This window comes from Zootoca vivipara, chromosome 12 (assembly GCF_963506605.1).
Source record: "Zootoca vivipara chromosome 12, rZooViv1.1, whole genome shotgun sequence".
NCBI classification, from domain to species: Eukaryota; Metazoa; Chordata; class Lepidosauria; order Squamata; family Lacertidae; genus Zootoca; species Zootoca vivipara.
The window spans coordinates 54,385,399-54,673,756 of record NC_083287.1 but is presented as its reverse complement, the minus strand read 5'-3'; the positions used below and the strand labels follow the sequence as shown (position 1 = coordinate 54,673,756).

At 46.7% G+C, this 288,358-nt stretch overlaps 4 protein-coding genes across 11 annotated transcripts; 2 read left to right on the top strand and 2 right to left on the bottom strand.

Moving 5' to 3' along the window:
- Positions 1-52,201: 52,201 nt before the first annotated feature.
- On the bottom strand, positions 52,202-94,233 carry TMIE (transmembrane inner ear). The gene is made up of 5 exons (XM_035129818.1): positions 94,132-94,233; positions 70,203-70,320; positions 57,940-58,089; positions 57,493-57,506; positions 52,202-52,729 (listed from the first exon to the last, which is right to left on the bottom strand). The coding sequence occupies exons 1-5, from the start codon at positions 94,231-94,233 to the stop codon at positions 52,202-52,204; spliced, it is 912 nt and encodes a 303-aa protein (XP_034985709.1).
- A 1,244-nt stretch (positions 94,234-95,477) lies between these two features.
- Positions 95,478-183,402, top strand: ALS2CL (ALS2 C-terminal like). 3 transcript variants are annotated; one of them, XM_060280995.1, is made up of 26 exons: positions 95,478-95,696; positions 123,345-123,453; positions 126,514-126,691; positions 128,789-128,854; positions 130,721-130,886; positions 134,454-134,579; positions 136,970-137,089; positions 141,348-141,415; positions 142,391-142,457; positions 144,249-144,445; positions 146,711-146,776; positions 148,724-148,822; positions 150,068-150,229; positions 151,997-152,108; positions 156,472-156,549; positions 158,179-158,306; positions 159,993-160,166; positions 161,421-161,508; positions 164,810-164,967; positions 166,552-166,614; positions 167,813-167,986; positions 174,800-174,842; positions 175,392-175,453; positions 177,247-177,396; positions 178,572-178,668; positions 179,122-183,402. In XM_060280995.1, exons 2-26 carry the CDS (start codon positions 123,348-123,350, stop codon positions 179,188-179,190), a joined length of 2,817 nt encoding a protein of 938 aa, XP_060136978.1. In that variant the 5' UTR covers positions 95,478-95,696; positions 123,345-123,347; the 3' UTR covers positions 179,191-183,402. The 3 variants fall into 3 exon arrangements, with proteins under 3 accessions (XP_060136978.1, XP_060136980.1, XP_060136979.1); XM_060280996.1 differs by lacking the exon at positions 95,478-95,696 and adding an exon at positions 105,382-107,543; XM_060280997.1 differs by lacking the exons at positions 174,800-174,842; positions 175,392-175,453; positions 177,247-177,396; positions 178,572-178,668; positions 179,122-183,402 and adding an exon at positions 173,926-174,349.
- A 78-nt stretch (positions 183,403-183,480) lies between these two features.
- JMJD4 (jumonji domain containing 4) lies at positions 183,481-192,133 on the bottom strand. Of its 3 annotated transcripts, none has more exons than XM_035128821.2 (7): positions 191,861-192,133; positions 188,886-189,528; positions 187,960-188,125; positions 186,405-186,530; positions 185,355-185,586; positions 184,783-184,929; positions 183,481-184,250 (listed from the first exon to the last, which is right to left on the bottom strand). In XM_035128821.2, the coding sequence occupies exons 2-7, from the start codon at positions 189,148-189,150 to the stop codon at positions 183,939-183,941; spliced, it is 1,248 nt and encodes a 415-aa protein (XP_034984712.2). In that variant the 5' UTR covers positions 189,151-189,528; positions 191,861-192,133; the 3' UTR covers positions 183,481-183,938. The 3 variants fall into 3 exon arrangements, with proteins under 3 accessions (XP_034984712.2, XP_034984711.2, XP_034984713.2); XM_035128820.2 differs by having other exon boundaries at positions 185,355-185,622; positions 191,861-192,014; XM_035128822.2 differs by lacking the exon at positions 191,861-192,133 and having other exon boundaries at positions 185,355-185,622; positions 187,960-188,171; positions 188,886-189,060.
- Positions 192,134-192,250: 117 nt separating this feature from the next.
- SNAP47 (synaptosome associated protein 47) lies at positions 192,251-226,313 on the top strand. 4 transcript variants are annotated; one of them, XM_035128812.2, is made up of 5 exons: positions 192,251-192,360; positions 206,294-206,840; positions 209,963-210,447; positions 219,731-219,867; positions 222,626-226,313. In XM_035128812.2, the coding sequence occupies exons 2-5, from the start codon at positions 206,344-206,346 to the stop codon at positions 222,770-222,772; spliced, it is 1,266 nt and encodes a 421-aa protein (XP_034984703.2). In that variant the 5' UTR covers positions 192,251-192,360; positions 206,294-206,343; the 3' UTR covers positions 222,773-226,313. The 4 variants fall into 4 exon arrangements, with proteins under 4 accessions (XP_034984703.2, XP_034984704.2, XP_034984702.2 ...); XM_035128813.2 differs by having other exon boundaries at positions 192,256-192,396; XM_035128811.2 differs by lacking the exon at positions 192,251-192,360 and adding an exon at positions 198,437-200,065.
- Positions 226,314-288,358: the final 62,045 nt, after the last annotated feature.

Here is a 288,358-nt window from a genome sequence, read left to right as displayed (position 1 = left end):
ATCTAGGAAGACCAAGCAGTTCTTGAAGAGGAGGGACCCCAGGACGTGGTGCATGAAGGCCTGGAAGCATGCTGAGCCTCCTTGCAAACCGAAGGGCATCACCAGATATTCAAAAGAGCCCAGAGGCGTGAACATCGTAGTCTTCCACTCATCGCCTTCCCGGATCCTGATCAAGTTGTACGCCCCCCTCAGATCGAGCTTGGTGAAGATCTTGCCCCTGCGTGCCGCTGTCAGCAGATCATCCACTCTGGGCATTGGGAAAGCCACCGGTTCCGTCATGCTATTGAGCCGTCTAAAATGCACCACCAGGCGGCGCTGTTGCGTGTCTTTCTTGTCCACCCAGAAGACCGGGCTGCCCCCTGCTGCCTTGCTTTCTCTGATGAACCCCCTCTTGAGGTTCTTGTCGATGAACTCCCGCAGATCCTCCAGTTCCTGATCTGACATGGAGTACAGCTTGGCGGAGGGTAGCGAGGCCCCTGGCACCAGGTTGATCTGACAGTCAAAGGACCTGTGTGGGGGTAGATGGTCGGACTCCGCTTCGCTGAAGACCTCCTGCAGGTCCCAGTACGGTTTGGGTATTGCCTCCCCCCCCTTGATGTGCATGGTGGCCACCGTGGCTATGGGAGGCCCCTCCCCTGGTTGGCGCTGCATGCAATGTTCTAGACAAAAGTCCGATCCAAACGTGATGCATCTCTGGTGCCAACTGATGGAGGGGTCATGGCGCACCAGCCAGCTCATGCCCAAGACGATGGGGGGGGGGGTCTGAGATGGTGGTGACGTTGAATGCCAGTGTCTCTGAGTGTCGCCCCACCGTCATTCTCAGGGGGGGGGTCTGGTGGGTGATGGCCCCTCCCAGCAACTCCCTGCCGTCTATGGTGGAGACGTGCAGGGGGAAATCCAGCTGCAGAAGTTGGATCTGGTGTGCTTCTGCAAAGGTTCTCGAGAAGAAGTTCGCCGACGCCCCCGAATCGATTAACGCGAGGACCGTCAGGGGATAGCCATTTGGGAGCGTTAGCGTCACTTCTAGAACCACCCCTGCTCTGGGGGGGGGGGTGGGCTGGCGCTGCTCCTCGCTGTGCGGGTGGGCGGGTTGGGGCCGGTTTGTGCTAACTGTGCCTGGCTGCTGCCCCTTGTCTCCTGCAGCCAGGCTGTCTCGTTTCCCTGCTGTGGTGCTACGTCAGTGGGGGAGGGCACAACCGTTCCCGCCTTTCCTTGCCACTCCCTGCGGTGTGGGCAGTCTTTGACGCGATGCTGGGGGGAGTTGCAGAGAAAGCAATTCCCGCCTCTTCCCTCCTTGCGTCTTGGCGCCGCCGGGGTTTGAAAAGCCCGCGCGCGCGCTCCACCGATCTCCATCGGTTCCGGCTCTGAGCTCGGTCTGGGCGGGACTAGGGGTAGGCCCTGGGGTGGGGTTTGGTGAAGTGGTCTGTCCTGGGAGCGTGGGAACCAAGGCTTTGCTGCGCACGTCGTTTGTTTGTCATTCCATCTGGATTCCTGTCTCACCCCCACCGCTAGCGCCGCTTCATCCATAGTCCGCAGTTTGGGACCTCTCGCCAGCTCATCCTTAACGTCTGAGTGCAACCCCAGGTAGAAGGCTGATTTCACTGGCTCACTGTGCAGATCCCACCCCAGTTTGTGCACTAGCATGGTGAACCTCGCCCAGTAGTCCCGAACTGTCGATTTTCCTTGTGTTAAGTTATGAAGCTCTTCTTTTGTGGCTTCCATTTCAGAGTCACTCGCATACATGATTTTTAAAGCTTCTAAGAATAGTTTTGCGTTCTTTATGCAATCATTTTTTTGCACGATGAGCGGTCTGACCCATTCTCTGGCGGCCCCCATCAAATGCTCTATGATAAAGGAGACTCTGTGCGCGTCATCTGGGAATTCTGCCGCATGCAGTTCCAGCGCATAATTTATTTCTGTCTCAAAGCCTAGGTACTCTCTCGGGTCGCCGCTAAACTTGGTGACTAGGGTCTGTCCCCTCCTCACTTGGACTAGCTGGGGCTGGGGCACCCCCCCACCTCTCGCAGCTTTTTCCTCATCCAGCTTTTTCTGTAACTCCACCACCATCACCCTTAGTTGCTTCTCAGTTTCATCTTTCGCTCTCACCTGCTCTGCCAGCTTGTTCAGCTCCTCCCGCGTCCCTCGCGCTTCCTCCTGAGCGGCAAGTAATTGCTGGTGTGCCTGCGTTGTCAGGTTCTGTAATTTCTGTAATTCCTGTGCTGCGGCTTCGGCCTCCAGCCTCCACTGCTCAGCGTCTTGCGCGCTCATCGCGGCCGCTCCAAAGTAGCCAGAAAGACTTGGAGGTTGCTGTCACGGTGGCTGGAGAAGGCTACTTCAGAGTAACTGTGCAAAGGTAACATTCACATCCAGTGCTCTGCCCATTGGGGCCTCTGACCACTCCCACATTTGCTTCTAAACCCGCCCGCAGTCAGATGCCTGGAGGCTGATGGGAGTTGTAGTCAACAACATCTGGCAAGCAGTCAGTTTGCAAAGGCAGCTCTGGACCAACGTGTGGGGCATGTGTGAATTATGATTATGATTTATTAAATTTCTATCCCACTCTTCATCTGAGGATCCCACGGCAGTTTTCAATATAACAACAACAACAAAAATCCTACTCTCACACACCATTTAAAAGGCCATAGGTTGTTTAAACAGTGAAAGGTCTGGGAGAAGAGGAATGTTTTTGCCTGGCACCTATATCAACTTAAATCCCTAAATGGCCTCAGCCCAGTAGACCCGAAGGAGCGTCTCCACCCCCATCGTTCTGCCCGGACACTGAGGTCCAGCTCCCAGGGCCTTCTGGCAGTTCCCTCCCTGCGAGAAGTGAAGTTACAGGGAACCAGGCAGAGGGCCTTCTCAGTGGTGGCACCCTCCCTGTAGAACGCCCTCCCATCAGATGTCAAGGAGATAAGGAATTATACAACTTTTAGAAGACACCTAAAGGCACCTAAAGGTACAGGGAAGTTTTTTATGTTTGTTGTTTTATTGTGCTTTTAATTTTGTTGGGAGTTGCCCAGAGTGGCTGGGGTATAAATTATTATTATTATTATTATTATTATTATTATTATTATTATTATTAGGCCAGGTATTCACTGCAAACAAAAGCTGAGCTGGTGATGGAAGAGCCCGTCTCAGCCGGCTAGGCAACGTGGTTAGCATGGACGCAATTCAGTGCAAATCTGGTGGCGCTGATCCATAATCAGAAAGCATGGAGAGGCCTCTCGCTTCCTCCCTTGAACATTGCATTAGCCTTTTCATTTACCCGATAGCTTCTTGTGTCAAATGGTTGTTGCTGTGATGTCTTTACCCTGCAGAATTCTGCTGTGGAATCGCGCTAGTTTAATTGGAACCGGGGTTCTTAAATCTGTTTTAGTTGGCGTATCGCTCAGAGAACCCTTCTTGTTGGGTAACGGATAAATGGATGGTCTGGAAACCTCAAAGAGAAACCAGCAGACCTTTTGTTTTGTTTCCAAGCAAAGGGTCTGCTGGTTTCTCTTTAAGGTTTCCAGACTCAAAAGAGAGCAGGGCAATTAAAGGCACAGAAGTCCTGTCCTCTATTGAGTCTGGCAACCCTAGATCATAGCTGCCAAGTTTTCGCTTTTCTCGCGAGGAAGCCTATTCAGCATAAGGGAAAATCCCTGTAAAAAAGGGATAACTTGGCAGCTATGCCCTAGATGTGTCTGTTGTTACCTGTCTGCCTGCAGAAATTGTTGCTAAAGTCTTAGCTGATGTGTTTGAAGGAGAGATGCGGGCAGCTAATGAGTAATAATGACACACGCAGCTTGCCTGGTTTCTGAACAAAACAAGCACTTGTAGCAGCAGGAGGCCATTGCCTCAATTTGTCACAAGGGCCACAAATTTGAGCAAAGAAAGAATACTGTTATCAGTAAGGTGATTAGGCCCTCTAATCACCTAATCTAATAAGCTGCCTTATTACTGAGTATTGGTACACTGACAACTGGGAAACACTTGCCTGCAAGCGCTCCAGTTGGAGAACAGCCTTTACCAAAGGTGTCATGGGCTTTGAAGACACTCGAACTCAGGACGCAAGGGAGAAATGTGCTAAGAGGAAGGCACGATTGGCAAATCCACACCGTGATCAACTCCCGCCCAGAAACCAATGTCCCCACTGTGGAAGGACGTGTGGATCCAGAACTGGCTTCCACAGTCACTTACGGACTCATTGTTAAAACCGTGTTTATGGACGACAATCTTACTCGGCTATGAGGGGTCGCAGAAGAAGAAGAAGAAGAAGAAGAAGAAGAAGAAGAAGAAGAAGAAGAAGAAGAAGAAGAAGAAGAAGAAGAAGAAGAAGAAGGGTGCATGCTTTCTAGACCCTGAGCACCTGGCTTTCTATAAGCAGGGCCTGTCTCTTCTGAAAATGTGTGTGTGTGTGTGTACATACACATGTGTGTGTGTGTGCACCCAGCTGTCACGTGCGGCTCCTAGAAGCTGCCTGCATGTGACAGCGGCCACAATCCCAGGAAATGGCCTTGATCAGCAGGCTAAACCAGGTGAGGGGAGCCGATGGGACTCAAGCCCTCGGTGAGTTAGGGGCTTCCCCTGCATGCAAAGACAGGCTCCGGCGGGTGAGATCAAGAATGGGTCTAATGCTCAAGAAGGTGATTTCTGCATGTGCCATAGAGGGAACTGAGGGGCAGATGGCGCTCGTCCACCTGGGAAGCCCATCTAGGAGAAGGATCACTCTGATCTTAAACCTCTGCTGCCTTGCAGGACATCTTTGGGAGAAGAAAAGACTCTGGAGCAAACCCTACCATGAGAAGTTATGGAAACCTTAACCGCTCGGTGCACAACTGACTATTCCAATGGTAAGTTCTTGCAGCTGAAAATGGAGTTCACCAACAGCAGGGTGTGTGTGGGGGGGTGTTAGGGGAGGAATAGTACCATTGGTGGGGGGGCACGTCGTGCTCCTTCTGGGGTAGTTTGTCCACCTTTGGACTCAGCTCTCACCTGTGGCTCCAAGAAGCTGCCCGCATGTGACAGCGGCCACATTCCCGGGAAACGGCTTCGACTGGCCAGCTATACCAGATGAGTGCCACCGATGGGTCTCAAACCCGCAGTGTGTTAGGAGCTCTCCCTGCGAGCAAAGACAGGGTCAGGCAGATTGAGCAGATGAGACCAAGAGTGAGTCCAATGGCCAACAAGGTGGTCTCTGCACATGCCATAAAGGGAAGTGAGGGGCAGGTGGGGGTCGTCCACCTGGGAAGGGAGCCCATTTGGGAGAAGGAAAACTCTGATCCTAAAACCCCACTGCCTTGCAGAACATCTTCAGGAGAGGAAAAGGCTCTGGATCAAACCCTACACAAATCTGGAGCAGAGTCCCTAAGGCCTCGTCCAGCAATTCCCGCAGTCAAACTGGTACTCCATAGTCTCTCTTTTTTTTAATTTTTATTTATACCATCAATACATTCAATACAGTTCCATTTCTATAATTTCACCAACATCAAAAAGAAAAATAACGTAGATAACAGAAAAGGAAAAGTATATTACAATTCATTACATCTTTTCCCCCTCTCAATTTTCCATCACCCTTTCCCCTTTCCTTTCCCTCCTGTCCCTCCCCCCTCGACTCCCCCCCGTTGCTTTTCCGACTTCTGTTGTATCTTTGTTACCATTTGTGCATTCTGTACTTTGTACAGTTCTATATTCAATTTATTTCTAATTCTGTTTCTATATTATTTTCCTTCATATCTCCTATTCTAAGCATGTTAGCATATCATCCTTTGAGTAATGTTTCTTCATATAATCCTCATAGCATTTTCCATTCGTTTTTCAATTTTTGTTTTGATTGATTTCTTACCGCTGCTGTTAACTTTGCCATTAACAAATATTCACTAAATTTAGAAATCCAATCCTCCTTTGTTGGTACCTTTGATGTTTTCCAATTAATTGCAATTACCACCCTTGCTGCTGTGCTGGCGTATAAAAAGACTTTTTTATTTCCTTTTGGTATTTCTTCATTAATCAAGCCTAACAAATAGTACAGCTCTGCATTTTTATTATTGATTTTTTTCATCATTTTCTTAATTTCCTCATGTATAACTATCCAAAATTTTGAAATTTCTTCACATGTCCACCACATGTGTAGAAATGTTCCTGGTTCTTTATTACACCTCCAGCAGAGTTTGGTTTTTAATTTATATATCTTTGCCAATTTCACGGGTGTTAGGCACCATCCATAATACATTTTTAGAAAATAATACATAATACATTTTTCCTTTATGTTATCAGAGGCTGTAAATTTTATATCTTCTCCCCATAATTTGTCCCATTGCTCCATATAAATTGTACGGTCGACTCCATAGTCTCTCGAGACAGACAGAGGGCAACAACCGGGGCGTCTTACCCATAGAGCCTAGTGGCGTGGGGCACCAGGGCGCCAAGTTCTGGAGGGTGCCAGGGAAGAGGCGGAGGTTGGGCACGGCGCCTCCCAGCATCAGCTTGCCACCCTCGCTTGCCTCTGCCATGCCGCGCTAAAGCAGCGCCATGCCTGGAGCCTCCGTCTGCCGTGGCCACTGCGGCACAAAGCGGCCAGCTGAGCCGGGAGGCGCCACGTCCAGCCTCCGCCTCTTCCCCGCCGGAGGAGCTGCCCTCCAGCCGCTGCCCGCCTCCTCCAGCCCCGCTGGCAGTGCCACCCTCCCTTCCACAGACTTTGTGAAAGGATTCTGTGGAGCTATAACAACTCTTCTTGCGGATTGCATGGACCTGATGAACAGACGCAGGTGGAACTGACACTAGCTCATGTTTGGACCTGATCCAGGAACTGATTAGAGTCTGAACTGATCTATTGACCCTTCTGCTTTTTCCCTTGTATTTTATGACTTATTTCTATTGAAATCTAGAATATGATACAGTGAATAATATACTCCACTTTACAGGTAGGTAGCCGTGTTGGTCTGAGTCGAAGCAAAATAAAAAAATTCCTTCAGTAACACCTTAAAGACCAACTAAGTTTTTATTTTGGTATGAGCTTTCGTGTGTGTGCATGCACACAAAACTCATACCAAAATAAAAACTTAGTTGGTCTTTAAGGTGCTACTGAAGGAATTTTTTTATACTGTACTTTATTTATGCAAGAGTACAGCCGGTTACGTCTCATGTGGGTATTGAGCATGTTTTATGGAACCAAAGGTTTTATGTAGTTTTGCTAAACAACAACAACAACAACAAGGCAGACGCTACAGTAAGTTGGCAACTGAGGAAGGAACAGCCTTGCAAGTAGCACAAAGGGGAGAATCCAGAATTATAATTGGCCTTTTCATGGACCGAGCCAATGCAGATACCCTTTCGAACGCCTCTTTCAATACCCAGCTTTCAAATACAGCGATATTGGCGTGCTAATGCATTGCAAATGCAGCCCAAGCCCTCCATTATTAGGCCCATATTTCAGGCTGAGCTGTGGAGAGATGGGCTTGTGAATGAGAGGACGTGGCTTATACGAACCTCGCAAAACTGTTCTGTCAATATTGTCTGGGGCGAGCGAAGAGCGAGAGCAGCTTCGTGGCATTACTTCTGTTTTACTGGATCTCTTTAAGGTATTGTGCAGCACGCCCTCTTCAAAATTGCTTTCAAAGCAGCGTGTCTATATAAATGATTTTAATATATCAAAGACGACAACCCCGAAGTAGAGTTCATTGTTGTTATTCAATCCCCCGGCATTCTGGTTCTGTAAAGTGCAGCCAGATTCACCAGCATTGTGCGATTGGGCAGGTGATGCCTTGAGAAACAGGACACCGGGGTGTGGGTTCGAATTGCAAAAAAACCAATAACCCAAGAGGGAAAAGTGTTCAATAACTCCTAGCTCAGTGCCGCCACTTAAATCTGCAGAGCCCCCACAACTGCATATCGCCATGATCAACCAGCCAAGCTATCAGATCACAGCGACACAGAGTCATAGCAGGGGGTTGGACTAGATGACCCTTGGGTACCTCCCAACTCTACAATTCTATGATTGAAAATCAAAACAAGAAATGGGGCTAAGAACTCTGGAACCACGAGGATAACTTACATCCACAGAGTGCCTTTCAAAACCTGTACAGGAGTTCAATTTCTGTTTGGTTGTCAGAGGTGTGGTAATGTTTTGAATACAGTGGTACCTTGGTTCTCAAACTTAATCCGTTCCGGAAGTCCGTTCCAAAACCAAAGCGTTCCAAAACCAAGGCGAGCTTTCCCATAGAAAGCAATGCAAAAGGGATCAATCCGTTCCAGACTTTGAAAAACAACCCCTAAAACAGCAATTTAACATGGATTTTACTCTGTAACGAGACCACTGATCCACAAAATGAAAGCAATAAACAACCAGTAGCTGAACTAGGCTCCAAAACAAAAACAAAATAAAAAAGAGCCACAAAAATGTAAAATAAATAGCAAAAACTGACAGACCTCAGCATAGCACTCAAAACGGATGTGTAACACTCAAAACGGAGCATGTTCAGCTTCCGAAAAAAGTTCGCAAACCAGAACACTTACTTCCTGGTTTGCAGTGTTTGGGTTCCAAGTTGTTTGAGTACCAAGGCGTTTGAGAACTGTAATTCTATGCAGACATGAAAGTGAGAAAGAGTATCTTCATTGCAGTTTTGCAAGCTCTTTAATAAGGCATTTTGCTTTTTGATTCCTAGTGGTTGAGGAAGCCAATCTTGGAGGGTTGAAAGGCTTCAGAAGGGCCAGTTTGAAGGCAGAAAATCACTCACAGCCCCAGAACGGAGCACTTCGGCGCTGGGAGAGGCAATCCATTATCGGAATCCTCTTGCCAATTGAATGAGAACATGAATTGATCCCTAAAAGTGAAGGTCAATAATAACATGAGCAGCAACCGGATTAATTGGTGGGTGGGAAAGAGGCATGGTGGCAGCAGCAGGGTGTGGATGTTGAAAAAAAAAAAAAACATGTCTCAGCTCCAGTAACTAAGTTTTGTCTCTCCATGTACCTCTGAGAAATAGATTTTCCAATGGACAGATATCGCTCTTATGTGATTGTAATTGTGGGGCACCGGAATCGTTGCATCACATAATCCTGGATTGTGCTCTTCACTCATCGGCCAGGAGCAAGTTTCTTGCTCCATATCTAAAGGGAATTGCCGATGATTCGAATGAAGCCAAACCGAGATATCTACTAAATGATGAAGACCCCTTAAGATCACTCACGGTTGCCAGATTCTTGATCAGCGTCCTATCCCTAAAGAAGAAAAACAGACCCCTGTGTGGCTCGGATAACCCTTTTAAACCATGATTTATGTTTTAGGATGTAATTAGGTGATATCATCATTGATGTCTTTTATTAATTTATGAGCAGAGGGCGATGTTTATGTTGCAAATTTATTGTATTGTATGTTGTTGGTCTTTTGTTTTTTGTTCTTTTGTATTTTTGTAAGTTTTTGGCTGTTTTAAATTTGGAGGTTTAAGTACATATATGTTGGTATGGAAATTGTTGTGTGATGGGCCAATGGCCGTAATAAATATCAATCAATCAATCATGTACCACATAGCTAAATGGCAAACCAAAATAGGAAGCAATGGCCGCCAACTCGGATGGCTTCCAAAGAAGATTAGACCAAATTCATGGAGGTTATGAATGGCTACTGGCTGTTACAGCTACCTCTAATCTGACAGGCAGAATGCGTCTGAATACCAGTTACCAGAATAATAGTATTGTAGAGCTGGAAGGGACCCAAGGGTCATCTAGTCCAACCCCCCACAATGCAGGAATCTCAGCTAAAGCACCCTGGCAGATGGCCATCCAACCTCTGCTTAGAAACCTCCAAGGAAGGAGAGTCCACCACCTTCCAAAGGAGTCCGTTCGACCATCGAACAGCTCTTACTGCCAGGAAGTTCTTCCTGAAGTTTAGTCAGAATCTCCTTCCTTGTAACTCGAAGCCATCAGTTCTGGTCCTACCCTTAGAGCAGGAGAAAACAAGCTTGCTTCATCTTCCATGTGACAGCCTTTTAGATATTTGAAGATGGCTCTCATATCTCCTCTAAGTCTCCTCTTTTCAAGGCTAAACATACTGAGTTCCTTCAACTGTTCCTCATAAGGCTTGGTTTCCAGACCCTTGATCGACTTGGTGTACACGTTCCAGCTTGTCAATCTACTTCTGAAATTGTGGTGCCCAGAACTGGACACAGGACTTCAGGTGTAGTCAGACCAAGGCAGACTAGAGTGGCAATAAGACTCCCCTTGATCTGGACACTAAGGACTTCCCTTGTACCTTTTTCGGACACCTGGGCTGGGCCCAAACGTACACACATGCTGGGTGTGGTAGGGAATGGAGTTGTTGGAGATTCATTCCCCGTGTCTGCAGTCATGGGATTGTTGTCTATCACATGACAGTGTATGTTTTCATTCCACAGTGTGGGAGGTGAGGGATGTTTTGTGTTACTGTGTTCCGTGAAGTGGGTCTATTGTCCTTTGTTCTCTCTCTTTGCTGTCTGATGAAAAAGAGGCAGGAGCTAAGTCAGAATGCTCTGAGTGTAGATTAGCCAAAATGTTGTGCTATTGGTTCTGTTATGCAAACTGTGAATACTCTGCGGATCCCTAAGTGTGCTAATGCCTTTTGGCATTAGTCGCTGTGATGTTCGGGCAGAAGAAACCTTTTGAAGTTCCCGAACGACCAACCAGGAGGGAGAGAACATGCCAGTCGGGCATGTGTCTCTAGCAGGGTCCTACACGAGAGTAGGACGCTGCTAACAGGAGTGTCAACAGAGCCCACCATGCCAAGTCAGCCCTTGCTGCCAACACTGCCGGGTGTGCAGGCCCAGGCTGCGGAGGGTCAATGTCACGTAAATTAAGAGGATATCAGATTCTACGTGCTGAGCAACTCTTGTGGAGAAATATTACTTTGGCAGGTGGGAAGCTTTGATTGGTTTTGCCGTGCTGAGTGGAGCTGCCTCTGTTGTTTCCATGGGGTATCACACTGCTTGGCTTGGTAACAATGCTATAAAGGGGGCAACATTGGCACCAGGCATCCCAGGGCAGTTCCCAGGGCCATGGCAGGGTTCTGCCACCTTTTATTACAGCTGTTGAGGCTGTCTACCATCTGGTATGTTGTCTTTGTCCATGGAGTTTTCTTGGCAGGGATACTGGAGTGGCTTGCCAGTTCCTTCTCCAGGTGGATCACGTTTAGTCAAAACTCTCCACTATGACCTGTCCATCTTGGGTGGCCCTGCATGGCATAGCTCATAGCTTCTCTGAGTTATTCAAGCCCCTTCGCCACGACAAGGCATTGATCCATGAAGGATGCTTCATTATGGTGCTGGAGGAGATTCAAGAGAGTCCCATGGACTGCAAGAAGATCAAACCTATCCATTCTGAAGGAAATCAGCCCTGAGTGCTCACTGGAAGGACAGATCATGAAGCTGAGGCTCCAATACTTTGGCCACCTCATGAGAAGAGAAGAATCCTTGGAAAAGACCCTGATGTTGGGGAAGATTGAGGGCACAAGGAGAAGGGGACGGCAGAGGACGAGATGGTTGGACAGTGTCCTCGAAGCTACGAACATGAGTTTGACCAAACTGCGGGAGGCAGTGGAAGACAGGAGTGCCTGGCGTGCTCTGGTCCATGGGGTCACGAAGAGTCAGACACGACTAAACAACAACAACCATCTGGTACATCTCCTGAGACCTCACCTTCCTGTGCATTCATTGTCTCACCAAAGTGCTACACGCCCTGGTTATCTCCAACTTGGACTACTGCAATGTGGAGCTCCCTCTGAAGGTGACTTGGAAAGTGCAACTACTTCAGGAATACACGGGGATGGCAAAAAGAAAAAACAGGAGATTACAATTCCTTTTCAGATCATGTTTGTAAAAGATCTCTATACAATGCTTGGAATGAATACAGGGAATTACTAGAACCCAAAGTCCCTTGGTGGGCCTCCCCCTTGGAGATGGTCTCAATGAGTAAAGAGCCCAAAAGAGGAAAGTGGGTAACATACAAGGAATTAGTAGACAAGGTTAATGATCAATATGTATTAAAACCCTATCACCAAATAGAACAATATTGACTGAGCTGGCTACACTATTGCCAGGTGTTAAGCATCTTTAGTAAACATAAAGCGGTCGGATTTGTTGAAAATAGATCAAAGTTACAGGAATTACTATTAGACAACCCCATAAAACCTTTGGCAAAAATTTAAAAATATTTACTTGAATGGGATATGAAAGACGAGATGACTAAACACGTAATGATAAGATGGGCACAGGACGTTGGAAGAACGATTTATAGCTCTCAGTGGGACAAATTGTGGGGGGAGGATATCAATTTTACGGCTTGTATGGGGATAAAGGAAAATATATGGAAAATGGTATTCAGGTGGCATTTGACACCGGCCAAACTAGCTAAGATATATAAAAAGGAATCTGATAGATGTTGGAAATGCAAAGTAGAAGCAGGAGACTATCTCCATTGCTGGTGGAATTGTAGTAAAGTGAGCATATTTTGGAACAACGTATACGAGAAATTTAAAAAAATGCTGAAGTGGACATTCGAAAAAAACCCTGAGACTTTCCTCTTAAGTCTACTACCTGAGAACACCCCTAAGGATACCGGTAGGAGAAGTATCCTCCTATACGCATGTGCAGTGGCAAGAATAGTGCTAGCCAAAAACTGGAAAGGAGATAAAGTCCCATCACTCGAAGACTGGCATTTAAAATTAGTAGAATATATGAACTTAGCCAGAATAACAGCAATAATTAGGAAAACTTCTAAACAAAAATTAAAAACGGAATGGAGTTATGCAATAGAGTATTTTCACAAAGAGGGATTAAGCCCAAAATGGGTGATATGCCTAGAATAGAACCAACAAGTTACTGGATAAATACTCAAATTAAGGAAGATGGAAATGAACAAAAATACAAATATAATATATTTGAGGAATATATAATTACTAAAAAGAACCATATTGAGGAAGAAACACAATGATATAGGAATGGTGAAAGGAAACCGATTTCACTATCTGGAAGTCTCTTTTTATTGTGGGATATTTTCTCTTTTTCTTTTTATTGTACCTCGAATTTGTACTTTCTTTTCTTTCTTTTTTCTTGTTTCCTTTTTTTGTGTTTTTTTTTTGGTATTTTGTATGTTTTGTGCCTTTGATTTGTTTGTTATCATTTTATCTTTTTGTTTTTCGATTTTGATCACTATATGTAAATTACTGCTATTCTATGTGTTATCATTTGTATGACTTTTTAAAAGAGGAAATAAATATGTTTTTTAAATCTAAAAAAAAAAGGAAAGTGCAACTAATCCAGGATGCAGCTGCCATATAACACCAGTCCTAAAAGACCTACATCGGCTCTCAGTACGTTTCCGAGCACAATTCAATGTAATAATAATAATAATAATAATAATAATAATAATAATAATAATAATTTCTTATTTATACCCCACCCATCTGGCTGGGTTTCCCCAGCCACTCTGGGCGGCTTCCAACAAAAGATTTAAAATACGTTTGTTTTATTGGAACAGTTGAAGCAGAGCATGAAATATGAATTCTTCAGTGTCCCATTTCCACTGGGTAAATATATCTTTCAGTCCTGTCCAAAATGACAGCCTGCAAGCTAGCACCGGCAATTATCCAGAGAGACGAGAGCACTCAGCCAGAGTTCTTAATGAAAGTGCGGAATCGGGAGTTTGATTTGGAAAACCTGTCCTCAAACGTCTTGTCTTTTGTGCGGCAAAACAAAACAAAACATCAGCAACTCTCAGGTGGATACAAAGTTAGAAACTTAAATAAAGTGTCAGTGCCTTTTCCTGTCCCCTCAAACACACACATCCATCACCTTGGTAACATCTCACTCCACAGGCCAAAAGGATTCCCATCAACACCTTTTGTCATGTTAACATGTTGGCTATTCACTAAGAAGGGGACTTGGGTGGCACTATGGTCTAAACCACTGAGCCTCTTGTGCTTGCTGATCAGAAGGTCGGCGGTTTGAATCTGCACAACGGGGTGAGCTCCCGTTGCTCTGTCCCAGCTCCTGCCAACCTAGCAGTTCGAAAGCACACCAGTGCAAGTAGATAAATAGGTACCACTGCGGCAGGAAGGTAAATGGCGTTTCCGTGCGCTCTGGTTTCCGTCACGGTGTCCCATTGCACCAGAAGCTGGCCACATGACCCGGAAAGCTGTCTGTGGACAAACACCGGCTCCCTTGGCCTGAAAGCGAGATGAGCACCACAACCCCATAGTCACCTTTGACTGGACTTAACCGTCCAGGGGTCCTTTGTTGATGTTTAGTCGTTTAGTCGTGTCCGACTCTTCGTGACCCAATGGACCAGAGCACGCCAGGCACTCCTGTCTTGCACTGCCTCCCGCAGTTTGGTCAAACTCATGTTCGTAGCTTCGAGAACACTGTCCAACCATCTCGTCCTCTGTCGTCCCCTTCTCCTAGTGCCCTCCATCTTTCCCAACATCAGGGTCTTTTCCAGGGAGTCTTCTCTTCTCATGAGGTGGCCAAAGTATTGGAGCCTCAGCTTCACGATCTGTCCTTCCAGGGGTCCTTTACCTTTACCTTTTTTACCTCTTCACTAAGCCAGCCAGGTTTACATAAGCCATCCCAGGAATTCCCTGTCTGGCATAGCTCTGCAGCTTGTACATTAATCCATATCCCAATTTATCAAAATCCTAGCATTTATTAATTTTAGGGGTTTTTGTGGGGGTGGGTCCTCCCTAAATCTCTAAGAATATGAAGAGGCCTGCTAGATCAATGGCCCATCTAGTCCAGCACCCTGTTCTCACAGGGGCCAACCAGATGCCCATTATGGGAAACCAGCAAGCAGGATTCGAACACAAGAGCCTACTCTCACCTTCTGAAGTTTCCAGTAACTGGTACTCAGAATCATATAGCCTCCATCTGTCCATATACCCGAAGGAGCGTCTCCACCCCCATCGTTCTGCCCGGACACTGAGGTCCAGCGCCGAGGGCCTTCTGGCGGTTCCCTCGTTGCGAGAAGCCAAGTTGCAGGCAGGGCCGGCCCTACGGCCAGGCTGGGTGGCGCAGGGCCGCCAGGGGGGTGCCGCGCTGCACACTGTGCCCGCCAGACAGCTGCGCTGGGAAACGGGGCGGGGGGGCTGAGGGGGATCGTCGTACCATGGCGCCGCGGTGCCAGATATGCTTAAGGCGGCCCTGGTTGCAGGGAACCAGGCAGAGGGCCTTCTCAGTAGTGGCGCCCGGTGGAACACCCTCCCATCAGATGTCAAAGAGAACAACAGCTACCAGATTTTTAGAAGACATCTGAAGGCAGCCCTGTTTAGGGAGGCTTTAATGTTTAATAGATTATTTTATTTCATTTTTCTGTTGGAAGCCGCCCATAGTGGCTGGGGAAACCCAGCCAGATGGGCGGGGTATAAATTATTATTATTATTATTATTATTATTATTATTAATAATAATAATTTATAAATAAATAGAAATAATAAAAAGTTCCAAACGTGCCCACTGGCCTCCCGAAAGTTGGCAGCTCCTGTGCTGGGGAATGAGTGAATGTGTTTTTCAATTTAAAATGAATATCTAAGAAGAAAACGTTTCTGAAACCTTGAAGCTCAAAAATGTGAAAACCGGGGGGGGGGGGGGAAGCACCCTAAAAGCACCAGTATAACCCCAGAGTCAGAGGTCAAAGACACAGGCTAGAGAAGCAGCCAAAGTTTCATGTTCATTATTTATCCCCTGGTGGGTTAAATACAGTCTTTGCCACAGCAGGGTTTGCAATTAACTGCCGCTAATACTGCATTAAAAGCCAATTCCATTAGTGTCATGGCCTGCAGCATTAATTTTATGCACCTTCTCTTAATTTAGTGCAAAAAAGAGAGAGGAAAACTCAATGATTGCCTTGTTAGGTCAGATCACAAAAGTTCCACGTAGGCCAGGCTCTTATCACTTCAGGGAGAAAAAAAGGATGTTACCTCTCAGCTTTTCCTGTTGAGGGAAATCAAAGGCAGGTTGGAATCTCAGAGGCAGCGGCGGAGGACGGCTCTCGGGTGCCTAGGGCAGCATGCCCAGGGGCAGGGCGAACCACCCATAGGGCTGGGGGGCTCGGCACCCATAGGGATGGCATGGCACGGGGCGCGGGGCACAGGGCGCCCATACAGGACGAGGCAGGGCATGCAGCAGGGTCTCAGCCACCCTACAGCTGGGGGGAGGCAGCGGGAGGACAGCGCAGAGCCTGAGGGCGCCAAGACGCATGGCTCGTGCGCGATGCAGGCCCCGCAGTGACGAGTGCCGCCCATACCTGCCAAGTCCCGGACTGCAGAATCTGGGACCGGCAGCCGCGTGACACCGGAAGTTGCGTAGACGCAACTTCCGGTGTCGCTCTGCCCATCTATGGGCACCAAAAATGGCCGCCGCCGGCTTCAAAAGTCACGTCTATGCATGTCTGGAAGTGTGTAGCCGCAACTTCCGGTGTCGCTCTGCCCATCTATGGGCACCAAAAATGGCCGCCGCTGACACCAGAAGCCGCGTCTACGCACTTCTGGACATGCGTAGACGCGACTTTCGAAGCTAGCGCCGGCCATTTTTGGTGCCCATAGATGGGCAAATCAGAAAAAAAATGGCTGCCAGCAGGAGAATATAAGGGAGAATAATGGGAGACAAAGTGATACGGGGGACCGCCGGGAAAAGGTAAGAAAAAACGGGGGTGGTAGCTTCCGGGTTCAGCGCCAGCGCCGATCGGCGGGGTTTCGTCTCGTCTCCGAGACGGCCCGTCCCTGCTAGGAGTGGGGAGGGCAGCGAGAGCGACGCTGCGCCCCTTAGAACCTCGGGAAGGGCGTCCCGGGGGCAAATTTGCTCGGCACAGCCCCAATCCGGACTCCCCAACCCTTCGGCTAGCTCTAATAAGAGCTCCGGAGCGAGGAGGGTAGAAGTCGCGGGGGGCATTTTGAGCGGCAACGTTATTCTAGCAGGGAGAAGCTTCAAGCCGAAGGCGGAGAGCGCTGGATTCTTCCGAAAATAAAACGATTGGAAACAAGACTGTAAGTAACCTCACGATTTGGATTATAAAACAATTTGGATCTGGGAGAGAGGGGAGAAAAGAGGAAGCCACCCCCCCCCCCACGGCAACAAAAGAGACAGTAAATAGAAACCCGAAGCCGTAAACAGAAGATTTGCAATTCAAAAGGATCCCTCAAAGGCATCAAAGAGAATCTCCCCTTTGATGCAGGGTGAAAGGGGAGAGAGACTGTGGTTCTGAGTGCCCTGCAGCAAGAGGTAAAGACTAAGAAAAACCTTTCTTTTCCTCGGGAGCCGGCAGCCCAGACAACCCAGTGAGTTGATCAGGATTTATAAGTCAATTTTTATTTCACTTTGTATTTCTGGACTTTGTGGAATTTCTTTTTTGGTTTAAATGTTTGTGAAATGTGAGTTCGAACTTTATTGTTAATAAGACTTGAAGAATGCAGCCAGTTTGTTAAAATGGAGTCGAGAAAATAAACTGTGATCATATTCCACCCCACGTGACAAGTTTTGACCTTGGCAGGATTGAACTATGTCAACAAAAAAGTGTTCCCCTGAGTTCCAGCGGTCTGTTTTGACCTTAATGTGGGAAACAAGAATAGAACTATGTCAAGAGGAGACACGACGGCAAGAGTTACAGCAACAATTTCAGATGGTGATGGCAGAATATGATTTTTTAGAAGATGAAGCTTTTGACACTGAAAAAGATGAATGTGAGAATGACAATGATGGTGATTGTGATTTGGAAGGAAAAGATGAAGATGAGGACTGTGATGATTCAACACAAAATGAAGCACACCACGAAAAAAATGATGACTTTACTCTACAAAAAGTTGGATGGAGTGCCCTGCCTTTGAGGGGGGCACGATTGGTATTATTGGAACTCCAGAACGCCCACAGGGAAGAAGGAAAAAATATGCAGAGAAGAGAAGAAATTCAGGGGTCCTGTATGGTAGCCTGGATGGCAAAAGACTGTAAACAGGGGGTGGGGTGAAGGGAAAGTGATGTTGTGATTATAAGGATGGATTAACAGGTTTATAACTGGTCTGCTGATTATGGAATTTGCTGGATTGGGGGGGTGGAGCCGGTAATCGGGGATGTAAGGTTAAATTGAGAATAGTTATAGTTTTAAAAGTGAATGGATTTTGGAAAAATGTGAAAATATGAAGGCTTATAGAGGGAGTAAAAATTAGGCACGGGAAGATAAAATGGGAGTTTGATTTTTCAGTGATTTGAATATTAGATGAAAATGTTAACAATTGATTTATAAGTTGTATAAGATACAAAGGTGTATTTTTATAAAGTAAGAAACTGTTGCAGATGATAAAAAAGGGATGAAAACCGGGGAAGGGGGGGGAGGGGAAGCCCACAAAATATGGTTTTACAATTATGAATGTAAGAATTTTTTTTCTGTTTTGTATTGTTTTTTTCTCTTTTTTTGCCCTTTCTTTTTTCTCTTTTTTCCTATTTCTATTTTTCTCTTTTTTTGGTATGACAATAGATGGTTGGATGGATGGCCTCCTGCGTACTGCCCTGGTTTGCTGGAGCTCCCTGGTGGCAGGGGGGGGCTTTGGGGTCAGGGGAGGGGGAGGAGGACAGAAATCCAAGCATAAAATGGACCATCTCTGACTGTTCACATACATGGGATACTTCTGTGGCAGGGGAGGACCCATGTGGGTGGGTAGGAAGGAGGTGGAAAAGGTGTTTATGTATGTACCGTTTTTTTTTTTTTTTGTATTTTGTAAAATTAATAAAAAGTATGTTTTAAAAAAAAGAAAAAACGGGGGTTTCCCGGGGAAAACAGGGTACTTGGCAGCTATGGTGCCATCTGCCATTTTGTCACCCCCCCCCCGTCAGAGTGACACCTGGGGCAGACTGCACCCCTGCACCCCCCTTCGTACGCCCCTGCGCAGAGGAAGTCACTAGCGGAACACAAAAGGGCACAAAAAGCCTTTTTTGTTTTTCGAGATTCTTGCTCATGGTCTTTCCTGGTGTTAATACAGTTCCTTGCCAAGGGCAAAGGGGAACCCTGCTCTTAACTAGGGATGGGAGAAACTGCCCATTTCAGTTTCGGGTTTTTCCACTCTTAAACTCAGCAGTCCGCATTTCCACATTAACTTTGCTCCAGCCTTCCCATCGAGTTTTCTCCATGCTTCCCCCGTGCTAATAATCATCGGCGAAGCTGCCAAACATCAGGGCCATCCCGAAGCAAGGACTAATTATTTCCCTCTCCTATCACCATTTCATGGTTAGCCAGAAGCCGTCTACAAAAGCCTGGCCTCATTACTGAACCCACAGACAGCAACGGGGGCCCCTAAAGACCACCTTTCCCTGCAGTGCTTTTAGGTCTGCGCGGAAACGGAGTCTTCCAAATGCACCGCAAGACATGCAACAGGAGAATGCCCTTTGTTTTTCCTCGCTGGTTCCCAGCTGTAAAAATCCCACAAAAGCATCATTGCACAGCCTCTAATTTCCTGAGACCCAAACGGCCTGCCGATTTAGATGCTAGCGACCGAAAATTGACAGCAGTGCCCCGTTCCTATAGAACGCGGAATTAGAAATAATAGCGGAGTCGCTCGTCTAACCTCTGCCTTATTACAGGGTATCATTTACAGGTCATTTTTAAAGTAGTGCCCCTAGGAACAGGGTCTCCTTGGAAGCTTATCAGGGGCAGAGCTGGCATTAGGTAGATCTGTCCTGGTGGATAAAATAGGAAGAAATATTCCTCTCCTAAAGCAGGCCTGTTGTTGCTGTTTAGTTGTTTAGTCGTGTCCGACTCTTTGTGACCCCATGGACCATAGCACGCCAGGCACTCCTGTCTTCCACTGCCTCCCGCAGTTTGGTCAAACTCATGTTCGTAGCTTCGAGAACACTGTCCAACCATCTCGACCTCTGTCATCCCCTTCTCCTAGTGCCCTCAATCTTTCCCAACATCAGGGTCTTTTCCAGGGAGTCTTCTCTTCTTCTCATGAGGTGGCCAAAGTATTGGAGCCTCAGCTTCACGATCTGTCCTTCCAGTGAGCACTCAGGGCTGATTTCCTTCAGAATGGATTAGGTTTGATCTTCTTGCAGTCCATGGGGCTCTCAAGAGTCTCCTCCAGCACCATAATTCAAAAGCATCAATTCTTCAGCGATCAGCCTTCTTTATGGTCCATCTCTCACTTCCATACATCACTACTGGGAAAACCATAGCTTTAACTATATGGACCTTTGTAGGCAAGGTGATGTCTCTGCTTTTTAAGATGCTGTCTAGGTTTGTCATTGCTTTCCTCCCAAGAAGCAGGCGTCTTTTGATTTCGTGACTGCTGTCACCATCTGCAGTAATCAAGGAGCCCAAGAAAGTAAAATCTCTCACTGCCTCCATTTCTTCCCCTTCTATTTGCCAGGAGGTGATGGGACCAGTGGCCGTGATCTTGGTTTTTTTGATGTTGAGCTTCAGACCATATTTTGCGCTCTCCTCTTTCACCCTCATTAAAAGGTTCTTTAATTCCCCCTCACTTTCTGCCATCAAGGTTGTGTCATCTGCATATCTGAGGTTGTTGATATTACTTCCGGCAATCTTAATTCCGGCTTGGGATTCATCCAGTCCAGCCTTTCGCATGATGAATTCTGCTTATAAGTTAAATAAGCAGGGAGACAATTTACAGCCTTGTCGTACTCCTTTCCCAATTTTGAACCAGTCAGTTGTTCCATATCCAGTTCTAACTGTAGCTTCTTGTCCCACATAGAGATTTCTCAGGAGACAGATGAGGTGATCAGGCACTCCCATTTCTTTAAGAACTTGCCATAGTTTGCTGTGGTCGACACAGTCAAAGGCTTTTGCATAGTCAATGAAGCAGAAGTAGACGTTTTTCTGGAACTCTCTAGCTTTCTCCATAATCCAGCGCATGTTTGCTATTTGGTCTCTGGTTCCTCTGCCCCTTCGAAATCCAGCTTGCACTTCTGGGAGTTCTCGGTCCACATACTGCCTAAGCCTGCCTTGTAGAATTTTAAGCATAACCTTGCTAGCGTGTGAAATGAGCGCAATTGTGCGGTAGTTGTGCAGGCCTAGAGAACCCTTCTTCCAGTTCAGCTACTGATTGTGTGACTGTGGAAATGGATAAAAGCCCCCCATCCAAACAATGATTTTCATCAGTGCAGGTACGAAGAAAAATTTAAATTTAATTTTTATCATCTACAATACTGTCTTATTTATTCTATAGTACAGTTCATTGATTATTGCTTTCATTTTATGGATCAATGGTCTCATTATATAGCAAAATCCATGTTAAATTGCTCTTTTAGGAGTTGTTTTAAAAAGCCTGGAACGGATTAATCCGTATTGCATTACTTTCTATGGGAAAGCACGCCTTGGTTTTGGAACGCTTTGGTTTTGGAACTGACTTTCAGAACGGATTACGTTTGAGAACCAACGTACCACTGTACTAATATTATGGAATAGAAAGTCCTTATTTTCATCGGAGAAATGTTGGAGGGTATGTTAGTTTACTCCTCGTACCTCGGCCAAACCTCCTTTCAAACTCAGCCTTTTGCTGGCAAACATCCTCTGAAGAGCTCCCTTTATTCCACATTTAGTTGGGGAAAAGGAGGAAACCATTTAACAGGTCACTCGGGAGGGTGTAAAAGCAAGAACGGCGGCCTCACCTTTGCACGTAGACCTTTCTGTATAATTTGGGCTGCAGAGAGAAAGGTGGGTGAGTGGAGTTTGAACAAATTGAACATTTCATCTCTCTCTTTTTAAAACAAAAAATAGCTGGGGATGCGCCTCCCACAATGGCCTTTGATTTTTTTCCTTCTAACTGGAAGGGAAGCCCAGCCCTGTCTATTAAAACAAGGCCTTTTTGGGTGGTCCTCTGTCCTCTTTTACCCCCACTGGGGAGAGGTGGGTACTTGTGTTATTTCTGGCTCCTCTCCTTCCATAATAGATGCAATCATTTTGCTAACGGTCCTTCTGCCTGCTGGGAGGGTGGATCCACCGCCTGTCTGGAATTTAATTGTGGGGTTAATGTGGGATGTATATATACATTTCCCAGAAAAAAGAGTGAAGGTCGAGGCCGGAGTGCTCGAAATGACTAACCGGAGAAAGCAAGCAAAAACCACTGTCGGCATTTATTAATGTTTAAAATATGATGATCTTTTTTTGAGGGCTGTGGGTCTGTGTGCTCCCAGCTGAGTCCAAGAGAGAGCGTTGAAATTGAGTGGGGACGATTCTGTGGGAATGTTATTAATATCCTTCCTTACTTGTGCTGGCAAGTTTCACATTCCCCTTTTATATGCGCCCAGCAGATCGCTTGCTGCAGGCTTGTGTAAGCCTCTCACTATTATACCATATAATATGGATACGATATGCACAAGGAGAAAGGGACAACACAGGATGAGATGGTTGGACAGTGTTCTCGAAGCTACGAACATGAGTCTGACCAAACTGCGGGAGGCAGTGCAAGACAGGAGTAACTGGCGTGCTCTGGTCCACGGGGTCACGAAGAGTCGGAAACGACTAAACGACAACAACATTATACCATTCAGTATTTAATTGTATGTTCCTGGTAAGTTCCCTTTTATCCCTCTTAAAAGAATAAAGACACGACAATCTTATTTAAAGTCAATAAAAGAAGTTTACTCACATCAGTTCACAATTGGATTCCTGAAGGCAGACTTAGTTACAAATATGTACATGTGGCTCTACCCCATATGGGGGAATAATCCCAGTGCTTCTGCTATCTTGAGAAGCTAGAAGAGCAGTCCTAGCTAAAAACTGGTCCAACGAAGAAGGATAGAATCATAGAATCATAGAGTTGGAAGAGACCACAAGGGCCATCCAGTCCAACCCCCTGCCAAGCAGGAAACACCATCAAAGCATTCTTGACATATGCCTGTCAAGCCTCTGCTGGCTTGAGAGAGAGGGTGCTGTGTGACTTGTCCTTTTGTTACCTGGACAGGTAAGGTCATACCCACCTCTAAAAACAAAAGTTAAAGGACCCCTCACAGTTAAGTCCAGTCACAGACGACTCTGGGGTTGCGGCGCTCATCTCGCTTTACAGGCCAAGGGAGCCGATGTTTGTCCACAGACAGTTTTTCCAGGTCATGTGACTAGCATGACTAAACTGCTTCTGGAGCAATAGAACACTGAAACCAGAGCAGCACATGGAAATGTCATTTACCTTCCCGCTGGAGCGGCACCTATATATCTACTTGCACTTTTTGGGGGCGTGCTTTCGAACTGCTAGGTTGACAGGAGCTGGGACTGAGCAACGGGAGCTCACCCCGTCACGGGGATTCGAACCGCCGACCTTCTGATTGGCAAGCTCAAGAGGCTCAGTGGTTTAGACCACAGTGCCACCCGCGCCCCTACGCCCACCTCTAGTCACATGCAAAGGAAGGATGCTCCAGCCAGGAGGAAACAGGAAGTTTACGACTGGCTGGACCAAACATTCCCTCGCATGTCCTCTCTAGCATTACAAGGAATGTTGTACTTGTCTGCTCCCAGTGGATTACATCCTACAGTTTCAATCAGCCAGGGCAAACAAACATCTCGAGGTCCACTTGTTGCAGTGGGCTGTCGAGGCCTTGAGGAAAACATAATGAAACCAGAACTAGCCTTTTGGGTCAACCTGGGTGAAATTCCAAGGGTGCACTGCAGACGGGGACAGCAGTCATGAAATCAAAAGATGCCTGCTTCTTGGGAGAAAAGCAATGACAAACCTAGACAGCATCTTAAAAAGCAGAGACATCACCTTGCCGACAAAGGTCCGTATAGTTCAAGCTATGGTTTTCCCAGTAGTGAGAGCTGGACCATAAAGAAGGCTGATCGCCGAAGAATTGACGCTTTTGAATTATGGTGCTGGAGGAGACTCTTGTGAGTCCCATGGACTGCAAGAAGATCAAACAGTATTAATTTTTATGGACCCTTTATTAAAGTTTATGCAATTTTAATACACATTATCCAGCTGGAGATTTGCATTGCAAAATGAGGAAAAATGCAGATTTCAAAGGATAACTGTGTTTTTGGTTCTCATATCATCCCACAGAAGATAGTCATTCCACAGACCCACAGCGTTCCAGTCTTGGGAAAACCCTCTCCCATTACAGCTTTATTCCTGAGCTTATGATATCAGGTTGCCAGCCACTTCAGGAGATGATTGCATAAAATCTTGCCTATTTTGTTGTTCAGTTCTTCTGCACCTGGAGGTTTGCCTGGCATTCTCGAAAATGATCTCTTCTCTATACACACACAGAGAGAGACTGATAGTCAGTTTAATTACCACGGTTACTAAGAATATGCCAAATCCTGCTGAAGGCTTTCCAAATATTTGGATCTGGGCGATGGTTCATAAATTCATTAGTCATCTGCCTTTGATCCCTACACACTGCTTTTTTTTATTAAGCTGTTGTTAAGTCACTGAATAAAGCATGCTTCCGTTTCAAATTGTCAGATAAATCCTGTGTTATCTGGTTAATAACATTGCCGTCATCTGTTTCTTAAAGTTCCTAATACAGTAGATGCATTTTTAAGTATGGTATATCTGCGAGGGGAATAGGGCTCTTGTAACACCTCTCACCTCTCTCATAACCCACGTGGGTGGCGCTGTGGGTTAAACCACAGAGCCTAGGGCTTGCCGATCAGAAGGTCGGCGGTTCGAATCCCTGTGACGGGGTGAGCTCCCGTTGCTTGGTCCCAGCTCCTGCCAACCTAGCAGTTCAAAAGCACATCAAAGTGCAAGTAGATAAATAGGTACCGCTCCGGCGGGAAGGTAAACGGCATTTCATGCTGGCCACATGACCCGGAAGCTGTACGCCGCCTCCTTTGGCCAATAACACAAGATGACCGCTGCAACCCCAGAGTCAGTCATGACTGGACCTAATGGTCAGGGGTCCCTTTACCTTTAACACCTCTCAGCACCCTTTGCAAACTACACTTCCCAAGATGCTTTGCAAGGAATCAGTCACACAATCAATCAGTGGCTGAACTGGGTTCCACACAGTCCCAAAAACAAAACAAAAAGAGCCACAAAAACAAAAACACAAAATAAATAGCAAAAACAGACAGACCTCAGCATAACACTCAAAACGGAGCATGTTCAGCTTCCCAAAAAAGTTCGCTAACTGGAACGTTTACTTCCAGGTTTGCAGTGTTTGGGTTCCAAGTTGTTTGAGTACCAAGGCGTTTGAGAACCAAGGTACCACTGTATTGCTGTCAGGAGTATGGGCAGGAGTCAGGCTCTGGGGCCTGTAGTGCTTTGCAGGACTGGGGCATGCCTCAACTTGTGCTGGAGAAACAAGGTGTGGCCACACAGGTGAAGTCCTCAGCTTGTGCTGGAGAAGCAAGGAGCAATCACCCAGGTGAGGCCACTTGAGATCTCACTGCACCTGGTGGCAGGAGCTGGGAGGGATAAAAGCCCAGCATTTCCCTTCAGCTCTTTGCCACAGCAACGCTATCCCTGCCTGGTTGCATCTGGCCTCCTGTTCCTTGGACCCTTGCCTTGTTGCTGCCGTGCTTCTTGGACCCCTGCCTCGCCTTCGCCTTGCTCCTGCCCCGTGGACCTTCACCTTGCTTCTTGTTCCTGGATCCTTCGCCTTGCTCCTTGCTCCTTGGACCCTTGCTTCGCCTTCGCCTTGCTCTTGCCCCGTGGACCTTCGCCTTGCTTCTTGTTCCTGGACCCTCGCTTTGCCTTCGCCTTGTTTCGTGCCCCGTGGACCTTCGCCTCTGCCTTCGACCCTGCTTCTTCACCACCATCTTGCCTCTGGTCCTGACGCCCGCCGACCGGACCGTGACAATTGCCCTCGGCTGTACTCGAGGGACGATTCAAAAAAATGCCACACGAAAAACGGTTATGTCCCTGCGGAGTTGGCAGTACTGAATCGGTGGCTGATGTCCTTCTGGCCTGCACTCTTTATAAAGATTCAAGGAATGAAGTTATCACCCCTCTATTGTCCAATCCGGATCACCCAAGCACTGCCACAGTGTCCTTTCTCTTGGCAGATCAAGATGAGCAGGTGACAGCAAAGGTTGCAAGGTTCTTAGCTGGGGCAATTAGAATAAGAGCCATTCTTTGACTATTGACCCAACCCCCTTTGACTATTGACTATTGATGTACCCCCTCGCGTCCGCCACTCAATCCTCTCTCGAGCCCTCTAATTCGGGACCCGAAAGAGAGGAGAGCGGCACTGGACGCCGCTGGGTACCCCGAGTTTCAGGGTAGCTCCCCCTGAGTTTACGGGTCCGCTAAGCCTTCACGGAACCCGCTATCCCCCGTCGCACCCGAAACTCCTCCGGAGAGGTCGTTTCACGCTCCCTGCCGTGTCCGCAGCTCACCGGAAGTCTCCCAAGGTTGCAAGGTTCTTAGCTGGGGCAATTAGAATAAGATCCATTCTTTGACTATTGACCCAACCCCCCAAAAATCCATTTTATATAATTGACTTTTTACCTTTATCCTCTGTATACCGCATTTTGATTGTTTTATTGCTGTGGCTGGTGGCTGGTACAAATAAAGATTCATTCATTCATTCATCATTCATTCATTCAGAACAAAGGGGGCACGAGATTATGAAGTTCAGTCTAAACTGCAGCTGCTAAACTTCCAGAATGGCAGTGAATTTAAAGATGCTATGTGGAGGTGGTACAAAAAAGGCAGCTTGTTTCTCCCTCCCTCCCTTCTTGGGGAAAAAAAAAACCCCAGCCTGTCAGATGTCTCTTAATGCTATTTGATTCTAGCTTTATATCCGTACGATGAAATCTGTGCAGCGAGATCTTTTTAAGAACACACATCTTTCAATAAAGCCCATTTTAATGAATGCCAAGCAAGGAACAGGCTTCTCTCCCACTAGGGTGAAAGGGGCTCTCGGTTTCGGCTGATATTTTGAGAGAGAAGGGCTGCCAGGAGATGTCCTTTACATGCCTTTGAAACGTTTCTGCATGAAACTTCTAAGATGCGAGTCTGCTTTTGACGGTCGCTTTGCTGGGAAGTAGGAAAGCTTTAGAGCAGTGGGGAGAAGTGTTGCTCTTGATAGAGAATTTGACACCAGAGGCACGCCACTGGGGGTTTGGAGTGTTATTTCCCGCTTTGCGACGGTTTTGGCAAATTGTCGACGGCGAGACTAAAACATGAAACCTGCTCATGTTTGAAAGGCTTGAGGCTTTACAGACAATTTCAGTCAATCAAATACTGTCTGCTTGAGAGTTTTGTCTGCCTTTGGCCTGATCTAGAAGACTCTCCTGATGTTCTCAGCACAACTGAAAGTATCTACTAGGCTCAAGTCAAGATCTTGTTATCCTCCTTCCAAGTTTGACGGCTGCTACATTTTATCTCAATTTGGACATTCTCCAGCTCAGACAGGGTTGCTTTCTCATATTTTCCCCATCTGTTCCAAATTTTGCAGGCATTTGGGGGCCTTTGGGCTCCTCAAGATGACCTGCTTATGGAATATTCGTCTCAATTTGCTTGCACAAAGCTTTTGCAGAGGTTAGACTACCTTTATCGAGCATTGGTTCTGATACGTTTGCAGGGCAAGTTATATCACAACGAACATCCACCTGGATTTGCTTGTACCATGTTTATATGTTTCCCATTATCCCCTTCTTCACCCCACACTTTCCCATACATTTTCTTGCCAGTTTTCTAATCACAAAAAGGGTTTCCGTTTGTTTGTTTTTAAGTGGATTTGTTGCCCTAGGGTGAACGACTACTTTAATTGGCATGCATAAATCTAAATTTCTAAATATTCTTGAATGCCTCCCGCACCCTTAGTTCCTGTTTTTCTATTACATTTTGCTGTTCCCTCTCACACCTGACCTGTAACTTACCAATAACATTATGCTATTGACATGTAAAAATACAAATTGACCCCATCACAGGTTGCTCTCCTCTTAGCTGAACAGCTCTTTCCTCTTCTGTGAAGTGAAGTTGCATGACAGCTTGACATGAATGTGTTTCTGCGGGATGTTGATTTAGAGAGGGAAGACCGACCCTTTGCAGATTCATCTCGCTCCATTTCCTTACTTCTGAGAAAGGTTAACATTTGCAAGGAGTCACGGCAGCATTTTGTTGCTGCAACCTCAAAATTACATTTTGTTTCCTTGTTTACATACTCAAATTGATTTTTATTAATTTTTTTAAGAAAAAGGAGGAGGGAGGAAAAATCGAGAGGAACACTAATTTCCCATTATTTCCAAAGAATTGCTTTCTGCCTATCCTTCACTGCTGCAAATAGATTACCTCCCCCTCCCTCCCCAAGGTGCAGGGCTGGAAACACAAATCCACTAACTGACATCAGTATTGGGGACAACTGCTTTAGAAATAGTTACAGGTAGGTAGCCGTGTTGGTCTGAGTCGAAGCAAAATAAAAAAATTCCTTCAGTAGCACCTTAAAGACCAACTAAGTTTTTATTTTGGTATGAGCAACCATTACTGGCCCCAACAACATCCAACATATCATTTCAGGACTAGTCAATTGCTCATCTTCTAACATTGTGTATGCCATCAAATGCCAACAGTGCCCTTCAGCTCTCTATATTGGACAAACAGGCCAAACCCTACGCCAAAGGATAAATGGACATAAATCTGACATCAGGAACCATAAGACAGAGAAACCAGTAGGAGGACACTTCAATCTCCCAGGACATTCTATACAAGATCTCAAAGCAGCTGTTTTATTACAGAGAAATTTCAGGAACAGACTGGAATGAGAAGTTGCTGAATTGGAACTCATTACCAAGCTTAAAACCATGGAGCCACCTGGGATGAATAGAGACATCGGATTCTTATCTCATTATGCATGATCAAGCTTTCTTTAGCGCCTCAGCCCTTGCTTTTTCCCCGCAGGACCAATTGCAGTCATCATCAGCCGTTAACAGCCATCCACAGGTTTACCACTCCCATCAGCCCATCACCCATTCCCACCCACCCCCACCACCATCTGTATATATATAAGGGTATGACACTTCTGTTTCCAGTGTATCTGAAGAAGTGTGCATGCACACGAAAGCTCATACCAAAATAAAAACTTAGTTGGTCTTTAAGGTGCTACTGAAGGAATTTTTTTAATTTTGCTGTAGAAATGTTTATCTCCTTGCCTGGGTACTTGTTATGGACAAAGGTGCCTTCTCCACTGTTGGACCCTCTTTTGGTCTTGTTTGCTCCATCTGCCAGAGCCTGCAAGAGAAGTCCCCCAATCACTGAGGGTTTGAGACCCGCTGGCTACCTTCTTTTTTATTATATTTTTTATTGGTTTTACACAATTTTATACATTTTAACTTTAACCATTTCAAACATTAAAATAAAAGGTTCTTTTGAACCTTCGGACCTCCTTCCCTCCCTCCGTGGGTTCCATAATTAAGGTTCAATTTTTTGTGTGTGCATCTTTTACCATTATCCATCTGTTATATATCCATAGTTACCGTAGTTAATTCCACACTACAAGTGTCATTACATCCCTGCCAATGATTTTAACTGTTTACAGTGGTATTTTAAATAAATTGGGACGTGGGTGGCGCTGTGGTCTAAAACCACTGAGCCTCTTGGGCTTAGCGATCAGAAGGTTGGCGGTTCGAATCCCCGCCACGGGGTGAGCTCCAGTTGCTCGGTCCCAGCTCCTGCCAACCTAGCGGTTCGAAAGCACATCAAAGTGCAAGTAGATAAATAGGTACCACTCCGGCGGGAAGGTAAACGGCGTTTCCGTGCACTGCTCTGGTTCTCCAGAAGTGGCTTTGTCATGCTGGCCACATGACCTGGAAGCTGTACGCCAGCTCCCTCGGCCAATAATGCGAGATGAGTGCCACAACACCAGAGTCGGTCACGACTGGGCCTAATGGTCAGGGGTCCCTTTACCCTTTTAAATAAATTAAGAATTTACTCCAGTCCTTTAAAAAATACTTGATCTTCCTGGTTTCGGATCTTCCCCGTCAGTTTCGCCATCTCTGAATAGTCCATCAGTTTCATCTTCCATTCTCCTTTTGTGGTTACTTCTCCTCCCTTCCATCTCTGGGCTAGTAGCATTCTCGCTGCCGTCATCACATACATGAAGAGTCTTTTATCCTCTCTCGGTATCTCTTTAAAAAATAATAATAATAATAATAATAAATTTATAACAACAACAAAATACAACTACAAAACACACTAGTCTACACAATATATAAAACTGCAAAAATACAAAATACAGAAATACAAAAAACAACATACACACACACAAAAATACATAAAAATCAAACACTCTCATTTATAATCCTTATTTCTAATCTATTGACTTCCTCATTCCTCCTCTTTCTGCGTTCCATTATAAATCATCTTTAGCAATTTCTAAATCTTACATAATCTCTAAATTTTACTGAATAAAAACTTATTTCTATACCTTTTAATTCTTAATACTTTACATTCCCAACTATATCCTTTCTTTTTACTCAATTATATCTAATTCTAACAACACTAATCTCTCACCATTATATTCTCTCTCGGTATCTCTTCACCTATTATTCCTAACAGAAAAGCTTAAAGAATGAAAGATTAATTCTCTTATCTTCTTTGTACCCTTTGCAAAGAGAGGCACTTCCATTTGTCACCAAGCCACCTATTTCACTCAAGAAAAAGAATTGTGCTGTTTCTACCAAGGTATTCATTCTGTGTGTCAACGAAGATTTCAGAAATCTCTCTTGGATCACTTTATAAAGGCAATTTAGCAGACAGGGGGAAAGGTCTTCTGCCAGTACCTGATATTGGCCATAAGTACAGAATCTGCCTTCGTAAGTGACCTTGCTATAGTGACCATCCACGACATTCAAAAGAATCATAGAATTGTACAGTTGAGCGGGACCCGAGGGTCAACTAGACCAACCCCCTGTTTCTGTTTTTAAAAAAAACAAAAGTATTTAAATTTATTTTCTTTAAATGCAGCTAGACTGGTGACTGGGAGCGGCCGCTGAGACCACATAACACCGGTCTTGAAAGACCTACATTGGCTCCCAGTACGTTTCCAACAATTCAAAGTGTTGGTGCTGACCTTGAAAGCCCTAAACAGCCTCGGTCCAGTATACCTGAAGGACCGTATCCGCCCCCATCGTTCTGCCCGGACACAGAGGTCCAGCGCCGAGGGCCTTCTGGCGGTTCCCTCACTGTGAGAAGCAAAGCTAAAGGGAACCAGGCAGAGGGCCTTCTCGGTAGTGGCACCCGCCTTGTGGAACACCCTCCCATCAGAGGTCAGAGAGATAAACAACTACCTGACATTTAGAAAATACCTAAAGGCAGCCCTGTTTAGGGAAGTTTTTAATCTGTGATATTTGATGTATTTTAATGTTTGTTGGAAGCCGCCCAGAGTGGCAGGGGAAGCCCAGCCAGATGGGCAGGGTATAAATAAATTATTATTATTATTATTCATTCATTCATTGTACAGTATATCATTTCCCAGAAAGCCTTTACCAGTGTACATGTCCACCACATCCCCCAATCCCACTGGCTACCTTCACCTGGTTTAGCCAACCAGTTGAAGCCGTTTCCTGGGACTGTGGCCGCTGTCGCATGCGGACAGCTTCTAGGAGCCCTAGCTGAGAGCTGAGTGCAGGGTGGGGACCAAAGAAGGACAAAATGCCCCCAGAAGGAGCATGAGTGTCCCCCACCAGAGATACTCCTTCTCCCCTAACACCCTATACACCCCAGCAACTCAGTTGTAAAAAAGGTGTGTTTTTTTTAATATACTTGCTATTGTTTTCTGCTTCGAAATGTGAAAATAGATAGTGCTATAATAATATCCGAGAGCCTCTTTCCTTTTACACATCTATTATAGAAGATACCAAATTATCTGCCACTCTTGCTGTCAACAGCACAGCCGACAAACCATTTTAACAAGCCTACTCCTGGACCAGAGGCAAAACGAGCCTCCGCTACAAATCATCTTTATTAACCCATTTTTCCAGATTTAATTAGAAAACAAACTGTGCTTTTAGTGGAGGCAGCAGCAGGAGCGCCGATCTTTATTTACACATCAGCAGATTTGGCATTCTGTCACTCGGCATGGGAACTTTACGAGATTGCACAGATCCCAAGTTTCCATCCCGATGCGAATCCTGGAAGGCATAAAAGACTTTCCAGACTGATCACAGCCATTATGCTTTTGTGGACTGGGAAGCTTTCTCTGAGCAAGAAGCAATAAATCGGCAAGTCTTTAAGGTGCCAGGCGAGTCTGTTAGGGAACCAGCAAAGTTGTTGCTGTGGGATTTGAATTTCTTTTGGGACCTCAGAAAATCCACGTCATTGTTTATACACTGAAAATCAATAAAACTTCTTATTTAGGAAAAGGAAAAGGAAATTCACATCGTTGACCACTCCTAGCCAGGGTCAGATTTGGAATAATAGAATCGTAGAGTCGGAAGGTACCCCCAACGGTCATCTAGTCCACCCCTCTGCAATGCAGGAATTTAGTCAACTTATAGACTGCTTCCTATATATTAGGGAAGGAAGGCAAATTAAATTCATTGGCAGATCTACCTCATTCACACCCCTTCATGGATCAATGCTTTGTCATGGCGAAGGGGCTTGAATAACTCAGAGAAGCTATGAGCTATGCCATGGAGGGCCACCCAAGATGGGCAGGTCATAGTGGAGAGTTTTGACTAAACGTGATCCACCTGGAGAAGGAACTGGCAAGCCACTCCAGTATCCCTGCCAATAAAACTCCATGGACAAAGACAACAGGCATATAAAAGTTATGACCCTGGAAGATGAGCTCCTCAGGTCGGAAGCCGTCCAACATGCTACTGAGGAAGAGTGGAGGACAAGTACAAGTAGATTCAGAGCTGATGAAGCGGCTGGGCCAAAGCCGAAAGGACGCTCAGTTGCGGATATGCCTGGAAGCGAAAGGAAAGTCCGATGCTGCAAAGAAAAATATTGCATAGGACAGCGTTTCTCAACCGGTGTTCCGCGGCACACTAGTGTGCCGCAAGACGCTGGCTGGTGTGCCGCGACGTGCGGCGACGAGAAGGGCGATTTGCACTGTCACGTGCCTGGCGGCCGCCAATGTCCAACACTGACCCGCCGGAAAGCAATATTGTTGCTCTGCATCCCCTGCCTCCTTCGCCCGTCCTTCGCCATGGCTGTGCGGCGGATGCTGGGCTTTGCGGTCCGGAATTACTCGCAAGCAGCAGCCAAGGTAACCTTTCGCCTTTGAGCCGCCCCGCAGCTCCCCTGGAAGTGCGTGCACCCTTGTAATCCGGGGGCAGGCAGAGCCTTGCCTGGACTGTACCACTTCGGGCCGCGGGAGAGGAGAATTGGGGGTCTGAAGGCTTCTCCCCTCCCATGGGGCGGCGGGAGGGAGATTAATTTCCTCCTTCCTACTTAATAGGGGGCCTATACGTATTCAAATAAAATAAAATGCCTAGGGGGGAAATAGCAAGACAGGGAGATAGCTGGCTGAACTATTGTAATATTTTTTGGGGGGGGAGGTAAAGCTTAAAAAAAAATTCATAATGTATATAAAACAGAACAGTTTTGACAGCTGATGGAAATTAAACAATGAAAAACAAAACTATAAAATAGGCACGAAGTACAGTTGCACATGGGTTAAATTACAGTCATAATTATATAGTCAATATAGGGCGGCACAGAGTTAAATTTTTTAACTTTTTTAATGGTGGTGTGCCTCATGATTTTTTTTCATGGAACAAGCGTACCGTGGCCCAAAAAAGGTTGAGAAACACTGGCATAGGAACCTGGAATGTAAGAACCATGGATGGAGGTAAGCTGGGTGTGGTCAAGGAAGGAAATCAGCCCTGAGCGCTCACTGAAAGGACAGATTGTGAAGCTGAGGTTCCAATACTTTGGCCACCTCATGAGAAGAGAAGACTCCCTGGAAAAGACCCTGATGTTGGGAAAGATGGAGGGCACTAGGAGAAGGGGACGACAGAGGACGAGATGGTTGGACAGTGTTCTCGAAGCTACGAACATGAGTTTGACCAAACTGCGGGAGGCAGTGGAAGACAGGAGTGCCTGGCGTGCTATGGTCCATGGGGTCACGAAGAGTCGGACACGACTAAACGACTAAACAACAACAAACCTCATTCACAATTTCCAAAGCCAGAACTCTTCTTGTATAAGAAGTTTAGCGCTTCCTTTCGGTTTTGAATGTGAGTACCCCTCCTGGATTTTTGCTTTTTGCAAGCACATGTCTGCTGCTTATCGACAATTACTCACAAGTAAATCCAGCTGAGTTAAGAGGGGTTTGCTGCCGGAGAGCTTGGGTTTCGAAGGGCATTTCTGGCTGCCACTACAAAGTCTCTGCCACCAGAATCCAAGGAGAGGTTGAAAGTAGAGTCCCTAAAGCCCTAAATGCAGGAACACGAGTCAGTGTGATAAGATGGGCTCTGTGTCCTCACTCAGTCCTGGACCACAGATATGATGAGCAATCTCCCATTTCCAAAGTTTTGAAGTCTGCACCACCGTTGCAAGAGAATGTAACTCTCCGAGGATGGATGGAACTTTAACTTAAAATTTATTTATTTGGTTTTTCAGATTAAAATCTTACAGTCGTATATCGACCATAGATAATAAAAACAAGATTCCAAGGAATCTCCTGGTCTTTCATTCTCCCTATTGTTAATAATTTCCTCCTGCATCTTTTGTTGTTGTTTACTCGTGTCCGACTCTTCGTGACCCCATGGATCAGAGCATGCCAGGCACACTCCTGTCTTCCACTGCCTCCCGCAGTTTTGTCAGACTTATGTTCGTAGCTTCGAGAACACTGTCCAACCACCTCATCCTCTGTCGTGGTTGCCAAATGCCAATGTGTTTGCATTATTAAGTTTGTTATGAATAAAAAATAATTTTAAGTTAGAGCTTAATTATTTCACTATTAATATACTTCGTCATAATTGTATTTCAGTTCAACAATAACTTTGATAAAATACATATTTTGTTATGTGCAAATGGCTTTAGATGCCTTTACTTTCCGTCTTATTTTACAACCAACTTCTCAAATTATAAAAGAACCAATGGGGATATCCTGAGGTAAAGTACACCTCCCACTATCCCATTTATTCTCCCTGTAAACCCCCTATAACGCTTGGGGTTTAAAGATAAAATGAGAGTCCTCTTCCAGCACAAAACATGGCCAGGTACCTATATAGACTCGGGGCTATAAGTCAGACCAGGGCCGTCTTAAGCGCCCCTGTCGCCGTGGAGCAACGGATCCCTCTGGCGCCCCCCCGCCCCGTTCCCCAACGCGGCGGGCGGGCGCAGCGCACGGGCAGGCACAATGCGGTTGTCAAACTGGCGGACCGGGTGGGCGCAGCTCGCGGCGCCCTCCTGGCGGGCCGGCGCCGTGGTGCCCTGCGCCACCGGGGGTCTACCTAGAGCCGGCCCTGAGTCAGACTGTTCCTATGTGTACTCAGATAAGGGTTTCACTTCACTAGAAACTCCCTTACTGTCAAGCTAGCCTCCTTCCTGAGGTAACTTTATTACCATCCAGAACCTGTCTCCTCCTTCAGCCCCCCCTTTTCTTGGTGCACTCTCAGCCACAAACTAACCTTTCTCCTCTAAAAGGCAGTTTTGACAGTTTAAAAGAGTTCCCCACCAACTGGGTTCCTGGATACCTTAGCTGGAAATTGAAATAGACAATTACTGGTATGACACTATAAAGATGGATATTTATTAGCTTGAATCTTAATGGTTGCTTTCTGGTAACATTGGTACAAACTTAATTTCACAGGTAACGTTCTTGGTAATCAAACAACAGAATATCTTTCAACTACTTCATCTACTCTAAATCTACCTTCTCCACAACCACCCAAGCTCCCACACAAAAAACAACCCTCAACCGCCACTTAATGGCTGCACATCATATTTAAACCCTCGGCAGTCCCTCCTCCAGCGGAATGTTGCTGCCAGTCACCAGGGAGACTGGGTTAACCCTTCAATTGGCCTGCTTGGAGAAGCAAAATACAACAGAACATTTCTTTTAAAAAAACAAACAAACCCCGTCACAGATGCCTATTAGGTCCATAAAGGTAAAGGGACCCCTGACCATTAGGTCCAGCCGTGACCGACTCTGGGGTTGCGCGCTCATCTCGCATTATTAGCCAAGGGAGCCGGCGTATAGCTTCCAGGTCATGTGGGCAGCATGACAAAGCCGGCTTCTGGCAAACCAGAGCAGCACATGGAAACGGCGTTTACCTTCCCGCTGTAGCGGTTCCTATTTATCTACTTGCATTTTGACGTGTTTTCGAACTGCTAGGTTGGCAGGAGCTGGGACCGAGCAACGGGAGCTCACCCCGTCGCGGGGATTCGAACCGCCGACCTTCTGATCGCTAAGCCCAAGAGGCTCAGTGGTGTTAGACCACAGCGCCACCCACGTCCCAATTTATTTAAAAGACCACTTTAAACAGTTAAAATCATTGGCAGGGATGTAATGTGGAATTAACTACGGTAACTATGGATATATAACAGATGGATAATGGTAAAAGATGCACACACAAAAATTGAACCTTAATTATGGAACCCACGGAGCTCACCCCGTCACAGGGATTCGAACCGCCGACCTTCTGATCAGCAAGCCCTAGGCTCAGTGGTTTAACCACAGCGCCACCTGGGTCCCTTAATTAGGTCGTTTAACGGCGTTTCCATGTGCTGCTCTGGTTTGCCAGAAGCAGCTTTGTCATGCTGGCCACATGACCCTCGGCCAATAACGCGAGATGAGCGCTGCAACCCCAGAGTTGGCCACGACTGGACCTAATGGTCAGGGGTCCCTTTACCTTTACTAATAATTATAAATAGCAGAATGTAGGCACCTTATATATAGAAATGAGCAAAACAGTGATATTTTAGGTAGCATGCGGGGCCCATGATCTACATCATAGGAGCCTACACAACACAAAAAAACTGTTGCTGTATGTTGGTTTTATTTTATTTGTTTTGTATCTTATATTTTGGAAATGTGTATTCAGTGTTTTTTTCCCTTTGTTTTTTTTTGGGGGGGGGAGCCCAAGAGAGTGGGGCTCTAAGCTATATAGCTTGTTTAGCTTATGTGTAAATCCGGCACTGTGTGTTTCTCGCAAACAGCCTCTTCCTCCATGCTCCTTGAGAGTAAACCTTTGCATCGCGTCCACACCGTACTGGCTGCTTTTCTGGATTTTAAAATTCAGCCGTGCAACGCTTCCATCCCTTCCTCCTCTACCAAGGAACGTGCAACGGCAATTTATTCTCCTGCTTCCAGGCGCTGCAGATGTGGCAGCCAGCATCGAAATAGCCACACAGGTCGTCTCACGCTCCTCTGTTGCATGGGTAATTTCTGATGCTAGCGTGTTCTTTCTCTCTCTCTCTCTCCAGGAAGCGGAGCCTCAGCCTCGGCCCTGCTGCTTGCCGAAATGAACAAACGAGTCACCCACTGAACTCAAATATTGGTGTGGATCATCGAGGCTGCAAGAGGAAATTGTTTAATTAATTTCACGTTGCGAGGGGAGGCCTGCCTTTTTCTTCCAGTGGTTTTAACCACTTCTTCTTCTGTGTGCATCCGTAGACTAGAGTGTGGAAACCCTTTCCCAGGGCTGACCCAACCTGGATCCCCGGATCCATACAAGTTCTGGATGCAGCAAAAGCAGGTGCAGCCAGACACACACACCCCTACAACCTCCATCCGGACAGGGCCGGTGCTAGGGCTTTTTGCGCCCTAGGCAAAATCGCCTTCCGGTGCCCCCCCAGCACATGCGTCATGACCCCACGCACAACGCCGCTGACGCCCCTGCGTCCCCTCCATAGGCGGGGGGAGCGCAAGCCAAAAGGAGAGCTCAGCGCCCTCCCGCCTATGGAGGGGTCGCTGTGAGCTCCTCAGCGGCTGCAGCAAGCAAGCGGCAGAGGCAGCAGCAGCGCCCGTAGCTGAAGCTACGGGCGCTGCAGCCGTTGAGGAGCTCACAGTGTCCCCTCCATAGGCAGGAGGGGCGTGAGCGCACGCCGTGGGAGGGCAGCGGTGGCGCGGGGGGGGGGGGTTGCGGGGCAGGCTGGCTAGCGCCCCCTCCATTTACGCGCCCTAGGCGACTGCCTAGTCCTCCTAAATGGACGCACTGGCCCTGCATCCAGACATGCAGAAGATTTTGTTTCAGGGACGCACATAGGCAAAAAGCAACTTTGAAAGCAGTGGCGTAACAAAGTCAGGTGGTTCCCGGAGCAGAACATTTATTGTCACTCCCTCTGTTTGAAATCTTTTTGTTGAGCTTTTTTGGGGGGGATTCCAGGGTTTGCCAAAGTTGTTGAGCTTTTTTGGGGATTCCAGGATTTGGGTCTGAAGTTCTCTCCATGGAAGACGGCTGCAGCAGAAGGCGGATCGGGATAGGCGGGAATCGCGGCCGGGCAGCGCACCGAATGTCGCGCCCCTCAGATATGACGCCCAGGGCGGTCCACACCCACCACACCCACCTTTCTCCGCCCGCCCCTGTTTGGAAGGACTCAAGGAGAAGGACTTCAGAGGAGATATGATAGCCACCTTGGAATGTCTCAAGGGCTGTCACATGGAAGACGGAACCAGCTTGTTTTCTCTTGCTCTGGAGGGTACGACTCGGGGAAAAATTCCGGAACGTGTGCAAAGGACGGTGGCCAAGAGGATCAAGGGTTTGGAAGCCAAGCCTTATGAGGAATGGTTGAAGGACCTGAGCATGTCTTGCTCCAAGTTCCAAGATTGGAGATTCCGATTAAGCATACCGAAAAACTTCCTGGCAGGAAGAGCTGTTCCCAATACTCTTTTACCCTTTTGCAAGTCATGTGGTATTGCTTCCTGGGCCTTGATTGGGGAATAATTTCCACACAATTCTCTGCCCCGATGCACACTGCCATTTTCCCCACCGGGCATGCAACTGAACATTTCTCTTGGACCACTCAAATTATTAACGTTTCCTCCGCCCAAATCTTTCCTCCTGAATCCTAATACGCTTAGGGAACTCAGCCTGCTTCTCAGCACAGCCTTCGCCTTGCGGATGGCGTCTCCAGCTAAGTCGGAGTCCTCGTTAAATCTTTGCATAATGATTGCCTGCTTTCCCAGTTTTATTGGTCTGCGATGCTGGTGGAATTTCCTGGAATTAAACAGGTAAACATTCATAACGAGGAAGCAGGAGATCACCTGAGAGAGAGAGGGAGAGCTTGTTAAATGTGCGGCAAAATGGAATTAGAATATGGTTAGCCCGTTCTACCGGAATAAATGGAATTTGGACACACACACACACACTTACCATTTGGCAGGCTCTCTCTTTGCATATTCTTAAAGCAAAATGCAATTGACAGTGGATTTGCAGAAGGAGCGTGTCCTTTGATGTGCAGATAGTTCAAAGAGGAGCTTGGACAATAGCGTCTTCTGACCTCACTGGCTGATCTGCAGCTCAGGGGTGGCAGAGCACATGCTTTGCATGTAGAATGTCTTGCGTTCGATCCTCAGCTGCTCCAGTTAGAAGGAACTAGTGCTCACAGGTATGGGCAGGGAGGTTCACATTTAAAGGGAAATCACACCTCATTCAAACCTAGACAGCATCTTAAAAAGCAGAGACATCACCTTGCCGACAAAGGTCCGTATAGTTAAAGCTATGGTTTTCCCAGTCGTGATGTATGGAAGTGAGAGCTGGACCATGAAGAAGGCTGATCGCCGAAGAATTGATGCTTTTGAATTATGGTGCTGGAGGAGACTCTTGAGAGCCCCATGGACTGCAAGAAGATCAAACCTCTCCATTCTGAAGCAAATCGGCCCTGAGTGCTCACTGGAAGGACAGATCCTGAAGCTGAGGCTCCAATACTTTGGCCACCTCATGAGAAGAAGAGAAGACTCCCTGGAAAAGACCCTGATGTTGGGAAAGATGGAGGGCACAAGGAGAAGGAGGCAACAGAGGACGAGATGGTTGGACAGTGTTCTCGAAGCTACGAACATGAGTTTGACCAAACTGCGGGAGGCAGTGCAAGACAGGAGTGCCTGGTGTGCTATGGTCCATGGGGCCACGAAGAGTCAGTTACGACTAAACGACTAAACAACAACAAGAACACCTCATTCACATGTGCTAAAAGAACCTGAGATCCAAAACATGGCAATCCTTAAGAAATTGCTTTATAGGGCATAATATAGATTTTAATCTCTGGGGGGGACTCTGGAAGGGTGATCTGAAGTTGACAGCATGTTATTCCCTGAAGGAGAAGAACAGCGGTACCTTGGTTCTCAAACTTAATCCGTTCCCGAAGTCCGTTCCAAAACCAAAGTGTTTGAAAACCAAGCCGTGCTTTCCCATAGAAAGTAATGCAAAATGGATTAATCCGTTCCAGACAACCCCTAAAACAGCAATTTTACATGGATTTTACTATCTAACGAGACCATTGATCCATAAAATGAAATCAATAATCAATGTACTGTACTTTAAAATAAATAAGACAGTATTGTAGATGATAAAAATTAAATTTAAATTTTTCTTCGTACCTTCACTGATGATAGTCATTGTTTGGATTTAACAAATTAATCATAAAAGCCTCAAAAAACAAAATAAATAGCAAAAACAAAAGCGCCAAACTTAATCCATCCCAGAAGTCTGTTTGACTTCCGAAATGTTTGAAAACCAAGGCGCAGCTTCTGATTGGTGCAGGCGCCCCAGAAACAATAGCCGACAGCCACATCAGATGTTCGGCTTCTGAAAAAAGTTCAAAAACTAGAACACTTACTTCAGGGTTTCCAGAGTTTGAGAACCAAAACGTTGGAGAACCAAGGTACCACTGTACTAGAAATGACTTATAGATGGTATTTAACTCTGAGTAGACTTGCTAAGATGTATAAGACTGAATCAGATAAGTGCTGGAGATGCAATGAGGTGAAGGGCACATTCTTTCATATGTGGTGGACCTGTAAAAGGGTAAAAGAGTATTGGGGAATAATTTATAATGAATGGGGGGGGGGATGTTTAAATGCACCTCTCCAAAAAAAACCAACAACCCAGAGTCCTTTTTGTTGGGGATAATTCAGACGGATATTCCCAGGCGTCAAAAAAGGTTACAGTATTTATGTATGTCACTACTGCGGCCCGTGTTTTGTTAGCCCCCAAATGGAAAAACGAGCGAGGTCCAAACCAAAGAAGGATGGCAATTTAAGCTGATGGATTGCGTGCAGCTTGCACACTTAACATATAGAATAAGAGAGCCAGTGTGGTGTAGTGGTTAAGAGCGGTAGACTCGTAATCTGGGGAACTGGGTTCGCGTCTCCGCTCTTCCACATGCAGCTGCTGGGTGACCTTGGGCTAGTCACACTTCTCTGAAGTCTCTCAGCTCCACTCACCTCACAGAGTGTTTGTTGTGGGGGAGGAAGGGAAAGGAGAATGTTAGCCGCTTTGAGACTCCTTCGGGTAGTGACAAAGCGGGATATCAAATCCAAACTCTTCTTCTTCTAAGAGAACGAGACGAACATACGTATGGAGAAGATTGGAAAATGTTTGCTGAATAAATCGGGGGAAATTGTGTACACTTGAAAATGTTTGCAGCCTTATTCAACAGTGCAAATCAGTTTTTATGGAAGTAATAATGGAATACTGAATGATTTAGTTTATATAAAATATGCAGGGATTTATGATATGTAAAATGAACCACAGAAAGAGAAGAAGGGAAGTCATTGATATTTTAAGGTTGTATAAATGAATATTCTAAATTGTAAAACAGAAAATTTAATAAAAATTATATTATAATAATAATAATTTTTTATCTTTTTGCTACAGCAGCCCCAGACTTTGAATCGGAGACAGTGCATTCACGATATGGATTAAATGAATTTGTCTCACAGGGGAACCTAATTCCTCAGTTCCCTTTTATATAGCACCATCTCCAGCCTCTTAGACCAACTCTCCTCCTACTGGTTCCCTCCACCCCATATTTTAAACATCCCTGGAGGTTAGTACTGCAGACAGGGATCTGGAAGGAAGGAACCAGAATGAATGAATGAATGAATGAATGAGGACAACATTTTCAAATGCACATACAGGCTGACTTTATGAATGAAACAAACAAACACCCAATCCTATGAAACAGAGCTCTGGCTGAATGTTGCTTGTGAATGGGATGTTTGGCTAATCATTTCCTTTCTACCATGATCTGGTAGGTTTGGGAGGTGGGACATGTAGACAGAAGTATCCTTGTAGATTTTCGGAATGGAGATGAACAAAGGACACATACCGATTGGGGACGATGGGGGTTGTCCAAAGAATGTCTAGGCAAAAAAAAAATTAAGCATAGCCCAGCAAAAGCTGCCTGAAGCCTCTGAACCACATTCAATGTGTGCAGAGGAGGGGGACCAAGATGTGATGCAGCAGCTAAAAAAGCCAATGCAATTCTGGGCTGCATCAATAGGAGTATAGCATCTAGATCAAGGGAAGTAATAGTACCACTGTATTCTGCTCTGGTCAGACCTCACCTGGAGTACTGTGTCCAGTTCTGGGCACCACAGTTCAAGAAGGATACTGACAAGCTGGAACGTGTCCAGAAGAGGGCAACCAAAATGGCCAAAGGCCTGGAAACGATGCCTTATGGGGAACGGCTTAGGGAGCTGCATATGTTTAGCCTGGAGAAGAGAAGGTTAAGGGGTGATATGATAGCCATGTTCAAATATATAAAAGGATGTCATATAGAGGAGGGAGAAATGTTGTTTTCTGCTGCTCCAGAGAAGCAGACACGGAGCAATGGATTCAAACTACAAGAAAGAAGATTCCACCTAAACATTAGGAAGAACTTCCTGACAGTAAGAGCTGTTCGGCGGTGGAATTTGCTACCAGGGAGTGTGGTGGAGTCTCCTTCTTTGGAGGTCTTTAAGCAGAGGCTTGACAGCCACCTGTCAGGAATGCTTTGATGGTGTTTCCTGCTTGGCAGGGGGTTGGACTGGATGGCCCTTGTGGTCTCTTCCAACTCTATGATTATACGGGGGTTGTCCAAATAATGTCTAGGCAAAAAAAATTAAACTTAGCCCAGCAATAGCTGCCTGAAGCCTCTGAACCACATTCAATGTGTGCAGAGGAGGCGGACCAAGATGATCAAGGGTCTGGAAACCAAGCCTGATGAGGAACGGTTGAAGGAGTTGGGTATGGTTAGCCTGGAAAAGAGGAGACTGAGAGGAGATATGAGAGCCATCTTCAAATATCTCAGGGGCTGCCCCATAGCTTCAACGTCGTCTTTTCAGTGTTGCTGCTTCATGGGGGAGAAAGATGGACAATGTCAAGGGAATGATCAGCCCTGATGCTTCAAGCGCTATTTTATCTGGGCAGGAGCTGACAAGTGGCTTGCCAGAAGTATATGGGGAAAGGATACGGGGTCTTGGTGGACCACAAGCTGAACATGAGCCCACAGTGTGATGCAGTAGGGGGGGGGGAAAGCTAACACTATTCTAGACTGCTGCATCATCAGACGTCTAGTGTCCAGGTCAAGGGAAGGAATAGTCCTGCTGTTTAGGGAAGTTTTTAATGTTTGAAGTTTTAATCTGTTTTCAGTGTTCTGTTGGAAGCCCCCCAGAGTGGCCTGGGGGTGGGGTATAAATAATAAATGATGATGATGATGATGACGACGACGACGATGTGTGATAGCCTGGGACTCTGACTCGGAACCAGAGGAGTCTCAGTCTGCACCGGGACATCAGCTGAACCAGGTCTGGGGCCTGATTCTGAGGAGCCTCAGTCTACACAGATTCCAACACTATCCATGGTAATTTGGGCATGCTGGGCTGATATTTGCACCCCGGGACCGCATCTGAAGGCAGCCCTGCTTAGGGAGGCTTTTAATGTTTAATAGATTATTTTATTTCATTTTTCTGTTGGAAGCCGCCCAGAGTGGCTGGGGAAACCCAGCCAGATGGGCGGGGTATAAATAATAAATTATTATTATTATTATTATTATTATTATTATTATTATTATTATTATTATTATCTGCTAAAGACAGCCCTGTGTCAAGGAACAAGAGGCAGTTTAATACACAGTTTCCTAAACTTCCAATACTTGGAGGTACACATCTCTCCCACTCCCCAAATTAAATCAGGAGCAGATGGGGAAACATTTCAGAATCCCATACCAGGCCAATGCACTGGAGACGTACTCATAAGCAGTAGCTGTGTTCAGTGCCAGATTTACGTACAAGCTAAACAAGCTATCGCTTAGGGTCCCACTCTCTTGGGGGAGCCCCCCCAAAAAATTTCACTATTAATATACTTCTACTTAAATGTATTTCAGTTCAGCAATTGCTTTGATAAAATACATATTTTATGTGCCAATGGCTTTAGATACCTCTTGGGTCCATAGATTACCATATAGCATATATTCAACACAAAAAACAGTGACAATTTGTTGTTGACAAAGGACAGTTGGACATAGAAAGGGACTCATTACCTTCAGTAGCTAAGGCCCTCATCAAACCTAAATCCGGCCCTGGCTTATGTTACTTTTCAAAAGTAAATTTGCCTGAAACTGAAAGACTGAAAACACCCCCGTCCAGGAGGGATAGAGATAAACTTAGAATAGCAGTTTCATGTCTGTTATTCCTGAGAGAAATGGGATGACTCTCCCAAAAAAGTAGGATGCATCACAGAAGGGGATTTGCATAACATTTGCATGCATTTATCTGAACGTCCAGATGCAAATTTAGGAATAATTATAGTGATTTAAATAGGAACGGCAGATTGTTCACCCTAGTGGGGAATAAGACTATGACTAGGTTGCCTGTCATTGTTGATGGATAAATTCTAATCAGCACCCCCTCAAGGTCCCCAGGCTCCTTTTAAAGGGCTCTTTAAGCCAGACCTGGAGCAGGACTAACGGAGCACTTCAGATAGGGCTGTCAGATTAAGATTCCCAAAGCAGTGTACATTGCTATTTTCAAGAAGCTGTAGTGGCCTCGGGTTGGGCTGAACATCTCCGTTGCCGTTCTTCTATTCACCCTTTATGACACAGGTGGAATCTAGACACATATAAAAAAAAGTTGTGAAGATGCTTTAAAAAAAAGTTTTGAAAAATATATTGCATCTGCCATAGCTCGCCATCGCCATCTAGTGGCACAGTTGTATAATGCACTTTGCAACATGCTTCGTTGTTTAGTCATTTAGTCGTGTCCGACTCTTTGTGACCCCATGGACCATAGCACGCCAGGCTCTCCTGTCTTGCACTGCCTCCCGCAGTTTGGTCAAACTCATGTTGGTAGCTTCGAGAACACTGTCCAACCATCTCATCCTCTGTCGTCCCCTTCTCCTTGTGCCCTCCATCTTTCCCAACATCAGGGTCTTTTCCAGGGAGTCTTCTCTTCTCATGAGGTGGCCAAAGTATTGGAACCTCTGCTTCAGGATATGTCCTTCCAGTGAGCACTCAGGGCTGATTTCCTTCAGAATGGAGAGGTTTGATCTTCTTGCAGTCCATGGGACTCTCATGCTTAAAGCGTTTTATTTGCAGCTGTATAGCTGAGTCTCCAGAGAGCTCTAACAGGGTAGAAAATGGGGATAGAAATTTAAAGTTCACTAGATTCTGTTTAATAATAGAGGGTCTTGATTTGGTTGGGTCATGCTTAGTAGGTTGATTATGATAGTTGGTGATATGATAGCCATGTTCAAATATATAAAAGGATGTCATATGGAGGAGGGAGAAAGATTGTTTTCTGCTGCTCCAGAGAAGCGGACACGGAGCAATGGATTCAAACTTCAAGAAAGAAGATTCCACCTAAACATTAGGAAGAACTTCCTGACAGTAAGAGCTGTTCGGCAGTGGAATTTGCTACCAAGGAGTGTGGTGGAGTCTCCTTCTTTGGAGGTCTTTAAGCAGAGGCTTGACAGCCATATGTCAAGAATACTTTGATGGTGTTTCCTGCTTGGCAGGGGGTTGGACTGGATGGCCCTTGGGGTCTCTTCCAGCTCTATGATTCTATGATTCTAGGTTTCACACACACACACCAAAAAATGATGTGCATTCCATTTTGATGACTTGGTGTTAAGGTGGCATTCAAGTCAATCAGAATCCACTTGTGTCCCCCTGGCATCACAAACAATTTGAGTTTCTTGCGGTGGAATATTTAACTGGCAACACGCCTCCCTTTCCATGCCTTCTCTCTTGTTAATCGCAGGCATTGATTGACAAGTCCCAGAAGGAGAGGTTTCAATCCTCTTCCTCCCTCACTCTTCCCACAACGCAGATCAACATCTTGATTGCCTCCAAGGAGAACACGATGCTTTGAAATCACAATTATTATCCAAAAAGCACAAACAGGTCCCTTACTCCCTCTCCTCCGCCCCCGCCGAATGGGTGTTCTGTCTTCACCAGCAGTAAACATGTGAATATTCATTACTTTCTAAACTACAAATAAAGCTGGATTTTTAATTTTATTTTTGCATCTCGCACACAGAGGGAGAGAAAGCGTTTGAAACTGAAATGAGAATGTATGAAGACTTAGGGATGGAATGGATGCAACAGGGTATACAAATTGCTATAGGACAGGGTGGGGTTTGATGATATATTGGGCTCCCCTTCAAGCCTGTAGTTTTACATCTGTAAGGTGGGCATCTGTGGTAGAAGGAACCGGCTGAAGTGGTCGGACCAGTCTTTCTGTTAAGTTACTGGCCCTAGCCTGTCAGGCATTCTTTTTACATGTCTAAAGAGTCGCTCAAGTACGTAGAATCAAAGAGCTAGTGATATTTCCAGATGTAGAGGAGATAATTTAAATTGGGGCCTCGGCAGATGTCAGAGTTGGAGTCAGGGATAGGTCAGCATAGCTGCCAAGTACCCCGTTTTCCCCGGGAAACCCCCGTTTTTACTTACCTTTTCCCGGTGGTCCCCCCGTATCACTTCGTCTCCCGTTTTTCTCCATTATTTTCTCCTGCCGGCGGCCATCTTTTTTCTGATTTGCCCTTCTATGGGCACAAAAAATGGCCGCCGCCGGCTTCAAAAGTTGCATCTACGCATGACCGGAAGTGCGTCGACGCAACTTCCAGTGTCACACGGCTGCCGGTCCCGGATTCTGCAGTCCGGGACTTGGAAGGTAAGTAGGTCAGCAGCAAAAAAATAAATCACTCAAGGCCAGGGAAGTTAAATCTTTATTCAAGGAAACAAACCACAGCTCAGGCCTGGTGGTCTCAGCAACACTTACTAGGAGATCTTGCCCCAATAAAACAGTTGTGAGGCCTGAATGTCCCTGCCGTCCCAGTGTCCACTAGGGCTTCTCCTCTCCAGGGTCTTTCCTACACAGTCTCAGGCTGCGTCTGAGCATAACTGTAATGATCTCTGGCAGGCAAGCAAGCCCCGATAAGTGATGACTCTCTGGCAGTTTTATGTACGTTTATTTACAATAATAATAATAATAATAATAATAATAATAATAATAATAATAATTTATTATTTATACACCGCCCATCTGGCCGGGTTCCCCCAGCCACCCTGGGCGGCTTCCAACAAAACAAATTCTAAAATACAGAAATCCATCAAACATTAAAATACAGAAATCCATCAAACATTAAAAGCTTCCCTAAACAGGGCTGCCTTGAGATGCCTTCTAAAGGTCTGGTAATTGTTTTTCTCTTTGACCTCTGGTGGGAGGGCATTCCACAGGGTGGGTGCCACTACCGAGAAGGCCCTCTGCCTGGTTCCCTGTAACTTGGCTTCTCGTGAGGGAACCGCCAGAAGGCCCTCGGAGCTGGACCTCAGTGTCCGGGCAGAACGATGGGGGTGGAGACGCTCCTTCAGGTATACCGGACTGAGGCCGTTTAGGGCTTTAAAGGTCAACACCAACACTTTGAATTGTGCTCGGAAACGTACTGGGAGCCAATGTAGGTCTTTCAGGACCAGTGTTATGTGGTCTCGGCGGCCGCTCCCAGTCACCAGTCTAGCTGCCGCATTCTGGATTAGTTGTAGTTTCTGGGTCACCTTCAAAGGTAGCCCCACGTAGAGCGCATTGCAGTAGTTCAAGCGAGAGATAACTAGAGCATGCACCACTCTGGAGAGACAGTCAGTGGGCAGGTAGGGACTCAGCCTGCGTACCAGATGGAGCTGATAAACAGCTGCCTTGGACACAGAATTGACCTGCGCCTCCATGGACAGCTGTGAGTCTAAAATGACTCCCAGGCTGCGCACCTGGTCTTTCAGGGGCACAGTTACCCCCTTCAGGACCAGGGAGTCCTCCACACCCACCCGCCTCCTGTCCCCCACAAACAGTACTTCTGTCTTGTCAGGATTCAATCTCAATCTGTTAGCCGCCATCCATCCTCCAACCGCCTCCAAGCACTCACACAGGACCTTCACCACCTTCACTGGTTCTGATTTAAAAGAGAGGTAGCGCTGGGTATCATCAGCATACTGATGGACACCCAGCCCAAACCCCCTGATGATCTCTCCCAGCGGCTGCATATAGATGTTAAAAAGCATGGGGGAGAGGACAGAACCCTGAGGCACCCCACAAGTGAGAGCCCAGGGGTCTGAACACTCATCCCCCACCACCACTTTCTGAACACGGCCCAAGAGGAAGGAGCGGAACCACTGCATGACAGTGCCCCCAGCTCCCAAGCCCTCTAGACGGTCCAGAAGGATGTTATGGTCGATGGTGTCAAAAGCCGCTGAGAGATCCAGCAGAACAAGGAAACAGCTCTTACCTTTGTCCCTAGCCCGCCGGAGATCATCGACCAGTGCGACCAAGGCAGTTTCAGTCCCATGATGAGGCCTGAATCCTGACTGGAAGGGATCCAAATGGTCCGCTTCTTCCAGGCATACCTGGAGTTGTTCAGCAACCACTCGCTCAATCACCTTGCCCAAGAATGGAAGATTTGAGACTGGGCGATTGTTGGCCATATTGGCCGGATCTAAAGATGGTTTTTTAAGAAGCGGTTTAATAACCGCCTCTTTCAGCGGGTCTGGGAAGGCTCCCTCATGGAGAGAAGCATTTACCAACCCGCGAAGCCCATCGCCCAGCCCTTCCCGGCTAGCTTTTATAAGCCAGGATGGGCAAGGATAAAGGAGACAGGTGGTTGGTTTCACTCGTCCAAGCAGCCTGTCCACATCCTCGGAGGTAACAGATTGAAATTGATCCCACAAAACTTGTCTAGACAGGACTCTAGCACTCCCCCGCCCCGGCCCTGCTCCCACGGTGGAGTCTACCTCTTCCCGAATCTGAGCGACTTTATCTGCAAAAAAACTTTGCAAAATCATTGCAGGAGATCATGTGGCCCATACTGGGCCCGGATGGAGCAGGTGGTTCCGCTAAATTGCGAACCACCTGAAAGAGTCTCCTGCTGCTGTTTTCTGCAGATGTGATGGAGACGGTGAAGAAGGTCCTCTTCGCCGTCGCCATTGCCACTTGGTAGGCTCGAAGTTGAGCTCTAGCCCGTGTCCGGTCTGATTCAAAATGAGTTTTCCGCCACCGGCGCTCTAGCCGTCTCAACGACTGTTTCATCGCCCTCAGCGCCGGGGAAAACCACGGGGCTGTCCGGGCTCCATGCAATCTGAGAGGGCGCTTCGGAGCCAGACAGTCAATAGTGCTGGTTAACTCCGCATTCCAGCGGGCCACCAGGGAATCAGCTGAAAGGCCATCGACATGGGATAAAACATCCCCTACCACTCTCTGGAAGCCAATTGGATCCATTAAGTAGCGGGGGTGGACCATCCGAATCGGTCCCACCTCCCTGCAGAGGGGAAGGGTTGCGGAGAAGTCCAGTTGCACCAGAAAGTGATCTGACCATGGCACTTCTTTTGTTTCGCACATTCAGAGCACATTCAGAGCACAGCTTCCTGCCTGCTCACGTTGACGATAGTTGGTCAGTCTGAATCTTCACCCCTCCCACAGCAGGAAGGACACCAAACTTCTGCCTTTCCCCTCTTGGCCTCCCGTTGCCTTCTGATCTCATCCAGTCTCCTAGAACAGGGACCGAGAAGCTGGCCTTCACCCTCCCCATTTTCACTTGACAGAGGTCTCAGACCTCTGCTTATCTGCTGGTTGCCTAGCAGTGCTCTGGCTGCCTTCCAACTCTTCCTCTTCTTGACAGCTAACAGTGTCTATCTCGAGAAGGGGGGGGGGTTCAAACAGCCAGCTCTGATCTGCAGAGTCAGTCTCTCTTTCACTTAGCTCAATTTCTGAATCTGACTCTTCCCCTGCGTTCTGGTGAGTCACGTTCCTGACAATCAGCCTCTGCTCTGCCCATTTCATGTCTCTGCATGTTCTTGGAGAGCAGGGAGAAAGGGAGCAGGTTGCAGCAGGAGGGAGAGACTCCCTGGGTTCTTCAGCAGCCTGTCTCCTCTGCCTCTTGGAAACTGCCCCCCCCCAGCCTCTGCTCCAGCCTTGGAGCCAGAGTCTGAACTGCTGTCTGCCACAGCCTCTTCCTGCTCACTAAGCCCTGTTTCCTCTTCAGCTTCCGACACCTTCTTCTCCCTCTGACCACTCATCGCCCCCCCCCCCCGGCTCTAAACCTTCTTCCCCAGGGGTTCCCTAGGGGATTCCCTGCCTGGCGCCTCCCACCCTCCTCTGTGTCCAGCCAGCCCATGGCACCAGATGTCCAGAGATGCTTTGTGGTGTTGCTGGGTCAGCAGAGAGCCGTTTAGATCAGAGAAACTATATTCAGCAAAAGAGGTTTTTTGGGGAGTACCTTATGGATCAGAATAGAGCTGCTTTAAACAGGGATCTGCCTTCTATAGAGGACAACCATTGGTGAATCTCCTTCAGTGCTGTCCCTTCTGACTGACAGCAGCTCCCCAGGGTTTCGAGACAGGAATCTTTCCCATCCCTACCTGGAGATGACTGCAGATAGAATTTTCCCTGCAGAGCTGGGGCTCTTCCTGGCAGCTACAGAACCTGCCTTGGTTTTCACAGTCAACATGCCGAGCCATTAAATGGCATCATCCGAAAGCCACCAATAAATGCAGGGGTGTCTGTGGAGCTGGATCGAGCCCCGTAATGTTCAACAAGCCTCTCCAAAGGCCACAGAGGTTGCAATCCGATTGGATCACCTGGGCGTTTTACAAGAAGGGTCGATGGACGTCAAGGCAGGCTGGGAACAGAACAGCATTTCCAGGCATGGAGATTGGCACCATCTTCTGCCTGAAGAGACCCGTTACGACTCGTAGACAGGTCTAAGAGGCAGGCTGCTGCTGGATCAGGCCAAAGGCCCATCTTTTCCAGCATCCTGTTCACACAGCGGCCAACGAGATGCCTGCAAGCGGGACCCAAACACAAGAGCCCACTGCTCCCTCCTGTTTAATAATGGGACATTCAAAATTTCACCATGGCAGACCCATCATCTCCTCTGAGCAGCTTCCCAGGCCAAAAAGAAAGTTGCAAAACTCAGGCCAGAGGCCATGGAGAGCCAACAGGAGGCTCCCTTGCTGAAAACGCCGGCTTCTCCTCCTCCCTGAACTCGGTGGCAGGGGAAATAAAAGGGCATTCCGGGATCAAATCAGAAGCTAACATCCGCCAGATCAAAATCTGTCAGAAATAGGCCCACATTTATGATTCCACAGTCAATCTTTTTCACACCATCCTCCAACCTGTGATCCATTTAATTCTGAATGCTTAGGGCTAGAACGAATTGCGTTAGGTTTTAAAGAATTCAGCTTCAAATGATACTGATAAATTTTGTGCTTGTCCAAATGTTTGTAACATTGGGGTTTGTTTGCTTTTGCCTTTAATCATCATCATCGTCAGAGAGAGAAAAACATTAACTGTTATTCCAGGTTTTTCTTCTCTTCTCAACTTGTAGATCAGTTCCTTGGCTGCTGTAGTACAGAATCTTTCTCCGCTCTTCCCGGCATTGCAGGGGGGGCTGGACTAGATGACCCTTGGGTCCCATTCGAACTCTGCAGTTCTGTGATTCTATGGGAAGCGACCCTCCTGCCAGGAGGCTAGCGTAGCAACTCCACCCCACCCGCCGAGACTCTCTGTTCAACCCCGATCCAGCTTTGGGAGGAGGACAATTGGCCACAAACTCGGACGAATCTGCCAATTCTGGTTCTTACCAGATCCTCCTTTTTCCCTACCTTAAGCTCAGTTTGACTGCATCAGTTTTTAGTTTTTTTAAAAACATGTTCCCATGAAAACCAAGCGACCTTTGGGGGTTGTGAGTTCCTCCCCAAAGACACATTTTTGTATGCGAACCAGGCCAAATTCCACCAGGCGATCCCTGCCCATCCGTCGCCCGGTTCAGGAAAACTTGGTCAAGCAAAGGCATGAGATTTGCTGGGTCAGTTTGCATAGCTATGTGCAGAGGACGGAAACGGCGTTGGAAGACCCTGCCTTTGGGTGGGGGGAAATCCCTCCTGTGTCCGTCCCCCCCGCTCACTTCTTCGGTGGGGGCTTCTTGGCTGGAGGCTTGGGGGTCCCGCTCCCTTGCCCGCCTCCCTTGGCACCTCCGGGTTTGGGGGTCCCAGGCCCTTGCCCACCCCCCTTGGCACCTCCGGGTTTGGGGGTCCCAGGCCCTTGCCTACCTCCCTTGGCACCGCCAGCTTTGGGGGTCCCAGGCCCTTGCCCCCCTCCCTTGGCAGCGCCGCCAGCTTTGGGGCCCCCAGCTCCCTTGGCCCCAGCTCCCTTGGGGTTCCCAGCCCCTTTGCCCCCTCCCTTGGCACCGGCACCCTTGGGCTTGTCCTTGCCCCCACCCTCCTCTTCCCCTTTCTTTTTCTCGTCTTCCTTCTGGTTCTCCCCTCCTTTCTTGTTTCCTCCCTTCTTCTTCCCCTCTTTCCCCCCTTTCTCTTCCTTCTGGGACTCCTCCTCCTCCTCTCCTTCCTTCTTCTTTGACTTCTTATCGTCTTTCTTCTTCTTCTTCTGGGCATCAACCTTTCCGGAGACCGTGGGCACCTCCTCCTCTTCCTCTTTCTTTTCCCCGGGGGTCGCAGCTGTCGAAGAAGGACCAGAGAAAGAGAGAGAGAAAGAGAAAGAGAGAGAGAGAGAGAGCAAAAATGAAAACTCTTACACAAAAAACAAACAAACCCCCACCTAAATCCCATTTATGAGCAGCCTGTGCAAAGGCACTGCAGACTTTAGGGGCAGGTCCACACTGTATGTATAAAGCACATTCAGTACACATGTATTATTATTAGAATCATAGAATTACAGAGCTGGAAGGGACCCCCAAGGGTCATCTAGCCCAACCCCACTTCCTGGAGGTTTCTGCCAGTGTGAGCAAATCTTTCCATTTCTGTTTCCGATGTTACATTCAAGTCACTACATTTCAGCATCAATTTGGAACATATCCTATATAATAAAGTGCAAGTGTCTCTGCGTCCAGTATTCCCTGTGTCCCTGGGTTTGCGCTACTGCGCATGTGCCCCATGGACACAGGGATTGGACGCAGAGACTTGGATCGCGCACGTGCTCTCCCCACCCCTCTGCCTACCATTTCCCTCACAGTCCTCAGAAGAATTGTGGCCTTCTCCTGGGCGCCCGCTGGCCAGCTGGGCTCAGCGGAGCGCCCCGACGAAGCGGCGGCCGTGGGAGGGGCCAGCCAGGCCCCCCATGCGCCCCCGAAAGAGGCCAAATCGCGGCCTTCTCCTGGGCGCCCGCTGGCCAGCTGGGCTCAGCAGAGCGCCCCGATGAAGCGGCATGTTCTAGCGCCCGTTTATTAAATGGGCTGAATGACACTAGTGTGTGTGTGTGTATATATATATATATATATATATATATATATATATATATATATATAATTTTTTTAAAAAAAGTTCCACAAAACTTCACCAGCATTTGGGCACACATTTCTTCTAATTGCACATTTATTTGATGCGGCATGTTGCCTAATATACAGATTTCCCCCCCTAATTATTTCCCCCTGTAGGATGGGTCTTATTACTATAAGCATTCTGCCACTAACCAGCCACCTTTACTTCCCTGGCCAATGGCAGAAAGCATAGCAGAAGATTGTGGACTGTCTCGAGAGACAACGGAGTGCGCCTCCAGGGGTGAAGTCAAACCCTGCGTTCGCAAGCACCAAAGTGACCTCCCTGGGGTTGCAAGCCTGGGCAGCGTGTCTGGAGGTCCTGAGCTGCCCAGATGACAAGACCACCCTCCCAGCTTCACTGAGAAAAGCAGAGCAAGATGTTGGGCACCAGCTTGGTTGCCGGAAGGAGGCGTACAAGGCGCCGGCCAACCATTTGGGTAGCGTTGCCGTATCTTGAAGAGCAGAAAAGAGGACAGCCCAAGCCGCTGACAGCCTGAGCTGGGGGGAAAGGCCCACAGGGCCACCGCTGTGCCCGCCTGCCTCTTTCCCCAACTTGGGCTAGCAGCAGCCGCAGTGTACAGAGCAACCTGAGCCAAAAGATAGATAGATAGATAATGATAGAGATAGATAGAAGATAGATAGATAGATAGATAGATAGATGGATGACAGATAGATGATAAATAGATAGAGATGATAGATAGATAGATAGATAGATAGATAGATAGATAGATAGATAGATATAGATAGATAGATGATAGATAGATTAGACAGAGACAGATTTGATACAGTAGATAGATAGACAGATAATGATAGAGATAGATAGATAGATAGATAGATAGATAGATAGATAGATAGATAGATAGATTAGATGATAGCGATAGATTATAGATGATGGTAGGTAGGTAGGTAGAGATAGATAGATAGATAGATAGAGATGATAGATAGATTAGACAGAAAGACATAGATGATAGATAACCCCCCCTCCCAAAAAAACCTGGACATTTCCTCTAAAATGTAAAAATCCCCCTGGATAGGAATGCTGTCCCCTCCCACCACCACCAACAGAGGACATATTCAGGATTTCCCAGATGTATGACAACCCTAGCTTACTCCTAAGTCTTCTCTTCTCCCAAAGATATCACGCAAGGCAGTGGAGGTTTAGGGCAGGCATAGGCAAACTTGGCCCTCCAGATGTTTTGGGACTACAACTCCCCTGATCCCTAGCTAACAGGACCAGTGGTCAGGGATGATGGGAATTGTACTCCCAAAATATCTGGAGAGCCGAGTTTGCCTATGCCTGGTTTAGGACCAGAGTTTTCCTTCTCCCAGATGGGCTCCCTTCCCTGGTGGACGAGCCCCGCCTGCCCCTCACTTCCCTCTACGGCACGTGCAGAAACTGCCTTCTTGACTGTCAGACCCACTCTTGGTCTCGCCGGCTCAATCCGCTCTATCAATCAATCATATCCATTGCCTTTGCCTGCAAATGGGGGACCTGGAGTCGACCTCACTATAACTAGATACAGGAACTTTGAAGTACATCTGCAGCCATGGATCTAGGAGTTTGGGCTAGCCTTCAGACTTTGGGCGCTTGTGCATGGACACACACAGGCATGTGTGGTCTAGAGTTGACCTTGCAATTTAGAGTTGTTTGAAGGGGACAGGCAGGGCTGGATTTCGGTTGGATGAGGCCCTAAGCTACTGAAGGTAATGGGGCCCTTTGTATGTCCAGCTGTCCTTTGGCAAATACAAATTGTCGCTGTTTTTTTTGTGTTGAATATATGCTATACAGTAGTACCTCTACTTACGAATGTTTCTACTTATGAATGGAGCTCCGTCCGCCATCTTGGATGTGGTTTAGATAGGATTTTTTTCTACTTACGAATTTTTAGATAGGGTTGCTTCTACTTACGAATTTTTTCTCCCAATGCATTCCTATGGGATTCGACATTTTTTTTCCGACTTACGAATGTGCATTCGGAACGCATTAAATTCGTAAGTAGAGGTACCACTGTATAATAAATTATGGACCTAATAGGTATCTAAAGCCATTTGCACATAACAAAATATTTTTTAATCTTATATTTTGGAAATGTACATCCAGGCTTTTTTTTCCTTTAATTTTTTTTTGGGGGCCCCAAGAGAGTGGGGCCCTAAGCTATAGCTTGTTTAGCTTATACGTAAATCCGGCACTGCCTGGGGACACATATGACAAGAGCCCCAGTTTCATAGGTCGGCGGAGGTGTTTCATTGAAAAAAAACCAAGAACAAAACATAAGGCAGGAAGGGATAGGTTTCAAATAGGGCAGCGAGTCTCAAACCTTTTTTTTCTGCACCACACTTAAAAAATGAATAAATCTCGTGCCACACCATTTAAAAAAAAAAATATTGATAAGAGATACGTTGGAAAACAAAAAGGAACAATTCCCGGCAGTGCTTGATTTATAGCCTAGAACTCAGCTACTTCATAATATGATTGTAGGACATCAAAAAAGTATAAGACAATGCAGCTACGTAAGAGCACTAATTATTCCCAAAATATAATTATAGGCAATCCTCTTGCATTTGTACCTACAAACTCAATGAGAGGTGTGAGCATGCTTTTGCTGGGTAATCACATTTATTTTAGGTCTAACTCCTCATCTCAGCACAAAGAAGCCTTGTTCTTTCTGCTCCTGGTACTATACTATGCCAGGCTGAAATGTTGAAATGTTTCTTTGATTGTCCTTGAATCTTCCCACCACATTGAGAAAGCCACAGAAGGTCCTCTGCACAGGTCCCTGTTCTGGACTGGTCTCATCTGCCAGAATGTCAGTTACTGATGGACACTCCTTCCTCCGGCAAAGTGAACAAGGTGATAATGAAGCTTTCAAGCGGGCGATTAGCATAGAAAACAAGGGAAATGATCCAGCAGAGGCTAGGTACGTCTTTTCTTTTCTTTGGTGAGGTTCCTACTTCATGCAAGCCATTTGAATGGGAACACTTTCCTTTCGCAAGGTGGATTTCCGGTTAAAAGCTAATGCTAGCATTCCAGATGGCTGGAGACCTTTTGTTGGAGCTTGGCAGGTTTTTTTTTTGTTTGTTTGTTTTAAAGCAAAGTGAGCTTACTGCAATCTGAAGGGAGCACCAATGAGTTCAACAGAGCTACGGGATTGCTGAATAAACTGAGTGTTACGCATTTTCCTGCTTCCGTGGCTGGAATATCCTCCTCGTGATGCAAGCGAGAGAGAAAGCAGTAAGAGGGAAACGGCAGAATCAGAGAAGGAAGGTCTGGAACGAGGAGGACGAAAGCGAAGGGAGGCGGCAGAACCTCAAAAGTCTCTGCAGCAGAGTCCTTGTCGAAAGAAAGCGAGAACAAGCCAAAGGAAAGTAGTAGACAGAGCGCGCCCCCTAGTGAATCGGCAGTGCTACTTCATCCTCCTCTTTCACCACCGGCAGAGAACTTAGAGGGAGGGAGTCGACTTGCCCAGAGAGAGTAGGGAGGTTTTCAGTGGAGCCTGAAAGGGGCAGAGAATCAGGAAAGTATATGAGATAGAGATAGAGATAGAACAGTGTAACAGCAAAGGGAAGGGAAATGAAGCAGAACCTTTGAGGACTAGCAGCATGCTTAGTCTTGAATTATCATCATCATCATCACCATCATTTGTACACTGCCCTCCATCCACAGATATCAATACGGTTCGCAACGCAAAAATATAAGATAGAAAACAAAACAAAATGCATGATAAGAACAAGAACAAAAACAAAACAATATGGTAGGGAATGTAACAGGTGCAGGGGTGTAGCAAGGGGGGCGATGGGGGCGATCCGCCCCGGGTGCCACCCTGGAGGGGAGAGGCACTTGGCGTGCCCCCCCCCCACGACTCCCAAACCACTGAGTCCTGCCGCCCGGTAAAAAGCCTCGCTCCTGCTCAGCGCGCACTTTGCTTCCTTCTGCTCCCCATAAAGGGGAGGAGGGGAAGTCCAGGAGATTCTTTAGAACAGGCGTCGGCACGTTTTCTGGCCGTGGGCCGGAGGATTCAAACGGACTATTGTCTGTGGGCCGGACATGGGCAGGACATGCGCAGAAGTGATTTCCAGCCCATGTCTGGAACGCCGGAAATGGCTTCTGCGCATGTCCGCAGCTGCACAGATGTGATTTCCAGCGGCTGCGCAGGCACAGGAGCCATTTTTGGCACCGCTCAGGGAGTTCCCGAGCTGCACCGCGCTGCGCTGCCCTGGACGTTGCCAACCTATGCTTTAGAATCTTGTTTCTGTGTTGTATGTTGGATATGTGACTGTAAAATCTTAATTGGGAAAACATAATAATAATAATAATAATAATAATAATAATAATAATAACAACAACAACAACAACAACAACAACAACCTCCTGGGATCTCGGTGAGCTCATTGAGCGGAGGCACGGTGTCCAGCTTGTCGGCGTAGGTCTTGGCAGCCTGGCGTTTGGCGTAGCGAGCCTCGATCTCCTTCTTGGTCCGAGGGATGCGGCATTTGAAGATGCAACACAGAGTGATGACTGCAGGCAGTGAGAAAGACAACGGGGAGTTTAGCACGGGCTGCTAGGGGTTAAAACCACACAGCAGCAGGGGAGGGGAGGAAGACGGTAGGTCATACTCAACAGATGACTATCCAGCCTCTTCTTGGAGAGCTCAAGAGAGAATCTGGGCAAGGGATTCACTTGCCAAACTCATCTTATCAAAAAGGTAAAGGCAAAGGACCCCTCAGACACGGGTGGCGCTGTGGTCTAAACCACTGAGCCTTGGGATTGCCGATCAGAAGGTCGGCGGTTCGAATCCCTGCGACGGGGTGAGCTCCCGTTGCTCTGTCCCAGCTCCTGCCCACCTAGCAGCTCGAAAGCCCATCAAAGTGCAAGTAGATAAATAGGTACCGCTCCGCTGGGAAGGTAAACAGCGTTTCCGTGCGCTGCTCTGGTTTCGGTGTTCTGTTGTGCCAGAAGCGGCTTAGTCATGCTGGCCACATGGCCCGGAAAAACTGTCTGCGGACAAACGCCGGCTCCCGTGGCCTGTAAAGCGAGATGAGCGCCGCAAACCCAGAGTCGTCTGCGACTGGACTTAACTGTCAGGGGTCCTTTACCTTTACCTTTAAAGGATTCCTTTAAAGTCCAGTCAAAGGTGACTATGGGGTTGTGGCGCTCATCTCGCTTTCAGGCCAAGGGAGCCAGCGTTTGTCCACAGTTTTCCGGGTCGTGTGCCCAGCAGGACTAAACCGCTTCTGGTGCAATGGAACACCGTGATGGAAACCAGAGTGCACAGAAACGCCGTTTACCTTCCCACTGCAGTGGGACCTATTTGTCTACGTACACTGGCGTGCTTCTGAACTGCTAGGTGGGCAGGAGCTGGGACGCAGGTGGCGCTGTGGTCTAAACCACTGAACCTCTTGTGCTTGCCGATCAGAATTTCGGCGGTTTGAATCCCCTTGACGGAGTGATCAGTTCAAAATGAAAGGCACAAATACAGACACCTGGCTTGAGAGCAGTACATGTGAAAAGGATCTAGGAGTCTTGGTAGACCACAAACTTGACATGAGTCAACAGTGTGATGCAGCAGCTAAAAAAGCCAATGCAATTCTGGGCTGCATCAATAGGAGTATAGCATCTAGATCTAGGGAAGTAATAGTACCACTGTATTCTGCTCTGGTCAGACCTCACCTGGAGTACTGTGTCCAGTTCTGGGCACCACAGTTCAAGATAAGCTGGAATGTGTCCAGAGGAGGGCAACGAAAATGGTCAAAGGCCTGGAAACGATGCCTTATGAGGAACGGCTTAGGGAGCTGGGTATGTTTAGCATGGAGAAGAGAAGGTTAAGGGGTGATATGATAGCCATGTTCAAATATATAAAAGGATGTCATATAGAGGAGGGAGAAAGGTTGTTTTCTGCTGCTCCAGAGAAGCGGACACGGAACAATGGATTCAAACTACACGAAAGAAGATTCCACCTAAACATTAGGAAGAACTTCCTGACAGTAAGAGCTGTTCGGCAGTGGAATTTGCTACCAAGAAGTGTGGTAGAGTCTCCTTCTTTGGAGGTCTTTAAGCAGAGGCATGACAGGCATATGTCAAGAATGCTTTGATGGTGTTTCCTGCTTGGCAGGGGGTTGGACTGGATGGCCTTTTTGGTCTCTTCCAACTCTATGATTCTATGATTCCTTCTGTTTCATTTTATGATCTTATCAACAAGGAGGGCTATGTCTGTGGAAGATGGGTTCCAGACCCCCACTCCTTGCACAACACCAACGTTCTTCAGTCCAAATGGGAGATTGGGAGCTAGCAGGATCAGTGCTGAAGGCGATCCAGAGGATAGGACCCAAACCAGTAGATTCAATTTGCAAGAAAGGAAATTCTGACTCAACCTTAGCAAGAGCTGTTCGCCATTTCTGCATATTCCATAAGTTTCTGTATCCATTCTTCCTTCGTGGGGACTTCTATTCCTTTCCATTTTGCGGTGAGTAACATTCTTGCTGCTGTAGCATACATAAATAAATTTCTGTACAATTTAAGTACAGTAGTTCTGTCCCTATAATTCCCAAAAAGGATTTTTGAGCATCACAGGGGGTTGGACTAGATGGCCATTGGGGGTCCCTTCTGAGTCCACAGTTCTATGACTCTAAGATCAAGGGTGGGGAAGCCTCTTTTAGGTGCATTCAGAATTTCAGGAGCCAGAGGCAAAAGGGAGCAGAGCTACGGGTGCGAATTGTACCTTTGCAAAATGGTTTACATTCCAACCATGCGAAAGCTAGAGCTTTCTCGACAGGCATGTGCCCATTTTCCATCCAGGAAATCTGAATGCATTTTAAGCAACCGGAATGTGTAACTCAGACCCTGGGAACTGTCCCATAATGCATTTTCCACCGATATTCTTTAGAGGAAGGCACTTAAAAAGCAGGCAGGACATGTAAGATAAGCTCCTCCTCCTAAGGCAGTGTATATAAATACACCTTGGGGATTTTTTCCCAAAAGCCTCCTTGCAGGTAGAAACCTAGCATCTCAGGGAAAAGAGTCCACATTCCCCTGACATGCTCAATCTGCAGAGAACTCTTCCCTGGCCCCTAGTCAACAGCATTCAAGCATATTTAAAAAAACTAAATATATCAAACAGCTCCTGGCAGTAATATACTCTGCTCCCCTTTTATGACCAGATGAAACTGGGCTTTCAACCCAGACTAAAATGAGGGCTCATTGCAGTTCTCTCATCCCTCAGATAAGAGGCACGAACCATCTCCAGAGAAATTAAAACCCTCAGTTCTGGCTTTCTGTTAGAGGGCAAATGATTTATTTCTCCCTTCTGAAAATCCATTTCAAACCCTCCTTTGCTGGCACAGATCTTTCAGGGGTGGGCTGAGTTCCATAGTTTAAATGCCACTCCTAGAGACCCTGAGGAAGGAACTAGACCCCAAAACAATGTTGAGTCTCGAGGGCGGGGGGGGGGGGAGAGATTTAGTTCTCTGGCTATGCTTGTTTAAGCTTCAGAGCCTGTGTATGTTAAGGCTTCCCTTCACCGGATTGCACACCGTGATAACAGAGGGAAGAGATCCCCTGAGTACGTGCAGAGTACCTTTCGCCGACTGCTGAGAAACCCCAAGCGGGTCTGAACTATCTGGGATTAACATATCCAGGCAGGTTCAGGAGGATCCCAGCGTCCGATGTGTGGGGTAATGAAAAGCCTCAACTTGGGAGATGGGGAAAAAAAGGAGGCAGGAGAGGATAAAAAATGAGGAACGCATCGGACAGGAAGGAAATGATGGAGGATTTGCTGTAATTCAGCAACGATGGAATAGAAAACCATAAATTAGAGGAAGTTAAAAATAAAATCAAAAGCCTTGCTGTGAGCTGAGGAGACAAGATAGCAAAGCATTTAATCACCCTTTAAGGGAGGCTGCGGTTGTCTAACAAATGAAAACGTCATCCCATGGTTGTTAATGCTGGTGATTTCTGCAGATCTATTTCAATGCTGATTTCCTTCCATTCTGAAGGAAATCAGCCCTGAGTGCTCACTGGAAGGACAGATCCTGAAGCTGAGGCTCCAAATCTTTGGCCACCTCATGAGAAGAGAAGACTCCCTGGAAAAGACCTTGATGTTGGGAAAGATGGAGGGCACAAGGAGAAGGGGACGACAGAGGACGAGATGGTTGGACAGTGTTCATAGAATCATAGAGTTGGAAGAGACCACAAGGGCCATCCAGTCCAACCCCCTGCCAAGCAGGAAACACCATCAAAGCATTCCTGACATATGCCTGTCAAGCCTCTGCTTAAAGACCTCCAAAGAAGGAGACTCCACCACACTTCTTGGCAGCAAATTCCACTGTCGAACAGCTCTTACTGTCAGGAAGTTCTTCCTAATGTTTAGGTGGAATCTTCTTTCTTGTAGTTTGAATCCATTGCTCCGTGTCCGCTTCTCTGGAGCAGCAGAAAGCAACCTTTCTCCCTCCTCCATATGACATCCATTTATATATTTGAACATGGCTATCATATCACCTCTCAACCTTCTCTTCTCCAGGCTAAACATACCCAGCTCCCTAAGCCGTTCCTCATAAGGCATCGCTTCCAGGCCTTTGACCATTTTGGTTGCCCTCCTCTGGACACATTCCAGCTTATCAGTATCCTTCTTGAACTGTGGTGCCCAGAACTGGACACAGTACTCCAGGTGAGCAGAAAGTATCCTTTATGAACTGTGGTGCCCAGAACTGGACACAGCACTCCAGGTGAGGTCTGACCAGAGCAGAATACAGTGGTACTATTACTTCCCTTGATCTAGATGCTATACTCCTATTGATGGAGTATTGATAGGAGTGCCTGGCGTGCTCTGGTCCATGGGGTCACGAAGAGTGGGACACAACTAAACAACTAAACAACAACAACATTCCAATGCAGTGGTTCCCAACAGGTGGTCCGGGGACCCCCAGGGGTCCGCGAGCTCTGCCAGAGGGGTCCGCAAGATGCTATTAGAATAAAAAAATATATTAAATATATTTCGTATGATAACAGATTTTTTGTTTTGGCCACTTCCTGCATGAGCAGTGTCTAGCGCAAAACTGGAATTAGATAGAGGCAGTAGTTCTGCTGTATGCCGTTAGGTGGCGCTTTACAAACACTACTGTCTTGCAAAGAGGCAGCACACACATTCTACTAACGCTCACCTCCCCAATATGCTTTGCGCACGTCGGCTTCATTTGTGCGCTACTGCGCAGGTACCCTGTCTTCTCCATTCCCCTCCCTCCTCCCTGGCGCGCGCTGCCTCTTTGCAAAACAGTAGTGTTTGTAAACAAAGCGTTGTTTTTCACGGAAGCTACAGTTCGGAACGCTTTGGTTTTGGAGCGGACTTCCAGAACGGATAAAGTTTGAGAACCAAGGTACCACTGTAGTTTGCAAACCTCTCGGAAAGCTTGGATGCTTAATCACCATTCAGAGAAGGGGTTTTGTGTCCTGGATGGCCGCTATGCTTCTTGCGAATGGGGTTGGATTTAGGACACAGGTGGGGAAGCCTTTCCCAGCAACAAGGGCAATTCTGTCCCTTGGGGGCATCCCCTTCTGGGACCTACATACCTGGAAGCCAAATCAAAAGTAGGTTGAGCAAGAAATTAAAATTTATCTTTGTAAAGGAGGCTGGTTTATGCACAGACTCACCCCCACCCCTCTCTTCTCCAGCCAGGCAAGCAAGTGGCAGGATCATAGAGTTGGAAGGGGACCCGTGGGTCATCTAGTCCAACCCTCTGCAATGCAGGAATCTCAGCTCAAGCATCCATGACAGATGACCATCCTGCCTCCTAGGAAGGTGAGTCCACAACCTCCCGAGGGAGACCGTTCCACTGTAGAACAGCAGGAAGTTCTTCCTGATGTTGAGTTGGAATCTCCTTTCTTCTAACTTCAAGCCATGGGTTCGAGTCCTTAACCCTTCAGAGAAGGAAAGAGGAAACAAGCTTGTTCCTTCTTTCATGTGAAAGCCCTTGAGATATTTGAAGATGGCTCTCATATCTCCTCTCAGGTTCCTCTTTTCCAGGCTAAACATGCCCAGCTCCTTCAACTGTTCCTCATCAGGCTTGGTTTCCAGACCCTTGATCATCTTGGTCGCCCTCCTCTGCCAGCTTGTCAACATCCTTCTTAAACTGTGGCACCCAGAGCTGGACACAATATTCCAGGTGTGGTCTGACCAAGGCAGAATGGAGCAATACTATGACTTCCCTTCACCTGGACACTAGACTTCTGTTGATGCAGCCTAGAATAGCATCAGCTTTTTTTTGCTGCTGCATCACACTGTGGACTCATGTTCAGCTTGTGGTCCACCAAGACTCCTGGATCCTTTTCACATGTACCGCCAAGCAAGAAAACAAGCCTGAGCAAGGCAAGAAGCTGAAGAGTGGCAACACGAGAACAGGGCCTTCTCTGCAGTAGCTCCCCATCTGTGGAATGCTCTCCCCAGGGACGTTCGCCTGGCGCCTTCATTATACACCTTTAGACACCAGGCAAAAATGTTCATTTTTAACCAGGCCTTTGGTTGATCTGATTGACATCCTATGCCCTTTTAAAATGTGGGTTTTTTTGGGGGGGGTGTCGGGTTGTTGTTTTTATTTTTGTTATGTATTTTATATTTATATTTTGATTTTATTCTGTGAACCACCCTGAGACCCCTGGGTATAGGGCGGTATATAAATTCAAATAATATGGCAGCTCCTGCCCAGATAACATAATGCTTGAAGCATCAGGGCTGATAATTCCCTTGTGATTGTCAATCTGTCTCCCCCATGAAGCAGCAACACCCAAAAGACAACTTTGAAGCCCTCTGCTTTTCTAGGCAGCTGTTAGGCAAGAGGAGGGTTTTTAGATAACAACAACAACAACAACAACAACAACAACAACAACAACAACAACAACTTATTTATACCCCACCCATTTGGCTGGGTTTCCCCAGCCACTCTGGGCGGCTACCGCCAAAATATTAAAATACAGTGGTCTGTTAAACATTCCCTAAACAGGGCTGCCTTCAGATGTCATCTAAAAATCTGGTAGTTTCCCCCCCCCCTTTGACATCTGGTGGGAGGGCGTTCCACAGGGCCCTCTGCCTGGTTCCCTGTAACTTGGCTTCTCGCAGCGAGGGAACCGCTAGAAGGCCCTCGGTGCTGGACCTCAGTGTCCGGGCAGAACAATGGAGGTGGAGACGCTTCTTCAGGTATACTGGACCAAGGCCATTTAGGGCTTTCAAGGTCAGCACCAACACTATGAATTGTGCTTGGAAATGTACTGGGAGCCAATGGAGATCTTTCAAGACCGGTGTTATGTGGTTGCGGCGGCCGCTCCCAGTCACCAGTCTAGCTGCTGCATTCTGGATTAGTTGAAGTTTCTGGGTCACCTTCAAAGGTAGCCCCATGTAGAGCGCATTGCAGTAATCCAAGCGAGAGATAACCAGAGCATGCACCACTCTGGCGAGACAGTCCGCGGGCAGGTAGGGTCTCAGCCTGCGTACCAGGTGGAGCTGATAGACAGCTGCCCTGGACACAGAATTGACCTGTGCCTCCATGGACAGCTATGAGTCCAAAATGACTCCCAGGCTGCGCACCTGGTCCTTCAGGGGCACAGTTACCCCACTCAGGACCAGGGAGTCCTCCACACCTGCCCGCCTTCTGTCCCCCACAAACAGTACTTCTGTCTTGCCAGGATTCAACCTCAATCTGTTAGCTGCCATCCATCCTCCAACCTAGACAGACAGACAGACAGACAGACAGACAGACAGACAGACAGACAGACAGACAGATATACATAGTAGCTTGAAACAGCTCTTGACTTTTACCATCCCAAACAGTGATGCTTATTTAATGATGCAAATCCTCTCCACACCAAACACACACTCTGTTCCTTCCTACTTCAGATGCCAGTGGCGAAATTAGAGCCATAATGCTGGAATAGTGCATCCCAGGGTGGGTTTAATGGCCCGAGCAATTGAATGTTTGCCATTTTTAAGTGCCAGTGACAGTGTACATTCATCTCCCCAGGAATCGAATCCCCTGCTCCTTTACAAATGTAAAAACCCATCAGGCTTAACATGCAAGGAGTGGTGAAACAAGAAAACTACTCAAAGGTAATAATAATAATACAAGGGACCCAGGTGGCGCTGTGGTTAAACCACTGAGCCTAGGGCTTGCTGATCAGAAGGTCGGCGGTTCGAATCCCTGTGAAGGGGTGAGCTCCCATTGCTTGGTCCCAGCTCCTGCCAACCTAGCAGTTCGAAAGCACGTCAAAATGCAAGTAGATAAATAGGAACTGCTACAGCGGGAAGGTAAACGGCGTTTCCATGTGCTGCTCTGGTTTGCCAGAAGCGGCTTTGTCATGCTGGCCACATGATCTGGAAGCTATACGCCGGCTCCCTCGGCCAATAATGCGAGATGAGCGCGCAACCCGAGAGTCGGTCACGACTGGACCTAATGGTCAGGGATCCCTTTACCTTTACCTTTTAATAATAATAATAATACGCCTTCAGTGGAGGTTTTTAAGCAGAGGTTGGATGGCATCAATGCCAGGGTTTCTTTAGCTGTGATTCTTGCATTCTTCTTCTTTCTTTGGCGATCCCTTGTAGCCAAGTAAGAGTGTCTTCCATAAACACGGTCTTAACAATGTGTTTGTAAGTGACTGTGGAGGTCAATTCTGGATCCACACGTCCTTCCACAGTGGGGACATTGGTTTCCGGGCGCGAGGTGCTCATGGTGTGGATTTGCCAAACACATTTCTCCCTTGCGTCCTGAGTTCGAGTGTCTTCAAAGCCCTCGACACCTTTGGTAAAGGCTGTTCTCCAATTGGAGTGATTGCAGGCCAGGGTTTCCCAATTGTTGGTGTTTTAGATTTGCCTTGAGAAAGTCTTTAAACCTTTTTTGTTGACCACCAGCATTACGCTTTCCATTTTTAAGTTGGGAATAGAGTAGTTGCTTTGGAAGACGATCTTCAGGCATCCGCACAACATGACCAGTCCAACAAAGTTGATGTTGAAGAATCATTGCTTCAACACTGGTGATCTTTGCTTCTTCCAGTACACTGGTATTAGTTCGCCTATCTTCCCAAGTGATGTATACAATTTCCTGGAGACACTGTTGATGGACTCTTTCGAGGAGTTGGAGATGGCGTTTGTAAGTGGTCCATGTTTCACAAGCATACAGTGGGCTGGACTAGATGACTCTTGGGGGCTCCCTCCCGACTCTACAATTCTATGGTTAACTCCTCCTTTTCATCACAGGCTGAAGAGATCACGAAGTTCCCTTGAGTATCATATTCTCTCTTTTGTGAAATCCATCAGAAAACAGCATGAATCACTCTTAAACAATGTTTGACCTGCCTCTTCCTATCTGAGCAAAGGTCTTAGGACAATGCCTGCATACCGACCCAGATATGTAGACTGTTTGCATGCGTTTCAAGCTGCTCTTAGCTTATCACTAATTTAAACAGCCATTCGAATGAGTAAATAAGCTGTTTTTCACTCTTTTTACGGGTGGTTTTATTGCTTTATAAGCTTAGGCACAGACTAGTGGAAGGACAGTGTGAAACGGAGAAGACTCTGAGATCTTCAGAGACCCTCAGAGGAATGCTTGGTGGGGAACACTGGAAAGGGTCCTCTCCCCGGCTGGGCTTTCTGTGATTCTTCACCTCTACTGCTGCCTTCAGAGGTCTTTGATCTCCTCTACCAGAATTAGGGCTTGGTCATCCCACCAATGGTCAAAGAACAGCCCCGATCTCAGATCCCGCCTTCAGGAAAACTTCAAAGCATTTCAGGGATGAAGATAAGATGACAATCCTGTCTCCATGAAATTTCTCGCCTTATCTCCCTGCTCCGAAATGAAACCAGCACCTCCCAGGCTGGACAAACCTGTCTCAAGAATTTCTTTGCCCTCCAAATCTGATGCCGGGCTAATCCTGGCTATGCAGTCTGGAGGAGGGAACTCTGCTTTCAGTCAAAGAGTTTTTCACTCACAAAGTCCTGCCATTCTTTTACCCTCCTTCCCGGGGACGGCGAGCTTCGAGCCCTCTCTAGGAAGATGGGGTCGCCTCCTCTGCGTGGACAGGTGGTAAGTTGCGGGGCTCCATACTGTCGAACCAAAGTTTGCATAAATTCAGGGGCAGGGAACCTGCGGACTTTCAGATCTCCTTGGACTCTGATTCCCATGAGCCCCTGCCAGTATGGCTAATGCTCAGGGTTGATGGGAGTCGGGGTCAATTCCCCATCCTTGTTCTATTATCTTGGGAGATGTTTAGTAGGGCCAGTTCTGGGGTGACTTCTAATGGGGTGACTTAGTTATTTTGCATATTTCTCATATGATTGTTGTCCAGAATAGTTGGATTTTGGGGCCATTACCACCACATGTGGAGGTATGTGCCTGTAGAGGTGCACCCTCTCCAGCATTTTGGTGAGGTTCCTGGGTGTATTAGCACTAGTTTCCTTGGTGTTAGGTAGTGAGTTTCAGAGTGAGTTCTTTCCTTTTGGTTGAGATGGATTTAAAGGGAGGCTTAGACCACATTCTGGTCCACTGAGTGGGGTAAATCTCATAGCTTGTGTCGTCCTCCCATTGTTTTTTCATTGCATCTAGGGAGATTGTGGGATTTTGGAGTAGTATTTTGTATATTGCGGATACTATCCCTTTGCCATGTCCCTTTGTTGTTAGGAGGAGGTTTTCGAAGGTTGCCAGGGGCCTAGTTGCTGCTGATTTTACTACTGGATTGTTTAAGAGGGCATGTAATTAGTGGTGCGGTATTGAGTATTGAGGCTCCAATACTTTGGCCACCTCATGAGAAGAGAAGATTCCCTGGAAAAGACCGTGATGTTGGGAAAGATTCAGGCCACTAGGAGAAGGGGAGGCCAGGGGACGAGATGGTTGGACAGTGTTCTCGAAGCTACGAACATGAGTTTGACCAAACTGCGGGAGGCAGTGGAAGACAGGAGTGCCTGGCGTGCTATGGTCCATGGGGTCACGAAGAGTCAAACTCATGTTCGTAGCTTTGAGAACACTGTCCAACCATCTCATCCTCTGCCGTCCCCTTCTCCTAGTGCCCTCCATCTTTCCCAACATCAAGGTCTTTTCCAAGGATTCTTCTCTTCTCATGAGGTGGACAAAGTATTGGAGTCTCAGCTTCACGATCTGTCCTTCTAGTGATCACTCAGTGCTGATTTCCTTCAGAATGGATAGGTTTGATCTTCTTGCAGTCCATGGGACTCTCAAGAGTCTCCTCTAGCACCATAATTCAAAAGCATCCATTCTTCGGCGATCAGCCTTCTTTATGGTCCAGCTCTCACTTCCATACATCACTACTGGGAAAACCATGGTTTTAACTATACGGATCTTTGTCGGCAAGGTGATGTCTCTGCTTTTTAAGATGCTGTCTAGGTTTAGCTGCCCCAAATTTTGTTGTTGTTGTTGTCATTTAGTCGTTTAGTCGTGTCCGACTCTTCGTGACCCCATGGACCATAGCACGCCAGGCACTCCTGTCTTCCACTGCCTCCCGCAGTTTGGTCAAACTCATGTTCGTAGCTTCGAGAACACTGTCCAACCATCTCGTCCTCTGTCGTCCCCTTCTCCTAGTGCCCTCAATCTTTCCCAACATCAAGGTCTTTTCCAAGGATTCTTCTCTTCTCATGAGGTGGACAAAGTATTGGAGCCTCAGCTTCATGATCTGTCCTTCCAGTGAGCACTCAGGGCTGATTTCCTTCAGAATTGATAGGTTTAATCTTCTTGCAGTCCATGGGACTCTCAAGAGTCTCCTCCAGCACCATAATTCAAAAGCATCAATTCTTCGGCGATCAGCCTTCTTTATGGTCCAGCTCTCACTATACGGACCTTTGTAGGCAAGGTGATGTATCCGCTTTTTAAGATGCTGTCTAGGTTTGTCATTGCTTTTCTCCCAAGAAGCAGGCATCTTTTAATTTCGTGACTGCTGTCACCATCTGCAGTGATCAAGGAGCCCAAGAAAGTAAAATCTCTCACTGCCTCCATTTCTTCCCCTTCTATTTGCCAGGAGGTGATGGGACCAGTGGCCATGATCTTGGTTTTTTTGATGTTGAGCTTCAGACCATATTTTGCGCTCTCCTCTTTCACCCTCATTAAAAGGTTCTTTAATTCCTCCTCACTTTCTGCCATCAAGGTTGTGTCATCTGCATATCTGAGGTTGTTGATATTTCTTCCGGCAATCTTAATTCCGGTTTGGGATTCATCCAGTCCAGCCTTTTGCATGATGAATTCTGCATATAAGTTAAATAAGCAGGGAGACAATATACAACCTTGTCGTACTCCTTTCCCAATTTTGAACCAATCAGTTGTTCCATATCCAGTTCTAACTGTAGCTTCTTGTCCCACATAGAGATTTCTCAGGAGACAGATGATGTGATCAGGCACTCCCATTTCTTTAAGAACTTGCCATTGTTTGCTGTGGTCGACACAGTCAAAGGCTTTTGCCTAGTCAATGAAGCAGAAGTAGATGTTTTTCTGCCCCAAATTAGCTGCCCCAAAATGGCAACCAGACATTCCGTTTTGGCGACTGTAACCCTGGTTCAAGGAGCCTTTTGGCACCTAGCTTATATATCTGAGTTTCTAACACTGGGATGAGGCCCTCGGGGTTAGGATGGAAGGCAGAGAGGTGGGACTTACTGACGCTCATGACAAATAGGGCAAAGATCCCGACCACTTGCCAGAGGCGCAAGCCCCAGATCACCACAGTCTCCGATGTGATGGGGTCCGGTTTCTTTTTCGGCGGCTCGGTGGTGGCCTGAAAAAAGAACAGGAAGTGTTAGAGCATACGGGCGGAAGGGTCAAGGGATCGTACCCAGCTAAGCCCTACTCAAAGTAGACCCATTGGAATTAATATATTATTAACTTTAAAAGCTTTGGTCGATACCTTTAATGGCCCAGACGGCCTATGGCTGAGATCTGCGTCCTGCGTGAGTAGGGCAGTATGTAAATCTATGCGGTATATATAAAAATGTAAACTGGCCATGTCCGTTGGTCTCCACTTTTCACCGAAACCGCTTGACCGATTGCGTTCAAATTTGGACACAACGTCACATGCGGATATGTGAGGGTTTGCATACTGTTTGCGTAGATAGATGTCACACCTATGGCAGGTAAAGCAGGTAAAACCCACTGTTCCCGAACACCAAACTCAGACAGCCAGGGATGCTGGGAGCACAGGAGAGGTTGCAAAACACCGCCCTCTAGTGACGGCTACACTGGTACTGCAGCTGGGAAAGCTTCCCTCTCCACAGCATTTCGGCTCGACTTTGCAGACTGGGCTGAGGGGGCGGGATAGGTCATGGGTCGGGACAGGGTGGGGCCAATCACAGGGATGAGCCGGGGTGGGGGAAGGAGGGGCCGGGATAGGTCATGGGTCAGGACAGGGTGTGGCCAGTCACAGGGACGAGCCGGGTAGGGTGGGGTGGGGAGGGGACAGAATAGTTCATGGGTTGGGACAGAGTGGGGGAATCACAGGGATGACCTGGGGGTGGGGGAGGAGGGGGCAGAATAGGTCATGGGTTGGGACAGGGTGGGGGGAGTCACAGGGATGAGTGGGGGGGTACAGAATAGGTCATGGGTTGGGACAGGGTGGGGGGAGTCACAGGGCTGAGCCACAGCAACGCGTGACTTTGCCAGCTAGTTTAATAAATTTTATATATATATATATATATATATATATATATATATATATATATATATATATATATACCCCACCCATCTGGCTGGGTTTCCCCAGCCATTCTGGGTGGCTTCCAACAGAATATTAAAATACAATAATCTATTAAACATTAAAACCTTCCCTAAACAGGGCTGCCTTCAGATGTCTTCTAAAAGTCTGGTAGTTGTTTTTCTCTTTGACATCTGGTGGGTTGGCCACCTGGGCCATTAAAGGTATCGACCATTAAAGTTATCGACCAAAGCTGTTTACAGCAATAAAAGCATAATGCCGTAGAATACAAACCATATACCGTAGAAGAGTTAAAAATAGTTCTCAACTAACCACTGTGGAAGGATATAGTCTTAACTTCCTGCATGGGCCGGATTGACCAAACACCTGTCATCTGAGCATGTGCAGTTACTATCCTTGGTGTACACACCTCAGCTTAATCGCAACTTATATTTTAAGACTGGGTGAAAGCTGGTTGATGAAACTGCGGTATTTCTCGAGGAATTGCAGGATACTCGTGGCTCGTGGCTAATGTCGTGTGATCAAACATCAGAGGCGGGAGAGCATTGCTGGAGCTAATTGCTAATGTGTAATGTGTAATTTCATTGTACACAGGTTGTACATTGACAATAAAGGTATTATTCTAACATTGTTGTTGTTGTTTAGTCGTTTAGTCGTGTCCGACTCTTCGTGACCCCATGAAGAGTCGGACACAACTAAACGACTAAACAACAACAACAATGTTAGAATAATACCGTATATGCTGGCGTATAAGGCGACTGGGCGTATAAGACGACCCCTTACTTTTCAAGTTAAAATATAGAATTTGGGATGTACTCCAGCCCTTTTTTGGCGGGGAGGGGAGGGGAGGCTGTCTTCTCCAGCACTCAAGTCTGCAGCCGGGGAAATGGTGGTTTGTTTGCTTGCTTAGTTATTGAGAGGGGGAAAGAAGCCAGAGAGAGGAGAGATAGAGAAGCAGAGACATCGATCAAAAGGAGGGAGAGGGAGAGGGAGGCAGAGACATCGAGCAAAAGGGGGGGAAAGAAACCATAGAGAGGATAGCGATAGAGGGGCAGAGACATCGGAGGCTCACACAGCCAGCGAAAGACGCTGAGCAGCAGTGAAAGAGAGAGCGGAGAGAGCGAGAGACGGAGAGATCCCTTTGCTTTGCGCTGACAAAAAGAGAAGAGGCAGCAGCTTGACACCAATGAAATACACAAAACTGTATCTCTGCGCTGATCCAGGTCACAAAGCCATGAGGGAGCCATTCTCCCTGGCGGGGAGCAGCCCCCTCCCGAGCGCGCTTCTTTGCGTTCATATGGTCACTGCATACAGTGGGGATGCGGCCGTTTTTGAGCTCCCCCCACCGTATGCGGTGACTGCAGATTCTTGGACCCGGCATATAAGACGGGCCCCCAACTTTTGAAAAAAATTTCCTGGGTTCAAAAGCCGTCTAATACGCCAGTATATACGGTACCTTTATTGTCAATGTACAACCTGTGTACAATGAAATTAACTGAGCCTCCCCCCAACACACACTCAATCTCATTGCACTCTGTGTGCTTGTCGCACAACACACCAACCCCGAAAGTCAGTTGCACTATATTATTTTCCGTTTAGCAGTCTAACAGCCGACGGATAGAAACTGGTTTTTAGCCTGTTGGTACGACTGGTTATACTTTTATAATTCCTGCCTGAGGGCAGAAGATTAAAGAGGTGCTGGCCGGGGTGTGAATCGTCCCTGAGAATTTTTCTTGCTCTCCGCTAAGGCAACGATCCCTAGCGGGCTCAGGGGACAGCCCATGATATCATGTGCTGTGTTCACCACCCTCTGTTGAGCCAACGTACCACACTGTGATACAATATTGAGAGGACACTTTCTATTGTGGACCGATAGAAGGAGGTCATCAATTGTTGTTTAACATTGTTCTTTCGCAAGACCCTGATAGAATGGAGTCTCTGTTAGTCCTTCCTAACCACCCGAGTTATATTGTTTTTCCAAGTGAGGTCTTCACTAAGATAAACTCCCAGGAATTTAAAGGAATATACTCTCTTCACACAACCCCCTCCCCTGATACGCAACGGGGCTAGTTCCCCTCTCTTCCTTTTTCTGCTGCTCCAGAGAAGCGGACACGGAGCAATGGATTCAAACTACAAGAAAGAAGATTCCACCTAAACATTAGGAAGAACTTCCTGACAGTAAGAGCTGTTCAGCAGTGGAATTTGCTACCAAGGAGTGTAGTGGAGTCTCCTTCTTTGGAGGTCTATAAGCAGAGGCTTGACATGCATATGTCAGGAATGCTTTGATGGTGTTTCCTGCTCGGCAGGGGGTTGGACTGGATCGCCCTTGTGGTCTCTTCCAACTCTATGGTTCTTCCTTCGAAAGTCCAACACCATCTCATTTGTCTTGCTAATATTTAGGTGAAAGTTATTCTCTAAGCACCATGTAGATACTTTTTGAACCTCTCCCCTGTCCACCTGGAATCAGACCCATTATGGTAGTATCATCTATAAACTTAATAATTAAAAAAAGAGATGGGTTTAGTAAGGCTCGTACACAGATTTCAGACTGCAGAGCTCTAGGTGCGCAAAAGGAATTCAGAGATGAAATAAAATTGGGGGGGGGTGTGTGTTCCTACATGCGCACAGCCTTACATCTTGTGGCAGTGAGTTCCACAGTTTCACTATGTGCTGCGGGAACAAGAACTTTATTTTGTTTGTCCTGAATCTTTCAACCTGCAGCTTCATTGTACGGTCCCGAAATCTAGTATTATACTACCATTATATCGGCTGCCCTATCGGATAACGTTCTCTCTCCAGCTCACAAGAATAAAATACAGTCAGCAGCAACACAAAAACTTCTTCGGCTGCAGGAAAAAGAGATCAAACCAGTTTAGCACACAAATAAACCATAAATTGCATGTCGGATATTAAGAGGCCGGGTCTGCAGTGTCTTTAACTGCCAGTGCGATGTAGCGGTTTGACTGTCAGAATCAGACCTGGGAGGCATGGGTTCAAATCCCCACCCGGCCAAGAAGATCGCCTACCTTGCAGGGCTGTTGGGAGGATAAGACAAGGGTTGGGAGGACAATTATGGACACCACTTTGAGTTTGTGGGAGGAAAGGTGGTGAAGTGAAGTGAAGTGAAGTGTGTGGCTTTCTGGCGCCAAGTGAAGACAATAGTATAAATGTTCCACCAATTCTGGCTTCTGAAGATGCATCTGTTACATAGTTCCTTTCATCTCTCAATCTCAGCTATACAGCTGCAAAATACCGCGTTTTAAGTGTGTTTTAAGTGCACTATACAAATGAGACACAAGATGGCGATGGTGAGCTTATGGCAAATTCAATATATTTTTCAAAACTCTTTATTAAAAAAGCATTTTCACAGTGTTTTTTATATGCATCTAGATTCCACCCGAATCTCTAGTTTCAGTCACTGTGACATTTGAATGGGATCATTACTTTGCACCTTTTAACCGTGGTTGTTTTCGCCTTAAAGTTTGAATTGCAATTTTTTAAAACATGTATTTTAAGAATACATTTTTAAGAAAACAAGATTTTGTATTTTGACAGTGCTGTGCAATTCTTTTTAAACTTTTGTAAGCGGCTTAGGAGTCAATCTGGGCACTCAGTGGTTACAAATTAAAGAACAGCAACTCTCCCGACCTGGAAGTAAGCATGACTGGAGAGAAAGCTGCTAGGAAAAGCGGAGCAGAGGAGCAGAGCAAGAGGGCGTGAAGCAAGTAAGTTGGCAACCCCTAGCAAGATTAGAGCGCCCCGTAATTAATGTTTGAAAAAGCAAACTTCAAAGGCAGAAAACCCTTTGAAGAAAGCTTGCGCTGCCCTTAGATCTTTGCGCAAGTGAGGATTCAACACGGAATCAAGCTTGGAGCAAGCTAATAAAAATATTTTTTCAGCCGTATCTTGCTGGAATACGCGATTGCATTGGCAAATAATGTTGCTGGCAAGAGTCTGCTATGCCTAATAAGCTGGGTTGCAGCGCCGCCTGCTGTTCAGAGTGCATACTGCAACTGAAGAAATGCCGAGCTGCTAGCAAACTGGGAGAGGCAGGTTATCTGAATTTAAAACATAGCTGTCAAGTTCTCTCCTTTTTAAAGGGAAATTCCCTTATGCTGAATAGGGTTCCTCGCGGGAAAAGGGAAAATGTGACAGCTATGATTTAAGATGCATTTTTGTTTTTAAACAGTTATTCTTTAACTGAACTTTTGGTGCAATTGTAAAAACAAAGACAAATTAAATAGCAAAACAGCATTCCTAAAAACAACCCCACCTCCCGCAAAAAGGAAATGCATTTTAATTCCTCAATGCATTTTAATTCCCATTCCCACTGGCAGGCAAATGGCAATTTTTGCAAAATTTGCAAGACACCTATTGCATTGCTTTGCTCCCTTCCTCCCCTTTCTTATTTGAATATGAAATCACAAGATAGAGGAGAAAGTCCATTAAAACATTTTTAAAGAAAGAAACAAACAAAGAGAGAGAGAAACGAAGGAAGGAATGAAGCCTCAAACCAGGGGCGAAACTAGGCTTTACAGTGGTACCTTGGTTCTCTAACACTTGGAACCCAAGTACTCAAACAACTTGGAACCCAAACACTTCAAACCCGGAAGTAAGTGTTCCGGTTTACGAACTTTTTCCGGAAATTGAACGTGCTCCTTTTTTTAGTGCTATGCTTCCGTTTCGAGTGCCACACTTGTGTTTTGAGGTCTGTCTTTTTGCTATTTATTTTTTGTTTTTTTCCGGCTCTTTTAGTTTTGTTTTTGTGACTGTGTAGAACCCAGTTCAGCTACTGATGGATTGACTGTGCTACTGCAGTACATTGTTGATTGCTTCCATTTTATGGATCAATGGTCTCATTAGATAGTAAAATTGTTGTATTAGGGATTGTTTTTAAAAGTCTGGAACAGAACAATCCCTTTTGCATTACTTTCTATGAGAAAGCGTGCCTTGGTTTTGGAATGCTTTGGTTTTGGAACGGACTTCCGGAACGGATTAAGTTTGAGAACCAAGGTACCACTGTATTTTACCCGGGTCAAAGACCCAGTTTGTCACCTCCCTATGTTCATTTGCGTACACACAAATTGGGAGCCTCAATAGTGCCCCTCTGGAGGCTTCACCCAAGGCAAAAAAAAACTGGCCGCACCCCCATCTCCCATGGCTACAGTTCTGCATCAAACTTCAAACCCAGTATGAGTTGGGGGGTGCACTTTGGTGAGCGTTTCCAGCTGCCTTGAAATACACCCCACCTCCCCCTTACAGCACTGCCGAAAAAGAGGACCCTGACAATGACAGATACACAAGCCAGTTCAGAGCAAAGGGAAATTGCCCTTGCTCTGAACTGGCTTATGTAATGCCACCAAATAGCCGAAACATGACTAGGTATGCAGTATTTGTCTCAAGGCAGATATTTTTTTTAAAATGCAGTATAAACACAAATAACTGGGAAACACTGGCCTGCGAGCACTCCAGTTGGAGAACAGCCTTTACCAAAGGTGTCATGGACTTTGAAGACATCCGAACACAGGACGCAAGGGAGAAACATGCTAAGAGGAAGGCACGCTTGGCAAATCCACACCGTGATCAACTCTCACCCAGAAACCAATGTCCCCACTGTGGAAGGACGTGTGGATCCAGAATTGGCCTCCACAGTCACTTACGGACTCATTGTTAAAACCATGTTTATGGAAGACAATCTATTCGGATACGAGGGAGGAGGGGGAGGAGGAGGAGGAGGAGGAGGAGGAGGAGGAGGAGGAGGAGGAGGAGAAGAAGAAGAAGAAGAAGAAGAAGAAGAAGAAGAAGAAGAAGAAGAAGAAGAAGAAGAAGAAGAATGATGCAGTGCAATAGAAGCCTGTTTGAATCCTTTCTCGGCAAACCCATGAGGGCTAGGAACTTGCTTGCTTCATTTCTTTTAATAATAATAATAATAATAATAATAATAATAATAATAATAATTTATTCATACCCCAGCCATCTGGGCTTCTCCAGCCACTCTGGGTGGCTCCCAACAAAATATTAAAATACAGTAATCCATCAAACAATTAAAGCTTCCCTAAACAGGGCTGCCTTCAGATGTCTTCTAAAAGTCTGGTAGTTGTTGTTCTCTTTGACATCTGGTGGGAGGGCGTTCCACAGGGTGGGTGCCACCACCAAGAAGGCCCTCTGCCTGGTTCCCTGTAACTTCGCGTCTCACAGGGAGGGAACCGCCAGAAGGCCCTCGGATCTGGACCTCAGTACCTGGGCTGAATGATGGGGTGGAGACGCTCCTTCAGGTCTATTGGCCTGAGGCTGTTTAGGGCTTGAAAGCTCAGCACCAACGCTTTGAATTGTGCCATTGCACCAGTGGGAAGAAGATAAGTTGCAGTGCTGCCAGGAAGACTTGCTTTCTAGGGAATTCTAATGTCTGCTATTTGATCCCCTGTTCAGTTGGTGCCAGCTAATTCTTAGGGAAGGAGGAAGAGGGTTAGTTCGGGTTACAGCAGATGCACCGTTGAGCAGCAGAAGCCCATCTTTCAGCCATGCCCAGCCTCTGCTCCTGCTGCACCCAACTGAACAACGTTCCATGGACAATCCATTGTGGGAGCGTTGCATTTATGTCTCCACCTTACGCCTTTGGTTTTCAAACCTCTCAAATTATAAAAAGCACTAATAGGGATTTCTGAGGTAACACTAAACCTCTCCACTCTTCCCTATAGCCTATCCCTTGTGGGTTTTACAAATAAAATGAGAGTACTTTTCCAGCCCAAACGTGGCCCGGTATCTTCTTAAGCTCTGGGGTGAATATGAGACTATGCTTAGTGTACACACCAGTAAGGGGTTCTCCTCACTTGAGCTTTCCCCACTGTGAAGCTTTCCTCCCTCCCGAGGAAACTTTGTGTCACTGAAATATACTCGGAGTCAAGAGTGAATTTCATGCTCTTTATTCAGCTCATAGTCATCAAGGAGGAGAAGAGAAGACGAATGGCTCTTTTCCCCAAACCATCTGCTTATATACATTATTTACACAATGGGCCTTGCGTGATTGGCTACTTCAGGGCTACACCTGTGGGCCAATTATATTATGGATTGACTTCTGCCTGCAGCCTGATTGGCTGCTCCTACAGGCCAATCAGGTAGCAGATTCACTTCTGCCAGCCGCCTGATTGGCTGCTCCAGCAGACCAATCAGGTTGCGGATTCACTTCCACCTGGAGTTGGATTGGGTAGTTCCCGCTGATTCTGAATCCTATTGTTCTAGGATTCAGCTCAGTACATAACACCCCTCCCCTCTAAGTTCCAGTCCTGCCCGGGAAGTTGCATTCGTAGTCCCCAAGGTCTGCTGGCCGCCTCCGTGTGCGTTGTGGCCTGGGGTGTTCCTTGGTCAGGGGTTCTGGTTCTGGCTCGTGTTCCGAGGCTGCTGGCTGTGCCAGGGCTGTCTGGTCTGGCGCCACTGAACCACTAGGTTGTAGCTCTGGTTCCGGTGTCCTTCCAGCCTCGGGGCGCCCCTCTGTGCCTACTGCTTCTGCTTCCCCTGCCCACCCCTCTCGCTCTACAGGCCTCACTGCCCTGCTGTCCCCTTGGGACCCCTCTGTCCCGCTCTCCTCCCGGGTTCCTCCTGGGAATCGTCGTCGTAGCTGGTCGCAGTGGCGGCGCCAACATTGCCCCCCTTCCGTTAGTACCTCGTACGACACGGGACCGGTCACCTTGGTGACTGTGGCGGGTACCCATGCTGGGCCTGCCCCAAAATTCTTTGCATACACTGGGTCCTGGGCCACAAATGTCCGGGGGTTCCTGCCTTTCCCCACCACTACCTCATCCTGAGCTCTGTCGGGGTGAAGTCGGTCCAGTCTAGTTGCAAGGCGCCGGCCCATTAGTAATTCAGCTGGGCTCCGGCCCGTCGTTGTGCTTGGGGTGCTGTGCTGTGCTAGAAGAAATGCGGCAAGGCGGTATTCCCAGTCCCCTTGTGTCATGCGGCGGAGGCTGTCCTTGGTGGTCCGCACCATGCGCTCCGCTTGGCCACTGGTGGCAGGGTGGAATGGTGCTGAGCGGATGTGGCGGATGGCGTTCTGCGCTGTGAAGGTCTGGAACTCCTCTGACGTGAATGCGGTTCCATTGTCCGAGACGAGGGTGTCAGGGAGCCCGTGGGTCGCAAACAGCTTACGTAGTACCCGGATGGCTGCCGCCGTAGAAGTGGATGGTACCAGTGCGACCTCCAGCCATTTGGTGTAGGAATCCACCACTATGAAGAATGTTTTTCCCTGGAAGGGGCCAGCGAAGTCCACGTGCAAGCGTGACCATGGATGTCGGGCGGACTCCCAGGGCTGGACTGGGGCCCTTGGGGGATCCGGGCGGGATTCTTGGCAGGTCTGGCAGTGTTGGACCCAGGCCTCTATCTCTCTGTCAATCCCCGGCCACCACACATAACTCCTGGCAAGGGCCTTCATCCTCACTACCCCTGGGTGTGTCTCGTGTAGGGCTGTGAGGACCCTTTTGCGGAGGGGCTGGGGAACAACAACCCTGCTTCCCCATAACAGGCACCCCTTGTGGGCCGACAGTTCATGTTTGCGGTTTGTGTAGCCAGCGAATTCTGGCCCGGGGCTGCTGCTGGGCCATCCTCGCCACACCCAGTCCAGGACCCGGGAGATGACCCTATCTTTTGTGGAATGGTGCGCAACTTCTTGTGCCTGAATGGGTCGGTCGGGAAGCAGCTCCAGGGTCATAACCTCTTGCGCAGGCGCTGGGTCGGGGCCTGTTTCTGGTAGTGGTAGCCTGCTGAGGGCGTCTGCGTGGCCCATCGCCTTCCCAGGGCGGTGGATTAGTGCATACTGGTAGCCGGCAAGGAAAATTGACCACCTGAGGACACGTGGAGACAACACTTGGGGGGTCTGCTTCTCAGGGGCAAACAGGCCAAGCAACGGCTTGTGGTCAGTCACTATGGTAAAGGGCCGCCCGTACAAGAAATCATGGAATTTTTTTACGCCCTTCACGATTGCCAGACCCTCCTTGTCAATCTGTGAGTAGTTTCGTTCGGCTGCAGCAAGCGTCTGGGAGAAGTATGCCACCGGCACCTCTCTTCCATCCGGGAGTTGGTGTCCCAGGACAGCGCCGATGCCATAGGGAGAGGCGTCGCATGCCAGCACCACTGGCAGCCTCTCGTCGAAGTGTGCTAAGACCGAGTTCGAGACGAGCAAGTCCTTGACTGCCTGGAATGCGGCCCTTTGTCGCTGGCCCCACGCCCAAGGGGCCCTTTTATCTAGGAGTCTGTGTAGGGGCTCCGCTACCGCTGCCTTATGGGGAAGGAAGGCATGGTAAAAGTTCAATAGTCCCAAGAATGACTGAAGTTCGGGCTTGCTCTTGGGCGCTGGGGCCTCACAGATGGCCCGTACCTTGTCACCGGTTGGATGGACCCCTTCTGCGTCCACCTTAAATCCCAGAAAGTCCACCTGCGGCACTCCCAGTAAACACTTTTCCCGCTTCACCTTGAGGCCCGCCGTCTGGAAACGGTGCAGGACGGAGCGGAGGCGGTCCTCAAATTCCTCTGGTGTGGGCCCGGCGATCAGTACATCATCGAAGAAGGGGGTGACGCCAGGAATCCCTTTAAGGAGAGAGTCCATTAGATTCTGGAATATGCCTGGTGCCACGCTAACGCCAAATTGCAGCCGCTTAACTCTGAATGCCCCTCTGTGCGTCACAATCGTCTGAGCCTCTGCTGTGGCTTCGTCCACAGGCAACTGTTGATACGCTTGGGCCAAGTCCAGTTTGCCAAAGATTTTTGACCCAGCCAGGGTGGCGAGGACATGGCTGACCACTGGCACTGGGTATGCATGGGCCGTGAGAGCCTTGTTTATGGTGCATTTGTAGTCTGCACAGATGCGGACCGAACCGTTAGGCTTGACGGGTGTGACAATTGGAGTTTCCCAGGGGGCGTTGGGCACCGGCTCCAGCACTCCTTGCTCCACGAGCCGGTCCAATTCCTCGTCTATGCGGGGTTTCAGGGCGAACGGGACCCGGCGGGCCTTGTGCCTGATGGGTCGTACAGCGGGGTCCAGCTGTAGGGCAATGGGGGGGTCCTGTATATCGTCCCAATGCCCCATCGAAAACCCCTGGAAACTCTTTGCATATGGCGTCCACGTCCACTTGTAAGCTAGTGCGGTTCACCCCGGTAACGGCTAGCCCCAGAGGTCCAAACCATGCCAGTCCCAGTAAGCTAACGTAGGGGCCCTTAACTACCAGCAAGTCCAATTGTTGCTTTCGCCCTCGATATTGCACCCTGAAGGTCCCCACCCCCATAGTAGGGACCTTACGTTTCTGGAAGTCCCGGAGGGTGAATGGGGCCGGCCTTAGTTTGGGACCCCCATTAGGGCACAGTTCCCTTAATGTTCGGGCCGAGATTATGGATAGAGTTGAACCCGTGTCCAGCTCCATGCGGCATGGGGCTCCCTCTATCTGTGCCTCTATATAAATTTTCTCTGTGCTGGGATGGGGCAACTGGAATACCTGGTAGTCCGTGATCTCCGTCGAGTTGCCTTGGTGCATGGTGCCGTGTGACCTGGGGCTCCTGGGTCGGTCATCTGATGCTTGTCGACGGGTGAGTCGAGCCCGACACACCCGGGCGATGTGTCCCAATTTTCTGCACTGCCTGCACTCTGCGTTGCGGAAACGACAGGTCCTCCTCTCGTGGTTCTCCCCGCAGCTTGCACAGTTCCCTCCTTCTCGTCGAGGCTGCTGTGGTGTGTGTGCTGCTTGAGTGCGCCGCTGTACTCGGTGTACTTCCTCCCTGTCAGATTCGGATTCGTCGGTGAGGTCTTCGTGGTAGACCCTCGGTTGGGATGGCGGGGCCGGTCGTGCCTCTTGCGTTGACCTCTCGGCGGCTTCGGTTGCCAGGGCTTCCTCCAGAGCAATCTGGAACGTGAGGTCTTTTTTGGCGTAGAGGCGTCGTTGCAACATCTCGTCCCTCAGGCCACCGACGAGGCGGTCACGAAGCATGTTCTCCAATTCTGAGAAGTTGCATAACCGGGCGGCTTGGCGGAGGGAGGTCACAAACCCAGTTATGGTTTCCCCCGGGGCTTGCCGCTTTGCGTAGAAGGCATTTCGGCAAGCTACCACCGAGGGCTGTGGTGAGAAGTGCTCCTTCAGCCGTTCCATTATTGTTTTGTAAGAGACGGTAGCAACATCTCTAGGTGCAAGGAGAGCCCGGGCGATTTCAAACGTCTCCTCTCCACAGACGCTGAAGAATGTCGCCCTCTTCATGGCATCGTTGGTGACTTCTTTCGCTTGCAGGAGGAAGTTGAAACGGGCGGCGTACCCTTCCCAGTCTCCTGATGCTGGTTTGAATGGCGAGAAGCTGCTGTCGGTTGCCATTCTGGGTTCCTTGGGTCCTGGAGCTGAAGCCTGGATGCACGGTGCGATGCAGCGGTGCAGCAGGTGGCGGTGCTGCGGTGCAGTGCGTGGTGGCGGTCAGCTCAGCAGAATCCCACCTTCGTCGCCAGTGAAATATACTCGGAGTCAAGAGTGAATTTCATGCTCTTTATTCAGCTCATAGTCATCAAGGAGGAGAAGAGAAGACGAATGGCTCTTTTCCCCAAACCATCTGCTTATATACATTATTTACACAATGGGCCTTGCGTGATTGGCTACTTCAGGGCTACACCTGTGGGCCAATTATATTATGGATTGACTTCTGCCTGCAGCCTGATTGGCTGCTCCTACAGGCCAATCAGGTAGCAGATTCACTTCTGCCAGCCGCCTGATTGGCTGCTCCAGCAGACCAATCAGGTTGCGGATTCACTTCCACCTGGAGTTGGATTGGGTAGCTCCCGCTGATTCTGAATCCTATTGTTCTAGGATTCAGCTCAGTACATAACAGTCACCCTTGAACCAGTCTCCCTCTTCCTCCCCCTCTCGGTGCACTCAAGGGACAACAAACTATCCCTTCTGCTTTAGATAGGGGTTTTGTCCTTTTAATGAGTATCCCCACCAGATGAGCAATAGATACCTCTGCTGGAAAGATCACACAGACGATAGTTTAAATGGCACTTTAAACTTAACATTTAATGTCTTAAAATCTTAACGGTTGCATTCAAGTTTCATGTGTACAAGCTTGTGGTTTCATTAGCACTGTTCTTGTTTATCATATACAGTGGTACCTCGGTTTATGAACACAATTGGTTCCGGAAGTCTGTTCATAAACTGAAGTGTTCATAAACTGAAGCGAACTTTCCCATTGAAAGTAATGGAAAGTGGATTAATCTGTTCCAGACGGTCCGCGGAGTACGTAAACGGAAGCATTCATAAACTGAAGCAAACTTTCCCATTGAAAGTAATGGAAAGTGGATTAATCCGTTCCAGATGGGTCCGCGGAGTACTCAACCTGAAGCATACTTAACCCGAAGCAAGGGTGTAATTGGTTCCGGAAGTCTGTTCATAAACTGAAGCGTTCATAAACTGAAGCAAACTTTCCCATTGAAAGTAATGGAAAGTGAATTAATCTGTTCCAGATGGGTCCGTGGCATTCGTAAAACGAAAATTCGTAAACCGAGGTGTTCATAAACCGAGGTTCCACTGTAATTGCAAACCTAACTAATTCCTCATCTACACCTACTCTAGTAACCTACTCCACAACCTCCCACACGCTCACGCTCCCAAAACCCTCCCTCTCTCAGAATTAACGGCTACCCATCCTCTTTAAACCCGCGGCTGTCCCGCCCCTCATGGAATGGAATGCCGCCAATCAACTAAGAGGCTGGGTTTAACACTTAACACCCTGGAGTTCTACTCAAGCCAGCCCAATCCGTCACAACAATCCATTGTGGGAGCGTTGCATTTCTGTCTCCCTCTCGGAAGACAGTGTGCTGTTAAAAGATAGAATCCACGTGAGCAGCCACTGTGCTGAAACACAGCCTTCCCTATCACATCCTTGTAGGGCTGTTATCCCTCCAGGTTCACCTGGGAGACCCCCCCAGTCGTAAAAAGATGTAAATTGCTTTACGTTATTTACATATCCATCAACATAGATAAGCGCACTTTCCAGCCCGGTGTCTAGAATCAGAACTTGGAAGGGAAACCCCAGCAGTCATCTAGTCCACCCCCCTGCGATGCAGGAATCGCAGCTCAAAAATCCCCGACAGATTGCAGCGGGCTGGGTTGGATGACCCTCAGAGGTCCCTTGCAACTCTGCGATTTCATAAGATGGCCATGTGACCTTTGTTGGAAAACCTCCAACGAAAGTCCACCAGCTTGTGAGGGAGTCCGTTTCCCCTGTCTTACCATCAGGAAATTCTTTAAATGTTTAATCGGAATCTCCTGGGAATCCAAATCCATTGGTTCAGGTCCTATCTGGAGCAACAGGAAACAAGCTCTCCCCGTGTTCCAGTCTGCCAATATCCCCCCAAACTGGACACATCTTGCTGCAGGATCCACCCCTTTGCCATGAGAGCGCAGGGTGGCCAGCTTCCCCCTTCCCTGGTGCCTTCTGCCTGCAACTCGATCTCTAGCTATTAGCAGCTGATGTGTTTTCTCAGACTGCTAAAAGCTTTCTGATGTCTGCAGAGCCGACTGCAATGGAATGAAGGAGACAGGGGTTGTCAGACTGGGTTAACCCCCTTCCCCAGGGCCACAGCTCAGTGGCGGAGCATCTGCTTGGAATGCAGAATGTCCCAGGTTCAAGCCCTAGTAGTTCCAGGTAGAGCTGTTGCCAGCCATCGATAGCCCTCTCTCCTTCAGGAATTTGTGGAATCCTTCTAAAGCCGTCTACAGTGGTACCTCGCTAGACGAACGCCTCGCGCAACAAAAAACTCGCAAGACGAAAATGTTTTGCAATATATATTTTTTGCAGACTCGCAAGACGAAGCAGGGCTGGGGCGCCGCAAGGAGGAGAAAGTCCAGGGATGGCCCATCAGGGAGACCGAGCCTCCTCCGGGGAGCCCGCCCGCCTCGCGCTTCCACCGCCACCGCCAGGCTTCTGCAAGGACATGGCGATTGGCGCCGCCGCACTGAAATGGCCATCGGCAGCCGAGCAGCAGCTGGATCCCCCCTCACTCTCGCCTTAAGCTGCCGTGCAGAAGCCCGAGGGAGTGGAGCCCCTTCTTGGCTGGGTGCTAGTGGGCTCGCGAATGGGAGAAGCCAACCAGACAACCAGCCTGCCTGCACGCGAACGGGCTGGCTGTCTAGTTGGGCACAAGGGTCCGGCTGCTGGGGAAGGAGGGAGAGAGCCTCTCCCTGGCCCTCCTCCTGCTTCCCCCTCCCCAGAGCCTCAAAACGTCCGGAGCGGCCGTGGCGCTTGGGGGCAAAGTGGCTGCTGTGGCTGCTCCTGGGCTTGGCGGGTGAGTCGGGGTTTGTGAGCGCTGGATTGCGCCTTAAGCTGCTTTGCTATGGCCCCATTTCATTGAAAGGAGAGCTTTTTTTGCCCACAGGAACGCATTAATTAAATTTCAATGCATTCCTATGGGAAACCGCGCTTCGCAAGACAAAATTTTCGCAAGACGAAATGACTCGTGGAACGGATTGATTTCGTCTTGCGAGGTACCACTGTAGTTTGGTGGCCATCGCTGCCTCCTGTTGGAGAGAGTTCCACTGTTTCTTCTTTGGAGATCACTCATAACTGAGTAAGATTGTCTTCCCTAAACACAGTCTTAACAATGAGTCTGTAAGTGACCATGGAGGCCAATTCTGGATCCACATGTTCTTCCATAGGTTTCCGGGTGGGAGTTGATCACGGGAAAGAGTTTGCCAAATGTGCCTTCCTCTTAGCTGGTTTGTCCTTTTCGCCCTGAGTTCGAGTGTCTTCAAAGTCCATGATGTTTTTGGTAAAGGCTGTTCTCCAATTGGAGCGCTTGCAGGCCAGTGTTTCCCTTGAGAGTGTCTTTAAAACTCTTTTATTGTCCACTGGTACAGTATTTTGCTTTCCATTCTTAAGTTGTGAATAGAGTAGTTGCTTTGGAAGACGATCATCAGGCATCCGCACAACATGACCAGTCCGAGGAAGTTGATGTTGAAGAATCATTGCTTCCACACTGGTAATCTTTGCTTCTTCCAGTACACTGGTATTAGTTCGCCTGTCTTCCCATGTGAGGTGTGCAATTTTCTGGAGACACCATTGAGGGAATCTTTCGAGGAGTTGGTGTTTATAAGTGGTCCATGTTTCACAAGCGTACGGTAAGGTTGGTAGTACAATAGCTTTGCAAACAAGCATTTTGGTTTCCTTGCAAATGTCTTGGTCCTCAAACATTCTTCGCTTCAATTGGGAGAAAGCTGAACTCGCAGATTTTACTAAGCACTGTGTGAATAAATCATTTCTTTTCTCTGTCTTGAATCTTCCAACATTCATCTTCCTTGTGAAATATACTCGGAGTATATTTCATCCAACATACCATCTCAGGACTATTTAATTGCTCATCCTCTAACATTGTGTATGCCATCAAATGCCAACAGTGTCCTTCAGCTCTCTATATTGGACAAACAGGCCAAACCCTACGCCAAAGGATAAATGGACATAAATCTGACATCAGGAACCAGAAGACAGAAAAACCAGTAGGAGAACACTTCAATCTCCCAGGACATTCTATACAAGATCTCAAAGTAGCTGTCTTACTACAAAAGAATTTCAGAAATAGACTGGAAAGAGAAGTTGCTGAATTGCAACTTATCACCAAGCTCAAAACCATGGAGGGACCTGGTTTGAACAGAGATATCGGATTCTTATCTCATTATACATGATAAGCGATCTTCACCCATCTCAACCCTTGCTTTTTCATGCAAAACCATTTGCAGTCGTTTGCGGTCATCAACAGCTATCAGTCAGTCAATCACCCATTTCCACCACCCTTCTGAGTGATCCCCCCTCCCCATCCCCACCCCTCCCCACCCCTTCTCTACATAAGTGCCTGGAAACTTCCATTTCACTGTATCTGAAGAAGTGTGCATGCACACGAAAGCTCATACCAAAATAAAAACTTAGTTGGTCTTTAAGGTGCTACTGAAGGAATTTTTTTTATTTTACTTCGATCCAGACCAACACGGCTACCTACCTGTAACCATACTCGGAGTCGAGAGTGAATTTCATGCTCTTTATTCAGCTTGTAGTAGCAAAAGGAGAAGAAGCGAAGGAATGGCTCTTTCCCCAAAACGCCTGCTTATATACATTATTTACACAATGGGCCTTGTGTGATTGACTACTTCAGGGCTGCACCTGTAGGCCAATCAGGAGCAATGGATTCAAACTTCAAGAAAGAAGATTCCACCTAAACATTAGGAAGAACTTCCTGACAGTAAGAGCTGTTCGGCAGTGGAATTTGCTACCAAGGAGTGTGGTGGAGTCTCCTTCTTTGGAGGTCTTTAAGCAGAGGCTTGACAGGCATATGCCAAGAATGCTTTGATGGTGTTTCCTGCTTGGCAGGGGGTTGGACTGGATGGCCCTTGTGGTCTCTTCCAACTCTATGATTCTATGATTCTAGGTTGCGGATTGACTTCTGCCAGCAGCCTGATTGGCTGCTCCTGCAGTCCAATCAGGTCCTGATTCACTTCCACCTGGAGCTGGATTGGGTGGCTCCTGTGGACCAATCAGACTGCTGCATTCTGGATCCTATTGTTCTTGGATTCAGCTCAGTACATAACACCTGGGCGTCCAATAGTACTTTCCCAGCTCTTTGAGAAGAAAAGCTGCTTTTCCTCCCCGTATTAAAGGTGCAGGAGCTCTCCAGTTAAAAGCAGCTGGCAACCTTGCTGCTAGTTATGCAACCGTAGGGATTTTACAGGAATCTTTAACACACATTTTTTTCTGCAGATCTTGGTGTTGGTGGGTGGGAATAACCAGTTCTCCTTTTCTTCTTCTTCCTTTCTCAAACCCCAGTGAACCTCTGGCCCACGAGGAAGACTTTACACTGCACTTCTGGGCGTGTCTACTCAGCATTAAGCCCCAGATAGTTGAATGGGACTTACTCCCAGGTAAATGTAGGCGTGTAGCTTTATGCAAGAGAATTCCTCTCCCCAATCATCGGCCTCCTCCATCTTTTGCAAAGTTCCACTGTCAGTCGATTTGGGTAGGAGGCGGGGCTGCTGCTTTTTAGACCCGCCTCCTTCTCCAAATGGGAGCTTTTTAAAAAGAGGAAATTGAAGCAAAGTCTGTCTTCAAGAAGCAAAAAGAGGGAAAGGGAAGGCTTAGAGGGAGCACAAGCTTTTCAAAAGGACACAGTGGCCTAGAAAAGAAAAGAAGAGGCTACCAAGATTTGACCAGGGACCCAGGAGGACAAAGCTCAGGTACGGTAGGAGGATGTGTGATGCTTGAATAGCAAGATGTGAAGATGTCTTGCATGCAAACATCTGGTCAAAATGTGTGCTGTTTGAAGGCAGCTTCTGTGTTACTTTGGGAGTCAGATCTGGGATACAGTTAAGATAACATTTGCTCTCTGAGACATCCACAAGAAGTGTGTGTGTTTCAACTCATCTTTGCCTCTTAAGACCTGGTAGACAGAACTGCGTTGTCTCTACTAATCATGGCAAAAAGTCTGAGGCAAGCAAATTCAGAGGGCAACTTTTTTAAAAAATTGCTGCATGGGTTGTAAGAATGCAATCTTTTAGCGTGGCAACTTCTGCACTTTGGAACTCCCTGCTTATTGATACCAGGCAGGCAACTCCACTGTACTATTTTCAACACCTGCCCAGAACATTTTTGTTAAATATGCCAGATGTTCAGAAAGTTGATGTGAGTTTTAATCTATTTCTAGCGTGTTGTTTTAATTTTTCAAACGTCTTAAATTATTAGTGGCAACTATATTGTTTTATTCCTTTTAGTAAACTGCTTGGAGGTTGTTTGTTTTTTAAAACCATCAAGAGGTGTATAGATTTTATGAAATAATGGTGATAATAATGATATTTTGAACAATACCCCCAATTTCCCCCTTTCTGTGTTTGCAACTGGTGCCTGCTTTAAATATTCAGAGGTGGTGAGCAGGTGGGCGGAGCCAATTGCTGTTAATGATGGTCTGTATCTGGAGCAGGTTTTGCAAACTTGCTACTGAGATGGTGCGTATTGGAAATTGGGGATCTGCTTGGATTCAAAAGTGACCTGAATTTGCTTCAGGTGACTGAGGGTCAACTTGGCAAGCTCATGGACGGATTTGTAGCTTTTTATTCTCCCGCAGTTAAGACCAAGTTGGCTTAGGGTTGCCACCCGCCTTGTCCTCTTTTTCAGGGGTGAGCTTTCTGTCCTGGCAGATTTTTTGAATTTGCTAAAATGTCCTTGTTTTTTTCCTTTGGTACTAAGGGAGCACTCGGGGACTGGCGGTCTGGGAGTTTTAAAACTGGACAAGAGCTAATTCAGACATGCATGTTTGGTTATTCCTTTACTTCTTTTCAACAGCTGTCTCCTCCTTTCCCATAAAAGAAAAATAAATCAAGGCAGCAAACAACAGGAGAGGAAATTAAAACAATGCCAAACAATAAAATCCAAACAAGTGGGCTAAAACAACAATAAAACCAGAAGCCAATTTGCTGTTCATCAAAGTGAAGATGCTGTTCATCAAAAGTAGGGCTGTGATGAGGCTGAACATCCTTTTTTGTTATCAAACATCAGAAAGTCTCCATCCTGTGGTTCATTTACCTTAAGATGAAGGGAGAACAGGGCCTTAGAGCAGGGGTCAGCAAACTTTTTCAGCAGGGGTCCGGTCTGCTGTCCCTCAGAACTTTTGGGGGGCCGGACTATATTTTGAAAAAAAAATTGAACGAATTCCTATGCCCCCACAAATAACCCAGAGATGCATTTTAAATAAAAGGACACATTCTACTCATGTAAAAACATGCCGATTCCCAGACCGTCCGCAGGCCGGATTTAGAAGGTGATTGGGCCGCATCCGGCCCACGGGCCTTAGTTTGGGCTAGTTTGGGGACCCCTGCCTTAGAGGATTATCTCGAAAATGAAGTTGAGAGGCAATGTGACCCAGTGGTTGCAGGAGTCAGCAAACTTTTTCAGCAGGGGGCCGGTCCACTGTCCCTCAGACATTGGGGGGGGGGGTGGACTATATTTTTTGGGGGGGGGAGAAATGAACGAATTCCTATGCCCCACAAATAACCCAGAGATGCATTTAAAATAAAAGGACACATTCTACTGTAAAAAACACGTTGATTCCCGGACTGTCCGCGGGCTGGATTGAGAAGGCGATTGGGTCGGATCCGGCCCCTGGGCCTTAGTTTGCCTACCCATGGGTTAGAGTTTCTAGGGCCATAAAAAGGATCCTTCAGGATCCAACCATAGGGCTATCTAGGTTAGCATCTTCTCTCCCTGCCCAGGCACTGGCAAATATGTCCTATTTTTTGCTCTTCAGCATCTGGCGTAGTCGATCACCAGTTCCATGTTGTGAGTGTCCCGTCACTGAACTGTATGCTTCCACACTTTCCTGCATGCAACGTGCATTGTCTGCACAGGCTGTGGATACAGTAGCTGAGCTGGACAAATCAGTTGTGAACACTTAGCATACAATTATAAAATGGTAGAGTCGGAAGGGACCCGAGGGTCATCTAGTCCCACCCCCTGCAATGCAGGAACCCTGCCGACAGCCATCCCTGGGTGGGCTCGAACCAGCAACCTTCTAGTTGACTGAACCCATTGTGCCACTCAAAAGAGCACAGCTTGTGTAGGGTTGTGATACATCCAGAATTTCCCGGAAATGTCCGGAATTCAAATTGTGAAATTCAAATTGTGAAATTAGCGTCTAGTTCAAGAAGGATACTGACAAGCTGGAACGTGTCCAGAAGAGGGCAACCAAAATGGTCAAAGGCCTGGAAACGATGCCTTATGAGGAACGGCTTAGGGAGCTGGGTATGTTTAGCCTGGAGAAGAGAAGGTTAAGGGGTAATATGATAGCCATGTTCAAATATATAAAAGGATGTCATATAGAGGAGGGTGAAAGGTTGTTTTCTGCTGCTCCAGAGAGGCAGACACGGAGCAATGGATTCAAGCAACAAGAAAGAAGATTCCACCTAAACATTAGGAAGAACTTCCTGACAGTAAGAGCTGTTCGACAGTGGAATTTGCTGCCAAGGAGTGTGGTGGAGTCTCCTTCTTTGAAGGTCTTTAAGCAGAGGCTTGACAGCCATATGTCAAGAATGCTTTGATGGTGTTTCCTGCTTGGCAGGGGGTTGGACTGGATGGCCCTTGTGGTCTCTTCCAACTCTATGATTCTATGAAATGAACAACCATATCCTAGGCCAACCCCAACATCTCTCACCACTAAAGGAACGCAAGCGAACTGCAGAGAACCTGCACAAGCGACGCTGACAATAAACCCCACATATATTAAGCAAAATAGAAACATCCCCTTCCCACCCCCACCCACTCTTCCCTCGTCTACCTCTTTTCCCCCTTTCTTCCCAATGTCTCAACAAATGAAACTGATTTGCAAAAACGTTACGAGAGGCATTGCACATATTTCTGTAAACCAAGAAAATCTTTAATAAGAAAAGAAAAGAAAGAAAAAAGTCCTCCTCCATGCAGTGCGTGTGTTAGACTTTGGAACACCCTGCCACAGGAGGAAGTGACGCCCGCCAACCTTAAAAGAGAATTGGACAAAGTCATGGAGAGGGCTATCGATGGCTTTTTAGGAAAGGGAGAGTTGCTCTTGTGCTCGGATCCTGTTTGCTGGTTTCCCACAGGCAGCAGGCTGGCCACCGTGAGAACTAGATGGGCCTGATCCAGGTACAGGGCCTCTTACCTGTAAATGCCGCTCAGACGAGAAGGTGCTTTTGCTACTGTGTAAATCAAACCACCTGCAATGCTGAGATTTCTGGGTACCAGGCTGGCGACTAACATCTCCACCTGGCCGGCCCCTCCAGCTTTCTTAAGCAGGTCAGCAGAAGAGCTCATTTATTGCCTTTGTCTCCCACCTTATTCACTCCCCTCCTCAGTTAATCCCTACAACGACCCTGTGAGGTAGGTGAAGAGGCTGCGACTGACTCCAAGGTCGCCCAGGGAGGTTCAGGACCCAGTGGGGATTTGAACCCGATCTTCCAGGTCCTAATCCGACACTCTAACCACTACACCACACTGTCTTCATAGAGTCCTTCTGCTATGGGGCAGCTCTATAAATTAAGCAGGTAAACAAATACAGTGGTACCTTGGTTCTCAAACGCCGTGGTACTCAAAACGCTTTGGTTCTCAAACGCTGGAAAATCTGGAAGTAAGTAACGTTTTTCGGAAGCCGAACGTCCGATGTGGCTGTTGGCTATTGTTTCTGGGGCGCCAATCTGCACCAATCAGAAGCTGCGCCTTTGTTTTTGAACATTTCGGAAGTCAAACGGACTTCCGGAACGAATAAAGTTTGGCGCTTTTATTTTTGCTATTTATTTTGCGCTTTTTGTGGCTTTTTCAGTTCATTTGTTTTTGTGACTGTGTGAAACCCAGTTCAGCTACTGATTGACAGATGGTGTGACTGAAGAAATGGATAAAAGCCCCCCATTCAAACAATGGCTCTCATCAGTGCAGGTAAGGAATTATTATTTTTTAATTGTTATCATCTACAATAATGTCTTATTTATTTTATAGTACAGTGCATTGATTATTGCTTTCATTTTATGGATCGATGGTCTCGTTAGATAATAAAAATTCATGTTAAATTGCTGTTTTAAGGGGTTGTTTTTAAAAGTCTGGAACGGATTAATCCGTTTTGCATTACTTTCTATGTGAAAGCGCACCTTGGTTTTGGAACGCTTCGGTTTTGGAACACACTTCTGAAATGGATTAAGTTTGAGAACCAAGGTACCACTGTATAGGGAAAGCCAAATATCCCTTAGAGAAGGATCCGAAATATTTTCCTTGAAGCTTGAATTTGTTTAATTCTGGATTGTTGTATTTGATGTTTTAATGTGTTGTTAACTGCAATGAGATTTTTTCTTTAAGATACAAAATTAGTATATAAAATTAACAAAAACAACAATAACAACTCTCATTGAAGGGGAAAAGGCACCTAGACATTCTGTTGGGCCGACCGTAATAATAATAATAATAATAATAATAATAATAATAATAATAATAATAATAATAATAATTTTATTTATACCCCGCCCATCTGGCTGGGCTTCCCCTGCCACTCTGGGCGACTTCCAACAAACATTAAAATACATCAAATATCACAGATTAAAAACTTCCCTAAACAGGGCCTAAGCAGGACCGTAACCCAGGTTTAAGGTGTTATTTGGCGATTAGCTTATATATCTCAGTTTCTAACACTGATTTGTGGCAAGTAGCCATTAATAGAGCCATTAATAGCTCTCTCCTCTATATAGCCGTAATCACCAGGGCACCTCCACCCCTGGAGAACAGCACACGAATTTGAAAGAAAATATAATTATTGAGAATCCCCCCCCCCTTTTCACTTCTGTTCAAGGCAGGCAGACTTGCCCCAGAGCAAAAGAGGGAGGGTAGCAGTTGCCCTCTCTACGGGGTCCAGGGCAAATCTTTAAATACAAAACCGCCGAGGGTCAACCCTATCTGGAAGAAAATACCCACTGACCTGGCAGCTCACCCCCTATACATGACGATAAGTAACTACAAAATAAGTTCTCTCTTACATGGGCTGGGCATCCCCCATACAAACTCCCGTGCCACATTTCTGAGACTTGGGCAAGCTTTCTTACAAACCTCGGCCATGAGAGCTAGAAACTTGATTTCTCTCCCCCAGGCCTCCCCCAATACAGATAAACCAGCTGTCTGTCTCGGGGTGCAAAATTCCATGTCTGGATCATCATAGGAAGAAAATGAGTTTAGCCAAGCCCCTCTGGCTTCTACCACCCGAAACCCAAAACAGGACTGGCCAAACAGCGTCTTTGAGTTGCCCTGGTGCCGAACGCACTTAAAGGATAATAATTCCATTCCATGCAGGGGTTTTTCCGAGGGGGTCTTTCTCCTTACCTCTATCAGTTGACTCAGCGCAGTCCGGGAGTAGCATAACAGCAAGGAGGGCGACCCGCTGAACGGACAAAGGGTCGGTCTCATGGGGTGGTCCAGCGCCATCTTCCCCCCTGTCTGTATCTCGCTCCTCTTGTCTCTCTCTGCGAAGCGGAGCCTGCAAAGGGTGGCTGATGGATGGCCCGGCTAGCTGGCTGCTAGCTGTCTTGTCAATCGCCTGCCTGCCACCAGCTCACCCCCCCCCCAGCATCTGCCGGCGATGGCTCTGCACCCTCCAGCAATCTGCGGCCGCTTCCCTTGCAGCCACAAAGGCAGCCCTGGGGAGGCATTAATTAATTCATTAGGCTGGGTTCGTTTACACTCGGCAGCCTTGGTCCCGGGGAGCAGCCGGGGTGGATGGGTGCGATCTCCCAGGTCAGCAGCAGGATGATATTGCTGGCTGCTTGTGCCCGGACTGTGCTCTCCCCGGAGACCCGGCTTATTAACTTAGCCCAGGCCTGCTTTCTCTCGGGCGGAGGAACCGGGTCTGAATCGCCTGGTTTCCTCCCCTTCCTGATTGTGCAGATGGGAAAATGAGAGAGCTGTGCAAGCTGTGGAACGGCCGCTCGCCTATGACGAGCAGCGATGTCCTCCAGGCGACCAGACGCAGAAGCTGATTTACACCGGAAGAGGGTTGGTTATCTCTCCCCCCCACCACTACCACTGCCCAATTTCCCTCTTTCGATAAAGGGTAGGGAGGAGAACTCTTGGGGGCTGGGGTGGAGGTGGGGCGACCAGTCATGGTTGGATCCTGAGTTTTGATTTGCGTTGACCAGCAGATCAACATGTACTCCTCCTCCATAAGTGCTGTGGCACCCTCAGTAATATCCTCTGCCTTGCATTCTTGCGGGGCAAGCCACAAACTCTGTGTAGGTAACAATGTGGATGCCAAACAGACCCCTCGCAATTAAGTTTCACATTTCAAAATGTCAAGTTTGAGTGTGCGGTTGTGTAACTATCCACACTTCCTGTCCCCTGCCAGTTGGACTGTAAGCTCTTTGTGGGCAAGGACCTTTCATATCCTTGCTGCAGAGCAATGTCTGTTTTTCCGTCCTGGATGCTGAACCCAGTGTCTGCTTAGAGCTGTCAGTCGTGATGTGTGTCTCCTTGCTTTTTAATTCTCTCAGATGCTTGCCAGCTTAGGTTCGGCAACAGCCGCTGCGGCCTTCTGCCAAGGCTTCCAGGTCTTGGCTGCCGTTCAAGCAGTTTCCATGAGCACCAGGAATGCGTTTGCAGTGCATCCTGGGAGACATAGATGTGCCTCTCTCTCTTTCCCCCTTTCCTTCGGAGAGCAAATCCGAAGGGTTGGCCTGGGAGAGACTTCCGTCAACAGGGAAGCATGTGAGCCTCAGAATTCTCCTGAAGGGCTGGGACTTTGGGGAAGGGCCAGACAGGAGAGCAAAGGCCATCCGTGTGTCACAGAGGAAAACGATGCGCAGCTCGGCCGAGGTCCTTGCCCTGTGGTCGTGCCTTGCTGGTGTCGCCTGACCCCCACCTTCTAGCAGAATGAGCCATTGTCTTCTCTGCGGGTGAGTTACGGGCGACTGAACGAAACCCGAAACGTTCTCTATAAATTTTTCCCCTGCCCGTTGCTGTCAAAAAGGGAAAGAATAGAGCTTGCAAAGAGCCCTGCACTATGCACAATCTGCTGAGATGCAATTTTAGGGGGATGTGGCTGTGAGGTCTTGGTTTACTCTTGTCAAAGGTACAGAAATTTCTCGACTCGATATTGTGTTAGCAAAGGCCTCTGGATGTTTTTCTGTGTGGTCAAATCCACACTGTACATTTTAAAGTACATTTAGAACGTATTTTAAAGCGCATGGCTCCCTCATCCCACCCAGGATCCTGGGAATTGTAGTTTATTGGGTGCTGGGAGTGGTAGCTCTACAGGGGGCAAAGTGTTCCCTCCCTGCAAAAAAAAAAAAAAAGATTTCTGGGGATTGTAATGTGCCTTCAATGTTTTGTGTAGATATGGCCGTGTTAGGGCGCAGAAAGTTGTGTTAGGAAGAAAGTGAGAAATAAATGCTGGGTTTGATCATTTAATTTTTAAAAGCTTATTTATCCCCAGGAGATTACAGCATGAAAGACAACAAAAGAGAAAGGCCGGGGAGTGGAGGCAGGGGATCCAATGCTTTGTTGTATTTAGTTACAGTAGGACGTGGAGACTGAGAGCTTGCCCTGTGGAAAGCTTTATTTATTTGCAATTGCACCCTGCTCTTTAGCCAAGCAGACTCCCAGATCGGCCTGCATGCAGACAAGGAAAAACGAGACAGTCCCCGTCTGCAGGCTTGCAGTCTAAGAGATGCAGCAACAAAGGAAAGCAGAACTGGGAGGGATGAGGAAAAAAGCAAGATCAGGTGCCAAGTCTTAAAACTTAAAATTATGGTAGGAGGATGGTCCAAGCAAGGGAGAAAGGGCAAAAGTCCTTTGGCAATAAGCTTGCCTGCCATGTTTGGTGATGAGAACACATTTCATGTGCATTTTCTAAGACTAGATGACCCACTGGGTCCCTTCCAATTTCACAATCCTATGAATCCCCAGAGTTTTGCTCTTTATTGGCGAATCTAAGCTAGATGGTCTGACTCTAGCTGCGTACGCACCATGCATATAAAGCACCCCCCCAAAAAAAAAATCCTGGGAAGTGTAGTTTGCTAAGGGTGCTGGAGACTGCAGCTCTGCAAGGGGTAAACTACAGTTACCCCTGGGGAAAGGGCTTTAAATGTGTCTGTACCGTGTTTCCCCTTTTTTAAGACACCGTCTTATAACTTTTTTCCCTCAAAAAAACACACAGTGGCTTATTTTCAGGGGGTGTCTTTTTTTTAAAAAAAAGTGCTGGTACAAGTGGGACCCACTGGCTCAGGACGCTCAGTGCTCTCTTCTGCACGCTGCTGGACGCGTTGTTGGCGCTGCCAGTTCCGAGCGCCTGCAGGGTGGGGTGGGGGGTGGCAGTGCTTTAAACCCCCAACCCTGTAGAAAGCAATGGAAGTTATGGACTGTAACAATCCTTAAGATGCGCAGGTCTTAAAAAACCCCTGGTATCACCCTTGAAGCACAGCCTTCCAAAGTCAGGGGGGAAGAGGTCTGTTTAGACAAAGGAAAGGATCGGGGGTGATTCTGCGCCCTGGGACCCACAGAACTACTTTAAAAATCCCAACCTGGGGGGGGGGGTCAAATAGTGAAGCCCTGTAGCAACAGAAGGCACATTCTGAAGCACCCGAGCTGTTCGGTTCCATAAAAAATCCAGGAATTGTAAAATTAACAACAATAATGCGGGGGGCACTCTATCCAAAGAGTTAAGAAGGAATGGGAAAGTGTTGAGTTATATATGGAAAAATATGGAAAGGAAAGTTAGTTAAAGATAAAAAAATAAATAATTATCGCAAGGGGAAAAATAACATCATAAAGGGTAATAATATTTAATATAAAATAGACAACACAACAGAAAAAGCAAGTATATGACTAAATGAGATCGCACAGGAGTGAGGGAAGTGGGGAGAGAGGGAGGGGGGTAAGGAATGGAAGGAGGCAATGGTTGGAGGAGGGTATAGGGGGATGAATTAAAGGAAAATTAAGACTGAGAAGCGCATGGTTTTTGTTTTTTAAAGATGCAAAGGCTTGCAATCAGCCAAAGTATATAGCCCAACTTCCAGGAGACTGCGATCTACTTGCGGATTTATAAACTGGAGGTGATCTACCCCCGTTTTATTGGTGTTCAGGTCAGAGTTGTTTTTAGAGAGAGGAAATATCCAATTTTTGAGGTTAAAGTAAAAGTTCCTGACCTTTTTTTTATAATGAGGAAATGCTGCTAAAACTCTGTTCTTCATTCCACGAAGGGGAGAGGGGGCGGGGCCGGGTGCTCAAAGACAAAAGAAATGGAAAAGGAGATAGCGATCAACTACAGCCTCCTGGGGATCGACCAGCCTCGCATTCATGCAGCCGCCGGGAGAGGCAGGGGCTGCAGCCGAGTGCTGCTTCGCAAACAAACGGGGGAAAGTGCTTAGCACCCAGAGAATCCTGCTGAAAAACACGAAGCAGCAACAGCAATTGCACACACACCATCCCAAGCCAGCACAGTAACCAAGTCCCAAAAGCAAGAAAGGACTCAGCAAACACTGCTGCGGCCGGCGTTGCTGCTGCTGACTCGGGGAGCTCAGTGCTCTCTTCCGCACAGCGCCTATCACTATGGCTTATTTTCGGGGTACGGTTTATATTTCTCAAATGCTTAGAAATGCTGCTATGGCTTATTTTATGACTACGCCTTAAAAAGGGGGAAACACGGTAAGCCTGATTCCAACGCTCCGATGTAGTTGTGCCATTTGGCCACTAGGTGTCCCCATTATGGTTTTCTCAAGAATGTGGTTCTCTGCAAGCAACAGGTCATTTGTCCCCAAAGCAGGGAAGGAAAGCGGAAATTGTGAGGTTGTGGGCCCTCCTTGGTTGGACACATTGATGTTCAGCTGGGTGCTCACCTCTCACTGAAGACTGCCGTTGCATCCTGCATTAAGCTGGATTGGATGACCTCTAAGGTTCCTTCCAGCTCTGACCTTCCAGGATCATGTCATGCCAGGGGCGTAGCGAGCGAGGCGCCGCGACACCCGGAGCAGCAAATTGCCATGCACCCCGGGGGGGGGGGGGTGTCGCCACTACGTAACATTGCATGCAATGCGCTGAGCGGGCTTTCTACCTGGAGTTTGTAGATGGAGGCGCGCGGCTTTGGAGGCGCGGGGGCGGCGATACCCCGCCACGTAATGACGCATGTGCAGCATCCCGCTTGGCACCCCCACCTCCGCGACTCCCAAGCTGAGCCTCCAGCCTCCTGGTAAAAAGTCTGCGCCCTCAGAGTGGAACCCGGGGCGAACCACCCCCCATCGCCTCCCCCCCATTGCGATGCACCTGTGTCATGCTGCTCTGCTTCCCAAGCTCTTGTTTCCTACACTGGCTTTCATCTGCCTCGGGCGCCCAGATGTTGTTGGACTACAACTCCCATCGTCCACCGTCGGTTTAACCAATGGACGGGGATGATGGGAGTTGTAGTCCAACAACCGCTAAGCCGGTGGTACAGCAATTAAACCACTAGCAGTGTGTACAGAGGTCCTGGGTTGCCCAGACAACAAGACCTCACTCTGGTCCAAAGGAAAGCAGAGCAAGACGTTTGGCACCAGCTAGGCTGCAGGAGTTGCCGGAAGGAGACACCACCCAACCGCCTTAGGGACTCCATTTTGGATTTGTGCAGGGTTTACTCCGGAGCCTTTTCTTCTCCCAAAGGTATTCCACAAGGTTTAGGATCGGAGATTTCCTTCTTCTAGATAGGCTCCCTTCCCAGGTGAACGAGCCCCAGTTCCCTCTATGGCATGTGCAGAGACTGCCTTGTTGACCACTGGACCCAATCTTGGTCTCATCTGCTCAGTCTGCCCGATTCTGTCTTTGCACACATGGGAAGCCTCTAATTCACTGAGGGTTTGAGACCCATTGGCTGTGCTCATCTGGTTTAACCAGGGCCAGATTTAGGTTTGATGAGGCCCTAAGCTACTGAAGGTCATGGGGTCCTTTATATGTCCAGCTGTCCTTTGTCAACAACAAATTGTCACTGGGTTTTTTTGTGTTGAATATATGCTATATGTCAACTTATGGACCTCATAGGTATCTCAAGCCATTTGCACATGCAGAAAGTTGTTGTTGTTGTTTAGTCGTTTAGTCGTGTCCGACTCCTCGTGACCCCATGGACCAGAGCACGCCAGGCACTCCTGTCTTGCACTGCCTCCCGCAGTTTGGTCAAACTCATGTTCGTAGCTTCGAGAACACTGTCCAACCACCTCGTCCTCTGTCGTCCCCTTCTCCTAGTGCCCTCAATCCATGGGCGTAGGCAGGGGGGGCAGGAGGGGGCAGCTGCCCCCCCCTAGAAGCAAAAAAATTAATGTATTTTACAGACCATAACCAGCACTTTTCCCCTCCAAAAACTGAAGTGGAAAGGGCTTTGCTTTAGCAAGAGCAGCTAAGTCTCCGCTTGCTGGGGGGGGGGGGACACAGCAGTAACAAAAACACATCAAATAAATAAAGCAAAGTGGCTACCAGTAGTTAAGCAGTTAAGACAATGGAGCATATATCCCCAGGCAAGATTCGATAGCTGACCATTTCACCCTATTGTTCTTAAGTGGGAGTTGTTAATGAGCATTCAGGAGCATTAAGAGTTCTATTGGCGATTTAATGAGGGTGCAGACTCAGAGGATTCAATTTGACTAAGGTGGCTCTGCAAGGCTAAAAAGAAGTGAATAAGAAAGGGGGGGGCTGTAGCTTTGACAGACACAGTGATGTTTATAAAAAGCATTGGTGTTCCAGTCTGCCCCTCCTCCTGCATCTGTATACTGTAAATCAGGGGTGGCCACCTCCCAAGAGACTCTGATCTACTCAGAGTTTAAAACTGGGGGTGATCTACCCCCTTTTGGGGGGGTTCAGGTCAAAGCTGTTGAGTTTTTTTTTAAGGAAGGGAAGCCCTGTTTTTTGGGGTTTAGGTCAAACTTGTTGAGCTTCTTTTAGGAGGGAGGGAGGCCCATTTTTGTTTAGGGCTTCAGGTCATAGTTCAACTTTTTTGAGGGAGGAGGAAAATTTTGGGTGAGCTTTTTTTAGGGGTGCCAGTGACCTACCAGTGATCTACCACAGACATCCAGTGATCTACTGGTAGATCACAATCTACCTGTTGGACGTGCCTGCTGTAAATCAAGCAGAGAGAAAGCTGCTTACAAGGCTCCTGTACATGCAGAGTTCCAGCATCACAGCGTCACCCAGAGGCACCCACAAATATGAGTTATCCCTCTCTCTATTTCTTCCTTCCTTCCCTCCCTCTTCCATCCTTAATAAAATACGGGGGGGCAGATAAGCCCCACATAGAAAGCCCATCAACATGGGGGGATGACTCTTTCAAATACGGTATTTACCAGTAATTGGGGGGGGGGGGAAGAGAGGCACCTAGGCCTCTAGGAGTTGGCTGCTATGCCTAGGAGTAGGACAATTCAAGAAAGCAGAACGATGCATATGCTATGGTAATATATCAATAGAATCATAGAATTGTAGTCGGAAGGGACCACAAGGGTCATCTAGTCCAACCCCCTGCAATGCAGGATTTTTTTCCTAAGGTGGGGCTTGAACCATGGTTGAAATATTATGCTGATATGCAGCAACGCCTCGGAGCCGTCGTGGCTGCGGCCGTGTCTTGCCTCACCCTCGCTCGCCCTGCCACCCCCTCTCGCCTGCCCGACCCTCCCGTCCTCTCCAGCCAAGCAGGGTAGCCGCCAACGCTACCAGCCCCAGAAGCACAAGGTGGCCGCTGCTGCCACCGCGATGATGTCATCAGGCCCGCTGGCCCTTTAGCCCCGCCCACTTCGTGGCCCCTCTCCTTCCGTGCCTTGGCCCCGCCCCTGAACGACCATGGCTTGCCCCCCCCCCCCTAGTTTTGATCCTGGCTATGCCCCTGCCTCAATCTTTCCCAACATCAGGGTCTTTTCCAAGGATTCTTCTCTTCTCATGAGGTGGCCAAAGTATTGGAGCCTCAGCTTCACGATCTGTCCTTCCAGTGAGCATGTAGAATGTGGGCACCCTCTCTATAGAAATGAGCAAACCAGTGATATCTTAGATAGCAGGCGCGGTCCGTTACTTACATCAGGCTTCCTCAAACTCGGCCCTCCAGATGTTTTTGGCCTACAACTCCCATGATCTCTAGCTAGCAGGACCAGTGGTCATGGATGAAGGGAATTGTAGTCTCAAAATATCTGGAGGGCCGAGTTTGAGAAAGCCTGAAAGTCTTACATCATAGGAGCCTACACAACACAAAACACTGTTGCTGGATAATAGGTTTTATTTTATTTTTTATCTTACATTTTGGAAATGTACATCCAGGTTGTTTTTTTCCTTTATTTTTTTTTGGGGGGGGGCCAAGAGAGCGGGGCCCTAAGCTATAGCTTGTTTAGCTTATATGTAAATCTAGCACTGGGTTTAACAAACCAATCATTGAATCGTAGAGTTGGAAGAGACCACAAGGGCCATCCAGTCCAACCCCCTGCCAAGTAGGAAACACCATCAAAGCATTCTTGACATATGTCTGTCAAGCCTCTGCTTAAAGACCTCCAAAGAAGGAGACTCCACCACACTCCTTGGTAGCAAATTCCACTGCCGAACAGCTCTTACTGTCAGGAAGTTCTTCCTAATGTTTAAGTGGAATCTTCTTTCTTGTAGCTTGAATCCATTGCTCCGTGTCTGCTTCTCTGGAGCTGCAGAAAACAACCTTTCTCCCTCCTCTATATGACATCCTTTTATATATTTGAACGTGGCTTTCATATCACCCCTTAACCTTCCTTAACATATCACCCCTTAACCAGTCGAAGCCGTTTCCCGGGAATGTGGCCGCTGTCACATGCGGGCAGCTTCTTGGAGCCACAGGTGAGAGCCGAGTCCAAAGGTGAACAAACTACCCCAGAAGGAGCACGATGTGCCCCCCACCAGTGGTACTACCCCTTCCCTAACACACACACACACACACACCCGAACACCCTGTGGTTGGTGTTCTCCATTTTCAGCCGCAAGAAGCTACCATTAGAACAGGCAGTTGTGCATTGAGCAGCTAAGGTTTCCATAACTTCTCAAGGTTATTCCCTGTCATGAGTTAAATAGCTGTTCCTGGTCACTGACCGAAAAATGGCCGCCTCAGCAGTTCCAAGCCATGCCACTCATCAATTCTGTGCATCTAGGAGGAAGTTGGGAGGCAATCATTGCAGCCTGGAAACTTTAAGGCTGCTTTTGGCTGTGTCACATTAACCAGTGTCCCACAAAGGGCAGCTCTGGGGAGAATGCCAGATCTGAGCACAAGAGCTTTCTCTCCTGTAGTATCTCCTTTTAAAGCCATCAAGGTTGTCGACCCTCGCTGCCTCCTGTGGCAGGGAGTTCCACATTTCATGCACTGTCCTTAATATGAAATCGACCAATTCCACAACTGCTGCTTTTATGGCATCAAGATCTTCTATCTGCTAGGATTCCAAATGCCTCTCTCCTGCTCGGTCACTCTGTTTCAGATCCCCTTAGTAGAGATGTTAAGTTCAGAATCCTTGCAGGCAACCACAGTCCCTGGAGGCAGGCAGACACAGATTTTGCATCCGCAGCAGTGATGGCCGCCAGGAGGGGTACAGAGAGAAGAAACGCCTGACGCATCTGCAGCAGCACAACCTTCATCTGCCCTGGCTGCAACAAAACATGTCTCTCCTGTATCATTCTCTACATCAGGCATCCCCAAACTGCGGCCCTCCAGATGCTTTGGCCTGCAACTCCCATGATCCCTAGCTAACAAGACCAGTGGTTGGGGAAGATGGGAATTGTAGTCCAAAACATCTGGAGGGCCGAAGTTTGGGGATGCCTGCTCTACATCCACAGCAGGCAACCTTCCAACAGCTTGACTTCACTCCCAAAGGCACGCTCCTCCCTTGTCTCCTAAGACGGACGGATGCCAACAAAATAAATACGAATTCTTTGCCCAGGAGGAGCACGAGTATTTAGAATTATTACTTCCTCTGTAGAGAGGGACCCAGGTGGCGCTGTGGGTTAAACCACAGAGCCCTAGGGCTTGCTGATCAGAAGGTCAGCGGTTCGAATCCCTGTGACGGGGTGAGCTCCCGTTGCTCGGTCCCAGCTCCTGCCAAGCCAGCAGTTCGAAAGCACGTCAAAGTGCAAGTAGATAATTAGGAACCGCTACAACGGGAAGGTAAACAGCGTTTCTGTGCGCTGCTCTGGTTCGCCAGAAGTGGCTTTGTCATGCTGGCCACATGACCTGGAAGCTATACGCCGGCTCCCTCGGCCAATAATGCGAGATGAGCCCGCAACCCCAGAGTCGGTCACGAATGGACCTAATTTTCAGGGGTCCCTTTACCTTTACCTTTACCTTTACCTGTAGAGATATAGGTCCTTCGGAACGTCACAAAGCCAGAAAGCGGGTGAGAGGAAGATTCAGAACTTCTTCTTCTTCTTCTTCTTCTTCTTCTTCTTCTTCTTCTTCTTCTTCATTAATTAATCAATACCCTACCCATCTGGCTGGGTTTCCCCAGCCACTCTGGGTGGCTTCCAACAAAACTAAAAATACAATAAAACATCAAACATTAAAAACTTCCCTAAACAGGGCTGCCTTCAGATGTCTTCTAAAAGTCAGATAGTTGTTCATTTCCTTGACATCTGATGGGAGGGCTTTCCACAAGGCGGGTGCCACCACCGAGAAGGCCCTCTGCCTGGTTCCCTGTAACCTCGCTTCTCGCAGGGAGGGAACTGCCAGAAGGCCCTCGGCGCTGGACCTCAGTGTTCGGGCTGAACGATGGGGGTGGATAAAAGGAAGGCAGCGCATAGTTAAACTGTGGAACTCCTTCCCTCAAGAGGCAGTGATGGCCACCAATTTGGATAGCTTTAAAAGAGGATTGGACAAATTCAAGGAAGAGAGGGCTACTTGCTGCGACAGTTCTGCCCTGCCCCTACAGTAGGAGGCAGCAATGGTTCTGAATACCAGTTGCCGGAAACCGCAGGAAGGGAGTGGGGTCTTGTGTTCGAATCCTGCTTGCGGGCTTCGCATTGAGGCATCTAGTTGGCCGCTTTGAGTGCAGGATGCTGGACCTGATGGGCTATTGACCTGATCCAGCAGGCTTTTCTCATGCTCTTGTATGTCCCTGGAGAGGTGTTAGAGGTTCCCGAGCCCTACAATAAATGCGTTGTCTATCCCTCCTCCGTCTCCCACCTAAGCTCCGTTTCTGGCTGGCTGGTCCAGGAATGTTCTGTCCCAGGTCACTCGGGTTTGGCCCATCAAGCGAAGGAGGATCGGCTTGGCATCTCGCCACCTACAAAGAGCAAAGAGCGAGCGCCCGAGAATACAAAGAGGCTTTTGTTAGGACTCCCTTAGCGCTTCTCTGAAGCAGAGGGAGTCCATGGGGTGCTTTTGCTGAGCTGCATTCTTGCCGGAGAGCAAACGCCTGGTGGCTGCGGCACGTGAGAGGCTTTTGTGTTCTTTGGCTAACTGGTTTGGCCTACAGTTTTACAGAACAAGATTTGTCCTGGGGTGCTCTGCCAAAGTGGGTTTGTGGGGATGGAATGGATTGGTGTGGGGCCGTAATTGGCTTGCAAAAAATAAAAATCTGAGATCAAACTTTGCAGGGGGGTTCCCCAAACTAAGGCCCGGGGGCCGGATGCGGCCCGCTTGCCTTCTAAATCCGGGCCCGCGGATGGTTCAGGAATCTGCATGTTTTTACATCGGAAGAATGTGCCCTTTTATTTAAAATGCATCTCTTAGTTATTTGTAGGGCCTGCCTGGTGTTTTTTTTTGTTGTTTAGTCGTTTAGTCGTGTCCGACTCTTCGTGACCCCATGGGCTCTCCACACCAGGCACTCCTGTCTTCCACTGCCTCCCGCAGTTTGGTCAAACTGTCCAACCATCTCGTCCTCTGTCGTCCCCTTCTCCTAGTGCCCTCAATCTTTCCCAACATCAGAGTCTTTTCCAAGGATTTTTCTCTTCTCATGAGGTGGCCAAAGTATTGGAGCCTCAGCTTCACGATCTGTTCTTCCAGGGAGCACTCAGGGCTGATTTCCTTAAGAATGGATAGGTTTGATCTTCTTGCAGTCCATGGGACTCTCAAGAGTCTCCTCCAGCACCATAATTCAAAAGCATCAATTCTTCAGCGATCAGCCTTCTTTATAGTCCAGCTCTCACTTCCATACATCACTACTGGGAAAACCATAGCTATACGGACCTTTGTCGGCAAGGTGATGTCTCTGCTTTTTAAGATGCTGTCTAGGTTTGTCATTGCTTTTCTCCCAAGGTCATCAAAGGAACTCCTAGTTCTTCAATGCTCTCTCCTGCAGTTTCCCACAACTGCAAGCATTGCTGCCCCCAACTACGGAGAACAGCCATCCAGGCTAGTAGCTCTTGATAGCCCTCTCTTCCATGAATTTGTCTGCAGTGGTACCTTGGTTCTCAAACGCCTTGGTACTCAAACAACTTGGAACCCAAACACTGCAAACCAGGAAGTAAGTGTTCTGGTTTGTGAACCTTTTTCAGAAGCTGAACATGCTCCGTTTTGAGTGTTGCTCTTCCAATTTGAGTGTTACGCTGAGGTCTGTCTGTTTTTGCTATTTATTTTGCGTTTTGGGGGCTCTGTTTTGTTTTTGTGACTGTGGAGCCCAGTTCAGCTACTGATGGATTGTGTGACTGCAGTACATTGTTTATTGCTTTCATTTTATGGATCAATGGTCTCGTTAGATATAAAATGCATGTTTGCAGTTTGAAAACCCAAGGTACCACTGTACAGTAATTCTCTTTTGATGCCATCTGGGTCAGTGGCCAGCTGCTTCCTGAGGGAGGGAGTTCCACAGTTTCAATTCCACACTGCCGAACTCCAAAGCCTGGCCAGGGTTGCCAAGTTGACAAAAAAAACCCTACAAACATGCATTCCTGGTCAGATGCTGCAATACTTCTTGCATACAGTGGTATCTTGGTTCTCAAACTGAATCCGTTCCCAACGTTCGTTCCAAAACCAAAGTGTTCCAAAACCAAGGAGTGCTTTCCCATAGAAAGTAATGCAAAATGTATTCATCCATTCCAGACTTTTAAAAACAACCCCTAAAACAGCAATTTAACTATCTTAGTAGTAAAATTGTGGTTTGCAGTGTTTGGGTTCCAAGTTGTTTGAGTACCAAGGCGTTTGAGAACCAAGGTACCACCGTAGCAGTTTCTGAAAACCGCAGGAGGAGGCTGTGTCAGGATTCTGCTTGCAGATTTCCCTCTCTGGATGACTTTATGAGAACAGGATGCCAGACTAGATGGGCCGTTGGCCCGATTCTCTGGCCAGAGTTGACAAAACCGCACTTCTCTATAAGTTTCAATTCAGCGTTTTCCGCACTGGCATTTTTTAAATGCTTGCCTCTCTCTTTTCAAAGCTCCTTTGTTCGAGATTCACCCCTCTGTAAATTCTTCAGCCGCTTTGGCGTGGCAGTTTAGCCACTGCCTAGATCTTCCTCCCAGGCTCCCGGTCTTTCAAAACTAAATCCTTGCCCATCGCCAGGCTGCAAGCAGGAGGGCTTGTTTATAAACAGCCGGGGCGAAGGAGGAAACGAATTGGGCGGCTGGCTTGAAACCTTCTGCCCGGGATGGTTTTGTAATCGTACCTCTGGGCTGTGGCGTGTGTGTTGTGTGTGTCATCCAGGAAGCAGGTTCTGCAGCTGAACAGAAAAGGAAATTTGGCAGTGGGAGGCGGGCGGGGTGTGGCATCCCAGGTTCTTAAACAGCCAGGCATAAAAAGCTGCCCAGAACTGTTCAGAGGTGCCGCCGGCAACGAACCATGCAAGCTATGTTGGTTTCAATATAAGGCAAGTTGTTTTTCCGTCTTCTTTTTTCGAATTGTAGATTGGACAGGGCCCCAGGGGACATCTAGTCCAACCCCCTTTGACCAGCTGGGATTTTTCAGTAGCGACTGAGGACCCCCCCCCCCCACTGCCTTGGCCCGTGAAATCGGACCATCTGTGAATTAGACTGTCCTCTCTTCTCGAAGGCAAGGAGCCCAAGTCGGATTCAAGCCTGGCTTCTTCCGACGTAACAGGACTGTAGAGCATGCGCAGACTGCTTTTCGATGAACAGGGCAGCCTGTAGATTGCTAGGAATCGGAGTCGCCTAGGATGTGGACGCAAAGGAGGCTGGTTTGTCTAGCTGGTTCCTTTTCTTAAAAAAAAAAACCCCAAAAACTTTTACAATGCCCTATTTCATATCAAAGGCGGTTTTCCTGTTATTTTTAAGCGTGGGGTGATAGTCTAGGTTGACTGAATTGGCTTAAATGTGTATCCCGGTTTAACCAGTGCTTAAGAGGGGAAGAAGGATTCAGGTGGCTTGCTCCTGAGTAGACTCACAGAGAGGATTGTATTGTTAAAGGAGGAGTCTGGCTGTATGGCTATTCCAGATGCAGGGATGCATTGAAGAAAGAGCCGGTTGTTGCTTGCAGCCTTCTCATAAATGGGCATCTGGTTGAATAACAGGATGCTGAGATAGAGGGGCCATTGGCCTCGTCCACCAAGACTGCGGGAGACGTGGGTGGCGCTGTGGTCTAAACCACTGAGCCTCTTGGGCTTGCCGATCAGAAGGTCAGCAGTTCAAATCCCCGTGACGGGGTGAGCTCCCGTTGCTCTGTCCCAGCTTCAGCCAACCTAGCAGTTTGAAAGCACATCAGTGCAAGTAGATAAATAAGTATCACTGCAGTGGGAAGGTAAATGGCGTTTCTGTGCGCTCTGGTTTCCATCACGGTGCCCCATTTCGGAAAGCTGTCTGTGGACAAACGGCGGCTCCCTCAGCCTGAAAGCGAGATGAGTGCCGCAACCCCATAGTCGCCTTTGACTGGGCTTAACCATCCAGGGGTCCTTTACCTTTTTTTTTTTTTTACCACCAAGACCTTATTGATGTCCTTGGCAGGACGTGAAGGCAACAAACGTCCTGGAATTCAGTAGACTTTGAGCATGGAGATGGAACATACTCTCTCCTCTGTGATTTCTGCCTCATCCCCTTTTACAGCATTCCAAGCCTAGTAGCTGTCGCCCACTGCACCTTGTGGCAGTGAGTTCCGCACGTTCTGCATTGCACTGAGGAGCCCTTGGCTTTTGTCTGCCCATCAGCTTAGTTGAGTTTCTAGTCTTCTGGGAGAAAAGAACATGCTCTCCGTCTATTGCTATTTGATTTTGTTCTTTTTGAAGCATGTGATGCTTCGCCCTACCTTGTGCCTGGCATCTGCACGAGGATAGGGGGTCAAAACTCAATTCCGTTTGCAACGTAACGTGAAACTACCCAATTGATACGCAAGCCAAAACACAGGTTCCCTCTCTCTCCATTTTGCAGTGCAGCTCTTTGGCCGGGAAACGGGTGCCAAAATGGGTACTGTATGTCAGTGTTTCCCAACCAGTGTGCCTCCAGATGTTTTGGGACTACAACTCCCATCATTCCTGACCACTGGTCTTGCTAGCTAGGGGTGATGGGAGTTGTAGTCCCAAAACATCTGGAGGCACACTGGTTGGGAAACACTGCTGTATGTTATGGGAGAGCGTGGTAAAAGAATGTGCAGAAATGCATTGTACGAGGGGGAATTGGTAGCACAAATGTGTGGGTTTGGAAAATGCTGATGCGTTTAAAAATCTGCAAAGCTGTTGCAGGAGTGTGGAGAACTGAATGTAAGACTGGAAAAAATGAAAAACAAACTAACTAACTAAAAGAAATCGGCAGATTTCCCACCCCCAACGTTGTGGCTGCATCTACACCATACATTTCAAAAAACCCCGCCACAAAAAAACAAGGATCATGGGTGCTGGGAATTATAGTTCTGTGGGGGTAAACTACAGTTCCCAATATTATTGGGGGGGTGAGAAATGTGCTTTGAATGTATGGTAGGCCTATGTATGCAGCCTAGGCTACATTTGCATCTGATGGAGACTTCCGGTCCGTCGCGGCGGTGAGAAGGACGCAGGGACTTCGCGTGCCGAGGTCCCTGGCTTCTCGGAGGGGGGGGGGGGAGTCCGCAGAGCGAGCGGACTCCCCGTAAAAGCATCGGATCGAGAGTTCCGATGACTCAGGCGTCCAGCGGCTGCTCCGTTTGGCGGATCCCCCGCCGCCCGAGAGCTCAATAGAGCGATCGTGAGCCGGCGGGGTTGAACCGCGGGAGCCATTTTGGGCCACATCTTACCTCCGGGAAGCGAAGCTCCGAGTCCTGACCCGGCAAGTGGCGGATTCTTCCAATTTGAAACTAAAGATCCCTAAAGAAGTAAGTGGAACTTTGATCTGAATCCTAAATTTGCTGATTGGAAAATAGGAGAGACTTTAAAGAAACGGAAGCCGGTCTCTTCCTAATGGGAAACTGGGAGGCGTTTGGAAAAAAAAATCCTAAGCCGAATAACGAAAGAATTTGAAACTGTGGACCCGAGAGGGAAAAAAGACTTTTTGGAACCATCTCAGCCCCTGAGTCCGGCACCCCTTGAGGTACAGCGGCATTAAGGGGAAGAGTGTTTTGACAGCTGTCAAAAGCTGTCAAACTGTCAAAAGACCGGGTGGATTGATTGCACTGCTGTGAACAGGAAAAATTGTTTGAAAATGTGAAAGAACTATTTAAATTGGAAGTAAGAATGGATCTGGGACTGAGTTAAGAATTAAGAAAAAGAACAGCCAAAATGGAGTTGATCGTCTGAGAAAGGAATTTTCCAGTACCCATTGTTCCCTACCCCCTGTTTATCTGCGGTTACGAGAGGTATGAAAACAAAGCTGTCTCGAGCCTTCCAGGAGACTGTGCTGAACTACTTGCTGTCATGGGAAGATTTTTACAAGGAACGGCAACATCCCAACTTACCACCAGTTGAGATTGAAGTCCAAGTCCAGGACTTGGAGGATAATTTAAATTTGGAGACTGCTGACTCTGAGACTGTGTGTGAGGAGAAACAACTGGAAGAGGACTTGGACTATGACAAATTTGTTTGGGATGAAGCAAAATATGACTTCCAAAAGGAAGAAAAACAAGCAGAACAAGAAGATGAGAGACAAAGGGACTTAAAGTCTAATGGAATTGAAGATCCTGGAGGGGTTAAAATGTGGAGTGGGGTTTTTGTGGGATGGGAAGGACAGGGGCAGGGGGGGGGGGCAAAGGCCTGGAGATGGATTTGGGAAAGAATGGGTGTGGGGTAAAAACTTTAGTTAAAAGGTATTGTTTTGGTTTCTGAAAGACGGTCTTCGAAATCTTGGCATGACAATGGAAATGCTGAACCAATTGGGGGAAAAAGACTTAGGGAGAGGAGATGGAATGTAAAAAAGAAAGGGAAAAAAGTTATGTTTCCTTAAGGGAGTATAAGAATGGTTTGGAAAGAATTTTTAAGTTACTGTAAATTATTGTAGGTTAAGTGAGGTGTTTAGGCAGAAAGCTGCCTACCCCCCTCTCCTTACTCTGAGGCACTCAGTGGCAGGGGGTGCTCAGAGGGGTGAGGAGGAAATGGAACCTTGGAAGTGCTGTGCTCTGCAGGCACCTCTTGTGGCAGGAGGGGACCTGTGGGAGGGCAGCATGAAAAAGGAGGAGGATTGAGTTAATATTATAAGATTAAGATTTGAAACTGAGTTGGAAAATTCGCCACAAGTAATCAGAATTTGTTAGGAAAACCATGAGGAAGACTATCGAGGGAGTCGCAATTAAGATGTTAAAATAATAAGAACTGGGAAGTTTGAACTCTTCCCAATTTTCCTTTTGTTTTTTTTTGTTTTTTTTTCCTCTTTTCTTTCTTTCTTTCTTTCTTTCTTCTTTTTCTAGGTTTATTAATATGATTATGAAAGAGTTGGGGGATGCAGATCCCCATAACCCCTTCCTCCCTGTTCTCTCAGTGGCAGGGGGGGGGATATGGAGGGAGGAGGGAGGGGGGAAGCAGAACTCAATTCACAATTGGACCCCTTTGTTTCCTAAAGCACACGGGTCCTACTGGTGGCAGAAGTGGACCGGTGTGTGGAGGGAAAATGAAGGGACAGTGTTATATTATATGTCTTGTTTGTGTATGTCTTATTTGAAAAATAATAAAAATCTTTAAAAAAAATACATTTGCATCTGATGTGTGGTACAGTTGTTGTTGTTGTTGCAATTAATTTATTGACATCTAAAGCACTATCTCAAGGCCATCTACACACGGGATAATGGAGAGTTGGTGAAGCAAAGGACGTGTAAAGTTCTATGTCTGGGTTTCTGCCTGGCAGGACCAGTGCTAGGAGTTTTTGCGCCCTAGGCAAGATCGCCTTCTCCCCCCCCCCCCAAAAAAAATTCCCAGAGTAGTTGACCTTTTTTAGAAAAAATAAAAAAGTGGAATAAAAAATAGAAAAAAATAGCAAAAATAAAAAAGTAGAAATAATAATAATAATCAGCTGAGAGGCGCGGCGAGGTGGCCCCAGGCTCGCACTCCCCGCACGCCTCTGGAGCTTTGTACGGGGAGTGCGAGCCTGGGGCCGCCTGTCAGGAGTATGGGCAGGAGTCAGGCTCTGGGGCCTGTAGTGCTTTGCAGGACTGGGACATGCCTCAACTTGTGCTGGAGAAGCAAGGCGTGGCCACACAGGTGAAATCCTCAGCTTGTGCTGGAGAGGCAAGGAGTAATCACCCAGGTGAGGCCACTTGAGATCTCACTGCACCTGGTGGCAGGAGCTGGGAGGGATAAAAGCCCAGCATTTCCCTTCAGCTCTTTGCCACAGCAACGCTATCCCTGCCTGGTTGCATCTGGCCTCCTGTTCCTTGGACCCTTGCCTTGTTGCTGCCGTGCTTCTTGGACCCCTGCTTCTTCACCACCATCTTGCCTCTGGTCCTGACACCCGCCGACCGGACCGTGACACCGCCTCCACTGCGCCTGTCAGCTGTTGAGCAGCTTCAGGCCGCTCTCCGGAGGCACGCGCGCCTTGGGATAGCAGCCTGAAGCCGCTCAACAGCTGACAGGCGCAGTGGAGGCGGCCCCAGACAGCGGCGGGCAGGCTGGCCAGCGCCCCCTCCATTTTGGCGCCCTAGGCAGCTGCCTAGTTTGCCTTAATGGATGCGCTGGCCCTGCGTGTGAGACCTACAAATTCTAAAACAAAATACATGCAGAAAATCTCACAAGCTGGCCTTGACAACCTTTTGCAAGGATCCCTTGGGTGCGCCACGTTACACCCTGGTTGTGATGAGTCTTTTGCGCCTCGCTCACTGGAGCGCCGAATGGATTGTCCCCACTTCCTCTGGGGCATTCGAGGAACTGAGCAGCGTGGCATTGTATCAGGAAGCTTTTCTTTTTGAGATGATTCAGTTGGGTGGGTTTTCCTCTGATTCTCTGGTGTGATTCTCTGGAGTCAGAAAGCAATTCCCGACAGGTCGGGTGGAACAGTTGTTGTGTGCTTTTCCTTGGAATAATGTTGTTGTTGTTTAGTCGTTTAGTCGTGTCCGACTCTTCGTGACCCCATGGACCAGAGCACGCCAGGCACTCCTGTCTTGCACTGCCTCCCGCAGTTTGGTCAAACTCATGTTCGTAGCTTCGAGAACACTGTCCCACCATCTCGTCCTCTGTCGTCCCCTTCTCCTAGTGCCCTCCATCTTTCCCAACATCAGGGTCTTTTCCAAGGATTCTTCTCTTCTCATGAGGTGGCCAAAGTATTGGAGCCTCAGCTTCACGATCTGTCCTTCCAGTGAGCATGGAATAATAATAATAATTTATTATTTAGACCTCACCCATCTGGCTGGGTTTCCCCAGCCACTCTGGGAGGCTTCCAACAGAATAATAAAAACACAATAATTCATCAAATATTAAAAGCTTCCCTAAACAGGGCTGCCTTCAGACGTCTTCTAAAAGTCAGGTAGTTGTTTATTTTCTTGATATCTGATGGGAGGGTGTTTCACAGGGTGGGCGCCACCACCGAGAAGGCCCTCTGCCTGGTTCCCTGTAACCTCACTTCTCGCAGGGAGGGAACCGTCAGAAGACCCTCGGAGCTGGACCTCAGTGTCCGGGGAGAACGATGGGGGTGGAGATGCTCCTTCAGGTATACTGGACCGAGGCCATTTAGGGCTTGAAAGGTCAGCACCAACACTTTGAATTGTGCTCGGAAACGTACTGGGAGCCAATATATCTCTTTCAGGACTGGTGTTATATGGTCTTTGAGGCCACTCCCAGTCACTAGTCTAACCGCCACATTCTGGTTTAGTTCTAGTTTCTGCGTCACCTTCAAAGGTAGCCCCACGCAGAGCGCATGGCAGTAGCTTCTCAGTCCCTACATAGCTCCTCAATCGGAGGCGCCGTTCCTCTAGATTCCACTTTCTGAGAGTCACAAATAGGAAGTGTGCTGCTGTGGGGTTTGGGTTCAGCTGGTGGGCATCGGCACTTTCTGTTCAAAAAAGAGCAGTTCAAATGATCACAAGGATGGAGTGTTTTCCCCTATGAAAAAAGTTGCAGCTTTTGGGGGAAGTTTTTGGAGTCAGAGGGGATGTGCTAGTAGTTTATAAAATTATGCATGGCCCAAAGAAAGTGGATATAGAGAAGCGCTTTCCTCCCTCTCATAACACTAGGAGTTGTGGACAGTGAAGCCGGGTGTTGGAAGATTCAGGACAGAGAACAGAAAGTACTTCTTAATGCAGCGCAGCAAACTATGGAACTCTCTGCCACAGGAGGCAGCGATGGCCACCAAGCTGAATGGCTTTAAAAGAGGATTAGACAAATTAATGGAGGAGGAGAGGGCTTCTACCCACTGTATTGTGCCACCAAGCTTGGAGGCAGCCATGCTTCTGAATGCCTGCTGCTGGAAACCTGTGGGAGGACTGGAACTCGCTGTGTTTTGCATTTCATTCACAATGTGAATCGTGCTGGAGCGGCGAAACTCCATTTAGAACCGGGAGACAGCAGAGCGCCCTCCTTGGGCTTGAGCTCTGAGGTTTTCCTGGCAACGGAAAGGGGCGGGTTTTGTCTGTGCTGAAACTTGCTTTTTCTCTCCTTCCTTACCTGTTTCGTTTCTTTCCTTGGACTTGGATGGAAGCTCTGCTAGGCTAAGGAATACAGCCCCAACTCTTTCAGCGTAAACAGATTCCAGGAGTGTTAGTCATCATGGGGAGGGACTGGCGTCCCGGGAAGGCTGGACCAGGTGGGTGGCTTAAGCCGGAAAGGCTGGAAGAGAGGCTTGCTCATTCCTCAGAGACTCAAGGATTCACTTTGGGGTTATAAGTGGGGACCAGCCCATACTTGCAGGTGGAGGGGTGTGTGTGGAAGACTCCCAGAGGAGTGTACCAAGTCAGACTCCATGGGGATGGAAGAACGGCTTCTGAATGGTTATATAAAACTTCCTGCAAGAGGGGGGAAAATATCTGGGATATTTAAAGATTGAAGATTGCAAGCGATTTGATAGGAGTTTCTAAAAATCCATGGCATGGGGAAAGCGGAAAGCGATTCTTCACACAGCCCATAGTTAAACTACGGAAAACGATACCCGCCCCCCCCAAAAAAACCCCACAATAAAAAAGAATATAATCACAATCGTCTCTAGAATTTGTGGACATTCAATTAAGGTGAATGTTGGAAGATTTGTGATGGTTAAAATGAAGTGTTTCTTCTTGTTAACCTGCGGTACTCCTCCCCACAGGAGGCAGCGATGGCTTTAAAGATGGCTTTAAAAGAGGATTGGACAAATTTAAGAGAGGGTGATCGATGGCAGCAATGCTTCTGAATGCCATTTATTGGAGGGGAGAATGCCCTGTGTTCGAATCCTGATTGTGGGTTTCCCATTGGGGCATCTGGTCAGCCCCTTTGAGAACGGGATGCTGGAGTAGATGGGCCATTGGCCTGATCCAGCAGCTTCTTCTCCTGTTCTTATGCTATTTTATACATGCACTTGTAAGTGAGCTGGCGTAGCTCAGTTGGTAGAGCATGAGACCCTTAATCTCAGGGTTGTGGGTTCGAGCCCCACGTTGGGCAAAAGTTTCCTGAATTGCAGGGGGTTGAGTTAAATAGCGCTTGTGATTCTTTCAAACCCTACAATTCTTTGATTCTAATTCTACATGCTCTTGCGGGTTCCTTCACTATATTTCAAGATTTTTATTTTTATTTTTTAAAAATCCCGCTAGATCCACAGCGGCACCTCTGCTTTTCCTATGCGCAAGCTAGCAGCTTGCCCAGAAGTCAAACCTGCCAGGCTTGCTTGTTTTCCAGCCCCCACAATCTTAACGGTTGGCAACCCAGTACGTTTCCCGGCACAATTCAAAATGTTGGTGCTGACCTTTCAAGCCCTCCACGGCCTCTGTCCAGTATACCTGAAGGAGCGTCTCTACCCCCATTGTTCTGCCCAGACACTGAGGTCCAGCTCCGAGGGCCTTCTGGCGGTTCCCTTCCTGCGAGAAGCCAAGTTACAAGGAACCAGGCAGAGGGCCTTCTCGGTAGTGGCACCCGCCTTGTGGAACGCCCTCCCATCAGATGTCAAGGAAATAAACAACTACCAGACTTTTAGAAGACATCTGAAGGCAGCCCTGTTTAGGGAGGCTTTTAATGTTTAATAGATTATTGTATTTCAATGTTCTGTTGGAAGCCACCCAGGGTGGCTGGGGAAATCCAGCCAGGTGGGTGGGGTATAAATAATCAATTACCATTATTATTATTACCCTAATTTTCCAGTCAGTGGAGATTACAGACCTTTGTGGTTGGTGGAATCTCTTACCCCAGGATGAAAGCAACTAATAAAGGGCCCTTGGATTGGCACCCCACCCTCTCGTTCTTGCCTGAAATATGCACCCCTTTCCACGGGCACATATATATGCCCATGTCCCTTTAGTATCCTTTAGTATCCTTTAGTATCCTTTCCCTGCCTCCCCCCCCCTAAATGTATCACTGCTGCAATCTGCCAGTTTAGTTTCTTGTCATGTCCTGGCTTGGCAAGTTGCTGCAGCATGGGACTCCTAATCTCCCCACTCCCCCAGTCCCCAAACAGCATGATCAATAGTCGGGGATAATGGGATTTGTAGTCCAGCACAGTCGAGAGGGTGCCAGAACCGTTACGTTAAGGGATTTTTCATGGCCCTTTCTTCACCGACCATGGCAGGCAAACTTACTTCCTTGGTTACAGGTAGGTAGCCGTGTTGGTCTGGGTTGAAGTAAAATAAAAAAATTCCTTCAGTAGCACCTTAAAGACCAACTAAGTTTTTATTTTGGTATGAGCTTTCGTGTGCATGCACACTTCTGCGCATGCACACGAAAGCTCATACCAAAATAAAAACTTAGTTGGTCTTTAAGGTGCTACTGAAGGAATTTTTTTATTTTACTTCCTTGGTGCTAAGCTCACTGCCCAGAATATTCGCTCCTCCATCTCCACCATCCCAAGGTCTCATTCTTCCTAAAACGATTTCGCCCTTTCGCCCTTTCTGTCCTGTAGATGCAGATCATCCTTTCATCCTTTCCCTTTCTTTTAGCTTTTAAGGCATTGTACCTGAATTCGCTTTCTCTACCTCTTCCCTCCCAGTTCCATTTTCCTTTTGTGCTGCATCTATTAGATGGCGAACCTGCCCTGTTTAGCCCCCAGACAGCATGACCCAACAGTTGGGGATGATGAGAGTTGTATTCCAGGAAAACATCTGGCTGGGACCGGCTTGCGGAAGGCTGGAAGAACGGAAGAAGTGAATGAATGAAATGATGGCCACTGTGAAAGTTCCCCATTTTTTGAAAGGCCTGTGTACACATTGGGCTGCTGCTTATGAATGGACTTGATTCACATTTTTTCCTGTTGCATCACACCTGGCTTTGCCTGGTTTCCTGTGTTTGAAACTCAAACCAGGCTTGAATAAGGTTGAATATCTGTTGAGTTTTTTGTTTTATCTTTCCTGGAAGAGAGGCTTCCTGTGCCTTAACAATGGGTGATGCTTTTTTTTTTCCCCAGCAGGAAAAGGGAAAGGGGAAAATAACTAACCTAGAGCCCCCTGGTCATTCATGGCCACCAGTATAAGCAAATTTCTGTCTCATTTATAAGGTAAAGGTAAAGGGACCCCTGACCATTAGGTCCAGTCGTGGCCGACTCTGGGGTTGCGCGCTCATCTCGCATTATTGGCAGAGGGAGCCGGCGTACAGCTTCCAGGTCATGTGGCCAGCATGACAAAGCAGCTTCTGGCAAACCAGAGCAGCACATGGAAACGCCATTTACCTTCCCGCTGTAGCGGTTCCTATTTATCTACTTGCATTTTGACATGCTTTCGAGCTGCTAGGTTGGCAGGAGCTGGGACCAAGCAACGGGAGCTCACCCCGTCACAGGGATTCGAACCGCCAACCTTCTGATCAGCAAGCCCAAGAGGCTCAGTTGTTTAGACCACAGCACCACCTGGGTCCCATTTATGACTATATAGAAGCTTTATTCTCAAGAATGATGGAACTCACAAGTGGAGTCAACTTTTCTTTTTCTATATCTTGGTTATTTTTAAAGCAAATCTTTATGAGTCAATATTTCTTTTTTTCTTCCCGCCCCCCTTTTTTTTTCTTTTGAGTGCTTTATTGATTGAAAACTTTATAACAGAAGTATACAATAGATATGTTATGTTTAGCCTGGAGAAGAGAAGATTAAGGGGTGATATGATAGCCATGTTCAAATATATAAAAGGATGTCATATGGAGGAGGGAGAAAGGTTGTTTTCTGCTGCTCCAGAGAAGCGGACACGGAGCAATGGATTCAAACTACAAGAAAGAAGATTCCACCTAAACATTAGGAAGAACTTCCTGACAGTAAGAGCTGTTCAGCAGTGGAATTTGCTACCAAGGAGTGTGGTGGAGTCTCCTTCTTTGGAGGTCTTTAAGCAGAGGCTTGACAGGCATATGTCAGGAATGCTTTGATGGTGTTTCCTGCTTGGCAGGGGGTTGGACTGGATGGCCCTTGTGGTCTCTTCCAACTCTACGATTCTATGATATTATAGGCAAAATGAGAAATTAAACAGTTATTCATTCTTTAACTTAATACGAAGAGTCCGACACGACTAAACGACTAAACAACAACAACAACTTAATACTTGCTTTGTACATCCATTCGTGATTAAATCTATGAAGACCTCTGAACTTCCCCTCGCATTCCCGATTTAAATTCCTTAAACACGCGCTTAAACTTTACTTTCTCCATATTATTCGACTTGCTATAAATCTTGTTTTGTACCATTATCCTTTTAACACACTGAAGCTCAATCAAGACCTGCCAACGGATTGATCTTTCGACAGTGTTCTTTTACATAAACTCCCACTCTCTGGAGAATTTTTCAACAACAAAAAATTATGAGTCACTATATTTCATGATCCCTGCTGCATTGCACATTTGTCCTTCCAGGCAGTGGCGCTTTTCTGGTTTAAAAGACTGAATCTTTGTTTTCTGTTTCTTTTTGTAACGTTTGCACACTTCTTCTGTTAACAAGTCAACAAGATCAAAAAAGAATGGAAGAAAAAAACAGCAGCAGATCTGTCGGATTGACTTGCATTCCCGAAATAGGAGGAGTCGGGAAACATAAGCAATTGCCACTCCTGTTTCTGTTTTAATTCTCCGACACCCTTTCGGTGCAGGGCAGGTGAAGCTGCAGCTAAGGTAAAGGTAAAGGGACCCCTTTACCATTAGGTCCAGTCGTGACCAACTCTGGGGTTGCGCGCTCATCTCGATTATTGGCCGAGGGAGCCGGCATACAGCTTCCAGGTCATGTGGCCAGCATGACAAAGCCGCTTCTGGCAAACCAGAGCAGCACATGGAAACGCTGTTTACCTTCCCGCTGTAGCGGTTCCTATTTATCCACTTGCATTTTGACGTGCTTTCGAACTGCTAGGTTGGCAGGAGCTGGGACCGAGCAACGGGAGCTCACCCCGTCACAGGGATTCGAACCGCCAACCTTCTGATCAGCAAGCCCTAGGCTCAGTGGTTTAGCCCACACCGCCACCTGGGTCCCTTGGTAGCTGCAGCTACCAAGGACTAATTTGGGAACCCACTGAGTAGAGGCAAGCGGGAAGGGGGAAAAACATGGCATTGTAGCTCATTTCCTTGACTGGTACCCTGAATATGCAAAAATATCTCTCCATTCTGCTAGATTTGCATTCGCTCACCGCAAAGGACTTCCCGATATCCTTTTGGTGGCAAACCGTGGGGGAGAACGAAGGTTAGTTTATCAACTGACCATCATAGTCGCGGCTTCCTGTTTCCCACATTAATCATACCACTTCTGGAGAAAAAGCTTTCTAAAAATGGCACTGAATCAGCGGTGTTTCTTCGGCTGGGTTTTGCAATAGGTTTCCCCAGCAGCCTTTCTCCCCTACGGATTTTGTCAAGCTATGATTGCCACCAGCTGTCATTAAGCACAGTCAAAGGGTCAACATGACCCTGTATAGAGCAAGTGTTAAAATCTAAGCAGATGATTGAAATCCCTGGAATTGCCAGGCTAGCTTCCTGGTGAGGCGATGGGCTATTAAGGTAACAAAGGAAGTGGCTCTGTGCCAGATGAGAAATGTGTAGGTCCCCCTTCCTCAACTCGTTGGGCAGTTATCTTTCCACAAGGGCCGACATTGATATCCAGCATCACCTGAGCCAGGCATAGGAAAAGTTGGCCCGCCAGATGTTTTGAGACAATTCCCATCACCCCTGACCACTGGTCCTGTTAGCTAGGGATCATGGGAGTTTTAGTCCCCAAACATCTGGAGGGCCAAGTTTGCCTATGCCTGGCCTGAGCTCTGCGAGTACAGCTTTCTCCCGATTGAAGTGAAGAGTGTTTGAGGACCAGGACATTCACAGGGAAACCAAAAGGCTTGTTTGCAAAGCTATTGTACTACCAACCTTGCTGTATGCTTGTGAAACATGGACCATTTATAAACACCATCTCCAACTCCTCGAAAGATTCCATCAATCATGTCTCTGAAAAATGTTACACATCACTTGGGAAGGCAAGTGAACTAATATCAGTGTACTGGAAGAAGCAACGATCACCAGTGTTGAAGCAATGATTCTTCAACATCAACTTCATTGGACTGGTCATGTAGTGCAGATGCCTGATGATCGTCTTCCAAAGCAACTACTCTATTCTGAATTTAAAAATGGAAAGTGTAATGCTGGTAGTCAACAAAAGAGGTGTAACGACTCTCTCAAGGCAAATCTATATACAGTGGAACCTCGGTTTATGAACACCTCGGTTTACGAATTTTCGGTTTATGAACGCTGCGGACCCATCTGGAATGGATTAATCCACTTTCCATTACTTTCAATGGGAAAGTTCACTTCAGTTTATGAATGCTTCAGTTTATGAACAGACTTCCGGAACCAATTGTGTTCATAAACTGAGGTACCACTGTACTGTGTGTGTATATATATGTATATGTATATGTGTGTGTGTATATATATATATATATATATATATATATATATATATATATATTAGTATAAACACTGACAACTGGGAAACCCTGGCCTGCGAGCACTCCAATGGGAGAATAGCCTTTACCAAAGGTGTCATGGGCTTTGAAGACACTCGAACTCAGGACGCAAGGGAGAAACGTGCTAAGAGGAAGGCACGCTTGGCAAATCCACACCATGATCAACTCCCACCAATGTCCCCACTGTGGAAGGATGTGTGGATCCAGAATTGGCCTCCACAGTCACTTACAGACTCTTTGTTAAAACTGTGCAAGTCTGCAGATGGTTCAAGGTGGACAGCCAATGACATCTTATTTCTTCCATTTGATCAAAACTGAATCAACTCAGGGCAGACATGTTAGTGAGATTGCTTTTGGCAAAGGTGCAGGGGAGATTTCAGAAAACGCCACTCGTAGAGAGACTATGGCCCTGTGGGTGAGACATTTATAGTGGTACCTTGGCTTTCAAACATAAACCGTTCCAGAAGTCTGTTCCAAAACCAAGGCACGCTTTCCCATAGAAAGTACTGCAAAATGGATTAATCTGTTCCAGACTTTTAAAAACAACCCCTAAAACAGCAATTTAACATGGATATTACTATCGAACTACTAGACCATTGATCCATGAAATGGAAGCAATAAACAGTGTACTGCAGCCACACAATCAATCAGTAGCTGAACTGGGCTCCACACAGTCACAAAAACAAAACAAAAAAACTCACAAAAATGCAAAATAAATAGCAAAAACAGACAGACCTCAGCGTAACACTCAAAACGGAAGTGTGGCACTCAAAATGGAAGCGTAACACTCCAAACGGAGCATATTTGGCTTCCGAAAAAAGTTCGCAAACTGGAACACTTACTTCCTGGTTTGCAGTGTTCGTGTTCCAAGTTGAGTACCAAGGCGTTTGAGAACCAAGGTACCACTGTAGAATCAGCTGCCAATGTTCTTTTGCACTGCCCCTGACATCAGACAATTGGGCCTAAGTTTATTAGTCAGTTGGTTGTTAGTATGGAGTGACATTCAGACATTTCCTTAGGACGGGGATAAGATGGAGGTAGCAGCCAGGTTTCTGCAACGCGCAATGAGGATTTGTGAATGTTGTTGTTGTTTAGTCATTTAGTCGTGTCCGACTCTTCATGACCCCATGGACCAGAGCACGCCAGGCCCTCCTGTCTTCCACTGCCTCCCGCAGTTTGGTCAAACTCATGTTCGTAGCTTCGAGAATACTGTCCAACCATCTCGTCCTCTGTCGTCCCCTTTTCCTAGTGCCCTCAATCTTTCCCAACATCAGGGTCTTTTCCAGGGAGTCTTCTCTTCTCATGAGGTGGCCAAAGTATTGGAGCCTCAGCTTCATGATCTGTCCTTCCAGGGAGCACTCAGGGCTGATTTCCTTCAGAATGGATAAGTTTGATCTTCTTGCAGTCCATGGGACTCTCAAGAGTCTCCTCCAGCACCAGAATTCAAAAGCATCAATTCTTTGGCGATCAGCCTTCTTTATGGTCCAGCTCTCACTTCCATACATCACTACTGGGAAAACCATAGCTTTAACTATACGGACCTTTGTAGGCAAGGTGATGTCTCTGCTTTTTAAGATGCTGTCTAGGTTTGTCATTGCTTTTCTCCCAAGAAGCAGGCATCTTTTAATTTCGTGACTGCTGTCACCATCTGCAGTGATCAAGGAGCCCAAGAAAGTAAAATCTCTCACTGCCTCCATTTCTTCCCCTTCTATTTGCCAGGAGGTGATGGGACCAGTGGCCATGATCTTGGTTTTTTTGATGTTGAGCTTCAGACCATATTTTGCGCTCTCCTCTTTCACCCTCATTAAAAGGTTCTTTAATTCCTCCTCGCTTTCTGTCATCAAGGTTGTGTCATCTGCATATCTGAGGTTGTTGATATTTCTTCCGGCAATCTTAATTCCGGCTTGGGATTCATCTAGTCCAGCCTTTCGCATGATGAATTCTGCATATAAGTTAAATAAGCAGGGAGACAATATACAACCTTGTCGTACTCCTTTCCCAATTTCGAACCAATCAGTTGTTCCATATCCATGTGAATGTTACACAACGTTAACTTAAGTGTCCGATGCAGATTACGCCGAGTTATTTTATTGCTCCGAACACTGCTGGAATCTTGTATATATATGCCGATAAAGGTTTGCGAATTTGATTTGTTCAATGTGGTCAGGCTACTTGGGTGGCTGGTTTTTATTTTCATTTTCCAGCTCTGGTCTAATTGGGAGTCTTTTGTGTTCTCTCCTATTTCCTGATCCCTGGCAGGACATGAGCATCACAGACGTTGCTGCCTCACTGCTTAGGACGGAGGATTCCTTCGCTGCCTGCCTTGCTCGGATCAACAGCGTCCTCCTCCAGCCCCTCCTGCAGTCAGGTGAGCACAGAGCGCAAAGCTGCTGTGATGTGGGCTCCCTGGGCTTGAAATTTCACATTCTGTGCCGGGGCGAAGGAAGGCTCTCCAGCACCCGGTGCCATGTGTTGGGGGGGGGGGAACGACCCAGCGGCGCATGCACAGCACCACTATGTATGGCGCATGTGTGTGCGCCGCTACGTATGCCGTACGGACGGTCGCTTGGTCCTCCGCTTGGGGCTGCACCGGAGGGCAAAGTGTTGGATTTTTTGAATAGTCAAGTTACTTTAGAGCCGGTCTAATGTAAATACTGTCTAAGAGAAACAGGTTAATTGTTCACAGGCGTGGGCTCTGCTTCTTGTATGTAAGGCTCTGCCAGAAAGACTTTTGTATCTCTTAGTTAGATCTTTCAGTTTGATTCATCTCTTAGTAGATCACTCTCTCAGTTGTTCTCAGTTTAAGAGATTTCTTAGTTGAATCTTAGTATGAGAGTTGCTTAGTTATAATGCTAGTTTGCTGTTAATTCTTGGGTAGTTTAATGGGAGTTATGTGGGAGTTATGTGGGAGTTTGTGGGAGGTTTGGAATGGGTTGAAGGTTGGAATGTTGCTAAGAGAGAAAGCATTTATCTTTAGTTTAAAGTCTCTTTAGAGTCAGTTTGTATTTCAGTTAAAGAAACCCAACCGTTTATATTTTCATCTGCATACTTTTACAAGTGTGCAGCTAGTAAGGGGTTTCATATTAGGGAGATAATTCCCTAAGCTCTTGGTGGTGTTTTCTTAGCCAGGTCAACTTCTGACTGCGTATACTCTGCGTGAAGCGTACTTTAAAGGGCCGCTGTAAACTGGGATATATGATTTAGATTAAGCAAGTTTCAAAATCCAGTTGTCTCAAATATTATTCTTATTATATATATTATTTTCCAATACAAAGTGCCCGGCAGCGCATGCGTAGCACCACTACGTACGATGCATGCACATGCACCACTATGTACAGCGTATTAGGGTGATGACTGTTTTACAACCTCATTTCCCTGTACCACAATTTTATGAGCTTTCATTAAAGATTAGATAAAATCTTACTTTCAAAGAGATTTGATATAAAAAAAACCTCACGTACAAAATGATTTAAAAAAATTTATTTATCAGTTTTTTGACCATTTTTGAAGTCACTGTAAGCAGATATAAAATTGAACCCAAGCTTTAGAGTCACAAATATACAACATTATATAGGGTCATCAAACACACAAGGAAGCTTTTTTTAGCTGCAGTAACAGTATAGACGCCGCTAGAGGGCGATGTTTTGCTACCTCTCCTGTAGGTTCTTTTCCCAGCATGCCTGGCAGGGATATGTATAGAATTGTTAAATACAATTTTATGAAATGGTAAAACGGCATACAAAAAAAAATTAAAAACTGTTTGTGCGTGATCTTTTTTTATATATATTTCAATGGAATATTCCTCATTTTAGTCATTAATAGGCAAAAGTTCATCCATTTGTGCTACAGGAAATATTTTTTGAGGAAAAAATGAAAAAGTCATCACCCTAACAGCGCATGCACGGCGCCGCTCCGTACGGCAGTGCCACGGGGACGGCGGAGGGATCCTCCACTTGCGGCTGCAGTGGCAGCGGCTGCGGCTCACACCACCGCGCCCAGGGCTGCAGGACGAACCCCCCGTGGGGTGCCTTCTTGCCACGCCCCTTGGAGATAGCACCTGGGGCGCACCGTTCCCCCCTGCCCCTTCCTCTGCCACTGCTCTGTGTCCAGTTCTGGGCACCACAGTTCAAGAAGGATACTGACAAGCTGGAACGTGTCCAGAGGAGGGCAACCAAAGTGGTCAAAGGCCTGGAAACGGTGCCTTATGAGGAACGGCTTAGGGAGCTGGGTATGTTTAGCCTGGAGAAGAGAAGGTTAAGGGGTGATATGATAGCCATGTTCAAATATATGAAAGGAGGTCATATGGAGGAGGGAGAAAGGCTGTTTTCTGCTGCTCCAGAGAAGCTGACACGGAGCAATGGATTCAAGCTACAAGAAAGAAGATTCCACCTAAACATTAGGAAGAACTTCCTGACAGTAAGAGCTGTTCGGCAGTGGAATTTGCAGCCAAGGAGTGTGGTGGAGTCTCCTTCTTTGGAGGCCTTTAAGCAGAGGCTTGACAGGCATATGTCAATAATGCTTTGATGGTGTTTCCTGCTTGGCAGGGGGTTGGACTGGATGGCCCTTGTGGTCTCTTCCAACTCTATGATTCTATGCTCTATGCATGCTGCTCCAGGTGGCCTTACTCGCCGGGGCTGTCCTGCATTTATTCTTGGGAAATCACTTTCTCTCCATGCTGCCTTTTGGAGAAATGTTGGGGATATTTCTTTCTTTTTTTAAAAAAAGAAATACTCCTTCAGAAAGAATTATGCCCCTGGTTTCAGCTCCCTCTCCAACCTGCTGAGCTCAGGAAGTTTTGGACCTCTTGAAATCCATTGGATTCAGCCATCACGGGCTATCTTGTGGATCTGCCAGATCTTTTGTCGGAGACAAGCGCCTCCCAGCCCTGGCCAGCATTTCCCCAAATTTTGGGGTAGTGAGCACTGAACTCGGGGGGGGGGGGCGCTTTTGCATCACAGCTCAGTGGCAGAACACCTGGCTTGCATGCAGAAGATCCCGGGTTCAATTCCTGACATCTCGTGGTAAGGCTGGCAGAGGCCCTTTTCCGGAGACCCCAGAGAGCTGCTGCCAGTCAGTGTGGACAGTATGGAGCAGGACGGATCAATGCCCAGACTTGGCGTTGGGAAGCATCTAACACATGGGTAGGGAAACTAAGGCCTGGGGGCTGGATCCGGCCCAATCGCCTTCTAAATCCGGCCCCTGGACGGGTCCGGGAATCAGCATGTTTTTACATGAGTAGAATGTGTCCTTCTATTTAAAATGCATCTCTGGGTTATTTGTGGGGCATAGGAATTCAGTCATTTCCCCCCCCCCAAAAAAATATATAGTCCGGCCCCTCACAAGGTCTGAGGAACAGTGGACCGGCCCCCTGCTGAAAAGTCTGCTGACCCCTGATTAAACGTTTGCTCCTTTCCCGCTTGTGCCGAAGGGTCTTTTGAGAAAACGAAGCTCTTGGTCGAGCTGAACGACCGCTTCCAAGTCGTCTGGGACCTGACGGAGGAGGACTACAGAACTCTGAAGCAAACCTTCGGCGTGTCAGAATCCGTCAGCGTCCAAGACCTGTACCTGGCCCAGAAAGCCGACTTGTTCCTTGACGCTTACATCCAGTGAGTACAACCGCAAACCCGTGCAGGCAGCGTGCCGTAGTGGTTAGAGCAGAGCTTTCCAAACTTTTCCTGTTGGCGACACACTTTTTAGACGTGCATCAGTTTGCGACACAGTAATTCAGTTTGGCTAGCAAACCGGCTGGCTGCCCGCTCTCTTTCCAGCCCCGGGAAGAGCACAAAGAGCGTTTGCGCAACTACACAATGCAGCCGAAACACTAACATGTTGTGACGAAGAGTTTGGAAAGCTCTGGGTTAGAGTGTCAGACTAGGACCTGTGAGACCAGGGCCGGATTTAGGTTTGATGTGGCCCTCAGCTACTGAAGGTAATGGGGCCCTTTATATGTCCAGCTGTCCTTTGTCAACAACAAATTGTCACTGCTTTTTGTGTTGAATATATGCAGTATATGGTAATTTATGGACCTAATAGGTATCTAAAGCCATTTGCACATAACAAAATATGTATTTTATCAAAGTATTTTTTGAACTGATATACAACTAAGAAGAAGTATATTAATAGTGAAATAATTATTAACCTCTAACTTAAAATGATTTTTTTTTATTCACCACAAACTTAATAATGCAAACACATTGGCATTTGGCAATAACAAAAGTTCCTTCAGAAACACAATATACAAAGACTGATAATTTGGGGGGGGGGGTCCCTCAAGAGAGTAGGGTCCTAAGCTATAGCTTGTTTAGCTTATACGTAAATCTGGCCCTGTGTGAGACCAGGGTTCAAATCCTGGCTCGGCTTTGAAACTCACAGCTTGCTTGGCCTACCTCTCAGGGTTGTTGTGAGGATAAAATGGGGAGGAAAAGAATCACATATGCCTTCTTGAGTTCCTCAGAGGAGAGATGGGATAGAAAAGTGATATTCACACATTTTATATTTACAGTATTTGCCTATTTTGGTAAAGACAGTTTCCCTTGTGCGCTCAGGAACCAGGTTAGACATGATCACAGACAGCGAAATCATAGAATTGTAGAGTTGGATTGGGGCCCTTAAGGATTGCCTAGTAGTCCAACTCCCGATGGAAGCTCTGCCCTGACCTTCCCGTCAAACATTTGTAAAAGAGCATTGCAAAACATCTGCAACGTTGCTTTTTTTAAAAAAATGATTTTATTAAGTTTTTTTCCATTTTATCGTCATATTTCACACAAAAGAAAACAATATAGAATATAAACCCCCACCCCATCCCCCGTGACTTCCCACAACCACATTTTCTGGTTTTTTGGCATTTTATCTCACCCTGCTTATTAGTTATTTCTTATTCTTTAAGATAATTATTACTCTTCTCTTATCATCCTTAACCTCATTTTTCTATTTCTACATTTATTTTGTTTATTTTTGTTAGTTGCAAGTGTTTAATCAAACCTTGCAAGTGAGTCCACTGCATTGATTCTGTGGATACAACATAAATGGTTCCCAGTCTTTCTTAAAATCTCTATTGTCTTTGTCTCGAAGTCTTTCTGTTAATTTTGCCATTTCAGTGTATTCCATCAATTTTTCTTCCCATTCTTCTTTAGTTGGTATTTCTGCACTCTTCCATCTTTGTGCTAGCAAAATCCTAGCTGCAGTTGTAGCATACATGAAAAGTTTTTTTTCCTTCTCTTTTGGCAAATCTTAAACTGAAATGCTTAGCAAGAAAGCTTCTGAAATTTTCACAAAATTAACTTAAACATTTTCTTCAATTCATTATAAATCATTTCCCAGTACACTACTTTTTAGTAAGTTTACAGTTCCACTACATATGAAAGAATGTGCCCTCTCGGAGCATGGGAAGCAATTTTTTTATAATTTGGCAGAATATTTGGATTAATTTATATGCATTTGTATAATTTGGAATAATTAATATGACATGATTGGATTGTTAAAGTGAAAAATTTAACAAAAATGATTTATATAAAAAGAAGAAGAAGAATCTGCGCCCTTTTTCTTTACATTTCCAACACTTATTGGAGCCTGTTTTAAACATTTTTGCCATCTTTACGGGTGTAATATACCATCTATACATCTGCAAAACGTCTGCAACATTGCTTCAATCCCAGAGAGCTCAGACACACAGCCTAACGCTTGCCCCGATTTATTTTAAACAGGTACTTCTCCACTTTCACCAGTTGTGTCGTGACCCAAGTCTTTGACCATGCTGCCAGAAATAAAAGGTGAGTATGGCTTGTAGGGTGCTTGAAGAGTCTGCAGGATAAGGCCAGTGGCCCATCTAGTCCAGCATCCTGTTCTCACAGTGGTTAGCTAGATGCCCATTATGGGAAACCCGTCCAATAGGATCTGAGGGCAAGAGCTGTAGGCCATTACTGCCTCCTGTGGCAGGGAGTTCCATAGTTTAACTCTGCACTGCTTGAGGAAGTGATTTCTTTTATCGGTCCTGAATCTTCCCACATTGAGCCTCATCGGAGGTCCACAAGTTCTAGGGTAATGAGAGAGGGAGAAAGACCTTTCTCTTTCCACTTTAAATGACTTTAAAAGAGAATTAGTCAAATGAACGGAGAAGCCTATTGATGGCTACTAGCCAGGATGGCTGTGCTCTGCCTCTGCAGTGATAATAATAATAATAATAATAATAATAATAATAATAATAATAATAAAATTTATTTATATCCCGCCCATCTGGCTGGGTTTCCCTAGCCACTCTGGGCAGTTCCCAACAGAATATTAAAAATACGATAAAACATCAAACATTAAAAAACATTCCCTAAACAGGGCTGCCTTCAGATGTCTTCTAAAAGTCAGGTAGTTGTTTATTTCCTTGACATCTGATGAGATAGTGTTCCACAGGGTGGGTGCCACCACCGAGAAGGCCCTCTGCCTGGTTCCCTGCAACTTGGCTTCTTGCAACGAGGGAACCGCCAGAAGGCTCTCGGAGCTGGACCTCAGTGTCTGGGCAGAACAATGGGGGTGGAGACACCCCTTCAGGTATACTGGACCGAGGCCGTTTAGGGCTTTAAAGGTCAGCACCAACACTTTGAATTGTGCTTGGAAACGTACTGGGGGCGAATGTAGATTTTTCAAGACCGGTGTTATGTGGTCTCGGCGGCCACTCCCAGTCACCAGTCTGGCTGCCGCATTCTGGATTAGCTGCAGTTTCTGGGTCACCTTCAAAGGTAGCCCCACGTAGAGCGCATTGCAGTAGTCCAAGCGGGAGATAACCAGAGCATGCACCACTCTGGCAAGACAGTCTGCAGGCAGGTAGGACCTCATCCTGCATACCAGATGGAGCTGGTAGACAACAACAACAACAACAACAACAACAAATAATTAGTTATTGTTATTATTATTATTTATAACCCGCCCATCTGGCTGGGTTTCCCCAGCCACTCTGGGCGGCTTCCAACAGTATATTGAAATAATCTATTAAATATTAAAAGCTTCCCTAAACAGGGCTGCCTTCAGATTTCTTCTAATGACGCTTAGGAAGACCAGTTGCTGGAAACCTCAGGAGGGGAGAGGTCTCGTATTCAGATCCTGCTTGCTGGTTTCCCACAGACATTTGGTTGGCCACTGTGAGAATAGGATGCTGGACTAGATGGGCCTGATCTATTCTTATGCTCTTGTTGTTGTTGTTTAGTCGTTTAGTCGTGTCCGACTCTTCGTGACCCCATGGACCAGAGCCTGCCAGGCACTCCTGTCTTCCACTGCCTCCCGCAGTTTGGTCAAACTCATGTTTGTAGCCTCGAGAACACTGTCCAACCATCTTGTCCTCTGTCGTCCCCTTCTCCTTGTGCCCTCCATCTTGCCCAACATCAGGGTCTTTTCCGGGGAGTCTTCTCTTCTCATGATGTGGCCAAAGTATTGGAGCTTCAGCTTCAGGATCTGTCCTTCCTAAGCATCATTATGCTCTTACAGAAGCATTATGTATGAAGGAGCCTTAGGATCCCCCTGCCAGACACACACACAGAGAGAATTTGCTGTAATAGAATCCACACCGAGGCATGACTTGTGATCACATTAATTTGTCCTCTGTCCTGCCGCTCACAGCTTGTTTTTGTCTTACCAACTCTGAATCGTTGCAGTGATTTCTGGAAGACCCACAAGCCGTCGCTGCAGCAGTTCCTCGCGGACTTCTCTCCGGGGACGTCCATCGCTGTCGCTCTCCACACTGTGCTGCACAAGCCCTTCTGGGAGCACCTCCAGAAGTACAGCCTGGTCTTCTCCCAGCTCAAGGAAGCTCCAGGCCAGGTAGCGGATCCTGTACGCCTTCCACTAGGCAGCGTGGCATAGTGGTTAGAGTGCTGTGACTTGGGATTCAGGGGACCTGGCTTCGCAACCCCAACTTGGCCCTGAAGCTCACTGGGTGATTTTGGCTCAGTCCCTACCTCTCAGCCTTACCCACCTCGCAGGGTCGGCGTCGTGGTTTGGGGGATTAATTGAGGAGGGGGAGAACAGCATAGCATCACCTTGAGCTACTTGTAAGAAATGCAATAATAAAAAATAAATAAAGGATATATAAAAATAATTAAAAAATAAGCTGTTAGACTTAGAATCATAGAGTTGGAAGAGACCACAAGGGCCATCCAGTCCAACCCCCTGCCAAGCAGAAAACGCCATCAAAGCATTCTTGACATATGGCTGTCAAGCCTCTGCTTAAAGACCTCCAAAGAAGGAGACTCCACCACACTCCTTGGCAGCAAATTCCACTGCTGAACAGCTCTTACTGTCAGCAAGTTATTCTTAATGTTTAGGTGGAATCTTCTTTCTTGTAGTTTGAATCCATTTCTCCGTGTCCGCTTCTCTGGAGCAGCAGAAAACAACCTTTCTCCCTCCGCTATATGACATCCTTTTATATATTTGAACATGGCTATCATATCACCCCTTAACCTTCTCTACTTGTCTGTGCAGATTAATAATAATAATAATAATAATAATAATAATAATAATAATAATGTATTTATTTATTTAGTATATGCTGCCCATGTGGACCCAGGTGGCGCTGTGGGTTAAACCACTGAGCCTAGGGCTTGCTGATCAGAAGGTCGGCGGTTCGAATCCCTGTGACGGGGTGAGCTCCCGTTGCTCGGTCGCAGCTCCTGCCAACCTAGCAGTTCAAAAGCACGTCAAAATAGATAAATTGGAACCGCTACAGCGGGAAGGTAAACGATGTTTCCATGTGCTGCTCTGGTTCACCAGAAGCAGCTTTGTCATGCTGGCCACATGACCTGGAAGCTATACGCCGGCTCCCTTGGCCAATAATGCAAGATGAGCGCGCAACCCCAGAGTCGGTCACGACTGGACCTAATGGTCAGGGGTCCCTTTACCTTTTACTATGCTGCCCATCTGACTAGGTTGCCCCAGCCACTCTGGGCGGTTTCCAACAAATTAAAAATATTAAGCACATCAGACATTAAAAACGTCCCCAGCTTTCCTTGAGGGCTATGGTAGGGAGGGTTCAATATGCAATTTTTCTTGAATGAAAAACTGTTTTGTTTTTGGGGTGGGGCAGTTGAAAGTAAGTTGTTGTTTTTTTCAAATCAGTGAGGATGGAAGAAGCCCCATAGAGGCACAGTGGGGCTTGATTTAGTCTGCTCTGCCTCCCCGCCTAACAGCTGGCATGCGGGGTTTTGCAGCAGCCTCTTCCCTGAGCATCCTCTGGCCTCCTGCCAGCCCCAGAGCTTCAGCTCCAGATATTTTGATCTAGAATGGGGAGACAGTAGGAGAGAGCAAGCTGGAGAACAGGGGAAAAAAGCAGACATCTGGAAGCTTTTTATAGGGTGCTCCCCAATTTACACAATTTCAGTTATGTGCGCAGGGGCCTGGAACGTAAGACTCTGGCGCCCCCTGCTGTTCAGCTCCCTGATCTCTGCCGTACCACTCACAGTGGACTCGCCCCTCTGGATAAATCTGGTTTATAAATACAGTGGTGCCTCACTAGACGAATTTAATTCGTTCCACGGGTCTTTTCTTATAACGAAAAATTCATCTAGCGAATCCCATAGGAATGCATTGAATTTTTTTAAAAAAAAATTTCCCCATAGGAACGCATTAATTGAATTTCAATGCATTCCTATGGGAAACCGCGATTCGCTAGATGAATTTTTCGTAAAACGAATTCGTCTAGCGAGGCAACCTCCGCTCGAAAAATCCTTTCGTTAAGCGGAAATTTCGTTAAGCAGGGCATTCGTTAAGCGGGGCACCACTGTACAGGTAGGTAGCCGTGTTGGTCTGACGTAGTCGAAACAAAATAAAAAAAAATCCTTCTAGCAGCACCTTAAAGACCGACTAAGTTTTTATTTTGGTATGAGCTTTCGTGTGCATGTGTGAAGAAGTGTGCATGCACACAAAAGCTCATACCAAAATAAAAACTTAGTTGGTCTTTAAGGTGCTGCTAAAAGGAATTCTTTTATTTTGTTTCGACTGGTTTATAAATCTAAGGATGTTTTTTTATTTAACATAATTTGTGAGACGCTTAATTGGATTACTGCAATGGGCTCTATGTGGGGCTACCTTTGAAGGTGACCTGGAAACTACAAGTAATCCAGAATGCAGTAGCCAGACTGGTGACTGGGAGCGGCAGCCGAGACCATATAACACCAGTCCTGAAGGATCTTCATTGGCTCCCAGTACGTTTCCGAGCACAATTCAAAATGTTGGTGCTGACCTTTAAAGCCCTAAACGGCCTCGGCCCAGTAGACCTGAAGGAGCATCTCCACCCCCACCGCTCTACCCGGACACTGAGGTCCGGCTCCGAGGGCCTTCTGGCGGTTCCCTCGCTGCAAGAAGCGAGGTTACAGGGAACCAGGCAGAGAGGGCCTTTTCTGTGGTGGCACCCACCCTGTGGAATGCCCTTCCATCAGATGTCAAGGAAATAAACAACTACCTGACTTTTAGAAGACATCTGAAGGGAGCCCTGTTTAGGGAAGCTTTTAATATTTGACGAATTATTGTATTTTAATATTTTGCTGGAGGCTGCCCAGAGTTGCTGGGGAAACCCAGCCAGATGAGCGGGGTATAAATAATAAAATTATTTATTTCTACTACTACTACAGTGGACCCTCCAGATACAAACTTAGTTTGTACCGGGTGTCCATACTTACCCCAAAAAGTCCATATCCGGAGGCACCGATTCTGCGCACATGCGTGACACGATAGAGAGCTTCTGCGCATGCACGTGCTGCAAAACCGGAAGGTAACGTAACCCGAGGCACCACCGGGTTTATAAAGAAACTGCCGTGGTTTACATAACGTACATTTTGTGGACAGAGACCAGAAGTTAAAAACAATGCGGCCTAAGAAAAATCATAATATAAATAATAGGAGCAGTTAGAAACAGCAGTATAAAACTAAATTGTATGTAGCTTATGCATCAGGGGTAGGTTTGCCAAAACAGAAAAGGTTTCAGCGGGTGCTGGAAACAGTATACTGAAAGTGCCTGCCTATACTGTCAGTGGGTAGGGAGTTTCCCAGGTAGGTGCTGCCCTGCTAAAAGATTGATTCCTTGCAAGTGTGGAATGGACATTATATGTTCAGATAGGTTGCAATTTTATGCATGGTGCTAAAAGTGGAGGACAGGTGCTAGGGTGTCTCTTAACAACTCACAGCATCCTTCCCAAGCTAGATTTCCAAGGATTTTTGCAGGGAAGAAGCGGTGGAAGTGATGCTACAATGCAAACACAACAACAATAACACAGTGCAATATAATAAGAAATAACATCCACTTTTCCGGTGGTGTAGACCTGCCTTTTGACGATTAAATAATAAAAAAAAGATTTCTGAAGAGCTATGTTGTTGGTTTTTATCCCCACCTAACAGTACCTGGTTAAAGAAGTGAGCGAAGCTGCGGAAGGTTTTGCAAAGCTTCACTTGTTCATTTGTCAAGCTTTGGATGAAGCCAACCTCACGCGGAGCCTCTGGAAGTCCCTGGGGCACAAGTTCACGGTGCGTCACAGAGGGGAAAAGGGTTGCAAGAGGTCTTATGGGTCCCTGATGCGCAAAGCATTTCAAAGATTCAACGGCTCAAAAACTCTGCAGCTGGGGGGGGGGGGAGGAATTCTGGTGCCAGCCCCCAGTCCAAAGAGGCCTTGGCTGAGGGCTGGATTTAGGTTTGATGAGACCCTAAGCTACTGAAGGTAATGGGGCCCTTTCTTTGTCCAGCTGTCCTTTGTCAACAACAAACTGTTGCTGTTTTTGTGTTTAATATATGCTATATGGTAAAGGACGCGGGTGGCGCTGTGGGCTAAACCACAGAGCATAGGGCTTGCCGATCAGAAGGTCGGCGGTTCGAATCCCCGCGACAGGGTGAGCTCCCGTTGCTCGGTCCCAGCTCCTGCCAACCTAGCAGTTCGAAAGCACGTCAAAGTGCAAGTAGATAAATAGGTACTGCTCCAAGCGGGAAGGTAAACGGCGTTTCCATTCGCTGCTCTGGTTTGCCAGAAGCGGCTTAGTCATGCTGGCCACATGACCTGGAAGCTATACACCGGCTCCCTCGGCCAATAATGCGAGATGAGTGCCACAACACCAGAGTCGGTCACGGCTGGACCTAATGGTCAGGGGTCTCTTTGCCTTTACCTTATATGGTAATTTATGGACCTGTTGTCGTTTAGTCGTTTAGTCATGTCCAACTCTTCGTGACCCCATGGACCAGAGCATGCCAGGCACTCCTGTCTTCTACTGCCTCCCGCAGTTTGGTCAGACTCATGTTCGTAGCTTCGAGAACACTGTCCAACCATCTCTTCCTCTGTCGTCCCCTTCTCCTTGTGCCCTCCATCATTCCCAACATCAGGGTCTTTTCCAGGGAGTCTTCTCTTCTCATGAGGTGGCCAAAGTATTGGAGCCTCAGCTTCACGATCTGTCCTTCCAGTGAGCACTCAGGGCTGATTTCCTTCAGAATGGATAGGTTTGATCTTCTTGCAGTCCATGGGACTCTCCAGAGTTTCCTCCAGCACCATAATTCAAAAGCATCAATTTTTCGGCAATCAGCCTTCTTTATGGTCCAGCTCTCACTTCCATACATCACTACTGGGAAAACCATAGCTTTAACTATACCTAATAGTTTATGGACCTCATAGGTATCTAAAGCCATTTGCACATGTTGTCACGCAATCAGTCCATGCAGAATGTAGGCACCCTATATATAGAAAGGAGCAAACCAGTGATATTTGAGGGAGCAGGCTAGCAGGCGGGGCCCATGACTTACATCATAGGAGCCTATACAACACAAAACACTGTTGCTATATGTAGGTTTTATTTTATTTGTTTTGTAGCTTATATTTTGGAAATGTACATCCAATTTTTTCTTCCTTTAATTTTTTTTTGGGGGGGGGCAAGAGAGTGGGTCCCTAAGCTATAGCTTGTTTAGCTTATACGCAAATCCTGCACTGCCTTGGCTAAACACAGGATCATAGAATTGGACACGAGGGTTATCTAGCTGAACCCCCTGCCATGAAGGAATATTTTGCCCAACATGGGGCTCGAACCCACGACCCTGAGATTAAGAGTCTCGTGCTATCCCATCAACATGTTTTGATGTTATGTTGAGTTGGACCATTAGTTTTATTTTCATTTTTTAAACAACTTTCTTATACATTTAAATCATTTTCCATTTTTACACATCTGAGATTACTCGAATCCCCGGATTTCCCCCCACCCACTCCTGATTTCCAATTTTTCCTATTCTTTTTCTTACATCTAATTACATTTTTCTCATTCATTTTATATTCTTTTTTTTACTTTAATCTTATTATAAGTGTTATATCCTGCTAACGTTTTTAAATACCTACAGTGGTCTTTAAGGTATTCTATAAATTTTCCCCACTCTTTATTTAATTTTTCCTCATCTTGGTGCTTCATCTTCACTGTCATCTTTTTGGTTATCCACATTTTTTTGGTTGGGACTTTTTCTTCCTTCCACTTCTGGGCAAGAAGCATTATTGTGGCTGTTGTCGCGTACATAAACAGTCATTTTAAATCCTTTGGTATTTTGTCTCCTATTATTCCTAGCAAGAAAGCTTCCGGGTTTTTTTTGTTTTGTTTTTTAAAAAAAGTTTTAAAAAAATTTTTTCAATTCATTTTATATCATTTCCCAGAATTCCTTTACTATTTTACATGTCTTCCACTAGTTCTGCACTTTTGACACCTGACGGGAGGGTGTTCCACAGGGCGGGCGCCACTACCGAGAAGGCCCACTTCCTGGTTCCCTGAAACTTCTCGCAATGAGAGGACCACCAGAAGGCCCTTGGAGCTGGACCTCCATGTCCGGGCTGGACGATGGGGGTAGAGACGCTCCTTCAGGTATACTGTGGAATGATGAAATAACTCTGTTATTCCAGGATGTTCTTTGCGTCCCTGAGAGGAGGCTGCTGGAAGACAGCCAGAATCTTGCCATCTTTCCCAGCACAGGAAGATCCGACCGGGTTCTGCTCTTCAACGACATCCTTGTGCTGATTCAAGTAAGGAGTCCAAATACAGTTTGACCTGGGCCAAAAATTGCTGCTGTGTGGAGCGTTCCCCGTTCAGGATTCAAGCCGCTCCATCCTATTCCCTTCTCCTCCCTGTTTTTCCATTTCCTCCCAGCCAGAATTCTGAAGCCACTGATCGTAGCCAGTGTTTTGGTGCCCTCCCTCTCCTTAAAGCTTTTTGGCCTCCTCCAAACCTGAGAGATTCTTCCTGTTCTTATGTGGCGCTGTTTCCTCTCTGTAAGGATTCGCACCCACAACTTGAACGTTGGAAATGGAGGGAACAATGGTCTAACCCAGGCGTGGGGAATAGGGTGATGACTTTTTTACAACCTCATTTCCCTGTATCATAATTTGATGAGCTTTCATTAAAGGTGAGATAAAATCTTACTTTCAAAGGGATTTGATTTAAAAAAAACCTCACGCACAAAATGATTTTAAAAATTTTATTTATCAGTTTTTTGACCATTTTTGAAGTCACTGTAAGCAGATATAAAATACCCAGCTCCACCTCTCTTTCAAATCAGAACCAGTGAAGGCAGTGAAGGTCCTGTGTGAGTGCCTGGAGGCGGTGGGAGGATGGATGGCGGCTAACAGATTGAGGTTGAATCCTGACAAGACAGAAGTACTGTTCGTGGGGGACAGGAGGCAGGCAGGTGTGGAGGATTCCCTGGTTCTGAATGGGGTAACTGTGCCCCTGAAAGACCAGGTGCGCAGCCTGGGAGTCATTTTGGACTCACAGCTGTCCATGGAGGCGCAGGTCAATTCTGTGTCCAGGGCAGCTGTCTCATAGCTGCCAAGTTATCCCTTTTTTTAAAGGGATTTTCCCTTATGCTGAATAGGCTTCCTCGCGAGAAAAGGGAAAACTTGGCAGCTATGCTGTCTATCAGCTCCATCTGGTACGCAGGCTGAGACCCTACCTGCCTGCAGACTGTCTAGCCAGAGTGGTGCATGCTCTAGTTATCTCCCGCTTGGACTACTGCAATGCGCTCTACGTGGTGCTGCCTTTGAAGGTGACTCGGAAACTACAACTAATCCAGAATGCGGCAGCTAGACTGGTGACTGGGAGCGGCCGCCGAGACCACATAACACCGGTCTTGAAAGATCTACATTGGCTCCCAGTACGTTTCCGAGCACAATTCAAAGTGTTGGTGCTGACCTTTAAAGCCCTAAATGGCCTCGGTCCAGTATACCTGAAGGAGCGTCTCCACCTCCATCATTCTGCCCGGACACTGAGGTTCAGCACCGAGGGCCTTCTGGCGGTTCCCTCGTTGCGAGAAGCCAAGTTTCAGGGAACTAGGCAGAGGGCCTTCTCGGTGGTGGCACCTGCCCTGTGGAACGCCCTCCCACCAGATGTCAAAAAGGAAAACAAGTACCAGACTTTTACAAGACATCTGAAGGCAGCCCTGTTCAGGGAGGCTTTTAATGTTTAATAGATTATTGTGTTTTATTCTTCTGTTGGAAGCCACCTAGAGTGGCTGGGGAGACCCGGCCAGATGGGCGGGGTATAAATAATAATATATTATTATTATTATTATTATTATTATTATTATTATTATTATTATTACCCAAGCTTTAGAGTCACATATATACAACATTATATAGGGTCATCAAACACACAAGGAAGCTTTTTTTAGCTGCAGTAACAGTATAGACGCCGCTAGAGGACGGTGTTTTGCTACCTCTCCTGTAGGTTCTTTTCCCAGTATGTCCGGCAGGGTCTGCTGGCTGAGTTTTGAGGTCCCCAAAAGGAGCTTTTACCTTGCGCAGGTGTGACATTTGTATAGCCTATGTTGCTAAGAACACTCCCCATTGTGGAGTGTGGTGTTGTGTCCAAATTTGATACAATATATATATAGAATTGTTGATACAATTTTATGAAATGGTAAGACAGCATACAAAAAAACGGTTTGTGCGTGACCTTTTAAAATATTTCAATGGAATATACCTCATTTTAGTCATCAATAGGCAAAAGTTCATCCATTTGTTCTACAGGAAATAATTTTTGAGGAAAAAAATGAAAAAGTCATCACCCTAGTGGGGAATCTTTGGGCCTCCAGATGTTCCCGAACTACAGCTCCCACCATCCCTGGCCATTGACCATGTCCGTTGGCGCTGATGGGAGTTATAGTTCAGCAATCTCTACCGGGCCAAAGATTCCGCATCCTTTGCCTGGTCAATGGGATTCTTGTTTTGCATTCACTGCGTTCCGGTGTACTGTTTTCAGGGCAGCTGGGTGGAATCCTGAAATCATACACTTTCTCATAGAGTTGGGAGGTCATCTGCTCCAACCCCCTGCAATGCAGGAATCTCAACTTAAAAGCATTCCTGATAGGGGGCCATCCATCTTCTGCTTAAAAACCTCCAAGGAACGAGAGTCCACCACCTCCCGAGGGAGACCGTTCCACCAATTGTGAGGTTATCTTGAGTATCCAGCTAGCAGAACTCCTGGAACAAATCGCACGTGGTTCAACACACAACATCAGCTTTGACCTGTGTTGTTATTATTTACTAGTCTCATTCAGCCCGTTAAGAAAACGGGCGCCAGAGGTGCGACAGGGCCGCGGCCTTCCCTCCCTTTCTGCGCTCGGCCGCGGGGCGTGCAATTAAACAAAGCGCTCTCCCGTCGTGTCCCGCGGCCGAGCGCAGAGAGGGAGGGAAGGCCACGGCCCCGCCGCTCCTCCCACGGGCCAGGTAGGGTTGTCAGGAAGAGGCGGTGGCCGCGGCGGCCCCGGAGCCTGATGCCGCCATCTTGGTCCACCGTCGCAGGGGAACGGGAGGCAGAGGGTTGGGGGGGGGAGAGAGAGTGCATGTGTGTACATGCGCATTAGCGCAAACCCAGGGACACAGGGAACACTGGACGCAGAGACACAGGGACTTTATTATATAGGATTAAATTTATAAAGCGCCCTCAAAGTTGGTGAGGGTGTGTTGAAGAACTGATGCTTTAAATCCCTTTGGCATTTTGCCTCGCCGAGACCAATGCTGTGCAACATTTTGCTCTTGCGATGTCCCCCCCCCCTTATTATTTCTTTCTTTCTTTATACTGTATTTTTGACAAAGTAATAATCATACATGAATAAGTATAAAAATGTGCACCCCACCACTGAGACCATTCCATTGCAACTATCCAACCTCCCAAAATTTCAAATTTCTGGCGATGGTTTGCCCCCTTTCCGTTTTAACAGTACAAATTCTACAAAATCATCTCCTCGAAATCATTTCTTAATGGCACATGTTAATTTATCATTAGTAGCCATATTCCCACACCTCTTTACGTCATTCTTCCATTTTATATACTCATAGCTGTCAAGTTCTCCCTTTTCTTAAGTGAAATTCCCTTCTGCTGAATAGGCTTCCTCGTGAGAAAAGGGAAAATTTGACAGCTATGTATATGCTGCTTGCCCCTTCCACTTCCTAGCTATAATAATTTGCGCAGCTGTCAATAAATTTGTGAATAGCAAACAGACAATCACGGAAAATATAACCAAACACGAAACAAAAACCAAAAAGCCAGGACAATAGACAGTGAAAAATATTAAATATATTATAGCACCCAGGTGGCACTGTGGGTTAAACCACTGAGCCTAGGGCTTGCTGATCAGAAGGTCGGCGGTTCGAATCCCTGTGACGGGGTGAGCTCCCGTTGCTCGGCCCCAGCTCCTGCCAACCTAGCAGTTCGAAAGCATGTCAAAGTGCAAGTAGATAAATAGGAACCGCTACAGTGGGAAGGTAAACGGCGTTTCCATGTGCTGCTCTGGTTTGCCAGAAGCGGCTTTGTCATGCTGGCCACATGACCTGGAAGCCATACGCCGGCTCCCTTGGCCAATAATGTGAGATGAGCGCGCAGCCCCAGAGTCGGTCACGACTGGACCTAATGGTCAGGGGTCCCTTTACCCTTTACCTTTCATAGCAACAGTGTAAATAATAATAACGAAATATCTATGCAATGCCATTGAATGTCAACTTTATACTTACCTGGAACATTTATGATTCCCAAGTGAACTATTTCACTGTAAACTGACAGAGATTACTAATGTTTGTGCACCACTGAATGTCAGGCCATTGCATTTGCATAGATATTTTGTTGTTGTTGTTGTTGTTGTTGTTGTTGTTGTTACTTACACTGTTGCTATAATATATTTAATATTTTTCACTGTCTATTGTCACGGCTTTTTGTTTTGTCAATAAATTTGTGAGCAAGTCCTTAATTCTGCCCCCCCCCAATGAAAATTATTTCAACATTTTCTAGGGGAACACCTTCCAGAGTTTTGACCTGAAGCTCACCTGGGTGGACGCGACCTTCAAGGAAACTGGAAAGTAAGTGGACTTGCTCTGAGCCACAATGGCTCTGCTATCTGAGGCAGCAATGCTTCTGAATTCCTGTTGCCGGGAATCGCAGGTGAGCAGGGTGCTCTAGTACTCATGCCCTGCTTGCAGGCTTCCCACAGGTATCTGGTTGGCCGCTGTGAGATCAGGATGCTGGGCTAGGAGGGCTGGTTCTGCTGGTGCAAATTGTTTATTTCCAAAGCTCAGTGCGGAAGTGTTTAGATTTAGTTACCTGAGTGATCCTGGCTGCAGCAGAGAATGGGGTACCTTTGCCCCCACAGGATGTTATTGGAGGAGAGCATCACAGACCTTTTGCTAAATTCCAGAGAGCGGAAGCTGTGTTGCATCTGTTGCAGCAAAAGCAACAAGATCTGTGTTGTCCCTTAAACACTGAACCAGTTTTATCCTGACACAAGCTTCACAGCCATCAATAGCCCACTCCTCCCTGAATTGGTCTCATCCCCCTTTAAAAGCCATCAAGATTAGTGACTGTCGCTGCTTCCTGTGGCAGTGAGTTCCACAGTCTTAACTATGTGCCGTGTGAAGGACTTTCTTTTATCTGTCCTGAATCTCTCGGCATTTAGCTTCATTGGATAACCATGAGTTCTACTGCTATGAGAGAGGTAGAAAGCCTTTCTTCCATCCCCTTCCTATTTTGTGTGGAAAATTAGCCCCTTAGCAGTTTATAATAGCAGTGATACCACATTGAACAATTGCCTGAACCAACTGGTATCTGTAGCGAGAAAAGAAACCTTTGTCTCTATTCGGACCCGGATGTGCAGAGTTGAATTTCTGGTTGATCTGCAGTTGAGCAATTTTATGGTGGAATCTCCCTCTGAAAAATTCTTATTCAAGCACTACTGCCTGAAAATGGGTGGCAGCGGATCCTGGAAAGACTGATAAGTTTATCCTCCTGGTTTATGAAGATTGCTAATCGGCTCTCTGTTTTGCTTGCTGTTTCTCAAGGCACACGCTCCGCATCAACACCCCAGAAGGCATGTTCTTCCTCTTGGCCAAAGAACCAGAGTCACGGGTATGTAGCTGTGTGGGACTCCCTGCCCAGGGGTAGATGCTGGTGGTTAAAAGTTGGATCTGTCTGGGATACGAGGGAGAAATTTGGCGCTAAAGGACAGCCGACCTAATTTGCACCTAATTACATGAACTGATGGGGCGCGGGTGGTGTTGTGGGTTAAACCGCAGAGCCTAGGGCTTGCCGGTCAGAAGGTCGGCGGTTCGAATCCCCGTGACGGGATGAGCTCCCATTGCTCGGTCCCAGCTCCTGCCAACAGTTCAAAAGCATGACGTGCAAGTAGATAAATAGGTACCGCTCCGGAGGGAAGGTATACGGCGTGTGCTGCTCTGGTTCGCCAGAAGCGGCTTAGTCATGCTGGCCACATGACCCGGAAGCTGTACGCTGGCTCCCTCGGCCAATAAAATGAGATGAGCACCGCAACCCCAGAGTCGTCCGCGACTGGACCTAATGGTCAGGGGTCCCTTTACCTTTACATGAACTGAAGCACAGTCGTCCTTTGAGATTCACACTTCTCCAAATCTGGCAATGCAGTTCTCCTACCAAGGAATGTGTACACAAATGCATGGGACGTGGGTGGCGCTGTGGTCTAAACCACTGAGCCTCTTGGGCTTGCTGATCAGAAGGTTGGCGGTTCGAATCCCCGTGATGGAGTGAGCTCCCATTGCTCTTTCCCAGCTCCTGACAACCTAGCAGTTCGAAAGTGCAAGTAGATACGGTGAATAGGTATCACTGTGGTGGGAAGGTAAATGGCATTTCTGTGCGCTCTGGTTTCCGTCACGGTGTTCCGTTGTGCCAGAAGCGGTTTAGTCCTGCTGGCCACCAGACCCAGAAAGCTGTCTGTGGACAAACGCCGGCTCCCTCGACCGGAAAGCGAGATGAGCGCTGCAACCCCATAGTCGCCTTTGACTGGACCTAACCATCCAGGGGTCCTTTACCTTTACAGTGGTGCCTCGCAAGATGAATTTAATTCGTTTCACGAGTCAATTCATTTTGCAAAAAATTCATCTTGCGAATCGCGGTTTCCCATAGGAATGCATTGAAATTTCTTTTTTTGCCCATAAAGGTAAAGGTAAAGGGACCCCTGACCATTAGGTCCAGTCGTGACCGACTCTGGGGCTGCGCGCTCATCTCGCGTTATTGGCCGAGGGAGCCGGCGTATAGCTTCCAGGTCATGTGGCCAGCATGACAAAGCCGCTTCTGGCAAACCAGAGCAGCTCATGGAAACGCCGTTTACCTTCCCACTGTAGCGGTTCCAATTTATCTACTTGCATTTTTGACGTGCTTTCGAACTGCTAGGTTGGCAGGAGCTGGGACCAAGCAACGGGAGCTCACCCCGTCACAGGGATTCGAACCGCTGACCTTCTGATCAGCAAGCCCTAGGCTCAGTGGTTTAACCATTTCAATGCATTCCTTTGGGAAACTGGGATTCGCAAGACGAATTTTTCGCAAAATGAATTCGTCTTGCTAGTCACCATAAGATCGCAAGACGCATTCGTCTTGCGAAAAATTCATCTTGCAGGGCATTCGTCTTGCGAGGTACCACTGTACCTTTATATAATGAGACCAAGGGGTCTGCCTTGGCAATTGGGCAAACTGAGGGGTGCATTTTGACAGGCAAACAGGCATGGAGCTGCGGAGATCTGAATGCGAGACTGGAAAAATGAGAAGTTGAAGCGGGCTCTTTTGTGTGCCCTCCAGCCATGAGTTGATGGAAACTTTGCTTCCTCCTGCATCTCTGCTTGCTTGCTTAATCCCCTCGTCCTCCCTGCTCTCTCCCTCTCTCTCTCGCAGGCCGTGTGGCAGTGGAAGCTGAATCAGGCCGTGCGCCAGGCTCTGTGTGGGAAGCGAGACTTCCCTCTGTGGGGCGAGGCCGGTCGAGGGAGAGACCCACCCGTCTGCCGCTTCTCCAGCTTCACATTCCGGGAGGAAGGAAGGTTCAAGGGCGCGACCTACGAGGGGGAGTGGCGGCTGTGTAAACCGCACGGCAAGTAAGTCCATAGCGCCTGTTTGTGTTCTCTCTCTCTCCCTCCGATCCCCGCTTCCATTTTATATCACACTTTTGTTTATTTATTAAAAGGGGAGGAGAGAGACAAGCCAGCTAAATGGGCGGAATTGGGCCTGCCGGCAGATAGTTGCTGACCCTGCTCCAAGGAAGAGCTTGCTTCCCTGTACCAAGTCAAACCTTGGCTTCCCTCTGGCTCAGTATTGTCTACTCTGACCGGCAGCAGACTGACAGCTCAGTCAGGAGAGCACGAAACCCTTTATTCTCAGGATCGTGGGTCTGAGCCCCATTGCAAGGGGTTGGGCTAGATGACCCTCGGGGCCCCTTCCAACTCTACGATTCTGTCATTTTATGATTCTCTGGGGTTTCAGGTGGGATTTTGTCCCAGGCCTACCTGGAGATGCTCTGCCATTGAGATATGGCCCTTGCCCGTTCTCTGAACACAAGAAGCTGCCACCTAGATCATTGGTTTAACCAGCTTGACATTGCCTATGCCTGACTGTCACCAGCCTTGCCACAATTTGTTCATTTATTGCATCTATACATCACCTTTTCCCCTCCAGGGTGCTTGAGGCAGCGTGCATCGTTCTCCCCCATTTGATTGTCTTTTAATATTTTGTTGGAAGCCGCCCAGAGTGGCTGGGGAAACCCAGCCAGATGGGCGGGATATGAGTAAATAATAATAATAATAATAATAATAATAATAATATCCTCACAACAACCCTGCGAGGTAGGTTAGGCTGAGAGTGAGTGGCTGGCCCATGGTCACCTGGTGTGAGCTTTGTGGCTGAGTGGGGATTCGAACCCTGGTCTCCCACATCACAGTCCAAATCCTTAGTCACAGCGCCACACTGGCTCTTGTGCAGTTATTGTTGCATTGGTCATGAATCGAACCCAGGCCTTTTGCGTGGCATGTGAGAACGCTACCACTGAACCAACTGATTCAGGCGGGCTGGGCGAGTGCTTCTCCAAGCCCAGCTACTGGGAATGAACCACTGACACTCTGCATTCAAGGCAGCTGTTCTTCTGCCCCACACCCAACTGACCCTCTGACCTTTATATGCAGAGAAGCCGACCAGAATCCTGACTTGTAGGCTCTCAAATTTGCAGTGAATCAAATTCAATTTTCTCTGGAACAGCTCCTTCCACCGCTGTGAGTCCCGAGTTATTTGTAGCCGGTGGCAAGCAAAAGGTGAATGCTTTGCTTTGATCCCTGCATCCCTTGTAGAGTTGTGGGGTATTTGTTGATGTTGCTTTTTGCTGTTGCCAGGTGCTCTGGGGCCAGGGGTCAGCAAACTTTTTCAGCAGGGGGCCGGTCCACTGTCCCTCAGACCTTGTGGGGGGCGGCGGACTATCTTCTGAAGAAGAAGAAAATGAACGAATTCCTATGCCCCACAAATAACCCAGAGATGCATTTTAAATAAAAGCTCACATTCTACTCATGTGAAAACACCAGGCAGGCCCCACAGATAACCCAGATATGCCTTATAAATAAATACATTTTATAAATAAAAATAAATAAAACGTATCTGGAAAAGAACTATAAGATTAAAAATAGACAATAAGGGAAGTGGAAGTACAAAGAGGTTGAAGAAGCAATTAGATATAATAAGAAGGGAATAAGTTTAAATGTAAAATAAATATTAAGATTTTAAGATTATAATGATATACTGAAATATTGGGAATGTGTGGTTTACAGTGATAATGAGTATTTTAGAAAAAGATAAGATTTAAGAAGTAGAGAGTGCTGTATTAGTTATGAATAGAAGCGTGGAAGGGGGGGACGGAGGAAGTCAACAGATTAAGAATTATATTGGATATTGTAAAAGAAATGGTTTTTTCCTTTTTTTCCTTTTCTTTTCTTTGTCTTTTTATATTTTGTATCTTTTTCCTTTTTGTATTCGCTATAAAACCAATAAAAATATATTTAAATAAATAAATAAAATGTAAAAACACTCCGATTTCCGGACCGTCCATGGGCCGGATTTAGAAGGCAATTGGGCCGGATCTGTCCCCTGGGCCTTAGTTTGCCTACCCAATGAATCTCTGGGGCAACAGATCCTGCCCTTAGAGGAGAGAGGATCTGAGTTCTGTTTAGCATGAATGGCCCTTCAGATGTCAGCCTCTGGGCCAGACCAGCTGCTATTGCAGTTTGTTTTTTAAAAAAAAGGACAATTAGAAAATGGACCTGGCTTAGTTGTCATGCGCTGCGGTGCCGGTGGGAGCCGTAATGGGTTTATCTGCTTTGCAGGGGGACACTGACGTGGCCAGATGGTCGGAATTATGTCGGGGATTTCCAGGAAGGCCTGGAACATGGGTAAGGATGCTCCCAGGCTCACCTGTCAGGTGTGCAGGGGAAAGAGCCTCGGTTCACTCTGAATTGTACAATCATACCTCGGGTTAAGTACGCCTCAGTTTGAGTACTTTCAGTTTAAGTACTCCATGGACCTGGAAGTGTTTATGTCCGGGTTCCGCAGTGCGCGCATGCACAGAAGCGCTCTATCGGTGCTTCAGCAACACGCGCTATCGCCGCTCGGATTAAGTACTTTTCGGGGTGCCCTGACACCAATTAAATACTTAACCCGAGGTACCACTGTCCTTCTTGAAGGTGTATAAATGGTACTGCTCTATTCTGCCTCGATCGGACCCCACCTGGAGCCCTGTGTCCAGTTCTGGGAAGCACAATTTAAGAAGGATGTTGACAAGCTGGAAGGTGTGCAGAGGAGGGCAACCATGATGATCAAGGGTCTGGAGACCAAGCAGAACAGTTGAGGGTGTATATGGTACGCTTGCCCTGGAAAGGAGAGGTTGGGGGTGGGATATGATTGTAATCTTCAATTATCTAAAGCAGGCATCCCCAACATTGCTGCCAAGTCTCCCGCATTCCCCGGGAAATCCCCGTTTTTCCAGCTGTTCCTAGCTGAAAAAACGATTTTTTTGTTTCCCCCCGGTTTATTCTGGCGCGGCGGCCATTTTGGAACTGGGTGGAGCATGCTCAGAAGCGACTTTTGATGCTGCTCTGCCCAGTTCCAAAATGGCTGCAGTGCGACTTCTGGCGCGGTGGCCATTTTGGAACTGGGCAAAGCAGCATCAAAAGTCACTTCTGAGCATGCTCCGCCCAGTTCCAAAATGGCGGCAGCGTTACTTCCGGTCTGCTACTTCCAGCCCGGCCCCTTATTTTTCTGACAGCAACTTCGCAGGTATGATCCCCAAACTTCAGCCCTCCAGATGTTTTGGACTACAATTCCCATCATCCCTCACCAATGGTCCTGTTAGCTAGGGATCATGGGAGTTGTAGGCCAAAACATCTGGAGGGCCACAGTTTGGGGATGCCTGATCTAAAGGGCTGTCTCACATAGAGGATGGAGCAAGCTTGTTTTCTTCTGCTGTGGAGGGTAGGACTCCAACCAATGGCTTCAAGTTACATGAAAGGAGATTCCAACCAGGGTGGATTTGATTTAAATCAAATTGATTTAAATCACTAGTCAGTAAGACTTGATTTCAAGCACTTTTTTACAGAAAGGTTCAACCTTGTTGGCATCCTCTTAATATTTACAACCAGATGAAGGCTTCGTTTTTGGAAGAATAAATTTCCAGAGTAGTTTTTACAGTGATATCAAAAATTACTGATTTGGTTATACTATCGGAAATACATAGACACACAATTATGAAGTTATTGTTTATATTTGGAGAACTTTGCTGTACTTTATTGGAAGGAGGAAAACAATCATTTCCTTAATAACAATTTAAACAATTTATTTAACTAAAACATCAACATTCTAGCACATTTATCCATGTTTGTTAACTGATGTAGTTAAATGATTTTTAAAAAAACTTAGACTGAGTTTTAGCACACATGAAAAACTTAAAACAAATCCTTATTTCCTGATTAATAGCCTTTGGACTATAATGTTGTTGTTTTTTAAGCAATCTTTAGAAAGATTTTTCCTCTGAAAGCCTTTTATTTTAAAAATCCGATTTAATTTTTTTTAAAAAAAAAAAAAAATCCAATTTAAATTTTAAAAATCATTGATTTTTTAATCCACCCTGATACCAAGTAAACACCAGGGTGGAACGGTCTCCTTTGAAATGTGGTGGACTCTCCTTCCTTGGAGGTTTTAAAATAGAGGTGGCATGGAAATATCTCAGGGATTCTTGAGCTGGTCATTCCTGCATTGTAGGGGGGTTAGACTAGATGAGCCTTGGGGGTCCCTTCTGGCTGTACAGTTCTGTGGTTCTATGATCATCTTGTTCCTGGCTGCAGGTTTGGCATCTGCCTCATCCCTCGCGCCTCTGAGGACCGCTATGACTGCTACAAGTGTCACTGGAGAGAAGGCAAGATGAGCGGTTATGGTATTTGCGAGTGAGTAAGCCTTGCGAAAGAGGTTGTTTCCACCTCCTCCATGCTCACACCTGCAAGTGGATTGGCTGTTTGTAGGGAGGCTAAGTTATGGGTCTTCCCCCCCCTACATTTCATATTTACCAGCAGGGCCGGTGCTAGGGGTTTTGGCGCCCTAGGCGAGGTCACCTTCTGGCGCCCCCCCCCCCAGTGTGAATGGCAGGAGGGATGAAAAGGGGCACAGAGCCCATGTTGCTGGCCTGGGCAGCGGACGCTGTCTCTGTGCCGCTGCTGGCGCTGCTTCCTCCCGCTCGGCCCAGAGGTGCCAGCAGCTTCTGATTGCTGTGCGCGCCTTCTGGAGGCTGGCCTGGGCGGCAGACACTGTCTCCGTGCTGCTGCCGGCGCCGCTTCTTTCCTGCTCTCGCCCGCTTCCCGCTCGGCCCAGAGGTGCTTCTGCAGCCAATCAGAAGCTGCGGGTGCCTCTGGGCCGAGCGGGAGGAAGCGGCCAGAAGCGGCCGAGAGCAGGAAAGAACCGGCAGCGGCACGGAGACAGTGTCTGCCGCCCAGGCCAGCCTCCAGAAGGCTCGCACAGCGGTGGCGGCCTCAGAGGAGGATTGCCTCCCGCATCCTCCTCCCCACAGTGCCCCTGTTCGCCAGGTGCCCTGGCGCCCCCCAGCCCGAGCCTAGGGACAGCCCTGCGGGCGGCGGGCTGGCCGGCCAGCACAGCGCCCCTCAATTTCGGCACTCTAGGCAGTGGCCTAGTTTGCCTTTATTAGCGCGCTGGCCCTGTTTACCAGGCATTGCCGGGGTGGGACTAGATGACCCTTGGGTCCCTTTCCAACTTTACAATTCCATGATTTTATACTGCACTAGCTGGCCCGGCCACGCATTGCTGTGGGTCATCCCTGTGAACCCCCCCCCCAATATGTATCCTGCCCCTCCTTCCTCCAACCCATACTGCATAATCACCACAATCCCTAAGCAGGTTATATAAACTATACGTGAAAGTTACCAGTGGAACCAAATGTTAAGAACGAGTTGACTCCCCATTTTTTCAAAATAAAACCAGCAGTTTAAAAAATACACACTATGAATTGATATTTACGCATTAAAATCCATGTCACGTTTAAATGCCTGGGTAGGCTTGCTTAAGCTTTTAGCAGGCACCGGAACTCTAGGGCCTGCCTAGAATCAATTGGCGGGGAGTTCCAAAGTGCAAGAGTTGCAAAAATAGCCTCCAAAATAAGATGTTGCGTGCATTTTTCCCAGGTATGGCGACGAGATGGTCTACAAAGGGTATTTCAAGGACAACGTACGCCAAGGGTTTGGCATCTTGGAGAACCCTTCGGACGCTGAGCAGCCATTCAAGTACTCAGGGCACTGGGAAAATGACAAGAAACAAGGCTATGGCGTCTGGGACGACAAAGAGAGGTAAATCACCCATAAGTTTGGAGCGTTTTTCTTTAAGCCACCTGATGTACAGTGGTACCTTGGTTTTAGAACAGCTTAGTTTATGAACAATTTGGAAACAGAATGCTGCAAACCCAGAAGTAGGTGTTCCGGTTTGTGAACTTTGCCTTGGAACAGGCATAGGCAAACTCCGACCCTCCAGATGTTTGGGACTACAATTCCCATCATCCCTGACCACTGGTCCTGATAGCTAAGGATCATGGGAGTTGTAGTCCCAAACATCTGGAGGGTCTGCCTTGGAAGCTAAACATGTTTCGCTTTCTGTTGAGTGTGTTCCGTTTTTAAATTGAGCACACACACACACCGGCTGCTAATCAGAGGCTTCCTGTTGAGTCTGTCGGCTGCTGAGTCCCAAGCACCCACGCAACACCGAGGTGATATTTGGAGCTTTCATTTTTGCATTTCATTTTATTTTTGCGTTTTTGTGTGTGTGCCTTTTTTCATTTTTTTTTTTTACTGTGACTTGTTCTTCGTTTTATGGGACCGACTTGTCACTGGGGCTTGTGTCTTCATTTTTGTGACTGTGGCTTGTGACTTCGTTTTTGTGGCTTGTTTTTGTGACTGTGTGGAACCCAGTTCAGCTACTGATTGATTGATTGATTGATTGTGTGGCTGCAGAAATGGATAACACCCCCCCCCAATCCAAACAATGACTATCATCAGTGCACGTAATTTTTTTTTAAAATCATCTACATACTGTCTTATTTATTTTATAGTACAGTACATTGATTATTGCTTTCATTTTATGGATCAATGGTCTCGTTAGATAGTAAAATTCATGTTAAATTGCTGTTTTAGGGGTTGTTTTTAAAAGTCTGGAATGGATTGATCCCTTTTGCATTACAGTGGTACCTCGGTTTACAAACACAACTGGTTCCGGAAGTCTGTACTGTACTTAACCTGAAGCATACTTAACCTGAAGCGAACTTTCCCATTGAAAGTAATGGAAAGTGGATTAATCTGTTCCAGACGGTCCGCGGAGTACTTAAACTGAAGCGTACTTAACCTGAAGTGAACTTTCCCATTGAAAGTAATGGAAAGTGGATTAATCTGTTCCAGACAGTCCGCGGAGTACTTAAACTGAAGTGTACTTAACCTGAAGCGAACTTTCCCATTGAAAGTAATGGAAAGTGGATTAATCCGTTCCAGATGGGTCCGCGGAGTACTCAACCTGAAGCGTACTTAACCCGAAGCATGGGTGTAATTGGTTCCGGAAGTCTGTTCATAAACTGAAGCGAACTTTCCCATTGAAAGTAATGGAAAGTGAATTAATCCGTTCCAGATGGGTCCGCAGCGTTCGTAAACCGAAAATTCGTAAACCGAGGTGTTCATAAACCGAGGTTCCACTGTACTTAAACTGAAGCGTACTTAATCTGAAGCAAACTTTCCCATTGAAAGTAATGGAAAGTGGATTAATCCGTCCCAGACAGGTCCGCGGAGTACTTAAACTGAAAGTACTCAAACCGAGGCGTACTTAAACCGAGGTATGACTGTACTTTCTATGGGAAAGCGCACCTTTTAGAACGCTTTGGTTTTGGAACAGACTTCCAGAACGGATTAAGTTTGGGAACGAAGGTACCACTGTAATGAGATTTGCAGAAAGAGAATCTGCTTGGAATGATTTATCCAGCTTTCATCCTGATATGCTGGCAGGGGCAGACTAGATGAGCCTTGGGGGCCCCTTCCAACTCTACAATTCTGTGATTCCTCTCTCTCGTTATATTTCAGAGGGGAGAGGTACATTGGGATGTGGCAGGAAGACCAGAGACATGGACCGGGGCTTGTGGTCATGCAGTCAGGCGTCTGCTACCAGAGAACTTTCCACATGGATAAAATGGTGGTAAGGATCATTGTGAAATAAAATGTTTGAACTCTTATGCATGTTTGTCAGGTAACCTTCATCAAGCGATTTCTTTTAAAAATATATATATTAAAAATTTTGTTTATGATTTTTGATTTTATACATTTTTAATAATTTTACAGTCATTTTGACATTTCAAAACTTGACTTCATTCCCCCTCTTTCTGCGGTTCCTTAAATTTATTTTTCATACCCTGTTTCTCATATTTTAAGACATACCCATAAAATAAGCCATAGCAGGATTTTTAAGCATTCAAGGAATATAAGCCATACCCCGAAAATAAGACATAGTGATAGGTGCAGCAGCAATGCCGGCCGCGGCAGGAGGAGGAGGAAAAAAATAAGACATCCCTTGAAAATAAGCCATAGTGTGTTTTTTTGAGGAAAAAATGAATATAAGACATGTCTTATAATATGAGAAACACGGTAGTTTCTGCATATCCAAATTAACTTAATTTGCTCATATATTCATCTACTTTAAATATATACGCTTTTTATAAAACTGCAGGTTATTACAAGAATCCTGCCAATGTTCTTATCCGTTTCCGGTTTATTTGTAAATATTCAGTAAACCATTTCCATTCTTTTATATATAAAAAAGTTTGTTATCTTGATTTCTTCTTTTTCTGGTAAGTTTTGCCATTTCTGCATATTCCATGAGATTTTGTATCCGTTCTTCTTCTGCTGGGACTTCTTCTTTCCATTTTTGGGCGAGTAACATTCTTGCCGCTGTAGTCGCATACATAAATAATTTTCTATACAGTTTGGGTAGTTCTGTCCCTATAATTCCCAAAAGAAAAGCTTCTGGGTTTTTGGTTGTTGTTGTTTTTTTACAAATGTTATTGTAAACATATTTTTCAATTCATTATATGACACCAAATTGGGAGGGGTGGCTAATACCCCAGAGGACAGGATCATACTTCAAAATGACCTTAACAGATTAGACAACTGGGCCAAAGCAAACAAGATTAATTTGAACAAGGAGAAATGTAAAGTACTACACTTGGGCAAAAAAAATGAAAGGCACGAATGCAGGATGGGTGACACCTGGCTTGAGAGCAGTAAATGTGAAAAGGATCCAGGAGTCTTGGCAGACCACAAACTTGACATGAGTCAACAGTGTGATACAGCAGCTAAAAAAGCCAATGCAATTCTGGGCTGCATCAATAGGAGTATAGCATCTAGATCTAGGGAAGTAATAGTACCACTGTATTCTGCTCTGGTCAGACCTCACCTGGAGTACTGTGTCCAGTTCTGGGCACCACAGTTCAAGAAGGATACTGACAAGCTGGAACGTGTCCAGAAGAGGGCAACCAAAATGGTCAAAGGCCTGGAAACGATGCCTTATGAGGAACGGCTTAGGGAGCTGGGTATGTTTAGCCTGGAGAAGAGAAGGTTAAGGGGTGATATGATAGCTATGTTCAAATATATAAAAGGATGTCATATAGAGGAGGGAGAAATGTTGTTTTCTGCTGCTCCAGAGAAGCGGACACGGAGCAATGGATTCATGGGCGTAGGCAGGGGGGGCAGGAGGGGGCAGCTGCCCCCCCCAGAAGCAAAAAAATTAATGTATTTTACAGACCATAACCAGCACTTTTCCCCTCCAAAAACTGAAGTGGAAAGGGCTTTGCTTTAGCAAGAGCAGCTAAGTCTCCGCTTGCGGGGGGGGGGGGACACAGCAGTAACAAAAACACATCAAATAAATAAAGCAAAGTGGCTACCAGTAGTTAAGCAGTTAAGACAATGGAGCATATATCCCCAGGCAAGATTCGATAGCTGACCATTTCACCCTATTGTTCTTAAGTGGGAGTTGTTAATGAGCATTCAGGAGCATTAAGAGTTCTATTGGCGATTTAATGAGGGTGCACACTCAGAGGATTCAATTTGACTAAGGTGGCTCTGCAAGGCTAAAAAGAAGTGAATAAGAAAGGGGGGAGGCTGTAGCTTTGACAGTGATGTTTATAAAAAGCATTGGTGTTCCAGTCTGCCCCTCCTCCTGCATCTGTATACTGTAAATCAGGGGTGGCCACCTCCCAAGAGACTCTGATCTACTCAGAGTTTAAAACTGGGGGTGATCTACCCCCTTTTGGGGGGTTCAGGTCAAAGCTGTTGAGTTTTTTTTAAAGGAAGGAAAGCCCTTTTTTGGGGTTTAGGTCAAACTTGTTGAGCTTCTTTTAGGAGGGAGGGAGGCCCATTTTTGTTTAGGGCTTCAGGTCATAGTTCAACTTTTTTGAGGGAGGAGGAAAATTTTGGGTGAGCTTTTTTTAGGGGTGCCAGTGACCTACCAGTGATCTACCACAGACATCCAGTGATCTACTGGTAGATCACAATCTACCTGTTGGACGTGCCTGCTGTAAATCAAGCAGAGAGAAAGCTGCTTACAAGGCTCCTGTACATGCAGAGTTCCAGCATCACAGCGTCACCCAGAGGCACCCACAAATATGAGTTATCCCTCTCTCTATTTCTTCCTTCCTTCCCTCCCTCTTCCATCCTTAATAAAATACGGGGGGGGCAGATAAGCCCCACATAGAAAGCCCATCAACATGGGGGGATGACTCTTTCAAATACGGTATTTACCAGTAATTGGGGGGCGGGAGGCACCTAGGCCTCTAGGAGTTGGCTGCTATGCCTAGGAGTAGGACAATTCAAGAAAGCTGAACGATGCATATGGTATGGTAATATATCAATAGAATCGTAGAATTGTAGTCGGAAGGGACCACAAGGGTCATCTAGTCCAACCCGCTGCAATGCAGAATTTTTTTTCCTAAGGTGGGGCTTGAACCATGGTTGAAATATTATGCTGATATGCAGCAACGCCTCGGAACCATCATGGCTGCGGCCATGCCTTGCCCCGCCCTCGCCCGCCCTTCCACCCCCTCTCGCCTGCCCGACCCTCCTGTCCTCTTGCTGCAGAGTTCCAGCATCACAGCGTCATCCAGAGACACCCACAAATATGAGTTATCTCTCTCTCTATTCCTTCCTTCCTTCCCTCCCTCTTCCATCCTTAATAAAACACAGGGGGGCAGATAAGCCCCACATAGAAAGCCCATCAACATGGGGGGATGACTCTTTCAAATACGGTATTTACCAGTAATTTGGGGGGGGGCACCTAGGCCTCTAGGAGTTGGATGCTATGCCTAGGAGTAGGACAATTCAAGAAAGCAGAATGATGCATATGCTATGGTAATATATCAATAGAATCATAGAATTGTAGTCGGAAGGGACCACAAGGGTCATCTAGTCCAACCCCCTGCAATGCAGTTTTTTTTTCCTAAGGTGGGGCTTGAACCATGGTTGAAATATTATGCTGATATGCAGCAACGCCTCGGAGCCGTCGTGGCTGCGGCCGTGTCTTGCCTCGCCCTCACCCGCCCTGCCACCCCCTCTCGCCTGCCCGACCCTCCCGTCCTCTCCAGCCAAGCAGGGTAGCCGCCAACGCTGCCAGCCCCAGAAGCACAAGTTGGCCGCTGCTGCCACTGCCACGATGTCATCAGGCCCGCTGGCCCTTTAGCCCCGCCCACTTCACGGCCCCTCCCCTTCCGTGCCTTGGCCCCTCCCCTGAACGACCATGGCTTGCCCCCCCCCCTAGTTTTGATCCTGGCTACGCCCCTGAATGGATTCAAACTACATGAAAGAAGATTCCACCTAAACTTTAGGAAGAACTTCCTGACAGTAAGAGCTGTTCGGCAGTGGAATTTGCTACCAAGGAGTCTCCTTCTTTGGAGGGCTTTAAGCAGAGGCTTGACAGCCATCTGTCAGGAATGCTTTGATGGTGTTTCCTGCTTGGCAGGGGGTTGGACTGGATGGCCCTTGTGGTCTCTTCCAACTCTATGATTCTATTCTATATATCATTTCCCAGCAAGCTTTAACCTTACTACAAGACCACCGCATATGATAAAAAGAACCTTCTTTCTCTTTACATTTCCTATACTTATTTGATTTGGATTTTTGCCAGTTTACTCGAGTGCTGTGCCAAAGCAAGTCTTACAAACATCCTTGCAAGGCGGTCCAGTATCATAGTGCAGGCGGGAGGGATGGAGGCTGAGAGGCAAGGACCTAGGAGAAATTTGAACCAGCAGAACCTAACTTTTCTTACTACTTTTTATTTTTAAAAGGGAAGAAAACTTTCTAGCCCATATGAGTGCAAATAAACGCTTGCAGAGGCAGAAGAACTCAAGAGTTCCTGTAATCCAGGGTGGGATCGTGATGAGCAAATTCAGAATAAAACCAGTGGGAAAGTCATTTGAGTTTGCACAATGTCAAATGGGTTTCATAATTCCACCTTCCACAGTTATGAGGCATGTTTTGCTAATTTACCTCCCCCTCTCTCCTACGATCTGCAGGGATCTGGGACCCTCCTCCTGGAAGACGACTCAATCTTTGTGGGAAACTTCACCAGAGACTTGACTTTCGTCGGCAAAGTGAGTTGTGGGCTTCGATTGCTCTGGGTTTAAAAGCTGCGAACTGAGCTTGAATGACCACATTTGGGTCGGGAAAGAGTTTGTTGTTTGGAATATATTCCTAAAGCCATGCTTTGAAGATGCCGCCCTGCTCTCTGGCCGTATTTAGGTTAACAACAACAACAACAACAACAACAACAACAACAACAACAACTTTTTTATACCCCGCCCATCTGGCTGGGTTTCCCCAGCCACTCTGGGCGGCTTCTAACAGAAATATTAAAATGCAATAATTTATTAAACATTAAAAGCTTCGCCCAAACAGGGCTGCCTTCAGATGTCTTCTAAAAGTCTGGTAGTTGTTTATCTCTTTGACATCTGGTGGGAGGGGGTTCCACAGGGCGGGTGCCACTACCAAGAAGGCCCTCTGCCTGGTTCCTGGTCCTGGTTTGATGAGGCCCTGAGCTACTGAAGATAATGGGACCCTTTCTATGTCCAGCTGTCCTTTGTCAACAACAAATTGTCACTGCTTTTTGTGCTGAATATATGCTATATGGTAATTTATGGACCTAATCGTTATCTCAAGCCGTTTTATTTGCTTTGTATCTTATATTTCGGAAATGTACATCCAGTTGTTTTTTTATTTAATTTTTGGGGGGCCCCCAAGAGAGTGGGGCCCTAAGCTATAGCATGTTTAGCTTGTACGCTAATCCGGCATTGCTCTCTGGTCATCATGAGAACCTTGTAACATCAAGAACTTTGTGTTTGCTTCTTTTTCCTTTTCCCTCCTCAACCCTTTTCTCCTTTAGTGCTGTGTCACTTCCTTTGAGTATGTAAGCTTCATAGGAGGAACTGTGTTGCTCTTGGAGATGGGTAGGCAAACTAAGGCCCCGGGGGCTGGATCCAGCCCAATCGCCTTCTCAATCCGACCCGCGGACAGTCCGGGAGTCAGCGTGTTTTTACATGAGTAGAATGTGTCCTTTTCTTTAAAAGGCATCTCTGGGTTATTTGTGGGGCATAGGAATTTGTTCGTTCCCCCTCCCCCAAATATAGTCCGGCCCCCCGCAAGGTCTGAGGGACAGTGCACCAGCCCCCTGCTGAAAAAGTTTGCTGACCCCCTGCTCTTGGACTTACAGTCATACCTCATGTTGCGTCCGCTTCATGTTGCGTCTTTGCAACTTGTGAACTCGGCAAACCCAGAAGTGTTAACTTCCGGGTTTCGCTGCGCAGGCACGCACAAAGGCATTCTGCGCACTTCACGCATGTGCAGAAGCGCTCTATCGCGCTTTGCACGTGAGCAGAAGCGCCGCTCTGGTTGCAGACTTTTTGGGGTGCAAACGGCACCCCAGAATGGATTGTGTCTGCAAGCAGAGGTACCACTGAATACTGCCTGGAGAACAGTGGGGGCATTGATGAATATTAGGACTTGTGTGTACCGTGGCCCGATAGGGATGAGTTAGATAAGGCTTTCCCATCCCCCCTGCAAAGCAGAAATCTCAATTTGCCAGAGGAAATGCTATCAGTTGGTTAACCCGACTGTCAATGATGCAAGGCTCCCCGAAATTCTGCTGCCACTATACAATCCAGGGTACGAATGGTTTCGAACGAATGAATGAAAATTTAACCCAGGCTTTTGGGGATGATTTTTAGGGCAAGCTGACCTTCCCAAACGGATTCACTCTGGAGGCCACGTTCAGCAGCAAATCGACCCACGGGCTGCAAACTCAAGGAGTCCTGGACACATCCGGCGACCAGCAGGATGACACCACAGAGAAACTGTAAGTGGGAGTCGACACTGTGGTCTACCTCTGAAAGAACGTTCTTTCATATGTGGTAGACTCGTAACAGGGTAAAAGAATATTGGGAAATAATTTATAATGAAGTGAAAATAATGTTTAAAAGCACCTTTCCCCAAAAAGTCCTTTGGGGTGGGGGGTGGGGTGGGGATAATTCAGATGGAAATTCCCAGGTGTCAGGAAAGGGATATTTATGTATGCCACTACTGCGGCCCGAGTCCCAAAATGGAAAACGAGTGAGGTCCCAACCAAAAAAGAATGGCAACTTAAGCTCACGGAATAAGCGCAGCTTGGAGATTTTACATATAGAATAACAAGGAGAACATACGTTTGGAGAAGATTGGAAAATGTTTATTGAATATATGGGGGGGAGGGAATTGTGTACGCTTGAAAATGTAGGGAGCTTTAAGATAAATTCAACAGTGTAAATAAGTTTTGATGTAAGTAATAATGGAATATAGAATGGTTTTGTTTATGTAAAATCTGCAGCGATTTATGCACAGCAAATGAACCATGGAAAGGGAGGAAGGGAAGTCATTGATATTATAAGGTTGTTTAAATGAATACTCTAAATTGTAAAACAGAAAATTTAATAAAAAACTAGATAGATAGATAGATAGATAGATAGATAGATAGATAGAATAATAAAAAGAGAGCTTGGTTAACCTCTTAAGTACCACTGCTCCCCCAAATGAAACTGAGGGGTCCGGGGGGGGGGGCTTCAGGCTTTGGCCTAAAGCAGGGGCAACTTTCTGCCTGCATTTCATAGGCTTGTTGAGTCAGGAGGGATCCCCAAAGGTCATCCAGTCCAACCCCCTTCCATGCAGGAACCGCAGCTAATCGGTGGCGAATCTTGGGCCAGCCATCCCCTCTTAGCCTAACCTCCCTCACAGGGTTGTTCTGTGAGGGTGAAAATGGAGGCAAGTGGGAACCATGGTTATTACGATTATTTCGTTACTATTTTACCATGATACAAACACATTTAGAGTCTGTGCTGCCACCTTGAGCTCTTTGGAGGAAAGGCGAGGAATAAATATAATTAAAAGAAGACAAGGAATGTAGGAATGGAGAAGCGTTGCCTGAGGTGAAGGATCATTTGTGGCAATTTGATCTGTGCTCTTCTTAATTTAATTTATTTCTTGCCTTTACATCCCCCCTCCCCCCCAAGGAGCCTAAAAGTGGCACACACAGCCCTTTCCCTCCTCACTTAATCCCCATGATAACAGCAACCCTGAGAGGTAGACAGGGAGAAAGCAGTGACTGGCCCAAGGTTGCCTGGTGAGCTTCAGATGGCAGGAGTGGAGATTCGAACCCAGGTCTCCCAGGTCCCTAATCCAGCCTTTCTCAATCTTCGATGCCGTTGGACTACAACTCCTATCATCCCCCCCCCAGCCAGCTTGGCCAGTGGTCAGGGATGATGGGTCTTGTAGCTCAAGAACGTTTGAGAGAAGCTGCTCTAACCACTGCACCACGCTTCCTCTCTTGGCTCATTGACACAGGGATGCTGCCTCCGTTACTCTGCAGCCACCAAGGGATGGGAAGGTAGGGGTTTGTGTGAATTTGAATGCATTGCAGGGGGTTGGACTAGATGACCCCGGGTGTCCCTTTCGACCCTACAACCCTGATTCTATGGCTCTTGCCCTGAGGAACCTTTCTCTCCTTGTCCAGCCAGCTGGGTCAGGAAGTATTCCCGGTAGAGAAAAGATGGGAAGGCCTCTACAGCCCCTTCCTGGAGTTCATCCACTCAGGGGGTCAAGGGGAAACAGAGGAGGCTTTCATGGGCTTCCACGTTCAGACGAGCAAAGAGCTGCGGAAGTCCCAGGAGTACCTCTTCTGCCACAGGTGAGGAGAAGGGGTTGGGGCGAAACCTGAATTCGGGTCACATTTTAAAAGGGAGCCAAGACCATATAAGCCCAGTCCTGAAAGACCTGCATTGGCTCCCAGTACCTTTCTGAGCACAATTCAGAGTGTTGGTGCTGACCTTGAAAGCCCTAAATGGCCTCGGTCCAGTATATCTGAAGGAGCGTCTCCACCCCCATCGTTCAGCCCAGACACTAAGGTCCAGCTCCAAGGATCTTCTGCTGGTTCCCTCCCTGCAAGAAGCCAAGTTACAGGGAACCAGGCAGAAGGCCTTCTTGGTGGTGGCGCCCACCCTGTGGAACGCCCTCCTATCAGATGTCAAGGAAATAAACAACTCTCTGACTTTTAAAAGACATCTGAGGGCAGCTCTCTTTAGGGCAGCCAGTATAAATGGGTGGGGTATAAATTATTATTATTATTATTATTATTATTATTATTATTATTATTATACCTAATTTGCCTTTCCAGCAAATTCCTCTTTAGGCTACTAGATTCTTATTTATTTTATTTCTCATTTTATCATTTATAAACAGTACAAATTTACTCATCCAATTTAAATTACCAAACATTAATAATGACACCCACCCACCCACCCACACACACACCCACACACACCTTTTTCTGTGGTTGCTCATGTTATATCTTTTATCACTGCATATCCAATTTAAATCCATTGTTGTTTATCCTATATACTCAATTAAAATTGTTTCCTGGCTCGTTTTTTAATTCAATCCTGCTAGTGTTTTAAGCTGTTTGCCAATGGTTCTTCAAACAGTCCTTAAATCTTCCCCATTCCAAATTTAAAAGTCTCTCTTCTGTATTTATTATTCTTCCGGTAACTTTTGCCATTTCTGCATACTCTGAGCTACTCGATTTTGAAGTCACAAATACTGATTTACAGCTGATTGTTAACAGCAGCAAAGCAGTGCATTGCACAAAAATAATCCAAATAAACCAAAATAATCGATTGGTTAAGGATAACCTAGCAAGCTATCTTAATGATAAAACTTCTGCTGAGGAGGGATGTCCAGGAGATTCCTTGGAATCTTGTTTTTTATGTTGTATGTTGGATATGTGGCTGTAAAACTTTAATCTGGAAAACCAAATAATAATAATAATAATAATAATAATAATAATAATAATAATAATAATAATAAACTGGAGGCAAATCATGTCAGGAGACGTTTTGATGGTGATGGATGGACTACTGCACTCTGTTAATCTTTGTCCTCTCAGAGGGACTGAAGAGACTCCCAGGAAAGTGGACTACCTTGAAGAACTAATTGAACACCAGGAGGAGGACCTGCAAGAATACCTTCACCAGGTAACTTGTTCCACACTCCCCGAGGTTTCTCTGCTGTTCCAGCTTTGCTGGAGCTACTGTTTACGTAATAGCTAGGGTGGTTAGATGTGATCCTGATAATGCCAAGCAGGCTTGTCTTTAGCCTATACACCGCCAGGGTGCAAAGATCCGCCCAGCGCCCCAAATTAACTTTCACTTTGCCTTATGTCACTTTTGGGGATGCGGGTGGTGCTGTGGGTTAAACCACTGAGCCTCTTGGGCTTGCTGATCAGAAGGTCGGCGGTTCGAATCCCCGTGACGGGGTGAGCTCCCGTTGCTCTGTCCCTGCTCCTGCCCACCTAGCAGTTCAAAAGCACATCAAATGCAAGTAAATAAATAGGTACCACTCTGGTGGGAAGGTAAACGGCGTTTCCATGCACTGCTCTGGTTCGCCAGAAGCGGCTTAGTCCTGCTGGCCACATGACCCGGAAAAACTGCCTGCGGACAAACGCCGGCTCCCTCGGCCAGTAAAGCGAGATGAGCGCCGCAACCCCCAGAGTCGTTCGCGACTGGACTTAACTGCCAGGGGTCCTTTACCTTTTTAATGTCACTATTATCATTTGATAAATAGCACTCACACCTGCGTGGCTCCAAAAGGAGTGTTTTTTTTTTGTGTGTGTGTGTGTGTGTGTGTTTTGTTTTAAACCGGCTTTTCTAAAGAAGACAAAGAACACATTGGGAGGTGGTGCAAAGACTCCATGTGTACTGTATGCGCTTACGGAGGTGTCTGAAAGATGAATTGGGCGGGCATTGTGGGCATGCGTGGGAGAGCCATCTCAGCTAGCCTTTCATTGTGGGAGCAACCTTATTTCTAGAGGACCTGGGAGGGCCCTTGTGAGCGCGCATATACGAGTTCTTCTTCCGGAGCCTGTGCGCACTCCCGTCGCTAGATAGACACGTCCTCTTTCTGTCTGTCTCTCCGCTGACCCCACTGCCGCATAGCAGCTCAATACAATATGCTTAGGCGGCTTCAGTGGGGGGGGGTACCTGGCGCCACCCCAGAATTCAGCGCCTGGGTGCCCTGCACCCCCGGGTAAAGACAGCCCTGACGCCAAGGTTGCAAGTGTGATCCCCATAAGAAACAGCTGCATTTCCAACTCTGTGATTGAAGAAAAGGGCAGTTTTATTGCACTCTGCTTTGTGAGTCTTTGCCCTTCACCCCAGTGGCTGTTTCTCAGCTCTGTATTCCCCTTCTCTGATGTTTGTTTGTTTGTTTATTGCATTTATAAATAAACACATGGTTTTCTTCATGGTGTTCAGTGTGGCTTGCGTGGTCCACCCCATCCTCATTTAACCCCCACAACAACCCTGCGAGGTTGGTTAGGCTGAGAATGAGGCCTCACCCACAAACTTCCGTTTGTCTCATGATTTCTTTTGTGTTTTGTCCCACTGCTTCCCCCGGGAAAACCCGCTCTTTACTGCTGAATCGGAACAAAATGCCAATCGGTTTTCTTGTGTTTCTTTGGATGTAGTCTTAACACAGTTGCAGCACAGCTCTGGAGTCTTGCCTTGAATCTATCTTTCTTTTTAATTGGTTTCACACTTTTATATTCAACATAATCGCCATCAACTGAAGAAGAAATATATTAATCTGAATAACCCCTTGACTTCCCTCAACTTCATCTTCTGGTTCTTTAAATATTTGCTTCTTCTGCTTATTTTATTTTACCTTGAGTTTCTTATATTCTTAACATTTTTATACCAAATCTTTCCAAATTACATCTTACACTTTGTTATTTTCCCCGTTATTACTCCTTAATTTTTACACTTGTTTTCTTAATTGTAAGTGTTTGCTCGAACCCTGCTCGTGAGTCCACTTCTTTACCAAATGTTTGTATGTACAACATAAATGGTTACCAATCTTAAGTCTCTATTGTCCTTATCTGTAAGTTTTCCCATAAGCTTCGCCATTTCGGCATAGTCCATAAATTTTGCTTGCCACTCTTATATCCTCAGTGTCTTTTCATCTTTCCATTTTGGGGCTAACAAGATCCTAGCCACTGCTGTAGTGTGCATGAATAACTTCTTCCAGTCTTTTGGAAAATCCTGTCCTATAATACAGGGGTCAGCAAACTTTTTCAGCAGGGGGCCGGTCCACTGTCCCTCAGACCTTGTGGGGGGCCAGACTATATTTTGGGGAAAAATATGAAGCAATTCCTATGCCCCACAAATAACCCTTTTAAATAAAAGGACACATTCTACTCATGGAAAAACACGCTGATTCCTGGACTGTCCGCAGGCCGGATTTAGAAGGCGATTGGGCTGCATCCAGACCCCGGGCCTTAGTTTGGGGCCCCTGCTATAATACCTAATAAAAAGGCTTCCAATTTTTTAAAACATATGTTGTCTTAAACATCTTTGCGTGGACAGGCGGAGTCCTCCCAACCTCCCGGCGACCCGCTGAGCGGAATAAGGACGCATAACAACGTGCTATGGGGATTCAAATTGGCCACAACTTTATTGAGATTCAGATGTAGGGAGACCTTGGCTCAGGCATTGGGCGTTATCCTTCCCAGTCCCCAGCCAGGGTTCTGGGAGACTTCGGGGTTATCCACATGTATGGGGGTTGGGGCTGGCTCTGGAGAGCATATGTTCAAGCAGAGAGAGCCTGCCCCCTGTGCGCCACCGCTGGAAGGGGGAAGTGATGACGCCTATTGGCATGGTCAAGGCTTCCCCCAATACCCCGCTCTTGTTGCCGCAAAGGGGGTGAGGTCTCCGCCTCACGCCCCTCCCTCTAGGAAAATCGCCAAAGAATTCTGCCCAAGGCCTGAAACCCCCAAAGTTGTGACGTATTGCTACGGGAAAGGCGAAACCTGCCAATGCAGGGAAATTCCTTTCCGACCCTTCAACAGCGGCCTTGACGTAGCAGCGCCTGTGAACCTGTAGAGAAAAGGTTAACCTGCAAAAGAACATGAATGAAGGGTGTGGAGGGTGGGAGAAGCTCTGGAACCAACTGGGGCTTGGAGGTAAGATTCCAATTCTCTTGTGTGAGCCGGACAGTCCCTCCCCTTGCCTGGCCATCCCCTGGCAACACCTCCCCAGGCAGGATTGGACGCTGGGCTTGGGTAGGCGGAGACCCCTGGCATCCTACCTGGGAAGGTGATGCCAGCCCCCGAACTACCAGGAACTTGCCTTTGGGGGCCAGGGGCCTGCGCGCGTCCATGCCAAAGGCGCCCCCCATTGATGTGTGGAGCGGTCATTTTCATTTCATTGTAAATCAATTCCCAATAGCTGAGTCTGGCCTTGAATCTGAAGAGGCTCTGTTTTCCCGTCGCTTTCGCAGGCGCTGCACTCTTCTCTGCACCCCCTGGGGAAATTCCTGAAGGCTCTGACTTTGGCGTTCCAGGCCAGCTACTCTGGGATTGGAGCAAACAAGCACCTTCTCAGCATGGCGCAAGAGGAGGTCAAGCATTACGCAAAGAAGATTTGGGAATTCTACCAGTACGTATTAGCACGCTGCTGCGGCGCCCCTCTGGGATGGTCGTTTTTGCTCCGAGAAACTCAATCTTTGTCCCACCACCACTCCCTGGGCTCTGATCCTTCTTCTCTTGGTGGTTCCCCGGCTGGTTCCTCTCACCATCCCTCTGCATCCAACCAGTCCATGACATCTTGTGAACTACCCTTCCCATCTGCCCCAGCCAGCCTAGCCAATGGCCAGGGAGGACTGGAGTCATAGTCCTCCGTGGAGGAGAGGACTATCGATGGCTACTAGCTACATAGCTGCCAAGTACCCTGTTTTCCCCGGGAAACCCCTGTTTTTACTTACCTTTTCCCGGTGGTCCACCGTATCACTTCGTCTCCCGTTTTTCTCCGTTATTTTCTCCTGCCGGTGGCCATTTTTTTTCTTTCTGATTTGCCCTTCTATGGACACCAAAAATGGCCGCCGCCGGCTTAAAAAGTTGCATCTACGCATGTCCGGAAGTGCATAGACGCGACTTCTGGTGTCGGCGGCGGCCATTTTTGGTGCCCATAGATGGGCAGAGCGACACCGGAAGTTGCGTTGACGCACTTCCTGGCATGCGTAGAAGCGACTTTTGAAGCCGGCAGAGGCCATTTTTGGTGCCCATAGAAGGGCAAAACGACACCGGAAGTTACGTCGACGCAACTTTCGGTGTCACACGGCTGCCGGTCCCGGATTCTGCAGTCCGGGACTTGGAAGGTAAGACTAGCTAGGATGGCTCTGCTCTGCCTCCGCAGTTGGAATCAGCAATGCTTGCTGGAAACCTTAAGAGGGGAAAGGGTTCTTGTGCTCAGATCCTGTTTGTGGGACGCGGGTGGCGCTGTGGTCTAAACCACAGAGCCTCTTGGGCTTGCCGATCGGAAAGTCAGCAGTTCAAATCCCCGCAATGGAGTGAGCTCCCGTTGCTCTGTCCCACCTCCTGCCAACCTAGCAATTTGAAAGCACACCAGTGTAAGTAGATAAATAGGAACCGCTGCGGCGGGAAGGTAAACGGCATTTCTGTGCGCTCAGGTTTCCGTTGCTCCAGAAGCGGTTTAGTCCTGCTGGACACATGACCCGGAAATTGTCTGTGGACAAACGCTGGCTCCCTCAGCCTGAAAGCGAGATGAGCGCCGCAGCCCCATAGTCGCCTTTGACTGGAGGTCCAGGGGTTCTTTACCTTTTGTGAGTTTCCCATAATAGGTTGGCTGCTGTGAGACCAGGATGCCAGGCTAGATGGGCCACTGGCCTGATCCAGCAGGCTCCTTTTATGTTCTCAACACCTGGATGGTTTTTCACCTTTGCTACCACTAGCATTTGTGAGCCTGAGGTCTGGTGTTGAGCCGTGAAGCGTACCTCCTAGCCAATTCTGTCAAATGCTTCTGGACCCGGTTGTTCCAAAACCTGCCTTTTGGGGAAGAATCTCTGCCATTCCCCAACTTTGCCGAATTCCACAGAGCCAGCAGAACGAATTCTCTCTTCTCTCGCCGTACACCCTCAGTTTTGAGTCACTCATGTGGAGGTTGGCTGTGAGCTGATTTTAAGCGGCCCTTAATTTCCTTTTATTTGCTGATTTTGCCATTCAGGGGCTTGCTGCGTCTTGCGTTGGAGGTCAAAGGTCAACCGTCTACCGAAGGCATGGAGGAGAGGTAGTGGCACGGAATGGTTTTCTTGCTTCTTGAATACAGGACGCTGCTTTGCACCGACTCAGATCCTTGGTCCAGCTAGTTCAACATTGTCTACAATCAGGGCCGTCTTAACCATATCTGGCACCCTGGTGCCAAGATCCCTCCGGTGCCCCCTGTGAGTGAGGCGGGCAGGAGGGGCGCGGGGGGGAGCTGCGCGCCTCTGGAGAACGGCCTGAAGCCGCTCAAAAACTGAGAGGCGCGGAGGAGGAGGCCCCAGGCTCCTGCTCCCTGCGCGAAGTTCCGGAGGTGCGCGGGGAGCGCGAGCCTGGGGGTGCCGCACCACGCCTCTCAGCTGTTCAGGCGGCCCCAGGCCAGCGCTCCCCATGCGCCTCTGGAGAGCGGCCTGAAGCCGCTCAACAGCTGAGACAGAGGCGCGGCAGAAGTGGCCCCAGGCTTGTGCTCCCCGCGCGCCTCCGGAGAGCTGCCTGAAGCCGCTCAACAGCAGAGGCGCGCGGAGGCAGACACCAGCGTTCGGTGCCCCTGATGGCCAGGCGCCTTGCGCCACCCAGCCAGGGCCTAGGAACGGCCCTGTCTACAATGGTTGAAAGCAGCTCGCCAGGGTTTTCAGACAGGGGATGTTCCCAGCCCTACTTGGAGATGCCATTGAGGGTCCTCTACCATTGACCCACAACCCTTATAATATGGGCATAATCCCTGCCTCCCCGCCCCCGCCCCAATTAATTATCAGCATCATGGGTTCCATCCTAGTCCTATTTTAAAGTGCACTGCAACCTATTTATTTAGTTGCAATTAGATTCTACTTCAGTTTCCTTCTAGAGCTCCATCAACCCCCACGGTGTGCTTAGCAACAGGGGATTCTGATCAAAAACAGGTCCCTGCCCCTATGATCCTACAGGAAAAGACCCTCTCCCACGAACCTCAACGGTTGACTCCATACTTACCCGGCTACTTGATTAGAACGCAATATTATTAAACTGATTTGAGGTTTTGTTTTTAATCAAGAGGTGTCTAAATTTTACAAAATAGGAACTCTGCATTTTTTAAAAATAAAAAAAATATTTTTTATGCTGCTCCGTCTCCCAAGGCCGGTTTGCGAAAAGCAAGCGTCGAACGCAAGGTCCTCTGCGAAGAGCAGGCCGCCTGCTGCTTCTGTTGCAGCCCTTTGTACAAACTTCCGTTTCCGCTTCCTCTGCCTCAGTGACCTCAACGGACCTGCCCTCGTGCTGCCCCTCATCCTGCCGTGTTTCTACCCTGAGCTCTCGATGCTCTACATGCTTTACCACCAGAAAGAGGATGACCTGTATTGCCAAGGGATTGTGGATCTGAGCCTGTTTCCTGATGTTAAGCTGCTTGAATTCCTGGAGGTCCAAAAGTGAGTGGTTGCGGATGCTGCAGAGATTCTCTCCCTCCCCTTCTATCTCCTGCATGCAAAGCAGATGTTCTCCCATTGAGCTAAAGCCCTTTCCCATCATATGTTTGGTCAGTCAGTCTAGCTCAGTATTGCCCACACACATATTATTATTATTATTATTATTATTATTATTATTATTATTTATTACAGTGGTGCCTTGCTTCTCAAACTTAATCCATTCCAGAAGTCTGTTCCAAAACCAAAGCGTTCTAAAACCAAGGCGCGCTTTGCCATAGAAAGTAATGCAAAAGGAATCAATCTGTTTCAGACTTCTAAAAACAAACCCTAAAAGAGCAATTTAACATGGATTCTACTATCTAACAATACCATTGATCCATAAAATGAAAGCATTAACAATGTACTACAGTCACACAATCAATCAATAGCTGATCTGGGTTCCTCACAGTCACAGAGCATTTCTAGCTAAAAAGCTACTCCAACGACAGAGGAATTCAAAGAGAGAGTGTGGCAGCATGCCTTGTTACCTGGACAGGTAAGGTCACGCCCACCTCTAGTCACATGCATTGGAAGTATGTCCCAGCCAGGAGGAAACAGGAAGTTTTCGACTGGCTGGACCAAACATTCTCCTGCATATCCACTCTAGGAAACAAGGAATGTTGTACTTGACTGCTACTTAAGAATCACATCTGTTATGTACTGAGCTGAATCCTAGAACAATAGGATTCAGAATCAGCGGGAGCTACCCAATCCAACTCCAGGTGGAAGTGAATCCGCAACCTGATTGGCCTGCTGGAGCAGCCAATCAGGCGGCTGGCAGAAGTGAATCTGCTACCTGATTGGCCTGTAGGAGCAGCCAATCAGGCTGCAGGCAGAAGTCAATCCACAATATAATTGGCCCACAGGTGTAGCCCTGAAGTAGCCAATCACGCAAGGCCCATTGTGTAAATAATGTATATAAGCAGATGGTTTTGGGAAAAGAGCGATTCGTCTTCTCTTCTTCTCCTTGATGAATATGAGCTGAATAAAGAGCATGAAATTCACTCTCGACTCCGAGTATATTTCACTGGCGACGAAGGTGGGATCCTGCTGAGCTGACCGCCACCACGCACTGCACCGCAGCACCGCCACCTGCTGCACCGCTGCATCGCACCGTGCATCCAGGCTTCAGCTCCAGGACCCAAGGAACCCAGAATGGCAACCGACAGCAGCTTCTTGCCATTCAAACCAGCATCAGGAGACTGGGAAGGGTACGCCGCCCGTTTCAACTTCCTCCTGCAAGCGAAAGAAGTCACCAACGATGCCATGAAGAGGGCGACATTCTTCAGCGTCTGTGGAGAGGAGACGTTTGAAATCGCCCGGGCTCTCCTTGCACCTAGAGATGTCGCTACCGTCTCTTACAAAACAATAATGGAACGGCTGAAGGAGCACTTTTCACCACAGCCCTCGGTGGTAGCTTGCCGAAATGCCTTCTACGCAAAGCGGCAAGCCCCGGGGGAAACCATAACTGGGTTTGTGACCTCCCTCCGCCAAGCCGCCCGGTTATGCAACTTCTCAGAGTTGGAGAACATGCTTCGTGACCGCCTCGTCGGTGGCCTGAGGGACGAGATGTTGCAACGACGCCTCTACGCCAAAAAAGACCTCACGTTCCAGATTGCTCTGGAGGAAGCCCTGGCAACCGAAGCCGCCGAGAGGTCAACGCAAGAGGCACGACCGGCCCCGCCATCCCAACCGAGGGTCTACCACGAAGACCTCACCGACGAATCCGAATCTGACAGGGAGGAAGTACACCGAGTACAGCGGCGCACTCAAGCAGCACACACACCACAGCAGCCTCGACGAGAAGGAGGGAACTGTGCAAGCTGCGGGGAGAACCACGAGAGGAGGACCTGTCGTTTCCGCAACGCAGAGTGCAGGCAGTGCAGAAAATTGGGACACATCGCCCGGGTGTGTCGGGCTCGACTCACCCGTCGACAAGCATCAGATGACCGACCCAGGAGCCCCAGGTCACACGGCACCATGCACCAAGGCAACTCGACGGAGATCACGGACTACCAGGTATTCCAGTTGCCCCATCCCAGCACAGAGAAAATTTATATAGAGGTACAGATAGAGGGAGCCCCATGCCGCATGGAGCTGGACACGGGTTCAACTCTATCCATAATCTCGGCCCGAACATTAAGGGAACTGTGCCCTAATGGGGGTCCCAAACTAAGGCCGGCCCCATTCACCCTCCGGGACTTCCAGAAACGTAAGGTCCCTACAATGGGGGTGGGGACCTTCAGGGTGCAATATCGAGGGCGAAAGCAACAATTGGACTTGCTGGTAGTTAAGGGCCCCTACGTTAGCTTACTGGGACTGGCATGGTTTGGACCTCTGGGGCTAGCCGTTACCGGGGTGAACCGCACTAGCTTACAAGTGGACGTGGACGCCATATGCAAAGAGTTTCCAGGGGTTTTCGATGGGGCATTGGGACGATATACAGGACCCCCCATTGCCCTACAGCTAGACCCCGCTGTACGACCCATCAGGCACAAGGCCCGCCGGGTCCCGTTCGCCCTGAAACCCCGCATAGACGAGGAATTGGACCGGCTCGTGGAGCAAGGAGTGCTGGAGCCGGTGCCCAACGCCCCCTGGGAAACTCCAATTGTCACACCCGTCAAGCCTAACGGTTCGGTCCGCATCTGTGCAGACTACAAATGCACCATAAACAAGGCTCTCACGGCCCATGCATACCCAGTGCCAGTGGTCAGCCATGTCCTCGCCACCCTGGCTGGGTCAAAAATCTTTGGCAAACTGGACTTGGCCCAAGCGTATCAACAGTTGCCTGTGGACGAAGCCACAGCAGAGGCTCAGACGATTGTGACGCACAGAGGGGCATTCAGAGTAAAGCGGCTGCAATTTGGCGTTAGCGTGGCACCAGGCATATTCCAGAATCTAATGGACTCTCTCCTTAAAGGGATTCCTGGCGTCACCCCCTTCTTCGATGATGTACTGATCGCCGGGCCCACACCAGAGGAATTTGAGGACCGCCTCCGCTCCGTCCTGCACCGTTTCCAGACGGCGGGCCTCAAGGTGAAGCGGGAAAAGTGTTTACTGGGAGTGCCGCAGGTGGACTTTCTGGGATTTAAGGTGGACGCAGAAGGGGTCCATCCAACCGGTGACAAGGTACGGGCCATTTGTGAGGCCCCAGCGCCCAAGAGCAAGCCCGAACTTCAGTCATTCTTGGGACTATTGAACTTTTACCATGCCTTCCTTCCCCATAAGGCAGCGGTAGCGGAGCCCCTACACAGACTCCTAGATAAAAGGGCCCCTTGGGTGTGGGGCCAGCGACAAAGGGCCGCATTCCAGGCAGTCAAGGACTTGCTCGTCTCAAACTCGGTCTTGGCACACTTCGACGAGAGGCTGCCAGTGGTGCTGGCATGCGACGCCTCTCCCTATGGCATCGGCGCTGTCCTGGGACACCAACTCCCGGATGGAAGAGAGGTGCCGGTGGCATACTTCTCCCAGACGCTTGCTGCAGCCGAACGAAACTACTCACAGATTGACAAGGAGGGTCTGGCAATCGTGAAGGGCGTAAAAAAAATTCCATGATTTCTTGTACGGGCGGCCCTTTACCATAGTGACTGACCACAAGCCGTTGCTTGGCCTGTTTGCCCCCGAGAAGCAGACCCCCCAAGTGTTGTCTCCACGTGTCCTCAGGTGGTCAATTTTCCTTGCCGGCTACCAGTATGCACTAATCCACCGCCCTGGGAAGGCGATGGGCCACGCAGACGCACTCAGCAGGCTACCACTACCAGAAACAGGCCCCGACCCAGCGCCTGCGCAAGAGGTTATGACCCTGGAGCTGCTTCCCGACCGACCCATTCAGGCACAAGAAGTTGCGCACCATTCCACAAAAGATAGGGTCATCTCCCGGGTCCTGGACTGGGTGTGGCGAGGATGGCCCAGCAGCAGCCCCGGGCCAGAATTCGCTGGCTACACAAACCGCAAACATGAACTGTCGGCCCACAAGGGGTGCCTGTTATGGGGAAGCAGGGTTGTTGTTCCCCAGCCCCTCCGCAAAAGGGTCCTCACAGCCCTACACGAGACACACCCAGGGGTAGTGAGGATGAAGGCCCTTGCCAGGAGTTATGTGTGGTGGCCGGGGATTGACAGAGAGATAGAGGCCTGGGTCCAACACTGCCAGACCTGCCAAGAATCCCGCCCGGATCCCCCAAGGGCCCCAGTCCAGCCCTGGGAGTCCGCCCGACATCCATGGTCACGCTTGCACGTGGACTTCGCTGGCCCCTTCCAGGGAAAAACATTCTTCATAGTGGTGGATTCCTACACCAAATGGCTGGAGGTCGCACTGGTACCGTCCACTTCTACGGCGGCAGCCATCCGGGTACTACGTAAGCTGTTTGCAACCCACGGGCTCCCTGACACCCTCGTCTCGGACAATGGAACCGCATTCACGTCAGAGGAGTTCCAGACCTTCACAGCGCAGAATGCCATCCGCCACATCCGCTCAGCACCATTCCACCCTGCCACCAATGGCCAAGCGGAGCGCATGGTGCGGACCACCAAGGACAGCCTCCGCCGCATAACACAAGGGGACTGGGAATACCGCCTTGCCGCATTTCTTCTAGCACAGCACAGCACCCCAAGCACAACGACGGGCCGGAGCCCAGCTGAACTACTCATGGGCCGGCGCCTTGCAACTAGACTGGACCGACTTCACCCCGACAGAGCTCAGGATGAGGTAGTGGTGGGGAAAGGCAGGAACCCCCGGACATTTGTGGCCCAGGACCCAGTGTATGCAAAGAATTTTGGGGCAGGCCCAGCATGGGTACCCGCCACAGTCACCAAGGTGACCGGTCCCGTGTCGTACGAGGTACTAACGGAAGGGGGGCAATGTTGGCGCCGCCACTGCGACCAGCTACGGCGACGATTCCCAGGAGGAACCCGGGAGGAGAGCGGGACAGAGGGGTCCCAAGGGGACAGCAGGGCAGTGAGGCCTGTAGAGCGAGAGGGGTGGGCAAGGGAAGCAGAAGCAGTAGGCACAGAGGGGCGCCCCGAGGCTGGAAGGACACCGGAACCAGAGTCACAACCTAGTGGTTCAGTGGCGCCAGACCAGACAGCCCCGGCACAGCCAGCAGCCTCGGAACACGAGCCAGAACCAGAACCCCTGACCAAGGAACACCCCAGGCCACAACGCACACGGAGGCGGCCAGCAGACCTTGGGGACTACGAATGCAACTTCCCGGGCAGGACTGGAACTTAGAGGGGAGGGGTGTTATGTACTGAGCTGAATCCTAGAACAATAGGATTCAGAATCAGCGGGAGCTACCCAATCCAACTCCAGGTGGAAGTGAATCCGCAACCTGATTGGCCTGCTGGAGCAGCCAATCAGGCGGCTGGCAGAAGTGAATCTGCTACCTGATTGGCCTGTAGGAGCAGCCAATCAGGCTGCAGGCAGAAGTCAATCCACAATATAATTGGCCCACAGGTGTAGCCCTGAAGTAGCCAATCACGCAAGGCCCATTGTGTAAATAATGTATATAAGCAGATGGTTTTGGGAAAAGAGCGATTCGTCTTCTCTTCTTCTCCTTGATGAATATGAGCTGAATAAAGAGCATGAAATTCACTCTCGACTCCGAGTATATTTCAACATCCCACAGATTTGAACCTTGCTCCCCCTGGCTCCTAGTCCGACACTTCTAATCGCTACAGCAGATTGGCACCATTCTGTCCTTTTCTCAGGGCTCCTGCCTCTATGGCTTGAGCCAACTTGCAACAGTCTCTGGAGAAGAAACTCACAAAAACAGTTTCCAGGGAAGATGAAGCTAATAGCTAGATAAGAATCTGTAGGTTTCTTTCTTTTCCGGGCGGGAGTTGATCGCAGTGTGGATTTGCCAAGCGTGCCTTCCTCTTAGCACATTTCTCCGTTGCGTCCTGAGTTTGAGCGTCTTCAAAGCCCATGACGCCTTTGGTCAAGGCAGTTCTCCAACTGAAGCTCTCGCAGGCCAGTGTTTCCCAGTTGTCGGTGTTTATACTACAATTTTTTAGATTTGCCTTGAGACAGTCTTTAAATCTCTTTTGTTGACCACTAGCATTACGCTTTCCATTTTTAAGTTCGGAATAGAGTGGTTGCTTTGGAAGGCGATCATCAGGCATCCGCACAACATGACCAGTCCAACGAAGTTGATGTTGAAGAATCTGCATCTCTGGCTGGAAGCAGCATTGCTTTTGAGTAATTGAGTACCAGTTGTTGGAAACTGCAAGAGAAGAGAGAGCTCTTATGCAGGGCCGTCTTAAACGCCTCTGCCGCTGTGGTGCGCCGGATCTCTCCGGCGCCCTCCCGCCCCGTTTCCCAGCGCGGTGGGCGGGTGGGCGCAGCGGCGGGCGGGCGGGCAGGCACAGAGCGATCTCTCTGGCGCCCTCCCGCCCCGTTTCCCAGCGCGGTGGGCGGAGCGCGGCTCCCACAGGCGCAGCTGCGCGGCGGGCCAGCGGATCGGCCGGCCAGCGGGCGGGCGCAGCTCGCGGCGCCTTTCTGGCGGGCCGGCGCCATGGTGCCCTGCGCCACCGGGGGTCTACCTAGAGCCGGGCCTGCTCTTATGCTCCGGGTTTCCCACAAGGCATCTAGCTGGCCACTGGGAAAACAGGATGCTGGACTAGATGGGCCACTGGCTCACACCAAAAGTCTTGTGTTTTGTTCTTATCCTGTTTTCCCTAATGCCTTTGGGAAGCCCACAAGCAAGCCTTGCTGCTCCGGACGCACACTTTGCGATCAAATCCCTCTTCCGCCCTTTGACCGGCCTCTTCTCGTTTCAGATATTTGTGGCCCCTCAAAGATCTGACGCTAACAAGTAACCAGGTAAGTCCGCCCTCAAGTTCTCTTCTGGTTCACGTACGCAGTGAGGCGGGATTGGGCCACTGCAGGTGACAGCGAGAGGATGCCTGAAAAAAAATATAGAAACAGATCCCACATGCAGCGGCGGAGAAAGCCAACCGGGTGCCTGGGGCGGTGCGCATGCCCTGCGTCCAGGGGCAGGGCCAGCCGGGGCAGGATGCTCCACAGGGCCTCCGAGGAATCTGCCTGCCTCCTCACACTCAGCTGAGAGGGAGGTGGCAGGCGGACCGTTTGGGGCAGCGCGGAGCCTGCGAGCACCCAAGCCACCGCGTCACTCCCAGGAGAAACGCATGGCTCGGGTGCACTGCAGGCCCCGCTGTGAGTGCCACCCGGCATTTTGTCACCCCCCCTCAGTGGTGGAATAAGGAAGCTTCCTCACTTGCAAGTGTGGGAAGGGACCACAGCGCTGGAGCAGGGCACCTGCTTTTCACGCACAAGGTCCCAGTTGCAAGTGGATAATAAATAAATAAATAGGAACAACAATAATTCTATATGTGTGTGTGTGTATTTTAGAGACGATCGCTGGTCAAAGACCGCTGCTTTCTATCTGCTACTGAATGTCTACAGAAGCTGATGTAAGTGGCCACCCATTTATATTTTAAGTGGAGAAACAGTTAACAGCAGAAATTTGTTTTCTTTTTTTCCCCTCTTCCTTTTTCTTGACATTTTCTTTCTTTCTTTCTTTCTTTCTTTCTTTCTTTCTTTCTTTCTTTCTTTCTTTCTTTCTTTCTTTCTTTCTTTGACTAAGCAGTAATCATAAATAAATAAGAATAAAAATGTGCACCCCACCACCGAGACCATTCCATTGTAACTACCCAACGTCCCAAAATTTCAACACCTCTTGCAATGGTTTGACCCCCTTTCCGTTTTAACAGTACGCATTCTACAAACACCCTCCATATCTCTTCAAAATCATTTTTTCCTGCATATTCCCGTCTTACTTTAAGGGCACATGTTGATTTATCATTAATAGCTATATCCCACACCTCTTCATACCATTCTTCCATTTTCTATTCTGCTTGCCCCTTCCACTTCCTAGCTATCATAATTCGTGCAGTTGGCAATAAATTTGTGAGCAAGTCCTTCCTAGCCTGGGAACCTTCCATTGTCAGGAAAAGGGCCTACTCACAAGGAGACCCCTGGCAGAGACACATGTTCCCTGTTTCCCGGGCGATCGTTCGGGAGCTTCTGAGACTTCCTCAGCCCCCGGACTTCCAGTGATGGATGTGGGAGTACATCAACACACTCTTAGCATCTGCAGATACTTGCACAGTTGTGTAACAGACCACAGCAACTCAGCATTCTGGCTAAGCTAGTTTATTTACACATAAACAGACACGGAGCACAGAACATGGCTCCCTCTCTCTCTAGTATCATCCAGCAAAGAGAAAGAACAAAGGAACAACAGTTCCACTTAGGGACACAGTAAGACAAACATCCTGTCTATGTCACTTCCCACCCTGTGGAATCAAAACACATACCCAGTCATGTGATAGACAACAAACCCATGACGGGGAATGAATCTCCCATTGTAAATTAATAATAATGCTACCACTCGGCTTTTGGTCAGCTTTAACCAATGTGTTATAGGGACCCAGGTGGCTCTGTGGGTTAAACCACTGAGCCTAGGGCTTGCTGATCAGAAGGTCAGTGGTTCGAATCCCTGTGGCGGGGTGAGCTCCCGTTGCTCGGTCCCAGCTCCTGCCAACCTAGCAGTTCGAAAGCACATCAAAATGCAAGTAGATAAATAGGAACCGCTACAGCTGGAAGGTAAACGCCGTTTCCGTGTGCTGCTCTGGTTTGCCAGAAGCGGCTTTGTCATGCTGGCCACATGACCTGGAAGCTGTACGCCGGCTCCCTCGGCCAATAATGCGAGATGAGCGCGCAACCCCAGAGTCGGTCACGACTGGATCTAATGGTCAGGGGTCCCTTTACCCTTTACCTAACCAATGTGTTTTTTTTTCCTTCTTCCATGGTGTTGGAGGCAGCTTGCATGGTTCTCCACTTCCTTATCCTCACAACAACCCTGTGAGGTGGGTCCGGCTGAGAAATAGTAACTTCCTATAAGCTGAGTTGGGCCATGAAATTTGGTCTGACTTTCTTAACTCAGCTGCCCCCAACCCTATTGCCCTCCAGCCTGGCCAGCATGACTGTGGGTTGACAAAGGTTCCCCATTCCTCCATAGGGACTAGCAACTTGCTCATTCACCAAAAGGAAAGCGGAGATTCCCAAGGCACCCAATCATAGGCCCTATCCAAATCGAGGAGGAATAAGCCCACAGTCGCCTCCCCAAGGATTTCAATGTGCTTTCTACTTCGAGTGTTTTAGGGCTTACGTTGATACTCACCAGATCTTCCCCTTTCCGCAGCACTACTGTTGACCCGCGGGAGAAACTGGACATCCTCCAAAAAACATATGAGGAGATTGAGAAGACAGTGAACCGGGTGCTGGAGAAGGAATATAGCCTGCCAATGGACGACCTCCTCCCTCTGCTGATGTATGTTGTGACACGAGCAAGGTAAGGAAAACAGCTCTCCTTCTTGCTCGTCCTTTCCAATGTGGTTGGATCAGGTCCTCAGGAGGCTCCGTTTCCGTGTCTGCAGACCGGAGTGTAAATAGCTCTGGAACTGTTCCGTTTTCAAATTAGTTGCTGGTTTGTTTTGGAGCTTAGCAGCGGAAATTTCTTCTGGTTCTTTTTTTCCAGTTGGGGAGCTGGGGATGGGGGTGTTATGAGAAAAAAGAACTGCTCCTTTTCCCTTATGGGGTACCTAAGAGCCCGTATAGAGTCCTTATGTAGGTTCTCTATTGGTGATTGACAGGTAGGTGGCCCCATCCGTTTTTCAAAGTGGCCCACAAGTAGGGCTGTTGCTCAGGATTTGGCCTGCTGACTGGTGTCTGTACACTCACAGAAACAAACACCCCTACCAAGAAGCCCTTCAACGCTGCTTTTTTCTCTGGCATAAGTGTTATACCTGAATTTATGGTGCCTATACGCAACCAAGAGAGGCTGTCAATGCAAACTATACAGTATATACCTGCTGGAATTATTGCTTCTGTGCAACTATTAAAGACGCAGGATTCCTCTTGCTTTTGGCCACCCTAACCAAATAGCAACTTGTCAATAAGTTCAATCCTGGCCTAAACCAAGATAATGGGTTTTAACTCCACCGCAGGTATTAATTAGGTTACCAGTGCTGGGATGTTTTCTCCTTGGCACATTTAACCTAATTAACAATCTGTTTTTGTTTTGTTTTTGGGGGGTGAGGAGGTTTCCTTTGACCTCACTAATTAATACAGTGGTACCTCTACTTACGAATAACTCTACTTACGAATGGAGCTCCGTCTGCCATCTTGGATGCGGTTTAGATAGGATTTTTCCTACTTACGAATTTTTAGATAGGGTTGCTTCGACTTACGAATTTTTCCTCCCAATGCATTCCTATGGGATTCAACTAACAATTTTTTTCGACTTACAAATGTGCGTTCGGAACGCATTAAATTCGTAAGTCGGGGTACCACTGTACTTTTTGCTTGCATCTATACAACTGTGCAATATGTACAAATGAAGATGATGCCTTTATACGGTACACCTGACGAAATGGACTCTGGCCCACGAAAGCTTTAAGATGTCTTTAAGATGGCATAAGACTTCATGGTTCTAACAGAATAATCTCGCCTCCCCCCCCCCACCAGTATACAACATTTAGGAGCAGAAATCCACCTGATCAGAGATCTGATGGACCCAACAAATGAAGGAGGCATGTACGACTTCCTGCTGACGGCGCTGGAGGTAAGGACAAAAATAAGAGTAGACTGTGACAGTAGATAAACAGTCGAAACAGATTGATGGAAAATCAATAACATTATTTCCTAAACTGGCCACCCAGGGGCTTCCACTAGCGAAACATGAATGCAATGGCCCACTCTTATAATTGCTAGAATCATAGAATAGTTGGAAAGCACCACAAAGGTCATCTAGCCCAACTCCATTTTTTTTGTCCAATGTGGGGCTCGAACCCACAACCCTCAGATTAAGTCTCATGTTCTGCCGACTGAGCTATCCCAGAGAGCAGGCAGGCGTTCAGAGAAGTATACCACAGCACCAAGAGAGGTTTCATAGCACCGAGATAGTCTCTGCCATGGGTGCCCCAAAAGATTTCTGGTATATCTATGAAGATCTTAATCTTACAAATGAGTGCCAGTCTCAATCACAAGGTTTCTCCTCTTTTCTTCCCATCTCCAGTCGTGCTATAAGTTCATCCAGAAGGAAATAAGACTCCGCCCAAGTTGGCAGGTACTACACAATTCCTGAGAGTTGCACAGCAGCATTCATTGTCCTAACAAAGGATGCTGGAAAGAGAAGGAACTTGAAATTGTCGCTGCTGGGTTTTTCCATTTTTTGGTATGTCTTTCCTATGGGAAGGATGTTTGGTTTTTAAGACACAATTTCTTTGAAATTGACATTTGAAAAAAAGAATGGTTCTTTGACATTGGTGAGAAGGCTGCAGACAGAAGGAAGAACTTGATTCCAGGTGCAAAACTCCCGTTCCTTGTGAATCAGCCTCATGCAAAATGCATCAAAAGGACTCATCATTTTGGAGGCAAGAGGTTAATCCTGGTCCTGCTGGGGTCAGAAACACAGCTATTTTGAAGGTCACCAAAACCAGGAATTTGCCAGAACCAATCTTGTTTGGCCCAGTGCAATTTTTTTAACCAAGCGCTTTAACCTCTTATGTCAAATTACCACCGTTTATTATTTCCTTATTTATGATTCATGGAGCATCTTGCAAAAGATAGTCTTGTGTACTGCTAAAACATCCTGGTAGAATGCATATTGGAGGTTTAGTTAATGCACTGCTTGTGGTGCAATCACTTTATTTGGGCTTTTTGAAATTTTGGCACCCACGCTGAAATGGAAATATTTGAAGGAAGGTCAAAGTCTTACTTGTTTCAGCAATGGCCTGCTGGCAATCCAAACGCTCTGGTGAGCAGTCAGTGATCTCTGGATCACCATTAGCACAATAATGGCAATTGAAGCTCACTCAACCAGGAGTTCAGATAACCAATGCGACCCAGCTGGTCGGTCCAGCTCCTACCATACCACTTGGATTGTGATGATGCCCTTGAATTTGCAAAGGCTCTCCTCTCTGCCTTTCTCCCATCAAAAGCAAACGGCATATCTCCAATACCAGGACAGAAAATGTTCCACCACACATTCCATTTATTCAAAGCTGCCAACTTACCTTTTACCCGATTACCCCTTTTCCAAAGTAAAGGGAAGATCACTTCATGGATTGATTTCCGCACCCAGTTATCCGCTGGAAAATGCAGCTCAAAGTGTAGAGTTTTGGAAGTTACAACAACCGAGAGCTGTAGTTACACACATAAGCAGTGCCTGTATTTTTCATGCAAGGGAGAGTGAACATGGACCACCCAATTTTTCCATTGACATCACTGCTTCTTTTATTTGGGTTTTTGTGCTGACACACAAATAGAACAGGACTTCCGGGATCTACATCTGGACTGGCAAATCTATGGCCCTCAATGTTGTTGGAGGGCTCTGGAGTGCCGCAGGTTCACTAGCCCCAACCTCCACGGAGACAGGTTAAACTATTGACCAAGACTACAAGGTGTTGGTAGTCATGGTCCTGGATTTTGGAGGTTTTTCTAAACATCGGTTGTCTGTGTCTTTCAAACTGTTCCATTGTGTTTGAACAGACTGAAAATCTCATAGTTGCCCTTGCTTTGATGAACGAACCCTGCATCCTTGCCTCAGAGCTTTTTTCTGCAAAAGGGTTGGAGTTGCAAACCTTTTCTAAGGTAACTGACAAGTTTAATATAAAAATGCAGAGCCCCATTTTCTTAGGTCAAATTTAGCAAGATATGAGTTCTGGCAAAAGCCTGGTTTATTCTTCAATCTGTCTTCTGGGTGTAAACTAGGTCAATATTGGCTCATTTTTGACTACTGAAGGCATAAAATAGTCGTTGCTTTGAAATTAATTGGAAGTGAAAACACTGTTTTTATCTGAATGGTGTAAGAGCTAAAATGTATGTTTTTAACTAAACAACTTTTTAATGCTTTAATATGCTGCATAAAACTCTACATTACTGCCTCATTGTATTACACTGGATAAAATATTTAATACGCTAACTTCATTATAAATGACTTTGTATGGGAATTTTTTTATTGCGTTGTTTTGGAGAAATGTAGCTATTTATATGAAATGAATAAATGAAGTTGCCTTAATTGAGTCAGTCCACTGTTCTCTGAATTCTAATATTGTCTTTGTTTAAATGCATTATTTGGGGCCTTAAAATGTTTTGAAACAAAATTTACTGGATTAAGGTGGGAACAGAATTATGGGTAAAAACATGTGAAAGGGAGATGGGACTGGAAATTTGTCCATCCCCAATTTGGACTAGCTGTGGCTGTGATGTTTTAAAGTACAGCTTCAAAACTGAACCTGCCCCCACCCTCACCCCCAGAGAATGTGTGATCTATATTGCATATCTGAGTACATCATATAATTTCACAGGGTAACATCCATGTGTGTAGGAAGGAATTCCCTGAAGGTGCTTTGTAAAGTGTATAGAACTTTTTATTTCCCCCATCTGAGCCTCAGCAACGCAGCCCCGAATCAGCAATTTGCCTGCCAAAGCACCAGAGATCACTGCTCTAGGTTGCTCCACAACTGTGGCAAATGGAGCATTTTGTAACACGTATACAGCAGTGTGGCCTTTACTCTCACCGTCCCTGATCATTGGGGCAGGCTAGCTGAGCACTGCAGTCAAACACCACTAGCAGAGTCACAGTGATACCAGCCATTCTCCAGAAAAACTTTGCATCTGTGGGCAAACTAGAGTGAATTAAAAATGTGTGTTCCCTTTGGAAGCCTAGGATGGCACAGCACAGAAATCTCTCCCCCCCCCCAAAGCGGACAGAGCTGATGTTGATTGTCCTGAAATATTTTCAGCATCAAACTGGCCATCCGAAAGAAAGACAGAAACCACTGACACTTAAATATTTTTAATGTGCAGTTTCAGAAAGGTCTCGGGGCAACTTGGCAGAACAGTCGAGGGTTGAGTAAACTTCAGCTCAGTGCTTAAACGTTCCCTACAAAGGGTTCAAGTGAAAGTCTAACAAACAGGCTAGATAGCAAACGGGAACAAACTCAGCCAGTCCCCATTCAGAAGAAAGCCCCTGCAATTTTAGTTCTGCCACCGCTGCCAGCAGCAAGAGAAGTGCGTCTTGTACAAACCATTTCCAGCCCTTACTCACATACTGTACAGTGCTATGACTTAATTGTGCTCAGTAACAAGAAATGTTGGCGCTGGTATGTTAAAACCACTGGTCCCAATGGTGACATGCTCCATTCCAAAAGACAGTAGCCACCCAAGGTAAAAATGCAAGCTGGCCCCCATTTTACCCCTTATCCACTCAAGGGGATCACTGCCAAGATGTGCACCTGCTTTGCTTAGCTGTGTGCCGCATTGATACCTTTTCAGAGAGGTACACATTTCCCACAAGGCAAATGAGAGGAGACACAAGAGGGCCCTTTTGGCTTGCTGAATGTTGCTGGTTGCTTCAAGAGCTTCTGCCTCGATTGGCAGACTCTGCTAAACTAGCTGAGTCTGCCAAGCTTCTTCCTCTGCTCTTCCCTAGTGCCTTTTTTGGGGGTGGGGTGGGGGTGGGAGAGAGAGAGAAGGCTCCAGTTCCAGCCACTGCGTTCCTTTAGGATATTCTGCATAGGCACAGAAACAATTCCGAAAATCACCGTTAAGACTGTAATCCTGTACAGTCAACTGGATTATGGGTAGGCTGCCATGCAATAAGCCCTGAAGGGTGATTTTTTTAAAAAATGTCTATTTTTTGGCCTCAACGTCTCTGAGGATGGTCGTGTTACAACTGTCCAGGCAGTGAAAAAGGCACCACCATTTCGGAAGTGAAAAAGAAGCAAGACCATTCAACTACAGCTCTGAGACCACCTTTTTTGGGAAGTAACCAAAAAGGTAGCTTGAGAGAAGAGAGTGCTTGCAGCCCAGTTGCCCCAGCTTATCATACTGGAGGGGAGGGCACACAGAGTTCAGCTGCCATGCTTGGCCTGTTTAGGCCCAGAGTCCCTGAAAGTGTAGTGCCAATCCTGAGGTGAGTATTCCTGATTTCTCTCTCACACACATACAGCAGAGAGTGATGGAAGCAGGGGCTATGAACAGGTGAGTATTGCACACCAATTAATGAGGTGGTACACACCCCTTTTATTCCCATACTTACCTACCTCAAGGAGTTAAGCCATTTCAACATGTGAACTGAAATCTTCTACTTTTCTTTCCCTCCCACCCCCATATTTATTTTACTCAAAACACATGTCTCTGGGAAGTGCTCAGGGGCAGGGAGGTGAGTTGGTGGGAGGGAAAGGGGACAGTTATTGATCGTGTAAATAGGATCAAATGCTTCCACTAACACTGTGGGTAAACATGAAGACTCACCTGTACAGTCTAGTGTGAAATGCTTTTCACGTGTATTTTGGTGGGACAAAAGCTCCCGAAACCAACAGTGCAATCCTACGCATGTTTACTCAAAAGTTAAGTTCTACTGTATTCAATAAGTCATACTCCCAGGTGAGAATGCAGAGCAGAGGATGAGGAGTCTGTGGCCCTCGAGATGCTGCTGGACTCCCAAGTCCCATCAGCTGCAGCCAGCAAGGTAAACAAGAATGACCGGTTGTAGTACATCATCATCTGGAGGGACGCAGGAGCTCCATCTCTGCCATATAGGGTTGCAGCCCAAAGGGCTTAAAAATACTGGTGCAAATAAGTGGCCATATTAGTCACTGAGGAAACAGAACATCTCACCGAGGGATGCTCTCCTTTTCCAACTACTGCCAGTTTCCTAGATGCTTAGATTCCCTAACATTATGCCTCTGGTTCTGTATTCTTTACTCGGTCACTAAAATCCATTGTGCTTACGGCTTCTAAATGGGGCGATCGACATAACCTATCAGCATGCACCCAGCTTGCAAAAGAAGCATTTCTGCAAGTGGTCAAAATCAAAATGGGGAACTAGAGGAGGGCTGTATCTATCGCTGCTTTCAGGCGGTGCAGCAGCGCCTGAGGAGGAGGGGAAAGGGTCTCTGGGTTCAGTTTCTTGAATTCCTCGTTGGCATTCAAAGAGGTCAAGACCTTTGCAGTCCTTTTCAAGTCAAAGACTGCATGCAGCATTCCCAGGCCGGAGATGGCAGCTCTGTACGAATGCTTGGAGGCATCTTCTTCAGAATGGTGGTTTTCAAGGACATAAATCCGGTTTTCTGCAATGATTTTGAGGAAGTTGTAGAATTCCTTGTAGTCGATTCCTGTGTAAGACTTCATCAACACCTGCAAAGGTGAGAGAACAAGTCAAAGGTCACAGTCGTGCCAATCAATTTTCGACATGACCCAGGGAGCTAAGTATAGGAATGCTTAATTCTTGAGTTACTTGGGAGCCTGAATTCCTTCCCATTACAAAGCACGAGAATGGCCCTGAGAGTGAGGACACAGGTTGTGCTAGATTACACTTCTCAAAGTTGACAACAGAAAATAACACACACTCTTTTGGCCCTTTCCAGACACCGTATAGAAAAGTTGCTCCTATTTGACGTGAACTGGCTTCACAAGAGCCTCCCATGTAACTACACATTCCCTTTCCCTTTCTCCTGCTCAGTCCTCAGTTGTGATCGCTATAGCTAGCCAGCTGATATGCAGGGGAATTAAGACTGATGAGCTGGATCCAAATCTTGAAAACAATACTGAGCTGCTACTACAGTTCATCCACGAATAGCCTTTTAATTCCTGTGTTTCACCATTTCAGACACTAAATTGCTAATGGGCACCTATGACTATGTCAAACATTCTCAGACGGCTACTCTACCTGGCATTGCAGGTGCCAATCTTCCATGCTGTCTCTCCATTCTCTGATCTCCCGCTGGACAGCAGCTAGTTCATCTTGGAGGAAGCTCCACATGATGGCTACATTGCATCCGTTCACCCAGTTGTGGTTGATGGAGATTGTATCTTCCTGGAAAAAACAAGGACAGTCCAAATGGCTACCCCACATGTTTAAGCAAGGGGTTGAAGGGAGTCACAGTTTTTTGCGTGCTGGCCTATTCAGCTGAATTCCCATAGTGAACATAAGACATCGTGCAGCATACAAACTCAGCTTATCCAGTCGCCACTAGAGGCCTGCTTCAAAGCCTCTGCCTGCCTAGCCCATAGGGTGGCAGTGCTTGTCAGCTCCCTCCTCTATCTGTGTTGCCATTCTAGAGCTCAGCAGGGCAGAGGACGCAGACAAACTAGAATTGGATCTGCCTGTCATTGGCTGTGGCTCCATCTACTGTTCTGCTTCTGGCCTTAAGCCCTATCAGTCTCCAATGAGCAAAAGCATTTCCCAAATCCACTTAATGGCGCATTACCCCAAGGCTGTGGCTGTCTGAAACATCTTACCAGATTGTAAACCTGATGGTGCCATCCGCTCGGGATGAAGACAATCTCTCCAGCTTCCTGTATGATTTCAACAGGAGGGCTGCTTTGGGCATAGCGAGGGTAAAGGTTGCTCTTCTTCAGGTCGGGTGCAGTGATGTCAAATGGCAAGTGACCATGGCGATCGCGGAGGAACTCCTCCTGCCCCGGGGGGAAGACTAGCCATTTCTTTTTCCCGCAAATGTTGGCCGACCAGCTGTAGGAGCGGAAGACATCTGCGTGAAATGGAGTCCTACAGGGAGGGGGGGGGACAGGAGGTTAGGAGAAGGCAGCTGAATAGAAGTCAATTTGTAAGGGAGTGGGCCCCCCTCTCCTACCATCTCAGGAGCCCCAAAACATTAGCATCACAGTCATTCAGAAAATTACTTTTGTACCCTGAAGACATGAGGCATACACACCCAAACCTAGACCTGTTTTTCAGCACAGACATTAGTCAGGCTTTCATTTCATAATAATAAATTTATTATTTATACCCCGCCCATCTGGCTGGGTTTCCCCACTCTCCAAGTACTCTGATAAACCCAGTGATTTACAAGAGTCTCTCATCCTCATCTGAAAGTATGTAAGTGCATACCCTGCACCTGAGACAGTAATGTGTGCATACCTAACAACTTTCTGCAAACCTCTTACTGCACACTGAAACTGGCTTGTGTTGCGGGAAGTCTAGAACCTCACCAATATCTTGACAACTAAAGAGATGCGAAGTCTCAAAGCAAAGAAGCATCTTCATATGTAGGGACTATACAATGCATAATATCTAAAGGGCTGAACACTATCCAGCCCTCCAATCTGGGAGGGGTAGGGATCCCATTGCTTGATGTGAAAAAGGTGCACAGTGTTTAAAGCTCTGAGCAGGTGTGCTGTCTTCATCTTCCTCGAAAAGACATCTCACAGGCTGCTCTCATGAATAGTTACTAGGAAGTCCCACTGAATCAAGCTGCATGCCCTACCTCATACTTCTAATACGACTAACTTTTCCAAAGAGAACCTATGAAAGTATCCAAACGGCTGTACCATGAGCCTTTAGGTCCCATGTAGACAAAGCGATAGTCGTCCACTGATATGGCATCCCAGTATTCATTCAGCCAGTCAGATGAGAAATAGATGGGAGTGGTGTAAACATCTTGCTCCGAGAAAGCCCTTAAAATATTGAAAATGGGATCTCAGAAAGAAAAATCCACTCATGACGCAATCAAAAGTTGCATAACAGCATGGTAAAGGTTAGATCATGGCCTGGCAATTGGCACTTTATTTCACTTCTGCACCAGCCACCTTTCCAAAGTCTTGGGGATATAACAAGTATTACACACTTAGAAGTCTACTCAGTGCTTTGAGAGTGCAATGACTACTCCCTCCAATGATTTTTACTGGTTTTCATGTAAATACAAAAACATCATATTTGATCTCAAAAGGAAGAAGCCACCCAAAGTAACATCTGAATCAGTCCATGAACTCTAAGCCCATGCCTGAAACACTGGATATGGAAGGGGTATCACTGTAATCCAACTGTCTTTCCAACCTTCCCTTTCCACCAGTGGTACAGGGCTTTGGGTTGGGACACATAAGAATTATGTAGGGAGGTAGTGTTTAGGCTCTGCATATGCAAAGGTTCAAGCCCTGGCACCGCCAAGACAAGAAGGACAGTACCTCTGAACATGCAAACGTCCTCAATTTCTGAACTTGCAAGTTATCTTTTGAATGCCCGATAACCATAAAAAATAGCCAATATACACAAGGTCATATTAAGGATCACGGTAGATTCTAATTTAAATAGATTAAAAAACAGTTTCTATCCAATAAGTATTCTATTCTATTCATCAGGAGGAAAGCAAGGGGCCAAGAATACAAAAAGGCATTTAAGAAGTTGCCTTGGGACCCCATTTGTTTGGAACACTATGGCCCTGCCTGTATTAGGTGTTTCCTCACACCAGTGTTGCTTTCAAGCACCTATTAAGTTCTTTTAAATTGAGACCTGGTGTAGGCAGTATATAACTAATTAAGCTGAAAGTTGCTTAAAGATTGATCAATTTTCCTGCTTCAACTTGCTGGGCAACCAAAACGTGGGAAGAGCATAAATTCAATTGACTGTATGAGTGCAATGGCTGAGCGTGGGTGATGCCTACAGTGCATTTGTGTTCTCCTCAGCAGGTTCCCCTGCCTTCTCTTCTGTTTGGTTCCAGTGCAACTATGCAAACATACAATGATAATTAATATAAGGAAGAGGGTCAGAGAAGGAAATTTCTCTCATGCAGACCAACTTTGGCATAATCAAAATGTGTGCAAACACAGGAAAAAGAAAGAAAAAATGTGCATTCCCATTGGAAAGAGCAGACAGTGCCAAGTACATGCACCATAAGAAAGGTAAGCCAAACAGCGCTATACATCACTGGGGTGTCCTACCATGCAGTCACAGCCGTAGATTCTTAGGATGCAGTTTTGAAACAGGCGGCTACTATCTAAGGATGCTCCCAAAAGCTGAATCATCTGGTAAGGGAACATCAGAGGTACAATTCAGCAGCATGCCTGGGATTCGTAAGAGCATGCCAAGGAGTTCAAAGGTTTTGCTTACCTGTGCAGGTGCCAGTCCTTGAGGTAAAGGCACCCCCGGGGCGACCGGTAGCTTTTTTTAATGTGTTCTCTCCAATAACTTATGTATTCCTTGAGTTTAAGATGTTCCTTTGGGTTAGAATTGTATTCCTTGACATCACAGTTGGCAACGGGTACTACAGCTTCCCCTGCAATATAAACCCTTTGAGCCCATATGGGAAAATAACTGATGCCCTGTTGGGGTTACCAATAAAAAAGAAAGTGTAAGGGCCTCGATCCTGCCAGTCTGAATATTCCACCTATGTGGCACGGTTAGGTGCTATGCAGAGCGACAATGGAAACACAGGGAACTTCCTCCAATTGCTGCAACACCTGAATCATAGATACATTAACCAGCAGAATGCCCACATCAAATGTTGTCCCATCTTACAGGATTATGGTAAGGATTCCAACAGAATTATGTCTTTACAGTGCTTTGAGCACACAAAAGCGCTATTTAATGCTAAGGGTTGCATCCAATGGGACCCAGGAATTTCTCTGGAGAATTGAGAGACGCACTGGAACAGAATGGGACAAGGCATGGCAGGCTGCAATCGGGGTGCCTCATCTAAAAACACTGCTTTCGCTAGTGGAAAGTCACATTTGTATACAACCCCATTTTTGATACAGCTCTACCCATGTGGGGTGCAGCTGCAATTAAATGTGTCAATTAAGCCATCTCTTACAATATACTTTTCTTTCTACTCCATACTCAGGCATGAATATAAACATACCACATTAACAGTGAAGAAAGCATAAGGGCAGAATCAAACATTACTAGAAGCACACTAAAGGGGCTAGGACAAGGTCACTAGCAATCACAGGTTTTTTTTGCCAGTCAGAAGGCAGGCGGAAAACTCTAAGAGGAGCAAAATCACAGCTAGCCATTTTAGTTTAAAAGTGGCTTACCAAAAGTCCGCAGAAGAAACTCAAAGTTAGGCTTCCCATCAGGAGTCACCCACTTCCTCCTGCTGCCCCAGCCCTCAGTGAACTTGGCAGAGAAAACACAGGGGTCATTGGGGATCAAGTAATCCTTGAAAAAGTCTGCATAAGTGAATATTTCTGGCTTCTCGATGTAGTCAACATGTTCGTGGGATTGGCAGCTTGCGCCCCGAGTTGGGCCGCTATAATCGCGAAAAAACTTGGTGGAATAAGCAAAAGTGTCCCTGTCCATTCAGGCGATAGAAAGCGTCTGACACCTAACTTGTCAGGTGACAGACAGAATTAAATTATAAAATAAATAGCTGGGCTAGAAGACCAGTAAATTAAAAAAAAGGAAGTGGCACTGAAGACTCAGGAAAGATGGATGGTGTAGAATAAGCAAGTCCAGTTCCAAATCTTGCTGGAAAATCTTCCCATTTGGCTTTTATCATATATGGCTCCTTATGTTCTTGGTTCTTTAGGAGAAGGATGCCTGAAAGGCTGTACTGAGCAGCAGTAACTAACAGAGCAGTTTCACTTCAACCTTGGAACATCTGCACAGGCACAACTTCCAAACTCCTCTTTGGCATTTTATGGAGAGCAGCAATCAAGGGCAACTTCCTTCTGAATTCTATAAGCAAACAATAATATATTAATTTTAAAAAGCCTCGCAAATTCCTGATTCTTTGAAGTGGCTCCCTCCTTCACATAACACCCCACGAAAGTCATTAATATTTTATTCTTATTAATATAAATGAGATTAGGCCAAATAGCGCAAAGTCAGACACCCATACAACTCATTGCGGCAGAAAAGTCAAAAGAATTTATGGCTCTGCACTAATTAAAACACAGGTAGAGAACACAGTGCTGCTCATGAAAGAAACATACAGGGATATATGGCACCTGTTTGCTTCCCCCCATGGGACAAGTAGCAGGGTTTTATTTTTATTCGGGGTGGGAGAGAACAGAACTTCCCTCTCTGAGTATTATGGTCCTGATCTGCTCCCCACTCCAGCTGTTTTTACCCATCACAGGAACCACAACAGTTCTTATGGTTGAAAACTGATGTCTGGTTTGTCCCTGAGTCTAGCCAAGAAACTCACTCATCCCCTTGGCAATTGTCTATATCTCACACTTTGCTAACTGTGGCCTGAAACTATCAATCACAGGAGACGATGCTTTATAAACTCTCATGCAGCATACACTTGTTTTGAAAAGAAGAGCAAATAAGGGAGGGATAAATGAGATTGCAAATGGGCTGCTCTGTCCCCAGTGTGCAAATCCTCTGGCTCTTCTAACAACCTTACATTTTCATTTTCTTCCAATTCTAGCAACTGCAGCACAGCAGTTAAGCTGATGAGTTAGGAGCTGGAAGTCTTGGATTTAAATCTCAGCAAAGCCACAACACCATGTGGCCTTCAGCAATCTCTCTTGCAGGCCAACAGTAATAGTGGCCTACAGTTACTGCTAAAATAATCAGTGAAATGCACCAGAAACCTGACCCTAGCCCGATTCTCAGAGGTTTGCTTCTTACGAAACATACACAGAACTGGGCCATTAGACAAAAAGCACTATCCTATATTATGTATAACACTGTACCAAAATGCACAATTACTTGGGATTAACCCGCACTGAGCACAGCATGACTTACCTCTAAGTAAACCTGATTTGGCTGAAAAGCACTGCAACTATTTTACAACACACACCTCCCAGTCTACCCTCACACTTTCCTTGTTTATAACCTCTCTCCAAAGGCAAAACCTCATGAAGTTTAGACAAAATATCTCAACAGGTCTGCACAATAGGATAGTGATGGAGAATATTTTTTTTTCAACCAGAGGGCCACAGTTTGTCCTGGGCAACTTTCTGGGGGCCACATGCCAGCTGTGGGAGGGGCCAGATGCACAAGTGGGTGGAGCACTGAATGTAAACATTACCTTTGCACAGTAGGCTAGTTTCTACACACAATTCTCTATCCTCCATCTGGAAGCGCCATCATGGTTCGAGTGTACGGTATTTTGCAGCCAGGTGAAACCACGCAAAAGTGTGTGTTGTTGCCTGTGGAGAGTCCCAAGGGCCTGGAGGCATGGATTTGGCCCCTGGCTCCACTCTTGACACAACAGGTTTCCTTCGCATGCCAATTCATAAATGCAAGGGAGGCAAATGATGACCTAAGACACCAGGGGCCTGTTTCACCTAACCAACCTGAAAACCTGCCTCCCCTGCCAGGGCTATGTAACACCATCTGCCTTATAATGTTTCCTATATGCTGATGCAGGCTTATTATGCCTTTTTTGTGCTTATTTAGAGGGCAGAGATATTATTTTGCAAACCACCTTGAAATGATCAGTATTGCGAAAGGCAGGAGATATAAATAACTGCCGCAAAAAAAAAAACGTAAGTAGGTCCCGCTGAGTTCAATGGGGCCACCTTTTAAGACACACACAACCCCCCCCCCATTTGTAAAGTTTAGCACCCACAAAAACCAACACAGAATATCACCCATTGGCGGCCCCACCCCTCCCTCCCTCCCTCCCTCCCTCCCTCCCTGAAATCCCAATTCCTGCCCTCAAAGCCGTCCCCAGATACCCTCAAAGGGTCCCCTCAGGACCTCCGCCTCCCTTCCTCACCCCCTCCCCCAATTCTAGGCATGCCACCCCCAGAATTTCTCAAGGCCTGTCATAGGTAGGAAGCAGCCTCCACCCTCGTTGTCACCCCCCCTTAATTCACCCACCTCAAAAAACCCCACGGGGGGGGGCTCTGCTGCCACCATTAACACAGCTCCCCCCCCCGTTTTCAAACCGAGCCCCTCCCCCTTCCCCCAATACCTTCTCAACCCCTCATTCGCGCAATTCCCCCTCGCCTCCCATTGCGCGCAGCCGGAAACAGAGAGGACACGTCCCCCCCTCCATTATTCCCCCACCCCGCCCGCCTTCTCTTCCCCCCTTATCCCCATTACTGACCCCCATGATCGAGGCTCCCGCTGCTGCTGCTGCTGCTTCCCTCAGAGGGAGCGCCCAAAGCGAAGCGCATGCGCCGTAGCCGCTCCAGCGCGCACGCGCACCTCCGCGCGCTCCCTTATTCACTCACCGCACAGCGCACATCAAAAAAATAATAATAATACAGTACGGGGAGTGGGCGGGGCTTGCCATACGCAGCCCAGAAAAGAGGAGGAAGAAGCGGCGACGGCAGCGGCGGTTTTCGCGCGTGCGCCCTCGAGCCGGCGCGAGGAGGAAGCGTTTGTCGCTTTTTTTTGTTTGTTTCAAATACTTCGGCGCGTGCCCTCCGCTTCCGCGCAGGCGCGCCGACGAACTTTCGGGGAAGCCGTCGCGGGCACGCTATAGCCCCGCCCTCTGGCTCGGCCTGCAAGCCCCGCCTTCTCCTCGTATTCCTCCTTCGCCTCAGGTTCTTCTTCACAGCCGCCGGGGGTTTTGGAGGCGAGAAGGTGGGCTGAGGGTAGAAGGTAAACGCCTCCGCGAGGCCTCGCCCGGGTTCTGAGGTGATTTCGGGGCGCCTCTCCCCCTACCCCCGCCTGCGGAGGTGCTGCCGGGCCCTTGGACGCCGGAGTGCTTCTGCATGCAGGGCAGGTGTCCTCGCCGCGGCCTTCCCCGCACTTGCCGCTGAGGTTGCCTCCCTCCGTCCCTCTCGCAGGCCTTCCCGGGGACCGGTGGGCGGAGGAGGTGTGGGGAAGGGAAAACGCCCCTCCGTTGCCTGAAGTGGGTAAGCCCCCGCCGACCCCTGGCTGTGGGGAGGCCCGCAGCAAGGCCCCCTAGAAGTCCCCCTCACACGGGTCAGGGAAGCTTGGCCCCCTCGTATATTTATTTATTCAACACTGGCAAAGTCGTGTGTGGGAATCTTCATCATATTCTGTATATTACAGAATTGCTGAGTTTATTCTGTGAACCGCCCTGAGATCTACGAGTGAAGGGCGGTACGCAAACGTATTAATAATAATCAGTGCCGGATTTACATATAAGCTAAACAAGCTACAGTATAACTTAGGGCCCCACTCTCTTGGGGGCCCCCCAAAAATTCCACTATTAATATACTTAATTGTATTTCAGTTCAACAATTACTTTGATAAAATACATATTTTGTTATGTGAATGGCTTTAAAGACCCATTAGGTCCACAAATTAACATATAGCATATATTCAACACAAAAAACAGCGACAATTTGTTGTCGGCCTTACCTTCAGTAGCTTAGGGCCTCATCAAACCTAAATCCGGCCCTGATAATAGTAATAGTAATAATTATAATTATAGATCCATAGAATAACAAGATGTGCCCTTCCACCCCTGAGAGACCATGTACACCACCCAGTGATCCTTGGAAGATAAAGGAGGTATATAAGCGTAAGAAACTGTATATACAAAAGAGCAGATGCAGTATTAATCGTTGAGAAGTAAGGTCAGCGTTGGCACTATCTACTGTGTTTCTCCGAAAATAAGACACCGTCTTATATTTATTTTTCCTTTAAAAAAAACAACACACTATGGCTTATTTCCAGGGGATGTATTATTTCCCCCCTCTTTCTCCTGCCGTGGCCAGCATTGCTGCTGCGCCTATTACTATGTCTTATTTTCGGGGTATGGCTTATATTCCTTGAATGCTTAAAAATCCCGCTACGGCTTATTTTATGGCTATGTCTTATTTTCGGAGAAACAGGGTAAGTGGGTAAAAACATAGCGTATCCCTAAGGATGTAAATAAGTTTAATAAGGAGGTAAATAAGTTTAATGATAATGACACACAGAATGGAGAACTGGACCAGAATTAACAAGGTGATTTTCAAAGAATCATAGCGTTGGAAGGGACACTCTGCCCCCAATCCAATTTGAAACCACACTGTGCCCTGCTTAGCTTTGCGTGGGGGTTACCGGTACATTGTCTAAAGCCAAAATTGCATATAGTCTAAACACAATGGGCTTGATGGTGAGTGGATTTGCCCAAGTCCTTTTTCCTGTAACCCTGCAACCTTTTTAGTTTTTTGGATGGGCACAAGTTAAATGAGTGGAAGTTGTGGGCTTGCTGTATTATTTTTTTAATTAATAAAATTAAAACATACACTTGTTAGGGTGATAGAGGTGCCACTCATTGTTAATGCTAGTTAATGTACATTTCGTGTTTTGTTTTTGTTTTGTATTTGTTGTTTAGTCGTTTAGTCGTGTCCGACTCTTCGTGACCCCATGGACCATAGCACGCCAGGCACTCCTGTCTTGCACTGCCTCCCGTAGTTTGGTCAAACTCATGTTCGTAGCTTCGAGAACACTGTCCAACCATCTTGTCCTCTGTCGTCCCCTTCTCCTAGTGCCCTCAATCTTTCCCAACATCAGGGTCTTTTCCAAGGATTCTTCTCTTCTCATGAGGTGGCCAAAGTATTGGAGCCTCAGCTTCACGATCTGTCCTTCCAGGGAGCACTCAGGGCTGATTTCCTTAAGAATGGATAGGTTTGATCTTCTTGCAGTCCATGGGACTCTCAAGAGTCCCATTGTTTTGTATTAGGGAAAGTAATTCCATGTGGAAAATGTGCTATCCATTCACACACATTTATGTGTCTTTGGGGACAGGTGATCTTGAGTACGATTGATACCCATCTTTTCTCTTCATTGCCAATTTAGCACATACTTATTTGCCCAGGCATTTCCACTATACAACAGCATATTTATTAATAATTGTTTTCATATGGTGTTTTAGTGATGTGTTTTATCCACTGCGGCTTAGCGGTATTTTCATGTGATCTTTTTATGCTGTCACTCAGCCTGGGATTGGTAATGAAGGTTTGTTAGAAATGTGCGCCTGCTCGCTCAGCTTGCCAATCCCCTGCTATTCCCCCTCATGTTAACTCCCTTGAACTTCCTCTTCCCACCCCATGCAACCGCTCAGCTTACTTTTCTTGGCCTTTTGGGTTTCTCTTCATGCAAATCTAGGTTTGTGATTCAGCACCACAAATCATCCAATGGGGCTGTATGGTGACAGTCTTACATTTTTATGTATATTGTGTGGATTGTGATGATTAAATGTTTACTTCCCTGGAGGGGAATGTTTATTTCCCTGTTTTCTTCCCCATTTCTTGAGGGTGAAGCATTACTGCTTTATAGCAGCTTTTGCCAACTGGTTACCCTCCAGATGTTTTCACTGCAACTCCCATAAGCCCCAGCCAAAACAGCTGATGGAAGTTATAGTCTAAAACATCTGGGCGGCTCTCACTTCTCATCTCTCTTTGGAGATCCCTCGTAGCCGAGTAAGATTGTCTTCCATAAACACAGTTTTAACAATGAGTCCGTAAGTGACTGGAGGCCAATTCTGGATCCACACGTCCTTCCACAGTGGGGACGTTGGTGGGAGTTGATCATGGTGTGGATTTCCCAAGCGTGCCTTCCTCTTAGCACATTTCTCCGTTGCGTTCTGAGTTCAAGTGTCTTCAAAGTCCATGACACGTTTGGTAAAGGCTGTTTTCCAACTGGAACGCTTGCAGGCTAGTGTTTCCCAGTTGTCAGTGTTTATACTACTTTCTTTTTTTTTTTGCCTTGAGACAGTCTTTAAACCTCTTTTGTTGACCACCAGCATTACGCTTTCCATTTTAAAGTTCAGAATAGAGTAGTTGCTTTGGAAGAAGATAATCAGGCATCCGCACAACATGACCAATCCAACGAAGTTGATGTTGAAGAATCATTGCTTCAACACTGGTGATCTTTGCTTCATCCAGTACACTGATATTAGTTCGCCTGTCTTTCCAAGTGATCTGGAGGGCACCAGGTTGGTGAAGGCTGCTTAACAGTAAACAACGGAGTATGGGTAACACTTTATCTGGTAAACATTGTCTAGTGCAGGGGTCCCCAAACTTACCTGGCTTTGGGCCGGATGCCTGCCGCGCCGATTGCGTGGTGGGCCGGAGGGTGGGGGAGTGCGCGGCTGTGCGCGCCCATGCGCACACGCAAACACTATTTCTGGCACACTCCCAACCTGGAAAGTGCCCGAAATAGCTTGTGCACATGTGCAGAAGCCTCCTCCGACCCGGAAGTACACCGGAAATGACACTTGCGCGTGTGCGCAAACTATTTCCGTTGCTTTTCTGGGTCGGAAGTCGGCAGCCGCGCTGCACTGCACCGTGCTGGTAAGAGCGGGCGGAGGGGGTCCCCAGGAGCTGCATAAAAGAGCCTTGGGGGCTGTATGTGGCCCCCGGGCCGTAGTCTGGGGACCCCTGGTCTAGTGCTTTGAATCTAATAATAACATTATTATTTATTAGGGAAAAAAGTGAATCACATTTATTGTGTGTTTGTATCAAACTTCTAAGGTAGGTCAGCACTGCTAATGTGCTGAAGCAGAAATAAAATTGAACCCTGAGGAACCCTGCATTGAAGGGTATCATTGTACTTTAATATTCTGCTGGATGCTGCCCAGAGTGGCTGGGGAAACCCACCCAGATGGGCAGGGTATAAATAATAAATAATAAATTATTTTTATTTTTATTATTAGGCTCAATGGGGCCAAAGAGCACTCCCCAAGTATCACTCTCTGAAAACAACCATCCAAGTAGGACTGGAACCACTGCAAAACGGTGCCACTGACCCCTACTTGGACAGTCACTTCAGAAGAATACCATGATCAATGGTATAAAAAACCACTAAGGGTCAATGAGAATTAACACAGACACATTTCCCCTGTCTCTCCTCCAACATAGATAATCATGCAGGGCAAGCAATGCAGTTTCTGTGGCAAAACAGCCTAACCCCTGATTGAAATGGATCTAGAATATCTGTTTCCTCTAAGAGTACCTGGATCTGTTCCGTGACCTGACAAATAAATAAATAAATAAATAAATAAAATAATACCCAGGGATATGTGGCAGGGGCTTTTCAGTAATTGTTCAAGTGTTAGATCTATTGGAAAGATATGGCAGCCTGACTACTATGGACCTGAATGATTTTGAACTATCAATTCAGGCTAACACGACGAACAGTTCTCTGTCATCTCAAATTTATTGCAACATGATTTTTGTAGACACACAAAATGATGAGACACAAAATGATGCAGATGTAGAAACACATGTTACAACAAATGTCTAAACCTTCAGTTGGCCTCTTGTTTTCCCACAGCAGGCCTAGCAGGGCTGCTTCTCTGACATTCTTTTATTCTAAATTGAAAGGCACTGATTCTTAGGAAACCAGGAGTTGGGTAGGTAAGAATTAAGACCAAGCTATACATTATACTGCCTACCTAGCATTTCAAAAGCACGTCAGAGTGCAAGTACTGTGTTTCCCCTTTTTAAATTCGTAGTCAAAAAGTAAGCCAGGGCAGCAATTTTAAGCATTTGCGAAATATAAGACATACCCCGAAAATAAGACATGCCTGCCAACCCTGCCGAGGAGGCCTGCCACCCCACAGCCCAGAAACGTGAGTTTCCTGGAGCTTCTGGAATTTCTCCTCCAGGGCTTGCCACTCCGCCCGGCACTTTTGCAGGAGCTGTGCCATGGCGCCAGGGCCGAGCGCGCACTCCTCCCGCTGCTGCTGCTGTCCGGGAGAGCGACGAAGCCGAGCAAGATCCGCACCCCCCCCCCGCCTCCCAACCTGCCGGCCCGGCCAGAGGGCCGCATCGGGCCCTCCCCGCCGCCGCCAGCTGACGATCCGAGGAAGCCCCGCTGCCGCCGCCAGTCCCCAAGCTCCTCTTCGGCTCGGGGGACTGGCGGGGAAGGCAGGCTGCCAGGCGGCAAGCAGCGCCCGCTGAGCTTCGGCTCCAGGGCTGTTGTCGCCTGCCTGCCTTTCCTGAGGAAGCCCCGCCGCTGCCGCCAGTCCCCCGAGCTGTGCTGTGGCTCAGGGGACTGCCGTGTGCCTGACATCACCGAGGCCAGAATCCGCTCACTGCTGCCTCTGGTTTCAGTCCCCGTGCGCCTTCTCCCAGGGAGCCTTGGTGCGGCGCTTCACAGGCGGCCCCCGCGGGAAGCCTGCAGCTACAGGGGGACCCGACCTGGCGGCGGAGGCGGCCCTCCCGGGCCATTTGCACGCGCCGCAGATAGGAGCGCATTGATTCATGCCGGTTGCGCGCACACGCCCTGCCTGCTCTCCCCGCAGCTCAGAACTGGCGGCTGCTGCCGGAACGTTGTGGGCCGCATGGCCCGAGGCAGAGCAGCGGCGGGAGCCCCGCTGGCCCTACCAGGGTGATGGGCGACAGCGGGAGCCCTGCTGGCCCCTTCCGCGCTGCCGGAGCGTCATGGGCTGCATGGCCCGCCGCCGGAATTTTGTGGGCAGGGAAGCAGGAAGCAGGCAGGTGGGCTGGGCGATGGGCCCATGGCTGCGCTCGGCGGGGCCAGTAGTGGGCTCAATGCTGGCCTGCGCCGGCCTGCGCCAGGGGCTCCGGCTCTATCCGCTGCCGGCGCACGGCGCCTCGTCATGGCCGGGATCTGGGTCATGGTTGTGTGAGTGCCCTCCCCTCCCATAGCGGCGCCCGGGACGAAGCTGTCTCTGAGCATGCACAGAGAGTCACCCCCTTCCCACCCACACCCCCGCTAGTCCAGTGCCGGGGAAAAGGTGTCTTGGAAAGCCGGGGTGGGTTTATAGCTCGGGATGGGGGTGGTCTCTGAGCACGCAGAAAGTGCCTCCCTCGCCGCTGCTTTTGCACTTTTTTCCTTGTCTCTTTTTAAAAGAAGTTGCTCCCCAGGGTAAAAGAAGTTGCTCCCCATAATAAAAACCTAATAAAAAATTAAGACACCCCCTGAAAATAAGACACCTTGTGTTTTTTGGAGGAAAAAAAGTTATAAGATGGTGTCTTAAAAAAGGGGAAACACGGTAGATAAATAGGTACCACTCTGGCGGGAAGGTAAACGGCGTTTCCGTGTGCTGCTCTGGTTCGCTAGAAGCTGCTTAGTCATGCTGGCCACATAACCTGGAAGCTGTGCGCCGGCTCCCTCAGCCAGTAAAGTGAGATGAGCGCCGCAACCCCAGAGTTGTCCACGACTGGACCTACAGTCAGGGGTCCCTTTACCTTTATACATTATACAGGCAATCCACGATTTGCGCAGGGGTTGTATTCTGGCCCATGGTAGTGGAGTGCGGAGCCCACTAACCCTTTTCCTGCCACTTCCCGGTTTGCAGCGAAGCTTGTACGCTTTGAACACGTGCAAAATGGGTCCTTGCCTATATGCCGATGCATATACAGTGGTACCTCTGGTTAAGAACTTAATTCGTTCCGGAGGTCCGTTCTTAACCTGAAACTGTTCTTAACTTGAGGTACCACTTTAGCTAATGGGGACTGCTGCGCTACCGTCACACAATTTCTGTTCTCCTCCTGAAGCAAAGTTCTTAACCCGAGGTACTATTTCTGGGTTAGCAAAGTCTGTAACTTGAAGCGTCTGTAACCTGAGGTACCACTGTACAGTCCCAGTTCCCATTGGAAGCAGCATTCCTGGAACTAAATGGGTTGTTGGGCTGCTGTTACATGTCTTTGTGTATAATATATAAGGCAGGCTTCAGTTTAGTAAAACAAACTTGTAACTCATTAATGCTGAGACACTGATGATAAGAGATTCTATGGCTACTTCCTTTGTGAGCACCTCTTGCAGTTAATTGGGTGAAAACATTAAAAATAGATATTCATGTCTGGCATTCTTTAAAAACCCTGTTCCGCTCAGAGATGTTTTCATGGAACCTCCAGAGAATCCCTGTTAGCAGTGTCTCAGTTTGAATGCAATACAATTTTTGCTTTTTTGGTGTACCTTTCCTGTTTAAGCCATCTGCTTAGGGTAGACCCAGTGTCCTCCTCTGAGACACAGAGTAATGGTATTTAGGGTTTCTCATCTGGCATGGCTCACCTGACACCTTTAAGATCACTTTGCATGAGTGATCAGCTGTAGTGTGGTCTGCATGTGATACCTGGGATAGCAGTGTACTAGGTTCTGCAATATGAAAACATGACTAAACATGACTAGTCAGATGGTAACTGGCTCACAGGTGAACAGTGACTCATGAGAGCCAAGAGTATATAATACCCAGTATTCTCCAGAGACTGTTAATTTCCTTGTGTTATTGGAAGGCTAGCAAGTATCTGCTTCTAAGAGATTGGGTAATTTTTGTTCGACTCTGAAATCAAAAGAAAACTCAGTGACGTGAACATTTCAGAGATGACAGTCTTAAAGTGGTTGTCTGATGGTCCTGAATCAATATCCAGAGAAGGTAACATTGGGAACAACATAGTTACATATGTATGCAAATCATATCTTTCAAAATAATTTGTGAATGTGCTTGTAAACTATAACAGCATGAAACACTGTTTATAGAAGGCAAAATGGCTATGATTGTTGGGCTTGAGGCTCATGTATATTGTTTTTTGAGCACTTGATTTCTCTAATGACATTTGTAAACCAAATATGAAATGACTATTGAAAAAGACTGCATTTGCTGGAACTTCTGTTGGCAATTACGTGTGATGGACCATTCATTCATTTTTGTATTCATTCTGGAAAGAATAATACATACGTGAACTGTCTCCAGGAGTGACATTATTTGAACATGTTCTTTGTGTTAAGAATTATAGTTTTGTTTCATGGAAACTAGATTTCTCTTCCAGAATTTTGTGCTATGTTTTTTGTAATAATTACAGGCAGTTATTATACCTTTTAATTTACTTAAGTATTATTTTCTGCTTGGGGTTGTCAGGATAGTTTTGTGACTAGGGCATCAGGGTTTTGTTAATTGATTATGTTAAGGTGCTTCCAGTTAAAATAGTTCATTGAACCCCCTGAAAACCTTGCCTCTAGAACTGGCATGATGTTCAAATAATGGGTGATCAAATATCATTGAACATGCCGTGAAGCTGATGATGCTTGAAGAAATAGCTTGCTATCTATTCAGCAAAATAGTGACTTTTGCATTGCTTTGAATAGTTTATGTTCCATTTACTTCTTTTTAAATTAAAGCATCCTAAAATAGGCTTTCCTCTGCTCTCCCATACCTCTCCAAGGAATGTCTGTTCTGAAATGTTGCCTGTTCTGAGATGTGCATACATCATCAAAATGCTTTTCCTTCTTCTGAACAACACTTATTCATTTGCAAAGACCAACAACCCTGTAGGTTACAAAGTACTTAAAGGCTACAGAGAGTGGACCTGCCTCTAATGGAGGTTAACAATGGCAATAGCCTTTCTTATCAAATAATAGCAACAACATTTAAGATATTTTTTATATTACGTACAATATAAAAATGCCCTTGACCATACTGTCCCACTCATTAGTCCCAGCCCAAAATATTAATTGATATACAAAGTAGAAAAAGAGACTATTTTACACTCAGTTGTGTGCAAGTCCACAGTTTGTTGTTTTGTTTTGTTTTTTAATTGTGATACACCAAGGGGATACAGTTTAACATTGTAAGCCATAGTTGGATCAGTGGCATCGAACTGCAATAAAAGAATACAACAGGAAGATTTTCTTTTTCATATTTGCAACTCAGATGATAGCTTGCACTGTGCAAACTTGTGTAGATTAAATTAATGGGCACCATATGAAACAAATGCCATTTTAGATCTTCATTGATTACAACATGTAAATTGCAGTGACATGTAGCCTTTCATAATGATCAATCAAAAGCTTATAATAAACTATTATTCATGACATAGTTATTCAGTGTCTGGCAACCAGCAAAGCCTTGAAATTGTTTATTAGCCTAGGCAATGGCTAGCAAATTGCAAATATGATAACATAATTGCATGAAGAGCCCGAGTTATTAGCCTTGACTTACTGTGAATCTTCATGTGGGAGGAAGAATACAGTGTTGGAAAAGCACTTTCCATAATGGACAGAGAATTTTTATCCCTATGTCTCATAATACTAGAACTTGGAATCTTCTATTGAAATTGGCAGGCGATTCAGGACAGATGAAAGAAAATACTTCTTTATGTAACATAGCAAATAGTCAATTTATAGAACTTGCTTCCATAAGAAGAGGAGATGGCCACTGGCTTAAATTTAGATGGTGATTCAACAAATTCACAAAGAAGAGATTGATCAGTGTCTGTTAGCCACTCTGGCTAAAAGGAACCTTCACATGTGAGGCATGATACTGTTGAACACAAAATATGGGGCAGGAGGAGAGGGTTGTTGCCTTCATGGCATGTTTTGTAGGTTTTAGCCTCCCAAAGGCATTTGGCTGGCCAGTGTTGGCAACAGAATGCTAAGCTACACAGGCCTTGATCTGACCTATTTCATTTCAGTTAAAATATTTTTCAACTACCCTTGTATGTTACTTAAGTTATAAAGCAACGGCTGCCAGCTTTTCTAGACCTAAGGCCCACCATTTAGCATTCATTTGTGACATGTTTCGCTTTTAATTTATCTCCAGTGTTATTACTCCATTCTACTCAAGGTCAGGATAGTGCTTCATACATCTGATGAAGCAGACTAGTCTGCGAAAGCCTATCCCATAATTAAACTATTAGTCTTTATGGTGCCACAACATTTGTATTTATGCAACAAACTAACTCAGCTAACCCTCTGAAACTTGTGTACATAGTACTAGCCTACATAGTGCTTAATAATGAGTGCTGGCACCAGAACAAGGCAAGTAAAAGCAAGAGAAGCAAACACACAATAAAATATTGATTTATTAGATTTGTATATTGCTTCATACTAAAAGTCACTAAGTGATTTACAATACAGTGCATATAATACAATAAAACATTGAACAATTCACAATATCAGTATTACTCAAAACATACCCTAAAGCCAGGATTGTTGTTGTTGTTGTTTAGTCGTTTAGTCGTGTCCGACTCTTCGTGACCCCATGGACCATAGCACGCCAGGCACTCCTGTCTTGCACTGCCTCCCGCAGTTTGGTCAAACTCATGTTCGTAGCTTCGAGAACACTGTCCAACCATCTTGTCCTCTGTCGTCCCCTTCTCCTAGTGCCCTCCATCTTTCCCAACATCAGGGTCTTTTCCAAGGATTCTTCTCTTCTCATGAGGTGGCCAAAGTATTGGAGCCTCAGCTTCACGATCTGTCCTTCCAGGGAGCACTCAGGGCTGATTTCCTTAAGAATGGATAGGTTTGATCTTCTAGCAGTCCATGGGACTCTCAAGAGTCTCCTCCAGCACCATAATTCAAAAGCATCAATTCTTCGGCGATCAGCCTTCTTTATGGTCCAGCTCTCACTTCCATACATCACTACTGGGAAAACCATAGCTTTAACTATACGGACCTTTGTCGGCAAGGTGATGTCTCTGCTTTTTAAGATGCTGTCTAGGTTTGTCATTGCTTTTCTCCCAAGAAGCAGGCGTCTTTTAATTTCGTGACTGCTGTCACCATCTGCAGTGATCAAGGAGCCCAAGAAAGTAAAATCTTTCACTGCCTCCATTTCTTCCCCTTCTATTTGCCAGGAGGTGATGGGACCGGTGGCCATGATCTTGGTTTTTTTGATGTTGAGCTTCAAACCATATTTTGCACTCTCCTCTTTCACCCTCATTAAAAGGTTCTTTAATTCCTCCTCGCTTTCTGCCATCAAGGTTGTGTCATCTGCATATCTGAGGTTGTTGATATTTCTTCCGGCAATCTTAATTCCGGCTTGGGATTCATCTAGTCCAGCCTTTCGCATGATGAATTCTGCATATAAGTTAAATAAGCAGGGAGACAATATACAACCTTGTCGTACTCCTTTCCGTATTTTGAACCAATCAGTTGTTCCATATCCAGTTCTAACTGTAGCTTCTTGTCCCACATAGAGATTTCTCAGGAGACAGATGAGGTGATCAGGCACTCCCATTTCTTTAAGAACTTGCCATAGTTTGCTGTGGATTACAAAGCCAGGATTACAACACTATTATTAAAGCTGCCTATATGCCTAGGAGGATAAAAACATTCTTAACTAGTGCTGAAATGGTAGTAAAGCCAGCGCCAGACATGCCTTACTGAAGAAGAAATATTGTGGAAAATGTATTTTGTCTTCCTTAAAAGAGTGTGCCACATGGCATCCTTCTGTTGCCTTGATCCTATAGGATCTCATTCCAATATCTCTGCCAATTTTTGTCTTTTTGGATCTCTGCCAATTTTTGTCTTTCTGGGTGTTTTTTTACCAGTTCTCTCTTGATTTTCTCAGGGGATGGCATCCTGCAACTAATGTTAGGTTTTGATTTCTTTGTGGGTTATAACCAACCAAGGCAAGGCCATATAATGGTCTGCAATCCTCCTGTACCTTTGGCAGAAAGAAGGGTGGGCACCACCCATTCCCTTCTCGAGGTCTTGCTTATATTGTCTAATGCCTATTGATATGACTGTTTAGACTAAAACATCTATTTACAGGCAACCCCCCATTTACATAGGTGTTGCTAATTTATTTATTTATTTAATTAATTTATTTACTGCCCTATACCTGCAGGTTACGTTCCAAGGCACCGTGTATTTAAGTGAAATCACATGTATTTGAAACACCATTGAGAAAGCCTGCAAGCACCCATTCTGCCCCTTTTTGTGATGTTTTTGGGTCACTTCTTGGTTCAGTGCAAAGTGCTTATGTGCAGTTGCATGCATATTGAATGCACGTAAATGGGGGGTTGCCTGTACTGGGAAAGACGTTACATCAGGTCCCCTTCACGTACTGCAGATGTGGCAGAATTATTTATGTTTTTAGAGAAAATTTTGGCGTGTTTGTTCATATTAGGCATTCATTACATATTAGCCATTCATTGTGGTCAGACTTATTTGTGCATCCATGTGGGGTTGTTTGTGACTATAAGCATAAGAAAGAAATCACTAAATTTTTAATTTTTAAATTTTAATGTTAATAGACACCATAAGTGTAGTGATGAGCAAGGCCTTTTTGGTTCAGATGAGAACCGGGCTCAGCAACCTCAGCTACTGTCCTCAAAAATAAGATTACTAGATTGGTTAATTCTTGGGCTATTTTGAGCCCCATTGTATTCCAAATGGCATCAGTTGATGTGCAAAGGAGTCTGAATCTCTTTCCCCACTGCTTCACTCTGTGAGCCATTAGCTCAGTCGGTAGAGCATGAGACTCTTAATCTCAGGGTCATGGGCTCGAGCCCCACGTTGGGCAAAAGATTCCTGCTTTGCGGGGAGTTGGACTAGTTGACCCCGGTAGACCCTTTCAAGTCTACAATTCCATGATGATGTGAAATCCCTCCCTGCAACTCCAGGATTCAGAACCTCCAACTCCCTATGAGCACCCCAAATTCCAGATGCTGCAGTTGCTGATGCTTCAGCAGGATGGAGGTTACAGATTACTGTATATCTTATTCTTTCTAAGCACCTGTCTCCTTTCTTCACTGGCCCCTGGAGTCACTGATACAACAGCATCCTTGTTACCTGTGATATAGCCCTAGGGTTTTTCAGGTGCAAAAGAGAGGGAATAAAAGACTTTGGGTTAGTGACTCTGAGCACAGAGTTATTTTCTGGTTTAGATTTCATTCTATGACTCAGATAGCAGAGGGGAGTGTTGCAGTTCTGATTACTGGTGTGCTTTATCAGCATATCAAATTTATATCAATTGGGGCTGTCCAAATTTTAGCAACCAAGTACAGCAGTGAACGTGACTCCTAACTCCTCTTGTCTCTGAGTTTTATTGGCCTAACTCAGAAGATAAGCCATTTTTGCCTTACAACAAACACACTTTGCTTTGCTTTTCACATGCTAAGTAGATAAATGCAGAACTGACACCCTTTATCAGATATGGTCACTAAGTCATAGAATGGATGTCTGTGCATATATTCAACTCAGGTGTGACATAATTACTACAGTTATTACCACATAGCTTGGGAAGAAAACCAGTAGCCTTTGTCTATATGGATGCTGCCCTAATTGCTTCCTACTACTCAGCATGGAAAAGGTAAATGTCACTCTACTTGGTAGCTGTGCCAAGATATTTATAGTTTCTATTATAACCACAACTCTTGTCTCTCAAAAAATACTGTCTTTCTCTTTTTTATCAATAGAGCATTTTACAAAAGGTCCCAGGCTTACTCTCAGGCATCAGTTAAAAAGTTCTCTGGTAGTAGGTCTGCAAAATTAATGTCTCATTGGGGCTTTGAAGAGCTACTGCCAATCATCATTGGGCTATGTAGACCAATAGTTTTACTTTGAATAAGGCAGCTTCTCATATAAATAACACCATGGTTACATACCAAAATATCAACCTATTACAGTTCATCTGAGAGACTGCATATTGCAATTGATAAGGATCCTTGTTCAGATTTAGTATTAATGGGTTCAGATTTGGGATCAGTGGGTTGAAATTTCAATCAGTCTTGGATTGTATGTTTCCACCCAAAAATTAGGGAAGGAGGGGAATAATTTCACAGCAGTTTTTTTTTTTTTACAGTAAAACAGATGATAGAATGGTCAAAATGTCATTTTGTTGTGAATCATGAATTGCATCATTTGTTTGCTCCTTGTTTAGAAATTGATTGTTCCATTGGCCTTGAGGAAGAAGACACAAGCAAAAAGGTGATGAATGAGGTCATTCGTATCCACACGTGGCCCTGCTCCTATTACATCAACTCTGAGAAACGATGGATTCCTGGCAAACTCTGCCTGACACCCATGTCGGTCAGATTTACAGCTGACAAATCTGGAGAGCTCCTGGCTGACTTCCATCTCTCTGACATCAGTGAGATCAAGAAGGAATCTTCCAACTTCATCTTCAGTTCCCTCACTATTTTAGAAAAGAGCACCAAGCACTGGTTCAGTTCCCTTCAGCCCAACCGAAATGTTGTTTTCAATATCCTTGAGCACTTTTGGAGGGAACAGCTGCTCTCCTCGGAGGGGGCTGCAGCCGAGGCCATTTGCCCCCAAACATCCAAGGGGCAGGAGCTGACCGGCCTGCTGGCGGGATCTCAGAAACGGCTAGAAGACACTGCAAAGGTGCTTGAGCACCAGGGGGAACAGTTTGATAACATCATGAAGGGGCTCGACAAGATTGAATCAGAGATGGATGTAGCAGACAGGTATGGTAACACACAACTGACATCAGAATGATTCTTTTACTTGCACACTCAGGTCCTTTGCCTTCCTTTTGTGAGGAAACAAACCAGAAAGTCTTCAATTAGCAATAGTTCTCTGTTTTGTCCAAAACAGGAAACAGTGGTTAACAGATTCAGAAGAAGTCAGAATAGTAAACCGTGGATTGAATGTGACTGAATATCGTGGCTTGTTCCAAAGCTGATAACAAGTTTCTTTATTTGAACAAAGTAGGAAACTATGGTTTATTAGAGACTTCCTTATTAAATCATGGCTCTCGTGAACGGGTTTTGTGTACAGGCAAAGTTTAATTTGTATCTCTGCTTGTTAGGCCAATATATGGTAGTCTGTACTATCCCTTTGTGCGATCCAGCAGGCCCGCAGTTAAACTTTTTTTTAAAAAAAAGACAAATTCCTGGTTTGGTTGGTTGCAAAGTTTTGGAAAACATAGCTGAATATGTACTTAACCAGACAAGAGAGAGCCAACATATCAGCTTGGCCCATGATTGAGACCTATTTTAGGCTCACTTTTTTAGAACTTACACAAACACTTGGAATTTACTTTTTTTGCTTTTGTTTCTCTTTGTGTGTTTACCGACCCCCATTAGTTGATGGCTATACTGTATCATATTACAAACTATTTTTAAAATGCCTCTCGGTTTCAAAAGCAATTTGTCACATGGTGTAGGCAAGCTATTATTGGAGAAACAAGCCCACAGCTCTATTGTGCTCGTGGAACTAGGCATTCTGTTTTTAATTAAAGGAATAAAAACTTAGCAGTGGAGAAAAGTTACTTGCCCAAGTCCATTTCAGGAGTCGGCTGGGTTGGCAATTGAACCAAAGGACTGGCCAGATCCAGAGTGCTTTCACTGGATGGTGTTAGCTTCCAGAGGAAGGATAGGTATTCATAACAGGCCAGAGTCTCACCTGGATGATGTCTTGCAAAAGTGCCAATCTAAAAATAGCTTGTATGTTACCTCAGTGAAGTGGAAGCTGAGTAACCTTTCAGGAGTAATTCCACAATCATACCACAAGGGGCCATTCTGAGTCTGTTTGCCAGGGTTTAGGCTGGGAGGACGCAAGGAAAGGGTTTCTGAGTCAGAGAAAATAATACTTGCAGACATATCTATAACAAAAGCAGAATTGTGTTGATGCATTTCTTTGGTAGTAGTTTGAGAACTATTTTGTTAGACACAGAAGAGCTACCCACTGAATTGACTTCCTACCTTTGTGGATTTTTTTTAAAAAGTTCTCCCCCTGGTGAGATATTTAATTGGCTTTTGAAATCGGAAACAACTGGCATTTTCCGTCAAGTGGAAGCTGAATACGTTTTACAGTGATTGCACCTTTATTTCCTTGTGTTCTTGAGCAATCTCCAAACTCCAAATTAATTAATTTAATTTCGATTTGAGGTTAACTGTGGGTCTACAGGTTTCATTTGGATCATTCAAGATTAAAGAAATACTCCATTTCAACCTTCTTGGCTAGCTTCCTTCTTCAGAATTGCTGCCTGACTCACCAGTTTCCAAACAGGAACATTTGCTAGAATATGATGTAACGGGCTTTTGACAAATAATTCTTAGCTGTGGTTCACCATGTGTAAAATGAGGATAACAGGAACATTCAAGGGTTGTTGTGAATAGACCCTCCCATCCCCAGTTGGCTGAGTACCTGTGATGTCATGGAGCATTCATAAACATTCCAACTTCTCACAGTAAAGGTATCCCCAAGAGGCATTTGTCATAAAAGTTAGCTTGGGAGAAAACTTGTCCCAAGGCCTAAGGACAACAGTTGCTGTTTGGCGGGGAGAGAGGTAGGGAAACAGAGCTGAAAAACTGGATAGGAGAAAGGCCCAGAACAAGGAGAGTTGAGGGAAAGACGAAAGGAAGGGTGAGAGATTAGATGTGGGTAAAGGGAAAACCTCACAAAGAATCCTGGGAAACCATACAGAACTCAGATATGAATGTTAAAGCAACTCAGAAAATTAGGTGTTGGCTTACTGCTTGGTGTTGCTCGCCTTCTCCAAGTCAGAGGAGGATACCTTCACTTGCTCACAGAGCTGTTCTACTTCACCAGTTGTCCTTGAAAGTTTCAAAACCTCCCAAGAAGTTTTAAAATACATTGGTACCTTGGTTCTCAAACTTAATCCATTCTGGGAGTCTGTTCGACTCCTGAAACTGTTTAAAAACCAAGGCGCGGCTTCCAATTAGCTGCACTCAATTGGAAGCCGCAGAAGTTGCATCGGACATTCGGCTTTTGAAAAACGTTCTGAAAGCAAAACACTTCTAGGTTTGCGGCATTCAGGAGCTGATTTGTTCAGGAGCCAAGCCGTTTGAGTACTAAGGTACTACTGTAAGATTAAATATATAAAAACTTAATCTGGCTAATGACTAGAGACTAAAAGCTAACTGTCAGGTGATTGTTGCGGCTACTCCCGAGTAAAGACGCTCCAGTCCGTTCTGTCTTTAAGGGTTTTATTGTGCATACTACCGGTATTTACAGTGCAGAGATAGCAGAAAACATGACCTCCTAGTCACTCACAGAATCTGGCAATGGCGCCCTTCTGCTCTGGGGCCAGCATAATAGCTGGGGGACCCCGAAACGCCGCCCCCTAAACCTGCGTTTGGGCACGCGCCTCAATTCGGGCGCCGAAAGCGGCTGTGTTCCCTCTTCCACTTGTTGGCTAGGGCAGTGCAGGGGCTCTGATACATCGCTGAGCCTTCCCTCCTCCATTCCACTCCACTCCTCATTCCCCCCGCCTGACCCGCTGCTCTCTCTCTCGCTGTGCGAAGTGCTGGTCAGGATTATGGGGGAAGGCTCCCTGTAGGGAGTCCCCCTGACGCTAACTAAAAACAAACTGCAGTCTTCAGAGCTCAAAGGAGATGCAGCCTTCTCATGGGCATATTGCATTTCCCCACCCCCACTGTACAGAACAGGCAGGCAAAAATGTTTGGTGCTCTTTGATTTAGGCAGGGCATTAGAGGGGGAAGATTGCCAACTGAATTTCACATACTGATCTTTGATTTCAGGCCTGCAATATACATGAAAAGTGTGTGAGATGCCAATATAGCTTCTGTTTCTGATCATGCAATATGTTTCTTCCTGTTAGGTTATTGTCAGAACTGGAATCTCCTGCTTGGTGGCCATTTGGTAGCAAACTGTTGAAGGGGCCATTAAACGTAAAGCCAAAGGAAATCCCTGCCGTTTCTGATTCTGGAAACAAGGATGGAGTAATATTGCGAATCCCAGTTATTATCACTGAAAGGACAGATTCCAACGTCAAGCCAGGCAAACTCGCCCTCCTGGCTTCTGGCCTGGAGATCAGCGATTCCAACTCTCAACTCCTTCACTGGTTTGACAAGAAGGATGTTGACGATGTCAAAGTTCATACACCATATGAAATAAGCGTCCGCCAGAGGTTCATTGGGAAACCAGACATCAGCTATCGGCTGCTGTCAGCAAAGATGCCAGAAGCCATCCCCATCTTAGAGATGCAGTTCAGTAAGAAAATACAGTTCATGGAAGATGCTTTGGCATTTTCTGGGACAAGGAGGACTCATCAGGAAGACGTTGGCACTTCCATTTGGCAAGCAGGTAAAGGGCAGAAGGAAGATGATCACTAATCCTGCATATTAATCAACAGAACTAACTATCTGTTAAATAAATTTAGTACATTTATTGAGAACACGTATTAGCAATAATAATACATGGCATTTTCAGAGGATTTTAAGAGTATTCAGAGCACCTCAAATACATCATCTCAGTAATTCTTACAACAATGCATTAAGACAGGCTTGCATTAATATCAGCAACTGCTGATGAGTTTGTGGCTGCAGTAGAATTTGGACTAGGGATTTGCTGATTGTTAGTTCCCAAATGTTTTCTCCTTCTTAGCACATGCAAATAATATTCTTCTGGTAGTTCTGCAGTACAGTTGTAGATGCAAGAGAGGACCACTGAGACATTACTGAAATAGTCTTGGAGGAATCTCACTGAATGAATGTGCTTCTTTCATAGTTTGCTTAAACTGGAGGTTGCTAAGCCTTACAGATAGCCTTACATATAGACCCATTTTAGCTGCTACCTCCAAACAGGGGTGATGAAAGCCCATTCCACAGCACACAAAAGACCGGACGGAATCTATATCTCCAGCCTTCTATTACCAAAATGCAACACATCTTTCTGTGAAATTCCTGGGTGTTTTTTTTCTTTTTGTCATTTCCATCATTTTCTGTCTAAATTATTGTATGGAAATTCCAAATTTTGAAACTGTGAGTAGGCTGTTTTGAACAATTAAGCACAGCATTTGAGTTTTATTGTTGAAGACCCTGTGCATCTTGGTCTTTGGTTGTGAGTTTCTTCCTTAAGCAGGTGGGATGAATCTGGTTTTAATAATAATAATAATAATAATAATAAATTTTTATTTATACCCCGCCCTCCCCAGTCAAAAACCGGGCTCAGGGCGGCTGACACCAACAGAACCACAATAAAACATAAAAACAATTAATTAAAATACAGATTAAAATACAGTATTAAAATTTAAAGTGCAGCCTCATTTCAAGTAGGCCATAAGTGGCTGACACCAACAGAACCACAATAAAACATAAAAACAATTAGTTAAAATACAGATTAAAATACAGTATTAAAATTTAAAGTGCAGCCTCATTTCAAGTAGGCCATAAATCCAAGCCATGAGGGAGAAAAACACAGGGGTCAGGCTGAGTCTAACCCAAAGGCCAGGCGGAACAGCTCTGTCTTGCAGGCCCTGCGGAAAGATGACAAATCCCGCAGGGCCCTGGTCTCCTGGGAAAGAGCGTTCCACCAGGTTGGGGCCAGTACTGAAAAGGCCCTGGCTCTAGTAGAGGCCAATCTAGCCATCTTATGACTCGGGATCTCCAGAATATTATTGTTTGTGGACCTTAAGGTCCTCCGCGGGGCATACCAGGAGAGGCGGTCCCGTAGGTACGAGGGTCCCAAGTCGCATAGGGCTTTAAAGGTCAAAACCAGCACCTTAAACCTGATCCTGTACTCCACCGGGAGCCAGTGCAGCTGGTAAAGCACTGGATGAATGTGATCCCGCGGCCGGGACCCTGTAAGGAGCCTCGCCGCGGCATTCTGCACCCGCTGGAGTTTCTGGGTCAGCTTTAAGGGCAACCCTGCGTAGAGCGAGTTACAATAGTCAAGCCTGGAGGTGATCGTCGCATGGATCACTGTGGCCAGATCGGGGCGAGAGAGGTAAGGGACCAACTGCTTGATGCGGCGGAGATGGAAAAATGCCACCTTTGCTGTGGATGCAACCTGCGCCTCCATGGAAAGGGAGGCGTCAAAGGTTACACCCAAACTCTTGACAGAAGGCGCTGGTACCAATTGAGCCCCTGCAAAAGATGGGAGTTGGCCCCCCAACCCCATGTCGCCCCGACCTAGCCAGAGGACCTCTGTCTTCGAAGGATTTAACTTCAGTCGGCTCCCACGTAGCCATCCAGCCACAGCTTCCAAGCACCTGGTGAGTGTGTCCGGGGCCGAGGCAGGGCAGCCGTCCATCAACAGATAGATCTGGGTGTCATCAGCATATTGATGACAACCCAGCCCAAAACTCCGGACAATCTGGGCAAGGGGGCGCATAAAGATATTAAAAAGCATTGGGGAAAGGATTGCGCCTTGCGGGACTCCACACACCAAGGGGTGCCGCGGCGACAACTCCCTCCCTAGCGCCACTCTCTGTCCCCGACCTGAGATGAAGGAACGCAGCCATTGTTGGACTGTGCCCTGAATCCCCACGTCGGCAAGGCGGTGGTCTAAAAGATCATGATCGACCATATCGAAGGCTGCTGACAGGTCTAAAAGAATCAGCAGTCCCGACCCACCTCGATCCAGCTGTCTACGGAGATCATCTGTTAAGGCTACCAGAGCTGTCTCGGTCCCATGACCAGGGCGAAAGCCGGACTGAAATGGATCTAGAGCCGATGTTTCATCCAGAAACCTACCAAGCTGTTCAGCAACCACTCTCTCAATTATCTTACCCAGGTACGGAAGATTCGAAACCGGGCGATAATTGGATAGATCTAAAGGATCTAGAGATGTTTTCTTTAAGAGTGGACGCACCACTGCCTCCTTCAACTCCTCTGGGAAAGTCCCTGTGCCCAGGGACAAGTTGATGATCTCACCCAGGGGGGCCCGTACCTCATCTGGACACGCTCTAATCAGCCAAGACGGGCACGGGTCCAGGGAGCAAGTGGTGGGCCTTCCAGCCCGGAGGAATCTGTCTACATCGGCAGGGAGTATCTGATCGAATTGGTCCAATACTGAACTCGAAGACAGTCGAGGGGCCTCCAGTTCCGTTATTGTATCCAAATTGGCAGGGAGGTCACGGCGGAGTGTCAAGACTTTCTCCGCAAAAAAGCTCGCAAATGCCTCACAGCTATGGGTCAAATTCGTATTTAAATTTGGCTGTTCCTCTAGGGTTGTTAAAGACCTGATTATTCTAAAAAGTTGTGCTGGGCGAGAGCTAGCGGATGCAATGGAAGCTGAGAAGTAGGACTTTTTTGCAGCTTTCACCGCCATCTCATAGGCTTTCATAAGTTTCCTGTAAGATGTTCTTGAGGCTCCGTCGTGAGCACGCCGCCATACTCGCTCTAGCCGTCTAAGGTCCCGCTTCATTTTCCGAAGCTCCTCAGTAAACCAAGGGGCCCGGTTTCGGCGGGGTCGCAGAGGGCGCTTAGGTGCGATCTCATCGATGGCCGCCAAGAGCCGGTTGTTCCAGTTCTCGACCAGCTCTTCTAATGAGCCGCCAGGGGGAGCAGGGTCCCGCAAGGCCTGACGGAATCCGTCAGGATCCATCAGCCTATGCGGGCGAGCCCAAATAGGCTCGCCACCCAAGCAGGGGAGGGGCGGGAAGTCAATCCTGGCTTTCAGAGCGTAGTGATCAGACCATGGCACTTCCACAGTTGGGGACATGATCACGTCTATACCCGCACCAAAGATCAAATCCAGCGTGTGGCCTGCTTGATGTGTGGGACCCAAAACAAACTGGGAGAGCCCTAGTGTCGCCATGGAAGACACCAGATCCGGAACCCGTGAGGAGGGGGTGGCATCTGCATGGACGTTGAAGTCCCCCAAAACCAGTAGGTTAGGGAACTCCAAGGCCCAGCCTGCCACCACCTCCAGCAGGTCCGACAGGGTGGCTGCTGGTGCGCTAGGTGGTCGGTACACCAGCCAGACAGCCAAGCCCCCCTTGGTGCCCCACACTAGGCCAACACATTCAATGCCGGTGATTGATGGTGATGGCAGAGCCCTGAAAGAGCAATCCTCCCGGATTAACAGCGCTACCCCTCCCCCCCGACCCACAGTCCGCGACTGGTGGAGGACGGAGAAGCCCGGGGGTGTTATTTCATGCAGGGCAACTACTTCGCCCTCACGCACCCAGGTCTCAGTCACGCAAGCCAGGTCGACCTCCAGTGAGATGAAAAAGTCTCTCATAGTGGCGGTTTTATTGCCTATAGACCTGGCATTGCACAACACCAGTGACGGAGGTGGGTAATACTTTGCAAATACTTTGTTTAAAGAGAATTTTCCAGCACTCTAAAACATACAATGCAATCACAAGCCAATCTGTTAAGAAGCTGTGCTCCGTTGTGCTCCATGCTAAAATTAGATTTCAGCAGGGATTAAAACGTTCTCTTGTTGACCAGTCGCTGAGGTCCAGTGCTTGGAAAAGCTTATTAATTTTAAAGGAAATAACTCCCAGGCACCTGGCGGTAAAATGTCAGCGTTAACAACTCAGAGGAAAAACAACCTGCTGGTTTTTTAAGCACTGAGCTACATCCTGGCAAATTGGTGCTTAGTTCCTGATGTGACAACTGCTGTTACATAAAGAACTTCTTTTGTGGTCCGGATCTTAGCTCTCTCCTCGTTGCTACACTGTACTTCTATATTTCAGTCAGTTTTATTTTTTATTTTTTACACACCAACCAAAAAGTGTTTTTACTGTTAAGTAGGAAACATCAATAACAGAAAGCAAGAGGTGGTGGAAATTTTGACTTTTTGCAATTCCCCCAGAAGCTGCTCCAGTCATCTTGCTTGTTCTTTCATTCTCTATATTATTTTGCCATTGGCGTTGCACTGCCACTAGATGGTAGTCTACCACCACACCTTACCTGCCAGTGTTTTCTCTTCCCCATCTCTTTTTACATAAACAAAAAAATTAATTTTCCTAAAGTGGTAGAGCAGAGAGGAAGCAAGTAGATGTGTCTGTTTTATTCACAGATCAAGGCAATTCAGAGACTTCTTGCAGAGTCCCTGTATGAAGTGACGCGTGGGCATACTATTGCTGCTTTGTAACTAGCTATTGTCTGTTTCAGATTGCAGTTCCAGAATGGTGGGCTGAGATCAAACTGTGAATAGCATGAATTGTGTTCACTTGTCTCTTAGCTGAACATAATCTCTGAAAGAGCACTTCGTTTTACCAAAGTGACTTGTTCAGCTGTCAGATTCAAGAGGCCCACAATTTTAGGTGCAAATTGCTATCATTCGATCTTCTCTGGCATTTTAAGCCAGTAATCTTAAACCTCTGGAAGCTGAGGTCCTTCTTTTTGCCCTAACCTGCAACACAGCTTGTCATTATTACTATTATTAATAGTAAGAGCCACGTATGTCTATCCTTCAACTGTCTAATATAAAAAAGTCATTGATGGTTCTGTTTCAAGTCCAGTCTTCCTCGGGCCAATGGCACAATCTGTTTGTTGCAACCTGCTTTAAACTGCAGTGAGCAAAATCGTCAAGGAAATATCTCAAAAGTATTTTCGGCTTTTTAAAAAGCCTTGTGTCTGGGAATATCCCAGGGCATTTGAGCCAAGGTTTCTTGTTGGAAGTGGCAGACACTTTCACGGAACAGTTCCCAGAAAGGAGAATTGCACCTGAGCTGAAACGCATTGGCTTTGTCAAAACTTGATTTGATGAGGATAGTTGGGTGCTATGGTTCATTGTCTTCCTTCCTTCCAGAATCCTGGTGTCTGCTTGCTTGGGGGGGCGGGGCTGGGGCTGGCCTTATACCAAGTCAGCTTATTGATCCAGCTAGCTCAGACACCAGTCTTTCCCAGCTCTTCCTGAAGATGCTGTAGGTTGAAGCGGGGACCTTTTTATGCAAACGCGCTCTAATTTGTAAGCACGAATTAGATTTTGCCAGAGATACCAATAGGACAATATGTGTACACGAACACCAAACTAGAGAGAATGACTTGCCAAATGTCACCCAGTGAGCTTCATGACCAAGGATGAATTGACCTTGACGCTTTGAGATTCAAACCCCTCCTTCCCACTGCACCACACTGTGGCTTCCTAGGGCATTAGGTCAGCCTTTATTCCAAGGGAGAATTCCCTAGAACTGAATAATTATTGAGAGGCACTAACCTAGAGATCCTGGAGGAAGGTGTGCCCCATATTGCTCAGGGTAGTTAATTTTGCTGCGAGCGCTTTGTATTGTGAGGACACTTTTCGTATGAAGGCACCGTGTATTGAATCAGGCTGCCAGTTCATTAAGCTGATGGTTGTCTGCTCCTGCTACGTGCAGCCTTTCCCATAGTCCTGACCAGAGGTTCTTCCCAGGCCTGCTCCATGAGATTTGTGGCGCCTCCCCTTGTTGCTCTCATGTTTGTGAAAATAAATCAAAACTATTGATGATAGGTGCAGAGCTTGAGGAAATGAGGCAAGTGGAAGGAATTAAAAACCATCGTATTGTTATAATTCTGATATAATATAGCCTCAAATAAAAGTTTTGAGGCCCTTTGGGATTCTTAACATTTGAGGATATCAATCATTTGTCAGATTCAGCATCTTCCTTAACTTGATGCTTCTGTACATACTGGGAAAAGTATATGCATATTGTCTACTGTATATACACATGGCAGGGAGCTACAGCGCTTCCAGTTCCCTGAAACATGTACAGTGGTACCTCGGGTTACAGACGCTTCAGGTTACAGACTCTGCTAACCCAGAAATAGTACCTCAGGTTAAGAACTTTGCTTCAGGATGAGAACAGAAATTAGCTAAAGTGGTACCTCAGGTTAAGAACAGTTTCAGGTTAAGAATGGACCTCCAGAACGAATTAAGTTCTTAACTCGAGGTACCACTGTACATTGTCAGAAACAAGTTTTCAGCATGTGCACATTGTAAGTTCACAGGTACATCTCAAATGTTTGTGTATCCCTTACAAAAAAAACAAAAAAGCAGGTCTGAAATGCCTGCCAACGGTATTGGCAAGTTTGCATATATAGTGTTAGCTTCTTCCTCCTCAGCCTTGTAGGAGCCACACTGAACAAAATTTGAGTATATGTCTTCTTCCAACTTGGGCCCACTGTCTGCCTTAGAAAAAACTTGCCACCTCTTATTAGGAAGGTATAACAAATTTGATGGAATGAATGAATTTTATGTGGAGAGCAGCGTCTTAGATGGATCTGTGTTGAGTCTCAACTCAGCAACTCAGAATGTGAGATCACCATCTACCCTAACTAAACCAGAGCTCCAGCAGAATTCACAGTTGCCGGAGTATAGTGCTGCCCTGCACTTGCCATATTTCCCTGCACTTGGGTCATCGTCAGTGTGCTTGCTTCCCATCCTGAACTTATTCTTATAAAGCAGTGTATACCAAGCAGCTAAAGTTTTGGGAGAGGGGAAGGTTGAAAGGGGAAGTTGCAGAACATCCCTAGCACACACAGAAACAAGTTTCAGCCAGTGTGTTACTGTGGAAATTACAGTGTTACACCTGTACCAGGAGTTTGATTCACTGGGCACAAGCTGATGATTTCAGACAAAGTTTAAATTTATACCGGTATGAATGGTTCTCTTGTAGCAGATCTGCCTGGGTCCCAGCTCAGGAGCTAATGCTGCGATAACCAAATAATTCCAGGGGATTAAGAGTTTGCAGTAATTACTCCTGTGGGGATTTAGAAGCTTTTATTTTTAGCTTTAGCTTTTGTGTCTGCCTTTTACATTAAGTAACACAATCCAGAGCAGTGGAGCAGGCTCTGTCACAGGGCCAGACGTTTTGGCATGAGTCCTTCGAAACCAAGAGCGAGCTTCAGCTTCCGACGTACTTTCTGGCCCGTTGCCCCACAGCTGTCGGGGTGGTGGAGGATGCTATATGGCAGTGGCAGCTTCCTCTGAAATGTGTTGTCCTCCTCCCTTCCAGCAAGGACCACAGGTTGGGGGGGGGGTTCCTCAGAGCATTTCAAGAATGAGATACTCCTGGTGCTAAGCACCTACAACTATCTGTGTTGCAAATAATGCCCTTAAATTGCCACATTTAGCTGGTATCAGATGCCATGATAGGAGCCAGCGCTTTAAATAAACCACAGGTGGCTTGCTGTTTCAGGAGTCGCCACCTGCGTGCTACCACGTGGACTCACTCCGGGAGTCCCAATATCATCCGGCTTACATTTTTGTTCTGAGGTTGGCTAGCTGACTGCCTTTGCAAGTGGTTTTCAGAGGATCTGCACCCTGCGGGTTACTCAACAATGAGGGAGAGGAGTAAAAGGGCATCAGCACTGACGTTAAGAGAAAAGTTAATGAAGCTTTCCAAATAATAAGAGTGAGGGAAGTTCAGAGTTGCTATAGGCTGCAGACATCTTGGGTCTCCTTTGCCAAACCCCAAGAGGAGGAGGAGTCTTGGGCATGAGAGGGGAGGGGGCTGTTCTGTGGGATTTGTGCCAGGATGGAAGTTGCAACCCCCCTTCCTGTTTCCCTTTCTCCAGAAAGGGGAGTGCCCATCTCCCCTACAGGATCTCGTACTCTGGGCTTGTTCATGTACTCCAAGTCCTATCCACCTATGGCAAAGGCTTATAGCATGTGGACATTAGCTTGGAAGTTATAAGTGAGCACAGTGGTGTCGCCCACATGCATTATTTGTGCATGTTGCCCATTAAACCTTCATCTAGTTATTCAGATCCACCCATGTTATCCCATCCCTGCTAGTTGTTCACCCCTGGCCTCTTCCCCCCAGCCCAGTCACAACCCACCTCTTAGAATGCAAGTCACCCAGTGAGCTTGCCTAATATGCATGGCGAGTGGTAAATCAGAAGGTGATCTCTGCCTTTGCGGGAAGCCTTGTGGATTTTCCTTTAGTGCACGCTGCCCTACAGGAAAACCCACGAATAAGTTTTTCCCAAGCAAGCAATTGCAGGCCGTTGCCACCTCAGGACATGAAAACTATATTTCTGCAGCAGATGGAAGGCCTCTCATCCAGTATTCCCTTTTCAACAGTGGTGAACTCTGAAGCCTTATGGGAAGCTCTTGTATGGAGGGAGTAACCCCCATATTTAGCAAGTCTTGATTCCCACCCCCACATCGCTGCACCCAGTTCCATCTGCTACGTGAAGTCTTGTTTGCAGTTAATAGCATATTTTATCCTGCAGGTGTCACTATGTTGCTGTCTTCCCCCCACTACCTCTTTAAGCAAGAATACGCTGGTTGAAAGGCGCACAGTCCTTTGCAAGTCTGTAGAACTGCCTGTTCTTTAGCACACAAATGTGTTAATGTAATCCCCGTGTCAAGATCTCCCGCTTTGAGGAACAGCTGACTTTGACATCATGGTTCTGAGAATTTTTCTGCCACAATGGCATCAGCTGGTGATATGGAGCCTGAGCAAGGAAGTGTCCATCAAAAATCTCACAGGGTGGAAAGTCCTTCACATGATGGAGGGGGTGTGGGGTATGGGCTCAATATAGGGTTGCTGTTTTGGGTAGCCTACATTTATATCAATGTACAGTTGTGTCCATGGTATGTGAAATGCTTACCCTAATGAATAGAAAGCTTTGGATCTTTCCAAATAAAACATATCAGGCGCTGTTGTTTTTCTGGATTCAAACCTGCCATCTTCTTCTTGCAGCAACAGGACTGATAGGAAACATAGTGCAAGCTGGACCAACACCCTCCTCCTCGCGAGGAGCAGGAGGAAGCCAGCAGGCTCAGATACAGAAGCAACAGCAGGTGGTTTCAGAGTCTGAAACTCAGGAACTCAAACAGGTACGTCAGCGTCAGTTCAGGCTGATAGCAGGGTGGGCAGCCCAAGTTTTTCAACTAAGGACTCCCTCCTTTCTTGCTGTGTGGTTTGTGGAGCATGGAGTAAATATCTAGAAGGGAGGTGGTTAAGTGGTTTGTATTGCCCAGCCAGGATCTGGCTAGTTCTAACATAGGAGCAGGAGGGAAGGAAAGTGTAAATACTTGCTTATTTCAAATCAGAATTACTCAGCATAAAAATACATACCAAAATGGAATGCAAGCTGTATTAAAAAAAACATAGTTCTTTAAACTAATCTGGCCTCCAGCTCACAGCTACCACATACACTACCTCTGCCTCTTATCTGCCTGACATTCCTGCTTCTTGACCTCCTGGCTCATAATTGCCCAGCCTCCTGTACTCTGGTTACACATTCCCTCCCTTCTTGCCAACAAAACAGAGCCTCCCTCTCCTTAGAACCCATGTGAAGAGTTTCTCCCCCACAGCATCAAGGAAGGATTCTGGCACAAAGCAAGCAGAATCCCCTGTGAGGTAGGACATTCAGCCTGAGGAATTTTGTTGCTTCTTCATGTGCTGGACCTGCATGCAAAATGCAGCCTTTACTTACGACAGTAAAAGCTTGTTCGATTTTGAACTCGAGCTGTATTCAGCTAGAGCAGAAAGGGTGGTAGTACTTTGAGTCAGTGCCACATACTTGGTTGATCGATCTACCCTAAACTTACAATAATTCGGTGCAATTTTGGCTGAGGCTCATGAGATACATGAGAAGGATTGGGGTTTGTTGAAAGAATGCAAGTTTCCAGAGAAATGTGGCTATCTAGGGCTTGACTAAGACTTTCCAGGGCTCATGAGAAGAGCCTGCTGGATCAGGCCAATGGCCCATCTATTCCAGCATCCTGTTTTTACAATGGCCATCCAGATGCCAATGGGGAAATGATGTCAGAGAAAAGGTTAGCTTTCCACTCTATTTCTAAACCCCTTTTATGCAAGCTGAGTTGCACCCAAACGTCCAACAGTTGGCTCTAGTTGCCTTAGCAGAGAAGTCCTATAATCTTTATAGGGAATGTTACCTTGGTCTGTCATTGGAGGAAGGGCCAGTGAACAGGTGTGAGTAGCTGAGAGAGGGCACATCTCCATTTTCATCCAGTTAGAGGTGGATCACTGAAAAGTAGCAATCCAAAACCCATTAGGTGTCTTCCTGCTGAGAGTTTTTCCTTTACCAGAGGCAATGAAATTCCAAGAAATGAGGGAATGGGATGCACAGGACATATGATGTGTTGATAGGTACTGTCCTCTCCTGCTAGAATGTAGAAACTCATTCTGGTGCCCATGTGTGCAGCTGTTGATAGAGCAATTCACATGTTGACAACCCAGGCCATACCATGGTTTACTCCATGACCGTATAGATGGATACTGAGAGAGTGGGAATGAATGGCCTTTGGGCAAGTGCACAAAGTGTTGTGCTAAGAAATAGCTGCATGCAGTTCAGTGCTATGGAAAAGGAAGCTGCTCAGCAGTTTTTCCCCTGAAAGGCTTTTTAACTGGATCATGCTGTTTTGGGGTTAAATGGGGACACTTCTTGAATGTCTATAATTAGCTGGTTTACATAACAGAGTTTCCTTGGTTAATGACAGATTATCAGATTTTGGGGAGCTGATTACCCAATACATGCTATCATGTTGTACAGTAAAATGAGGTTTTCAGTTTTGATTTGTAATCCCTCTGTCCAAATTTGATTTTTTAAAAAGGGCATTGAATCTTTTAGGAAGCCGGTTGAGCCCAGGCTTCAATGACCAGACATCTTGTCATCATTTTACTCCACCAAAATAGCCATCTCTTTCTCTCTCCCCCAACCTGGCCCAACCTCAGAGTCAAACCTCATTCTCACACAAAGCAGCTCTAGCTGGAAAGCTGCTGAAAGAGGAGGATTTAATCCAGCTGTTGTCAGATTCTCTGCTGGAAAAAAGAATGGTTTTTTTTATTGTACTCCCTTTTTATTTTACTGATGCTGCCTGTGCCTCAGTTGGTCATTACATTGCAGATGGAAAAGGTATTAAGGCAGAACAAATAGAATTGATGTTTTAGCTACTGAGGTGGAAATCATATGCACACTTGACTGGAAGTAAACGTCACTGTACACAGTTGTAGTTACTTTGGAGTAAAAATACATAGGAAATTCACTTACTAATAATTTTTAATACCATCTGTTCAGCTTGAAATGTGTGTTATTGATGCCTGGGTGCAAGCAACAATAAAACCGTGTGTGTGCTTATGTGAGAGAGTGCCTGCATACCTGCACACGTGTTCAAAAACGAGCCATTTTTTCTGGAAAGCAATGTTGTGAAGATACTCCACCAGTGCCTATCACAAATAATTGAAATTGAGCACCATATCTTGAATGTGTCATACACTGAAATAATAGGGGTTTGGGACTAGAAGAACCTTGTCTTGTCAGTCTTCTGATATTGATCCTTCTATCTATGCTGTATGCATGTGAAATTAATCAACAGATTGGTTTCACATGCATACATCCACTCCCTCCATGGTGGAAGACAGCCCTCTTATCAATTAATCAGAGGAATATATTATTTGGGATTTTAGATGAGTTCTAGGTCTCTTCCAACAATGTATTTTTTCTATCCTCACCCCGCAGTAAAGAGTCTGAAAGATTTTGCAGGGTATTTTGGGGGAAAGTGCTAATTGCTGGCAAAGCCTTTAACTAAGTGTTGCTGATAAATTCATCTTGGTGTCTTTTTTGAACAGATTCTCCGCAAACTCAAGAGCCTGGCCTTGGAAACGGAGACAGAACTGGAAAGGCAGGATGAAGCCCTTGATGGCATCACTTCTTCTGTGGATCGAGCCACCATGAATATTGACAAACAAAACCGCAGAATGAAGAAAATGACGTAGCGCCCCCGAGAAGCTGGTTGCAGAGATTGCAGCTTGGAGCTCAAGCCATAAGATCTCCAATGTTTGTGTTAGCTGACTGAATTCCCAAGAGGGCTTAGGCCTGGAAGAAGAAAATGCTGAGCAATGGAGGTGATTTTGATAAGCCCTTCTAAATTGCAGTGAAGTTCTGCTAAAGTATGAGGAGCTTAATCTCTACTGCTGGAATTGGGCACTATCCTGATTTGTGGCAGATTTGAGAATACTCCCTTACATGCTCGTTGACTTTTTGAAAGAGAACTGTACTGTGCTTCAAGGGAATGAATAGAATACAGCAGTGTGTTGGGGAGAATCCTGAAGTCCACTCATGGTAATGTAGGCAAAGCATGATTTGCAAATGATGCGTTTTATGACTGACAATAATTGAAAATTTAGAATAGCACTTTTAGTTGCATTGTCTTCACTTATTCAGCCATAAGGGAACTGACTTGCCTTGGCAGCATGTGATCAATGAATCACTATACCTGCTGGATTGGGCCCAATATTTATTTATTTATTTATTTATCTACCTATCACATTTTTATCCTGCCTTTCCTCCAAGGAGCTCAGGGGGGCATACATGCTCTCTTTATCCCTGTTTCATCCTCACAACAGCCCTGCGAGGGAGGTCAGGCCGAGAGGCAGTAACTGACCCAAGGTCGCCCAGGGAGCTTCATGGCTGAGTGCGGATTCGAACCGTGGTCTCCTAGGTCATACTCCAGCACTCTTAACCACTACACTGCACTGGTGTGTCCATGTTTTCCAGTTTTCTGTTTCCACCAGCAGTGACCCAGATGCAGCAGCCCTTCCTTTTCTGTTTCCAAGAACTTTGCATTTTTGAGATATACTACTGCCTCTGAACATGGAGGTACCATTGGACTATTGTGGCTAATAGCCGGACTCAAAATGCATCAGTTTGCCTAATCTCTTTTTCAGGCCATCTAAACTAGTGGCAATCACCTATTGACTTAATTGGAATCACAGTCAGTTTGTGCCAGTGACCTGGAAGTGAGATCCTCTTCTATTTCTACTGTCTTTTCTAAACAGATATCTAAGAGGGAAAGCGTGAGGCACCCCTCTTTGAAAAGCCAGTTTTAGATGCCTGTGATAACACTGTACATATTTAATGTAATTGAAAAAAGAAACAGCCGCATTGTTTGAACTTCATTGTTCCTATGGTTATACAGTCTATTTAGCTGAATATGATTGATTTATTACCAAGAATTACTTCATAAAACAAGTTTTAGATGTGATGTAATAGTTTATAGGAAGAATCCAGTTCTCCTTACTTACCTTTGATTTCTCTGGTGCTGAACACAGTACAGTAGTTCAATGCCATTCTAAATTTACCTCGGCATAACCATGTGTCTTATGTCAAAGCTAGTTCTAAAAGTTGAATTTGCCGATTCATCATTATTAGCTCTGGAATCACTGGACTCTGGGAGAAACTTGGGATCCAGAAGTAACATTTGTGAATTAAGTGTCAGATTAAGTGTTTTCTCCAGCACATGAATTTGAATTCGGGAGCAGTTTTTTGCGAGGTTGGGGGACGACGACAACAGTTTTTGCATTTCAGCTAGAAGACCCATTAGGTTCTCTGAACTTCTACATACAAAAAATGTGTTTTAGCTGTACTTTAATATTACTCACATGTATATTGCCTGCTAATTGCACTTGTAGAGCAAATTAGTTTAAAGAATAAGTAATGCTGTGCCAAATTTCGGTGAGGTTCCTTTTCTAGTACATTGGAGGGGAGAGTGAGTGAGTGGCATCTTTGAAAAATCCTATCCACTGTTCCCAATATTTTGAACTTCTCTTTTTTTGCAGGTGTTGTTACCCTGCTTCAACACACACACTTTAAAAACAAAAACAAAAAGCAGCCACACCAGAATCATAGAATTTTAGAGCTGGAGTGGGCTATAGGGTCATCCAGGCCAACCCACCGCTTGCAGGAATATTATGCCTAACAAGGGGCTCAAACTCATGACTCCTGTTTCAGAGTCGTGAGTTTGAGCCCCTTGTTAGGCATAATATTTCTGCATTGGAAGGGATTGAGCTAGATGATCCTCAGCGTCCCTTCCAACTCTACATTTCTATGATATTGTGGATCCTGAGTGACTACACAGCCAATCAGGGACCACATATTGGACACTTGACTAGCTTGCTGGGCTGATGCTCCCTGTCTTCCTCTAGTTTTTATTTATTACGCTCTTCACCCCAAGGTCCCAGGGCAGGTTACAGCATTAAAACACAACATTTAAAGCAACTTGCAATCATAAAAAGAAGGTGGGTCCTAAAACAGTACACCTCGAGTGTGAAAAGCCAGGGTAAAGCAATGCATCTACAGCATTCATTGGAAGCTGTACAATGAAGGTGCCAGACGCACCTCCCTGTGGGCAGGGAGTTCCACAGCTTAGGGGCCACCTCAGAGAAGGCCCTTTTCCGGGCCACCGCTCCCTGCAAGCCTTTGAGGGTGGAGGCACTACCAAGAGGGCCCCTCTGCTGATCTCAACACCTGAGAGGTTTTGTAGGGAAGGAGAAAGTCTTTTAGATATTTGGGGCTTTCATTCTGCAAGATTTCCACTGAAACCAGATCTTAACGACACATGGCTACACATAGCTATGTGGATATATATATATGTGCATCTGAATGCACATGTGCGGCGGACCCCTCCTCTGACTCTCAGATTCCCCCTGTTGCTTTTTATTTCTCTGTGTCGAAGAGCAGGACTCTCTTATACTCCCGGCCCCACCAGTACTTCGAGGTCCACCTAAAATAGCAATCTTCCCTTCCACTTAAGGTCTTTTAACAACAAGGGTACACCTATCCAGCTACCGTGGCCAGTTACAGGCTTGGCTCTGGGTTACTGGGAATAAAGCTCCTTTTTTGCCTTCAGTCCAGGGCTTCCCTCACTTAGGGTCCCTCTCTGGTACTGTTACCTCAGCACACAGGGCAACAATGTGGCACTCCTGAGCTTCTTGCCCCTTCACCCCAGTTCAGCAGCAGGGTCGGCAGCAGCGGGATCCTGCATTCTGAGGAGAGAAAAAGAAAAAAGGAGAGTGCTTCTGAGCATGCGGGGCACCTTAAAAGACCACCACATTAGTACAGCTTGGCAGAGCAGGCGCTAAGAAGCTTGCCCTCTTGTGCTCTGTTCCCTGGGAGCAAGTCCCATTGAACTCAGCAGTTCCTGCTGCTGCCGGCGGCGGCCCCCTCGCCCGGCAGCCATCGCGCTCTGGCTCCTCCCCCGCCCCGTGCGCTTCCTCCTTTCCCTCCCGTGCCTTGGCCCCGCCCTGCTTAGGTTTGCACCCGCAGGTTATTTTTGGTGCAGCAGCGGGGGAGTCTCCAAAGACAGGCGGCAGAGGAGAAGCACAGCCCAGCGGAGCGCGAATTCGGCGTTCCCGCCCGCCGCGCCCTCCAGCTTCCCGTCGCGTTCTCTGGTTCCCCGCCGTGCTTGGCCTTGCTGGAGGGCGCGGCGGGGAGCTGGAGGGAGGGCGCAGCGCAGTGGGCGGGAACGCCGAACTCGCGCTCCGCCTCTGTCCACCAGCCCCGCCAGCAGCGCCGCTCTCATGCGCCGGCCCTGCTTCTAGGGGGGGCAGCTGCCCCCTCCTGCCCCGCGCTGGGTACGCCCATGCTTATGGATGACACCCTACTTAAGATGCACATCTGGTAATGATGTCCATTTGTACTATATTATTTCAGTGATGCTTCCTTCCAGATGTGCAACCTCTATCACATTTTGCCTGGCTTGTCGGCCGTTTACTTGACTAGATTGGGATGAAGGAGAACTGACAACAAGGACATGTTCCCTCTTCCTCACGTTTATTGCAAAGGCATGCCAAAAGAAAAAAAGAAAAAAGTAAGCCCCAAAGAGGTGTAAGTTTTGGGGGACAAAAGTGCTCATGGGACATCTCCAGGCCCCATTTTGGCTCAGTAGTAAAAGACGCTTTGACAAATTAATGACTAGCTTACTGTAGCATGATATTTCACTGGCCCAGAGCCCAGCTCATTGGTTTTAGAGCACGCCATTTTGCAGACTTGGATGCTGTTTTATCTGGTGATTATTTTGCAATCATGATCTTTGTGGGACTGTGCCTTTATTCAGTAAAGGGAAGTGTGGTTTTTTTCAATTCTTGGTGCACTTACCATGAGATGCTTTGTTTCTTCATTATACTAATTCATCAGCAGAGCCATTAAACATGTTTGGAATGGTCAGCTGGATGCAACAGCCTTGCATCCTTTAGCGGTGGATGACTTTGAGATCTTAAGACCTCCATGATGAACCCAAATCATTGTGCCAACTTGCAAATTTTTGAACTGTTACTGCCCATTCCAGTTTCCCACTACCTTCATGATTGGTTTGTACCTTTTGTATGCCACACCTGAGGCTGTTGGCCTGCATCCCAAAAGTGTTTGGGATCCATAGTAATATGCAGGTTAGTTCATATACAGTCCGGGTGTTTTGCTAGCTTTGTATTACTGTGAGAAGAAGCTTATGTTTGTGTATTTGAATATTGTTTATAGCCATCATTTGATATGATGACGAGCCAAATTTTCACATGATTGAACAGTCTTGTGTGGAAGCCACATTTCCCATGATGCTTTACTTGTGAAGGTGGACAGATCGCTTCTCTATTGCTTACTGTAAAACATACAATTGCTGCTCCCCACATGCTGCAAGGATTTTAATGTATTTTTAATCTTTGTTGGAAGCCGCCCAGAGTGGCTGGGGAAGCCCAGCCAGATGGGCAGGGTACAAATAATAAATTATTATTATTATTATTATTATTATTATTATTATTATTTATTTATTTATTTTAAGGGTTCAGAATTTAAAGCAGGATACTTGGGGAAAGTATCCTGAATTTCAGGGAATTAAGTGGAAAGTGTCAACTGATGCCTGCTTAAAGGGAAACATAAGTTCATTTTTACCCTATGAAAAACAAACAAACCGAAACTTGCGTTTCGCAGTTGAAATGCATTCAGGGGTGGTTGTGTTTAAGTGACTGTACCCAATGATTTTTGTGGCATTCAGTTGAAATTGAGGCAGCTTGGTGTAAGGGTCCAGAATACAAACCCATAGAAAGGAATAGAAGCAACAAAAGAGCTCCAGGCTTGACCTGTCCATGTCTTAAATTGCATAAAATCAGGTTGTTCTAACATAGTCAAATAGAGAAAGAATACCTGTACATAGCACATGCACTTTTATTAAGTTCTGTTTATCTTCTGTCGTTTTTTTTCTAACAAGGCCTTGGTGTGGTTTTTTTTTAAAAAAAAAATCCATGAGTTGTGTTCATTTTTGCTCATTTCAATGACTGGGTTTGAATTCCTTGACTTTGCGAGGTGGGTAGTGTCATCAAACAACCTTTATCAGCATATGTTCAAAAGGATTTTCCAAGTTCAAATTTGGGTGTTCATTTGGCAGTTTGTAGCACATTCCTTCCTGCCATTAAAATGGTGGAATATCTTGGAATGCCAGACTGTTTTTTCTTATGGAAAGACATGCTGGTGTTGGATAACTTTTGGTAACGCTAGCCTGCAACCCTTTTAAAGAATGGATGCTTTGAGTGTTCTGCTCAGTTGCGTGGGGGCTCAGTTTCATAAACTGCTAAATGGTTTGGGGGCTCAATTTCATGCAGCGCTTTCCCTGTCTTGTTTCCTTCATCTAATTCAGTGGTTCCCAATGTGGGCAGTACCTCCCCCTGGGGGGGACAGTGGGATTACCTAGAAGGGCATTAAGAGTCAAGGGGGCACTGGAGATATAAATGAATATCAGACTTTGAAAAGCTGGTATCACTGGATACAGTCCATCAGTGTTGTTGAATTAATTAAACTAAATAGTTTTCATTGGATTTTGAATAAAGGTGCAATTAATTGTTCCTGTTTTGTATTTCATTGTGTTGATATCTTCATTAGTGGGTCATACAAACCATAAAAAGCATGAGTAATGCTTGAAAAAGCATGGGAGATAGGTTCTACACTCGCCTCTCTCTCTGTCATGGATGCTTTAGCTGAGATTCCTGCATTGCATGGGGTTGGACTAAGTGACCCTTGGCGTCCATTCCAACTCTACAGTTCTGTGATTCCATGATTCTATTCTTTGCCCAGGCAAGCAAAAGAGATCAGAGTTCCAATACCAATTCCAGCCAGACACACGCTAATGGAGGGTATGAAGGATACAGGTGAGGGGGTACTAAGGAGGAGATGTGGCCTGCAAAGAGTCCTGAGTGTCAGATGGAGAGGCCTGGAAGGCCGCGTTTTGCCCCTCAGCCTGATATTCCCTATCACTGCCTTAGATTGCAAACCCCTTGGCCTCTGAGAAGTGTCATGCATGTTAACGGTGCTATAAAGTAATGTGCCCTGAGTGCACCTCTGAATCCTTCAGTTCACACTTGCTGGGTTTCCCGTGCCTAATCCCTTTTCTCTTTTTTACTCCCCATCACGTGGTGCACCAGGGACCTCGTAGCATGCTATGGTTCTGCACTTTTAGTTTGTACAAGTTTCTACTTGGCTTCTACCCCCAGTGTAACTAAATAAACATACTATTGGTGCAAGAATTTCTGCTTTTGCAATGGGACTTCTCTCCTGCTAGATCTGCTCCAGAAGATAAGGAGAGCCCGCAAAACATTTTTAGGGGAGGAGGGGGGAGTCCTGCAGCCCAGGCCAAAATCCTTGGGCTAATAGGATGGAAATTGAATAGAAATTGGATGTGAGCTTCTGTGTCTGCAAAAATGGACTTAAATATGTGAGGATTTCTGGTGAGATTTCAGAAATGTGGTGCAATATGAATTCTTGTGATTTCTTCAGTTCCCTACGTAGTTTGTTGTCCCTCCCCTCCGATTACCGGTAGCAGAAGCCTCAATCAACAATGCAGAAGTTGCACAAATTTGCTGGCCTGTGACACGTGGCAGGATTCCATTTTCCTATTTTCAAACTTCTAGAACACACACAGCCCTGGTGGTGCATAATCCTGTTTGAGGTGTGGGGCAGGGAAATTCCAAAAGGGAAATGTGCCAGCTTTGGCAAGCAAGGCCCCTCTCCACCCTTCCATGTTCAAGCTTCCCTAACAAACTTGGGAAGCTGCTGTGTGGGCCTGTCTGGAGGAGAACAAGCTCCGGTCTCAGATGGAAGATGACGGTGCTTAGTGTGGGGAGATGCCCGATGTGAGGAGCAAGGGCTGTGGCTGGCTCTCATTAGCGTGTCGAGACAGAGCCTCAATAGGAACCATCTGGACCTCTGCGGCTCTGAGATGTCCGAGGAACGCAGGCGGAGAACGATGATGTGCAGTGCGTTAGAAAACGACGGGGATGCCTCAGACAGCCAACAACATGTGGTGGGACGAGCATCAGTCTTCGATCAGATAATCTGCCCCTACATCTGTCAATGAGGTTTCTTTTTGCAACAGGGCCAGCTGAAGAGCAGGCCTGGACTTGGATCCTGACCCCTCTCATTTGTGGCATTCCCCACCTGTCCTTGTGGCTGTGAGGATCATTCCCGGGGGATTGTGGGTAAGGTTTCCCCTTCCTTCTCAAGTGTTGGGCTTGGCAGCAGCGGCAGACAGTGTGGTCAAATCAGCAGAGTCACTTTTGGAGAAACCCAAAGTGCGGAGAAACGGAGATCGTCTGGACTGGACAATTGAGGCATCTAGTCGAGCGGCCGGGGAGAATTTATGGCCTGGAACTATGAACCTCAAAGGCACAATCTGCTGTGTCCTCAAAACCTCTTCCCTTCCTCTGTGGGCATTGCAACCCAATGCAGGGTTTCCATATTCCTTCACCGCACTTGTTCCCTGAACTTTCCTCTCTCCCATTGGCAAAGCCAGCAATATTTATAGCTCCTGTTTTTCCATTTCCCCTCTTGTTCTGAGAAACTACCAAGGGATTTGGGAAGGGCCATACCTCAGTGGTGGAGCATGTGTTCGGCATGCAGGAAGTCCCTGATCCGGCCTCCCAAGATCTCCCATTAAAAGGATTCTAAGTAGCAGCACATAGAAATTTATAAAATCATGCAGTGCTTCTCCCTCACAATGCTGTTACTTGAGGCTCAGGTGGCCTCAGTGCCTTCCATCAGCTCGGGCTGGTGGCCCAGCCGCACCCTTGTCTGGACAGGGATAGCATAACTACTGTTGTCTATGATCTGGTAACCTCAAGGTTAGATTACTGCAATGCATTGTACATAGGGCTGCCTCTGAAGACAGTGCGGAAACTTCAGCCAGTGCAGAATTGAGGCTGCTCACCGGGGCAAAAGGGTTTGGGCATATTACTCCAATCCTGGCCCTGACACACTGCACTGGCTGCCTGTTAGTTTCTGGACCTAATTCAAAGTGCTGGTTTTGACCTATAAAGCCTTAAACTGCTCAGGACCACCTCTTTCCATACGAACCTACTCGGTGAGGTCCAGAGGCTGGCAACACAAGAACAGGGCCTTTTCTGCAGTGGCTCCCCAATTGTGGAATGCTCTCCCCAGAGAGCTTCGCCTGGCATCTTCATTATACACCTTTAGGCACCAGGTGAAAAGGTTCCTCTTCAGCCAGGCCTTGGGTTGATTGACATCCAATGCCTTTTTTAAATGAGGAGGGGATTACGGGGTTGCTTTTTATTTTTATTATGTATTTATTTATTTTTATTGAGAGTGTATGTTATAACTGCCCTGAGACCTGTTGGTATAGGGCAGTATACAAATATTATTACAGTGGTACTTCTACTTACGAATTTAATGCGTTCTGAACGCACATTCGTAAGTCGAAAAAAATTGTAAGTCGAATCCCATAGGAATGCATTGGGAGAAAAAATTCGTAAGTCAAAGCAACCCTATATAAAAATTCGTAAGGAGAAAAAATCCTATCTAAACCGCATCCAAGATGGCGGACGGAGCTCCATTTGTAAGTAGAAACATTCGTAAGTAGAGTTATTCGTAAGTAGAGATACCACTGTAGTATTACAGTGGAACCTCGGTTTATGAACACCTCGGTTTACGAATTTTCGGTTTACGAACGCCGTGGACCCATCTGGAACGGATTAATTCACTTTCCATTGCTTTCAATGGGAAAGTTCGCTTCAGTTTATGAACGCTTCAGTTTATGAACAGACTTCTGGAACCAATTACACCCATACTTCGGGTTAAGTACGCTTCAGGTTGAGTACTCCGCTGACCCGTCTGGAACTGATTCATCCACTTTCCATTACTTTCAATGGGAAAGTTCACTTCAGTTTATGAACGCTTCAGTTTAAGTACTCCGCGGACCATCTGGAACTGATTCATCCACTTTCCATTACTTTCAATGGGAAAGTTCACTTCAGTTTATGAACGATTCAGTTTAAGTACTCCGCGGACCATCTGGAACAGATTAATCCACTTTCCATTACTTTCAATGGGAAAGTTCGCTTCAGTTTATGAACAGACCTCCAGAACCAATTGTGTTCATAAACCGAGGTACCACTGTACTATTATTAATACTGCAAGTATTGTTGCTGTATGTCAGCCTTCGTTTACCCAGTGCCTTCTGGTTGATTTGATTTGGGGGGGGGGAGTGTTGTGGTCCAAAACAAATCATGGCCATCAAGTTGTCTGCAGCCTCGGAGAGAAATATTGCTGGGAATGGGATGCCAGAACCACAGTGAGCAAGAAACATGTGCCCATCTAGTCTAGAACAGACTTTCTATGTTTGTTTCTCCCCCAAAATGAATGGCGGTGTTCGCATCCCTGCTGGAGCCTTATTAGATCCAATTTCGGTGGCTTTCGAGCCTAGGCATTATTTTGCTTCCCATCGTTCCTTCCCCTCCCCTCCCTCCTTTTTGTTTTCCTGCCTCTGGCATCGGGTGGCTTGGCAGCGGCACGGCCAAATAAATGTGCCGTAATGGAAGGGAGACAGCTGTGCCCGCAATTACCTTCTCTGTCTGTATCTGTGACTTCATGGCTGTAAACAACCTTCGCCACCATATAAATGGCTAAATTAAAAACACATTCGAGGCCCCGGAACAAAACACACCTTGTGGTTGCAAATCGAGTCGAGTTGAGATGGAGGGTGGTGCGCATTTTCAAAGCAGATGTTTTTAGCAGAAAGGAGGAAATAATTTTTTTTAAAAAAAATTGCCCCAAAGTGAAGATGTTCTGTCCCAAGTCCGTCTCTCTCTCTCTCTCTCTCTCTCTCTCTCTCTCTCTCTCTCTCTCTCTCTCTCTCTCTCTCTCTCTCTCTCTCTCTCTGTGTGTGTGTGTGTGTGTGTGTGTGTGTCATATACACATAGGGCTGTTCACAGGAATTGGATGAGACCCGAACCAAATCGAGTCAATGTGGGAGGATTTTCGGATTGCTTGAGTCAGGGTGAAACAGCCCCAGATCTCTGCAGGATGGCTCAGGTGTCCCAGGTCAAATTGGGGCTGTCATAGCATGGGGTGATATTATTATTATTATTATTATTATTATTATTATTATTATTATTATTAATCCACCCTATGCCCGCAGGTCTCAGGATGGTTAGAACATAAAATCACAATATAAAAACACAAAATGCGTAATCAAAACAGAAGCAGCCCAATAACCCCCCCCTTCCCCCAGATGTCCGGCAGAAAGAAGGAGAAATTGCAAAGCATGCAAGATTGGGAGCTACCTACTTGCGTTTTCGAGAGAAAAGGTTTGGTACAGGGGAGAGTCTGCTGCAACCACCAGGGTCAAAGCTTTCCCTACTGCCCTGCCTGGTGGGACGTTCTAAAACAAAGATGCTGCTTAAATATTTTCGACTTCACTCAACATTGCTGGAAGAAAGGTTCTTTGCCCTTTTTGGCTGGAACATGGATGTGTTTGGTTTTTAGCACTGTTGAACTGTTTTGAACTTGTATCATTTGCTTTTCCTTTATTTTTGCATTTGCAGTAATGTATTTGCATGCATCTGTTTACTTTTGCCTTGGGAGCCTTTTGGGTGGCCTATGAATAAAAGAACAGAAGGTAGGCGTGGCTGGTGGATACCTTTGGATGCAGAATACAAGCTTCCCTGCCCCTCCTTTCCCCAAAACATAAAATAGACATTCAAACTACTAATAACTTGCTTTTAACAGAATATTTCAACCTAACATTTCTCCCTTCAAAATGACATCAATGGTACTAAAGTAAAATTACGTATTAAAATATGTCAAATGTACGTGTCTTTGTTTTGCTAAGGAAAATTCTGGGGTGAGAGGCTACTCAACAGCCCAGCTTGTTGGGCAGAGTTCGTGGGTCTATACGGTCAGAAATGAAGGAAGTTCCAGCCAAATATAGGAGCAAAACAGTCATCAGTAGACCAAGATCTCTAGGTCCACAGGTCCACAGGAGTAAGAACCCCGAGCCATGGGATGACATCCTCTTTTAAAATTTCCCTCTTTCCCGCAGAATACACTTTGAGCAGCATCACTGATACATCATCACTACATCACTAGCATGTCACAAATGGGAGGGGTATCCAAGGGTGGTTGTTGTTGTTGTTTAGTCATTTAGTCGTGTCCGACTCTTCATGACCCCATGGACCAGAGCACGCCAGGCACTCCTGTCTTCCACTGCCTCCTGCAGTTTGGTCAAACTCATGTTCGTAGCTTCGAGAACACTGTCCAACCATCTCATCCTCTGTCCCCTTCTCCTAGCGCCCTCAATCTTTCCCAACATCAGGGTCTTTTCCAGGGAGTCTTCTCTTCTCATGAGGTGGCCAGAGTATTGGAGCCTCAGCTTCACAATCTGTCCTTCCAGTGAGCACTAGGTTACATGAGTTCAACATTAGGTCACTTTATCAGACACCTTTCCCAACACCATCACCGAAACAACAATAAAACTTTATACATCCTTGCCCTCGGGACTTGTCTGGAGATGGGCTTTCAGAACACCTGACTTGCTCAACTTCCTCTGAGGATAAATAAAAAAATTCCTTCAGTAGCACCTTAAAGACCAACTAAGTTTATATTTTGGTATGAGCTTTCGTGTGCATGCACACTTCTTCAGATACACTAGAAACAGAAGTGTCAGACCCTATATATATACAGAGGGTGGTGGGGGTGGGTGGGAATGGGAGATGGGCTGATGGGAGTGGTAAACCTGTAGATGGGTGTTAATGGCTGCTGATGGCAGCAATTAGTCCTGGGCTGAGGTGCTAAAGAAAGCTTGATCATGCATAATGAGATAAGAATCCGATATCTCTATTCATCCCAGGTGCTTCCATGGTTTTAAGCTTGGTAATGATTTCCAATTCAGCAACTTCCCTTTCCAGTCTGTTCCTGAAATTTCTCTGTAATAAAACAGCTGCTTTGAGATCTGAGGATGTCTATTGTTGCCCCCCTGATCACTCCCTGGGTGGGGTGCCGTGTATGGGCTCTCACGCTTGAGGAATTAGCACGGGATGCCCTGTTCCTGCTGCCTACATGACTTCCTGCTTCTTGGTTCATGGAGGGAGGTGGAGCCCCAATTTACCTTTCTTTAAGGGTTAAAATGGCGTTGGAATGAGGAGAGTTGGTGAAAGTATGGATTTTCTATGAATTTATAAAGCTAGGTATCTTCCCTGAGCTGTCAAGTCGAAAGGATACATTCAGGCATAATATCTGTAACATTGTAACAACTTTAAGATTTTCTCCCGCCCCCCGGTCATTTCTGTAAACGAAAAGTTTTTAGCAAGTGGCCTTCCTAATATCAATGGGCAGGGAGTTCCGAAGTGTAGATGCTGCCACACTGAAGGATCGATTCATTGCAAGTGCGGAATGCCACTTGCAAAAGGCATTTACAGGCCTGCTGTGCCTATTTCTGAAACTCGTATTTTAGCCTCCTCTTAACTACACAGCGATGGGATCTCCCCAGCTGCCTTCCGCTCGGCTATCTCTAATGTTCTTACCTGATCCAAAACCATAGATGCTTTCTTAGCCCCAGCCAGCAGGAAATTTGCAAGATCCCATGCCTTCGGGTTATGGGTGGAAAGTCACTTAGGGGACATTTTTGCAGGGTCCTCTGCCTGAGAGCTTTCTTGAGAGCCCGGTGAAAAAAGTCGGACGGGAATTGATCCTCTGGCAAAGACAGGTGGGGAAAATTTCTGAGCTCAGACGCCTTTCTCCAGGGGGATCACCTTCATAACACAAAAACCGAGAGTGTTTCCCGCAAGTGTGTCAGTACGTTTCCCCTCCTGGGCTCCCTGTCTGGTTTCATTGTAATAGGGTTTTAATTGGACTGTTTCATGTGCCATTTTATATTATTCTCCAGGCCCGTTTGAAAATGATTTCCAAGCCTACTCTGGAGGACTGGTTAATGTCTGCCTCGCTCCAGCTGGGGAAAGATCGTAAAAGATGGCAAGGAGAGAACAGTGCCCTTGGAGGAAGCATTTGGTGGCAAACTGTTTTTCTCCCTTTGTGATTACACTACGGTGGTACCTTGATTCTCAAACTTAATCCGTTCCAGAAATCCGCTCCAAAACCAAAGCGTTCCAAAACCAAGGCGCACTTTCTCATTGAAAGTAATGCAAAATGGATTAATCCGTGCCAGACTATTTAAAAAAAAAGCCCTAAAATAGCAATTTAACATGAATTTTACTATCTAAAGCAGGCATCCCCAAACTGCGGCCCTCCAGATGTTTTGGCCTACAACTCCCATGCATAGCTGCCAAGTACCCCGTTTTCCCCGGGAAACCCCCGTTTTTACTTACCTTTTCTCGGTGGTCCCCCATATCACTTCGTCTCCCGTTTTTCTCCATTATTTTCTCCTGCCGGTGACCATTTTTTGTCTGATTTGCCCTTCTATGAGCACAAAAAATGGCCTCCGCCGGCTTCAAAAGTCGCATCTACGCATGACCGGAAGTGCGTAGACGCGGCTTCCAGTGTCGGTGGCGGTCATTTTTGGTGCCCATAGATGGGCGGGGCGACACCGGAAGTTGTGTCGACGCACTTCCGGTCATGCATAGAAGCTACTTTTGAAGCCGCCGCCGGCCATTTTTGGTGCCCATAGAAGGGCAAAGTGACACCGGAAGTTACGTCAACGCAACTTCCGGTGTCACACGGCTGCCGGTCCCGGATTCTGCAGTCCGGGACTTTGAAGGTAAGCTCCCATGATCCCTGGCTAACAGGACCAGTGGTCAGGGATGATGGGAATTGTAGTCCAAAACATCTGGAGGGCCGAGGTTTGGGGATGCCTGATCTAAAGAGACCATTGATCAATAAAATGAAAGCAATAATCAATGCACTGCAGTCACACAATCAATCAATCGGTAGCTGAACTGGGTTCCACACAGTCACAAAAACAAAAAACAAAAGAGCCGCAAAAACAAAAATGCATAATAAAGAGCAAAAACAAGGAGACCTCAGCTTAACACTCAAATGGAACTGTGGCACTCGAATCGGAAGCATAACACTCAAAACGGAGCACGTTCGGCTTCCAAAAAAAGTTAGTAAACCGGAACACTTACTTCCGGGTTTGCAGTGTTTGGGTTCCTATTTGTTTGAGTACCAAGGCGTTTGAGAACGAAGGTACCACTGTGCAACTTTTGGACATCTATTGAAGCAGAATGCTGGAAACGATGCCTTATGAGGAACGGCTTAGGGCAGGGGTCCCCAGACTTACCGGGCTTTGGGCCGGTGCCCGCCGCGCCGACCGCGCGGCGGGCCGGAGGGCAGGGGAGTGCGCACGCAGCGGGCCGGGGCGGGGGAGTGCGCGCCCATGCGCATGCGCACAAGCACACGGTCGGAAAAAAAATGCCGAAAATCGCTTGTGCGCATGCGTATGGGCCTCCCCCGACCCGGAAGTGCATCGGAAATGACCTCTTCTGGGTCGGGAGAGGCCCATACGCATGCGCACAAAGGATTTTCGGCGATTTTTTGCCGATTTTGAAGATCGCCGCCGCGCCGCGCGCCGTAAGAGCGGGCGGCGGGGGTCGTCGCGGGCCGGATTGGGAGGCCAATTGGGCCGCATCCAGCCCGGGGGCCGTAGTTTGGGACCCCCTGGCTTAGGGAGCTGGGTATGTTTAGCCTGGAGAAGAGAAGGTTAAGGGGTGATATGATAGCCATGTTCAAATATATTAAAGGATGTCATATAGAGGAGGGAGAAAGGTTGTTTTCTGCTGCTCCAGAGAAGCGGACACGGAGCAATGGATTCAAACTTCAAGAAAGAAGATTCCACCTAAACATTAGGAAGATCTTCCTGACAGTAAGAGCTGTTCGGCAGTGGAATTTGCTACCAAGGAGTGTGGTGGAGTCTCCTTCTTTGGAGGTCTTTAAGCAGAGTCTTGACAGGCATATGTCAAGAATGCTTTGATGGTGTTTCCTGCTTGGCAGGGGGTTGGACTGGATGGCCCTTGTGGTCTCTTCCAACTCTATGATTCTATGATTCGGGACAGATAACAACAAAGGACTTCCTCATGCTCCTGGTGGGAGATGTTCAGCCTCATAAGAACCAGGGATATTTTTCTAGAAAAAAGGGGTGCCGAGACTGGCCATGAACTTGTTCTCTTATAATGGCAATGGCCCCCAACTGAGAGGTGCCGGAAAACATAAGAAAGGAAGGCTTCCTTTGTCAGGCCAATAGCATACCCTCCAACATTTCTTCAATTAAAATAGGCACGTCCTATTTCATCATCGTCATCATCATCATTTTATTATTTATGCCTTGCCCATCTGACTGGGTTGCCCCAGCCACTCTGGGCAGCTTTCAACATATATAAACACATAATAAAGCCTTAAACATTAATATAAAACTTCCCTATAAAAGGTGTCTACTAAAGGTTGTCTAGTTACTTATCTCCTTGGCTCGGGGTGGGGGGGGGGGGGGCGGGGTGTCGCATAACACCATACCCTCCAACATTTCTCTGATGAAAAGGAAAGCAGGAAATTCCGGGGTCTAATCAGAAACCGGGGTGGCTTCTATAAATCCAGGACTGTCCCTGGAAAATAAGGACACTTGGAGGGTCTAGAATTTCATTGGTTTCTTTACTTAAGCTCACTATTATGTTTCCTCTCGTCCTCCCCCCCCCCTGCTTCCACTATTATTTAAAATATAATAGTGGGGGGTCACGAAGAGTTGGACACGACTAAACAACAACAACAACAACAACAACATTTCTAAGGTTTAGAGATCTCCCCCCCTCCCCTCTTTCCCCTTTTGCAGAGTAGAAACTACGATTTTAAGAATTAATGCAGGAGAAATAGCTTTCAAAAATAAGATTATGTGGGTATTTACCAATGAATGGGGCCCAGACCACCCATGCAGAGTATTTCTTATTCGTCTTCCAAATTTCTTTTGCATTCTTTATAGGGCAATTATGGAGGGAGGGGGGAAAAGGCGTTTGAAACAGATTGAATTCCATGGCAAGGACACAGATCTGGTTCCTACAACTGTCTGGACTGGACCCAACCCATTACCTTGGCTATTTATGGGAATGTTGTTAGGCCAAACCAGTCTTTGCCAACCTGGGGCTCTCTGTGCTGGCTGAGGATGGCAGGAGGCAATAAATAAATAAATCTGGAGGGAGCTTGGTTGGTGGAGACCAAGACGGGCTAATTTCGAGGGTCTTCACTCCTTTTTTACAATCATATTTTATTCTTTTTTTTCCATATAGAAAGTTACATTCGTTACTCAACAATTTATACTCCAATTCAACAAAACTAGTGACTTTCCGCTCACCCAACACTGATGTTAACGACCCAAATCACATACAATTGCATTTTAAGGTTCAGTCTTATCTAATTTCATCCTCTCTAATACGTTCCGCTGGTTTTCATACACTTCAAATCCCGTTGTGGTCTTTGCATATGGGAAATAACTTCTTATATAGGCTAGAAAGGGTTTCCAGTCTTCTTTAAAAGTTTCTAAATTTCTATCTTTCATCAGTGCCGTCAATTTTGCCATCTCTGCATATTCCAAGATTTTCACCCCCCCCCTTCTTCCTTTGAGGCTGTTCTCTCCTCCTTCCATTTCTGTGCATAGAGAATCCTTGCCGCTGGAGTCGCTTGCATAGATATTGTTGAGGATTTCTTTGGGATTCTGCTCCTGAGCACTTTTGTGAATTCATTTCCTATAACGTTCTTCCCAAGGTGTGTTAGGACTCCCTGCAGAATGAGATAGACAAACGGGATGCACATTTTAGAAGCTGCAGGTGGGGAGGGCGAAGACTGGAGTCATGGGAACCAACGTCTTTTGGTCTAGGATATTAGGGTTAATCCAAAACATTTTATCTAGGAGTCTTGGTAGACCACAGACTTGACATGAGTCAACAGTGTGATGTAGCAGCTAAAAAAGCCAATGCAATTCTGGGCTGCATCAATAGGAGTATAGCATCTAGATAAAGGGAAGTAATAGTACCACTGTATTCTGCTCCGGCCAGACCTCACCTGGAGTACTGTGTCCAGTTCTGGGCACCACAGTTCAAGAAGGATACTGACTAGCTGGAATGTGTCCAGAGGAGGGCAACCAAAATGGTCAAAGGCCTGGAAACGATGCCTTATGAGGAACGGCTTAGGGAGCTGGGCACGTTTAGCCTGGAGAAGAGAAGGTTAAGGGGTGATATGATAGCCATGTTCAAATATATTAAATGATGCCATATAGAGGAGGGAGAAAGGTTGTTTTCTGCTGCTCTAGAGAAGCGGACACAGAGCATTGGATTCAAACTACAAGAAAGAAGATTCCACCAAAACATTAGGAAAAACTTCCTGACAGTAAGAGCTGTTCGACAGTGGAATTTGCTGCCAAGGAGTGTGGTGGAGTCTCCTTCTTTGGAGGACTTTAAGCAGAGGCTTGACAGCCATCTGCCAGGAATGCTTTGATGGTTTTTACTGCTTGGCAGGGGGTTGGACTGGATGGCCCTTGTGGTCTCGTCCAACTCTATGATTCTATGAATTTCATGTAGGAAGATTGTTTCCCTGAAAACTTACTGCTCCAGAAAGAAAGAAAACACCACACCTGAGAAAAAGGTGAGGGTTCTACATTTTCAACTTCTATGACTTGGGAAGACAGGCAAACCAATGCCAGTGTACTGGAAGAAGCAGAGATCACCAGTGTTGAAGCAATGATTCTTCGACATCAACTTTGTTGGACTGGTCATGTTGTGTGGATGCCTGATGATCGTCTTCCAAAGAACTACTCTATTCTGAACTTAAAAATGGTAAGCGTTATGCCGATGGTCAACAAAAGAGGTTTAAAGACTCTCTCAAGGCAAATCTAAAAAAAATGTAGTATAAACAGTGACAACTGGGAAACACTGGCCTGCGAGCGCTCCAATTGGAGAACAACCTTTACCAAAGGTGTTGTGGGCTTTGAAGACACTTGAACTCAGGATGCAAGGGAGAAACGAAGGTGCGACAAAATCCTTTTCTTTTGTCTTTTCCACTTCAACCTCTATATTACTTGAAGAGCTACAGTGGAACCTCAGTTTATGAACACCTCGGTTTACGAATTTTCAGTTTACGAACGCCGCGGACCCATCTGGAACTGATTAATTCACTTTCCATTACTTTCAATGGGAAAATTCACTTCAGTTTATGAACGCTTCAGTTTATGAACAGACTTCCGGAACCAATTACACCCATGCTTCGGGTTAAGTACACTTCAGGTTGAGTACTCCGCGGACCCGTCTGGAACGGATTAATCCACTTTCCATTACTTTCAATGGGAAAGTTCGCTTCAGGTTAAGTACTCTTCAGTTTATGAACAGACTTCTGGAACCAATTGTGTTCATAAACCGAGGTACCACTGTACTAGGGAATCCTGAGGTAAAACTAACCTCCCTCTCTCCCTTTCGCCTTGCTGTAAACCCTTCTACCCCGCGGGCTTGATAGTAATGAGGTTTTTCTTCCAGCACACGCAGCCAGGTATCATTTGCACCTTTTGGACTATTTACGAGACTTTCCCTTTTGTCCACAGTAAAGGGGTTCACTCTCCTTGAACTTCCCCCACTGCAAAAGATTACCTCTCCACTGAGGCAACACTGTGACACTTTAGGTTTGTCCTCCTATTCAGCCCCCTCAGTGAGACTCAAAGACACAAACTATCCATTCTTCTCTTGTAGAAAGTGTTGTCCTTTGCGGTGTCTCCACCTAAACAAGTGCTGATACCTTGCTGGAAAATAATACAGACGACTCTTTACTTGGCACTTAAACGATGAATATTTATTTGCTTCAAGTCATAATGAATACTTTATGGTTTCATGTGTACAAGCTTGGTTTTTGTTATTTCACCTTTGTCAAACATTCAATGTATATATCTTTCCCAACCTTTACCTAAACCTATCCTAACTATAAGACCTACTTCTTTTTCTATTAACCACACACGCTCCCGTTCCCCAAAACTGACAAATAGCTGCTCCTCCCTTTTTAAACACTAGTATTCCTCCCCTAATATAATGTTCAGCCAGCCAGCCTTGAGTGTGGGTTATAGTACCACTGTATTCTGCTCTGGTCAGACCTCACCTGGAGTACTGTGTCCAGTTCTGGGCACCACAGTTCAAGAAGGATACTGACAAGCTGGAACGTGTCCAGAAGAGGGCAACCAAAATGGTCAAAGGCCTGGAAACGATGCCTTATGAGGAACGGCTTAGGGAGCTGGGTATGTTTAGCCTGGAGAAGAGAAGGTTGAGGGGAGATATGATAGCCATGTTCAAATATATTAAAGGATGTCATATAGAGGAGGGAGAAAGGGTGTTTTCTGCTGCTCCAGAGAAGTGGACACGAAGCAATGGATTCAAACTACAAGAAAGAAGATTCCACATAAACATTAGGAAGAACTTCCTGACAGTAAGAGCTGTTCGGTAGTGGAATTTGCTACCAAGGAGTGTGGTGGAGTCTCCTTCTTTGGAGGTCTTTAAGCAGAGTCTTGACAGGCATATGTCAAGAATGCTTTGATGGTGTTTCCTGCTTGGCAGGGGGTTGGACTGGATGGCCCTTGTGGTCTCTTCCAACTCTGTTTCTATGATTCTATGATCATCATTATTATGTACCATCTGCAATCCTCTTCCTTTCCATTGCGTATGCAGCTGATGTCTCCAAAACAGAAGCTCTTCGCTCTGCCTTATCTTGCTGGTGGCGAAACTCCCCTTATCTCTGTCCCTTGTTTGTTTTTCCTTCTGTTACCTGGACGGACCCCTCTTTCTGCGTTTGTTCCTACTTGACTCGGCAGGCATGAATGAATAATTTGCAAGCGTTCTGGCTCATTCATGGGCAAAGACGAAGCAGCGGCAGATGTTTACCTTGAAGTGCGTGGAAAGCTTTTAAGCGAGCCTGTTGGCAGGGAAGTGAATTTCTAGTTTCCCTTTCCACCACACCTGAGCTTGACGTTCCTCTTCTAGGAATGGGCGAGCAGGGCAGGGAAGTGCAGAGGATTCTGAGTAAGGAAGCAGCAGGCGCCTCGCAGAAAATCCCAGCTTCTCTTCCCAGGTCCTACAGGATGAGAGATCCTTCTTAAATTAAAATGGGGGGGGGGACAGGAAAAGTTCCCAAAGTGAGAGGTACCATCTCCTAGGGGGGATTAAGAGGCAAGGGGGGCTTTGAGGAGGAGGAGGAGGAGGAGGAGGAGGAGAAGAAGAAGAAGAAGAAGAAGAAGAAGAAGAAGAAGAAGAAGGAGGAGGAGGAGGAGGAGGAGGAGGAGGAGGAGGAGGAGGAGGAGGAGGAGGAGGAGGAGGAGGAGGAGGAGGAGGAGGAGGAGGAGGTTCTCAGGCAGCAGGCAACTCCTGAGCCTTTAGGGGTCACCAAAATCTGGAGGGCTACAGTTTACAATCCCTGCTCTAGTGTTAAATTAGGAGGAAGTTGGCCATGGCGCTCAGCAGTGCCACAATTACCTATAAGCTAAACAAGCTATAGCTTAGGGCCCCACTCTCTTGGGCCCCCCCAAAAAAAATTAAAGGAAAAAACCACTGGATGTACATTTCCAGTTGTATTTCAGTTCAACAATTACTTTGATAAAATACATATTTTGTTATGTGCAAATGGCTTTAGGTCATAGCTGCCAAGTTTTCTCTTTTCTCGTGAGGAAGCCTATTCAGCATAAGGGAATTTCCCTTAAAAAAAGGGAGAACTTGGCAGCTATGCTTTAGGTACCTCTTGGGTCCATAAATTACCATATAGCATATATTCAACACAAAAAACAGCGCCCATTTGTTGTTGACAAAGGACAGCTGAACATGTAAAGGGCCCCATTACCTTCAGTAGCTGAGGGCCTCATCAAACCTAAATCTGGCCCTGGCTTTCAGCTGCCTGGATCTCGGTCTCACTTTTGCCATTGTAGAACTCAACAGGGACGGGGAGAAATCTAGAACCAATTGGCTCAACCTGCCACTGGCTCTGGCTCCACCTACTGTTGGTCTCCCTCCCTCCCACCCTATCAGTCCCAACGGCCATTCAAGGGTTACCAGAAGGGAACCTATTCTGAATGCATGTTCATCTTGTCTGGGAAGGAGCTTGGAAGTCCCACTAATCTTAACAGTGAAACGATTCGCCTGATTTCCCTCTTGCCCCCTCCCTCCTCTGTCTCTCTGTTACGCACGCTGTTCTGTGGGGATCAGATCTTGAAATGGGTTATATGCTGATCTCCGAACTACAGATGTTGCAGTTCAAGATGGCGGCTCTCCGGAGACGCCAATCTGTTCCAAGAAAGCCTGCTAGCAATTCTCTCTCTCAGAGAAGTCAACTACCCAGCATTCCACAACTCAGTCTGCTTCACCCCACGGAGCGATTTCATTGGGAAAATCATCACCGCTCATGGCAATCCATTTCTCTCCCCCCCTGCCAACCCCCCCGCAATTTCTATTTTCAATTTTCACCACGGAATTCCTTTGCTCCAACAAAGGAACTTTAACAAACAGCCTTGCCATTAAAAAAAGGTAAATATAGCCCGTCCCTTTTGGGGAGGGAATATTTTAACATTTATTATTACTCGAAGGGGAAACATGTTTTAACGGGATGGCAAAATATCAAGGGGTCATTAGACAAAAGTGAGGAACGGGGGTGGGGGTGCCGTAAACGAAACAAATGAAACAAACTCTTATTTATATTTGCGTTTATAAGCCTATTTGTGTGTACGCTCATATTTGTTCTGGAACTCGCCAGCTTCGTTTGGCGAGTTCAAAGCCATCGGCACTCCAACACGGCAGATAATAGACCGCTTTTCTTGCTCGTACACTCTCCTAACCCCCGTAATGAGCTAACCCTGAATGGTTTTCTTTTTAAATAGACTCTTGTAATCCTTTATTAACGGACTTTGCGGAAAAATAAGGCACAATACCGACAGGCAGTGCCAACCACTCCTGGCACGGTTCAGCCCTGGCCAGCGCTGAATGCTACTTTCCCCACACTGGTAAAATCCAAAAGGCTCTCTTGGTTTTGGCTGTGAACCACGATGGATCAATAGTAGGCAGGTAGGCTGTTGAAGATACAAAGGTCTATTTCACCTTTTGCTTATTGGACAGTAGGACTTCGGATACCCACAAAAACAAGGGAACAAAATTCATCTATACACAAGCGCTGGAGGAAAGGAGTTCTTAACACCTGTCTGTTTGGCCCTCTGAACCGGAGCATTAGAACCTAAGAACAGTTTGGCTGCTACTTGTAGCCGGCTAAAAACAATCCCTTGATTCTTTCCCCACGTACTACTCTCGAGCCAGATTTCGCCCATCCGACACCTACGCATCTGATTCTTCCTTAAATGTGGGATTTTTAAGATTCACGTCTCTTGAAGGTCACCTTGTTAATTCAGGCCCGGTTCTACATTCTGTCCATCCTTATTAAATTTGTTTATATCCTTAGTTCCAAGTTATGTCTGTTATCCACTCTTGATTGTGCCAATACTGACTTTGCTTCTCAACAAGTAATTCTGTCTTTTGTTGGTTGCCGCTCATCTAGTGATCTTTCAAGGGTGGAAGGACACATCGTGGTAATCTATGGATCTATGGTTTAAAAAAAGCCATGCGGAAGAGGGCAACCAAGGGTTTGGGAACCAAGCCTGATGAGGAACGGTTGAAGGAGCTGGGGGTGCTTAGCCTGGGAAAGAGGAGACTGAGAGGAGATATGACAGCCACCTTCAAATATCTCAAGGGCTGCCGCATGGAAGATGGAGCAAGCTTGTTTTTTCCTGCTCTGGAGGGTAGGACTCAAACCAATGGCCTCAAGTTACAAGAAAGGAGATTCCGACTAAACATCATGAAGAACTTTCTGATACTGAGAGCTGTTTGGCAGGGGAACAACCTCAGGAGGTGGTGGGCTCTCCTTCCTTGGAGGTTTTTAAGCAGAGGTTAGATGGTGATTTGTCATGGATGCTTTAGCTAAGATTCCTGCATTGCAGGGGGTTGGACTAGATGACCCCTGGGGGACCCTTTCAACTTTGATTCATTTTGAAAAAACTGACTCTTAAATATGTGATGAGGGTCCGTCTTACTTTGCTTCTGCTTGGGTGTTGTTTGTGATTTGTATGACCAAACGATCTCATGGCTGTCATGTTCCCACTCAATCTGAGTTTATTTGGCAATGTTCAGGATTATTTGGTATGTCGTTGCAAATATGAACCTGCTATCCCACCACAGAATATATTTAAAGTCACTCATTCCTTTTAAAGCTTTCTATGGTGATTGTTATTATCATTATGTTATTATCTTGTCATTTTTTTCCTTCCTGCTTCTGTGACTGTTTTTAGTATTACTTTTAGCTCGTTGTTTTGAATATTTCTAAAAGTAGTTTTCTCCTCTGCCTTTCCCCCATCTTCTAAGATGTGGATCCGTCCTTCCCACTTTGATACCACCTGCAGATTTGATGGGTTCCCCGTTCTGCATCCTGGCTTCATTCAAGTCATCAATTAATCCTTCTCTTATAGGAACAGAGGAAGTTTGTTTATCCAGTGGTACCTTGGTTCTCAAACGCCTTGGTTCTCAATTGCCGGAAATCCGGACGTAATTGTTCTGGTTTTCAAACTTTTTTTGGAAGCCAAACATCCAATGCGGCTGTCGGCCATTGTATCCGGGGCGCCTCCACCAATCGGAAGCTGCACCTTGGTTTTTGAACATTTCGGAAGTCAAACGGACTTCCGGAATGGATAAAGTTTGGCGCTTTTGTTTTTGCTATTCATTTTGCATTTTTGTTTTTGATGCTTTTTCGGTTAATTTGTTTTTGTGACTGTGTGGAACCCAGTTCAGCTACCGATTGACTGATTGTGTAACTTCGGAAATGGAATTCAAACAAGACTATCAACAGTGCAGGTAAGAAAAAAAAAGTAATTTTAATTTTTATCATCTACAATACTGTCTTATTTATTTTATGGTACATGTTATGTACTGAGTTGAATCATAGAACAATAGGATCCAGAATCAGCAATCTGATTGGTCCGTAGGAGCCACCCAATCCAACTCCAGGTAGAAGTGAATCCGCAACCTGATTGGCCTGCATGAGCAGCCAAGCAGGCTGCTGGCAGAAGTCAATCCACAAACTGATTGGCCTGCAGGTGTAGCCCTGAAGTAGCCAATCACGCAAAGCCCATTGTGTAAATAATGTATATAAGCAGATGGTTTGGGGAAAAGGGCATTCTTCTTCTCTTCTTCTCCTTGATGACTACGAGCTGAATAAAGAGCATGAAATTCACTCTCAACTCCAAGTATATTTCAGTGCAGTACATTGATTATTTTATGGATCAATGGTCTCATTAGTAAAATTCATGTTAAATAGCTCTTTTAGGGGTGGTTTTTAAAAGTCTGGAATGGATTAATCCCTTTCCCATTCTATGGGAAAGTGCACTTTGGTTTTGGAACGCTTTGGTTTTGGAACGGTCTTCCAGAACGGATTGAGTTTGAGAACCAAGGGACCACTGTACTGAGTGAAACCGGCATGGAGATGGCAGGGATTGGCATTGGGGCTCTTTGTGCCAAAGGATTTTGGAAGGTTCTCCTTTTAACGTTCTTTCCATAGGCACAGGGGATCTCTGTGCTGCTCTGCTTATGCCGTGAGTCACCCTATATATGTTTGTCTTTTGGTACGGGGAAGGGGGCGGGGGAGAGAAACATTGCAACTCTCATCTGATTCTCATTACCGCTCTTCTGCAAATATAATGAATGGTTTTTCTAGGGACCTCGTCAAAACTCTGTTGGAAACACAGCTGCTTCGGAGCGGGGAGAAACATCACTCATTGACACCAGATCATAATGTGTGCCATTTATATAGGAAGGGAAGCTAGTTTGCTCATACGCACAAAATGACCTTCTCAGAGCGAGGTTCCACCGAGCCTAGCATCTTGATTCTGACAAAGGACAGCTGGGTGCCCTAGGGAAGTTTCAAAACCGGGGCCGAATGAGAGCAAGGTTCCTCGGTCGACTGTCCACTGCGTCCAGAAATCACAAGCATGACACCTCTGGAAGCTGCTCCGGTTATTCCTTTTTGTAAATGAAAAATGGGGCTAGAAATGGGGAACAGCTGAGGGATCGGGGTATATTCAGCTTGGAGAAGAAGAGAACTGAGAGGCAGGGCCAGATTTAGGTTTGATGAGGCCCTAAGCTACTGAAGGTAATGGGGCCCTTTATATGTCCAGCTGTACTTTGTCAACAACATATTGTTGCTGTTTTTTGTGTTGAATATACAGTATGCCATATGGTAATTTATGGACCTAATAGGTATCTAAAGCCATTTGCACATAACAAAATATGTATTTTATCAAAGTAATTGTTGAACTTCAAAAAAACCAAGATCATGGCCACTGGTCCCATCACCTCCTGGCAAATAGAAGGGAAAGAAATGGAGGCAGTGAGAGATTTTACTTTCTTGGGCTCCATGATCACTGCAGATGGTGACAGCAGCCACGAAATTAAAAGACGCCTGCTTCTTGGGAGAAGAACAATGGCAAACCTAGACAGCATCTTAAAAAGCAGAGACACTACCTTGGTGGCAAAGGTCCGTATAGTTCAAGCTATGGTTTTCCCAGTAATGATGTATGGAAGTGAGAGCTGGACCATAAAGAAGGCTGATCACCAAAGAATTGATGCTTTTGAATTATGGTGCTGGAGGAGACTCTGGAGAGTCCCATGGACTGCAAGAAGATCAAACCTATCAATTCTGAAGGAAATCAGCCCTGAGTGCTCACTGGAAGGACAGATCCTGAAGCTGAGGCTCCAATACTTTGGCCATGTCCTGAGAAGTGAAGACTCCCTGGAAAAGACCCTGATGCTGGGAAAGATGGAGGGCACAAGGAGAAGGGGACGACAGAGGACGAGATGGTTGGACAGTGTTCTCGAAGCTACGAACATGAGTTTGACCAAACTGCGGGAGGCAGTGGAAGACAGGAGTGCCTGGCGTGCTATGATCCATGGGGTCACGAAGAGTCGGACATGACTAAACGGCTAAACAACAACAACAACAACAACAAATTGTTGAACTGAAATACAATTAAGAAGAAGTATATTAATAGTGAAATAATTATTAAGCTCTAACTTAAAATGATTTTTTATTCATAACAAACTTAATAATGCAAACACATTGGTATTGGGCAGTAACAAAAGTTCCTTTAGAAGCACAAATTACAAAGACTCATAATCTAGTCTTTAGAAACTTGCTGTATTTTGGAAATGTATATCCAGTTTTTTTTGCCCTTTAATTTTTTGGGGGGCCCCCAAGAAAATGGGGCCCTAAGCTATAGCTTGTTTAGCTTATACGTAAATCCGGCATTGCTGGGAGGGGATATGAGAGCCATCTTCTGATATCTGAAGGACTGTCACATGGAAGAAAGCAAGACCCGAACCAGCGGATTCAAACTGTAAGAGAGGAGATTCCAACTGAGCATTAAGAAGACATTTGCAGGGGGTTGGACTAGATGATCTTTGGGTGTACCTTCCAACTCTACATTTTAATGGTTCAAATGAATGAATGAATAAAATAATAAATTGCCGAATGCCTGTTTTTTCTTCAGGGTACCGAAAGGACTTCCATCTCTCACTTCACCCAAAATCTGATTGGCAGATCCTTTCCTGCATCCCAATGTCAGTGAATTTCAGGCAAGTCAGGCCACATGAATTCTGGCATAGCAAGGGGGTGTGATGGGGGCAGGCCGCCCTGGGTGCCACCCTGGAGGGGGGGTGACACTCGGCGCCCCCCCGCGCCTCCCGACCTGAGCGGCGCCGCTCCAGCACCGTGCGGATGATGCCGGGATCCTCTGCTCGCGGCTCCTGACAAAGAAACCAGTAGGAGAACACTTCAATCTCCCAGGACATTCTATACAAGATCTCAAAGCAGCTGTTTTATTACAGAAAAATTTCAGGAACAGACTGGAAAGAGAAGTTGCTGAATTGGAACTCATTACCAAGCTTAAAACCATGGAGCCACCTGGGATGAACAAAGACATAGGATTCTTATCTCATTATGCATGATCAAGCTTTCTTTAGCGCCTCAGCCCTTGCTTTCCCCCCGCAGGACCAATTGCAGTCATCAGCAGTCGTTAACAGCCATCTACAGGTTTACCACTCCCATCAGCCCATCACCCTTTCCCACCCACTCCCACCACCCTCTGTATATACATAAGGGTCTGACTCTTCTGTTTCAAGTGTATCTGAAGAAGTGTGCATGCACACGAAAGCTCACACCAAAATAAAAACTTAGTTGGTCTTTAAGGTGCTACTGAAGGAATTTTTTTATTTTGCTTCGTCTCAGACCAACACGGCTACCTGTTGTTGTTGTTTAGTCGTTTAGTCGTGTCCGACTCTTCGTGACCCCATGGACCATAGCACGCCAGGCACTCCTGTCTTGCACTGCCTCCCGCAGTTTGGTCAAACTCATGTTCGTAGCTTCGAGAACACTGTCCAACCATCTCGTCCTCTGTCGTCCCCTTCTCCTAGTGCCCTCCATCTTTCCCAACATCAGGGTCTTTTCCAAGGATTCTTCTCTTCTCATGAGGTGGCCAAAGTATTGGAGCCTCAGCTTCACGATCTGTCCTTCCAGGGAGCACTCAGGGCTGATTTCCTTAAGAATGGATAGGTTTGATCTTCTAGCAGTCCATGGGACTCTCAAGAGTCTCCTCCAGCACCATAATTCAAAAGCATCAATTCTTCGACGATCAGCCTTCTTTATGGTCCAGCTCTCACTTCCATACATCACTACTGGGAAAACCATAGCTTTAACTATACGGACCTTTGTCGGCAAAGTGATGTCTCTGCTTTTTAAGATGCTGCCTAGGTTTGTCATTGCTTTTCTCCCAAGAAGCAGGCGTCTTTTAATTTCGTGACTGCTGTCACCATCTGCAGTGATCAAGGAGCCCAAGAAAGTAAAATCTCTCACTGCCTCCATTTCTTCCCCTTCTATTTGCCAGGAGGTGATGGGACCAGTGGCCATGATCTTGGTTTTTTTGATGTTGAGCTTCAGACCATATTTTGCACTCTCCTCTTTCACCCTCATTAAAAGGTTCTTTAATTCCTCCTCGCTTTCTGCCATCAAGGTTGTGTCATCTGCATATCTGAGGTTGTTGATATTTCTTCCGGCAATCTTAATTCCGGCTTGGGATTCATCTAGTCCAGCCTTTCGCATGATGAATTCTGCATATAAGTTAAATAAGCAGGGAGACAATATACAACCTTGTCGTACTCCTTTCCCAATTTTGAACCAATCAGTTGTTCCATATCCAGTTCTAACTGTAGCTTCTTGTCCCACATAGAGATTTCTCAGGAGACAGATGAGGTGATCAGGCACTCCCATTTCTTTAAGAACTTGCCATAGTTTGCTGTGGTCGACACAGTCAAAGGCTTTTGCATAGTCAATGAAGCAGAAGTAGACGTTTTTCTGGAACTCTCTAGCTTTCTCCATAATCCAGCGCATGTTTGCTATTTGGTCTCTGGTTCCTCTGCCCTTTCGAAATCCAGCTACCTACCGGCTACCTACCTGTAACTAAAGCAATGATTCTTCAACATCAACTTCGTTGGACTGGTCATGTTTTGCAGATGCCTGATGATTGTCTTCCAAAGCAACTACTCTATTCCTAACTTAAAAATGGAAAGCGTCATGCTGGTGGTCAACAAAAGAGGTTTAAAGACGGTCTCAAGGCAAATTTTAAAAAATGTAGTATGAACACCAACAATTGGGAAACACTTGCCTGTGAGCGCTCCAGTTGGAAAACAACCTTTACTAAAGGTGCCATGGGCTTTGAAGACCCTCGATCTCAAGACGCAAAGGAGAAAGGTGCTAAGAGGAAGGCATGCTTGGCAAATCCACACCGTGATCAACTCCCGCCTGGAAACCAATGTCCCCACTGTGGAAGGACGTGTGGATCCAGAATTGTTAAAACTGTGTTTAAGGTTTAAGACAACCTTACTTGGTTATGAGGGATCGACAAAGAAGAAGAAGGTTTTTAAAAAGATTAGAGAAATGAATGGAGGAGAGGGCTATTGATGGCTAATGGCATTGGTCTGATACATAAGGATCTTCTCCTCCCCTCTTATCAAATTGGTTGCAGATACTCGTTCTGTCACCCATGTAGCTCAATGAAATAAAATACCAATAAAAGGAAATCCAGCAGACATCTTTTGTCTCAGCTAATGGGGTTCATTTCTTCCAATCTTTCCCTCCCATGTCATGCATTCTTGATGACGGTTTGCGCAATAACCCGCAGGACTTGGGAGCGGAAAACGAGACGAGGCATAATAGATTTTGATGGGATTACAAGCCCTGGCTTGCTCTGCATGTAATTCTAGCTTTGACGAACATCAGCTATGTTAGAATTGGGGGTTGGCTGTGTGTGTGGGGGGGGAGACGACACAACATTTAGAGTAGGTGATGGAGGAGATTAACTTGAGTGCCGGATAACAAGAGGAGGAAGGCAGGCACCTGTTGAAGGAAGACCTCATCTGTCAGATGAAACTGACAGAAGCACAGAAAGGACGGACACGAGACCAAAATACCCATCACATATGGTGGCTCTCCTGGGCTGGGCCTTAGCAGATCATAAATCTCTAGTTTGTTCAGGGAGGGAGGGAGGGAGGGAGGGAGAGATTTTCTATTGATTCATCCCAGCTTTCAGAGAATCCACTGGGCTGTGCGACTATTGCAATATTATGGAATGTCCAGTAGAGGGAAATGTTGCTCAAGCATTGTCCTGATTGGAGAATTGACATTGTGCGCTCACCTTGTATAAGAGAGAGAGAGAGAGAGAGAGAGAGACATCAGTGTAGATGAAAGCTTACAATTCTTACCCGGTGCCCTTTTGTGTCATTGTTGTAGTTTAGTCGTTTTGTCGTGTCCGAATCTTCGTGACCCCATGGACCAGAGCACGCCAGGCACCCCTGTCTTTCACTGCCTCCCGCAGTTTGGTCAGACTCATGTTAGTAGCCAGGGCCGTCTTAAGCATATCTGGCACCGTGGCGCCATGGTGCGAAGATCCCTCCGGCGTGCCCCCCCCCGTTTCCCAGCACGACTGTCTGGCGGGCACAGCAGTGCGGTGCCCCCCTGGCGTCCCAGCGCCCTGGCGCATTGTGCCACCCAACCTTGCCTTAGGGCTGGCCCTGTTGGTAGCTTCGAGAACACTGTCCAACCACTGTCCTGGTTATTTTGTTATGTCTTAGTTTTTAAGATTTTTAAAATAATGATTCTTCTTCTCATTGTTTTGACATCCTCATTCTGTTTCCTACATTTATTTTGTTAATTGCAAGTGTTTAATCAAACCCTGCTAGTGAGTCCAATTCTTTGCATTGATTCTGTAAATATGACATAAATGGTTCCCAGTCTTTCTTTTAAAATCTCTATTGTCCTTGTTATGTACTAAGCTTGGATCCTAGAACAAGAGGCAAGTAGGATCCTAGAATGCAACAACTGATTGGCTTGCAGGAGAAGACCAATCAGGCTCCAGGAAGAAGTTAATCAGCCTATTAGGCTGGTAGGATCGTAGAAGGCAACAACTGATTGGCCTGCAGGAAAAGACAAATCAGACCCCAGGAGGGAATCAAAATCAGCCAATCAGATGGGACTCATTGTGTAAATAATGTATATAAAAGCCTGAGGTTTGGGGGACATTTCATTCACTGTTTTACAAGCTGCAATAAAGAGCATGAAGTCACTACAGGACTCAGAGTATATTTCAGTCCTTGTCTCAAAGTCTTTCAGTTAACTTTGCCATTTCAGCGTATCTCTTATTCTATATGTTAAGTCTGCAAGCTGTGCATATTCTGCCAACTTAAGTTGCCACTCTTCTTTGGCTGGGACCTCGCTCATTTTCCATTTTGGGGCTAACAAAACACGGGCCGCAATATCCATCACCGACATCTAGTGCAGGAGTCGTTTTTGCATGTGCTGACATCGCTCCTCTGCATCCTGTAAGATTCACTTTTAGGGCCTCGAGAAAAAAAGCTCAGATTCTGAAGCTCTCCTAGGGAGTCTAGGGAAGGGACGTCCAACTCCCAATAGACTGTAATCTACTCACAGTATTTAAAAAAACTGGCAGTGATCTACCCAAAGTTGTGGAGCTTGAACTTTTTTTAGTAAGCCAAAATGGTTTTTTGGGGGGTAAGGAGATTGCTGAGGGGCCAGAGGTCACCCAGGATCTACCAGGATCACCCCGCGATCTACCAGTACGTTTCCGAGCACAGTTCAAAGTGTTGGTGCTGACCTTGAAAGCCCTAAACGGCCTCGGTCCTGTATACCTGAAGGAGCATCTTCACCCCCATCGTTCAGCCCGGACACTGAGATCCAGCACCGAGGGCCTTCTGGCGGTTCCCACATTGCGAGAAGTGAGGTTGCAGGGAACCAGGCAGAGGGCCTTCTCGGTAGTGGCACCCACCCTGTGGAACACCCTCCCAGCAGATGTCAAGGCAATAAGCAACTATTTTACTTTTAGAAGACAACTGTTCCCTGTTTAGGGAAGTTTTTAATGTTTGATGCTGTACTGTTTTTAATATTCGGTTGGAAGCCGCCCAGAGTGGCTGGGGAAACCCAGCCAGATGGGCGGGGTAGAAATAATAAATTATTATTATTATTATTATTATTATTATTATTATTATTATTATTGGAAAGAACAGATCGTGAAGCTGAGGCTCCAATACTTTGGACATTTGGCCACCTCATGAGAAGAGAAGAATCCTTGGAAAAGACCCTGATGTTGGGAAAGATTGAGGGCACTAGGAGAAGGTGAAAACAGAGGACGAGATGGTTGGACAGTATTCTCGAAGCTACGAACATGAGTTTGACCAAACTGTGGGAGGCAGTGCAAGACAGGAGTGCCTGGCGTGCTATGGTCCATGGGGTCACAAAGAGTCGGACATGACTAAATGACTAAACAACAATAATTACCAGTAGATCACGATCTACCTGTTGGACATGCCTGGTCTGGGGTGTGTGACCAACTGAGGGGAGCCTAATGTTGCAAGAGAGTTTTTTTTTTTTAAGCCTGCTGGCAGGGACTGTCTTAGCTAACCTTGCACCAGCCCCTCTCAGGCAGTCCCGAGAAAAAGCGAGGACATTTGAAAAGGAATATATTTTGGATTGCTCTGTTCTTGGATTTACCGACCTCCCATCCCGCCCCCCCTGCCCCCCTCAACCAGCATCGCAGGGGATAAATTATTCCTGTGGCCTGACACTCAGCTGGAAAACCTAGCAAAACACGTCTATAATGTCACCAACATCTCATTTGCAGGATTTATAGCGCCAGCCGTAAGCAAGGCTGGCCGCTTTACAACGGGCTGAGTCAACTCTTTGGGGAACTTCCTTGAGAAGCCCACTGGCAGGGTTGCTGACCGCAAGTGCCTCAAAAGGGCAGAAACCAGGTATTCCAAGATGGCTTTAAGCAACATCTCGTGGCTCTCACCAGCACAATTTATTCAGTGCTTTAATTTCATAATTTTATTCTTTGTAGTCCTTAGGAACCCAAAAGTTTTAATGTGAAAAGCCTTGCCCCTATAGCATACCCTCCAACATTTCTCCAGTGTAAATAGGGAGGTCCTATTCTATAATGCTCTAGTTATCTCCCGCTTGGACTACTGCAATGCGCTCTACGTGGGGCTACCTTTGAAGGTGACTCGGAAACTACAACTAATCCAGAATGCAGCAGCTAGACTGGTGACTGGAAGCGGCCGCCAAGACCACATAACACCGGTCTTGAAAGATCTACATTGGCTCCCAGTACGTTCCTGAGCACAATTCAAAGTGTTGGTGCTGACCTTTAAAGCCCTAAATGGCTTCGGTCCAGTATACCTGAAAGAGCGTCTCCACCTCCATCATTCTGCCTGGACACTGAGGTCCAGCACCGAGGGCCTTCTGGTGGTTCCCTCGTTGTGAGAAGCCAAGTTGCAGGGAACTAGGCAGAGGGCCTTCTCGGTGGTGGCGCCTGCCCTCCCAACAGATGTCAAAAAGGAAAACAACTACCAGACTTTTAGAAGACATCTGAAGGCAGTCCTGTTCAGGGAGGCTTTTAATGTTTAATAGATTATTGTGTTTTATTCTTCTGTTGGAAGCTGCCCAGAGTGGTTGGGGAGACCCGGCCAGATGGGCGGGGTATAAATAAATAAATAAATAAATAAATAAAATAATTTTTTTATTTATACCTTGCCCATCTGACTGGGTTGCCCCAGCCACTCTGGGTGGCTTCCAACGTGTATAAAAACATAACAAAACATTAAACATTTTAAAATTTCCATATACAGTCATATCTCGGCTTACGGACGCTTCAGGTTGCGTCTTTTCGGGTTGCGCACTGCGCGAACCTGGAAGTACCCGAATGGGTTACTTCCGGGTTTCGGCGCTCACACATGCGCAGAAATGCCAAATCGCAACCTGTGCATGTGCAGACTTGGCAATGCGGGTTGCGAACGCTGCGGGTTGCAAACATACCTCCTGCAACCCGAACGTCCACTGTACAGGGCTGTCTTCAGATGTCTTTTAGTTACTTATCTCCTTGTCTTGGGGGTTGCATAATTCCACACCCTCCAACATTTCTCTGGTGAAAAGAGGGGCGTCCTAAGGGGGTCACATTCCGGGATCAAATCAGAAACTGTGACAGCTGCCCCTGGGAAACTGCCCCTGGGAAATAGGGACACTCAGAGGGTCTGCAATAGGAAGCCCACCAGCAGATACTAAGTGCAACAACTCTCTCCCCATTTGCAATTCCCAGTGGCAACTGCTATTCACAATTATACTGCATCTGACAGATTTGGGCGCGTGTGCTCCATGCAAGACATTAAATCCCTGCACTTTCTGGCTATCCACATTCTGCTCTAGAGAAAACAGAAGCGCCTGCTGGATCAGACCAATGGCCCATCTTTCTTCTTCTTCTTCTTCTTCTTCTTCTTCTTCTTCTTCTTCTTCTTCTTCTTCTTCTTCTTCTTCTTCCATATGCAACATGGTTATAGGCTTCTAAGGACACCTGGCAACTTGCAGAACGACCCCTTTTGTTTAAAAACCGAAATGGCTGAAATGTTAAATGTAATTAAATAGGCATTTGGTGTTTCTATTGGGGAATGGGGAGTGATTGTTGAATATTGACCGCTGCTTTTTGTATAAATAAGTGGGGGGGGGATGTACCGTATATTCCGGCGTATAAGACAACTGGGCGTATAAGATGACCCCTAACTTTTCCAGTTAAACTATAGAGTTTGGGATATATGGCGTATAAGACAACCCCCAACTTTTGAGAAGATCTTCCTGGGTTAAAAAGTAGTCTTATATGCAGGAATATACAGTATATACTGCATTGGCCTGAATATAAGCCTCACTCCTGCCCCCCAATTCTGACCTTGAAAAGTTAAAGTTCGGCTTAAATTTGCGACCTTACAAAAAAGGGCTTTTACGATATCGCTGCTGAAACAGACATACGGTAAAACGGAACGGGTGTGAGTGCCTGCGGAATTTTAAAGGTGTGGCTTATATTCGGGCCAATACGGTATAAGCTGTTTGGAGGGGGGGGAACCTCCCAGGGTATTGGAAGGGCACAGACTGAAGGAAACAGGTAGGGCTGTGAGGGAGCAACCACACATTTCTGAGAGACCATCAAAGTCACGTCAATGGCCATTTCATCCAGTGATTGCCTCCTGACCGCCAATTGTGCCTTTGTCCTTCCCAAGTCCCCTTTGATCTCAACATGCGAGAAGCCAGCCAAGCCGCCGTCTTGGTCTTGATGTGTTGGCCAAGAGACTTTTACCCTTTTCGGCCGCTGAAAGGCAAAGGGGATGACTGATGGGGATTGAGGAGACAAAGGCCGGCGCTGTGCTTGGAACAATCGCAGACCGATATGGTCAAAGAGGACCATTGTGATCAAAAACGAGGTGAGGCATTTTCCCCGGCGAGATGGGCAGATAATCATCTTCACCCAGAAGGCCAAACAGGGCTTTGTGACAAGCCTACTGAAAGCCAGGTTTGAAGAAATCAACACAGCGGTGAAGGAGAATTAACACAACATTGGTATGTTTCAGAGCATGTGGCCTCCACAGTCAATTACGGACTCATCGTTAAACCGTGTTTATGGAAGACAATCTTACTCATCTACGAGGGATCGCCGAAGAAGAAGAAGAAGAAGAAGAAGAAGAAGAAGTGAAGATCACAGAATGTCCATAGACATCCTAATTTCTGATGGGGAGAGTGTTTGTTGCAGAAGCTTGAAAGCAGCAGTGCAGGGCGCTAGCGGCACAGTTTGGAAGCTCAGCTCTTTGGATTCAAGCCAATGGGTTGTAGGAGAAATTAGTTTCTGGGGAGAAATTGGTTTCAGTTTGTTATTTTAATGTGTTTTCATTATTATGTTGGAAGCTGACCAGAGTGGCTGGGGCAACCCAGTCAGATGGATGGATGATGATAATAATAATAATAATAATAATGATAATAATAATAATAATAATTGCACACTTCCTGAAACAATATTTGGACTGAAACCCAGCTACCTAGCTGCTTCTCTGAATTTTGTGGCTCTCAAGCTGAAAAATGGGGGAAACATACATGTATCAGTGAAAATAACATATACAGGTGAAACTCGGAAAATTAGAATTTCATTGAAAAGTGCATTTATTTCAGTAATGCAACTTATTATTTTTTATTTTAATTTTTACAAATGCTTTCTTTTGGAAATTCCACAGTAATAAAACAAATAGTTACAACAATACAAAAATAAACATCGCTATTACATTTCATTAATTATGTTCCATTTATAACTGACCCGCCTAACGACGAATCATTACAATTACAACAAATAAAGGCTTGACATATCTTGCTTTGTATGTCATGCATCTATCTCATATATTGGTTTCACCTTTTAAATTGTGTTACTGAAATAGATGCACTTTTTGACGATATTCTAATTTTCCGAGTTTCACCCGTATAAAAGCAGTGCTTTTTTTCTGGGGGTACGCAGGGGTACGCATACCCCTAAACATTTTGTGAATCTAGGTTTGGCCTCATTGAGGGGCAGTATTTCAATATGAGTAGGAAAATGAGAGTACCCCAAAACATTTTTTTAAAAAAGAAAAAAAGCACTGTATAAAAGAACAAGGGAGATGAGTCCTGGCCCCTCTTTTTCTAGAAAAATAGCCCTGTAAATACCCTGTTTCTCATATTTTAAGACATACCCATAAAATAAGCCATAGCATGATTTTTAAGCATTCAAGGAATATAAGCCATACCCCGAAAATAAGACATAGTGATAGGCGCAGCAGCAATGCCGGCCGCGGCAGGAGGAGGAGAAAAATAAGACATCCCTTGAAAATAAGCCATAGTGTGTGTTTTTTTGAGGAAAAAATAAATATAAGACGTGTCTTATAATATGAGAAACACCGTACCATATTAAAACTGCATTTTATTCAGGGAAATTAATTTGCAAAAAGTAAAAATAACCCCTCTTCTGATGTTCTTGACACGTGTTCTCTCATTCTCTACGCCACCGAACCAACACTCTTGATAGTTGCTTCAATTCTCCTCTAGTTTGCTGACATTACTGATGACAGGATAGGACTCAGGGGTCAGCAAACTTTTTCAGCAGGGGGCCGGTCCACTGTCCCTCAGACCTTGTGGGGTGCCGGACTATATTTTGGAAAAAAAAAACATGAACAAATTCCTATGCCCCACAAATAACCCATAGATGCATTTTAAACACAGTGGTACCTCGCAAGATGAATGCCCTGCAAGATGAATTTTTCACAAGACGAATGCATCTTGCAATCTGATGGTGACTCCGTTTTGCGAAAAATCCGTCTTGCGAATCGCGGTTTCCCATAGGAATGCATTGACATTTAATTAATGCGTTCCTATGGGCAAAAAAAAGAAATTCCAATGCATTCCTATGGGAAACCGCGATTCGCAAGAAGAATTTTTCGCAAAACGAATTGACTCGTGGAACGAATTAAATTCGTCTTGCGAGGCACCACTGCAAAAGGACACATTCTACTCATGTAAAAACACCAGGCAGGCCCCACAAATAACCCAGAGATGCATTTTAAATAAAAGGACACATTCTACTCATGTAAAAACATGCTGATTCCCGGACCATCCGCGGGCCGGATTGAGAAGGCGATTGGGCCTTAGTTTGGGGACCCCTGGGAAAGGTCCTTTCTCTGAGCAGGCCTCCCTGAACCCATTGGCCAGGAGTTGCATTCCCTCATGGATGGAGGCCCTCTTTCTGACGGTGCTTCGTGGCCTGACAGCATCTCCACAACTTGTTTGGACAGCTAGGAACACAGGAGAAGAAAAAGAGAATGGCGATGGTTGCAAAAACCATTACTAATGTCTGTGGGAAACGTTCCTGCTGGGAAGCAACTGGACAGACTTCAGACAACTCTGTTGTCTCCTGGCTTGAAGTTGCAAAGGCTTTGGGTTCCAAAGTCCCTCCACGAACCCATTTGTCTACCTGTCTGGGACGAAGGGGATCACAGCGGGAGGGAAGGCATATTCCTGACATCTTACTCAGCCCGGTGAGTCACCTGGGACAGCTCTCTTGGGAGAGGCTTTGCGCATGGGTACGGATTTAATATTTATAGATCCTGGAAACGCTTAAAAAATATTAAAAAGAGGGAGCGAGAGAGAGCAAGAGATGATTTAAGAACCAGATAGGCCACCCAAGAGATTCTCAGCAGTCAATGTTGTAAACTCGAATGGGACGACACTGTTCCAGGACGGTCGTGCGCCAAGAAAAGCCAATGCAATTCTGGGCTGCATCAATAGGAGTATAGCATCTAGATCTAGGGAAGTAATAGTACTACTGTATTCTGCTCTGGTCAGACCTCACCTGGAGTACTGTATCCAGTTCTGGGCACCACAGTTCAAGAAGGATACTGACAAGCTGGAACGTGTCCAGAGGAGGGCAACCAAAATGGTCAAAGGCTTGGAAACAATGCCTTATGAGGAACGGCTTAGGGAGCTGGGTATGTTTAGCCTGGAGAAGAGAAGGTTAAGGGGTGGTATGATAGCCATGTTCAAATATATGAAAGGATGTCATATGGAGGAGCGAGAAAGATTGTTTTCTGCTGCTCCAGAGAAGCGGACACGGAGCAATGGATTCAAACTTCAAGAAAGAAGATTCCACCTAAACATTAGGAAGAACTTCCTGACAGTAAGAGCTGTTCGGCAGTGGAATTTTCTACCAAGGAGTGTGGTGGAGTCTCCTTCTTTGGAGGTCTTTAAGCAGAGGCTTGACAGGCATATGTCAAGAATGCTTTGATGGTGTTTCCTGCTTGGCAGGGGGTTGGACTGGATGGCCCTTGTGGTCTCTTCCAACTCTATGATTCTATGATTCTAAGATACGGCGATGTTTGTTTAGAACGGTGGGGTTGTCAGGCATTTGGGTCCGAGGCTGGTTGAGTATCTTGGGCAGTCAGAAGACATGAGAGAATGTGGGGTTTTTAATTTCTTTTGAAAGCAAGCTGGCAGAAGCTGGGCAGCCTGAGAGCCAGTAGTCTGGTGCCATGGAAGAAGACTCTCCTGGTCAACCTCTCGTGTTGACCTGCTGCCCAGATTGAGATGCAAGCAGAAGATGTGTGTGATTGGTGGCTGCGCCAAGGGCAGATTTCGATTTGCTGCCGCTGCAGCAATTGGGCTTGTGATTTCCTTCCGCTGTCGGCGATCGGCAGACGCGTTTTGCAGAATTGCTAGCGAGTGACGCGAGCGATTTTCACCATTGGGTTAGTGATTTACTTCATCTCCCCCCAAAATAACCTAAACAACCTTTGTTAATCCTCCCCCCAATAAGCTCAGTAACTCTGGGCAACAACTTTGGGTCATCCTCCCCCCCCCAAGCTCTAAAACTACAATCCTCACTCCAAAAAACTCAACAACTTTGGGCCATCCGCTCCGAAAAAGCTCAACAACTCAGGGCCATTTCCTTAATTTGGAGTCTCCCCAAATAGGGGGCGTCTTATACTAGGGGGTGACTTATACATGGAAAAGTACAGTAATCCATTGGAACAGTCAAATACAACATTCCTTGTTTCCCTAGAGTGGGCACAGGAAGGGGGATGTTATTCCAGTCAGTATAACTTCCTGTTTCACTGGTCTGGAGCATCCTCTTCCTGCATGTGACCAGGTAGGTGGGCGTGATCCCAGAAGACCCCACAAAAGGTCTAGCCATGCAGTTATCTTGCTCTCGATGCCATGCTGCTCTCTTGCAGCCATTTTTGTTCTCTCGATGCTATTATCTTAATGTATTTTGCTGTCTGCTGGCTCTCAGCCAGCAGCACATGGGCTCAATCCCCATAAGGGATGAACTCACACTATGTTCTGCAACTACAAGCTCTAAAGCCTGCCTTCAGGAATCATACTGTGAACTGAATGTGAGTACTGTGGTACCTCGGTTTGCGACCGCAATCCGTTCCGCGGAGCCGGTCGCTCCCCGAATCGGTTGCCCGCTGAAGGCGCGCTTCTGTGCATGCGAGAAGCGCCGATCAAGCGCTTCTACGCGCGCGCTGTGCAGATCGCTTCTGTGCATCCGAGCGCCGCGGAACCCGGATGTAAACACTTCCAGGTCCGTGGTGGTCGCAAACGGAGGCGGTCGCAAACCGAGGTTTGACTGCAAACGTTACTTTTAAGGGAAGACTCTTGTGTCTTTATTCTTTTCAGAGGGATCAAAGGGGACACCAGGAGTTATCCAGTCTGATCAAGCCAGACTGGATTGCTTAACTGAAGAGATTCAAACGAATTTCCTTCCTGCTGTATGGAGGGGAATCTGCTCTGTTACATGACTCACTAGCGAGAGTGAAGGAAGGATAATATTTAATCAATATCTTCTACTATCCTTAACATTCCCACAGAACAACATCCAACATACCATCTCAGGACTATTTAATTGCTCATCTTCTAACATTGTGTATGCCATCAAATGCCAACGGTGCCCTTCAGCTCTCTATATTGGACAAACAGGCCAAACCCTACGCCAAAGGATAAATGGACATAAATCTGACATCAGGAACCACAAGACAGAGAAACCAGTAGGAGAACACTGCAATCTCCCATGACATTCTATACAAGATCTCAAAGCAGCTGTTTTATTACAGAAAAATTTCAGAAACAGACTGGAAAGAGAAGTTGCTGAATTGGAACTCATTACCAAGCTTAAAACCATGGAGAGACCTGATCTGAATAAAGACATTGGATTCTTATCTCATTATGCATGATCAAGCTTTCTTTAGCGCCTCAGCCCTTGCTTTCCCCCCGCAGGACCAATTGCAGTCATCAGCAGTCGTTAACAGCCATCTACAGGTTTACCACTCCCATCAGCCCATCACCCATTCCCCACCCCACCCTCTGTATATACATAAGGGACTGACTTCTGTTTCAAGTGTATCTGAAGAAGTGTGCATGCACACGAAAGCTCATACCAAAATAAAAACCAAGTTGCTCTTTAAGGTGCTACTGAAGGAATTTTTTTATTTTTATTCCCACAGAAGGCAGAGGAGGTTTATATCAGCCAGGGGACACTTTGCTGACGGATTGGAGACCCCTGAATTTTAGCCCAGGAGGATTGTGGCCCATAATGCAGACATTCTAACAACTGGAACCACTTGCCATCCATATGGAATCTCTATTTCTGATTTTCAGGTGGCGAGCGCCGTTCCTTATGATGCCAAAACAGCACCATCTGTGTGCAAAAGGGAGGTGTCATCCGGGGATCAAGGGAACGCTGCATTTGTGTGTGGAACGAATAAATAATCTTCAGAACTTCAATGCAATTTGCTGGGTTTCGCATGCACAGCCAGATCGGGCCCAGTATCTATGGTGCATCGCTCCCTTCCTAATATATCCATCATTTCTCTTTCAGATTTTTCTGAGAATTGGAAGAGAGAGAGAGATGCAAAAGACAGCCAAAAGGGGTGGGAGGGGAGCAGGGAATGAGCCTTGGCCAAAAGCCAGAGAATGTCTGGGAGGTTTGGGCTGTGGGGCTGGTGGAATGCAAGCACTTCTTATATTTTCTCAAATGGTCGCAGACTAAATATTTTCACTTGATGCTGAAACACAAGGCGAGGGTCACAGCCTTCCGCTCCTGTTGCATCTCCCCTCTGCGTATGTGCGCACAGACCAATTCTGATATATTTTGCAAGGTTATAGGATCTGCCATTTGATGAGAATATCGGCAGCGGCAGAGTTAAAACAGGAAACACCTGATAGGATACCTGCTGCCGCCCTTGTCCCCTGGGCTTCCTCCTTTGGCATCCAAAGGCAAAGGCCTCAGTTAAGTGGCTGGTTTGATGGGCTATTTCAGTGTTTATGTACAAGATTCTATAGCTAGGGATAGGGACGCAGGTGGCACTGTGGTCTAAACCACTGAGCCTCTTGGGCTTGCCGATCAGAAGGTCGGCGATTCGAATCCCCGCAGCGGGGTGAGCTCCCGTTGCTCGGTCCCAGCTCCTGCCAACCTAGCAGTTTGGAAGCACATCAAAGTGCAAGTAGATAAATAGGTACCGCTCTGGCGGGAAGGTAAAGGGTGTTTCCGTGCACTGCTCTGGTTCGCCAGAAGTGGCTTAGTCATGCTGGCCACATGGCCCGGAAGCTGTCTGCGGACAAACGCCAGCTCCGTTGGCCAGTAAAGCGGGATGAGTGCCGCAACCCCAGAATCGTTCGCGACTGGACTTAACTGTCAGGGGTCCTTTTATAGCTAGGGGTGGAAGTGTCTGGCAGTTTCAGTTTCAAAATGTCCTAGTCTTAACTTTGGCTCTTCTCCTTTCTGCATCAATTTGTGAAAACTCAGCAGCGTTTTAGCGTGTGTTTCTTCCAGGGTGAGACTGTGAGATTTGGAAAGAGGGTGGAAAAGCAAGACCACATTCACGCCATGCATTTAAAGCACTATAATGAAATTTCAATCAGTTATGCCTTTGCCTGAATACAGGGCCGTCTCTAGGCCTGGGTCTGGTGGCGCGGGGCGCTAGGGCGCCAGGCCACTAGGGGCGCCGCTGAGGCCGCTGAGAGGTGCGGCGGAGGCCGCCCCAGGCGCACCTCTCAGCTGTTCAGCGGCCTCAGGCCGCTCTCCAGAGGCGCGCGGGCCTGGGGCCGCCTCCGCCGTGTGCACGGGCGTCGCAACAAGGGGTGGGCAGCAAAGGGTTGCGCAGGGCTTCTGCCCTTCAGGTGGCAGCTGCGCTGTGCGCTGCGCTGGGAAACGGGGCAGGGCGGGGGCGCTGGAGGGATCCATCGCACCACGGCGCCAGGGCGCCAGGCATGCTTAAGATGGCCCTGCCTGAATAATTCTGGGAGGTGCCCTTAAGGATGCTGAAAGTCATGGTTTAACCATAAATCCCTCTTCACAGGGAACTCCGAGAGTTGCAGCTCTGAGAAGGTAACAGGGGTCTCCTAGAAACTCTCTGCTAGCAAACTACAGCTCCCAGGGTTCTTTGGGAAGCCAGGGCTGTTCAACTGCTCCTGGCCATCAAAGAGAGAGAGGCACACAAACCTGTTTGACGTTCAGGCTGGGAAGTGGGCTGATGAGAAAAAGCAGAGCCTCCGGGCCTTGTTATCTCATCACAACAAAGGCCGGTATCTCCTGCGAAAGTTCTCGCTTGGCCTTCAACTGCAGGTGCCCCCATTAGTGAGAGCAAAGGACGCTCTCGAAAATGTTGCCAACTGCATCTGGTGGTCAGAGGACTCCAGTGAAGATCCAGCTGCTAAAAAAGAGGGGGAAAAGGACCACCTTTGTCCTCATAGGTATAAGAAAGATAAATTTGTTCGCTTGTTTAGGGAACATTCCAAATGTAGGATCACAGTCAGCGTGCCTTATACTGAAGAGGGATCGTTTAGACCTCTCTGGGATTTGTAGATCTGTGAGGAGAAAAGGGATGCCCTGATAACTCTCAGCACCTGTAACAAGTACAGTTCCCATCATTTGGGGTGTGTGTGTGTTTAAGCCATGACTGTCTAATAGAGTATGAGATTCTTAATCTTAGGGTCATGGGTTCGAGCCCCACATTGGGCGAAAGATTCCTGCATTACAGGGGGTTGGACTAGACAACCCTCGGGGCCCCTTCCAACTCTACAATTCTATGATTCTAAGAGGGCTTGAAATATAAGGTGCAGATATTGCCAGTCCACTGGGTATATGGAATGAGAGGGCAACATTCCCCGAGGCCGCAGAATGTCTTGGGCAGGGATGAGAGTGGAGATGTAGCCATTGGACTCTCTTACAAAAAAATAAAATAAAGGATTGGATATCTTGCTCTCGTGTCCACACTGACTGGCAGCAGCTGTCCAGATTTTTTGGGGGGGTGGGGCTTCCTTTTTTTTTAAAGTTAAAATAAGCTTTATTAGATTTCAAATTAAAATCACTCACAATCACACTAAAGAAACAATAATGTAAAAATAATGATATATGAAACAAAATCACAAAATGGAAAAAAGAAACAGAAAAAAATATTATACAAAATCATATACATATTCATAATCAGAACTTGTAAATTTCAAATCAAATTCATACGTAAATTATAATCTTAAATAAATAATATAAATGATAAGAGTTATGAACATATAAGAAATCATAAATAAGAAACTCAAAACATCCATACATTCGTTCATACCCAGAATCAAATTACATTTCATCTATATCCTTAACTACCTTCTTATTTCAGTTTCAACTAAAATTCCCTCCCCTACCTCCCTACCTTCCCAACTTCCAGTCTTTCCTATATATTGAATTATTTTTGTTTTATTTTAAGCATGCTTAATTCCAATTTCTCTTCTTCTTTGATTTCCTTGCCCTTCATAAATCTGCCACAAGATTCGCTTTTTCTACCTTGTTTTTTAAATATGTCCCAAAAGATTCCCAATCTTTCTCCGCTTTCTCTTTACCTAATCCTTTTGAAATCCCATTTTTTATAGCCTTCCTGACCCTACCTAAAGATGCCTGGGATTGAACCAAGACCATATAACACCGGTCCTGAGAGACCTGTACTGGCTCCCAGTACGTTTCCAAGCAAAATTCAAAGTGTTGGTGCTGACCTTTAAGGCCCTAAACCAGGCATAGGCAAACTCAGCCCTCCAGATATTTTGGGACTACAACTCCCATGATCCCTCGCTAACAGGACCAGTGGTCAGGGATGATGGGAATTGTAATCCCAAAACATCTGGAGGGCCAAGTTTGCCTATGCCTGCCCTAAGCAGCCTCAGTCCTGTATACCTGAAGGAGCGTCTCCACCCCCATGATATTACAGGGAACCAGGCAGAGGGCCTTCTCAGTGGTGGCACCTGCCCTGTGGAACACCCTCCCATTAGATGTCAAGGAAACAAACAACTCTCTGACTTTTAGAAGACATCTGAAGGCAGCCCTGTTTAGGGAAGCTTTTAATGTTTAGTCCTCCATTGTGTTTGTAACATTTGGTCGGGAGCCACCCAGAGCGGCTGGGGAAACCCAGCCAGATGGGCAGGAAATAAATAATAAATTATATTATTATTATTATTATGAACCTGGGACCATGCTCCAGCTCTGAGTTGCAGTCCCTTTTCTTAAAAATCAAGTAAGATTCTAGTCCTCATGGCTGAAAATGAAGGGTTGTTTAAAGAAGAACCAAGAAAGCTTCATGATGGTCCATCTAGCTCAGTATTGTCTACACTGACTGCCAGCTCTTCTCCAGGGCTGCAGTCAGGGAGTCTCGGCCGGCTGGAAATGCTGAGATTCGAACTCGGGTCTTTCTTCATTCAAAGCAGATGCTCTACCACTGAGTTGTGTTGGGCAGCTGATAATAGTAAGGGTGTGAATGATGGTGGCGTGGTATTCCCCCCCCCCCCTCCGGGATGTAGGGAGGTAGACTTTTCCCATTCCAACATCTGGGCTGGAATGAATTCCCCCGAGGAACACACAGTCTCAGCCAAGAAAAACACAGAAGATAGTAGTTTTATGATGAAGGGTTGGGTATTTCAGCCTTATCTCCCTGCAGGGAGAGAGTAACAAGCTGTGAACAAGATTATTATTCTTTCCCCCCCCTTTCAGGCTGTGGACGGCCAGTGGTAGGATGAAGGATGAGTGCCATTTGACGGATGGGTCAATTGGCCACCCAGGGCTGGAGAGGCCCACCGTGTGGCTGTTCCTCAGCCTGTGACGAATTGCATTATTGGGACTTGAAGTCCAGACCGATAAAAGAAAGTGCTTCTTCATGCATCACACAGTCAAATTATGGAACTCGCTCCCCCCCGAGGGGCAGTGATGGCCACCATCTTGGATGGCTTTAAAAGAGGACTAGACAAATAAGGGATGCGGGTGGCGCTGTGGGTTAAACCACAGAGCCTAGGGCTTGCCGATCAGAAGGTTGGCGGTTCGAATCCCTGCGACGGGATGAGCTCCCATTGCTCGGTCCCAGCTCCTGCTAACCTAGCAGTTCGAAAGTACATAGAATAGAATCATAGAATCACTAGCTGGCCCTGCACGCGTTGCTGTGCATTAGTCTGTGAAATGGAGGGTAATAGCCCCCCTTCAGATCCCCCTGAGCATCAGAGTCCCCCTGAGTCGAGGCGAGATACTGTGGAGAGGGCAGGTTTCATCCCTGTGTCTCCCCCCACCCTGTTCTGACCCATTACGTATCCCTGCCCTCTATTCGGACACCCCACCCCCTCACCCCCCAGGCAGGCCCCTACCTCCAATTGGCCTAGTCTGGAAAGCGGCCTAGTCTGGGTCTGATAATGGCTGCCTTGGTGGTTTCAGTTGCTCGGTTGATGATGTCATTTGGTTTGTGGGTGTGGCTTAGATTTCACAGGAAGGGAGGGGGTGGAGGAGGGTATTACGCCACTTGAGGGCGCTGTTTGACTTGGTGGAAAACCAGGTCTATACCTGCCCAGGTGTGTGATTTGAGGGATTTTTGTCCCCAACAATGCTCGGGGAGTGGCCTGGATCGTTGTGTCAAAATTTCAGGATGATCGGTCAAGCGGTTACGGAGAAAAGTGGAAAACACAGTTTCACGATTTTTACATTTATATATATATATAGATAGAGTTGGAAGAGACCACAAGGGCCATCCAGTCCAACCCCCTGCCAAGCAGGAAACACCATCAAAGCATTCTTGACAGGTGGCTGTCAAGCCTCTGCTTAAAGACCTCCAAAGAAGGAGACTCCACCACACTCCTTGGTAGCAAATTCCACTGCCGAACAGCTCTTACTGTCAGGAAGTTCTTCCTAATGTTTAGGTGGAATCTTCTTTCTTGTAGTTTGAATCCATTGCTTCATGTCTGCTTGCACTTGCACGTCAAAGTGCTAGTAGATAAATTTGTACTGCTCCAAGTGGGAAGGTAAAAGGCGTTTCCGTGTGCTGCTCTGGTTCGCCAGAAGCGGCTTAGTCATGCTGGCTACATGACCCGGAAACTGTACGCCGGCTTCCTCGGCCAATAACACAAGATGAGCGCCGCAACCCCAGAGTCATCCGCAACTGGACCTAGTGGTCAGGGGTCCCTTTACCTTTAGACAAATTGATTGAGGAGAGGTCTAGTAATTGCTGTGCTCTGCCTCCAAGCAATACTTCTGAATCCCAGTTGCTGGAAACCACCGGAGGAGAGAGGGCTCTCGTGCTCGGACCCCGCCCCCTGGTTTCCCACAGGCACCCAGTTGGCCAGTGTGAGAACAGGATGCTATAAAAGATGTTCTTACTGTGAATGAGAAGAGCAGGGAGTTTGAAGAGGCCTCTTTGCTACATAGTGGGAGGACAGAGATCTGGAGAAGGCCACTCTTGACATCTTCTTGTGTGGATGCAGTTGATAATGTGTGTTGTGCAAGCGGGTGGGTAAATGTTCTCAACAACAACTGCATAAAAAAAATATGATTTTTTTAAAAAAACAAATTTTTATTAAATTTTCTGTTTTACAGTTTAAAGTACTCCTTTTTGACACATCAATGACTTCCCTTCTTCTCTTTCCATGGTTCATTTTACATATCATAAATCCCTGCATATTTTACAAAAACTATACCATTCAGTATTCCATTATCACATCCATCAAAACTTATTTACGCTGTTGAATTTATCTTAATGCTGCCAGCGTTTTCAGCTGTACGCAGTTATTTCCCATATATTCAATAAATGTTTTCCAGTCTTCTCTAAACGTACAGGATGTTCTTCTTGTTCTCTTCTTGTGGTTCAGGACCCACTCTGGGAGGCTCACAGCATATATTGAAACATACTAAAACATCAAACATTAAAAACTTCCTGATGGAAGGCTGAGATAATAATAATAATAATAATAATAATAATAATAATAATAATAATAATAATTTATTCTTCATATCCCGCCCATCTGGCTGGGTTTCCCCAGCCACTCTGGGCAGCTTCCAACAGAAAAATGAAATAAATCAATCTATTAAACATTAAAAGCCTCCCTAAACAGGGCTGCCTTCAGATGTCTTCTAAAAATCTGGTAGCTGGTTGTCTCTTTGACATCTGATGGGAGGGTATTCCACAGGGTGGGTGCCACTACCGAGAAGGCCCTCTGCCCGGTTCCCTGCAACTTGGCTTCTCGGAGCGAGGGAACCGCCAGAAGACCCTCGGCGCTGGACCTCAGTGTCCGGGCTGAGACGCTCCTTCAGGTATATAGGACCGAGGCCATTTAGGGCTTTAAACACTTTGAACTGTGCTCGGAAACGTACTGGGAGCCAATGTAGATTTTTCAAGACCAGTGTTATGTGGTCTCGACCAATATATTGTGGTCTCATATTATTATGAGATTAAGAGTCATGCTCTACCGACTGAACTATCCCAGCTGTGTGGACTTTTCTGAGCAAAGTAATAAAGCAGCAAATATTGAGATCGAATACCAATTCAAGTGCTGAATGCAGTTAATAAATTTGGGGCAAATCAAAAATGCAAGTAGATAAATAGGAACCACTCCAGCGGGAAGGTAAACGGCGTTTCCATGTGCTGCTCTGGTTTGCCAGAAGCGGCTTTGTCATGCTGGCCACATGACCTGGAAGCTATACGCCGGCTCCCTCGGCCAATAATGCGAGATGAGCGCGCAATCCCAGAGTCGGTCACGACTGGACCTAATGGTCAGGGGTCCCTTTACCTTTACCTTTATTCCAGTATTTAGGGCAACATTTTTTCACCTAGCTATAAATAATAATAATAATAATAATAATAATAATAATAATAATAATAATAATAAGACAGGAGTGCCTGGCGTGCTCTGGTCCATGGGGTCACGAAGAGTCGGACACGACTAAACGACTAAACAACAACAATAATAATGCATTCAGTAGCCTCATCCACTCGTTCTCCCTTACACTGAACTCAGGTTCAGGTTTTCTGTATACATGCATGATCTTTGCAGCTCAAAATGTTTTATATGCTGGTGCAGAGACTTCATGTTTGTTCAACATAACACATGTCAACACCAATTACATACACTCTTAAACAATCTAGCAGTAAAATCAGCAGCAACTAGGCCCCTGACAACCTTTGAAAGCCTCCTCCAAAAGACAAAGGGACACGGCAAAGGGATGGTATCTGCAACATACAAAATGCTACTCCAAAATCCCACGAATCCCCTAGACCAGGGGTTCCCAACAAAATTTTCTCGAGGACCCCTCATCGAGGCGCTATTGTGACAAGGACCCCCATTAATTCCTAATCCTAAAATTAAAAGTGAGAGCCAAATTAAGAGTCTTTTTATATTTTATATTTATACGTTTTTTACAGTTACAACAGAGTACTCCATCAGTATACAGTTAGTTTTAATTTTCAGTTCTTAATGAGATGAGTTAAATCTGTCCTTTGAGTCTATTATTTCTGAAATATTAGGTTCCAAACTTGAAACTTTCACTCTGAAATCCGACTGCATGTCGAGCCGATTCTTATATTTGTTTTTCATGAAACACATGGAAGAAAATGCTTGCTCACACCGATATGTGGTTGCAAATGGAAGGATCTTTTTCATTGCCTTATCTCCAAGTTTCTTGTAGTCCTTGCGTGCTGATGCAAGGTTCGAGAGTCACTGACTTACTTGCTTGAACATCAAATGCATTATCTTCCTCTTCATCTGTAGGCCTTTGTCATTTTAACGAACCACTTTTTAACCAACGGTCCATTTTTAACTACGCGAACTGTAGCTTCCGCGAAAAACAACGCTTTGTTTACAAACACTACTGTTTTGCAAAGAGGCAGCGCGCACCAGGGAGGAGGGAGAGAAATGGAGAAGACAGGGTACCTGCGCAGTAGCGCACAAATGAAGCTGACGCGCGCAAAGCATCTTGGGGAGGTGAGCGTTAGTAGAATGCGCGCACTGCCTCTTTGCAAAACAGTAGTGTTTGTAAAGCGCCACCTAACGGCATACAGCAGAACTACTGCCTCTATCTAATTCTAGTTTTGCGCTAGACTCTGCTCATGCAGGAAGCGGCCAAAACAAAAAATCTGTTATCATACGAAATGTATTTAATATATTTTTTATTCTAAGAAATAAGCAAAATAACCAAGCAAACATTAGAAATGACCCCAGAACTGGCCTTACTAAACATCTTCCAAGACAATAATGCCTAATTACACCACAAAGAACTCATAACCCACTTACTCTCAGCAACCAGAAGCACCATAACCAGACACTGGAAAGACCTGTCAAGAGTAAGCATGGGCCAATGGTAACAACTCGTATGGGAAACAGCCTTACTAGAAAAAACTAACCAATAAGCTGAAACTGACACGGGGACAAATAGAAGAAGATGGCTTCACCCCGGTATGGTTCCCTTTTATCACATATTACAGCCCAACAAGAAAATGACAAAAATCCACCAACAGCATACAAATCAATATGGCTAACCTGATCCAAAACAGCCACTCACCCACCCCACTCACCCACAAAGCAATGACCACCACAGCCAACCACAAATGAACAATCATACCCTAGGCCAACCCCAACATCTCTCACCACCAAAGGAACGCAAGCAAACAGCAGAGAACCTGCACAAGCGATGCTGACAAAAAACCCCATATATTAAGTAAAATAGAAACATCATCACCCAACCCCCCCATCTCTCCTCCATCTACCTCTTTCCCCTTTCTTCCCAATGTCTCAACAAATGAAACTGATTTGTAAAACATTGCATACTGGTATAATAATAATAATAATAATAATAATAATAATAATAATAATAATAATATATTTATACCCCGCCCATCTGACTGGGTTTCCCCAGCCACTCTGGGTGGCTTCCAACCAAATATTAAAAACAATACAGCATCAAACATTAAAAACTTCCCTAAACAGGGCCGACTTCAGTTGTCTTCTAAAAGTAAAATAGTTGCTTATTGCCTTAACATCTGGTGGGAGGGCATTCCACAGGGAGGGTGCCACTACCGAGAAGGCCCTCTGTCTGGTTCCCTGTAACCTCTCTTCTTGCAATGAGGGAACTGCCAGAAGGCCCTCGGTGCTGGATCTCAGTGTCCGGGCTGAATAATTCGTAAATCAAGAAAATCTTTAATAAAACAAAACAAAACATAACACATGAACAGCCATTGGTTGCCATCGCGCGAGCAGAAGAGCAAAAGGTTCGGGTTTAATGTGGATTGTCATGTGGCAAGGCAAGTACAGACTATTAGCACCACGGATAGCTCCTTAGGCTGCATTCAGACAGCACTTTAGTCTGTTTTCCAGACGTTTCCTCACCGAATAATTTCTGTGGGTTTTCTGATCATTCACATGTTGTAAAAGCTACTTCTGTTCCCTAAAAGGCCGGAGGCATTTCTTTTAGGAATGGTTGGGGGTGAGATATCAAAAGACGAAAAACTATTTCTGTATGCGACAACGGCGGCCAGAGTTTTGATAGCTCAAGGATGGAAACATCAGGATTGGCCAACTATCTACAAAGATGGTAGAGTACGCAGAATTAGCCAGGCTGACGGGACGAATTCATGAGCAGGACGATCACACGTTCCAAAAAGGCTGGAAGCAATTTATAACTTACCTTGAGAAAACACTGTTTACATATAAGAACACTGGCAGGTCTGAGATAAACCTTACAACGTATAATTGATGGAGCATTCTATATGAGATTGTAGAAAGAACCATGTATAGATATGAACAGCATGCTGATACAAATCAATGTGTAAATATTATAGTGTGGAAACAAGAAAACCAGAAAAGGGGTAGACGGAAGTGGTAATCCTGAGAGTTTTATGTTACTAATATTGTAAGAATGTATAAATATATAATATGGACATCAATAAAAACAATTGCATACTACTACTACTACTACTACTACTACTAATTATTATTAGCACTCATTTCTGAGTTAATTGCTCGGGGGGGGTGAGTCCCCTTAATGCAGAAAAATCACAGGAATCTTGCTCTGCAATCAATACAAGTCAATAAAAACCAGATATAATCTAACCCCTATGGAGGCTTTGCCCAAGCCACTTGGATCTGCAAAACTGGCGCCTTTACAAATGCAACATAGTTTTCATTCCACATCTACAAGGAATCAGTCTTTTTTCGTGTGGCACCATTTACACTTTGAAACTCCCTGCCCATTGATATTAAGAGGCTGCCACCACTGTACTGCTTTTGGCACTTGCTGAAAACGGTTTTGTTCCAGGAAGCCTATCATAACACTTTAAGCAGTCATAGCTCCCCCTCCCAGAGAATTCTGGGAGCTGTGGTTTGTAAAGGGGGCTGGGAGCTGTTAGGAGACCCCTATTCTCCTCCTAGAGCTACAATTCCCGACCAACCCCTCTCCTCCTCTTCAGGAACTGTTTAAAGTGGTAAGATGCTGCTCTAGATGTACTGCAGGCATCCCCAAACTGCGGCCCTCCAGATGTTTTGGCCTACAACTCCCATGATCCCTAGCTAACAGGACCAGTGGTCAGGGATGATGGGAATTGTAGTCCAAAACATCTGGAGGGCCGAAGTTTGGGGATGCCTGATGTACTGTATAGATGGGGGCATATACCGTATCTATATTTAAGAACCGCTGTGGGATTTTTTTCCAGATGAAGAACGGAATATAAATAAAACAAGCAAGCAGGGAAAAAACAGTTTGGAAAGAGCAAATATCCTTTATGTGGAAGAATTAATTAGTAAATTCCCACATCATGTGGTGATAAATGAATCAATGTATTCCTTTGGGGGAAAAAAACCACCACTGCATTTTTCTCTTTTACCTAATTTGGCTTCTAATTTAGAGAAGTAAAGGCAGAGATGTCAATACAACAAAGTGCTCAGAATGGTTCCTGCACCCCCGGTAAAGTCTTTAGGTGATTTTATTAAAATAAATAAATAAATGGGATCACTTCAGCACAGCACTGCTTTCTTTATTCAATGTTTAAACCAACAACCTCTATTTCATTATTTATGGTCGGTATGAGATTCCTTCATACAAGCTGTATATCTACTTCAGATTTCCCTAAATGCTATTAATCACAGCCAACAAGACACTTGCAAATTCATCTTCTGTGCAAGAAAACGACCAATTTGTCTAAAGAAACGAAACACACTGAAGCACTTTTGTTATGGTTACGTCTGTAGGGTTTAATTTCTGGAAAATGAAGCGAGGGGTTTAGAGAAGTTGTAATTTTAGAACAAAAGAAGAGTCTGCTGGATGAGGCCAATGGCCCATCTAGTCCATTCAATTGTTTTTTTTATGACCGCTAGGTGGTGCCCCCACTGGGCGCGGTAATCCAGTCAGGGAAAAAGGGAGGCAGACTATGTTTAGGGCACCTTTTCTAGCCCCGCCCCCTTTTCGGGGTGAGCAGAGTGGATCCTAAAGAGGGCTGCTCAGTCATGGATACAGCTGCCGAGCTGCTCAATTGTCTCGTTCCTTGAGTCAGAACGACTGACTCTGTATCGTACCTTCCAAGTTCCCGACTTCAGAATCCGGGACCGGCAGCCGTGTGACACTGGAAGCATGTCAGGAAGTGCGTCGACGCAACTTCCAGTGTCGCTCTGCCCATCGATGGCCACCAAAAATGGCCGCCGCCGACACCGGAAGTGGCGTCTATGCACTTCCGGACATGCGACTTTTGAAGCCGCCGGCGGCCATTTTTGGTGCCCATAGAAGGGCAAATCAGAAAGAAAAATGGCTGCCAGCAGGAGAAAATAACGGAGAAAAACGGGAGACGAAGTGATACGGGGGACCACCGGGAAAAGGTAAGTAAAAACGGGGGTTTCCCGGGGAAAACGGGGTACTTGGCAGCTATGCTCTGTATCTGCCGCCCATGTGCCGGTTCATGGCTAGGGGCTTCCAGATTTCACGATCCTGCCCCTGTTACCATTTGCCAATCGCCATGGGGCTTTTGGGGTTAGGGTTTGGGGAATTTGTGATGAATTTGTTTTTTGTGGTTAGATCAGTGTACGCTGACCAACACAGTCTTTGCAGTAAGCATTCTGGGGATGTCCAACAGGTCGATCGTGATCTACTGGTGGATCCCCGCGAGGTTTTGGTAGATCGTGGTCAATCTCTGGCTCCCTTTCCTTAGCGTGACTCCTGCCACACACACCCCCTCGCCCCACCCTCCATTGTATGATCTCTGGAAGGGAAGACGGAGCTTTCTCTGTGCTGCTGTTTTGATCCATAGAGATCTTTCTGTGAGTGACTTCACCCCTTTGTCCCTTGCCTTTAACTCCCCCCCCCAATGGAATTCCCTCCTTAAAAAAACCTTTTTTCCCTAACCCCTAAAAAAGGGGGCCTTCCTCCTCCCTAAAAAGCTCAATAACTTTGAGCTGAACCTCAAAAACGGGGGTAGATCACTGCCAGCTTTTAATTCTGAAAGTAGATCTCGGTCTCTTGAGCGTTGGCCTATTCCAATAGCTTGCGTAGTCACGACCGGTAGATTCTTATCTGCTGTAGCCTTCCATCTGCCTTCACAGCCGTTGTAACATACCGCTTGTTATCATCCGCCTGTTCTGCCATTGAGGATTCTTGGATCATTCTTTGTCTAGCTCCTCCCCTTTGACCTTACTGCCTTGGGTGACCCTGCTGGGAGTAAGAGATCTCCAACGGCTTCGCTCACAAGGGTCATAGGAACATGCAAGTCCACTCACCACGACAAGGTGATGATCCAGCAAGTGACTCCAGCATCCTAGTCCAGTATCCTGTTCTCACAGGGGCAAACCCATGGGAAAGGAGCAAGCAGGATTTGAACACAAGAGCCCTCTCCCCACCTGTGTTTTCCAGCAGCTGGCGTTCAGAAGCATTGCTGCTTTCAACTGTGGAGGCAGAGAACGGTCATCCTGGCTATTCGCCGTTGAAAACCCTCTCTTCCGTGAAATTGCCTTTGCCCTGTGAAGCCAGATGAGTAGGGACATGCCAGTTATTCAGTAGCGATATACACTCTGTTTATGCTCAGAGGCATTCAATTCCAAAGCTGCATCCGGTCAAATAGATTCTGAGGTTAAGCACTGCCTCAGGATCAGGAGCTGTTAGGCAGTGGAATTTGCTGCCAAGGAGTGTGGTGGAGTCTCCTTCTTTGGAGGTCTTTAAGCAGAGGCTTGACAGGCATATGTCAAGAATGCTTTGAGGGTGTTTCCTGCTTGGCAGGGGGTTGGACTGGATGGCCCTTGTGGTCTCTTCCAACTCATTCTAGGATTCTAGGATCCCCCTAAGCTCTGGCTCTGAATTTGGGTGTCCAACCTTTATCATCCCACCCAGCTCCTGTGCCTTTAATCAAAAGCTGATGCCCTGGGAGGAGGGGAAGGTTCTGCTTTTCGTGCCCTGGAGAGAATGGTTAACCTCTGAAAATGCCCCCAGTCTACCTATATGCCTTGAGAAGCTTCACCTGCTGAAATCTGCAGATCCAGCTACTATTCATAGCACAAGAGCCTGGTCTTTTGGCAACCCTGCTCTGAATAGGTCTAAACCAGAGAGCCTAGGGCTTGCCGATCAGAAAGTTGGCGGTTCAAATCCCTATGATGGGGTGAGCTCCCATTGATCGGTTCCTGCTCCTGACAACCTAGCAGTTTGAAAGCACGTCACCACACTCCATGGCAGCAAATTCCACTGCTGAACAGATCTTACTGTCAGTAAGAGCTGTCAGTAATTGCAATATTGAAATGGCTGTGAATACAACTCAAACCATTAAAAACATTTCCCCCCACAAACATTGGGTGGGGGGAAACAACCCAAGTGAAAAGTCCTTGTGACAATTCATCAGCATTTCGTCGTGCACGTATACATTTTTCTGCACGCAGTTCTGTCCTATGCACCCATTTTTGCAACCTCAGAAATGCCTCGTGCCTTGCCCTGCTCCCAAGGAGCCCGCATTGGCCTCACCCCATAGGAAAGAGGGGGGGTGAGGGGGAAGGAGTTCTGCATCCTGCTCTCGAGCGTTGCCCACCCACCACAGCAGGCCGTGGAACTTCTGCCAACTCTGTCACGCCGGGGGTGTCTTCCCTTTTAACCCCGTGCGATGTGATGCTGTTTGCTTTGGAGCCGTTTCCACGGCAACGGGCCCCGGGTAAGCAAACACCGGTCCAGGGTGGGGTGGGGGAGCTTTGACAGCTGAGGCACTGCAGGGCCAGTCATTTCCCCACCACCACCAACCCCCCCCCCCCAGCAACATGAACTTTCTCAACCCAGGGCAGGTGTATACAAAGGAAAGCCCTGCAAAAGTGTTTTTGCTGATGGATTTATCTTTATATCTTTATATCTATCCAGTATTATTTATCCAATATTATTTATGAATCTCATAGATGGGCCTTTTCCAGAGCCCGATTTGATGTGATGCCTTCAGCTGTGTTACACGGCAAATTCTTGCGTATACCAATCGAAGAGCGCTTCTGTCCATGCATGTCCAACAAGGTGGAATCTGTTATTCACATTCTTTTATTCTGTGAATTCTATTGTAAGGAACGATCACGACTCATCCCCCCCCCCGAAACATTACACAAATTCCTTCTGGAAGATTCTTTGAGCTCAGTATCCTATGCTGTGGCCAAATTTTGCACCCTAGCTATTAAAAAACGTAAATCTCTTTTATTGAATAACATATTATAACAATTTGTCCTGCCCTCTGATGATTAAATTGCTGCTACAGCTCTCAGTTAAATCACTTATTCTTTTATGGTGTTTTATTCCGCTGGACCTGTATTTTAAGTATTGTATATTCAATTAGTGTTGTTGTTGTTGTTTAGTCATTTAGTCGTGTCTGACTCTTCGTGACCCCATGGACCAGAGCACGCCAGGCACTCCTGTCTTCCACTGCCTCCCGCAGTTTGGTCAAACTCATGTTCGTAGCTTCGAGAACACTGTCCAACCATCTCGTCCTCTGTCATCCCCTTCCCCTTGTGCCTTCAATATTTCCCAACATCAGGGTCTTTTCCAGGGAGTCTTCTCTTCTCATGAGGTGGCCAAAGTATTGGAGCCTCAGCTTCATGATCTGTCCTTCCAGTGAGCACTCAGGGCTCCAAAGCACTTCAATTAGTATATTGACTGTTAAAACCCCATATCAGTCGTTTTTATTGTTTTTATTGTAGAGAATTATGCAGAATTTCTGGTTTGATATGCTGGCTGTTTGCCGTAATAAACATTGACTGACTGACTGATGGATTTATCAAGGTTTTGGAAGATGCATGTAGTGAGAGATGGAACCCCTGCGAGTGTTGGCTCTGAATGGTGAGCATAAGCATTTGTGAGGAAGCATGGGGCAATGGGGGGTCACCTTCCCCTCCTCTTTTAACATTTGAAAACCCTGCGAGGTGGGTTAGGCTGAGAGGCAGCGACCGGTCCAAGGTCACCCACCGGGTCTCCCAAATACGAGTCTGACACTTTAACCCATGGGTCGGCAAACTACAGTCCGTGGACCATATCCAGCCCAATAGCCCTCAGGATCCGGCCCATGGACGGTCCGTGGTCGTTAATTTTTTCCTTAATATTTTTTCCGCTGCCATTTTTTTTGGGGGGGGCGCCATTCCCCACTCCCTCCTCCTGGCTTCTCCCTGCCCTTCTCCTTGTCCTGCGTAGAGGAGGAAGGGGGCTGGGCTGAGCTGGCTGAGTGCCATTTTGGGCAGCGCCCCTCCGGAGCCAGCCAGCCCTTTGCACCGCTGGTCCCTCCGCCGCCGCTGACAGCCTCTGCCGCTTGAACCATAGGTAGGCTGGGGGAGAGAAGCTCCCTTCAACATGTGCCGCACGATCTGGGGGACGGTCAACCAGCCAGGGCCGGTGCTAGGGTTTTTTTGCGCCCTAGGCGAGATCACCTTCTGCCCCCCCCCATTAATAAAAAATAGAAAATAGAAATAGAAAATAGAAAAAATAAAAAAGTTGAAAAATTAAAATTAAAAACAGCTGAGAGGTGCCCCCAGGCTCACGCTCCCCGCGAACCTTCGGAGCTTCGCGCGGGGAACGCGAGACTTGGGCCGCCTCAGCTGCGGCTGTCAGCTGTTGAGGAGTTTCAGGCCGCTCTCTGGAGGCATGTGTGCGCCTCAGGATAGCGGCCTGAAGCCGCTCAACAGGTGACAGGAGCAGTGGAGGCGGTCCCAGGCAGCACTGGCGGGCGGTGGGCAGGCTGGCCAGCACCCCCTCCATTTTGGCACCCTAGGCAGCTGCCTAGTTCGCCTAAATGGACGCACCGGCCCTGCAACCGGCCCCCTCCCAAAAAAGTTTGTTGACCCCCTGCTCTAACCGTTACATCATGCTGGCTCTCCAGAATAAATATGTTTCTGCCTGGTTTCAAACTGGGAACCTTCCGCACGTGAGGCAAACATGATAACCCAAAGGACATCAGAAGAGCATGCTGGATTAGGCCAATGACTAATCGAATCCAGCAACCAGGTGTCCTTTTTAATATACACTTGTTATGTAAAAACAAATATATACAGGTGAAACTTGGAAAATTAGAATATCGTCGAAAAGTGCATTTATTTCAGTAATGCAACTTATTATTTTTTATTTTTCTTTTAATTTTTACTAATGCTTTCTTTTGGAAATTCCACAGTAATAAAACAAAGAGTTACAATAATACAAAAATAAACAAAGATAAACATTGCTATTACGTTTCATTAATTACATTCCATTTATAATTTACCCGCCTAACGACAAATAATTACAATTACAACAAATAAAAGCTTGACATATCTTGCTTTGGATGTCATGCATATATCTCATATATTGGTTTCACCTTTTAAGTTGCATTACTGAAATAAATGCACTTTTCGACGATATTCTAATTTCCCGAGTTTCACCTGTACATTAGTTTTTACGTAACAAGTTTCCATTTAAACATATCATTCACCTTTACATTTAGGATTCTCAGAATCCCTTGACTTTCCACCACCCTCCTCTGTTTTCCTTTAACAATCCCCTTTTCCGGCCCTATTAGAAGAACTAACCATCAACTGACACGGGGGACAAATAGAAGAAGACGCCTTCACCCTGGTAGGGCTCCCCTTTATCACATACACAGCCCAACAAGACAACGGCAACGACAAGAGATATAGGGGAAGAAATAAATGTGTATGAATTAAAGGGAAATTAGGAAATAGTTGATAATTATAGGTTCATTTATAGGTTAAATTTATATGTTTAAATGTGTTGTGATTATTTTGATTTTGGGTACGAATGTATGTATGAATGTATGATTCCCCCCCCCTTTATTATTATTATTTATATATGATTTTGTACGTTATCATTTTGTATGTTATATTATTATTTATATATGACTTCGTATGTTATTTTTTATATTATTGTTTGTTTGGTTTGTTTGTGAATGTATTTTTCTAATAAAGCTTAATTTTAAATAAATAAATAAAAAGAATACATCGACCGCATGCAGATCAATCTGGCTAACCTGATTTAAAAATACAGAAAAATGCTCTCGCACAAAAGCAAATCTCACTACAGCCAACCAAAGACAACTAATCACACCCTAGGCCACCCCCAACCTCTCTCACCACCAAGATAATTTAGAACTCTAAAGGCAGTTTGCTGGATGATGGACTGACCTCTTGCTTTCCCTCTTGCCCTCCTCTTTCTCCACGATCTTCAACTCCATTGGGCAATGTAACTGAGTTATTATTTATTTATTTATTTATTTATTTATTTATTTATACCCCGCCCATATGGCTGGGTTTCCCCAGCCACTCTGGGCGGCTTCCAACAAATACCAAAATACATCAAAATATCACAGATTAAAAACTTCCCTAAACAGGGCTGCTTTTTGGTGTTTACTAACTGTCAGGTAGTTGTTTATCTCCTTGGCCTCCACAGGGCGGGCGCCACTATCGAGAAAGCCCTCTGCCTGGTTCCCTGTAGCTTTGCTTCTCGCAGTGAGGGAACCGCCAGAAGGCCCTCGGTGCTGGACCTCAGTGTCTGGGCTGAGTAATGCGGGTGGAGACGCTCCTTCAGGTATTTAGGACCGAGGCCGTTTAGGGCTTTAAAGGTCAGCACTAACACTTTGAATTCTGCTCGGAAACATACTGGGAGCCAATGAAGATCTCTTAGGACCGGTGTTATGTGGTCTCGGCGGCCGCTCCCAGTCACCAGTCTAGCTGCCGCATTCTGGATTAATTACAGTTTCTGGGTCACCTTCAAAGGTAGCCCCATGTAGAGCACATTGCTGTAGTCCAAGCGGGAGATAACTAGAGCATGCACTGCTCTGGTGAGACAGTCTGCGGGCAGGTAGGGTCTCAGCCTGCGTTCCAGATGGAACTGGTTGACAGTCGCCCTAGACACAGAATTGACCTGCGCCTCCATGGACAGCTGTGAGTCCAGAATGACTCCCAGGCTGCGCACCTGGTCCTTCAAGGGCACAGTTTTCCCATTCAGGACCAGGGAGTCCCCCACACCCGCCCACCCCCTGTCCCCCCAAAAACAGTACTTCTGTCTTGTCAGGATTCAACCTCAATCTGTTAGCTGCCATCCATCCTCCAACCGCCTCCAGGCATTCACACAGGACATTTGCTGCCTTCACTGGTTCTGATGTAAAAGAGAGGTAGAGCTGGGTGAGTTATCCTCACAATGGCCGGCAGGTAATTGTGGAAGAGCCGGGCGTTAGGCTCCATTTCTGCTGTCACTTAGCTAACCGGATTAGCATTCTGCCCCCTCAACCTGCAGCGCAAATTAAATGTTTATTCTTTCATGTAGGGAAAGTGTCGGCTGCTCTCAGATTGACTGGGGAAGACAAGATCTCAGATGATTGGAGGTGGGGGGGGAGGGAGAGCAAGAAAAAGAACAATATTCGGGGGGGGAGAATGGAGTCTGTGTGCTGGCGGGGGAGAAGTGGCATTTTCTTCGCTGCACCCAGATCCAAAAAAACCCTATTTATTTGCTATGTTTGTTAACAAAGAACTTTGTTGTTGTTTAGTCGTGTCCGACTCTTCGTGACCCCACGGACCAGAGCACGCCAGGCACTCCTGTCTTCCACTGCCTCCCGCAGTTTGGTCAGACTCATGGTGGTAGCTTCAAGAACACTGTCCAACCATCTCGTCCTCTGTCGTCCCCTTCTCCGTGTGCCCTCCATCTTTCCCAACATCAAATTAGCACAAATTAGTTTTGTGCTAATTTTCCCAAATTAGCACAAAACTTAGAATCATAGGATTGCAGTTGGAAGGGATCCCAAGCCTCATTTGTCTAACCCCCTTCAGCAAGTTTCCACTAGATTTCCAGAAGTGGATTTTGTGGTTGTTGTTTAATCGTTTAGTCGTGTCCAACTCTTCGTGACCCCATGGACCAGAGCATGCCAGGCACTCCTGTCTTGCACTGCCTCCCGCAGTTTGGTCAGACTCATGTTCGTAGCTTCAAGAACACTGTCCAACCATCTCATCCTCTGTCGTCCCCTTCTCCCTGTGCCCTCCATCTTTCCCAACATCAGGGTCTTTTCCAGGGAGTCTTCTCTTCTCATGAGGTGGCCAAAGTATTGGAGCCTCAGCTTCAGGATCTGTCCTTCCAGTGAGCACTCAGGGCTGATTTCCTTCAGAATGGGGAGGTTTGATCTTCTTGCAGTCCATGGGACTCTCAAGAGTCTCCTCCAGCACCATAATTCAAAAGCATCCATTCTTCAGAGAACTTAGCTTTGTTCAAAGGACTGGACTGAAAATAGGTGCCAGGGACCTTTGGCCCATTGGATGTAGCTGAACTATGACTCCCACAGCTCCCAGCAAGCATGGTTGACGGCAAGGGATGATGGGAATTATAGCTCACACCTGGAGGTTCAGAGGTTCCCCATGCCTGTCCTAAAATATTTGGGAGCCTGAAGTAGCTGCAAGGGGGTCCTTGAAATTGGAGGCCGTTGGGTGGTGCCTGCTCCCATTGGTCCACCTGGTTCAGTATTGTTTACAATGAGGGGGGAGGTCCTTTGTCAGATGAGATCCATGTTATCCCCTGAGGAGCTCCGCAGGGGCCATGCGGTAGTGGTGGGCGGGGCCAGAGGCGAAAGTGGGCGGAGCAAGGAAAGGGACTCTCGCGCCCATGGAAGTCAAGGGGATTTCTACACAAACACCACCTTTGTCCAGGCAAGGAATATGCATTGTTTGGAGCTCAAAGACACACTCGGCTCAGGCAACAGCACTCAAGGCAAGGCAAGGCAGCAGGGCTGCTGAGGGGGAAGGGCTGTAGCTTCCAGGTTCAATCCCTGGCGTCTTCAGGGAGAGACTGGGGGAGACTCTACCAGAAATCACTGATCTGGACGAACCAATGGTCTGACTCAGGCACATTCATACTATATGTTTAAAGCACTGTGCTACCACTTTAAACTGTTCTGGGAGTTGTTTTATTGTTGTTGTTGTTGTTTAGTTGTTTAGTCGTGTCCGACTCAGAGCACGCCAGGCACTCCTGTCTTCCACTGCCTCCCGCAGTTTGGTCAGACTCATGTTGGTGGCTTCGAGAACACGGTCCAACCATCTCGTCCTCTGTCGTCCCCTTCTCCTTGTGCCCTCCATCTTTCCCAATATCAGGGTCTTTTTCAGGGAGTCTTCTCTTCTCATGAGGTGGCCAAAGTATTGGAGCCTCAGCTTCAGGATCTGTCCTTCCAGTGAGCACTCAGGGCTGATTTCCTTCAGAATGGAGTTGTTAGAAGGCCCCAATTCCCCTCCCAGAGTTGAAATTCCTAGAGTGGTTGAACAGTCAACCCCTCTTCACAGGGAACTCTGGGAGTTTTAGCTCCGTGAGGGGACTAGGGATCTCCTACCAAACTCTCAACATCCTTGCAAACTACAGTTCCCAGGATTCTCTTACAGTGTTCCCATAGCGCTTTCTAAGGTACGGTGTGGAGGAGACCTTAGTAAAAAGGCAGTGTCCTGTTTCCCAAACCCTCACTGACAGTAAAATAAAAAAATTCCTTCAGTAGCACCTTAAAGACCAACTAAGTTTTTATTTTGGTATAAGCTTTCGTGTGCAGGCACACTTCCTCTGAAGAAGTGTGCCTGCACACGAAAGCTTATACCAAAATAAAAACTTAGTTGGTCTTTAAGGTGCTACTGAAGGAATTTTTTTATTTTACTTCGACCCAGACCAACACGGCTACCTACCTGTAACCTCACTGACAGGTCACCTGAATTCTCTTGTTGTTGTTTTTTAATAAAAAAATAATTAATTAAAATTTCTCAGACAAATAAGAAATCCATAACAACCAATACAACATACACAATGTGACTCAGTCCCAGTACAGCGGCAGGTGGGAACTGAAAGAACAGAAGAAGAAGAAGAAGAAGAAGAAGAAGAAGAAGAAGAAGAAGAAGAAGAAGAAGAAGAAGAAGAAGAAGAAGAAGAAAGATGTAGAAACAGTAATCTAGAAGACCGAAGGAAGTAATTTATACATTTTTAAGCTAAAGGCCAAAAGTGTTCAGGTGTAATACCAGTCCCTAATGGGAGCCTCCCTATGTCACACACCCTCGAAGATGCGTCACCTGAACTCTTGGCAGGTGTGCCACACAATTCAAATTGTTCCCTGTCTGTGGGAAGGGGGCTGCAATTTAACACAGCCCTCCCCCTATGCTCTGAACCTTTTCCCCTCCCTCCATCCCTCTCTCCCCCACCTCCTTCATCCTGCCCACCCCTAGCCCCAATGCACTCTAGGGATTGCTTGGGGACAGCCATAAATCCCGGCGACGTCATCGCCAGCTCTCCCAGCCGAAGCCAATATTCCCTCCGCGACCCTTCATTAAGAGGAAATTCATGCCTTAAACACCTTGCCGGCTGCATTTTTGACAAGTCATCGCATTTTTGTGTGACCTGTTTTATTTTAAAGCCCTTCAGACTGTGACATTAGTGGACCGGGTGGAGGAGGAGTGGGGCAGGGGGTCAGGGAGGGGAAAGGAGGGGGGCAGAGCTGGTCTTCCTTGTCTGAGTGGGATCTTTTCCAACCAGCTCTCCAAATGACCTCAGGAAAGCCCTGTCTTGTCCAGCATCCTGTTCTCAAAGTGGCCCACCAGAGGCCTATGGGATGCCCACAACCAAGATCTGAGTGCAAATTCACTCCCTGCATTTCCCACCAAGTTGGAAGTTTGGATGCAAGCCAGCTTGAAGAAAGGGGTTTGCATGAGGTTAAAACAGGTGGGAATAAAAGGGACTTCCCAGACTACCTTTGGTCTCTGTGCTAGCCTCCCTAGTTTAGACTGATTCATCGTAGGTCCACATCCTGTTCACAACATCCTCCTACTTCGCTCTTGGACCTCAATATGAAAGGTCACCTATCCTTTGCAAACATGAGGCCCAAGCATAGAATCACAGTATTAAAGAATACAGAATTATAGAATACAGAATGATAGAATACAGAATTATAGAATACAGAATTATAGAATACTGTATATTATAGACTATACGCCAAAGGATAAATGGACGTAAATCTGACATCAGGAATCACAAGACAGAGAAACCAGTAGGAGAACACTTCAATCTCCTAGGACATTCTATACAAGATCTCAAAGTAGCTGTCTTATTACCAAAGAATTTCAGAAATAGATTGGAAAAAGAAGTTGCCGACATTGGATTCTTATCTCATTATACATGATAAAGCTAGTTTTAGCCATCTCACCCCTTGCTTTTTCCTGTAAGACGAATTGCAGTTGTTAACAGTCGTCAACAGGTTCACCACACCTTTCAGCCAATCACCCATTCCCACCACCCTTCTGAGTAATACCCCTCCCCACCCTCTCACTACCTATGACCTGTGACTGACTCTCACTGACCTGTGACTTCTGTTTCAGTGTATCTGAAGAAGTGTGCATGCACACGAAAGCTCATACCAATAACAAACTCAGTTGGTCTCTCAGGTGCTACTGGAAGGAATTTTTTTGGTTAGTATTATAGAATGACTACCTTCATCTTCTTTAGATTAGTTGGTTAGGTTGGAACTGGAAAACTTCTCTATCCAAGTGACGTGCTTCCTATACTAAACAACTTCCTTATTTTGCTACCCAAAAACACCACTCGGTGTGTGATTGCAGCAAGGAATGGTCTATTCTCCGGCCAAATTCACAAGTCATATTCTGCACACTAGTAACCCCAATAGTTTGTGCATTGTATGAAAAAGTACCGTACTATTTTTGGCCTGCTTTGTCAGATGCCTATGAGTTCTGGTGTTAAATAGAAGGGGTGCTGAATTATGGTGCTGGAGGAGACTGTTGAGAGTCCCATGGACTGCAAGAAGATTAAGCCTATATCCATTCTGAAGGAAATCAGCCTTGAGTGCTCACTGGAAGGACAGATCCTGAAGCTGAGGCTCCAAGACTTTGGCCACCTCATGAGAAGAGAAGACTCCCTGGAAAAGACCCTGATGTTGGGAAAGATTGAGGGCACTAGGAGAAGGGGACGACAGAGGATGAGATGGTTGGACAGTGTTCTCGAAGCTACGAACATGAGTCTGACCAAACTGTGGGAGGCAGTGGAAGACAGGAGTGCCTGGCATGCTCTGGTCCATGGGGTCATGAAGAATCGGACACGACTAAACAACTAAACAACAACAAGAGAAGTGGAGTCTGAGAGCAGCTAGCACACAGGCTGATGCTGGCTTTAAAAGTAAAGGTAAAGGGGCCCCTGGACCATCAGGTCCAGTCGTGTCCGACTCTGGGGTTGCGGCGCTCATCTCGCTCTATAGGCCGAGGGAGCCGGCGTTTGTCAGCAGACAGCTTCCAGGTCATGTGGCCCGCATGACAAAGCTGCTTCTGGCAAACCAGAGCAGCGCATGGAAACGCCGTTTACCTCCACGCTGGGGCAGTTCCTATTTATCTACTTGCACTTTGATGTGCTTTCGAACTGCTAGGTGGGCAGGAGCTGGGACCGAGCGATGTGAGCTCACCCCATCACAGGGATTCAAACCGCCGACCTTCTGATCGGCAAGCCCTAGACTCTGTGGTTTAACCCACAGCGCCACCTGGGATGCTGGCTT

Coding starts and splice junctions, on each gene's coding strand:
- TMIE (XM_035129818.1), bottom strand. CDS start 94,233: ATGGCGCTGGACCACCCCATGAGACCGACCCTTTGTCCGTTCAGCGGG. Junction 70,321..94,131: donor CGCTGAGTCAACTGATAGAG/GTAAGGAGAAAG, acceptor TTCTTTTTTCAG/GCCACCACCGAGCCGCCGAA. Junction 58,090..70,202: donor CCTATTTGTCATGAGCGTCA/GTAAGTCCCACC, acceptor CACTGCCTGCAG/TCATCACTCTGTGTTGCATC.
- ALS2CL (XM_060280995.1), top strand. CDS start 123,348: ATGAGCATCACAGACGTTGCTGCCTCACTGCTTAGGACGGAGGATTCC. Junction 126,692..128,788: donor TTCCTTGACGCTTACATCCA/GTGAGTACAACC, acceptor TATTTTAAACAG/GTACTTCTCCACTTTCACCA. Junction 166,615..167,812: donor ACCGAAGGCATGGAGGAGAG/GTAGTGGCACGG, acceptor CCTCTGCCTCAG/TGACCTCAACGGACCTGCCC.
- JMJD4 (XM_035128820.2), bottom strand. CDS start 189,150: ATGGACAGGGACACTTTTGCTTATTCCACCAAGTTTTTTCGCGATTAT. Junction 188,126..188,885: donor GTTTCTTCTGCGGACTTTTG/GTAAGCCACTTT, acceptor TTTATATTGCAG/GGGAAGCTGTAGTACCCGTT. Junction 186,531..187,959: donor AAGGACTGGCACCTGCACAG/GTAAGCAAAACC, acceptor CAATATTTTAAG/GGCTTTCTCGGAGCAAGATG.
- SNAP47 (XM_035128811.2), top strand. CDS start 200,014: ATGACAGTCTTAAAGTGGTTGTCTGATGGTCCTGAATCAATATCCAGA. Junction 210,448..219,730: donor CACTTCCATTTGGCAAGCAG/GTAAAGGGCAGA, acceptor TTCTTCTTGCAG/CAACAGGACTGATAGGAAAC. Junction 219,868..222,625: donor AAACTCAGGAACTCAAACAG/GTACGTCAGCGT, acceptor TTTTTTGAACAG/ATTCTCCGCAAACTCAAGAG.